General features: G+C 38.8%; 1 protein-coding gene across 1 annotated transcript; it reads right to left on the bottom strand.

Moving 5' to 3' along the window:
* Positions 1-122123: 122123 nt before the first annotated feature.
* Positions 122124-250952, bottom strand: RALY (RALY heterogeneous nuclear ribonucleoprotein). Its single transcript, XM_053712856.1, is given in 9 exon segments — positions 122124-123705; positions 130359-130507; positions 139976-140089; positions 156475-156635; positions 172682-172729; positions 217185-217220; positions 217306-217378; positions 250688-250796; positions 250798-250952. Coding segments are annotated over 9 exon segments (915 nt in total). The 5' UTR covers positions 250945-250952; the 3' UTR covers positions 122124-123627.
* Between the last annotated feature and the right edge of the window lie 9027 nt (positions 250953-259979).

The raw sequence follows: 259979 nt of genomic DNA, 5'->3' as shown, positions 1-259979 counted from the left end.
CGCTGCCCACTGCTCATGCCTGGACTGTAAATCACCCCGATCAGAGAAGTCTGGAGGGATTGAGAAGCGCAAGCCTGCAGCTAAAGACGCTCCAAAGCTGTATTTGTAGAATGTTAAATAAAGCTGTTGGTATATATATTGATTTACATCTTATGGCCCCTGCTAAAAGGTGCAGGGCAAAGCAGCATTCAGCTTGTTAAATTGAGCCCTTCTATAAATTGTGGCAATTAAACCTATTCCACATTGTGCGTCACTATTGAGGTGCCTTTCTTTCTCACCCCCTTGCCTCTTATCTTTCCTGCTATTAAATATGACATCTCATTTCTTTCTTTTCCTGACAGCTATCCTACACAGTGCTAAACTTCAATGCAACAGAAGACCACAGACTAGTATTGACAATAGAGTAAAATCAAAAGCCTCAGCAACCAATTCACACAATATTAGTATACAAAATACACACTAAATTGAATAATGGACATGCTTAAAAGGCAGGAACAGGAAGCCAATAAAAGTGACTCTCCTAGGTAAAGCAGGACAGTTAGCAACTGTTAGTCTGAAAGTTTCAGATATTGGCAGGGACAGGTGAGAATATTGGGCTGAACATAGGAGTTCACATGGTGTATCTGAATATTCTCTAAGCATTTTATACCAGCAAGTCTCATATTTATCTTGCCAGCTTTCTGCAGGTGAAGTTTACTCACAATGCCTTTATTTAACTGTCAGAAAAGTAAATTCCTAAACTAGAGGCAAATGCAAGTTAAATTGTATTAAAAGATTCCAGTTCAATTTGTATTTGCTACAAATTGAGTCTTTATATCTGTGCTCCCCTTTTAACTTTACTCTCCCCTGTGAAATTATCCCAGAGTGCTTATTGATTTCTATGTAAGGCAGCTCTCATCTCTCTAGGAGAATTGAGTTTCGTTCCTGTCAAGTCTGCACTCGAATTTCTCTCAATGATGTTGATTTTTTTTTAACATTGCGCCCATAGTGAGATTTGGGAAACCATAGATTTCTCTTGGGCCTTTAAAGCAGATACACATTTCTGGCATGGCCTTTTAATCTTTGTTTCTTTCATGTAATTGGCAAGAGTCCATGAGTTAGTGACGTATGGTGTATACAATCCTACCAGGAGGGGTAAAGTTTCCCAAAGCTCAAAATGCCTATAAATACACCCCTCACCACACCCACAATTCAGTTTTCCAAACTTTGCCTCCTATGAAGGTGGTGAAGTAAGTTTTTGTGCTTGATTTTTATGATTTCTTTTGTGATAAGTGCTTTTAAGTATTCTGAAACCCAATTCCTCTGAGTACAGTGTTTGTCAGAGGGATGTGAAGAGTATCGCCTATTTGATTTTATGTTTTCCCTCGCGGGGAATCTTTTCAAGGGTTCTCGGTTATCGTCGTAGGGATTCATTTCCTACCTCCCTTTTCAGATCGACAATATACTCTTATATACCATTACCTCTGCTGATAGCTTTCAGTACTGGTTTGGCTATCTGCTATATGTGGATGGGTGTCTTTCGGTAAGTATGTATCATTATTTAAGACACACTCAGCTATGGTTTGGCACTTTATGTATTCATTTCTAAATATATGTATTTCTCCAACATTGGTGTGTCCGGTCCACGGCGTCATCCATTACTTGTGGGAAATATTCTCCCCCACAGGGAAAGGCAAGGAGAGCACACAGCAAAAGCTGTCCATATAGCTCCCCCTCTAGCTCCGCCCCCCAGTCATTCTCCTTGCCGCTCTGAACAAGTAGCATCTCCATGGGGATGGCGAGGAGTTTGTGGTGTTGTAGTTTTTTATTTCTTCTATCAAGAGTTTATTTTAAAATAGTGCTGGCTTGTACTATTTACTCTACAACAGAAAAGTGATGAAGATTTCTGTTTAAGAGGGCTATGATTTTAGCACAAGTAACTAAAATCCATTACTGTTACCACGCAGGACTGTTGAAACTAGAGAACTTCAGTTGGGGGTAACAGCTTGCAGACTCATCTGCTTCAGGTATGACTAGTCTCCTAACCACACAGGCTAATGCTAGATGACAGTCATTTTTCCCCTCAGGGAAAACGGTAAGCCATTTTTCTTTCACCTCAGCAAAAAAAGATAACAGGCTTCCCCTTTTTGAATTTTATGCTGGTAGACAGTTAGGGGCCAAATCGATTGTTTGTTTTTTATTGCAATATCATGGCATATGAAATGTTTTATGAGCTCATATACACTTGGGGACGTTTTTTATTGATCTGGCTTGTTTTAGACACCTAAATCTATTCAGGAAGGCCCCTTCACTCTAGTGTACTGAGGGAGGAGGCTTCATTTTGGCGCTTCAGCTGCGCAGTTGATTTTCAAGGCAGTGCATGCAGTCTCATGTGAGAGGGTCCTGTGGGTCAGAAAGTGACTCCAGAAGGCATATTTCTGTGGATGGTTGACCCCTAAGGAAGGTAAAAGCTACAGCAATGCTGTAGCACTGATTGTGGTGTATAAAAACGGTTAAATCCAACAATTTGCTCCGGTTTGATTGTTTTAAGAGCTAGAGTCTCCATATTTGCTGTGCAATACTTTTTAAGCATTAAGACACTGGGGTCCAAATTTCATAAAAATCGGATATTGCCTTCATAGTTTTTTGAACATTCAGAAATAAAGTGTGTCATTTTATTATTTAAAGAGACAGTAACGTTTTTGTTTAAAATCGTTTTTATTGCATTGTTTGCCTGCCTAAATCTGTTTAACATGTCTGGGCCATCAGATAACCTATGTTCTGTGTGTGTAGAGACAAATGTGGTTCCCCCTTCGAGTGTTTGTGATGATTGTGCCATAGCGTCCAAACAAAATGACAGCTCTGTTACATTTCATAATGTTGCCCAAGATGATTTATCTAATGAAGGTAGTGGGGATAGTTCTACATCCTCTCCTTCTGTGTCTACACCAGCTTTGCCCGCGCAGGCGACACCTAGCGCGCCAGTGCTTATTTCTATGCAACAATTAACAGCAGTAGTGGATAATTCTATAGCAAATCTTTTATCCAAACTGCCAGCATTTCAGAGAAAGCGTGATTGTTCAGTTTTAAATACAGATAAAAAGGATGAACAATCAGACGCTGACGATGCCTTATCTATTTTACCCTCACATCAATCAGAATTGGCTGTGAGGGAAGGGCTGTCTGAGGGTGAAATTTCAGACTCAGGAAAAATTTCTCAACAGGCAGAACCTGATATAGTAGCATTTAAGTTTAAGCTAGAACATCTCCGCGCTTTGCTTAAGGAGGTATTAGCTACTCTGGATGACTGTGATTCTATGGTAGTACCCGAGAAGTTGTGCAAATTGAACAAATTTTTAGAGGTCCCAGTGCACGACAATGCTTTTCCTATACCCAAGAGGGTAGCGAGCATAGTGGATAAGGAGTGGGAGAAGCCAGGTGTACCCTTTGCCCCACCTCCTATATTTAAGAAAATGTTTCCCATAATAGACCCTAGAAGGGACGCATGGCAGACGGTCCCGAAGGTTGAGGGAGCTGTTTCAACACTTGCGAAGCGCTCAACTATTCCTATAGAGGACAGCTGCGCTTTCAAAGATCCTATGGATAAAAAATTGGAAGGATTGCTTAAAAAGATTTTTGTTCAGCAAGGGTTCATCCTTCAACCAGCTACGTGTGTTATTACTGTCACTTCAGCGGCGTCCTTTTGGTTCGAGGAACTAGAAAGGTCGCTCCAGAAAGAGACTTCCTATGAAGAAGTCATGGACAGAATTCACGCATTAAAGTTAGCTAATTCCTTTATATTGGATGCCGCTTTTCAAATAACGAAATTGGCAGCGAAAAACTCAGGTTTTGCTATAGTAGCGCGGAGGGCGCTTTGGCTAAAATCCTGGTCGGCAGATGTGTCGTCCAAGACTATGTTACTTAATATTCCTTTCAAGGGTAAGACCCTTTTTGGGCCGGAATTGAAGGAAATTATTTCAGACATCACTGGGGGTAAGGGCCATGCCCTCCCACAGGATAGGCCTTTTAAGGCTAAGAACAAGTCAAATTTTCGTTCCTTTCGCAATTTCAGGAACGGACCGGCTAATAACTCCACTGCCGCTAGACAAGAAGGTAACGCGGCCCAGCCCAAACCCGCTTGGAAGCCCATGCAAGGCTGGAATAAGGGTAAACAGACCAAGAAACCTGCTGCTGCTACCAAGACAGCATGAAGGGGTAGCCCCCGATCCGGGACCGGATCTGGTAGGGGGCAGACTATCTCTCTAAGCTCAGGCTTGGGCAAGAGATGTTCCGGATCCCTGGGCACTAGAGAGAGTCTCCAAGGGATACCTGCTAGAGTTCAAGGGACTTCCTCCAAAGGGAAGATTCCACCTGTCTCGCTTATCTTCAGACCAGATAAAGAAACAGGCATTCTTACATTGTGTAAGAGACCTATCAAAGATGGGAGTGATAAACCCAGTCCCCTCCGGGGAACAAGGTCTAGGTTTTTACTCAAACCTGTTTGTGGTTCCCAAAAAAGAGGGAACTTTCAGGCCAATTCTGGATTTAAAGATATTAAACAAGTTCCTCAGAGTTCCATCCTTCAAAATGGAAACCATTCGGACAATCTTGCCGACAATCCAGCAGGGTCAATATTTGACTACCGTGGATCTAAAGGATGCATATCTGCATATCCCAATCCACAAAACTCATCATCAGTTCCTGAGGTTCGCTTTTCTGGACAAACATTACCAGTTCGTGGCTCTTCCATTCGGTTTAGCCATCGCTCCCAGAATTTTCACAAAGGTGCTAGGGTCCCTTCTAGCGGTCCTAAGGCCGAGGGGCATCGCTGTAGCACCTTATCTAGACGACATCCTAATCCAAGCGTCTCTTTCCAAAGCAAGGGCCCACACGGACATTGTGTTGGCTTTTCTCAGATCTCACGGGTGGAAAGTGAACATAGAAAAGAGTTCACTGTCACCGTCCACAAGGGTTCCTTTTCTGGGAACAATAATAGATTCTGTGGAAATGAAGATCTTCCTGACAGAAGTCAGAAAGTTAAAGCTTCTAAACGCTTGTCAAGTTCTTCATTCTATTCCTCAACCCTCCATAGCTCAGTGCATGGAAGTAATAGGACTAATGGTCGCAGCAATGGACGTGGTTCCTTTTGCTCGAATTCATCTAAGACCATTACAGCTGTGCATGCTCAATCAGTTTATTGGGGACTATACAGACTTGTCTCCCCAAATTCAAGTAGACCAGGTAACCAGGGACTCACTTCTCTGGTGGTTGACCCAGGATCACCTGTCTCAGGGAATGAGTTTCCGCAGACCGGAGTGGGTAATTGTCACGACCGATGCCAGCCTCTTGGGTTGGGGCGCGGTCTGGGACTCTCTGAAAGCTCAGGGTCTATGGTCTCGAGAAGAGTCTCTCCTCCCGATAAACATTTTGGAACTAAGAGCAATATTCAATGCGCTCCTGGCTTGGCCTCAACTAGCGGAAGCCAGGTTCATAAGGTTTCAGTCGGACAACATAACGACTGTTGCGTACATCAATCATCAGGGGGAACAAAGAGTTCCTTGGCGATGAGCGAGGTGTCCAAGATCATCAAATGGGCGGAGGATCACTCCTGCCATCTATCTGCATTTCACATCCCAGGAGTAGACAACTGGGAGGCGGACTATTTGAGTCGTTAGACTTTCCATCCGGGGGAGTGGGAACTCCACCCGGAGGTCTTTGCCCAGTTAACCCAATTATGGGGCATTCCAGACATGGATCTGATGGCGTCCCGTCAGAACTTCAAGATTCCTTGTTACGGGTCCAGATCCAGGGATCCCAAGGCGAGTCTAGTGGATGCATTAGTGGCGCCTTGGTCGTTCAACCTAGCGTATGTGTTTCCACCGTTTCCTCTCCTTCCCAGGCTCATAGCCAGGATCAAACAGGAGAAGGCCTCGGTGATTCTGATAGCTCCTGCGTGGCCACGCAGGACTTGGTATGCAGACCTGGTGAATGTCATCGGCTCCACCATGGAAGCTACCTTTGAGACAGGATCTTCTAGTACAAGGTCCATTCGAACATCCAAATCTAGTTTCTCTGCAGCTGACTGCTTGGAAATTGAACGCTTGATTTTATCCAAGCGTGGGTTTTCAAATTCGGTGATAGATACTCTGGTCCAAGCCAGAAAACCTGTGACTAGAAAGATTTACCATAAAATATGGAAAAAATATATCTGTTGGTGTGAATCCAAGGGATTCTCCTGGAGTAAGATTAAAATTCCAAAGATTCTCTCCTTTCTCCAAGAAGGTTTGGATGAAGGGTTGTCAGCGAGTTCTCTAAAGGGACAGATTTCTGCTTTATCTGTCTTGTTACACAAACGACTGGCAGCTGTGCCAGATGTACAAGCTTTTGTTCAGGCTTTGGTCAGAATCAAGCCTGTTTACAGACCCATGACTCCTCCTTGGAGTCTAAATGTAGTTCTTTCAGTTCTTCAAGGGGTTCCGTTTGAACCTTTACATTCCATAGATATTAAGTTACTATCTTGGAAAGTTCTGTTTTTGGTTGCTATTTCTTCTGCTAGAAGAGTTTCTGAATTATCTGCTTTGCAGTGTAATCCACCCTATCTGGTTTTCCATTCAGATAAAGTTGTTTTGCGTACTAAGCCTGGTTTTCTTCCAAAAGTTGTTTCCAACAAGAATATTAACCAGGAAATAGTTGTTCCTTCTCTGTGTCCGAATCCAGTTTCAAAGAAGGAACGTTTGTTACACAATTTAGATGTAGTTCGTGCTTTAAAGTTCTATTTAGAAGCAACAAAAGATTTTAGACAAACCTCATCTTTGTTTGTCGTTTACTCTGGTAAGAGGAGAGGTCAAAAAGCTACTGCTACCTCTCTTTCTTTCTGGCTGAAAAGCATTATCCGATTGGCTTATGAGACTGCCGGACGGCAGCCTCCTGAACGAATCACAGCTCACTCTACTAGGGCTGTGGCTTCCACATGGGCCTACAAGAACGAGGCTTCTGTTGATCAGATATGTAAGGCAGCGACTTGGTCTTCTCTGCACACTTTTGCCAAATTCTACAAATTTGATACTTATGCTTCTTCGGAGGCTATTTTTGGGAGAAAGGTTTTGCAAGCCGTGGTGCCTTCCATTTAGGTAACCTGATTTGCTCCCTCCCTTCATCCGTGTCCTAAAGCTTTGGTATTGGTTCCCACAAGTAATGGATGACGCCGTGGACCGGACACACCAATGTTGGAGAAAACAGAATTTATGCTTACCTGATAAATTACTTTCTCCAACGGTGTGTCCGGTCCACGGCCCGCCCTGGTTTTCCTAATCAGGTTGAAATTTTTTTTCTTTTTACACTACAGTCACCACGGCACCCTATAGTTTCTCCTTTTTCTCCTAACCGTCGGTCAAATGACTGGGGGGCGGAGCTAGAGGGGGAGCTATATGGACAGCTCTTGCTGTGTGCTCTCCTTGCCTTTCCCTGTGGGGGAGAATATTTCCCACAAGTAATGGATGACGCCATGGACCGGACACACCGTTGGAGAAAGTAATTTATCAGGTAAGCATAAATTCTGTTTTTACTTATTTCCGGATGTTTGTTGGCGCCAAAAAAATTCTGAACTTCCTTTTGCGTTGTGTGTCATACTTGGCGCCAAAAAATATAGTTTTTATTTTACCCCACTTCCTATATGCTCCTTGCCTTCTTTATGCTTAGAGGGCTCTGGAAAGCTTATTTGTATTCTGTATATTCTCAGACATTTCTATGGCTGATGTTGCGGTTGCATCAACTTTTTGGTTGGATAGCTTAGCACAACGGGAAAAGACTCTGCTTTGCATAGTATTGTTCTTTAGCTTCAACATGCTAATCATTTTATCTGTGATGCTATTTTTGATATCCTCAAGATTAATGTAAAATCTCTGTCTTTGGCTATTTTAGCTAGAAGAGCATTATGGCTCAAATCATGGAATGTTGACATGGTATCTAAATCTAGGTTACTATCTCTATCATTCCAGGGTAATTTGTTTGCTTCCCAGTTGGATTCTATTATTTCCGCTGTTACTGGGGGAAAGGGAGTTTTGTTGCCTCAAGATAAAGTCTAAAGGCAAATCTAAAGCTTCTAATCGGTTTTGTTCCTTTCGACAGATTAGGGAAAAAAAAACACTCCTTCCCCTAAGGACTCTGGCTCCAATTTGAAGCCATCCTTGAGTTGGAATAAATCCAAGCCTTACAAGAAACCAAAGCCAGCCCCCAAGACTGCATGAAGGTGTGGCCCTCAGTCCAGTTCTGCTGGTTCGGGGCAGATTGGAATTATTTTAAGACGTTTTGGGCAGGTTCTGTTCAAAATCATTGGTTTTAGAATATTGTTTCTCAGGGGTATCGAATAGGTTTCACAATAAGACCTCCTGTGAGAAGATTTTTTTTCTCTCTCTCACGTTGCAACAAATCCTCTGAAAGCTCAGGCCTTTCTGAAGTGTTTCAGATCTAGAGCTTTCAGGAGTAATTGTACCAGTTCCCATTCTGGAACTGGGTCTGGGGTTTTATTAAAAATCTATTCATTGTCCGAAGAAGGAAAATTCTTTCAGACAAGTTCTGGATCTGAAGTTTTTGAATCAATTTGTAAGGGTCCCAACTTTCAAGATGCTGACTAAGGACTATTCTGCCTTTTGTTTAGCAAGGTCATTAAATGTTCTCAATAGACTTACAGGATGTGTGTCTTCATATTCCGATTCATCCAGACCACTATCGGTTTCTGAGATTCTCTTTTCTAGACGAGCATTACCAATTTGTTGCTCTTCCATTTGGCATAGCAACAGCTCCAAGAATCTTTTCAAAGGTTCTCGGTGCCCTTCTACCTGTAATCAGAGAGCAGGGTATTGCAGTGTTTCCTTATTTGGACAATATCTTGGTACTGACTCAATCTTTTCATTTAGCAGAATCTCACACGGATCAACTGGTGTTTCTTCAAAGACCTGGTTGGAGGATCAATTTACCAAACATTTCCTTGAATCCTCAGACAAAGGTCACCTTTTTAGGTTTCCAGATAAATTCAGTGTCCATGACTCTGTCTTTAACAGACAAGAGACGAATGAAATTGGTTTCTGCCTGTCAAAACCTTCAGTCTCAATCATTCCCTTTAGTGGCTATGTGCATGGAAGTTTTAGGTCTCATGACTGCAGTATCGGACGCAATCTCCTTTGCTCTGCAGCTTTGCTTGCTGAATCAATGGTACAGGGATTATATTCAGATATCACAGTTGATATACTTAAACTCCAACATTCAACTCTCTCTCTCTGTCCTGGTGGTTGGACCATCATCTGATTATTCAAGGGGCCTCTTTTGTTCATCCTTCCTGGGTTGTGATTTCAACAGATGCAAGTCTCACAGGTTGGGAAGCTGTCTGGGGGTCTCTGACAGCACAAGGAGTGTGGAATCCTCAAGAGGCGAGGTTACCAATCAATATTTTAGAACTCTGTGCTATTTCTTTTTTAAGACGATGAGTCCATGGATCATCTTAATTACTAATGGGATATTCACCTCCTGGTCAGCAGGAGGAGGCAAAGAGCACCACAACAGAGCTGTTAAATAGCTCCTCTCTTCCCTCTCACTCCAGTCATTCTCTTTACCTACGTTAGTGATAGGAAGAGGTAAAGTGAGGTGTTAGAAAAGATTCTTCAATCAAGAGTTTATTATTTTTAAAGTAGTGCCAGAGTGTGCTGCTTTGTTCTAGGGTGTAGCCGTAGCCCATATCGGTCTCTACAGGAGAGCTTTTGGTGGCTTTAGAGCAATGGGAACTGGTGGGACATACTTCTCACTGCGCCTCCCATACTAATGCTGCCCTTACCAAGAAAATCTGAGGGATAATTACTCAAGATTTTTGTTTTCAATTACAGGTCCATGTGAGGGAGAGGACCTCACAAACCTGGGAACTGCCTTACTGTCCGGCAGGAGCTAATGAGGTAAGCGCTAACTTTATTCTGGGGGTTGCAGAAGGAGACTCGGAAGAAAGTTGGGCACTTCATTTTATTCCTCATCGGATGTAACTTGCTTTTTAGATTCCCTTAGAATTTCAGGGGACACTTTGGGACAGTTAGACGCAGGCTTTGGGCCTGTTTGGCACATAGGCTCTCATTTCATAGCTACGGAGCCATACATAGAAAGAGCTATACATCAGATGGGCTCAGTGACGTGACTGGTGTTATATCTCCCGGGCGGTTTATTAATAGCCTACCGGTAGATCTTATATTGCCATGGTTGATGTTTTGATGTTCCGTTGCGCTATGCATCAGATATAGAGTGCATCGTACTCGCATTCTTATCTCCCGGCGGTTTGATTATAGACGACCGGGAGATCTCATATTGATATGTGTTAAATTGGCATTTCCGTTGAGCTAGATATCAGAAACTCAGTGTGAGGCAATGTACAGGATTTATGTTATCTCCCGGCGGTTTAATAGCCGACCGGGAGATCTCTTGTGGCCACAGTTGAGGAGCTATGCTTGAGCGAGCTCAGTATGGGTGATTCCACATTAGTTTATTTTTTCGGACTAGAAGCTGTAAAGTCCGTTGCTATAACCCCGAAGGCCTTTTTTTTTTTTTTTTTTTTTTTTTTTTTTTGCTAATGGCGACCAGGAGAGGATTATGATAACGCCCACAATGGCCCGAGTTATGTTTTTACGCCATTTTAGTTGCGCACATCTGTGCTTGTTCTTCCTGGTATCTGAAGATTTAGTAGAGAATGGTTCTCTCTTTAGTGTGAAGGTATTACACCGGACAGTGTTTCAAAAGAGGCTTAGTAAGGAATTTCTAACTTGTTTCTGCACACAAATAAAAAGTAGGAATTTCAGCTGTTTAAATCTTAAAAGGTAACTATTTTATGTGTGCTTTTGTTCCATCCTAAAACACAAGGATGAAAGAAGCATTAAAGTGAAAGTAACGTTTTTTTAGGTGTTACTTTTATTAAGGTATTTCAGCTGTTTAATGCTTATTTCATCCTTGTGTCTTAGGATGGAACAAGAGCACACATAAAATAGTTACCTTTTTAAGATTTAAAGTGACAGTAATGTTTTTTTAAGGTGTCAATTTTTATTAAATGATTGCACTCTTTTTCTGAACCTTATCCTTTCACGGGGTTTGCTGTTTAGGAGTCTGACAATGGTCACATTATGCCACACATTTTTCCTATAGGGTCCACAAAATGTTAAGGCCCACATGCAGTGCCCTGCGTTTTCTCTCACACTCCATCCGGAGTTACACTGCATTTCATACATTATTTGTTTTTCCCACATGGAAGAAAACATTTCTAGAGGAATTATTTTCGTTTAGTTTAGTTTCGTTTAGTGCGTTTGCTTCAGTTGTTGCTTTTCCGATTGGGTCTTCCCTGTGCCTGACAGAGGAAGATACTTCAGGGTTATATGAGAGAGAGAATCCTCAGTCTCGGATAAATAGTATCTTTATTTTACCATGAGGTTGTTTTTTCTTTCAGTTTTTCAGCTTGAACACCATCATTCGCATTCCCTATATTTCAATATATGTTTCCCATAGCTGGGCAAACATTCCCTAGGGTGGAAGGAGTAGTTTCCAGCTTAGCTAAGAGACCTATTTTGCCCTTAGAGGATAGTTGTTTTTTGTAAGGTCCTATGGACAAAGAATTAGAAAGGGATGTACACCAGGGCTTACAATGGCAACCAGCGTGTACTTTGCTACCGTCTCTAGTGCGATGGCATATTGATTTGATGCGTGGTCTGATACTAAGTCAGAATCTCCCCTGGATATAATCCAGGATAGGATAAATGCTTTTCAGATTGGCTAATTCCTTTATTTCAATTTCTTCCCTTCAAGTTTTCAAACTGGAAGCATAGGTTTCAGGTTTCTCTGTTCGAGCTCACAGAGATTTATAGTTAGAGCCTTGCTCTTCGGATGTATGCTCTATGTCTAAGCTTTTAGCGATTCCTTACAAGGAAAGGACAGCATGAAGGACATGCCCCTGATTCGAGATCGGATCTTGTAGGGGGCAGACTTTCCGTCTTCTCTCAGGCTTGGGTTCGAAATGTTCAGGATCCCTGTGCAATACAAAATAGTGCCCCAGGGATACAAATTAGAGTTCAAAAGTTTTCCTCCCAGAGGCAGGTTTCTGTTTCAGGAATTTCTGCAGATCAGACAAGAGGAGAGGCCTCCTTACACTGCGTAGGAGACCTCTCGGACCTTTGTGTGATTGTTCCTGCTCCAATACAGGTACGGGTTTCTGGTTCCCAAAAAAGAGGGAGTTTTCAGACCACTTTTTAGATCTCAAGAGTCTAAACAAGGTTCTTAGTGTACCGTTCTTCATGATGTACCATAGTGTACCGTTCTTTGATCCAAGAGGGTCAATTTATGACAACAGTGGATTTAAAGGACGTGTACATTCATGTGCACGAATCGTCTCAAGTTCTAAGGTTTGCCTTTTTGGACAAACGCTTCCAGTTCGTGGCTCTTTCTTTCGGTCTTGCCACATCTCTGAGTTTTCACAAGATTTCACACAGACATGGTGTTATCCTTTCCGCGATCTCATGGGTGGAAAGTTAATTTGGATGGAGTTCCTTAGTACCAAGCACAAGGGTAACTTTTTTGGGTACCATAGTAGATTCTATGTCTATGAAGATTTTTCTGATAGAATGTCAGGACATCAGAGATCATCAATACTTGTCTAATCATTCAGTCCACTCCTCGGCCTTCAGTGGCTCAGTACATGGAGGTAATCGGGTTGATGATTGCGGCAATGGACATCATCCCGTTTGCTCGGTTCCATCTCAGACCTTTGCAGTTAAGCATGCTCTGGCAATGGATTGGAGATTTATACAGATTTGTCTCCTCAAATACTGCTGGAGCTGGATACTAGGGATTCTCTTCAATGGTAGTTATGTCTGGATCATCTCTCCCAGGGAACCGGTTTTCGCAGACCATCTTGGGTGTTTGTGACAACAGCCGCCAGCCTTTTAGGGGCTCCCTAAGGGCTCCGGGGGTTTGGACTCAGAGTCTGTTCTTCCTATAAACATTCTGGAGCTGAGAGCGATCTACAAGATTCTTCTGGCCTGGCCTCAGTTAGCCTCGGTCCAGTTTATCAGGTTCCAGTCGAACAATATAACGTCAATGGCTTACTTCAATCATCAGAGAGGAACGAAGAGTTCCTTAACGATGACAGAGGTATTCAAAATAATTTGGTGGGCGGAGACCCATTCTTGCTGCCTGTCGACAATCCACATCCCAGGGGGGGTTAACTGGGAGGTGGATTTCCCGAAGCAAGCATACTTTTTATCCGGGGGAGTGGGAACTCCATCCGGAAGTATTCTCCACTTTTTCTTTCCCGGGTCATTGCTCGAATCAAGCAGGAGAGGGCATCGGTGATCCTTATAGCACCAGCTTCGCCTTGCAGGATTTGGTATGCAGACCTGGTGGACATGTCATCTCTGCCACTTTGGAGACTTCCGTTGAGGAAGGACCCTCTAATTTATGGGGCCCCTCCTTCACCCAACTTTGGTTTCTCTGAAACTGATTGCTTGGGGATTGAACGCTTAATATTATCCAAGCAGGGTTTTCTGACTTGGTCATTGTGACCACGATTCAGCCTCGTAAGCCTGTCTCTGGGGAAAAAAAAAAAATTATCATAAGTTATGACGTCATTATTTTGTCTTTTCTCCAAAATGGTTTAGAGAGAGGTTTATCAGCAAGTTCACTTAAAGGGTCAAATCTCTGTTTTTATCTATTTTGTTACACAGACATCTAGCAGATGTCTCTGTTTTACAATCTTTTTATCAGGCCTGTGTTCACACCAGTTACTCCTACATGGAGTCTGAATTGAGTTCTCAGAGTTCTTCAAGGGGCTCCGTTTTGAGTCAATGTATTCTTTGGATTTTACGTTATCTGAGAGAGTTTTATTTCTTGTTACTCTCTGGCGTAGCCTAGTGGCTAGCGCACAATAAGAGGAGCAGAAGGTTGAGAATTCAAGTCTACCCACGGGTACTGTTCATTTACTGGAGAGTGTCAGAGCTCTCGGCATTACAGTATGAGTCTCTTTATCTTATTTTCCATTCAGATAAGGTAGTTTTACATAATAACTTAGGATCTCTTCCAAAGGTTGTTTCTGTTCAGAACACTAATCAGGAGATTGTTGTTCTTTTCCTGTGTTCTATTCCTTCTTCTCAGAAGGACGGACTTCCGCACAATTTGGACGTGGTCCGTGCTTTAAAGTTTTACCTGCAGGCGACAAAGGACTGTAGTCAGTCTTTTTTTTTTTTATTTGTGTTTTTCTCAAAAAAAAAAAACCCTGCAAGGGGCAGAAAGCTACGGCTCCTTCTCTTTCTTTTTGACTAAAGAGTATCATACGTTTTGCATATGAGATTGCTAGGCAGCAGCCTCCCGGGAGAGTTACGGCTCATTACATGAGGGCTGTTGCTTCCTCATGGGAATTCAAAATTGAAGCTTCTGTGTCTTTTTGCCTCGGCTGAGGCCACTTTTGGGAGAAGGGTTCTTCAAGCAGTAGTGCCTTCCGTTTAGGTTTCCTGTCTTGTCCCTCCCGTTTCATCTGTGTACTCTAGCTTGGGTATTGAATCCCATTAGTAATTAAGATGATCCGTGGACTCATTGTGTCTTAAAAAAGAAAAGAAAATTTATGCTTACCTGATATTTTTTTTTTTTTTTAATTTTTTTTTTGACACGATGAGTCCACGGCCTTCCCTGTTCTTTTAGACAGCTTGTTGGTTATTGTAAACTTCAGACACCTCTGCACCTTGGCTTTTCCTTTCTCTTCCTAACTTTGGTCGAATGACTGGAGTGGGAGGGAAGGGAGGAGCTATTTAACAGCTCTGCTGTGGTGCTCTTTGCCTCCTCCTGCTGACCAGGAGGTGAATATTCCATTAGTAATTAAGATGATCCGTGGACTCATCGTGTCAAAAAAGAAATAAATTTATCGGGTAAACATAAATTTTTTTCAGGGCTCTTCAGGCTTGGCCTCTATTAAAGAGAAAATCATTAATTCAATTTCAGACAGACAATATCACAACTGTGGCATATGTCAATCATCAATGGGGACTCGCAGTCCTTTAGCGATGAAAGAAGTATCTTGGATACTTTCTTGGGCGGAATCCAACTCCTGTCTAATTTCTGAGATACATATCCCAGGTGTAGACAATTGGGAAGCGGATTATCTCAGTCGTCGGTCTTCACATCCAGGGGAGTGGTCTCTCCATCCAGATGTATTTGGTCAGATTGTACAGATGTGAGGTCTCCCTGAAATAGATCTGATGGCTTCCCATATAAACAAGAAACGTCCCAGGTATCTTTTCAGGTCCAGGGATCCTCAGGCAGAGATGATGGATGCGTTAGCAGTTCCTTGGTTTTACCAACCTGCTTACTTTTTTCCGCCTCCTAGTTCTTCCAAGATCATATTGGAACAATCGCATGTGTTTCTGATAGCACCAGCATGGCCTCACAGGTTTTGGTATGCAGATCTTGTCCAGATGTCCAGTTGCCAACCTTGGCCACTTCCTTTAAGGCCAGACATGTCTCAAGGGCTGATTTTCCATCAGGATCTCAAATCGCTAATTTTGAAGGTATGGAAATTGAACGCTTAGTACTTAGTTATAGAGGTTTCTCTGACTCAGTGATTAATACTATGCTACAGGCTCGTAAATCTGTTTCAAGGAAGATTTATTATCGGGTTTGGAAAATTTATATTTCATGGTGTTTTTCTCTTAAATTTTCTTGGCATTCTTTTAGGATTCCTAGAATTTTACAGTCTCTTCAGGATGGTTTGGATAAAGGTTTGCCTGCAAGTATCTTGAAGGGACAAATCTCTGTTCTTTCTGTTTTATTTCATAGAAAGATTGCTAAGCTTCCTGATATTCACTGTTTTGTTCCGGCTTTGGTCTGTATCAAGCCTGTTGTTAAGTCTATTTCTCCTCCTTGGAGTCTTAATTTGATTTTGAAGGTTTTGCAGGCTCCTCCTTTTGAGCCTATGCATTCTTTGTATATTAAACTACTTTCTTGGAAAGTGTTGTTACTTTTGGCTATCTCTTCTGCTAGAAGAGTTTCTGAATTGTCTGCTCTTGTGAATCTCCTTTTCTGATTTTCCATCAGGATAAGGCTGTTTTGCGGTCTTCGTTTAAATTTCTTCCTAAGGTTGTGAATTCTAACAACATTAGTAGGGAAATTGTTGTTCTTTCCTTGTGTCCTAATCCTAAGAATACTCTTGAAAGATCTTTACATTCTTTGGATGTTGTAAGAGCTTTGAAATATTATGTTGAAGCTACTAAAAATTTCAGGAAGACTTCTAGTCTATTTGTTGTTGTTTTTTCTGGTCCTAGGAAAGGTCAGAAAGCTTCTGCCATTTCTTTGGCATCTTGGTTAAAGCTTTTGATTCACAAGGCTTATTTGGAGGCGGGACAGTCTCCGCCTTAGAGAATTATAGCTCATTCTACTAGATCAGTCGCCACTAATTGGGCTATTAAGAATGGAGTTTGCAAAGCAGCAACTTGGTGGTCTTTGCATACATTTACTAAATTTTACCATTTTGATGTATTCTTCTGAAGCAGTCTTTGGTAGAAAAGTTATTCAAGCAGCTGTTTCAGTTTGATTCTTCTGCTTATGATTTAAGTTTTTTTTCTTGAAATTTGAGTTTTTTTTTTTGTGGGTTTAATTTTTTCAGCGGAAATAGCTGTTTTTATTTTATCCCTCCCTTTCTAGTAAATCTTCTGTGGTCTCCCACATCTTGGGTATTTATATCCCATACATCACTAGCTCATGGAACTTACCTGATAAATTAATTTCGTTCATATTGGCAAGAGTCCATGGGGCCCACCCTTTTTATGGTGGTTATGATTTTGTATAAAAGCACAACTTTTATTTTCCAGTTCCTATTTTTTTATGCTTTTTTACTCCTTGTTTTTTCACTCCACTACTTCGCTATTCGTTAAACGGAATGTGGGTGTGGGGAGGTGGTGTATTTATAGGCATTTTGAGGTTTGGGAAACTTAGCCCCTCCTGGTAGGATTGTATATCCCATACGTCACTAGCTGATGGACTCTTGCAATATGAAAAATGGATTTATCCGGTACGTTCTTACATAAATTTTGTTTTTTGGTTTCATCAAGTAGGAGAGCACCTGGAGTTAATAAGAGTGGGCATTGGCATTTAAAGTTGCAGTAAAACACCTTGTAATTGCAAGACATTTTTGTTGTATTGGTATGGAATAATATATCGCCCAAGTCTTTTAAAACAAATGAACATTGTTTTTACTGCAGTTATTTCTCTTGTAAAGGTGTATCCAGTCCACGGGTTCATCCATTACTTGTGGGATATTCTCCTTCCCAACAGGAAGTTGCAAGAGGACACCCACTGCAGAGCTGTCTATATAGCTCCTCCCCTAACTGGCACCCCCAGTCATTCTCTTGCAAGCTCTCGACAAGAGAGATATGTGGTGACTTAGTGTAGTTTTACCTTCAATCAAAAGTTTATTTTTAAACGGTACCGGCGTTGTACTGTTTCACTCTCAGGCAGAAATTGGAAGAAGAATCTGCCTGGAGGTTGATGATCTTAGCAGTTTGTAACTAAGGTCCATTCCTGTTCTCACACACATAACTGAAGAGTATGGAAAGAAAACTTCAGTTGGGGGGACGGTTGGCAAATCACCTGATTTGAGGTATGTTCAGTATATTTTTTTCTAGAGAGATAAGGTCTAGAAAATGCTGACAGTGCCTGATATATTTGAGGTAAGCCTGATACAGTGATTTAACAGCGACTGGGATCATGCTTACAAGATAAGGGTAATTTTTATGTTAACCCTCATAGTACTTAGTGTTTAAACGTTAGCATTACTTAACATAAAAAACGTTTTTTCTCTGAGGGTGATAAATCTTTATTTTGGGGCCTAGTTTTCCACATGGCTGTTATTTTACTCCTAGGAGTAGTTTTTTTATGGCCCTCTGACTGTGAGTGCATGGTGGGAGGGGCCTATTTCCGCGCACTTTATGCGCAGTTGTTATACAGACTGAGACTTCCAGCTTCTCTAGAGGAGTCCTCTGGCATCTAGGACCACTATAGAGGGGTTCTTTCCTGCAAAAATCGTGTTTAAGGGAAGGTAGGAGCCACAGTAGAGCTGTGGCAGTGTGTTTGACTGTTTTTTTAACGGTGTTACCGTTTTTCTAATCCGTTTTTGGGCCTAAGGGGTTAATCATCCATTTGCAAGTGGGTGCAATGCTGCTTTAGTCTCTTGTACACACTGTAAAAATTTTGTAGAGTTTACTGCTTTTTAACACTGATTTGCAGTTTATATGGTAGTTTTTTTCTCTTAAAGGTACAGTACCGTTTTTGTTTAATTGCTTTTCACATTTATTAAAGTGTTTTCCAAGCTTGCTGGTCTCATTACTAGTCTGTTAAACATGTTTGACATAGAAGAAACTCCTTGTTCATTATGTTTAGAAGCCATTGTGGAACCCCCTATTAGAATGTGTACCAAATGCATTGACCTTTCTATAAGTTATAAAGACCATATTATGGCTTTTAAAGATTTATCACCAGAGGTTTCTCAGACTGACAAAAGGGAGATTATGCAATCTAACTCTCCCCATGTGTCAGAACCTATAACTCCCGCTCAAGTGACGCCAAGTACATCTGGCGCGTCCACTGCGTTTACTTTACAGGACATGGCGGCAGTTATGAATCATACTCTCACAGAGGTATTGTCCAAACTGCCAGGGTTACAAGGAAAGCGAGACAGCTCTGGGGCTAGAATAAATACAGAGCTCTCTGACGCTTTATTAGCTATGTCTGATATACCCTCACAATGTACAGAAGCCGAAGCAGGAGAGCTTTTATCTGTGGGTGACATTTCTGATTCAGGGAAGGCGTTACTTCAGTCTGACTCTGAAATTACAGCATTTAAATTTAAACTTGAACACCTCCGCGTGTTGCTCAGGGAGGTTTTAGCGACTCTGGATGACTGTGACACCATTGTAGTCCCAGAGAAGTTGTGTAAAATGGACAAATACTTTGCTGTGCCTGTTTACACTGATGTTTTTCCAATCCCTAAGAGGTTTTCAGAAATTATTACGAAGGAATGGGATAGACCAGGTGTACCGTTCTCTCCCCCTCCTGCCTTTAAAAAGATGTTTACCATAGATGCCGCTACACGGGACTCGTGGCAGACGGTCCCTAAGGTGGAGGTAGCAGTCTCTACCCTAGCTAAACGTACAACTATTCCCGTCGAGGACAGTTGTGCTTTCCTAGATCCAATGGATAAAAAATTAGAGGGTTTCCTTAAGAAAATCATTATACAACAAGGTTTTATTCTCCAGCCTCTTGCATGCATTGCCCCAGTCACTGCTGCAGCGGCTTTCTGGTTCGAGTCTCTTGAAGAGGCTCTAGAGGTGGAGACCCCGTTGGATGATATCCTAGACAGGCTTAAAACTCTTAAGTTAGCCAATTCATTTATTTCTGACGCCGTTTTTCATTTAACAAAGCTAACAGCTAAGAATTCAGGTTTTGCCATTCAGGTGCGTAGGGCGCTATGGCTTAAATCCTGGTCAGCTGACGTTACTTCAAAGTCTAAGCTTCTTAACATCCCCTTCAAAGGGCAGACGCTATTCGGGCCTGGATTGAAGGAGATTATTTCTGATATTACTGGAGGAAAAGGCCACGCCCTTCCCCAGGATAGGTCCAACAGATCAAGGACCAAACAGATCAATTTTCGTTCCTTTCAAAACTTCAAGAGTGGCGCAGCTTCAACTTCCTCTGCTGCAAAACAAGACGGAAATTTTGCCCAGTCCAAGCCAGTCTGGAGACCTAATCAGGCTTGGAACAAGGGAAAGCAGGCCAAAAAACCTGCTGCTGCCTCTAAGACAGCATGAAGGAGTAGCCCCCGATCCGGGACCGGATCTAGTTGGGGGGCAGACTTTCTCTCTTCGCCCAGGATTGGGCAAGAGACGTCCAGGATCCCTGGGCTCTGGAGATTGTTTCCCAGGGATATCTTCTGGATTTCAAAGCCTCGTCTCCAAAAGGGAGATTTCATCTCTCACAATTATCTGCAAACCAGATAAAGAGAGAGGCATTCTTACGTTGTGTTCAAGACCTTCTGGTCATGGGAGTGATCCACCCAGTTCCAAGGGAGGAACAGGGGCAGGGATTCTATTCAAATCTGTTCATAGTTCCCAAAAAAGAGGGAACTTTCAGACCAATCTTGGATCTCAAGATCCTAAACAAATTTCTCAGGGTCCCATCCTTCAATATGGAGACTATTCGAACCATCCTACTTATGATCCAGGAGGGTCAATATATGACTACCGTGGATCTAAAGGATGCTTATCTCCACATTCCGATACACAGAGATAATCATCGGTTTCTCAGGTTTGCCTTTCTAGACAGGCATTACCAGTTTGTGGCTCTTCCCTTCGGGTTAGCCACGGCACCAAGAATCTTTACGAAGGTTCTAGGGTCCCTACTGGCAGTTCTAAGGCCACGAGGCATAGCGGTGGCTCCTTTTCTAGACGACATTCTGATACAGGTGTCGACTTTTCAAATCGCCAAGTCCCATGCGGTCATTGTTCTGGCATTCCTGAGGTCTCACGGGTGGAAGGTGAACGAAGAAAAGAGTTCTCTCTCCCCTCTCACAAGAGTTTTCTTCCTAGGAACTCTGATAGATTCAGTAGAAATGAAGATTTTTCTGACAGAAGTCAGGTTGTCAAAGCTTCTAACTTCCTGCCGTGCTCTTTATTCCACTTCTCAGCTGTCAGTGGCTCAGTGTATGGAAGTAATCGGCTTAATGGTAGCAGCAATGGACATAGTTCCGTTTGCCCGCCTACATCTCAGACCGCTGCAACTTTGCATGCTCAGTCAGTAGAATGGGGATTACACAGATTTGTCCCCACTTCTAAATCTGGATCAGGATACTATGGATTCTCTTCTCTGGTGGCTATCTCGGGTCCATCTGTCCAGGGGAATGAGCTTCCGCAGGCCAGAATGGACTATAGTGACGACAGATGCCAGCCTTCTGGGCTGGGGTTCAGTCTGGAACTCCCTGAAGGCTCAGGGCTCATGGTCTCAGGAGGAAGCCCTCCTTCTGATGAACATTCTGGAACTAAGAGCGATATTCAATGCTCTTCAGGCTTGGCCTCAGCTAGAGGAGGTCAGGTTCATCAGATTTCAGTCGGACAATATCACGACTGTGGCCTATATCAACCATCGGGGGAACAAGAAGCCCCCTGGCAATGTTGGAGGTTTCAAAGATAATTCTATGGGCAGAGGTTCACTCTTGCCATCTTTCAGCTATCCATATCCCAGGAGTAGAGAACTGGGAGGCGGATTTTTTAAGTCGGCAGACTTTTCATCCGGGGAGTGGGAGCTCCATCCGGAGGTATTTGCCCAGTTGATTCAACTATGGGGCAAACCAGAACTGGATCTCATGGCGTCTCGTCAGAACGCCAAGCTTCCTCGTTACGGGTCCAGGGACCCCAAGGCAGCGCTGATAGATGCTCTAGCAGCGCCCTGGTCCTTCAGCCTGGCTTATGCGTTTCCTCTGCTCCCTCGGCTGATTGCCAAGATGAAGCAGGAGAGCGATTCGGTGATTTTGATAGCTCCTGCGTGGCCACGCAGGACTTGGTATGCAGATCTGGTGGACATGTCATCCTTTCCACCATGGACTCTGCCGCTAAGGCAGGACCTTCTACTTCAAGGTCCTATATATATATATATGTGTATATATATATATATATGTGTATATATATATATATATATATATATATGTATATATATATATATATATATGTATATATATATATATATATATATATATATATATATATATATATATATATATATATATATATATATATATATATATATATATATATATAGCTCCTCCACCCCCAATCATTCTCTTTGCCTGTGTTATACTAGGAAGAGGTAAAGTGAGGTGTTAGTTTTAGTTTCTTCAATCAAGAAGTTTTTTATTTTAAATGGTACCGGTGTGTACTATTTTCCTCAGGGGGTTATGGAAGAAGATTTCTGCCCTGAGGTTGATGATCTTAGCAGCTGTAACTAAGATCCATGTTAGTTCCCACAAGACTTCTGAAGGTAACACAAGAGACATCTTCAGTGTGGAGAACGGTTTCATGCTACAAGCAGCATTGAGGTATGTGCAGCCCTTTATTTCTGAGGAGATGATATATCAGAACTGTCTGGCATTTATTTCCCTGTAAGGGAATGGGGTAAGCAGTAGACCTGTTAAACAGAGGGGTGTTACTGGAGACCTATGTTTTATTTTCTGTTGACACAATCATATAATGGGCATTGCATAAGACAGTGGGAGAGGCAGAAACTGTTGATCGTTTTTTTGTTTGCACTGAATAACCGGTGTGGCTGTTCTGAATATGTTTGGGGTTTTATATGTTCCACTTAGTTTGCTTAAAACTGCTTCTCCATGCGGTTGTTTGAGGCCTACTCTAACATCGGCCATGATGGGCGGGGCTTAATTTCACACGCTCAGATGCGCACTTCCTTCTGGCTGAGTAGCAGCAAGCAGTAACTCCGGTTGCTCCTGGACAGTGATTCTCTGGTCCGGATTGTTGGCGAGTCATTTTGAAGTACCCTGGGGGTAGGTAGGTGCCACAGCAGGGCTGTGGCGAGGTGCAAGGGGTATTTTTGTGAAAATTTACATTTTTGTGATTTGTTAACTTTATAGGTTAATTTCTCCCCTTACTCTTGGGGTGCAGTAATTTTTTGAGCCATTAATGAGTTTGTTAATTTTTAGAGCAAATTATCGTTTTTGAAGCAGTTTTGGAAAAATTGTGCGTTTTTTATCTCTTAAAGGCGCAGTACACGTTTTTCAAATTTTGTTTAAAGCAATAATTAAAGTGTTTAACGACTTCTGTGGTTAATACTAGTCTGTTCAACATGTCTGACATTGAGGAATCTCATTGTTCTATGTGTTTAGAAGCTATTGTGTACCTCTTGTACTGAAAGGGCCTTACATTGTAAAAAGCATATTTTAGGTCAAGAAAGTGTGCCTATGGATGATTCTCAGTCTGAAGAGAATCAGGATATGCCATCCAATTCTCCCCCAGTGTCACAACCTTTAACGCCCACACAAGCGACGCCAAGTACCTCTAGTGCCTCTAATTCCTTTACTCTGCAGGAGATGGCTGCAGTTATGTCAACTACCCTTACAGAGGTATTTAAATTACCAGTGTTACAGGGTAAACGCAGTAGGTCAGGTATTAATGTGAATACTGAATCCTCTGATGCTTTATTAGCTATTTCCGATGTACCCTCACAGTGTTCTGAGTTGGGGGTTAGGGAATTGCTGTCTGAGGGAGAGCTTTCAGACTCAGGGAATGTTACCTCAGACAGATTCGGACGTTATGTCCTTTAAATTTAAGCTGGAACACCTCCGCCTTTTACTTCGGGAGGTTTTAGCGACTCTGGATGATTGTGACCCTATTGTGATACCACCAGAAAAATTGTGTAAGATGAACAAATATCTAGTGGTACCTACTTACACTGATGTTTTTCCGGTTCCTAAAAGAATTTCGGAAATTATAAAAAAGGAATGGGATAGACCAGGTATACAGTTTTCTCCCCCTCCTAATTTTAAGAAAATGTTTCCCATATCAGACACCATTCGGGACTCGTGGCAAACGGTCCCTAAGCTAGAGGGAGCTATATCTACCCTGGCTAAGCGTACAACTATACCCATTGAGGACAGTTGTGCGTTCAAAGACCCTATGGATAAAAAGTTAGAGGGTCTTCTAAAGAAATTATTTATTAATCAGGGTTTTCTTTTACAACCTACGGCTTGCATTGTTCCAGTAACTACTGCAGCAGCTTTTTGGTTTGAGGCTCTGGAAGAGTCCTCTGAAGGTTGAGACTCCGTTAGATGACATTTTGGATAGAATTAAGGCTTTCAAGCTAGCTAATTCTTTTATTACTGATGCCGCTTTTCAAATTGCTAAATTAGCAGTGAAAAATGCAGGATTTGCTGTTCTAGCGCGTAGAGCGTTGTGGCTCAAATCTTGGTCTGCTGATGTGTCGTCAAAAACTACGCTTTTAGCTATTCCCTTTAAAGGTAAGACCCTTTTTGGGCCTGAATTGAAGGAAATCATTTCTGACATTACAGGAGGTAAAGGCCATGCCCTACCTCAGGATAAGTCTGTGAAGATGAGGGGTAAACAAAATAATTTTCGTTCCTTTCGGAAGCAGGAAGGGAATTTCTTTCATGTAATTAGCAAGAGTCCATGAGCTAGTGACGTATGGGATATACATTCCTACCAGGAGGGGCAAAGTTTCCCAAACATCAAAATGCCTATAAATACACCCCTCACCACACCCACAATTCAGTTTTACAAACTTTGCCTCCGATGGAGGTGGTGAAGTAAGTTTGTGCTAGATTCTACGTTGATATGCGCTCCGCAGCAAGTTGGAGCCCGGTTTTCCTCTCAGCGTGCAGTGAATGTCAGAGGGATGTGAGGAGAGTATTGCCTATTTGAATGCAGTGATCTCCTTCTACGGGGTCTATTTCATAGGTTCTCTGTTATCGGTTGTAGAGATTCATCTCTTACCTCCCTTTTCAGATCGACGATATACTCGATTATATATACCATTACCTCTGCTGATTCTCGTTTCAGTACTGGTTTGGCTTTCTACAAACATGTAGATGAGTGTCCTGGGGTAAGTAAATCTTATTTTCTGTGACACTCTAAGCTATGGTTGGGCACTTTGTTTATAAAGTTCTAAATATATGTATTCAAACATTTATTTGCCTTGACTCAGAATGTTCAACATTCCTTATTTTTCAGACAGTCAGTTTCATATTTGGGATAATGCATTTGAATTAATCATTTTTTCTTACCTTCAAAAATTTGACTCTTTTTCCCTGTGGGCTGTTAGGCTCGCGGGGGCTGAAAATGCTTCATTTTATTGCGTCATTCTTGGCGCAGACTTTTTTGGCGCAAAAAAATCTTTTCCGTTTCCGGCGTCATACGTGTCGCCGGAAGTTGCGTCATTTTTTTACGTTATTTTGCGCCAAAAGTGTCGGCATTCCGGATGTGGCGTCATTTTTGGCGCCAAAAGCATTTAGGCGCCAAATAATGTGGGCGTCTTATTTGGCGCTAAAAAATATGGGCGTCGCTTTTGTCTCCACATTATTTAAGTCTCATTTTTCATTGCTTCTGGTTGCTAGAAGCTTGTTCTTTGGCATTTTTTCCCATTCCTGAAACTGTCATTTAAGGAATTTGTTCAATTTTGCTTTATATGTTGTTTTTTCTCTTACATATTGCTAGATGTCTCACGTTGCATCTGAGTCAGAAGATACTACAGGAAAATCGCTGTCTAGTGCTGGATCTACCAAAGCTAAGTGTATCTGCTGTAAACTTTTGGTAGCTATTCCTCCGGCTGTTGTTTGTATTAATTGTCATGACAAACTTGTTTATGCAGATAATATTTCCTTTAGTAAAGTACCATTGTCTGTTGCAGTTCTTTCAACATCTAAGGTGCAGAATGTTCCTGATAACATAAGAGATTTTGTTTCTGAATCCATAAAGAAGGCTATGTCTGTTATTTCTCCTTCTAGTAAACGTAAAAAATCTTTTAAAACTTCTCTCCCTACAGATGAATTTTTAAATGAACATCATCATTCTGATTCTGATGACTCTTCTGGTTCAGAGGATTCTGTCTCAGAGATTGATGCTGATAAATCTTCATATTTATTTAAAATGGAATTTATTCGTTCTTTACTTAAAGAAGTACTAATTGCTTTAGAAATAGAGGATTCTGGTCCTCTTGATACTAATTCTAAACGTTTGGATAAGGTATTTAAATCTCCTGTGGTTATTCCAGAAGTTTTTCCTGTTCCTAATGCTATTTCTGCAGTAATTTCCAAAGAATGGGATAAATTGGGTAATTCATTTACTCCTTCTAAACGTTTTAAGCAATTATATCCTGTGCCGTCTGACAGATTAGAATTTTGGGACAAAATCCCTAAAGTTGATGGGGCTATTTCTACCCTTGCTAAACGTACTACTATTCCTACGTCAGATGGTACTTCGTTTAAGGATCCTTTAGATAGGAAAATTGAATCCTTTCTAAGAAAAGCTTATCTGTGTTCAGGTAATCTTCTTAGACCTGCTATATCTTTGGCTGATGTTGCTGCAGCTTCAACTTTTTGGTTGGAAACTTTAGCGCAACAAGTAACAGATCATGATTCTCATGATATTATTATTCTTCTTCAGCATGCTAATAATTTTATCTGTGATGCCATTTTTGATATTATCAGAGTTGATGTCAGGTTTATGTCTCTAGCTATTTTAGCTAGAAGAGCTTTATGGCTTAAGACTTGGAATGCTGATATGGCTTCTAAATCAACTCTACTTTCCATTTCTTTCCAGGGTAACAAATTATTTGGTTCTCAGTTGGATTCTATTATCTCAACTGTTACTGGTGGGAAAGGAACTTTTTTACCACAGGATAAAAAATCTAAAGGTAAAAACAGGGCTAATAATCGTTTTCGTTCCTTTCGTTTCAACAAAGAACAAAAGCCTAATCCTTCATCCTCAGGAGCTGTTTCAGTTTGGAAACCATCTCCAGTCTGGAATAAATCCAAGCCTGCTAGAAAGGCAAAGCCTGCTTCTAAGTCCTCATGAAGGTGCAGCCCTCATTCCAGCTCAGCTGGTAGGGGGCAGGTTACGTTTTTTCAAAGAAATTTGGATCAATTCTGTTCACAATCTTTGGATTCAGAACATTGTTTCAGAAGGGTACAGAATTGGTTTCAAGATGAGACCTCCTGCAAAGAGATTTTTTCTTTCCCGTGTCCCAGTAAATCCAGTGAAAGCTCAAGCATTTCTTAATTGTGTTTCAGATCTAGAGTTGGCTGGAGTAATTATGCCAGTTCCAGTTCCGGAACAGGGGATGGGGTTTTATTCAAATCTCTTCATTGTACCAAAGAAGGAGAATTCCTTCAGACCAGTTCTGGATCTAAAAATATTGAATCGTTATGTAAGGATACCAACGTTCAAGATGGTAACTGTAAGGACTATCCTGCCTTTTGTTCAGCAAGGGCATTATATGTCCACAATAGATTTACAGGATGCATATCTGCATATTCCGATTCATCCAGATCATTATCAGTTCCTGAGATTCTCTTTTTTGGACAAGCATTACCAGTTTGTGGCTCTGCCGTTTGGCCTAGCTACAGCTCCAAGAATTTTTACAAAGGTTCTCGGTGCCCTTCTGTCTGTAATCAGAGAACAGGGTATTGTGGTATTTCCTTATTTGGACGATATCTTGGTACTTGCTCAGTCTTTACATTTAGCAGAATCTCATACGAATCGACTTGTGTTGTTTCTTCAAGATCATGGTTGGAGGATCAATTTACCAAAAAGTTCATTGATTCCTCAGACAAGGGTAACCTTTCTGGGTTTCCAGATAGATTCAGTGTCCATGACTCTGTCTTTAACAGACAAGAGACGTCTAAAATTGATTTCAGCTTGTCGAAACCTTCAGTCACAATCATTCCCTTCGGTAGCCTTATGCATGGAAATTCTAGGTCTTATGACTGCTGCATCGGACGTGATCCCCTTTGCTCGTTTTCACATGCGACCTCTTCAGCTCTGTATGCTGAATCAATGGTGCAAGGATTACACAAAGATATCTCAATTAATATCTTTAAAACCGATTGTTCGACACTCTCTAACGTGGTGGACAGATCACCATCGTTTAATTCAGGGGGCTTCTTTTGTGCTTCCGACCTGGACTGTAATTTCAACAGATGCAAGTCTCACAGGTTGGGGAGCTGTGTGGGGATCTCTGACGGCACAAGGAGTTTGGGAATCTCAGGAGGTGAGATTACCGATCAATATTTTGGAACTCCGTGCAATTTTCAGAGCTCTTCAGTTTTGGCCTCTTCTGAAGAGAGAATCGTTCATTTGTTTTCAGACAGACAATGTCACAACTGTGGCATACATCAATCATCAAGGAGGGACTCACAGTCCTCTGGCTATGAAAGAAGTATCTCGAATTTTGGTTTGGGCGGAATCCAGCTCCTGTCTAATCTCTGCGGTTCATATCCCAGGAGTAGACAATTGGGAAGCGGATTATCTCAGTCGCCAAACGTTGCATCCGGGCGAATGGTCTCTTCACCCAGAGGTATTTCTTCAGATTGTTCAAATGTGGGAACTTCCAGAAATAGATCTGATGGCGTCCCATCTAAACAAGAAACTTCCCAGGTATCTGTCCAGATCCCGGGATCCTCAGGCGGAGGCAGTGGATGCATTATCACTTCCTTGGAAGTATCATCCTGCCTATATCTTTCCGCCTCTAGTTCTTCTTCCAAGAGTAATCTCCAAGATTCTGAAGGAATGCTCGTTTGTTCTGCTGGTAGCTCCGGCATGGCCTCACAGGTTTTGGTATGCGGATCTTGTCCGGATGGCCTCTTGCCAACCGTGGACTCTTCCGTTAAGACCAGACCTTCTGTCACAAGGTCCTTTTTTCCATCAGGATCTGAAATCCTTAAATTTAAAGGTATGGAGATTGAACGCTTGATTCTTGGTCAAAGAGGTTTCTCTGACTCTGTGATTAATACTATGTTACAGGCTCGTAAATCTGTATCTAGAGAGATATATTATAGAGTCTGGAAGACTTATATTTCTTGGTGTCTTTCTCATCATTTTTCTTGGCATTCTTTTAGAATACCGAGAATTTTACAGTTTCTTCAGGATGGTTTAGATAAGGGTTTGTCTGCAAGTTCCTTGAAAGGACAAATCTCTGCTCTTTCTGTTCTTTTTCACAGAAAGATTGCTATTCTTCCTGATATTCATTGTTTTGTACAAGCTTTGGTTCGTATAAAACCTGTCATTAAGTCAATTTCTCCTCCTTGGAGTTTGAATTTGGTTCTGGGAGCTCTTCAAGCTCCTCCCTTTGAACCTATGCATTCATTGGACATTAAATTACTTTCTTGGAAAGTTTTGTTCCTTTTGGCCATCTCTTCTGCCAGAAGAGTTTCTGAATTATCTGCTCTTTCTTGTGAGTCTCCTTTTCTGATTTTTCATCAGGATAAGGCGGTGTTGCGAACTTCTTTTGAATTTTTACCTAAAGTTGTGAATTCCAACAACATTAGTAGAGAAATTGTGGTTCCTTCATTATGTCCTAATCCTAAGAATTCTAAGGAGAAATCATTGCATTCTTTGGATGTTGTTAGAGCTTTGAAATATTATGTTGAAGCTACTAAGTCTTTCCGAAAGACTTCTAGTCTATTTGTTATCTTTTCCGGTTCTAGAAAAGGCCAGAAAGCTTCTGCCATTTCTTTGGCATCTTGGTTGAAATCTTTAATTCATCTTGCCTATGTTGAGTCGGGTAAAACTCCGCCTCAGAGGATTACAGCTCATTCTACCAGGTCAGTTTCTACTTCCTGGGCGTTTAGGAATGAAGCTTCGGTTGATCAGATTTGCAAAGCAGCAACTTGGTCCTCTTTGCATACTTTTACTAAATTCTACCATTTTGATGTATTTTCTTCTTCTGAAGCAGTTTTTGGTAGAAAAGTACTTCAGGCAGCGGTTTCAGTCTGAATCTTCTGCTTATGTTTTTCATTAAACTTTATTTTGGGTGTGGATAATTTTCAGCAGGAATTGGCTGTCTTTATTTTATCCCTCCCTCTCTAGTGACTCTTGTGTGGAAAGATCCACATCTTGGGTAATCATTATCCCATACGTCACTAGCTCATGGACTCTTGCTAAAAACATAATTTATGTAAGAACTTACCTGATAAATTCATTTCTTAAATATTAGCAAGAGTCCATGAGGCCCGCCCTTTTTTTGTGGTGGTTATGATTTTTGTATAAAGCACAATTATTTCAATTCCTTATTTTATATGCTTTCGCACTTTTTTATCACCCCACTTCTTGGCTATTCGTTAAACTGAATTGTGGGTGTGGTGAGGGGTGTATTTATAGGCATTTTGAGGTTTGGGAAACTTTGCCCCTCCTGGTAGGAATGTATATCCCATACGTCACTAGCTCATGGACTCTTGCTAATATGAAAGAAATGAATTTATCAGGTAAGTTCTTACATAAATTATGTTTTTACCCAATCTAAGTCAGTCTGGAGACCCAACCAGACCTGGTAATAAAGGTAAACAATCCAAGAAGCCCACTGCTGCTATAAAGACAGCATGAAGGGGCGGCCCCCGATCCGGGACCGGATCTAGTAGGGGCAGACTTTCTTTTTTTGCCTGGGCAAGAGTTGTTCAGGACCCTTGGGCGCTGGAAATAGTGACCCACGGGTATCAACTGGAATTCAAGGATTTTCTCCCAAGAGGGAGATTTCATCTTTCACGATTATCTGTAGACCAGATAAAAAGAGAGGCGTTCTTTGTGTAAAAGACCTCTCTACCATGGGAGTAATTTGTCCCGTTCCAAAACAGGGACAGGGGTTTTACTCCAATCTTTTCGTGGTTCCCAAAAAAGAGGGAACTTTCAGACCCATTTTAGATCTCAAGTGTCTAAACAAGTTTCTCAGAGTCCCATCGTTCAAGATGGAGACTATACGAGCAATCTTACCAATGATCCAGGAGTGTCAATATATGACTACCGTGGACTTGAAGGATGCTTACCTTCATATTCCTATCCACAAGGATCATCATCAGTTTCTAAGGTTTGCCTTCCTGGACAAACATTATCAGTTTGTGGCTCTTTCCTTCGGGTTGGCCACAACACCCAGAATCTTCACAAAGGTTATATGACCTCTTCTGGCGGATCTTAGACCGCAAGGCATAGCAGTGGTGCCTTATCTGGACGATATTCTGATCCAGGCGTCAACTTATCAACTGACAAAATCTCACACGGGCACAGTGTTGTCTTTCCTGAGAACTCACGGTTGGAAAATGAACATAGAGAAGAGTTCACTAGTTCCACAGACAAGGGTCCCCTTCTTGGGAACTATGATAGACTCGGTAGACATGAAGATATTTCTGACGGAGGTCAGAAAATCAAAGATTCTAAATACTTGCCGAGCACTTCAGTCCAGTCCATTCCTCGGCCATCAGTGGCTCAGTGTATGGAGGTAATTGGATTGATGGTAGCGGCAATGGGCATCATTCCGTTTGCTCGCTTTCATCTCAGACCACTGCACCTGTGCATGCTCGGACAGTGGAATGGGGATTATGCGGATTTATCTCTTCAGATAAATCTAGATCAAGAGACCAGAGACTCAATTCTTTGGTGGTTGTAGCCGGATCATCTGTCCCAGGGGACTTGTTTCCGCAGACCCTCGTGGGTGATAGTGACAACGGACGCCAGCCTTCTGGGCTGGGGTGCAGTCTGGCCTTCCCTGAAGGCTCAGGGTGTTTGGACTCAGGTGGAGTCTCTACTTCCAATCAATATTCTGGAACTGAGAGCAATATTCAATGCGCTTCAGGCGTGGCCTCAGTTGGCTTTGAACAAATTCATCAGATTCCAGTCGGACAACACGACTGTGGCATATATCAATCATCAGGGGGGAACAAGGAGTTCCTTAGCGATGATAGAAGTATCCAAGATAATCCGATGGGCTGAGACCAACTCTTGTTATCTGTCGGCAATCTACATCCCAGGAGTAGAAAATTGGGAAGTGGATTTTCTAAGTCAGACTTTCCATCCGGGGGAGTGGGAGCTCCATCTGGAGGTGTTTGCTTCATTGATTCACAGATGGGGCGGACCGGAACTGGATCTGATGGCATCTCATCAGAATGCCAAGCTTCCACGTTACGGATCCAGGTCAAGGGATCCCCAGGCCGAACTGATAGATGCCTTGACAGTGCCTTGGTCGTTCAGCCTAGCTTATGTGTTTCCACCGTTTCCTCTCCTTCCACGCGTGATTGCTCGAATCAAACAGGAGAGAGCTTCAGTAATCTTGATTGCGCCTGCGTGGCCACGCAGGACTTGGTATGCGGGTTTAGTGGACATGTCCTCTCTGCCACCGTGGAAACTTCCTTTGAGACAGGACCTTCTCATTCAAGGTCCTTTCCAACATCCAAATCTAATTTCTCTGCAGCTGACTGCGTGGAGATTGAACGCTTGATTTTATCTAAGCAAGGATTCTCTGATTAGGTCATTAATACTTTGATACAGGCTAGAAAGCCTGTCACTAGAAAAATCTATCATAAGATATGGCATAAATATCTTTATTGGTGTGAATCTAAGGGTTACTCATGGAGTAACGTTAGGATTCCCAGTATTCTGTCTTATCTCCAAAAAGGATTTGAGAAAGGGTTATCAGCAAGTTCTTTAAAGGGACAAATTTCTGCTTTGTCAATTTTGTTTCACAAACGTTTGGCAGATGTGCCAGATGTTCAGTCTTTTTGTCAGGCTCTATCTAGAATTAACTGGACAAAAAAGAGAGGAAGGAACCTCACCGAAGACTGCACCTATAGCACTCTGAGCCTGGACTAATAGTGGAGAAATTGGGAATGTTAAAATATAACTTTTATTCCATATATTTAAAATAAACACTCAAATTAAAAACAACCAAAGAATTTGAGGCCTATTCCTAAATTATCAATGAGCCTTTGATATATCAAAAGTAATAGGAAAGTGTAAAGGCGGGATGCTACGTCCAAGACCGCTGTGTAAAATTCTATAAGAGAGTTCAATAACAGGTAGAGAAGATCTATGTCACAATATCAGGCACGGGATATGGGTATGTCTATCTACTGGGTTATAGTACTAGAGAAGTATCCCAGAATGATATGCACTATCAACCCCTATATTGTGTCAGTTTATTAGAGTAGAATAGTGTACAATGCTTGTGCAACATAATAATACAGATCTTCAGTTAATTGTATTATAGTGCTATTGTTCAGAAGTTGATCATGTATTTGATCAGAGAATTATGGTATATGGGTACCCAGCTGTGTTGAAACCTAATTTAACAATATTCTGAGACCTTATGATTAATAGGCTATAGTTTGTCATAAGTTGTCAAACAGAGGTATTGGTCCCAATGTTATATTGTAATTGGGATTAGGTATGATAATGGTAACACAGAGAAAGAATAATGCTTGTAATTTTGTAGTATCACTTTATTTGTACATACAATATCATGTTTGTGTTGTACTTGTATTGATACTAGATATTGTGAGTTTTAAATTATTCAGATTACACTTATCATCATATGATTTTATTTATGCTGAATTTATTATTTTTGATTCAAATCTAATATAAATCAGCCTAAGTGTAGTAGAGCTTTAGTGACCACCATCCAGATTAACCTTTTGTATGCTGTATTGCAATGATTGAATTGCTGGGGCTGCTATGCTATACTTTTATTTTTGCTTTTTGTTTTACCTGCCAATAAAGTTGCTTACGTTTTGAACTCAAGAAGTGCCAGATTCCTTCATCTCTTTTTCTTTAAGTGTAGTAGTACCAACTGTTTCTTTATTATCGTTGGGATATTATTCTCACTTAGCCTAATGATATAATCATAGTGGTATTTTTAGGCATATCAGTTAGCTGAGTATATCTAACTAGGATATTTTTGCATAAATTAAATAGGTCATTCACATCAGGAATACCTCCTACATTAAACTTGTGAAATTACTGAGTATTTGCTGCTGTAACAATTGAGGTAGAGTTGCTACACACTAATGTATACGAAGTAGTGCAGTAGGAGACACAATTTATATTGAGTTAGTTACAAAATGCAGACAAGTGGGTTTACAACGGTAAACCAAGTGGGTTAAGTCTAAGCATGCAAACATGAATTGCACTAGTGTAGTAAAATACTTAAGCCTAAAATCTGTGCCGGTATGTATCCGGTCTGTGTTTGTAGTAAAAGAAATATTATAGTCTTGTTAAACTACTTGAATTTGCTGCATTTCTATTAAAGAAGTCTATAAACGTGTCAGTCCTGCCCCCACTTGTAGTGGTAGCAGAAGGGTTGTTAACAACAGCGTAGGAGTTCACAAGCAGTCTAAATAATTGTTTGTGCTGTTTTTGAGTTGAGGCTGGTATTAAATTTACCCCTCGGTGCGGTACCAGCATTCAACTCCCATTAGGTAGCAAGTTTTAAATAAAGAGCTTTATTAGCAGTATGTAACTGAACAAGTTTTAGCGGTCTTTGGTTTGCATTAGCTAGTTAAATAGCAGAGTAAGTCTAGTAACCATTCTATTTGCGAAGTATTTTAATATTACTTCCCGCCTATACAGGCCAACAATTCTAGGTAGATTTAAAAATAAATAGAGCTCCCCTAAGCTCTATAACCCCCTGACCGGTTTTGCCCGTATAGGGCTTTTTCCAAAGGCCGCGAGCCGCCGGAAGTTTGAGAATATGTACGGGTTGAGGACTCGGTCCCAATTGTCTCCTATTTTGATTGGACGGTCTGACTGTCAATCTGAGCAGTTCCACCAATCACTGAATTTCTTATTCTTTTCACACAATAGCCGTTAGAGCCTCAGAGGTTGATGCTGATAAATCTTCATATTTATTTAAAATGGAATTTATTCGTTCTTTACTTAAAGAAGTCCTAATTGCTTTAGAAATTGAGGATTCTGGTCCTCTTGATACTAAATCTAAACGTTTAGATAAGGTTTTTAAATCTCCTGTAGTTATTCCAGAAGTTTTTTCTGTTCCTAGTGCTATTTCTGAAGTAATTTCCAGGGAATGGAATAATTTGGGTAATTCATTTACTCCTTCTAAACGTTTTAAGCAATTATATCCTGTGCCATCTGACAGATTAGAGTTTTGGGACAAAATCCCTAAGGTTAATGGGGCTGTCTCTACTCTTGCTAAGCTTTAGCGCAACAAGTAACAGATCATAATTCTCATAGCATTATTATTCTTCTTCAACATGCTAATAATTTTATTTGTGATGCCATCTTTGATATCATTAGGGTTGATGTCAGGTATATGTCTCTAGCTATTTTAGCTAGAAGAGCTTTATGGCTTAAAACTTGGAATGCTGATATGTCTTCTAAGTCTACTCTGCTTTCCCTTTCTTTCCAGGGTAATAAATTATTTGGTTCTCAGTTGGATTCTATTATTTCAACTGTTACTGGAGGGAAAGGAACTTTTTTACCACAGGATAAAAAATCTAAAGGTAAATTCAGGTCTAATAATCGTTTTCGTTCCTTTCGTCTCAACAAGGAACAGAAACCTGATCCTTCATCCTCAGGAGCGGTATCAGTTTGGAAACCATCTCCAGTCTGGAATAAATCTAAGCCTTCTAGAAAATCAAAGCCAGCTTCTAAGTCCACATGAAGGTGCGGCCCTCATTCCAGCTCAGCTGGTAGGGGGCAGATTACGTTTTTTCAAAGAAATTTGGATCAAATCCGTTATTAATCTTTGGATTCAGAACATTGTTTCAGAAGGGTACAGAATTGGCTTCAAAATAAGACCTCCTGCAAAGAGATTTTTTCTTTCCCGTGTCCCAGTAAATCCAGCGAAGGCTCAAGCATTTCTGAAATGTGTTTCAGATCTAGAGTTGGCTGGAGTAATTATGCCAGTTCCAGTTCTGGAACGGGGGCTGGGGTTTTATTCATATCTCTTCATTGTACCAAAGAAGGAGAATTCCTTCAGACCAGTTCTGGATCTAAAAATATTGAATCGTTATGTAAGGATACCAACATTCAAAATGGTAACCGTAAGGACTATCCTGCCTTTTGTTCAGCAAGGGCATTATATGTCTACAATAGATTTACAGGATGCATATCTGCATATTCCGATTCATCCAGATCACTTTCAGTTTCTGAGATTCTCTTTCCTAGACAAGCATTACCAGTTTGTGGCTCTACCGTTTGGCCTAGCAACAGCTCCAAGAATTTTTACAAAGGTTCTCGGTGCCCTTCTATCTGTAATCAGAGAACAGGGTATTGTGGTATTTCCTTATTTGGACGATATCTTGGTACTTGCTCAGTCTTTACTTTTAGCAGAATCTCATACGAATCGACTTGTTTCTTCAAGATCATGGTTGGAGGATCAATTTACTAAAAAGTTCATTGATTCCTCAGACAAGGGTAACCTTTTTGGGTTTCCAGATAGATTCAGTGTCCATGACTCTATCTTTGACAGACAAGAGACGTCTAAAATTGATATCAGCTTGTCGAAACCTTCAGTCACAATCATTCCCTTCGGTAGCCTTATGCATGGAAATTCTAGGTCTTATGACTACTGCATCGGACGCGATCCCCTTTGCTCGTTTTCACATGCGACCTCTTCAGCTCTGTATGCTGAACCAATGGTGCAGGGATTACACAAAGATATCTCAATTAATATCTTTAAAACCGATTGTACGACACTCTCTGACGTGGTGGACAGATCACCATCGTTTAATTCAGGGGGCTTCTTTTGTTCTTCCGACCTGGACTGTAATTTCAACAGATGCAAGTCTTACAGGTTGGGGAGCTGTGTGGGGGTCTCTGACGGCACAAGGGGTTTGGGAATCTCAGGAGGTGAGATTACCGATCATTATTTTGGAACTCCGTGCAATTTTCAGAGCTCTTCAATCTTGGCCTCTTCTGAAGAGAGAATCGTTCATTTGTTTTCAGACAGACAATGTCACAACTGTAGCATACATCAATCATCAAGGAGGGACTCACAGTCCTCTAGCTATGAAAGAAGTATCTCGAATTCTGGTTTGGGCAGAATCCAGCTCCTGTCTAGTTTCTGCGGTTCATATCCCAGGTATAGACAATTGGGAAGCGGATTATCTCAGTCGCCAAACGTTGCATCCGGGCGAATGGTCTCTTCACCCAGAGGTATTTCTTCAGATTGTTCAAATGTGGGGGCTTCCAGAAATAGATCTGATGGCCTCTCATCTAAACAAGAAACTTCCCAGGTATCTGTCCAGATCCAGGGATCCTCAAGCGGAAGCAGTGGATGCATTGTCACTTCCTTGGAAGTATCATCCTGCCTATATCTTTCCGCCTCTAGTTCTTCTTCCAAGAGTGATCTCCAAAATTCTGAAGGAATGCTCGTTCTGCTGGTAGCTCCAGCATGGCCTCACAGGTTTTCGTATGCGGATCTTGTCCGGATGGCTTCTTGCCAACCGTGGACTCTTCCGTTAAGACCAGACCTTCTGTCTCAAGGTCCTTTTTTCCATCAGGATCTCAAATCCTTAAATTTAAAGGTATGGAGATTGAACGCTTGATTCTTAGTCAAAGAGGTTTCTCTGACTCTATGATTAATACTATGTTACAGGCTCGTAAATCTGTATCTAGGGAGATATATTATAGAGTCTGGAAGACTTGTATTTCTTGGTGTCTTTTTCATCATTTTTCATGGCATTCTTTTAGAATTCCAAGAATTTTACAGTTTCTTCAGGATGGTTTGGATAAAGGTTTGTCTGCAAGTTCCTTGAAAGGACAAATCTCTGCTCTTTCTGTTCTTTTTCACAGAAAGATTGCTAATCGTCCTGATATTCATTGTTTTGTACAAGCTTTGGTGCATATAAAACCTGTTATTAAGTCAATTTCTCCTCCTTGGAGTTTGAATTTGGTTCTGGGAGCTCTTCAAGCTCCTCCATTTGAACCTATGCATTCTCTGGACATTAAATTACTTTCTTGGAAAGTTTTGTTCCTTTTGGCCATCTCTTCTGCCAGAAGAGTTTCTGAATTATCTGCTCTTTCTTGTGAGTCTCCTTTTTTGATTTTTCATCAGGATAAGGCGGTGTTGCGAACTTCTTTTGAATTTTTACCTAAGGTTGTGAATTCCAACAACATTAGTAGAGAAATTGTGGTTCCTTCATTTTGTCCTAATCCTAAGAATTCTAAGGAGAAATCATTGCATTCTTTGGATGTGGTTAGAGCTTTGAAATATTATGTTGAAGCTACTAAGACTTTCCGAAAGACTTCTAGTCTATTTGTTATCTTTTCCGGTTCTAGGAAAGGTCAGAAGGCCTCTGCCATTTCTTTGGCATCCTGGTTGAAATCTTTAATTCATCATGCTTATGTCGAGTCGGGTAAAACTCCACCTCAAAGGATTACAGCTCATTCTACTAGGTCAGTTTCTACTTCCTGGGCGTTTAGGAATGAAGCTTCGGTTGATCAGATTTGCAAAGCAGCAACTTGGTCCTCTTTGCATACTTTTACTAAATTCTACCATTTTGATGTGTTTTCTTCTTCTGAAGCAGTTTTTGGTAGAAAAGTACTTCAGGCAGCTGTTTCAGTTTGAATCTTCTGCTTATGTTTTCATTTAAACTTTATTTTGGGTGTGGATTATTTTCAGCAGGAATTGGCTGTCTTTATTTTATCCCTCCCTCTCTAGTGACTCTTGCGTGGAAAGATCCACATCTTGGGTAGTCATTATCCCATACGTCACTAGCTCATGGACTCTTGCTAATTACATGAAAGAAAACATAATTTATGTAAGAACTTACCTGATAAATTAATTTCTTTCATATTAGCAAGAGTCCATGAGGCCCACCCTTTTTTTGTGGTGGTTATGATTTTTTTGTATAAAGCACAATTATTACAATTCCTTATTTTTTATGCTTTCGCACTTTTTTCTTATCACCCCATTTCTTGGCTATTCGTTAAACTGATTTGTGGGTGTGGTGAGGGGTGTATTTATAGGCATTTTGAGGTTTGGGAAACTTTGCCCCTCCTGGTAGGAATGTATATCCCATACGTCACTAGCTCATGGACTCTTGCTAATATGAAAGAAATGAATTTATCAGGTAAGTTCTTACATAAATTATGTTTTTTGTAGAATATACCGTTATGTTCTAAGAGACAGGAAAATCGTATTACTCAACTAACTATAAATACAGATATGACCTTAAAATCTTGTTCATAGGTTGATTTTTTTCCCATATTATCATTTTCACAATCTACCACTAAGTAGATTCACAAAATTAATCAATTTGTTAGAAAAACTTTGCATACTTTGTAAAAATTAACCATACTAATTTTTTTGTTTAGTTTGGGGGGGGGGTTTCCCCCAAAACATTTTTTTGCATAATCTAAGTGCAAGCATGCGCATCACAACCATTATTTGCTGTGATAATCAATTACATTTTTCTATAATCAAACTTTTCTACCCCATCGATCATCAATTAAAGGTAAAGTGTACTGTGAAATTGGATTCCCCTTAATGAGTTTCCAGTGACTTGTTTTCTTCTACAAGATACGAGTCCACTGATATCATCCTTACTTGGCCCCAAGGCAGAACATGCTGTGATCTGAGATGTCATCGCAGAAAATGCAGAATGTCTGCAGAAAGAACAGGACACATGCAGGAACTGTTCATTTAACTTTTCATCGCTACTCCACATTAGACTCTTCTCTTCAAACAGAGCTGTTCTCTGGCTGCACTGTGTAAGTTTTCCTTACCACATATCATACAGAGCAAAGTGCTGTTTGAAGTGAACAGTCAAATATTCAGCAGCGCTGCCAAGCTGTATTGCATTAATAAACTGTCTCTCAGAGATTGTTTCAAGCCCGTCCCCTAGCCTTTCACAATCTGCAAAGCTGTTTTTTTCTGAATGTAAGATGTTCGTATGAGCAATGCAATTTTCAACTACTGCACTATATTATAAAACTTTAAATATTTCTTTATTCTCCAGTTAACTAACACAATACAATCAAACTGGTTCTTTATTGTAACTGCCTAATTTAAAATTGAATTTTATTTAAAAATGTCCTGCAGAAAATTTTTCACTAAAAAAATCTCATCGCAGAAAGTGAAAAAAAGTTCTGCCTCTGGGCTTGTGGGATATTATCCTCCTGCTAACAGGAAGTGGCAAAGAGCACCACAGCAGAGCTGTGTATATATATGTATATATATATATATATATATATATATATATATATATATATATATATATATATATATATATATATATATATATAGCTCCTCCACCCCCAATCATTCTCTTTGCCTGTGTTATACTAGGAAGAGGTAAAGTGAGGTGTTAGTTTTAGTTTCTTCAATCAAGAAGTTTTTTATTTTAAATGGTACCGGTGTGTACTATTTTCCTCAGGGGGTTATGGAAGAAGATTTCTGCCCTGAGGTTGATGATCTTAGCAGCTGTAACTAAGATCCATGTTAGTTCCCACAAGACTTCTGAAGGTAACACAAGAGACATCTTCAGTGTGGAGAACGGTTTCATGCTACAAGCAGCATTGAGGTATGTGCAGCCCTTTATTTCTGAGGAGACGATATATCAGAACTGTCTGGCATTTATTTCCCTGTAAGGGAATGGGGTAAGCAGTAGACCTGTTAAACAGAGGGGTGTTACTGGAGACCTATGTTTTATTTTCTGTTGACACAATCATATAATGGGCATTGCATAAGACAGTGGGAGAGGCAGAAACTGTTGATCGTTTTTTTGTTTGCACTGAATAACCGGTGTGGCTGTTCTGAATATGTTTGGGGTTTTATATGTTCCACTTAGTTTGCTTAAAACTGCTTCTCCATGCGGTTGTTTGAGGCCTACTCTAACATCGGCCATGATGGGCGGGGCTTAATTTCACACGCTCAGATGCGCACTTCCTTCTGGCTGAGTAGCAGCAAGCAGTAACTCCGGTTGCTCCTGGACAGTGATTCTCTGGTCCGGATTGTTGGCGAGTCATTTTGAAGTACCCTGGGGGTAGGTAGGTGCCACAGCAGGGCTGTGGCGAGGTGCAAGGGGTATTTTTGTGAAAATTTACATTTTTGTGATTTGTTAACTTTATAGGTTAATTTCTCCCCTTACTCTTGGGGTGCAGTAATTTTTTGAGCCATTAATGAGTTTGTTAATTTTTAGAGCAAATTATCGTTTTTGAAGCAGTTTTGGAAAAATTGTGCGTTTTTTATCTCTTAAAGGCGCAGTACACGTTTTTCAAATTTTGTTTAAAGCAATAATTAAAGTGTTTAACGACTTCTGTGGTTAATACTAGTCTGTTCAACATGTCTGACATTGAGGAATCTCATTGTTCTATGTGTTTAGAAGCTATTGTGTACCTCTTGTACTGAAAGGGCCTTACATTGTAAAAAGCATATTTTAGGTCAAGAAAGTGTGCCTATGGATGATTCTCAGTCTGAAGAGAATCAGGATATGCCATCCAATTCTCCCCCAGTGTCACAACCTTTAACGCCCACACAAGCGACGCCAAGTACCTCTAGTGCCTCTAATTCCTTTACTCTGCAGGAGATGGCTGCAGTTATGTCAACTACCCTTACAGAGGTATTTAAATTACCAGTGTTACAGGGTAAACGCAGTAGGTCAGGTATTAATGTGAATACTGAATCCTCTGATGCTTTATTAGCTATTTCCGATGTACCCTCACAGTGTTCTGAGTTGGGGGTTAGGGAATTGCTGTCTGAGGGAGAGCTTTCAGACTCAGGGAATGTTACCTCAGACAGATTCGGACGTTATGTCCTTTAAATTTAAGCTGGAACACCTCCGCCTTTTACTTCGGGAGGTTTTAGCGACTCTGGATGATTGTGACCCTATTGTGATACCACCAGAAAAATTGTGTAAGATGAACAAATATCTAGTGGTACCTACTTACACTGATGTTTTTCCGGTTCCTAAAAGAATTTCGGAAATTATAAAAAAGGAATGGGATAGACCAGGTATACAGTTTTCTCCCCCTCCTAATTTTAAGAAAATGTTTCCCATATCAGACACCATTCGGGACTCGTGGCAAACGGTCCCTAAGCTAGAGGGAGCTATATCTACCCTGGCTAAGCGTACAACTATACCCATTGAGGACAGTTGTGCGTTCAAAGACCCTATGGATAAAAAGTTAGAGGGTCTTCTAAAGAAATTATTTATTAATCAGGGTTTTCTTTTACAACCTACGGCTTGCATTGTTCCAGTAACTACTGCAGCAGCTTTTTGGTTTGAGGCTCTGGAAGAGTCCTCTGAAGGTTGAGACTCCGTTAGATGACATTTTGGATAGAATTAAGGCTTTCAAGCTAGCTAATTCTTTTATTACTGATGCCGCTTTTCAAATTGCTAAATTAGCAGTGAAAAATGCAGGATTTGCTGTTCTAGCGCGTAGAGCGTTGTGGCTCAAATCTTGGTCTGCTGATGTGTCGTCAAAAACTACGCTTTTAGCTATTCCCTTTAAAGGTAAGACCCTTTTTGGGCCTGAATTGAAGGAAATCATTTCTGACATTACAGGAGGTAAAGGCCATGCCCTACCTCAGGATAAGTCTGTGAAGATGAGGGGTAAACAAAATAATTTTCGTTCCTTTCGGAAGCAGGAAGGGAATTTCTTTCATGTAATTAGCAAGAGTCCATGAGCTAGTGACGTATGGGATATACATTCCTACCAGGAGGGGCAAAGTTTCCCAAACATCAAAATGCCTATAAATACACCCCTCACCACACCCACAATTCAGTTTTACAAACTTTGCCTCCGATGGAGGTGGTGAAGTAAGTTTGTGCTAGATTCTACGTTGATATGCGCTCCGCAGCAAGTTGGAGCCCGGTTTTCCTCTCAGCGTGCAGTGAATGTCAGAGGGATGTGAGGAGAGTATTGCCTATTTGAATGCAGTGATCTCCTTCTACGGGGTCTATTTCATAGGTTCTCTGTTATCGGTTGTAGAGATTCATCTCTTACCTCCCTTTTCAGATCGACGATATACTCGATTATATATACCATTACCTCTGCTGATTCTCGTTTCAGTACTGGTTTGGCTTTCTACAAACATGTAGATGAGTGTCCTGGGGTAAGTAAATCTTATTTTCTGTGACACTCTAAGCTATGGTTGGGCACTTTGTTTATAAAGTTCTAAATATATGTATTCAAACATTTATTTGCCTTGACTCAGAATGTTCAACATTCCTTATTTTTCAGACAGTCAGTTTCATATTTGGGATAATGCATTTGAATTAATCATTTTTTCTTACCTTCAAAAATTTGACTCTTTTTCCCTGTGGGCTGTTAGGCTCGCGGGGGCTGAAAATGCTTCATTTTATTGCGTCATTCTTGGCGCAGACTTTTTTGGCGCAAAAAAATCTTTTCCGTTTCCGGCGTCATACGTGTCGCCGGAAGTTGCGTCATTTTTTTACGTTATTTTGCGCCAAAAGTGTCGGCATTCCGGATGTGGCGTCATTTTTGGCGCCAAAAGCATTTAGGCGCCAAATAATGTGGGCGTCTTATTTGGCGCTAAAAAATATGGGCGTCGCTTTTGTCTCCACATTATTTAAGTCTCATTTTTCATTGCTTCTGGTTGCTAGAAGCTTGTTCTTTGGCATTTTTTCCCATTCCTGAAACTGTCATTTAAGGAATTTGTTCAATTTTGCTTTATATGTTGTTTTTTCTCTTACATATTGCTAGATGTCTCACGTTGCATCTGAGTCAGAAGATACTACAGGAAAATCGCTGTCTAGTGCTGGATCTACCAAAGCTAAGTGTATCTGCTGTAAACTTTTGGTAGCTATTCCTCCGGCTGTTGTTTGTATTAATTGTCATGACAAACTTGTTTATGCAGATAATATTTCCTTTAGTAAAGTACCATTGTCTGTTGCAGTTCTTTCAACATCTAAGGTGCAGAATGTTCCTGATAACATAAGAGATTTTGTTTCTGAATCCATAAAGAAGGCTATGTCTGTTATTTCTCCTTCTAGTAAACGTAAAAAATCTTTTAAAACTTCTCTCCCTACAGATGAATTTTTAAATGAACATCATCATTCTGATTCTGATGACTCTTCTGGTTCAGAGGATTCTGTCTCAGAGATTGATGCTGATAAATCTTCATATTTATTTAAAATGGAATTTATTCGTTCTTTACTTAAAGAAGTACTAATTGCTTTAGAAATAGAGGATTCTGGTCCTCTTGATACTAATTCTAAACGTTTGGATAAGGTATTTAAATCTCCTGTGGTTATTCCAGAAGTTTTTCCTGTTCCTAATGCTATTTCTGCAGTAATTTCCAAAGAATGGGATAAATTGGGTAATTCATTTACTCCTTCTAAACGTTTTAAGCAATTATATCCTGTGCCGTCTGACAGATTAGAATTTTGGGACAAAATCCCTAAAGTTGATGGGGCTATTTCTACCCTTGCTAAACGTACTACTATTCCTACGTCAGATGGTACTTCGTTTAAGGATCCTTTAGATAGGAAAATTGAATCCTTTCTAAGAAAAGCTTATCTGTGTTCAGGTAATCTTCTTAGACCTGCTATATCTTTGGCTGATGTTGCTGCAGCTTCAACTTTTTGGTTGGAAACTTTAGCGCAACAAGTAACAGATCATGATTCTCATGATATTATTATTCTTCTTCAGCATGCTAATAATTTTATCTGTGATGCCATTTTTGATATTATCAGAGTTGATGTCAGGTTTATGTCTCTAGCTATTTTAGCTAGAAGAGCTTTATGGCTTAAGACTTGGAATGCTGATATGGCTTCTAAATCAACTCTACTTTCCATTTCTTTCCAGGGTAACAAATTATTTGGTTCTCAGTTGGATTCTATTATCTCAACTGTTACTGGTGGGAAAGGAACTTTTTTACCACAGGATAAAAAATCTAAAGGTAAAAACAGGGCTAATAATCGTTTTCGTTCCTTTCGTTTCAACAAAGAACAAAAGCCTAATCCTTCATCCTCAGGAGCTGTTTCAGTTTGGAAACCATCTCCAGTCTGGAATAAATCCAAGCCTGCTAGAAAGGCAAAGCCTGCTTCTAAGTCCTCATGAAGGTGCGGCCCTCATTCCAGCTCAGCTGGTAGGGGGCAGGTTACGTTTTTTCAAAGAAATTTGGATCAATTCTGTTCACAATCTTTGGATTCAGAACATTGTTTCAGAAGGGTACAGAATTGGTTTCAAGATGAGACCTCCTGCAAAGAGATTTTTTCTTTCCCGTGTCCCAGTAAATCCAGTGAAAGCTCAAGCATTTCTTAATTGTGTTTCAGATCTAGAGTTGGCTGGAGTAATTATGCCAGTTCCAGTTCCGGAACAGGGGATGGGGTTTTATTCAAATCTCTTCATTGTACCAAAGAAGGAGAATTCCTTCAGACCAGTTCTGGATCTAAAAATATTGAATCGTTATGTAAGGATACCAACGTTCAAGATGGTAACTGTAAGGACTATCCTGCCTTTTGTTCAGCAAGGGCATTATATGTCCACAATAGATTTACAGGATGCATATCTGCATATTCCGATTCATCCAGATCATTATCAGTTCCTGAGATTCTCTTTTTTGGACAAGCATTACCAGTTTGTGGCTCTGCCGTTTGGCCTAGCTACAGCTCCAAGAATTTTTACAAAGGTTCTCGGTGCCCTTCTGTCTGTAATCAGAGAACAGGGTATTGTGGTATTTCCTTATTTGGACGATATCTTGGTACTTGCTCAGTCTTTACATTTAGCAGAATCTCATACGAATCGACTTGTGTTGTTTCTTCAAGATCATGGTTGGAGGATCAATTTACCAAAAAGTTCATTGATTCCTCAGACAAGGGTAACCTTTCTGGGTTTCCAGATAGATTCAGTGTCCATGACTCTGTCTTTAACAGACAAGAGACGTCTAAAATTGATTTCAGCTTGTCGAAACCTTCAGTCACAATCATTCCCTTCGGTAGCCTTATGCATGGAAATTCTAGGTCTTATGACTGCTGCATCGGACGTGATCCCCTTTGCTCGTTTTCACATGCGACCTCTTCAGCTCTGTATGCTGAATCAATGGTGCAAGGATTACACAAAGATATCTCAATTAATATCTTTAAAACCGATTGTTCGACACTCTCTAACGTGGTGGACAGATCACCATCGTTTAATTCAGGGGGCTTCTTTTGTGCTTCCGACCTGGACTGTAATTTCAACAGATGCAAGTCTCACAGGTTGGGGAGCTGTGTGGGGATCTCTGACGGCACAAGGAGTTTGGGAATCTCAGGAGGTGAGATTACCGATCAATATTTTGGAACTCCGTGCAATTTTCAGAGCTCTTCAGTTTTGGCCTCTTCTGAAGAGAGAATCGTTCATTTGTTTTCAGACAGACAATGTCACAACTGTGGCATACATCAATCATCAAGGAGGGACTCACAGTCCTCTGGCTATGAAAGAAGTATCTCGAATTTTGGTTTGGGCGGAATCCAGCTCCTGTCTAATCTCTGCGGTTCATATCCCAGGAGTAGACAATTGGGAAGCGGATTATCTCAGTCGCCAAACGTTGCATCCGGGCGAATGGTCTCTTCACCCAGAGGTATTTCTTCAGATTGTTCAAATGTGGGAACTTCCAGAAATAGATCTGATGGCGTCTCATCTAAACAAGAAACTTCCCAGATATCTGTCCAGATCCCGGGATCCTCAGGCGGAGGCAGTGGATGCATTATCACTTCCTTGGAAGTATCATCCTGCCTATATCTTTCCGCCTCTAGTTCTTCTTCCAAGAGTAATCTCCAAGATTCTGAAGGAATGCTCGTTTGTTCTGCTGGTAGCTCCGGCATGGCCTCACAGGTTTTGGTATGCGGATCTTGTCCGGATGGCCTCTTGCCAACCGTGGACTCTTCCGTTAAGACCAGACCTTCTGTCACAAGGTCCTTTTTTCCATCAGGATCTGAAATCCTTAAATTTAAAGGTATGGAGATTGAACGCTTGATTCTTGGTCAAAGAGGTTTCTCTGACTCTGTGATTAATACTATGTTACAGGCTCGTAAATCTGTATCTAGAGAGATATATTATAGAGTCTGGAAGACTTATATTTCTTGTTGTCTTTCTCATCATTTTTCTTGGCATTCTTTTAGAATACCGAGAATTTTACAGTTTCTTCAGGATGGTTTAGATAAGGGTTTGTCTGCAAGTTCCTTGAAAGGACAAATCTCTGCTCTTTCTGTTCTTTTTCACAGAAAGATTGCTATTCTTCCTGATATTCATTGTTTTGTACAAGCTTTGGTTCGTATAAAACCTGTCATTAAGTCAATTTCTCCTCCTTGGAGTTTGAATTTGGTTCTGGGAGCTCTTCAAGCTCCTCCCTTTGAACCTATGCATTCATTGGACATTAAATTACTTTCTTGGAAAGTTTTGTTCCTTTTGGCCATCTCTTCTGCCAGAAGAGTTTCTGAATTATCTGCTCTTTCTTGTGAGTCTCCTTTTCTGATTTTTCATCAGGATAAGGCGGTGTTGCGAACTTCTTTTGAATTTTTACCTAAAGTTGTGAATTCCAACAACATTAGTAGAGAAATTGTGGTTCCTTCATTATGTCCTAATCCTAAGAATTCTAAGGAGAAATCATTGCATTCTTTGGATGTTGTTAGAGCTTTGAAATATTATGTTGAAGCTACTAAGTCTTTCCGAAAGACTTCTAGTCTATTTGTTATCTTTTCCGGTTCTAGAAAAGGCCAGAAAGCTTCTGCCATTTCTTTGGCATCTTGGTTGAAATCTTTAATTCATCTTGCCTATGTTGAGTCGGGTAAAACTCCGCCTCAGAGGATTACAGCTCATTCTACCAGGTCAGTTTCTACTTCCTGGGCGTTTAGGAATGAAGCTTCGGTTGATCAGATTTGCAAAGCAGCAACTTGGTCCTCTTTGCATACTTTTACTAAATTCTACCATTTTGATGTATTTTCTTCTTCTGAAGCAGTTTTTGGTAGAAAAGTACTTCAGGCAGCGGTTTCAGTCTGAATCTTCTGCTTATGTTTTTCATTAAACTTTATTTTGGGTGTGGATAATTTTCAGCAGGAATTGGCTGTCTTTATTTTATCCCTCCCTCTCTAGTGACTCTTGTGTGGAAAGATCCACATCTTGGGTAATCATTATCCCATACGTCACTAGCTCATGGACTCTTGCTAAAAACATAATTTATGTAAGAACTTACCTGATAAATTCATTTCTTAAATATTAGCAAGAGTCCATGAGGCCCGCCCTTTTTTTGTGGTGGTTATGATTTTTGTATAAAGCACAATTATTTCAATTCCTTATTTTATATGCTTTCGCACTTTTTTATCACCCCACTTCTTGGCTATTCGTTAAACTGAATTGTGGGTGTGGTGAGGGGTGTATTTATAGGCATTTTGAGGTTTGGGAAACTTTGCCCCTCCTGGTAGGAATGTATATCCCATACGTCACTAGCTCATGGACTCTTGCTAATATGAAAGAAATGAATTTATCAGGTAAGTTCTTACATAAATTATGTTTTTACCCAATCTAAGTCAGTCTGGAGACCCAACCAGACCTGGTAATAAAGGTAAACAATCCAAGAAGCCCACTGCTGCTATAAAGACAGCATGAAGGGGCGGCCCCCGATCCGGGACCGGATCTAGTAGGGGCAGACTTTCTTTTTTTGCCTGGGCAAGAGTTGTTCAGGACCCTTGGGCGCTGGAAATAGTGACCCACGGGTATCAACTGGAATTCAAGGATTTTCTCCCAAGAGGGAGATTTCATCTTTCACGATTATCTGTAGACCAGATAAAAAGAGAGGCGTTCTTTGTGTAAAAGACCTCTCTACCATGGGAGTAATTTGTCCCGTTCCAAAACAGGGACAGGGGTTTTACTCCAATCTTTTCGTGGTTCCCAAAAAAGAGGGAACTTTCAGACCCATTTTAGATCTCAAGTGTCTAAACAAGTTTCTCAGAGTCCCATCGTTCAAGATGGAGACTATACGAGCAATCTTACCAATGATCCAGGAGTGTCAATATATGACTACCGTGGACTTGAAGGATGCTTACCTTCATATTCCTATCCACAAGGATCATCATCAGTTTCTAAGGTTTGCCTTCCTGGACAAACATTATCAGTTTGTGGCTCTTTCCTTCGGGTTGGCCACAACACCCAGAATCTTCACAAAGGTTATATGACCTCTTCTGGCGGATCTTAGACCGCAAGGCATAGCAGTGGTGCCTTATCTGGACGATATTCTGATCCAGGCGTCAACTTATCAACTGACAAAATCTCACACGGGCACAGTGTTGTCTTTCCTGAGAACTCACGGTTGGAAAATGAACATAGAGAAGAGTTCACTAGTTCCACAGACAAGGGTCCCCTTCTTGGGAACTATGATAGACTCGGTAGACATGAAGATATTTCTGACGGAGGTCAGAAAATCAAAGATTCTAAATACTTGCCGAGCACTTCAGTCCAGTCCATTCCTCGGCCATCAGTGGCTCAGTGTATGGAGGTAATTGGATTGATGGTAGCGGCAATGGGCATCATTCCGTTTGCTCGCTTTCATCTCAGACCACTGCACCTGTGCATGCTCGGACAGTGGAATGGGGATTATGCGGATTTATCTCTTCAGATAAATCTAGATCAAGAGACCAGAGACTCAATTCTTTGGTGGTTGTAGCCGGATCATCTGTCCCAGGGGACTTGTTTCCGCAGACCCTCGTGGGTGATAGTGACAACGGACGCCAGCCTTCTGGGCTGGGGTGCAGTCTGGCCTTCCCTGAAGGCTCAGGGTGTTTGGACTCAGGTGGAGTCTCTACTTCCAATCAATATTCTGGAACTGAGAGCAATATTCAATGCGCTTCAGGCGTGGCCTCAGTTGGCTTTGAACAAATTCATCAGATTCCAGTCGGACAACACGACTGTGGCATATATCAATCATCAGGGGGGAACAAGGAGTTCCTTAGCGATGATAGAAGTATCCAAGATAATCCGATGGGCTGAGACCAACTCTTGTTATCTGTCGGCAATCTACATCCCAGGAGTAGAAAATTGGGAAGTGGATTTTCTAAGTCAGACTTTCCATCCGGGGGAGTGGGAGCTCCATCTGGAGGTGTTTGCTTCATTGATTCACAGATGGGGCGGACCGGAACTGGATCTGATGGCATCTCATCAGAATGCCAAGCTTCCACGTTACGGATCCAGGTCAAGGGATCCCCAGGCCGAACTGATAGATGCCTTGACAGTGCCTTGGTCGTTCAGCCTAGCTTATGTGTTTCCACCGTTTCCTCTCCTTCCACGCGTGATTGCTCGAATCAAACAGGAGAGAGCTTCAGTAATCTTGATAGCGCCTGCGTGGCCACGCAGGACTTGGTATGCGGGTTTAGTGGACATGTCCTCTCTGCCACCGTGGAAACTTCCTTTGAGACAGGACCTTCTCATTCAAGGTCCTTTCCAACATCCAAATCTAATTTCTCTGCAGCTGACTGCGTGGAGATTGAACGCTTGATTTTATCTAAGCAAGGATTCTCTGATTAGGTCATTAATACTTTGATACAGGCTAGAAAGCCTGTCACTAGAAAAATCTATCATAAGATATGGCATAAATATCTTTATTGGTGTGAATCTAAGGGTTACTCATGGAGTAACGTTAGGATTCCCAGTATTCTGTCTTATCTCCAAAAAGGATTTGAGAAAGGGTTATCAGCAAGTTCTTTAAAGGGACAAATTTCTGCTTTGTCAATTTTGTTTCACAAACGTTTGGCAGATGTGCCAGATGTTCAGTCTTTTTGTCAGGCTCTATCTAGAATTAACTGGACAAAAAAGAGAGGAAGGAACCTCACCGAAGACTGCACCTATAGCACTCTGAGCCTGGACTAATAGTGGAGAAATTGGGAATGTTAAAATATAACTTTTATTCCATATATTTAAAATAAACACTCAAATTAAAAACAACCAAAGAATTTGAGGCCTATTCCTAAATTATCAATGAGCCTTTGATATATCAAAAGTAATAGGAAAGTGTAAAGGCGGGATGCTACGTCCAAGACCGCTGTGTAAAATTCTATAAGAGAGTTCAATAACAGGTAGAGAAGATCTATGTCACAATATCAGGCACGGGATATGGGTATGTCTATCTACTGGGTTATAGTACTAGAGAAGTATCCCAGAATGATATGCACTATCAACCCCTATATTGTGTCAGTTTATTAGAGTAGAATAGTGTACAATGCTTGTGCAACATAATAATACAGATCTTCAGTTAATTGTATTATAGTGCTATTGTTCAGAAGTTGATCATGTATTTGATCAGAGAATTATGGTATATGGGTACCCAGCTGTGTTGAAACCTAATTTAACAATATTCTGAGACCTTATGATTAATAGGCTATAGTTTGTCATAAGTTGTCAAACAGAGGTATTGGTCCCAATGTTATATTGTAATTGGGATTAGGTATGATAATGGTAACACAGAGAAAGAATAATGCTTGTAATTTTGTAGTATCACTTTATTTGTACATACAATATCATGTTTGTGTTGTACTTGTATTGATACTAGATATTGTGAGTTTTAAATTATTCAGATTACACTTATCATCATATGATTTTATTTATGCTGAATTTATTATTTTTGATTCAAATCTAATATAAATCAGCCTAAGTGTAGTAGAGCTTTAGTGACCACCATCCAGATTAACCTTTTGTATGCTGTATTGCAATGATTGAATTGCTGGGGCTGCTATGCTATACTTTTATTTTTGCTTTTTGTTTTACCTGCCAATAAAGTTGCTTACGTTTTGAACTCAAGAAGTGCCAGATTCCTTCATCTCTTTTTCTTTAAGTGTAGTAGTACCAACTGTTTCTTTATTATCGTTGGGATATTATTCTCACTTAGCCTAATGATATAATCATAGTGGTATTTTTAGGCATATCAGTTAGCTGAGTATATCTAACTAGGATATTTTTGCATAAATTAAATAGGTCATTCACATCAGGAATACCTCCTACATTAAACTTGTGAAATTACTGAGTATTTGCTGCTGTAACAATTGAGGTAGAGTTGCTACACACTAATGTATACGAAGTAGTGCAGTAGGAGACACAATTTATATTGAGTTAGTTACAAAATGCAGACAAGTGGGTTTACAACGGTAAACCAAGTGGGTTAAGTCTAAGCATGCAAACATGAATTGCACTAGTGTAGTAAAATACTTAAGCCTAAAATCTGTGCCGGTATGTATCCGGTCTGTGTTTGTAGTAAAAGAAATATTATAGTCTTGTTAAACTACTTGAATTTGCTGCATTTCTATTAAAGAAGTCTATAAACGTGTCAGTCCTGCCCCCACTTGTAGTGGTAGCAGAAGGGTTGTTAACAACAGCGTAGGAGTTCACAAGCAGTCTAAATAATTGTTTGTGCTGTTTTTGAGTTGAGGCTGGTATTAAATTTACCCCTCGGTGCGGTACCAGCATTCAACTCCCATTAGGTAGCAAGTTTTAAATAAAGAGCTTTATTAGCAGTATGTAACTGAACAAGTTTTAGCGGTCTTTGGTTTGCATTAGCTAGTTAAATAGCAGAGTAAGTCTAGTAACCATTCTATTTGCGAAGTATTTTAATATTACTTCCCGCCTATACAGGCCAACAATTCTAGGTAGATTTAAAAATAAATAGAGCTCCCCTAAGCTCTATAACCCCCTGACCGGTTTTGCCCGTATAGGGCTTTTTCCAAAGGCCGCGAGCCGCCGGAAGTTTGAGAATATGTACGGGTTGAGGACTCGGTCCCAATTGTCTCCTATTTTGATTGGACGGTCTGACTGTCAATCTGAGCAGTTCCACCAATCACTGAATTTCTTATTCTTTTCACACAATAGCCGTTAGAGCTAAAGGATACGAGCGTGAGATGCAGATATGTCTCTGGATTTAAATGCTGACTACATGTTGTATTAGGTGAAGGGGAGGAAAAATTGCAATCTTGAAATACTCTGTATCTTGTCCATTATATATATTCATTCTCATTAATTTATTATGTATTATTCCATACATGTGATTTATACTATACTTTGTAATAATTTCTGTGTATGGATTTCTAAAAATTAATGAATAAGGTTCTTATCTTATAATAAACTACACATTAAAGAGATGTAGGTAAAATAAATACAGCAAAAGAGCCATCAAAAAAGCAAAATATAGAGCACAGGAAACCAACAGACAAGAACTCCTAAAGAAGAAATTCAGATCCAGGAGTGATGTCCCAAGACTAATAACCACATACAATTCACAAAGTACAAGGGTTAATGAAATTCTGAATAAATACTGGTACATCCTTAAATCTGATCCAACTCTAAAGGATATCATAGGAACTAGACCGTCCATTTCATACAAACGAACACGTAACATTAAAGACATGATTACGAGCAGCCATCTACAGAGACACAAAATCAAGACAGCATTAGCACCAGGGTCACACAAATGTGGCAACTGCAGCACATGCAAATATATGATCAAATCTGATCACATAATAGATAGATTCAAGAACAAACGTCATTAAAGACTATATCAGCTGTCAAACGGAGGGAGTAATATATTTACTCATATGCAAATGTGAAAAATTCTACGTCGGGATGACAACACGAAAATTAAGAGTGAGAATAATGGAACACCTACGCAATATAAGAAACGCTATTTCATTAAGGAATTAATCTAATTCAAACACAACTGGAATCCATTAATTTACGAACTTTATAAACTCATTTCTATTCGAATTATCAGTGGTGAAGCCACCACACATATATGAATGCACACTTCACTTGTAGTATATTTTTTAGCACTTTTTCCTTTGTAGCAAGTCACATGCCTCGTGTCACACATAAGAATAATTTGTGTTCACTAGTATATACCACTCTCCAATTGGTGGTACATAATAATTGACATCACACACAACAGTATTCACTTAATTAGATCCATACATACACTGTAACTTATTGAAATATGACACAGTCAGACCCCATTTATTTCACAGATCATTTTTTCTACACTATACATTTCATTATTTCAATAAGAAAGAGCATATTGTAATTCACAACCTTCTCAATACACTATATCACACTCAACACTCTTTTTGTAAGTCCTCACCACAACATTGATATATTACCTAACACGTTGTGTTCCAGTAATTTAATTTGCCATAATTTACACATACACAAAATTAGATTAAAACCCACAAGTAACACTAAAGAATAATATGAAAATAATAGGAACATGATATTTCAAAGATGTTATCTACCATGATATTAATCTATATATTATATCATTATAGAAGAAATAGATAACGATTGAGAGTACAAAAATAGAACGAACAACATTTTATTTGACCTACATCTCTTTAATGTGTAGTTTATTATTATCTGACTCTATTCTTATGATAGAAGTGCCTGGATTGGTTCATAAATGATTACTGTTAAAATAGCTTATGCTGCGATTGGTTTACATATTACTAGGTAATACTAGGTAATATATCTCTTTATGAATGGATAATGTTTCTATGTCAAACAAATACGATGGGTAAAGAATTCAAATTGATAAACTGCTGATTCGATAGTTGATAAAAAGAGCTCCACAATTTTAGATTATTGTTGACAACAGAGAACAAACCAAATTCATTATTTATTATATGTTGGCTTAGATCAAGTTTTTGGTAGGGTTAAAACAAGATTAGCGAATCATTAGCAAACAGAACATAGTGCAAAATATAGTGTTATCAGTCCTTTCTGGACGTAAGTCACTATAAATCTAACAATTGCTAAATTGAGTGGAGAACGTGTGTACATTAATGGGTAGTATATACACATAGGTAAAGTCCATAATCTACCCTTATACCAAAATTTATTAATAAATCAGGGTTATGAAAAAGGGTGATTAACCCAGTGAATGTCACTCCCAAAAATTAAATAATAAAAATTATTATATTAATTACATGACTTCCACGCTAATAAAATTCTAGCCAACTCCAATAACATCGTTTTGTCAAATAATCAGATTTTACTCTATATTAATATCACATAGATGGCACTAAAAGGCCTAGCCTAAAACACAAAAGTCATACATTATTAATTGAATCCCTTGTCAGTGTTCCCAATATAAAATAATTCCTTGGACTTTATGAGAGACATATCTATGGGCTCTTTAAGTAGATAGACATCAGTCTTAAGCACATATAAAATCTGATGTAACCAATTGTTCCTTTGTACAGGTCACTATAGATATCCCACAAAAATTGAGGGGTTCTTAATAGACACATGGACAATTATAATGAGAGAATAGTTATATACCTAGATATATACCCAGTAATTATCGTACTCATTCATACCATTGGGTATGACAGTGTTAAGATGGAAAACCCATTTGGTTTCCATCTTTAACAGTCTTTGTTCCATGTTCCCCCCCTTATTCCTGGTTTTAGCTTCTCTAATCCCCAGCATTTCAAAGCATTGGTTTTCCCACTATGACATTGTAGGAAGTGCTTAGCTACACTTGTTACGTGTAGTCATACCAACGTAATATAAATTGCTACTGCAAGATAGGCAGTAAATTACGTTTGAGCTTTGACAATTAATATGTTCTTTAATGGTCCACGTATTGTTAAATCTGTCCACTATATTCTGTTTTTTAACCATATGCTGGCACACTTTGCAGTGTCCACAGCCTATAGAGCCCTTGTATGTAGGAGTTTTCTTAGCGTTTCTATCATAGTGACTAGTTATTAATCTGTCACTGATGTTGCTCGCTCTCCTATATGTTACCAAAGGTCTATCAGGTAGCAATGGTTTTAATAGTGTGTCCTGGGTAAGGACATGCCAATGTTTACGTAGAATGCTGGTGATTTTATCACTTTGTGGTGAGAATGTAGTAATAAACCTAAGAGGGGTGTTAGATTCCTTTAATTTGGGAGTTAGAAGTTCCCTTCTATCTTTCAGTAATGCTCGATTGTAAGCCCTTGCTAATAACTTTCTAGAGTATCCACGTTCTAGTAATCTTTGCCTCAGATCTCTTGCTGCAATCTTAAAGTTATCAATTGTACTACAGTTCCGTCTCAAACGTATATATTCCCCCATTGGAAGACCTCTAATAGTTGCTGGGTGGTGATAACTATTAGCATATAGAATATTATTGGTAGAGGTGGGTTTCCTGTATGCCGATGTTTCGATTGAATCACTAATTTTATGGATATATAGGTTCAAAAATTCTACTTTCGATTTTTCTATAGTGGATGTGAGGTATAGCCCAAAGGGGTTGTCGTTTAGAACTGTAATAAATTCTGTCAAAAGGTCTGGTGGTCTATTCCATACGAAAAAGATATCATCTATATATCTGGACCAGTGGGAGACATGTTTGGTAAGATGAATTAGATTTTCATTGAAAACCACTGTTTCCTCCCACCAGCCCAGATATATATTCGCGTATGTCGGGGCACATGATGTGCCCATCGCTGTACCACAGGTTTGTAAATAGAATTTGTCATCAAATGTGAAGAAATTATGAGTAAGTATAAACTTCAACATATTCAACACAAATTCCTTAACCTCTTGAGTCATACTGGTATTCTTGTTGAGATAGTATGTGGTCGCTCTACAACCCCACTCGGTCTTAATACTGGTGTAGAGCGACTCCACATCACAAGTTACCAACAGGTACGTAGAATTTTTCACATTTGCATATGAGTAAATTTATTACTCCCTCCGTTTGACAGCTGATATAGTCTTTAATGACGTTTGTTCTTGAATCTATCTATTATGTGATCAGATTTGATCATATATTTGCATGTGCTGCAGTTGCCACATTTGTGTGACCCTGGTGCTAATGCTGTCTTGGTTTTGTGTCTCTGTAGATGGCTGCTCGTAATCATGTCTTTAATGTTACGTGTTCGTTTGTATGAAATGGACGGTCTAGTTCCTATGATATCCTTTAGAGTTGGATCAGATTTAAGGATGTACCAGTATTTATTCAGAATTTCATTAACCCTTGTACTTTGTGAATTGTATGTGGTTATTAGTCTTGGGACATCACTCCTGGATCTGAATTTCTTCTTTAGGAGTTCTTGTCTGTTGGTTTCCTGTGCTCTATATTTTGCTTTTTTGATGGCTCTTTTGCTGTATTTATTTGACCTACATCTCTTTAATGTGTAGTTTATTATAAGATAAGAACCTTATTAATTTATTTTTAGAAATCCATACACAGAAATTATTACAAAGTATAGTATAAATCACATGTATGGAATAATACATAATAAATTAATGAGAATGAATATATATAATGGACAAGATACAGAGTATTTCAAGATTGCAATTTTTCCTCCCCTTCACCTAATACAACATGTAGTCAGCATTTAAATCCAGAGACATATCTGCATCTCACGCTCGTATCCTTTAGCTCTAACGGCTATTGTGTGAAAAGAATAAGAAATTCAGTGATTGGTGGAACTGCTCAGATTGACAGTCAGACTGTCCAATCAAAATAGGAGACAATTGGGACCGGGTCCTCAACCCGTACATATTCTCAAACTTCCGGCGGCTCGCCGCCTTTGAAAAAGCCCTATACGGGCAAAACCGGTCAGGGGGTTATAGAGCTTAGGGGAGCTCTATTTATTTTTAAATCTACCTAGAATTGTTGGCCTGTATAGGCGGGAAGTAATATTAAAATACTTCGCAAATAGAATGGTTACTAGACTTACTCTGCTATTTAACTAGCTAACGCAAACCAAAGACCGCTAAAACTTGTTCAGTTACATACTGCTAATAAAGCTCTTTATTTAAAACTTGCTACCTAATGGGAGTTGAATGCTGGTACCGCACCGAGGGGTAAATTTAATACCAGCCTCAACTCAAAAACAGCACAAACAATTATTTAGACTGCTTGTGAACTCCTACGCTGTCGTTACCATTAACAACCCTTCTGCTACCACTACAAGTGGGGGCAGGACTGACACGTTTATAGACATCTTTAATAGAAATGCAGCAAATTCAAGTAGTTTAACAAGACTATAATATTTCTTTTACTACAAACACAGACCGGATACATACCGGCACAGATTTTAGGCTTAAGTATTTTACTACACTAGTGCAATTCATGTTTGCACGCTTAGACTTAACCCACTTGGTTTACCGTTGTAAACCCACTTGTCTGCATTTTGTATCTAACTCAATATAAATTGTGTCTCCTACTGCACTACTTCGTATACATTAGTGTGTAGCAACTCTACCTCAATTGTTACAGCAGCAAATACTCAGTAATTTCACAAGTTTAATGTATTAGGTAGGAGGTATTCCTGATACTAATGACCTATTTAACTTATGCAAAAATATCCTAGTTAGATATACTCAGCTAACTGATATGCCTAAATATACCACTATGATTATATCATTAGGCTAAGTGAGAATAATATCCCAACGATAATAAAGAAACAGTTGGTACTACTACACTTAGGCTGATTTATATTAGATTTGAATCAAAAATGGTAAATTCAGCATAAATAAAATCATATGATGATAAGTGTAATCTGAATAATTTAAAACTCACAATATCTAGTATCAATACAAGTACAACACAAACATGATTTTGTATGTACAAATAAAGTGATACTACAAAATTACAAGCATTATTCTTTCTCTGTGTTACCATTATCATACCTAATCCCAATTACAATATAAAATTGGGACCAAGACCTCTGTTTGACAACTTATGACAAACTATAGCCTATTAATCATAAGGTCTCAGAATATTGTTAAATTAGGTTTCAACACAGCTGGGTACCCATATACCATAATTCTCTGATCAAATACATGATCAACTTCTGAACAATAGCACTATAATACAATTAACTGAAGATCTGTATTATTATGTTGCACAAGCATTGTACACTATTCTACTCTAATAAACTGACACAATATAGGGGTTGATAGTGCATATCATTCTGGGATACTTCTCTAGTACTATAACCCAGTAGATAGACATACCCATATCCCGTGCCTGATATTGTGACATAGATCTTCTCTACCTGTTATTGAACTCTCTTATAGGATTTTACACAGCGGTCTTGGATGTAGCATCCCGCCTTTACACTTTCCTATTATTACTTTTGATATATCAAAGGCTCATTGATAATTTAGGAATAGGCCTCCAATTCTTTGGTTGTTTTTTAATTTGAGTGTTTATTTTAAATATATGGAATAAAAGTTATATTTTAACATTCCCAATTTCTCCACTATTAGTCCAGGCTCAGAGTGCTATACGTGCAGTCTTCGGTGAGGTTCCTTCCTCTCTTTTTTGTCCAGTACATTACACACTGCACAGCACCACCTTTCTGCTATAATAATTATTGAGACATGAACATGGTTCTATGTCAGCTAATATAAATATAGAAAAGGTTGCCGGTGTAGTGCCACTGTATTTGTGTTGTGGTAAATCTATCTAGAATTAAGCCTGTATTTAGACCAATTACTCCTCCCTGGAGTTTAAATTTAGTTCTTCGAGTTCTTTAAGAGTTTCCGTTTGAACCTCTGCATTCCATAGATATTAAATTATTATCTTGGAAAGTTCTGTTTTTGGTTGCTATTTCTTCTGCTTGAAGAGTTTCTGAGCTTTCAGCGTTACAGTGTGATTCGCCTTATCTCATATTTCATTCTGATAAGGTGGTTTTACGTACCAAACCTGGTTTTCTTCCTAAGGTTGTTTCAAATAAGAATATTAATCAGGAAATTGTTGTTCCTTCCTTGTGTCCTAATCCTTCTTCTAAGAAGGAGCGTCTGTATGTTGTCCGTGCCTTAAAGTTCTACTTACAGGCAACTAAGGATTTCCGTCAATCATCTTCATTATTCATTGTTTATTCTGGAAAGTGTAGGGGTCAGAAAGCTACGGCTACCTCTCTTTCTTTTTGGATGAGAAGTATCATCCGCCTGGCATATGAGACTGCTGAACAGCAGCCTCCTGAAAGAATTACGGCTCATTCTACTAGGGCTATGGCTTCCACATGGGCCTTTAAAAACGATGCATCTGTTGAACAGATTTGTAAGGCTGCGACTTGGTCGTCCCTTCATACTTTTTACAAATTTTCCAAATTTGATACTTTTGCTTCTTCTGAGGCTGTTTTTGGGAGAAAAGATCTTTAAGCAGTGGTGCCTTCCGTTTAGGTCTCTGTCTTGTCCCTCCCTTTCATCCGTGTCCTGTAGCTTTGGTATTGTATCCCACAAGTAAGGATGAAATCCGTGGACTTGTCGTATGTTGTAGATGAAAAGGAAATTTATGCTTACCTGATAAATTGATTTCTTCTACGATACGACGAGTCCACGGCCCTCCCTGTCAATTTAAGACAGATTATATTTATTATTATTTTTTATTATTTACAACTTCAGTCACCTCTGCACCTTTTAGTTTTTCCTTTCTCTTCCTAAAACCTTCGGTCGAATGACTGGAGGGGGAGGGAGGAGCTATATATACTGCTCTGCTGTGGTGCTCTTTGCCACTTCCTGTTTGCAGGAGGATAATATCCCACAAGTAAGGATGAAATCCGTGGACTCGTATCGTAGAAGAAATCAATTTATCAGGTAAGCATAAATTTCCTTTTTATACCAGCTGCAGAGTATAAAATGTATGGGAAATACAGATGTACTTCTATATGATAGAATCCCTGAAACACAAGGGCATGAACAGCGACAGTAATATAGTAATCTACTTCCAAGATAGAATAATACTTTGACAGATCCTTTTTTTTCTTTCTTATGAACTATTTGTTGGGATATGGTTGTATGCCCGTTTTTATGAATTTTAATTAAATAACATTTTAGAATTATAATTTAATCTACTTGTAATTTAATGTTTTAGGTGATATGATTATGAAACAGATTCCTTGTGCAGGCTATTTAAATCATTTGCATATGTATTGAAATGAGTGAGGATTTAAAAAGGCTTTTTAAATGCCTCTTGATCCTGTGCAAAAATTATGCTTGTCCCATATTTCTTGTAGAGGCCAAAAGCAACTAATGTAAACTAGGTTTTATACAATATGATGCACATTTCCTATGCCAGCTATATATTTAACAATTCATTACTTCTGAGAATTACTTATCCTTGCCACATAGATTCCCAAACCTCAAGAGCTCTATAAAACCCCTCTCACCTCACTGGTAAACTAGTCTTGTCTTTGCCTCCACTGGAGAAAGGTGAAGAATGAATATGTGCATGTTACTTTTCTGTAAAAGGTGTTCTCCGACCAAGTTGAGGCCCATTTCCCCTCAGAGTGCAGTGTTTGATGGAGGGTTGTATTGGAAATATGAGTAAGGACACATTTTTTTCACCTCATGGGATAATGGTCATAAGCCTTCAACAGGTGTCACGGAGACCTGTCTTTTGCCCTCCTCATGTTGGGTCATTAATCTACTCCAATTCCGTATCCACTACTGACATGTTTCAGCACTAGTTTTGTTTTCTGCTGGGGGTACTTACCAATAGGTAAGTACTGTATTTTATTATTTAATGTGGGCACTCTATTAGCCAGATTATTTAATCATATATTTCTAATAAATGTTTTATTTATTTATTTATATATATATATATATATATATATATATATATATATATATATATATATATATATATATATATATATATATATATATATATATGTCTCTTTCCTAAGATACGGTGAGTCCACTGTTGGGAATATTACTCCTGGCCAACAGGAGGCAAAGAGCACCACAGCAAAGCTAAGTATCCCTTCCCACTATCCCTAGTCATTCTTTTTGCCTTCGGTGCAAGGAGGAGGTGAAGTTTTTGGTGTCTGAAGTTTACAATTATTTCACTGCAATCAAGATTTTATTATTTTGAAAGCCAGAGTAGGTTTGCTCTTACCTTTCCTCTCAAGATTGGGTATAGCCGTAGTTCACGATAGTCTCTTCAGTAGGGCAGTGGTGGCTTTCAAGCAGTAAGGAACTTGTAAGGTGGGCCTTGCTGCGTTTTTCTAACACTTTGCTGCCCTAGTACAGAAAGCCAGAATAGGTTTATTCTGATCTTTCTTTTTTTCTACAGGCCTCTGTGGGGAGTGGCATCCTCTCATGCCGGACGACTAGATACAGGTAGGTGCTTAGTCTTCTTTGTTTTGGGGGACTTGCACTTCTATAGAATTCACCTGCATTATTTTGGGACATTTTTATATCCTTGGGAAGGATATTTTAAAAGCAGGACACAGGCACTGGTGACTAGGAGAAGGGGTTAATTATTCCCCTGTTTTGAGTTCATTAGGGGTTAACTGCTGCTTAGGATTCCTGGGTGAATTTAATTCTGGTGTGGGCTTGTTAGCTTTTTATTTCTAGCTAGCTGCTCAGTCTGTAAAGGCGCATTTTTGAGTTTGCGAGCGCCCTCTTTAGTGAATATATGAGCAATGCTATTATGGGCTTCAGGACTTTTTCAGGGTCTATTGTTAAAACTTTTTTTTTTTTTACGGTATTGTCGGCTGACAGAATGAGACGAGCTTCATTTCTGTTCCGACTTGTGTGTACTTCTAGGAATAGCTCCTGTGCAGTTTAGTAAGTTCCGCCTTCTTCTTTTGGACAGAGAAGCTCCATTTTCGGCTCTATCATAGCAGGTCCTTAGTCACACATCCTTGTTTCCTATAGAACAGAGGATGTTGATGTTTTCCTAAGTGCGTCTTCTCTGTGGAGGATGTTTTCATAGCGGGCTATTTTATTCTGTCTAGAGTACAAGTCACACAGTTCCTTGGTATGTTTATGCACTCCTTCAAACCTATGCGTACACTATGGTTAGCCTTCAAGAAAAAGCAAGAGGAGATGGGCATATTTAAAGGGCCACTGTAAGTAAATATTTTCTATGCCTGTTACTAACTAACTACCCCAAATACGCTTTTTATCAATAGCATTTCATTAACATATCTCTACCGTATATCAGAAATCTTGTCTGCAAATTTAATTGTTTTCCAAACCCACTTCGTGGGTATCCTTTGCTCTGTACCAATCCATTTACAATACCTAGGTTTCAAAATGGCGCTTTAAACACAAAGTTATTGGTTTAAGTATTTTGAACATGCAGTGCTGAAAATAGTGGGCAGGATAACGTGACATCATCGGCGAATAAAAGATATAACTTTTAGAACGTTATGAAACTTCGTTTTGGAGAAAATATAGGTCAGTAAGTTTTAATTAATGTTTATTAACTTTAATATGTTAGTTGTTTAGCTTAAAAATTATAACAGAAAGTAATCCTTTAATAGAAACAGGTCTTTCTCAGCCCTATATTAAAATATATAAATTATATTTAAATTGTATTGCACTAAAAATGTGGGTGTCTCTTACAGTTTATAAGGGGCTAAGTCTGGTCCTTTTTGAAACAGAAGTCTGCTGCTATGTATAATGTATGCTGTCTCTTGAGCTCTAAGAGTTTGACATACAACTGTGATGCATACCTTTTTTCCCTGACAGGTATATCATTTTTAACAGTTTTTTTCTCTGTGACACAATTTGATTGTTTATCCCTGAACTCAATGTCTCTTAGGATGATGCTGTTCAGGCAATGCCACAGCTTTCTCCTTCCTCATGTCAAGCCTTATTGGTGTCACATGCAGTGCCCTGCGGTTCCTCTCAATCTCCTGGAGGAGTTTATTTGCCTGCAGATTTTTGCAGCTCAGGTATCCGCTGCGGTATCTGCGGCTTTATCTGCCTTTCCTATGCTTCAGGGAAAACGCAAGAGGACATTTTCAAGATTCAGCTTGATTCTGCTCCTCATTCGGCTGCACAGGTTGCCTTTCCTCCTAAGTTTGGGGATGTGACCACGGATGCCAACCTACTGGGCTGGGAAGCATTCTGGGTCTTGTTTAAGGCATAGGGATTATGGACTCAGAAGCTCTCATCTTTCAAATTTTGGAGTTGAGAGTGATTTACGATGTTCTGTAGGCTTGGCCTCAGTTTTCCTTAGCTTGGTTCCAGTCGGTCAATACCACCTCAATGGTTTTACATCAACCACCAGGGAGCAACTCGGCATTCTAAGCCATGTAGGAGGTGACTAGGATTGTTCAGTGGGCGGAAGCTCACAATTGTCTGCCATCCTCATTTCAGGAGTGGACAACTGGGAAGCGGATTCCTGAGCGGACAGACTTTTCACCCTGGGGAGTGGGAACTCCTTCATGATGTGTTCTCCAACTTAAGCCTCAAATGGGGGGTGCCGAAGTTGGAGCTGATGGTGTCTCTGCAAAATGCCAAGCTTCCAAGGTTTGGTTCGAAGTCGGGCGATCCACAGGCAGTTTGGATAGTTGCTCTGGCGGTTCTTTGGGATACCTTTTTCCTACGTTTGCTCTCCTTCCACGAGTCATTGCTCGTATCAAACAGGAGTGAGCGTAGGTAATTCTAGTAGGCCATGCATGGCCTTGTAGGATCTGGTATGAGGACCTTGTGGGGATAATATCTCTTCCACCTTGGAGACCGCCTCTGAGGAAGGACCTTCTGATTCAGGGTCCCTTCTTTCATCCAGATTTTCGTTTCACTGAAGCTGACTACTTGGAGATTGAACGCTTAGTTCGGTCTAAGCAGGGATTTTCTGAGTAGGCTTGCAATCCTGTTACGAGAAGGATTTCCATAAGATATGGCGTAAATATCTTTATTGGTGTGAATCTTGGAGTAGGGTCAGGATTCTTGGAATTTTGTCCTTTCTACTGGAAGGTATGGAGAAAGGTTTTTGTCAGTTAGTTCTCTGAAGGGTTAGATTTCTGCATTATATTTTCTTGTTGCATAGCGTCTGGCGGACGTGCCAGATGTGCAATCCCTTTGTCAGGCCTCGGTGTGAATCAGGCCTATGTTTAAGTCTGTTGCTCCTGTTTTGCAGCAAGCTCCATTTGAGCCATTGCATTCCACATATATTAAGTTGTTATCTTGGAAGGTTTTGTTTTTTGTTGCTATCTCTTCTGCTCAGAGAGTTTTGGAACTCTCAGCTTTGCAGGGTGATTCACCTTATCTTACCTTTCATGCCGATGAGGCGGTTCTTTGTACTAAGTTAGGTTCCTTCCTAAAGTGGTTTTGGACAAAAATGTAATCAGGAAATTGTTGTCCCTTATCTTTGTCATAGTTCTTCTTTCTGAAAAACGTTTGTTGTACAACTTGGAGGCTGTGTGTTTTAAGATTTTATTTTCAGGCAATTTTCCCAAGTCTTCTGGTCTGTTTGTTTCTCTGGGAAACGTAAAGATCAGGAAGCTTCTGCTACTTCTCTTTCTCTCGGGTTGAGAAGTATAATTGTTTTTGCTTATGAGACTGCTGGGCAGCAGTGTCCTGAGAGAATTACAGCTCATTCCACTAGGGCTGTCTCTTCTTGGGTTTTCAAAATGATGATTTTGTGTCACAGATTTGCAAGGCTGCAACTTGGTATTCTCTGCATACCCTGTCCAAATTTTAAGAAATGGATACTTTTGCCTTGGCTGAGGCTTCTTTTGGGAGATAGTTTTTGCAAGCAGTGGTGCCTTCTGTTAGGTTACCTTTCTCTTCCCTCCCTAATCATCAGTGTTCTCTAGCTTAGGTATTTGATTTCCAAGAGTAATTGATGATTCTGTGGACTCACTGTATCTTGGGAAAGAAAACCAAAATTATGCTTACCTGATAAATGTATTTCTTTCTAGATACGGTGAGTCCACGGCCCGCCCTTTATTTTCAGACAGCTTTTTTTATTTGAACCTCAGGCACCTCTACACCTTGTGTTATTTCCTTTCTCTCCTTTTCCTTCGGTCGAATGACTGGGGATTGTGGGAAGGGAAGTGATACGTAAAGGGACAGTCTAGTCCAAAATAAACTTTCATGATTTAGATAGAGAATGTAATTTTAAACAATTTTCAAATTTACCTTTATCACCAATTTTGCTTTGTTCTCTTGGTATTCTTAGTTAAAAGCTAAACCTAGGAGGTTCATATGGTAATTTCTAAGCCCTTGAAGGCCGCCTCTTCTCTCAGGGCATTTTGACAGTTTTTCACCACTAGAGGGTGTTAGTCCATGTATGTCATATAGATAACACTGTGAAAAGAACTGAAATAAGGGGACAGTTTGCAGAGGATTAGATACAAGGTAATCAAAGAGGTAAAAAGTGTATTTATATAACTGTGTTGGTTGTGCAAAACTAGGGAATGGGTAATAAAAGGGATTATCTATCTTTTTAAACAATAAAAATTCTGGTGTAGACTGTCCTTTTAACAGCTTTACTGTGGTGCTCTTTGCCTCCTCCTTCTGGCCAGGAGTGATATTCCCAACAGTAATTGATGATTCCGTGGACTCACCGTATCTAGAAAGAAAGAAATTTATCAGGTAATTATAAATTTTGTTATTCAGTATCTCACAAAAGTGAGTACACCCCTTATATCTTTTCATGTGACAACACTGAAGAAATTACACTTTGCTACAATGTAAAGTAGTGAGTGTACAGCCTGTATAACAGTGTAAATCTGCTGTCCCCTCAAAATAACTTAAAACACAGCCATTAATTTCTAAACTATTGGCAACAAAGGTGAGAACACCCCTAAGTGTTGAACACCCCTAAATGTCCAAATTGGGCCCAATTCACCATTTCCCCTCCCATATATATATATATATATATATATATATATATATATATATATATATATATATGTCTATTTTACTTGGGACTGATTAATTTTTTAATTTGTTATTCCACTTTAAAAAAAAATCTTTTTTTTTTGCGTGTTTGATTTTTTTTATTTTTATTTGCAAGCACATTTTTTCTTTGAGCTTGTGCTAGTTTATTACGCGGGTTGGCTTTGGAGTCTGCATGCGTGGGGATAGAGCCCGTAGGCTCCTCGGGATAGTGCGCATCAGGATTTTGTGCACTTTTTCTCCTTATCTGTTGTCTGATAACACAGACACTCCCTCATTACTTAGGTGCATTATATGAATGTCAGACGTGTTGTCTGTCTCCTAGTGTGTTATCCCTACATGTTGGATTAGCACGCTTTTGGCATTTTTAAGAGTTGCTTTTGAAGGGGCTATTTTCCCTTTTCTTTCATGTAATTAGCAAGAGTCCATGAGCTAGTGACGTATGGGATATACATTCCCACCACCAGGAGGGGCAAAGTTTCCCAAACCTCAAAATGCCTACAAATACACCCCTCACCACACCCACAATTCAGTTTTACAAACTTTGCCTCCGATGGAGGTGGTGAAGTAAGTTTGTGCTAGATTCTACGTTGATATGCGCTCCGCAGCAAGTTGGGGCCCGGTTTTCCTCTCAGCGTGCAGTGAATGTCAGAGGGATGTGAGGAGTATTGCCTTTGAATGCAGTGATCTCCTTCTAAGGGGTCTATTTCATAGGTTCTCTGTTATCGGTCGTAGAGATTCATCTCTTACCTCCCTTTTCAGATCGACGATATACTCTTGTATATACCATTACCTCTACTGATTCTCGTTTCAGTACTGGTTTGGCTATCTACTATATGTAGATGAGTGTCCTGGGGTAAGTAAGTCTTATTTTTTGTGACACTCCTAGCTATGGTTGGGCACTTTGTTTATAAAGTTCTAAATATATGTATTCAAACATTTATTTGCCTTGACTCAGAATGTTCAACTTTCCTTATTTTTCAGACAGTCAGTTTCATATTTGGGATAATGCATTTTAATTTAACATTTTTTCTTACCTTAAAATTTGACTTTTTCCCTGTGGGCTGTTAGGCTCGCGGGGGCTGAAAATGCTTCATTTTATTGCGTCATTCTTGGCGCGGACTTTTTTGGCGCAAAAATTCTATTTCCGTTTCCGGCGTCATACGTGTCGCCGGAAGTTGCGTCACTTTTTGACGTTATTTTGCGCCAAAAATGTCGGCGTTCCGGATGTGGCGTCATTTTTGGCGCCAAAAAGCATTTAGGCGCCTAATAATGTGGGCGTCTTATTTGGCGCGAAAAAATATGGGCGTCACTCTTGTCTGGGACTCACAGTCCTCTGGCTATGAAAGAAGTATCTCGAATTTTGGTTTGGGCGGAATCCAGCTCCTGTCTAATCTCTGCGGTTCATATTCCAGGTGTAGACAATTGGGAAGCGGATTATCTCAGTCGCCAAACGTTGCATCCGGGCGAATGGTCTCTTCACCCAGAGGTATTTCTTCAGATTGTTCAAATGTGGGAACTTCCAGAAATAGATCTGATGGCGTCCCATCTAAACAAGAAACTTCCCAGGTATCTGTCCAGATCCCGGGATCCTCAGGCGGAGGCAGTGGATGCATTATCACTTCCCTGGAAGTATCATCCTGCCTATATCTTTCCGCCTCTAGTTCTTCTTCCAAGAGTAATCTCCAAGATTCTGAAGGAATGCTCGTTTGTTCTCCTGGTAGCTCCGGCATGGCCTCACAGGTTTTGGTATGCGGATCTTGTCCGGATGGCCTCTTGCCAACCGTGGACTCTTCTGTTAAGACCAGACCTTCTGTCACAAGGTCCTTTTTTCCATCAGGATCTGAAATCCTTAAATTTAAAGGTATGGAGATTGAACGCTTGATTCTTGGTCAAAGAGGTTTCTCTGACTCTGTGATTAATACTATGTTACAGGCTCGTAAATCTGTATCTCGAGAGATATATTATAGAGTCTGGAAGACTTATATTTCTTGGTGTCTTTCTCATCATTTTTCCTGGAATTCTTTTAGAATACCGAGAATTTTACAGTTCCTTCAGGATGGTTTAGATAAGGGTTTGTCCGCAAGTTCTTTGAAAGGACAAATCTCTGCTCTTTCTGTTCTTTTTCACAGAAAGATTGCTATTCTTCCTGATATTCATTGTTTTGTACAAGCTTTGGTTCGTATAAAACCTGTCATTAAGTCAATTTCTCCTCCTTGGAGTTTGAATTTGGTTCTGGGAGCTCTTCAAGCTCCTCCGTTTGAACCTATGCATTCATTGGACATTAAATTACTTTCTTGGAAAGTTTTGTTCCTTTTGGCCATCTCTTCTGCCAGAAGAGTTTCTGAATTATCTGCTCTTTCTTGTGAGTCTCCTTTTCTGATTTTTCATCAGGATAAGGCGGTGTTGCGAACTTCTTTTGAATTTTTACCTAAAGTTGTGAATTCCAACAACATTAGTAGAGAAATTGTGGTTCCTTCATTATGTCCTAATCCTAAGAATTCTAAGGAGAAATCGTTGCATTCTTTAGATGTTGTTAGAGCTTTGAAATATTATGTTGAAGCTACGAAATCTTTTCGTAAGACTTCTAGTCTATTTGTTATCTTTTCCGGTTCTAGAAAAGGCCAGAAAGCTTCTGCCATTTCTTTGGCATCTTGGTTGAAATCTTTAATTCATCTTGCCTATGTTGAGTCGGGTAAGACTCCGCCTCAGAGTATTACAGCTCATTCTACTAGGTCAGTTTCTACTTCCTGGGCGTTTAGGAATGAAGCTTCGGTTGACCAGATCTGCAAAGCAGCTACTTGGTCCTCTTTGCATACTTTTACTAAATTCTACCATTTTGATGTATTTTCTTCTTCTGAAGCAGTCTTTGGTAGAAAAGTACTTCAGGCAGCGGTTTCAGTTTGAATCTTCTGCTTATGTTTTTCGTTAAACTTTATTTTGGGTGTGGATTTTTCAGCAGGAATTGGCTGTCTTTATTTTATCCCTCCCTCTCTAGTGACTCTTGTGTGGAAAGATCCACTTCTTGGGTAGTCATTATCCCATACGTCACTAGCTCATGGACTCTTGCTAATTACATGAAAGAAAACATAATTTATGTAAGAACTTACCTGATAAATTCATTTCTTTCATATTAGCAAGAGTCCATGAGGCCCGCCCTTTTTTTGTGGTGGTTATGATTTTGTATAAAGCACAATTATTCCAATTCCTTATTTTATATGCTTTCGCACTTTTTTTCTTATCACCCCACTTCTTGGCTATTCGTTAAACTGAATTGTGGGTGTGGTGAGGGGTGTATTTGTAGGCATTTTGAGGTTTGGGAAACTTTGCCCCTCCTGGTGGTGGGAATGTATATCCCATACGTCACTAGCTCATGGACTCTTGCTAATATGAAAGAAATGAATTTATCAGGTAAGTTCTTACATAAATTATGTTTTTTCAAGCGCTCTTTCTTCTGTTAAGTGTGATCAGTCCACGGGTCATCATTACTTCTGGGATATTACTCCTCCCCAACAGGAAGTGCAAGAGGATTCACCCAGCAGAGCTGCATATAGCTCCTCCCCTCTACGTCACTCCCAGTCATTCTCTTGCACCCAACGACTAGATAGGATGTGTGAGAGGACTATGGTGATTATACTTAGTTTTATACCTTCAATCAAAAGTTTGTTATTTTATAATAGCACCGGAGTGTGTTATTCCTTCTCTGGTAGAGTTTGAAGAAGAATCTACCAGAGTTTTTTCTATGATTTTAGCCGGAGTAGTTAAGATCATATTGCTGTTTCTCGGCCATCTGAGGAGAGGTAAACTTCAGATCAGGGGACAGCGGGCAGATTAATCTGCAAAGAGGTATGTAGCAGCTTTTATTTTCTGACAATGGAATTGATGAGAAAATCCTGCCATACCGATATAATGTCATGTATGTATATTTTACACTTCAGTATTCTGGAGAATGGTACTTCACTGGAATTACACTGTGTACATAAGACTTTAGCCTATTTTGCAGGGACTAGCAACAGGCTTTTTAATAACTCTTAATTTATGTTAAACGTTTTTGCTGGAATGTAAAATCGTTTTCATTTTCTGAGGTACTGGGTGAATAAAATGTTTGGGCACTATTTTTCCACTTGGCAGTTGCTTGATCTAGTTTCTGACAGTTTCTGATCTCTCTCACTGTTGTGTGTGAGGGGGAGGGGCCATTTTTTGGCGCTTTTGCTACGCATCAAAAAATTCAGTCAGCAGCTCATTGTATTTCCTGCATGATCCGGTTCATCTCTACAGAACTCAGGGGTCTTCAAAACTTGTTTTGAGGGAGGTAATCATTCACAGCAGAGCTGTGAGATTGTAGTTGACTGTGATAAAAAACGTTTATTCTGTAATTTTTTTTCTGCTATCAGGGTTAGTTGTCTTTTGCTAATGGGAACAAACCTTTGCTAAAGTTGTGTTGTTTACAAAGATTGATGCTATAACTTTTTCAGTTTATTAATTTTCAACTGTCATAAATCTTCTGTGCTTCTTATAGGCACAGTACGTTTTCATAGTATTTTACTTGAATAGTATTCCAAGTTGCAAGTTTATTTGCTAGTGTGTTAAACATGTCTGATTCAGAGGAAGATACCTGTGCTATTTGTGCTAATGCCAAAGTGGAGCCCAATAGAAATTTATGTACTAACTGTATTGATGCTACTTTAAATAAAAGTCAATCTGTACAAATTGAACAAATTTCACCAAACAGCGAGGGGAGAGTTATGCCGACTAACTCGCCTCACGTGTCAGTACCTGCATCTCCCGCTCGGGAGGTGCGCGATATTGTGGCGCCCAGTACATCTGGGCGGCCATTACAAATAACATTACAAGATATGGCTACTGTTATGACTGAAGTTTTGGCTAAATTACCAGAATTAAGAGGCAAGCGTGATCACTCTGGGGTGAGAACAGAGTGCGCTGATAATACTAGGACCATGTCAGATACTGCGTCGCAGCTTGCAGAACATGAGGACGGAGAGCTTCTGTCTGCGGCTGACGGTTCTGATCCAAACAGATTGGATTCAAATATTTCAAATTTTAAATTTAAGCTGGAGAACCTCCGTGTATTACTAGGGGAGGTGTTAGCGGCTCTGAATGATTGTAACACAGTTGCAATACCAGAGAAAATGTGTAGGTTGGATAAATATTTTGCGGTACCAACGAGTACCGACGTTTTTCCTATACCTAAGAGACTTACTGAAATTATTACTAAGGAGTGGGATAGACCCGGTGTGCCGTTCTCACCCCCTCCGATATTTAGAAAGATGTTTCCAATAGACACCACCACACGGGACTTATGGCAAACGGTCCCTAAGGTGGAGGGAGCAGTTTCTACTTTAGCTAAGCGTACCACTATCCCGGTGGAGGATAGCTGTGCCTTTTCAGATCCAATGGATAAAAAGTTAGAGGGTTACCTTAAGAAAATGTTTGTTCAACAAGGTTTTATATTGCAACCCCTTGCATGCATTGCGCCGGTCACGGCTGCGGCGGCATTCTGGTTTGAGTCGCTGGAAGAGACCATTAGTTCAGCTACTCTGGATGACATTACGGACAAGCTTAGAGTCCTTAAGCTAGCTAATTCATTCATTTCGGAGGCCGTAGTACATTTAACTAAACTTACGGCTAAGAATTCAGGATTCGCCATTCAGGCACGCAGAGCACTGTGGCTAAAATCCTGGTCAGCTGATGTTACTTCTAAGTCTAAATTACTTAATATACCTTTCAAAGGGCAGACCTTATTTGGGCCTGGTTTGAAAGAAATTATCGCTGACATTACAGGAGGTAAAGGCCACGCCCTGCCTCAAGACAGGGCCAAACCTAAGGCCAGACAGTCTAATTTTCGTTCCTTTAGGAATTTCAAAGCAGGAACAGCATCAACTTCCTCTGCTCCAAAACAAGAAGGATCTGTTGCTCGCTACAGACAAGGCTGGAGACCTAACCAGTCTTGGAACAAGGGCAAGCAGGCCAGGAAACCTGCTGCTGCCCCTAAAACAGCATGAATTGAGGGCCCCCGATCCGGGATCGGATCTAGTGGGGGGCAGACTTTCTCTCTTCGCCCAGGCTTGGGCAAGAGATGTCCAGGATCCCTGGGCGCTAGAGATAATATCTCAGGGATACCTTCTGGACTTCAAATACTCTCCTCCAAGAGAGAAATTTCATCTGTCAAGGTTGTCAACAAACCAAACAAAGAAAGAGGCGTTTCTACGCTGCGTACAAGAGCTTTTGTTTATGGGAGTAATCCATCCAGTTCCACGGTCGGAACAGGGACAAGGGTTTTACTCAAATCTGTTTGTGGTTCCCAAAAAAGAGGGAACTTTCAGACCAATCCTGGACTTAAAAATCCTAAACAAATTCCTAAGAGTTCCATCGTTCAAGATGGAGACTATTCGGACAATTTTACCCATGATCCAAAAGGGTCAGTACATGACCACAGTGGATTTAAAGGATGCTTACCTTCACATACCGATTCACAAAGATCATTACCGGTACCTAAGGTTTGCCTTCCTAGACAGGCATTACCAGTTTGTAGCTCTTCCATTCGGATTGGCTACAGCTCCAAGAATCTTCACAAAGGTTCTGGGTGCTCTTCTGGCGGTACTAAGACCGCGGGGAATCTCGGTAGCTCCGTACCTAGACGACATTCTGATACAAGCTTCAAGCTTTCAAACTGCCAAGTCTCATACAGAGTTAGTACTGGCATTTCTAAGGTCACATGGATGGAAGGTGAACGAAAAGAAAAGTTCACTCGTTCCACTCACAAGAGTTCCCTTCCTGGGGACTCTTATAGATTCTGTAGAAATGTAGATTTACCTGACAGAAGACAGGTTAACAAGACTTCAAAGTGCTTGCCACACCCTTCATTCCATTCAACACCCGTCAGTGGCTCAATGCATGGAGGTAATCGGCTTAATGGTAGCGGCAATGGACATAGTACCCTTTGCACGCTTACACCTCAGACCACTGCAACTGTGCATGCTAAGTCAGTGGAATGGGGATTACTCAGACTTGTCCCCTTCTCTGAATCTGGATCAAGAGACCAGAAATTCTCTTCTATGGTGGCTTTCTCGGCCACATCTGTCCAGGGGGTTGCCATTCAGCAGGCCAGACTGGACAATTGTAACAACAGACGCCAGCCTTCTAGGTTGGGGTGCCGTCTGGAATTCTCTGAAGGCTCAGGGACAATGGAGTCAGGAGGAGAGTCTCCTACCAATAAACATTCTGGAATTGAGAGCAGTTCTCAATGCCCTCCTGGCTTGGCCCCAGTTGACAACTCGGGGGTTCATCAGGTTTCAGTCGGACAACATCACGACTGTAGCTTACATCAACCATCAGGGAGGGACAAGAAGTTCCCTAGCAATGATGGAAGTATCAAAGATAATTCGCTGGGCAGAGTCTCACTCTTGCCACCTGGCAGCAATCCACATCCCGGGAGTGGAGAACTGGGAGGCGGATTTCTTAAGTCGTCAGACTTTTCATCCGGGGGAGTGGGAACTTCATCCGGAGGTCTTTGCTCAAATACTTCGTCATTGGGGCAAACCAGAGATAGATCTCATGGCGTCTCGACAGAACGCCAAGCTTCCTCGTTACGGGTCCAGATCCAGGGATCCAGGAGCAGTCCTGATAGATGCCCTGACAGCACCTTGGGTCTTCAGGATGGCTTACGTGTTTCCACCCTTCCCGATGCTTCCTCGATTGATTGCCAGAATCAAACAGGAGAGAGCATCAGTTATTCTAATAGCACCTGCATGGCCACGCAGGACTTGGTATGCAGACCTGGTGGACATGTCATCCTGTCCACCTTGGTCTCTACCTCTGAAACAGGACTTTCTGATACAGGGTCCTTTCAAACATCAAAATCTAACTTCTCTGAAGCTGACTGCTTGGAAATTGAACGCTTGATTTTATCAAAACGTGGGTTTTCTGAGTCAGTTATTGATACCTTAATACAGGCTAGGAAGCCTGTTACCAGAAGGATTTACCATAAGATATGGCGTAAATACCTATATTGGTGCGAATCCAAAGGTTACTCTTGGAGTAAGGTTAGGATTCCTAGGATATTGTCTTTTCTACAAGAAGGTTTAGAAAAGGGTTTATCTGCTAGTTCATTAAAGGGACAGATCTCAGCTCTGTCCATTCTGTTGCACAAACGTCTGTCAGAAGTTCCAGACGTTCAGGCTTTTTGTCAGGCTTTGGCCAGGATTAAGCCTGTGTTTAAAACTGTTGCTCCGCCATGGAGTTTAAACCTTGTTCTTAACGTTTTACAGGGCGTTCCGTTTGAACCCCTTCATTCCATTGATATAAAGTTGTTATCTTGGAAAGTTCTATTTTTAATGGCTATTTCCTCGGCTCGAAGAGTCTCTGAGTTATCAGCCTTACATTGTGATTCTCCTTATTTGATTTTTCATTTGGATAAGGTAGTTCTGCGTACTAAACCTGGGTTCTTACCTAAGGTAGTCACTAACAGGAATATCAATCAAGAGATTGTTGTTCCTTCTTTGTGTCCAAATCCTTCTTCGAAGAAGGAACGTCTTCTGCACAATCTGGATGTAGTTCGTGCCCTAAAATTTTACTTACAGGCAACTAAGGAATTTCGACAAACGTCTTCCCTGTTTGTCGTTTACTCTGGTCAGAGGAGAGGTCAAAAGGCTTCTGCTACCTCTCTTTCTTTTTGGCTTCGTAGCATAATTCGTTTAGCTTATGAGACTGCTGGACAGCAGCCTCCTGAAAGAATTACAGCTCATTCTACTAGAGCTGTGGCTTCCACTTGGGCCTTTAAGAATGAGGCCTCTGTTGAACAGATTTGCAAGGCTGCAACTTGGTCTTCGCTTCATACTTTTTCCAAATTTTACAAATTTGACACTTTTGCTTCCTCTGAGGCTATTTTTGGGAGAAAGGTTCTTCAGGCAGTGGTTCCTTCTGTATAAAGAGCCTGCCTATCCCTCCCATCATCCGTGTACTTTTGCTTTGGTATTGGTATCCCAGAAGTAATGATGACCCGTGGACTGATCACACTTAACAGAAGAAAACATAATTTATGCTTACCTGATAAATTCCTTTCTTCTGTAGTGTGATCAGTCCACGGCCCGCCCTGTTTTTTAAGGCAGGTAAATATTTTTTAAATTATACTCCAGTCACCACTACACCCTTGGCTTCTCCTTTCTCGTTGGTCCTTGGTCGAATGACTGGGAGTGACGTAGAGGGGAGGAGCTATATGCAGCTCTGCTGGGTGAATCCTCTTGCACTTCCTGTTGGGGAGGAGTAATATCCCAGAAGTAATGATGACCCGTGGACTGATCACACTACAGAAGAAAGGAATTTATCAGGTAAGCATAAATTATGTTTTTCTTGTATGTGCACATTTACTACTTTTGTAGTTTTCTGCTATTATGGAGCTTTCTAATTCTGTCCCTAAACCTACTTTAGAAGCTGAGCCCCCTGAACACTTTTCTAGCAATTTTAAATGTGTTTATTGTAAACAGGCTGAGGTATTACCTCCGGCACATTTATTTAACTCGTTTTAATGCATTCAGACCAATCTAATGCTGCTCTTGCTTCTCAAGGCGTTTCTGCTCATTCTGTTTTTTCCTTACAGGGGAGTACTTCAGATTTTGCTCCTGGAGTTAAGGACTTTGTTTGCGCTACAGCTTTAAAGGGACAGTCAAGTCAAAAAAAAAACTTTCATTATTCAAATAGGGCATGTAATTTTAAACAACTTTCCAATTTACTTTAATCACCAATTTTGTTTTGTTCTCTTGGTATTCTTAGTTGAAAACTAAACATAGGAGGTTCATATGCTAATTTCTTAGACCTTGAAGGCCGCCTCTAATCTAAATGCATTTTGACAGTTTTTCACCACTAGAGGGCGTTAGTTCATGTGTTTCATATAGATAACATTAAGCTCATGCACGTAAATTTACCGAGGAGTGAGCACTGATTGGCTAAAATGCAAGTCTGTCAACAGAACTGAAATAAGGGGGCAGTCTGGAGAGGATTAGATACAAGGTAATTACAGAGGTAAAACGTATATTATTATAACTGTGTTGGTTATGCAAAACTGGGGAATGGGTAATTAAGAGATTATATATCTTTTAAAACAACAAGAAGTCTGGTGTTGACTGTCCCTTTAAGTAGGCATAACATGTCAGTCCATAATTTACCTTCTACTATCTCTAAGTCTTCTGGGGTTAACGTTTCTGGTCATGAAGCTGCTTACTCCTCAGAGGGAGAGGTTTATTCTAAAGATCAGGGGTCGTCTTCTGATCATGAATCAGTCATCCTTTTTTATTTAAATTTTAAAGTATTCACTTTTTAAGGAGATTTTGTTTACCTAAGGAAGTTAAGATGTCTGGAAATCATTTAGACTTTATAAATCTATGGTTAAATCTGAGGTTTTTCCTGATGATGTCTCTGAGATAGTTTCTAGGGATTGGGTTAAACCAGGTAATCTTTTTTTAATCCTTCTGCAAAGTTTTAGAAAATGTACCATTTGCCGGCTTCTAATATTTATCTTTGGGAAACTGTTCATAAAATTCATGGGGCCTTAGCTAAGCGTACTACTATTGCTCTTTGGAACATAGCTCTTCCTTTATAGACCGTTTAGCTTAAAAGTTGGAATCCTTTCATATGGGCTTTTCAGCAAGCAGGTTATATTTTTAAGCCAGTCGTTTCTATTTCTGGTGTGGCTGCTTCTTTTTCCATTTGGTTATATTGTCTTTCTGAGCAGTGTTTTAATTATTCTGCTAGTGAAGATTTTTTTTTTAACCTTTTATTACTTAAGTGCTAATGCTTTCATTTGTGATGCTGTTATTGATATCACTAAGATTGATTCTAAGAGTATGTCTTTGGCAGTACTTTTTAGAAGGGCTTTATTGTAAACTTCTTAGTCTGCTAATATAGGCCTAGATTTAGAGTTCGGCGGTAGCCGTCAAAACCAGCGTTAGAGGCTCCTAACGCTGGTTTTGGCCGCCCGCTGGTATTTGGAGTCAGTGATTAAAGGGTCTAACGCTCACTTTACAGCCGCGACTTTTCCATACCGCAGATCCCCCTACGCCATTTGCGTAGCCTATCTTTTCAATGGGATCTTTCTAACGCTGGTATTTAGAGTCGTTTCTGCAGTGAGCGTTAGAGCTCTAACGACAAGATTCCAGCCGCCTGAAAAAAGCAGGAGTTAAGAGCTTTCTGGCTAACGCCGGTTTATAAAGCTCTTAACTACTGTACCCTAAAGTACACTAACACCCATAAACTACCTATGTACCCCTAAACTGAGGTCCCCCCACATCGCCGCCACTCGATTAAAATTTTTAACCCCTAATCTGCCGACCGCCACCTACGTTATACTTATGTACCCCTAATCTGCTGCCCCTAACCCCGCCGACCCCTATATTATATTTATTAACCCCTAACTTGCCCCCCACAACGTCGCCGCAAGCTACTTAAAATAATTAACCCCTAATCTTCCGACCGCAAATCGCCGCCACCTACGTTATCGCTATGTACCCCTAATCTGCTGCCCCTAACATCGCCGACCCCTATGTTATATTTATTAACCCCTAATCTGCCCCCCACAACGTCGCCTCCACCTGCCTACACTTATTAACCCCTAATCTGCCGAGCGGACCTGAGCGCTACTATAATAAAGTTATTAACCCCTAATCCGCCTCACTAACCCTATCATAAATAGTATTAACCCCTAATCTGCCCTCCCTAACATCGCCGACACCTACCTTCAATTATTAACCCCTAATCTGCCGACCGGAGCTCACCGCTATTCTAATAAATGTATTAACCCCTAAAGCTAAGTCTAACCCTAACACTAACACCCCCCTAAGTTAAATATAATTTTTATCTAACGAAATAAATTAACTCTTATTAAATAAATGATTCCTATTTAAAGCTAAATACTTACCTGTAAAATAAATCCTAATATAGCTACAATATAAATTACATTTATATTATAGCTATTTTAGGATTAATATTTATTTTACAGGCAACTTTGTAATTATTTTAACCAGGTACAATAGCTATTAAATAGTTAAGAACTATTTAATAGTTACCTAGTTAAAATAATAACAAATTTACCTGTAAAATAAATCCTAACCTAAGATATAATTAAACCTAACACTACCCTATCAATAAAATAATTAAATAAACTACCTACAATTACCTACAATTAACCTAACACTACACTATCAATAAATTAATTAAACACAATTGCTACAAATAAATACAATTAAATAAACTATCTAAAGTACAAAAAATAAAAAAGAACTAAGTTACAGAAAATAAAAAAATATTTACAAACATAAGAAAAATATTACAACAATTTTAAACTAATTACACCTACTCTAAGCCCCCTAATAAAATAACAAAGACCCCCAAAATAAAAAATTCCCTACCCTATTCTAAAATACAAAAATTACAAGCTCTTTTACCTTACCAGCCCTGAACAGGGCCCTTTGCGGGGCATGCCCCAAGAATTTCAGCTCTTTTGCCTGTAAAAAAAAACATACAATACCCCCCCCCCAACATTACAACCCACCACCCACATACCCCTAATCTAACCCAAACCCCCTTAAATAAACCTAACACTAATCCCCTGAAGATCTTCCTACCTTGTCTTCACCATCCAGGTATCACCGATCCGTCCTGGCTCCAAGATCTTCATCCAACCCAAGCGGGGGTTGGCGATCCATAATCCGGTGCTCCAAAGTCTTCCTCCTATCCGGCAAGAAGAGGACATCCGGACCGGCAAACATCTTCTCCAAGCGGCATCTTCTATGTTCTTCCATCCGATGACGACCGGCTCCATCTTGAAGACCTCCAGCGCGGATCCATCCTCTTCTTCCGACGACTAGACGACGAATGACGGTTCCTTTAAGGGACGTCATCCAAGATGGCGTCCCTCGAATTCCGATTGGCTGATAGGATTCTATCAGCCAATCGGAATTAAGGTAGGAATTTTCTGATTGGCTGATGGAATCAGCCAATCAGAATCAAGTTCAATCCGATTGGCTGATCCAATCAGCCAATCAGATTGAGCTCGCATTCTATTGGCTGTTCCGATCAGCCAATAGAATGCGAGCTCAATCTGATTGGCTGATTGGATCAGCCAATCGGATTGAACTTGATTCTGATTGGCTGATTCCATCAGCCAATCAGAATATTCCTACCTTAATTCCGATTGGCTGATAGAATCCTATCAGCCAATCGGAATTCGAGGGACGCCATCTTGGATGACGTCCCTTAAAGGAACCGTCATTCGTCGTCTAGTCGTCGGAAGAAGAGGATGGATCCGCGCTGGAGGTCTTCAAGATGGAGCCGGTCGTCATCGGATGGAAGAACATAGAAGATGCCGCTTGGAGAAGATGTTTGCCGGTCCGGATGTCCTCTTCTTGCCGGATAGGAGGAAGACTTTGGAGCACCGGATTATGGATCGCCAACCCCCGCTTGGGTTGGATGAAGATCTTGGAGCCAGGACGGATCGGTGATACCTGGATGGTGAAGACAAGGTAGGAAGATCTTCAGGGGATTAGTGTTAGGTTTATTTAAGGGGGTTTGGGTTAGATTAGGGGTATGTGGGTGGTGGGTTGTAATGTTGGGGGGGGGGGGGTATTGTATGTTTTTTTTTACAGGCAAAAGAGCTGAAATTCTTGGGGCATGCCCCGCAAAGGGCCCTGTTCAGGGCTGGTAAGGTAAAAGAGCTTGTAATTTTTGTATTTTAGAATAGGGTAGGGAATTTTTTATTTTGGGGGTCTTTGTTATTTTATTAGGGGTCTTAGAGTAGGTGTAATTAGTTTAAAATTGTTGTAATATTTTTCTTATGTTTGTAAATATTTTTTTATTTTCTGTAACTTAGTTCTTTTTTATTTTTTGTACTTTAGATAGTTTATTTAATTGTATTTATTTGTAGCAATTGTGTTTAATTAATTTATTGATAGTGTAGTGTTAGGTTAATTGTAGGTAATTGTAGGTAGTTTATTTAATTATTTTATTGATAGGGTAGTGTTAGGTTTAATTATATCTTAGGTTAGGATTTATTTTACAGGTAAATTTGTTATTATTTTAACTAGGTAACTATTAAATAGTTCTTAACTATTTAATAGCTATTGTACCTGGTTAAAATAATTACAAAGTTGCCTGTAAAATAAATATTAATCCTAAAATAGCTATAATATAAATGTAATTTATATTGTAGCTATATTAGGATTTATTTTACAGGTAAGTATTTAGCTTTAAATAGGAATCATTTATTTAATAAGAGTTAATTTATTTCGTTAGATAAAAATTATATTTAACTTAGGGGGGTGTTAGTGTTAGGGTTAGACTTAGCTTTAGGGGTTAATACATTTATTAGAATAGCGGTGAGCTCCGGTCGGCAGATTAGGGGTTAATAATTGAAGGTAGGTGTCGGCGATGTTAGGGAGGGCAGATTAGGGGTTAATACTATTTATGATAGGGTTAGTGAGGCGGATTAGGGGTTAATAACTTTATTATAATAGCGGTGCGGTCCGGTCGGCAGATTAGGGGTTAATAAGTGTAGGCAGGTGTCGGCGACGTTGTGGGGGGCAGATTAGGGGTTAATAAATATAACATAGGGGTCGGCGATGTTAGGGCAGCAGATTAGGGGTACATAGGGATAACGTAGGTGGCGGCGGTTTACGGAGCGGCAGATTAGGGGTTAAAAGTGTAATGCAGGGGTCAGCGATAGCGGGGGCGGCAGATTAGGGGTTAATAAGTGTAAGGCTAGGGGTGTTTAGACTCGGGGTACATGTTAGAGTGTTAGGTGCAGATGTAGGAAGTGTTTCCCCATAGGAAACAATGGGGCTGCGTTAGGAGCTGAACGCTGCTTTTTTGCAGGTGTTAGGTTTTTTTTCAGCTCAAACAGCCCCATTGTTTCCTATGGGAGAATCGTGCACGAGCACGTTTTTGAGGCCGGCCGCGTCCGTAAGCAACTCTGGTATCGAGAGTTGCATTTGCGGTAAAAATGCTCTACGCTCCTTTTTTGGAGCCTAACGCAGCATTTGTTTGAACTCTCGATACCAGAGTTAAATTTATGGTGCGGCCAGAAAAAAACCCGCGGAGCGTTAACAGCCCTTTTACCGCCAAACTCCAAATCTAGCCGATAGTTTCTAAATCCAGGCTTTTATCTCGCTCTCTTTTCAGGGAAAGATGTGTTTGGTTGTTGGTAGGTCAGGGATATAAGGTGTTTAGGGAAGGGTTGCATTAAAGGAACATGAAACCCAATTTTTTTTCTTTCATGATTTAGATAGAACATTCAATTTTATATAACTTTCCAGTTTACTTCTATTATCAAATTTCCTTAAAGGGACAGTCAAGTCCAAAAAAAAATTTCATGTTTTAAATAGGGCATGCAATTTTAAACAACTTCCCAATTTACTTTTATCACCAATTTTGCTTTGTTCTTTTGGTATTCTTAGTTGAAAGCTAAAACTAGGAGGTTCATATGCTAATTTCTTAGACCTTGAAGACTGCCTCTAATCTGAATACATTTTGACCACTAGAGGGCATTAGTTCACATGATTCATATAGATAACATTGAGCTCATGCACGCAAAGTGACCTAGGAGTGAGCACTGATTGGCTAAACTGCATGTCTGTCAAAAGAACTGAAATACGGGGGCAGTCAGCAGAGGCTTAGATACAATATAATTACAGAGGTAAAACGTGTATTATTATAACTGTGTTGGTTATGCAAAATTGGGGAATGGGTAATAAATGTATTATCTTTCTTTTTAACCCCTTAAGGACCAAGGACGTACGCCACACGTCCTCAAAAAAAATACAGTTAATGACCGAGGACGTGTGGCGTACGTCCTTGGTCTGGAAAGCAGCTGGAAGCGATCCTGCTCGCTTCCAGCTGCTTTCCGGTTATTGCAGTGATGCCTCGATATGGAGGCATCCTGCAATAACCCCCCTTGGCCATCCGATGCAGAGAGAGCCACTCTGTGGCCCTCTCTGCACCGGACATCGGTGGCCGGTATCGTTGGTGGGTGGGAGCAAGTCTGGGAGGCGGGTGGGCGGCCATCGATGTGCCCAGTGGAGTGGAGGGGGGCGGGATCAGGGGCGGGAGGGGCGGGAGCGCGCGCGTGCACGGGGCGGGAGCGGGAGGGAACCGCTACACTACATAAAAATAAACTTTCAAAAGTACAGAAAAATAAGTTTTTGAAAGCTGTAAATAAACAGCTAAGAGATGTGGAAGGGGTGGGGGGTTGATCTTGGGGGGGGGGGGGAAGCTACACTACAGAAAAGGGTTTTTTTTTTATAAAAAGGCACATTTTTTCACTAAACTGGGTACTGGCAGACAGCTGCCAGTACCCAAGATGGCGCCCATTAAGGCAGAGGGGGAGGGTTAGAGAGCTCTTTGGTGGGGGATCAGTGAGGCTGGGGGCTAAGGGGGGATCCTACACAGCAGCATATGTAAATATGCTAAAAAAAAACACAAAAAAAGCCCAAATATAGCTTTTATTTTAGTACTGGCAGAGTTTCTGCCAGTACTTAAGATGGCGGGGACAATTGGGGGGTGGGGGAGGGAAGAGAGCTGTTTGGGAGGGATCAGGGGGTCTCATGTTTCAGGTGGGAGGCTGAGCTCTACACTAAAGCTAAAATTAACCCTGCAAGCTCCCTACAAGCTACATAATTAACCCCTTCACTGCTAGCCATAATACACGTGTGAAATGCAGCGGCATTTGGCGGCCTTCTAATTACCAAAAAGCAACGCCAAAGCCATATATGTCTGCTATTTCTGAACAAAGGGAATCCCAGAGAAGCATTTACAACCATTTGTGCCATAATTGCACAAGCTGTTTGTAAATGATTTCAGTGAGAAACCTAAAATTGTGAAAAATTTAACGTTTTTTTTAATTTGATCGCATTTGGCGGTGAAATGGTGGCATGAAATATACCAAAATGGGCCTAGATCAATACTTGGGGTTGTCTACTACACTACACTAAAGCTAAAATTAACCCTAGAAGCTCCCTACATGCTCCCTAATTAACCCCTTCACTGCTAGGCATAATACACGTGTAGTGCGCAGTGGCATTTAGCAGCCTTCTAATTACTAAAAAGCAACGCCAAAGCCATATATGTCTGCTATTTCTGAACAAAGGGGATCCCAGAGAAGAATTTACAACCATTTAAGCCATAATTGCACAAGCTGTTTGTAAATAATTTCAGTGAGAAACCAAAAGTTTGTGAAAAAATTTGTAAAAAAGTGAACGATTTTTTGTATTTAATCGCATTTGGCGGTGAAATGGTGGCATGAAATATACCAAAATGGGCCTAGATGAATACTTTGGGATGTCTACTAAAAAAAAATATATACATGTCAATGGATATTCAGAGATTCCTGAAAGATATTAGTGTTCTAATGTAACTAGCGCTAATTTTGAAAAATAATGGTTTGGAAATAGCAAAGTGCTACTTGTATTTATGGCCCTATAACTTACAAAAAAAGCAAAGAAGATGTAAACATTGGGTATTTCTAAACTCAGGACAAAATTTAGAAACTATTTAGCACGGGTGTTTTTTGGTGGTTGTAGATGTGTAACAGATTTTGGGGGTCAAAGTTAGAAAAAGTGTGTTTTTTTCAATTGTTTCCTCATATTTTATAATTTTTTTATAGTAAATTATAAGATATGATGAAAATAATGGTATCTTTAGAAAGTCCATTTAATGGCGAGAAAAACGGTATATAATATGTGTGGGTACAGTAAATGAGTAAGATGAAAATTACAGCTAAACACAAACACCGCAAAAATGTAAAAATAGCCTTGGTCCCAAACGGACAGAAAATGGAAAAGTGCTGTGGTCATTAAGGGGTTAAACAACAAAAATTCTGGTGTTGACTGTCCCTTTAAAGGGACACTGAGCCCAAATTTTTTCTTTTGTGATTCAGATAGAGCATGCAATTTTAAGCAACTTTCTAATTTACTCCTATTGTTTCTTCGTTCTCTTGCTATCTTTATTTGAAAAAGAAGGCATCCAAGCTTTTGTTTTTGGTTCAGACCTCTGGACAGCACTTTTTTATTGATGGATGAATTCATCAACCAATCAGCAAGAACAACCCAGGTTGTTCACTAAAAATGGGCCGGCATCTAAACTTACATTCTTGCATTTCAAATAAAGATACCAAGAGAATGAAGAAAAGTTGATAATAGGAGTAAATTAGAAAGTTGCTTAAAATGTCATGCTCTATCTGAATCACGAAAGAATAAATTTGGGTTCAGTGTTCCTTTAATTCTCTTAGTATCATTTTTTTGAAGGAGCAGTAATGCACTACTGCTTTCTAACTGAACACATGGGTGAGCCAATGACAATCGGTGTGTGTATATGCAGCCACCAATCAGCAGCTAGAACCTAGGTTCTTTGCTGCTCCTGAGCTTTCCTAGATAAACCTTTCAGCAAAGGATAACAAGAGAAGGATACAAATTAAAAAGAAGTAAATTGGAAAGTTGTATTCTCTGTCTAACTCATGAATGTCTAATTATGACTTTACTGTCCCTTTAAGCATGTCTTTTCATATGTTGTGAGTGCCCTTGTGATTTGTTGTTTCCTCTTGTGTGTGTTTAGGTAGTGGCTTATTTTAATTATATGTGTACCAATGGAGTTGGATATTTTAAGTTTTTGAGTTTGATGTTTGATTTAAGTGTAGGGCCTGTCAGTTTATTAAAGGTTACCTGTCCAATATTATACTTAGCCCTGTCAGTGAAGTGGTGGTCATAAAGTATTTGCATACGAAGAGAGAAGCGCTCTACCAGGAACGAACAACAGCTCAGTGGCTCCCTAAGGGTCTCCCTAAGGGTGATGGGGGAAACCAGACGTGGACTCCTTGCCCAATGTGCTTAGAGGGATATGGCTGCACCTCACTGACGAGGCCCAAAGGAGGCCGAAACGATCGTCTGGGGTTGTCATGTTCCTTGTTCAGAGGAGAATTGCCTGGTATTTCGGGGCTGGACTGACCATGTCGGCGGGATCAGACTGATATACTACAGGAAAGTTTTCCTCTGTGAAAGCACAATTGGGCAGAAAGAAGCTACTACCAGGTGGTAACCAGGCCATAGAAGAAGCTATTGATGCTGCTGTTCGTTCCTGGCAGACTGCTTCTCATTCTGTTTTGCATATGTAAATATGACCCTGGGGATAGTCTCCCTAAGGGTGATGTGGGAAACCAGACGTGGACTCCTTGCCCAATGTGCTTAGAGGGATATGGCTGCACCTCAATGACGAGGCCCAAAGTAGGCCGAAACGATCGTCTGGGGTTGTCATGTTCCTTGTTCAGAGGAGAATTGCCTTGTATTTCGGGGCTGGACTGACCATGTCGGCGGGATCAGACTGATATACTACAGGAAAGTTTTCCTCTGTGAAAGCACAATTGGGCAGAAAGAAGCTACTACCAGGTGGTAACCAGGCCATAGAAGAAGCTATTGATGCTGCTGTTCGTTCCTGGCAGACTGCTTCTCATTCTGTTTTGCATATGTAAATATGACCCTGGGGATAGTCTCCCTAAGGGTGATGTGGGAAACCAGACGTGGACTCCTTGCCCAATGTGCTTAGAGGGATATGGCTGCACCTCACTGACGAGGCCCAAAGTAGGCCGAAACGATCGTCTGGGGTTGTCATGTTCCTTGTTCAGAGGAGAATTGCCTTGTATTTCGGGGCTGGACTGACCATGTCGGCGGGATCAGACTGATATACTACAGGAAAGTTTTCCTCTGTGAAAGCACAATTGGGCAGAAAGAAGCTACTACCAGGTGGTAACCAGGCCATAGAAGAAGCTATTGATGCTGCTGTTCGTTCCTGGCAGACTGCTTCTCATTCTGTTTTGCATATGTAAATATGACCCTGGGGATAGTCTCCCTAAGGGTGATGTGGGAAACCAGACGTGGACTCCTTGCCCAATGTGCTTAGAGGGATATGGCTGCACCTCAATGACGAGGCCCAAAGTAGGCCGAAACGATCGTCTGGGGTTGTCATGTTCCTTGTTCAGAGGAGAATTGCCTTGTATTTCGGGGCTGGACTGACCATGTCGGCGGGATCAGACTGATATACTACAGGAAAGTTTTCCTCTGTGAAAGCACAATTGGGCAGAAAGAAGCTACTACCAGGTGGTAACCAGGCCATAGAAGAAGCTATTGATGCTGCTGTTCGTTCCTGGCAGACTGCTTCTCATTCTGTTTTGCATATGTAAATATGACCCTGGGGATAGTCTCCCTAAGGGTGATGTGGGAAACCAGACGTGGACTCCTTGCCCAATGTGCTTAGAGGGATATGGCTGCACCTCACTGACGAGGCCCAAAGTAGGCCGAAACGATCGTCTGGGGTTGTCATGTTCCTTGTTCAGAGGAGAATTGCCTTGTATTTCGGGGCTGGACTGACCATGTCGGCGGGATCAGACTGATATACTACAGGAAAGTTTTCCTCTGTGAAAGCACAATTGGGCAGAAAGAAGCTACTACCAGGTGGTAACCGGGCCATAGAACAAGCTATTGATGCTGCTGTTCGTTCCTGGCAGACTGCTTCTCATTCTGTTTTGCATATGTAAATATGACCCTGGGGATAGTCTCCCTAAGGGTGATGGGGGAAACCAGACGTGGACTCCTTGCCCAATGTGCTTAGAGGGATATGGCTGCACCTCACTGACGAGGCGCAAAGGAGGCCGAAACGATCGTCTGGGGTTGTCATGTTCCTTGTTCAGAGGAGAATTGCCTGGTATTTCGGGGCTGGACTGACCATGTCGGCGGGATCAGACTGATATACTACAGGAAAGTTTTCCTCTGTGAAAGCACAATTGGGCAGAAAGAAGCTACTACCAGGTGGTAACCGGGCCATAGAACAAGCTATTGATGCTGCTGTTCGTTCCTGGCAGACTGCTTCTCATTCTGTTTTGCATATGTAAATATGACCCTGGGGATAGTCTCCCTAAGGGTGATGGGGGAAACCAGACGTGGACTCCTTGCCCAATGTGCTTAGAGGGATATGGCTGCACCTCACTGACGAGGCGCAAAGGAGGCCGAACCGATCGTCTGGGGTTGTCATGTTCCTTGTTCAGAGGAGAATTGCCTGGTATTTCGGGGCTGGACTGACCATGTCGGCGGGATCAGACTGATATACTACAGGAAAGTTTTCCTCTGTGAAAGCACAATTGGGCAGAAAGAAGCTACTACCAGGTGGTAACCGGGCCATAGAACAAGCTATTGATGCTGCTGTTCGTTCCTGGCAGACTGCTTCTCATTCTGTTTTGCATATGTAAATATGACCCTGGGGATAGTCTCCCTAAGGGTGATGGGGGAAACCAGACGTGGACTCCTTGCCCAATGTGCTTAGAGGGATATGGCTGCACCTCACTGACAAGACCCAAAGGAGGCCGAAACGATCGTCTGGGGTTGTCATGTTCCTTGTTCAGAGGAGAATTGCCTGGTATTTCGGGGCTGGACTGACCATGTCGGCGGGATCAGACTGATATACTACAGGAAAGTTTTCCTCTGTGAAAGCACAATTGGGCAGAAAGAAGCTACTACCAGGTGGTAACCGGGCCATAGAACAAGCTATTGATGCTGCTGTTCGTTCCTGGCAGACTGCTTCTCATTCTGTTTTGCATATGTAAATATGACCCTGGGGATAGTCTCCCTAAGGGTGATGGGGGAAACCAGACGTGGACTCCTTGCCCAATGTGCTTAGAGGGATATGGCTGCACCTCACTGACGAGGCCCAAAGGAGGCCGAAACGATCGTCTGGGGTTGTCATGTTCCTTGTTTAGAGGAGAATTGCCTGGTATTTCGGGGCTGGACTGACCATGTCGGCGGGATCAGACTGATATACTACAGGAAAGTTTTCCTCTGTGAAAGCACAATTGGGCAGAAAGAAGCTACTACCAGGTGGTAACCGGGCCATAGAACAAGCTATTGATGCTGCTGTTCGTTCCTGGCAGACTGCTTCTCATTCTGTTTTGCATATGTAAATATCACCCTGGGGATAGTCTCCCTAAGGGTGATGGGGGAAACCAGACGTGGACTCCTTGCCAAATGTGCTTAGAGGGATATGGCTGCACCTCACTGACAAGGCCCAAAGGAGGCCGAAACGATCGTCTGGGGTTGTCATGTTCCTTGTTCAGAGGAGAATTGCCTGGTATTTCGGGGCTGGACTGACCATGTCGGCGGGATCAGACTGATATACTACAGGAAAGTTTTCCTCTGTGAAAGCACAATTGGGCAGAAAGAAGCTACTACCAGGTGGTAACCGGGCCATAGAACAAGCTATTGATGCTGCTGTTCATTCCTGGCAGACTGCTTCTCATTCTGTTTTGCATATGTAAATATGACCCTGGGGATAGTCTCCCTAAGGGTGATGGGGGAAACCAGACGTGGACTCCTTGCCCAATGTGCTTAGAGGGATATGGCTGCACCTCACTGACGAGGCCCAAAGGAGGCCGAAACAATCGTCTGGGGTTGTCATGTTCCTTGTTCAGAGGAGAATTGCCTGGTATTTCGGGGCTGGACTGACCATGTCGGCGGGATCAGACTGATATACTACAGGAAAGTTTTCCTCTGTGAAAGCACAATTGGGCAGAAAGAAGCTACTACCAGGTGGTAACCGGGCCATAGAACAAGCTATTGATGCTGCTGTTCGTTCCTGGCAGACTGCTTCTCATTCTGTTTTGCATATGTAAATATGACCCTGGGGATAGTCTCCCTAAGGGTGATGGGGGAAACCAGACGTGGACTCCTTGCCCAATGTGCTTAGAGGGATATGGCTGCACCTCACTGACGAGGTCCAAAGGAGGCCGAAATGATCGTCTGGGGTTGTCATGTTCCTTGTTCAGAGGAGAATTGCCTGGTATTTCGGGGCTGGACTGACCATGTCGGCGGGATCAGACTGATATACTACAGGAAAGTTTTCCTCTGTGAAAGCACAATTGGGCAGAAAGAAGCTACTACCAGGTGGTAACCGGGCCATAGAACAAGCTATTGACGCTGCTGTTCGTTCCTGGCAGACTGCTTCTCATTCTGTTTTGCATATGTAAATATGACCCTGGGGATAGTCTCCCTAAGGGTGATGGGGGAAACCAGACGTGGACTCCTTGCCCAATGTGCTTAGAGGGATATGGCTGCACCTCACTGACGAGGCCCAAAGGAGGCCGAAACAATCGTCTGGGGTTGTCATGTTCCTTGCTCAGAGGAGAATTGCCTGGTATTTCGGGGCTGGACTGACCATGTCGGCGGGATCAGACTGATATACTACAGGAAAGTTTTCCTCTGTGAAAGCACAATTGGGCAGAAAGAAGCTACTACCAGGTGGTAACCGGGCCATAGAACAAGCTATTGATGCTGCTGTTCGTTCCTGGCAGACTGCTTCTCATTCTGTTTTGCATATGTAAATATGACCCTGGGGATAGTCTCCCTAAGGGTGATGGGGGAAACCAGACGTGGACTCCTTGCCCAATGTGCTTAGAGGGATATGGCTGCACCTCACTGACGAGGCCCAAAGGAGGCCAAAACGATTGTCTGGGGTTGTCATGTTCCTTGTTCAGAGGAGAATTGCCTGGTATTTCGGGGCTGGACTGACCATGTCGGCGGGATCAGACTGATATACTACAGGAAAGTTTTCCTCTGTGAAAGCACAATGGGGCAGAAAGAAGCTACTACCAGGTGGTAACCGGGCCATAGAACAAGCTATTGATGCTGCTGTTCGTTCCTGGCAGACTGCTTCTCATTCTGTTTTGCATATGTAAATATGACCCTGGGGATAGTCTCCCTAAGGGTGATGGGGGAAACCAGACGTGGACTCCTTGCCCAATGTGCTTAGAGGGATATGGCTGCACCTCACTGACGAGGCCCAAAGGAGGCCGAAACGATCGTCTGGGGTTGTCATGTTCCTTGTTCAGAGGAGAATTGCCTGGTATTTCGGGGCTGGACTGACCATGTCGGCGGGATCAGACTGATATACTACAGGAAAGTTTTCCTCTGTGAAAGCACAATTGGGCAGAAAGAAGCTACTACCAGGTGGTAACCGGGCCATAGAACAAGCTATTGATGCTGCTGTTCGTTCCTGGCAGACTGCTTCTCATTCTGTTTTGCATATGTAAATATGACCCTGGGGATAGTCTCCCTAAGGGTGATGGGGGAAACCTGACGTGGACTCTTTGCCCAATGTGCTTAGAGGGATATGGCTGCACCTCACTGCCGAGGCCCAAAGGAGGCCAAAACGATCGTCTGGGGTTGTCATGTTCCTTGTTCAGAGGAGAATTGTCTGGTATTTCGGGGCTGGACTGACCATGTCGGCGGGATCAGACTGATATACTACAGGAAAGTTTTCCTCTGTGAAAGCACAATTGGGCAGAAAGAAGCTACTACCAGGTGGTAACCGGGCCATAGAACAAGCTATTGATGCTGCTGTTCGTTTTTGGCAGACTGCTTCTCATTCTGTTTTGCATGTGGTCATAAAGTAGCCGGTCTGGATTGTTGACATAAGTTGTTAGAGGTGACGGTGTAGATAATATTTAGTGATGTACATGAAGAATCTTGTCCCATTGTTTAAAGAACTCCAGTAAGATAGGATGGTCCTTTAGTGTTTTTGGTAAATGTTTTGGTGTCACTCAGCCTTGTATACCAATGTTTTTTATGTTGAGGATATCTTATATTTGTACCAAGTGTTTGTCTTTAGAGTTTGAACACCACTCTGCTTGCTTTTGTAATGTAATAGCTTTATGATATAAATCTAGGTTTGGTAATCCCAGGCCCCCTAGTTCCTTAGGGAGATGAAGGGTACTTTTAGGTACTCCAGGTTTTAGGTTTTTCCATATGAATCTTTCAAGCTGACTTTGGAGTCGGATTTTTTTTTATGGGGTAAAGGTATTGCTAAGGTTTGAAAATAGTATAACATTCTAGAGAGTGCATTAATTTTTAGGACCCCAATGTGGCTTAGCCAAGACAGGGGGTTGTTCATCAAGGTTGAGAGATCCTGGGAGATCCATGCCATTAGACCAGTATAGTTTGCTTCAAATAAGGTAGATAGAGAGGCAGTTAGATCCTGAGGTATTTAAGTTTAAAGGTGAGGGGGCACTGCTTTAAAACCTGACATAGTTCCAATTGGGGAATGTTTACAAGAGTTCAAGACTACGAAGAGTTTAAATGAAAGTTATAGACTTCTCCATATAAGGCAAATTCTTCTAGGACTGCGGTCAGTGATGATATAGGTTGTGTAAGGGTTAAGAGAATGCTGTCCGCATACATGGCTAACATGTATATATATATATATATATATATATATATATATAGATATATACATATACACACACATTTTGTAGGGTAGCTCTGAATTTCTGGGTAAGAACAAGGCAAACAATAATGGGGACAGTGGACAACCCTGACGTGTGCCATTCCAGATTAGTAAGGGGTCAGATGATAGTCAATTTGCCTTGATTTGTGCAGTTGGAGAAGTATAGGGGGAATACTTTATGAATGAATGCTTAGCCAAATTTCATCTTTCACAGGAAAGCTCGAAGAAAGTTCCCATTCACCCGGTCAAATTCCTTACCTGCGTCGGTGGACACGAACATCATTGGTATGTTGTGAAGGCGCGCATAGCTTAATAAGTGAATGGTATTGTCTCTTGCTTCCCTTCCTGGGATGAAGCCCACCTGGTCAGGAGAGATCAAATGTGGTAAATATTTATTGAGACGATGAGTGAGAATTTTGGCATAGATTTTTATGTCCGTGTTTACCTGGTTTTGGGAGTAGATTTATGTGAGCAGACAACATGGAGGGCGAGAAACCAGTTGATTTGTGTAGTGTGTTAAATAAATCTGTCAAATGCAGTATTATATTAGCTAAAAGTTTGTAATATTTAGTGCTAAGGCCGTCGGGCCCCAGGCTTAGTTTTCCGGTAGTGAGGGAGTGAATGGCTTGAAGTACTTCTTCAGTTATGAATTGACTATCCAGATTGCAAGAAAGGCAATTTCATGTTTTTAAGGTAGTTATTTATCTAATTTTCTTCTGTGTCTTGTGGTTCTTTTCTATTCTGAGGTGGTTGATCCTTGTCCAGGTTACATAATGGTATAATAAGGGATATAAGAGAGCAGCGCAAAATCGGATTCAAAGTAGATTAATTAACAATCAGGCATACGTACATAAAAACCTACTTACTTAGACGTAAGTTCTTTAAAGCCTTTTAAAAAAACTGAAAAAGTCCCACTTCCGATTACACCGTCAGCTGCCAGACAGCTGATTGATTCCATCTTTCTTAAGACATCAATATGATACCTGTAGTTGCATTAGTCTAGGGAAGCCCAAACAGGACAAAAGTAGCTCAACGTGTTTCTCCTGGCGTACGCCCGGGCTTTTTCAAGAGCAGTCTGGAAGAGATTCAGTGTTCATCTATTTATACGTCCTTTCATGTTTTGATTGGACCGTGCACTCAGTTCATCAACCCAATTAAGAAAAGGGAAAAAGGACACCCGCTTTCTTACGAAAAACTAGTGTCTCTTAAAAAACAGCTTGAGTTCATTTGGACAATAATAGTTACATAGATAAAAATTACATAGATAAGAGAATTTCATAGATAAAAAATATGTTGTTACAATATATTCCTATAAATAATACTAATCAAATCTAAAAATCAAGTGCATTCTAAGAATCGCATAAAAACACATAAAATCACAATGCATAATTTTACAATTGTAAAATTATGCATTGTGATTTTGTCTGTGAATTTCCTCTGTATTGAATGTTTTTGCTATCAGTAAGACTTTTTATGATTTTATAACACTTACAAGAGCTGCTAATTAACTTGAGGTGTTCCTTGAGTATTTGTGTGTATTTCAGGTTACATAATAACTGGTAATAATCTCTGAATACCTTTTCGATGACTGGGCTATCCGCACAGGACTTCCCGTTTTTATCTTTTATGGTGTGGATATGTGATTTTAATTGTCTCCTTTTTAAAGCCATAGAAAGAAGCCTTCCTGGTTTATCTCCAAATTCAACCTTAATTTTAGTAATATCTTGCAGAATCATTGAGCATTTTTCAGGAGCATTAAAGGGACATTAAACCCAAAAATTTTCTTTCATTATTCAGATAGAGAATACATTTTTAAAAAAGTTTCCAATTTACTTCTATTATCAAAATTTTTTATTCTCATGTTATTCTTTGTTAAAGAGATACCAAGGTAGGTAGCGTGCACATGCCTGAAGCACTACAGGACAGGAAATAGTGCTGCCATCTAGTGTTACTGCTTATGTATAACATTGTTGCAAAACTGCTGCTATATATATATATATATATATATATTCTATCTAAATCTATTCTTAGGCCTGCTATATATATATGGCTGATGTTGCAGCTGCATCAACTTTTTGGTTGGAAAGCTTAGCGCAACAGGAAACGGATTCTGATTTGTCTAGCATTGTTCGCTTGCTTCAACATGCTAATCATTTTATCTGTGCTACTATTTTTGATATCATCAAAATTGATGTTAAAAGGACACTGAACCCAATTTTTTTCTTTTGTAATTCAGAAAATGCATGCAATTTTAAGCAACTTTCTAATTTACTCCTATTATCAATTTTTCTTCGTTCTCTTGCTATCATTATTTGAAAAAGAAGGCATCTAAGCTTTTTTTTTTGTTTCAGTACTCTGGACAGCACTTTTTTATTGGTGGATGAATTTATACACCAATCAGCAAGGGCAACCCAGGTTGTTCACCAAAAATGGACCGGCATCTAAACTTACATTCTTACATGTCAAATAAAGATACCAAGAGAATGAAAAAAAAATGATAATAGGAGTAAATTAGAAATTTGCTTAAAATTTCACGCTCAATCTGAATCACAAAATAAATGTTTTGGGTACAGTGTCCCTTTAAATCTATGTCTTTAGCTATTTTAGCTAGAAGAGCTTTAGAAGAGCTTTGTGGCTCAAATATTGGAATGCTGACATGGTATCTAAGTTTAGATTACTAACTCTTTCTTTCCAAGGTAACAATTTATTTGGTTCTCAGTTGGATTCCATTATTTCATCTGTCACTGGGGGGAGGGAGTTTTTTTCCCCTCAGGATAAAAGATCAAAGTGTAAATCTAAAGCTTCTAATCGTTTTCGTTCATTTCGACAGAATAAGGAACAGAAAGCCAATCTTTCCCCCAAAGAATCTGGTTCCAATTGGAAACCTTCTTCAAGTTGGTATCAATCCAAGCCTTTTAAGAAACCAAAGCCAGCCCCCAAGTCTGCATGAAGGTGCGGCCCTCATTCAAGTTCAGCTGGTGGGGGCAGATTCAATTTTTTCCAAAACATTTGTGAAGATTCTGTCCAAAATCAGTGGATTCAGAGTATTGTCTCTCAAGGGTATGGAATAGGATTCAGAGTAAAACCTCCTGTTAGAAGATTTTTTTCTCTCACACGTTCCAGCAAATCGAGTGAAGGCTCAGGCTTTTCTGAAGTATGTTTCAGATCTAGAGCTTTTAGGGGTAATCATACCAGTTCCATTTCAGGAACAGGGTCTGGGGTATTATTCAAATCTATTCATTGTCCCAAAGAAAGAAAATTCATTCAGGCCAGTTCTGGATCTGAAAATTTTGAATCATTTTGTAAGTGTGCCAACTTTCAAAATGGTGACTATAAGGACTATTCTGCCTTTTGTTCAGCAAGGTCATTATATGTCCACGATAGACTTACAGGATGCTTATCTTCATATTCCGATTCATCCAGACCACTATCGGTTTCTGAGATTCTCTTTTCTAGACAAGCATTACCAATTTGTCGCTCTTCCATTTGGCCTAGAGACAGCTCCAAGAATTCTTTCAAAGGTTCTCGGTGCCCTACTCTCTGTAATCAGAGATCAGGGTATTGCAGTGTTTCCTTATTTGGACGATATCTTGGTACTAGCTCAGTCTTTACATTCTGCCGAATCTCACACGAATCAACTAGTGTTGTTTCTTCAAAGACATGGTTGGAGGATCAATTTACAAAAAAGTTCTTTTATTCCTCAGACAAGGGTCACCTTTTTAGGTTTCCATATAGATTCAGTGTCCATGACTCTGTCTCTAACAGACAAGAGATGAATAAAATTGGTTTCAGCTTGTCGAAACCTTCAGTCTCAATCATTCCCTTAAATCCCAATGTTCGACTCTCTAACTTGGTGTTAGATCACCATTGTATAGCTCAAGGGGCCTCTTTTGTTCGTCCAACCTGGACTGTGATCACAACAGATGCAAGTCTTTCAGGTTGGGGAGCTGTCTGGAGATCTCTGATAGTACAAGGAGTTTGGAAATCTCAAGATGCAAGGTTACCAATCAATATTTTAGAACTCTGTGCTATTTTCAGGGCTCTTCAGGGTTGGCCTCTGTTGAAGAGAGAACCATTAATTTGTTTTCAGACAGACAATATCACAAATGTGGCATATGTCAATCATCAGGGTGGGAGTCACAGTCCCCTAGCTATGAAAGAAGTATCTTGAATACTTTCTTGGGCGGAATCCAGCTCTTGTCTAATTTCTGCAGTACATATCTCAGGTGTAGACAATTGGGAAGCGGATTATCTCAGTCGTCAGTCTTTACATCCAGGGGAGTGGTCTCTCCATCCAGATGTATTTGGTCATATTGTACAGATGTGGGGTCTCTCCAAAATAGATCTGATGGCTTCCCATCTAAACAAGAAACTTCCCAGGTATCTTTTCAGATCCAGGGATCCTCAGGCAGAGACAGTGGATGCATTAGCAGTTCCTTGGTTTTACCAACCTGCTTACATTTTTCCGCCTCTAGTTCTTCTTCCAAGGGTGATCTCCAAGATCTTATTGGAACAATCGTATGTGTTTCTGGTAGCACCAGCATGGCCTCTCAGGTTCTAGTATGTGGATCTTGTCCGGATGTCCAGTTACCAACCTTGGCCACTTCCTTTAAGACCAGACCTTCTGTCTCAAGGTCCATTTTTCCATCAGGATCTCAAATCGTTAAATTTGAAGGTATGGAAATTGAACGCTTAGTGCTTAGTCATAGAGGTTTCTCTGACTCAGTGATTGATACTATGTTACAGATTCGTAAATCTGTTTCTAGGAAGATTTATTATCGAGTTTGGAAGACTTATATTTCATGGTGTTCTCATAAATTCTCCTGGCATTCTTTTAGAATTCTTAGAATTTTACAGTTTCTTCAGCATTGTTTGGATAAAGGTTTGTCTGCAAGTTTCTTGAAGGGACAAATCTCTGCTCTTTCTGTTTTATTTCACAGAAAGATTGCTAAGCTTCCTGATATTCACTGTTTTGTGCAGGCTTTGGTCCATATCAAGCCTGTCATTAAATCAATCTCTCCTCCTTGGGGTCTTAATTTGATTTTGAAGGCTTTACAGGCTCCTCCTTTTGAGCCTATGCATTCTTTGGATATTAAACTACTTTCTTGGAAAGTGTTGTTCCTTTTGGCTATCTCTTCTGCTAGAATAGTTTCCGAAGTATCTGCTCGCTCTTGTGAGTCTCCTTTTCTGATTTTCCATCAGGATAAGGCAAGTTTTTACATAAAGTTGTAAATTCTAACAACATTAATAGGGAAATTGTTGTTCCCTCTTTGTGTCCTAATCCTAAGAATTCTTTGGAGAGATCCTTACATTCTCCGGATGTTGTAAGAGCTTTGAAATATTATGTTGCAGCTACTAAAGATTTCAGGAAGACTTCTAGTCTATTTGTTGTCTTTTCTGGTCCTAGGAAAGGATAGAAAGCTTCTGCCATTTCCTTGGCATTCTGGTTAAAGCTTTTGATTCATCAGGCTTATTTGGAGTTGGGTCAGGCCCCGCCTCAGAGAATCACAGCTCATTCTACTATATCAGTCTCCACTTCGTGGGCTTTTAAGAATGAACCTTCAGTTGATCAGATTTGCAAAGCAGCAACTTGGTCTTCTTTGCATACATTTACTAAATTCTACCGTTTTTATGTATTTGCCTCTTCAGAAGCAGTTTTGGTAGAAAAGTTCTTCAGGCAGCTGTTTCAGTTTGATTCCTCTGCTTATGTTTTAAATTTTTTCTTTTCAATTTTGAAAAAACTTACTTTTTTGGATGTGGATTAATTTTTTCAGCGGAAAATGGCTGTTTTTATTTTTATCCCTCCCTCTCTAGTGACTCTTCTGTGGAGTACCACATCTTGGGTATTACTATCCCATACGTCACTAGCTCATGGACTCTTGTCAATTACATGAAAGAAGACATCATTTATGTAAGAACTTACCTGATAAATTAATTTTTTTCATATTGTCAAGAGTCCATGAGACCCACCCTTTTTATGGTGGTTATGTTTTTTTTTTTTTGTATAAAGCACATTTATATTTCTAGTTCCTTTTTTTTATGCTTTTTTCACCTTTTTCTATCACCCCACTACTTGGCTATTCGTTAAACTGAATTGTGGGTGTGGTGAGGGGTGTATTTATAGGCATTTTGCGGTTTGGGAAACTTTGCCCCTCCTGGTAGGATTGTATATCCCATACATCACTAGCTCATGGACTCTTGCCAATATGAAAGAAATGAATTTATCAGGTAAGTTCTTACATAAATTATGTTTTTAAGTCCATAAATTAGAATCTAGGGAGCGCCTCACAGTGGGCCGGGATATATATGCACACAAAACGTTGATAAGATTTGTGAGAAAATGTACAGATTTATTCATACAAACACGATAAAAACAGTAAAAAATTATTTTGAAGTTGCAATCAGATTGGGTTGAAATTACTCAACTGTTAGATGCATATCCTCTCATACATTAACTTATATAGTATCGGACAGAGTGGTGATACAAAAGTGTAAAAGAATAAAAAAGTATAAAAAGAAATCGTTCATGGATCCATGAGTACAATATAAAATATGAGTAAAACCATATAGCAGGTACAGAAATGCAATCTTAAAAATTAAACACTAAAAAATACAATATTATATGGTTAACGGTTCCTAAATACAATAATTGTGTGAACAATGTGTAGTGTCTCCAATGTGTTATAGACAATCCCTGATATCAGGGTATATGAAATAGTTCCAAGTTCCTTGGGGGCAATACTGCCCTATGGTGAGTCGGTCCTATGGGTGATAGCTGTGAAGGTGTCCAAGAAGCCTGACTAAATAAAGGGTGATGTAAAATTAAAAAATGTGGAAAAAACTAGTGGAAAAAATAATATCCTTGTGCTGTGATCAATAGCAATTGAAAAAATCCAAAAAAATGTGAAAAAAACAAGTAAAAAGTTGAAAAAAGGATATTCGTTCTAATGTCCTAAATCCAAAATCCAAATTAAAAAACAGATAAGATTCCCAGTGTACCTGTGGAATACAAAACAGAAACAAATAGTGCAATAACGTTTAGGAAATCCTTAGTTTAAATGAAATGAGGCTTACCATCAATAGCCAACGTGTTTCGGCCCTTCCTTGGGCCTTTTTCAAGACTGTATTGTGGTAAGCATGACTGGGCCTCTTTTTATACTATGGTGCACCTATCACCGTGCACCAAATTTGCGCCAAAAAGTATTTACCTTTGAACCGGAAGTGATACCTTCCTGCATCTAAAATGACTACATTTCATACAACCAGTACTATGACCCTGGAAAAGATACCCATAGCCACACATAGATCGGAACACCATTTCCGGTTATGACGTCATTTCCGGTCATACAGAGACCGGAATACCATTTCCGGTAATGATGTCACTTCCGGTAATACGCATTAGCTGAAAACACAAGAAATAATATTCCCTTGGGATTGAATAACATGACAAATGCACAACATAAGACAACAAGGTATGTTGTAAGAGTTGCTATGTATGTTAGTCCAGAATCACAACTAAGAAGACATCGGCCCCTAATCACGAACCGGAAGTGACACCAACACGCAAAGTGCACTTCCGATTTCGGCGATGTAAATTCCGCCTTTCTGTTTCTTTTCTGTTTGAGGAATATCTAGCCTATAGGAGAATTAAGTACACAGCTTAAAACTGGCTATAACAATCAATAAAAATAAGAATCCATACACATTTTAGATGCAGGAAGGTATCACTTCCGGTTCAAAGGTAAATACTTTTTGGCGCAAATTTGGTGCACGGTGATAGGTGTACCATAGTATAAAAAGAGGCCCAGTCGGGGGGCGGAGCCTGTAGCTGCTGCAACAAGACGTGTCTGTGGAGAGCTCTTGGACTTTATTTGATTGCAAAAGGTTTTTTTACTGAATCTAACACAGTATTCCCTACTGTTCCAAGGTGTCCAGCCTAGAGAAACTCTAGAGAAGTCTAGGGGTTCATAACATCAAACTAGACCTGCCTATGTTCTTCAGCTCAACTACACGGAGGCAGCCACGAGGCCCATACCGAATGCCTGATCCTCTGTGCTGTTGGGGCTGCCCGCATTATTAACCCCCCCCAGGAGTTCTTGATTCTGGGTTATTAAGCCAGATATTTAACGCTGGCCCCATTTCTAACAGTACCGGACTATTTATCCTGAGGTCTTTCCCTATAATTGAGGCCTCAACTCTGTCCCCACAACTAGCTGCGCAGTAAGAGCGCAGTCCTTGCCTAGACATCCGTGATTCAACTTTCACAGGATGGAAGCCCTGGACAGATGGGAGTCAGCAATCTTACGACTCATAGAAGATCATTTTGTACAACTTGAGCAGAAACTGTGTGACCTACTAAATATCCCACAAGCTTCTACTCCTAGATCCCTGCAGAACACAAGGGAGACTGAGAGGTTAACAAGCTCCTCTAATGAGCAGTTAGAGCAAATATCCCGCACCTCTAACACCTCTCAACCTGCTTACACTTGCCTGACAGTGGATGATGAACGACGTGAGAGAATGGGAGATCTGATTGCCAGAGAGGGTTCCGTTAGCGATACAGCTACCAAGGTGAAGAGACCTCTAATTGGGCACCCGCCCGCCTTGCTGAGACAAGGATTGCTGCGTTTGAAAGACACAGAGTCTGCCGCCCAAGAGAAACTCTCATTGTGGTGCGATGGAACAAGTGACCGGTCTATGAAGTATGAGACAACGCACAACGTACCTTGGTCAGAGGAAGACAGAAACCCCCCTGTAGCCCACACTGTGCTGATACAGGGAACCGCCAAGCTCAGACCCACAGCCTTAACCGGAGCGTCTGACATAATCTCCGGAAAGGTATCGATGCTCAAGCACATAAGATCTGGAGCCTCCAACAGCCCAATCAGAGCCGTTCCAGCTTCCGTGATAGATCTGGACTTGATCTCCAAGCAGAGCCCGGATAAGCAGCAGCTTGTGATGTTTCATCTGCCACCACGGATGGAGCATGGGTATGTTGTTAGAGAAGACAAAGCTGGAGTCGGCTGAACTAACTTTACATATATTGTAGGAGATTCCGCTCTTACAATAGTAATATATCACAATATCTTTCAGGCTGTTTACAGATAAACAGTGAGACTGATCTCTTACACAATTATTTCCACTGTGAGGACTCTTTACCTTGCCGATATGTATAATATATTTGAACCCTAATGACGGCACTAAAGCCTGAGGCATGGGGGACATTAACTGTTTAGATACTGCAGTATATATGTTTCTCTAATTAGTGATATGTCTGCATAACCTTCTGTGACACACTAGCCTACCTCGGTGCTCAGGAGTAGGCAGAGAGCTTGCCAACATGGTTTGTAGAGGTCATGTGTCAGCGTGCTGTTAAACCCATATAAGTAGCCTTTTCAGTATCACTACCTATCTTTTGGGCTCACATATTAGCTTTAGTGCTCTTAGACCCCCCTGTTAACTAGTTATGAGACCCCAGCTGTTACATAGAAATGCTGCATTTGGACATGTGTGGGAACTACTGTTCCTTGATAAAATTAGAGCAGGGTAATTGCATATTCCACTCTATGGAGCTTCACCTCCTTAACTATCACATTTTACTAATTGGAATATACATAATTGCTTGTTTAGTTCTATTGCTGAGTTTACTAATTTTTATACAGCTTATTTCATACCTGCTGCATTGGAGGAGTGCTTGAGCTTGTATACCATGTTATATCTCATTCTTAAGGTGGTCAGATATATATGAGAGCAAATTCATAGGCACTCAACATTCTCCCCTAGTGCTATATAGCATTTGTCAGGTAACTACAAAGAGGTCACACTCTAAATCTGCTTTGTTACCCTTATATCTTAAAAACAGGTCCTCTGAGTTATTTCTAAGCTACATTAGGCCCCCATTCAGCTCTTTAAATATCCTGGGCTGTGAATCATACCCTTCTTTGTACTTTCTCCCACATTGAAATGTCCTAGATATATATGGCAAAGTTCTTGATTTTTCTATATATAATATACGACTCCACATAACTGTAATGTGAAATATCTTAAGTTGTTACTAATGTATAAGCACTTTGTTATTACAGCTTTTGTTCAAGATATAAAATGAGGATATTATTTAAGACCCACAAGTGGTCTTTTTGTTGGTAAAAGCCTCCTATAATTTTAATATATATTTATAGGGTCCAAAAGTGACCTCATGTGCCACTCAGGAGGGTAAAGAACAGTAGGCATTTCATTTATCTACTATACTTGTTACTTTTACTTTTAGGAACATACTATGTGTCAAAATGTCATCAATATGATATTTGTTTTCCATCGCTGTTATGTTATATCGCTTCATATTACTTGTATGCCTAATTTCAATCCTCAAATAAAAATTGTTTTAAAAAAAAAAAAAAAAAAGAGGCCCAGTCATGCTTACCACAATACAGTCTTGAAAAAGGCCCAAGGAAGGGCCGAAACGCGTTGGCTATTGATGGTAAGCCTCATTTCATTTAAACTAAGGATTTCCTAAACGTTATTGCACTATTTGTTTCTGCTTTGTATTCCACAGGTACACTGGGAATCTTATCTGTTTTTTAATTTGGATTTTGGATTTAGGACATTAGAACGAATATCCTTTTTTCAACTTTTTACTTGTTTTTTTCACATTTTTTTGGATTTTTTGAATTGCTATTGATCACAACACAAGGATATTATTTTTTCCACTAGTTTTTTCCACATTTTTTAATTTTACATCACCCTTTATTTAGTCAGGCTTCTTGGACACCTTCACAGCTATCACCCATAGGACCGACTCACCATAGGGCAGTATTGCCCCCAAGGAACTTGGAACTATTTCATATACCCTGATATCAGGGATTGTCTATAACACATTGGAGACACTACACATTGTTCACACAATTATTGTATTTAGGAACCGTTAACCATATAATATTGTATTTTTTAGTGTTTAATTTTTAAGATTGCATTTCTGTACCTGCTATATGGTTTTACTCATATTTTATATTGTACTCACGGATCCATGAACGATTTCTTTTTATACTTTTTTATTCTTTTACACTTTTGTATCACCACTCTGTCCGATACTATATAAGTTAATGTATGAGAGGATATGCATCTAACAGTTGAGTAATTTCAACCCAATCTGATTGCAACTTCAAAATAATTTTTTTACTGTTTTTATCGTGTTTGTATGAATAAATCTGTACATTTTCTCACAAATCTTATCAAAGTTTTGTGTGCATATATATCCCGGCCCACTGTGAGGCACTCCCTAGATTCTAATTTATACACTATTCAAAATCTATAGACAAGCTAGGTGTCTTGCCCTGTCTGGGGAGCTAGTTGGATACAGAGGAGACGCTGTGAGGAACACAACCTATTCTAGTCCTTTCTCTACCTAGTAACCTCACTAGCAGCCCTCATATACTTACTTTTATACCTATACCTATATAGAGATATAGATCCATCCTATTGTACTAACCGTATACACCTAGATCTCACTAAGAGGTTTATCAACCATGGACATTACCAAGTCCATGAGACAAGATATCACATTAGAAATCAACTACTCCATTACAGACCAAAACAATAGAGATACGGGATCAATCGATTACAATTCCATATTTAGAAACTTGGAGAAACTATTGATACAAGAGGTGAAATATAAAGCAGAAATCACTTTTCTTAGGAAGTGCCTAGAATTTAAAATTATTCCAAAAGGATTGCTAATCAAAAAAGATTGTGCTTTCCAGTTAGAAGATCCAGAATTTATAGACAAATGGTCTAACATTCTGATAGAGACCTCCAGAAAGTTAACTGAGGCAATTATTGAATATAGAGAATCTATCCTAGCCAAAGTGGACGAGGAGATTAAAAAGAATGAAGATGACCTCACGAGTCCAGACGGATCAATAGTTGAAACCAAAGATTTCCTAGAAAGGAAAGAAAACCTTACCAGAAGGGTAACCAAAATGAGGGAGGACATCACGAACAAAAAAATCGAAGAAACTGAATAGAGAATTAGAATCCATTAGAGAGGCAGAAGAAAGTGATGCCCTACATAAATCCACGACAAACAATAACATCAGATGTAATGATGGAGATGAGAATGGACAAAAAAGAAGTGAAACCAATGATTGGATTGAGGTCCATAACAGAGGAAGGAAACAATCCTATATACCACCAACGGATTTCGACCAGAGAGATTATCAAGAACCACGAGAGAGGGGGCAACATTCAGACTATCCAAATCGGAGTGAGAGAGGTCAACCAATGAGAGACAACAAGATGGGTTATAGACCTGAATATAACAGAACCCCAGGGAATATGCACTATCAGCACAACCAAAGAAGGACCGGTGATGGGCATCAGGGATTTAGGACTCCGAATAACAGAACAACCTATCATGGACCCCGATACAATGGAAGGGGTAACTTTGAGAGATTTTACCGAGAGCCTATTCCTAATTATCCCTACAGAGAACCATATTCCCCATTATACCATTTCCCGATGAGAAGATACGGGACACGCCCATATGAAGAGAACTACGGCAACAACAGATTCCAGAGGGACAACAGATTCCAAAGGAAAAACTTCGATAACACCTGGGACTATAGGAGACCTAGAGACTATGGGCACTTTCAGAATAGAAGGGGAAGTTGGCGAGAAAACAACAACACAAGCCACAACAGAACAACAAACCCCACCCACCCAGGGTACAGGGGAGGTCAAGATACCCCGAGACAAACGAACAATGAGAGTCATCAATACAGACCAAATGAAAGAAATAATGGAGCACCCAACCCACGCCCTAACGAACAAAATGCAGCATCCACATCGGGACATTCTTTTTTAGGATTGCACCAGACGTCAACCAAAGAACTAGAAAGAACATCTTCATAAAGAAAGAACTCCTGTCCCGAAGACTTCATGATGCCAACAGAAAAAAGAAAACACACAGAGGCAAGAGAGGTGGGAGGAGAATAAATAGGAAGAAAGCTCCATCAGACGAATATCAAACGAACCCCCCAACAAATAAAGGGATACCGAAAGGTATCTACAACCTAAGCTCGATAACTCTCACGGATAAGGAATCCTCAGTCCTCAATTATGGGCTTTCATTTGCCCCAGCAAAAGGTCTAAATAAATTTGAAACCTTTGTGAATGCTAAGGAGTACATAAGAAAACTAACGCTCAAGAGACATTTCATCAAATCCCCATTGGAACTCCAGTCCACAAGAATAGGGAATCTGAATCCAGAAAGCTCAAGTCTCACCAGCAATATTTATAAACACACCGATTTAAGACCGAAATCATCATTCTACCCTGTGATGAGTAAAGGAAATGCAATTGAAACATTTGACACCTTGGTTTGCAACGATATCAGAAACATCAGTCAGAATAAACTCAAGATGACCAAACACAACCTCAACAAGGATCAACTGTCAACAATAAAATCCCTCGAGAAAAACCACGACCTGGTTATTAAACCAGCGGACAAAGGAGGAGGTCTGGTAATCTTAGATAAAACGGATTACAACCAAGAATGTAATAGGATTCTCGAAGACAAAAAGACCTATGAGAAACTCAGGAATAACCCTGTTGAAGGCTACAAGAAGGACTTAGATAGGATCTTGGGGGAGGCAAGGAGAAATGGAATACTGAATGAGAAGGAATATCAATACCTGAGTGTTAAACATCCTATCACTCCAGTATTCTATTACCTCCCCAAGATCCACAAATCCATCGAAAAACCGCCAGGAAGACCAATCATATCAGGGATAGGTTCTTTAACGAGTAACCTATCAGAATATGTAGACAAGCAACTCCAACAACATGTAATGAAACTTCCATCATACTTGCGGGACTCAACGCAAGTCCTAAATGTATTAGAGGGTATCGAATGGGAAAGCAACTACATTCTGGCTACCTGCGATGTAACATCCCTCTACACGAGCATTCCCCATCAGGGGGGCTTAGAAGCCATTGACTTCTTTTTGACGAAGGATCCGGACATGCCGACACTACATAAGAATTTCATCTTAGATGGCATCAACTTTATACTGACCCATAACTATTTTTTTAACCAGGGGACCTACTATAACCAAATATGCGGAACAGCAATGGGGACCAGGTTTGCGCCCAGCTACGCAAATTTGTATATGGGAAGATGGGAACTAATTTTTTGGGAATCGTGCCCAGCGAGCGCGGACCTGGTCCTATACCGAAGGTACATAGACGATATTCTGCTAATCTGGAAAGGTTCTATGGAGGACCTTCTATACACAATTAAGGTCATGAATAGTAACAACCTCAATCTCAAGTTTACATACGAATTAAGTATGAAGGAAATCACATTCCTGGATTTAAAAATTGAAGTAATCGAAGGCAAACTTGAGACATCCACTCACTTCAAACAGGTAGACTGTAACAATTATATTCACCAAGACAGCTGCCATCACTCCAATTGGAAATCTAATATACCTAAGGGCCAAATGCTGAGACTAAAGAAAAACTGCTCCAACCCGGAGAAATGGGAACAGCAAGTGACTATGATCAAAGAAAGGTTCCTTGAAAGAGGATATGACAATGAAAGCTTGAAGAGAAATATATCAGAGGTTAGGATGAAAGACAGAAAAGACCTTTTACTGTATAAAAACAAGGAAAACAAACCAGTGTGGGATGATGAAGTAGTGAACATCCCTTTTATAACAAAGTACAGCACAAACAGATATATTATAGAAAGGATCATAAGGAAACACTGGTCGATTTTGAAAGATGACGATGTACTTGGTGAAAGGCTCCCAGAAACACCCAAATTCATTTATCGTAAATTAGAAAACTTGAAGAGCATACTCTCACCCAGTATACCCAGAACCCCTAAGATGAAAACGAGAGATATACAAGGTAGAGACATTAAGGGTTTCTATCCATGCCCTAGCTGTAAGGCGTGCGAAAGAGGTGTAAAAACCAAACAATTCATAGCACACAACACCAAAACTGATTACCCTATAAGAGACCACATAAGGTGTAGTAGTAAGGGAGTCATATATCTCATAGAATGCAGCTGCAGTCTCCAATACATTGGCCAGACCTCTAGACCCCTTAAGGACCGTATCAGAGAGCATCTGCTACAGATCAAAAATAAGAGCACGGAGACTCCACTATACAAACATTTCACTAAAAAACATCAGGGCAATAAGAAAGATTTCAAATATTGCGGTATCCAACTAGTAAACCCTAGTTGGAGAGGGGGAGACCAAGAGAAAAAACTCCTTATAGAAGAATCGAGATGGATATTCTATTTAGACTGCCTTTATCCCAGGGGTCTAAATAACAAGGAGGATTTGTCACATTTATTTAATCTTAAATAAATCTGCTCAAAAACATACACTATAGGAAACAGAGATCCATTATTAGCATGTATCTTCATACTAGCATAATAGACTAGTTTACCTAATGAGAACATGATACAACTCCCCTTCCTTTTACCCGCACCCTTTTACTGTCCATCTACCTACTGTAGCCAATTACCATTTTATAAATTTCCATTTTACACCTTTTAATACCTTTTAGCATTTTTTATACTACCCCTCATAACCTCTTCTCCACGTGGTGACAAAGAGTCCTATTTACCGGGTGGACTCCACGTAGCGAAACATCTGAGTTTGAGGGAACCCATTCCACATTCTTTAGACCAACCAAACCAGCAACTGACATATGAATCAGTGGAATCCTCATCTTTCAAAATATGACACTAATTAGGCATCTGACTAGAACAGTGATTTCTGATACCTCTGAAGTTACATATCGATCACTTCCTCAATCTCTATCTTATTTACTTATTTTATTTGGTATTCAATGAGATGTTTTTGCACATTTGTCTTCATATGTACCTTAAAAACATACTTTTATTACACCTCTGCCTTATAGTTAGTATAATGATAGTGGCATTCCCCTTACATATACTCAAACCAAGTGTTTTATAATTCGTTTTTGTAAAATGATTTTATTGACCGTTTTTGCACACATACGCTTTTATCTGATTGACCACATTTAATATATATACCAAATTCTTGCATACAATTGACTAAGTTTCATACAACCAGTACTATGACCCTGGAAAAGATACCCATAGCCACACATAGATCGGAACACCATTTCCGGTTATGACGTCATTTCCGGTCATACAGAGACCGGAATACCATTTCCGGTAATGATGTCACTTCCGGTAATACGCATTAGCTGAGAACACAAGAAATAATATTCCCTTGGGATTGAATAACATGACAAATGCACAACATAAGACAACAAGGTATGTTGTAAGAGTTGCTATGTATGTTAGTCCAGAATCAAAACTAAGAAGACATCGGCCCCTAATCACGAACCGGAAGTGACACCAACACGCAAAGTGCACTTCCGGTTTCGGCGATTTCGGCGATGTAAATTCCGCCTTTCTGTTTCTTTTCTGTTTGAGGAATATCTAGCCTATAGGAGAATTAAGTACACAGCTTAAAACTGGCTATAACAATCAATAAAAATAAGAATCCATACACATTTTAGATGCAGGAAGGTATCACTTCCGGTTCAAAGGTAAATACTTTTTGGCGCAAATTTGGTGCACGGTGATAGGTGCACCATAGTATAAAAAGAGGCCCAGTCATGCTTACCACAATACAGTCTTGAAAAAGGCCCAAGGAAGGGCCGAAACGCGTTGGCTATTGATGGTAAGCCTCATTTCATTTAAACTAAGGATTTCCTAAACGTTATTGCACTATTTGTTTCTGTTTTGTATTCCACAGCTACACTGGGAATCTTATCTGTTTTTTAATTTGGATTTTGGATTTAGGACATTAGAACGAATATCCTTTTTTCAACTTTTTACTTGTTTTTTTCACATTTTTTTGGATTTTTTGAATTGCTATTGATCACAGCACAAGGATATTATTTTTTCCACTAGTTTTTTCCACATTTTTTAATTTTACATCACCCTTTATTTAGTCAGGCTTCTTGGACACCTTCACAGCTATCACCCATAGGACCGACTCACCATAGGGCAGTATTGCCCCCAAGGAACTTGGAACTATTTCATATACCCTGATATCAGGGATTGTCTATAACACATTGGAGACACTACACATTGTTCACACAATTATTGTATTTAGGAACCGTTAACCATATAATATTGTATTTTTTAGTTTTTAATTTTTAAGATTGCATTTCTGTACCTGCTATATGGTTTTACTCATATTTTATATTGTACTCATGGATCCATGAACGATTTCTTTTTATACTTTTTTATTCTTTTACACTTTTGTATCACCACTCTGTCCGATACTATATAAGTTAATGTATGAGAGGATATGCATCTAACAGTTGAGTAATTTCAACCCAATCTGATTGCAACTTCAAAATAATTTTTTACTGTTTTTATCGTGTTTGTATGAATAAATCTGTACATTTTCTCACAAATCTTATCAACGTTTTGTGTGCATATATATCCCGGCCCACTGTGAGGCGCTCCCTAGATTCTAATTTATACACTATTCAAAATCTATAGACAAGCTAGGTGTCTTGCCCTGTCTGGGGAGCTAGTTGGATACAGAGGAGACGCTGTGAGGAACACAACCTATTCTATGTTTTTAAGTCCCTTTAAGGCCTTTCACATTGATAGTTATCAAGGTCGTATAGTGATCTTTGTATTATGGTTGGCATATTGACCTGTTCGTAGCTATAATGAGGGACTTGAAAACAGGAAAGGGTAAGAGTGGATGGAGAGGAAGTGGATGAGGTGGGGAATGAGGGGAGAGCAGGGAAAGAGTGGTGGTGCAAGAGGAAGGGAGAGGAATTCAGCTGACAATTATATTAATTACAGGAAGGTGTTTAGGTGAATTTGAATACCCTCCTTCAAGTAATCTACTTACGCGCTGAGAGATGTTCTTGGCTTGTGGCTAGAGTTATTAGTGGTAAGTGCTGTTCTAGAGCTGAGTCTGTAAGTTGAGATTAGGAAATTTCTATATATGTTTAACTTGTTATATTTTTAAGCCAAATGGAAGCTTCTACTCATTTGCCCATCCCATGTATACCCCATGCTTACTCTATTCGCCTGTTAAATGATCACTTGTCAGATATCAGTCAGTATGATCAGGGCCGCCACTAGAAATTTTGGGGCCCCTGACTTAACCATTGATCAGGGCCCCCCTCCCCTTTGACATGTGCAATTTTTGACCAAGTGACTAAAACTTATATGCACTTTATCCTTAAGTGTCTATTTAAACTTGGAAATGTTGTAAAGGTAGTGACATACAGACACACTCATACACTGAAACACACTTACACACACTCACACATAAGGATTCACATATAGACACTCTAGCAGAAACGCAAAGAAACACACTCAGACACAGACACCCAAACAGACACTCAGCACTTGTTTACATTGACCTGATAAGTAATGAGGTAAACTACAGTTTTGTAAAAAAAAACATAATTTATGTAAGAACTTACCTGATAAATTCATTTCTTTCATATTAGCAAGAGTCCATGAGCTAGTGACGTATGGGATATACATTCCTACCAGGAGGGGCAAAGTTTCCCAAACCTCAAAAATGCCTATAAATACACCCCTCACCACAACCACAATTCAGTTTAACGAATAGCCAAGAAGTGGGGTGATAAGAAAGGAGCGAAAGCATCAAAAATAAGGAATTGGAATAATTGTGCTTTATACAAAAAAAATCATAACCACCACAAAAAGGGTGGGCCTCATGGACTCTTGCTAATATGAAAGAAATTAATTTATCAGGTAAGTTCTTACATAAATTATGTTTTCTTTCATGTAATTAGCAAGAGTCCATGAGCTTGTGACGTATGGGATAGCAGATACCCAAGATGTGGAACTTCCACGCAAGAGTCACTAGAGAGGGAGGGATAAATAAAGACAGCCAATTACGCTGAAAAAATAATCCACAACCCAAATCAAAAAAGTTTTAATCTTATAAAGAAAAAAACTGAAAACATAAGCAGAAGAATCAAACTGAAACAGCTGCCTGAAGTGCTTTTCTACCAAAAACTGCTTCAGAAGAAGAAAACACATCAAAATGGTAGAATTTAGTAAAAATAAGCAAAGAAGACCAAATTGCTGCTTTGCAAATCTGATCAACAGAAGCTTCATTCCTAAAAGCCCAGGAAGTAGAAACTGACCTAGTAGAATGAGCCATAATCCTTTGAGGCGGGGTTTTACCCGATTCCACATAAGCATGATGAATCAAAGATTTAAACCAGGACGCCAAAGAAATTGCAGAAGCCTTCTGACCTTTCCTAGAACCAGAAAAGATAACAAATAGACTAGAAGTCATTCTAAAATCTTTAGAAGTTTCAACATAATATTTCAAAACTCTAACTACATCCAAAGAATGCAAAGAACCTCTCTAGAGAATTCTTAGGATTTGGACACAATGAAGGGACAACAATTTCTCTACTATTGTCGTTAGAATTCACAACCTTAGGTAGAAATTTAAATGAAGTCCGTAACACTGCCTTATCCTGATGAAAAATCAGAGAAGGAGATTCACAAGAAAGAGCAGATAACTCAGAAACTCTTCTAGCAGAAGAGATAGCCAAAAGGAACAATACTTTCCAAGAAAGTAATTTAATGTACAGAGAATGCATAGGTTCAAACGGAGGAGCCTGTAAAGCCCTCAGCACCAAATTGAGACTCCAAGGAGATATTGACTTAATGACAGGCTTGATACGAACCAAAGCCTGTACAAAACAATGAATATCAGGATGATTAGCAATCTTTCTGTGAAAAAGAACAGAAAGAGCAGAGATTTGTCCTTTCAAGGAACTTGCAGACAAACCCGTATCCAAAGCATCTTGAAGAAATTGTAAAACTCTAGGAATTCTAAAAGAAAACCAAGAGAATTTATGTGAAAAACACCAAGAAATGTAAGTCTTCCAGACTCGGTAATAGATCTTCCTAGACACAAATTTACGAGCCTGTAACATAGTATTAATTACTGAGTCAGAAAAACCTCTTTGACTAAGAATTAAGCGTTCAATTTCCATACCGTCAAATTTAATGATTTGAGATCCTGATGGAAAAAAATGGGCCTTGAGACAGAAGGTCTGGCCTTAACGGAAGTGTCCAAGGTTGGCAACTGGCCATCCGAACGAGATCCGCATACCAAAACCTGTAAGGCCATGCTGGAGCCACCAGCAGTACAAATGACCGCTCCATTAGGATTTTGGAAATCACTTTTGGAAAAAGAACTTAGAGGCGGAAAAATATAAGCATGTTGATAATTCCAAGGAAGCGACAACGCATCCACTGCTTCCGCCTGAGAATCCCTGGATCTAGACAGATACATGGGAAGTTTCTTGTTTAGATGAGAGGCCATCAGATCTATTTCTGAAAGTCCCCAGATTTGAACAATCTGAAGAAATATCTCTGGATGAAGAGACCATTCGCCCGGATGTAACATCTGGCGACTGAAATAATCCGCTTCCCAATTGTCTATACCTGGGATATGAACCACAGAAATTAGACAGGAGCTGGATTCCGCCCATACAAGTATCCGAGATACTTCTTTCATAGCCTGAGAACTGTGAGTCCCCCCTTGATGATTGATATATGCCACGGTTGTGACATTGTCTGTCTGAAAACAAAAAACGATTCTCTCTTCAGAAGAGGCCAGAACTGAAGAGCTGTGAAAATCGCACGGAGTTCCAAAATGTTGAGTGGTAATCTCGCCTCCTGAGTTTTCCAAAACCCCTTGTGCTGACAGAGATCCTCAGACAGCCTCCCAACCTGAAAGACTCGCATCGGTAAAGATCATGGTCTAGGTTGAAAGAACCGAAGAGACCCGTAGAACTAAATGATGATGAACTTAACCACCGATCAAAGATAGTTAAACATTAGTATTCAAAGATATAAAAAGTGATATCCTAGAATCCCTGCACCATTATTCAGCATAAAAAAACTGGAAAGGTTTCCTATGAAAATGAGCAAAGGTAATTGAATTCAATGCTGCAGCCATGAGACCTAAAACTTCCATGCATATATAGCAACTAAAGGAAATAATAGAGACTGAAGATTCCGACAAACGGAACCCAATAATTGTCACTTGTCTGTTAGAGACAAAGACAATGACACAATCTATCTGGAAACCTAAAAAAAGGTGACCCTTTGTGTGAGAGGAATCAAGGAGCTTTTGATAAAAAGATCCTCTAACCATGACTTGAGGAAACAACAAGTTAAATCATATGAGATTCCGCAGAACGAAAAGACAGAGCCAGTACCACGAGACCGTCCAAATAAGGAACACTGAGAACCTTGAAAAGATTCTTAGAACTGTCGCTAAACCAGAAGGAAAAGCAACAAATTGGTAATGCTTGTCAAAAAAGAGAATCTCAAAAAGATATGCATCTATTGTATCTATTGTAAACAAATAATGCATCACTGACCAAAAAAGGCAAAATAGACTATATAAACACCATTCTAAAAGATGGTATACTTATATGACAATTCAAAAAGATTTTCTATCTTTAGAACAATGAATAGTCTTGAATAAAACCCCAAAATCCATTTCCTAAAAATGGAACTGGAATAAATACCCCAGAAAACTCCAGGTCTGAGCAGCACTTAATCCCCAACGGGTGATCAGCCACGCTTCACCAAAACCCAAAATATATAGGATTGAAACACACTTAAGGAAAGTGTTAGCCTTACTGGAATAGCTGGAATATAATAAAGAAAAAAAGACTTCTCACAGACGGTTTTACTCTGAATCTTATTCTGTACCCAAAATCTAAGAAATTTGGACCGAATAGAATCAAACAAATTTAAAAAAAGTCTTAACCTGCCCCTTACCAGCCAAGCTGGAATACGGCATATACATGCAAATTTAGGGAGCTGATTTTGAACTGAAAAACTTCCAATTAAAAACATGTTACTTGGGTAAGAATTTAGGATTTCATTCCTTAGTAAGAACAAAAAAACTAATATAAGCTTAAAGTTTTAGTCTTAGAACTCAATCTTGAAGTCCAGAGTAACGGTTAAGAATTGAATCCAATTATGAACCAAATAATTGATTATCTTGGAAAAAAAGAAATATGGATTTTTTAGAAATCACAAAATTCTTCTAGCTAAAACAGCTAAACACATAGATTAAACCTCATTTGCGAAAATATTCAATAAAATGAAGACACAAATGAAATTATTAGCATGTTAATCAAGTTAAAGGACCAGTCAACACACTGGACTTGCATAATCAACAAATGCAAGACAACAAGACAATGCAACAGCACCTAGTCTGAACTTCAAATGAGCAGTAGATTTTGTCCCTTTAACAATGCTAAATAAATCATAATCCGATACTTGATCTTAAAGTATCCAAACAGAAAAATGAAGCAATTGAAACATCATCCAAATAAATCACAGGTCCAAGAAAAGTACCTGAAAATAAATAATTTTCCTTAAATAAGATACAACCATCTAAAGGAAAATAAATACTATTTTGCTATAGAAAAATAGCATATTTAGCAGGAGTAGAGATAGCCCCATTAAATTGGGGAACCCTCAAAACTGAAATTAACTGCCGGCAAAGAATATAATTTAAAACCCTTGAAGAAGGAATAAAAGAAAATTCTCAGCCTATTCCATTCCCTAGTATCAGGAACTGGAAAAAAAACCTCTGAAAACACAGAAGATTAAATAAGCAGAAATAAAATGTTAGCTAGTCTTGAAAAAGAACTAGTTACCTCAATATCCAAAATAATCAACACCTTTTTAACAAAGAACAAATGTACTCTAATAAAAATAAAAAAGTAGATTTGTTAGTGTCAATATCTGATGAAGAAAATTCTGAATGAGAAAAAACACCATCAGAGAAGGATAATTCAGTATGTTGTTGGTCATTTGAAACTTCATCAACTAAAAAAGAAGTTTAAAAAAGACCTAAAAATTTTATTAGAAGGCGCAATGTCAGACAAAGCCTTACCCCAGGACATTCATCTACATATAGTAGATAGCCAAACCAGTACTGAAACGAGAATCAGTAGAGGTAATGGTATATAAGAGTATATCGTCGATCTGAAAAGGGAGGTAGGAGAAGAAATCTCTACGACCGATAACAGAGAACCTTTGAAATAGATCCCCTAGAGGAAGACCATTGTATTCAAATAGGCAATACTCTCTTCACATCCCTCTGACATTCACTGCACTCTGAGAGGAAAACCGGGCTTCAGCCTGCTGCGAAGCGCATATCAACGTAGAATCTAGCACAAACTTACTTCACCACCTCCATGGGAGGCAAAGTTTGTAAAACTGAATTGTGGGTGTGGTGAGGGGTGTATTTATAGGCATTTTTGAGGTTTGGGAAACTTTGCCCCTCCTGGTAGGAATGTATATCCCATACGTCACTAGCTCATGGACTCTTGCTAATTACATGAAAGAAAGGAGATTTAGAAAACAAAATATTGAGTTCTGATGATCTTTTTGTAAAAGAAGATGCCAACTAAATGATGACAACAGCATGCAGTGGCTGAAAGGAAGGGCCCTGAACTGCCCAAACAATAATTTAAAGGTTAAATGGTAGATTGGTTACTGCCAGAAAGGTCTCATTAGTCTCAAAGTCTGTAGAAATATGTGATTAATCAGTAGTAAGGTCAAAATGTCCTAAAAAGGAACAGACAATGGACACACACAAACTCAAACTTGCACATACACCCAAGGAAACACCGACAGAGACAGCCTCAGAAAACACACAAAGACATACACACACACACAGAGACACCCACAGAAAACACACAAATACATACACACACAGAGAGACAACCACATAAAACACAGAAAGACATACACACACCCTCACTGAGACATCCACAGAAAACACACAAAAACATACACACACCCTCACAGAGACACCCACAGAAAACACACATCCTCACAGAGACATCCACAGAAAACACACACACCCACACACACACCCCCTCACAGAGACATCCACAGAAATACAGACATACACACCCACCCTCACAGAGGTATCCAGTGAAAATACACAAACATACACACACCCTCACAGAGACACCCATAGAAAAAGTTTAGACATATGCACACACCCTCACAGATATCCACAGAAAATGCACAAAGACATACATACACACCCACCCTCACAGAGAGACCCACAGAAAAAAAATACATACAAACTCATAGAGACACAAACCAAAGCACAAAGACATAAACACAGACACCCACAGAAACACTTTCCTGCTGCCTTAACAATTCTCAAAATACGATTCGTATCCCTGTGAGCAGTAGCTCCTGGAAAACATCTAACCTCCCTTGCTTCTCCTTTACTTTCACCTAAATACACATTCCTCAAAATAGAGTCATCCACTAACAGTCTTTTCCTCAAAAACACATCTGCAGTTCTTTCCTGTGTTATGTTACCTGGAGAGTCAGGTACCAATAGATTTAAATTACCTGTTACAGCTTCAGAGGGCTCAGAAACAGCAATCTCCTCATCACAAGTGTGTTCGGCAAGAGCAGCATAGGAGTTTTGCAATGGCAGAGGTTGTGGGCAATGCTTCTGGTCTACTGTTCTAATTCTTCCAGAGCCTACAGTGATCCATCTGCCTCTCCTTGCTGATCTCTGGGGTAGAGAGGCTTCTTTCTGAGGCAACTTTGTAGAGGTAACAGGTATGTTACTTACCTTAGCTTGAAGTTTAGCTATTTCTTCCCTTAAGAGGGAAAACTGCTTACAAACAGGACAGCCCCTAAATCTCCAAAAAGTAGCACGATTAAAAAGTGCAAAACACCCATTGCACTGTATCTCTGTAAAAGCTGAATACTTAGAACAATTGAAAAATAACATTTTATTGCTTATCTCTTCTACCCCCTTCTGCTGGCTATATTTACACGTTTTATTTAACCTATACTTAAGTATATATTATTTAGAATAGTTTGGAATATTACAGGTAAAATCAGCTATTTTAAATGCCAAAATGAATTAAAATTAGCTATTTGTAAACCATTTAATTCCCCCCAGCAGGTAAAATTGATTTTATTACAAGACCAGAGACTTTATATTTTGCATTACTTTCTTTTACTACTCGTGTGCAGCCTTAAAAGTAAATAAATCGAATAAAGAGTTAAACTAATGCAGAGAAAAAAGAGCCTACATAACTAGCCAATGAGAATGCTAGGTTAGAGACCAGGGTAAAAATGGGCCAATCAGATGAACCATATTGACCATAAACAGACCAATGTGCACCCCATCTTCCTCTTACTTTTGCTGCTCAGCAACAAGACAAATGTGCATCTGTTACTCTGTGATATATTTATATATTAAATTGTGTTATTTAATTATTTTTTCCTTTTTTTTCTTCTAGTATATTTTTTCATTTTTCCCTGTTCCTATTTACAGCATTATTTGTTATTTTTTTCCATTTTTCCGTTTTCCTTCGTTTTTTCCTGTATTTTATAATTTTCCTTTTGTCTTAGTTTTCCTTTCCCTCCTATCCAGCGGTTTTTACTGTGTTATACCTCTCTGTTTTTTTTCTGGCTCCTTACCTTGTATCTCTGCGTCTTCTATTTTCTTGTGGGCGTTTGTTGCGTGACATCACAGCCCGCCTTCAATTTTACCTCAGAGAGCTGTTAACGCCTCCTCCTTCATCGTTTGAAGTAATCTTCCTGGTTACTTTTAGTTTTGTTTGTTTTCTTCTTAAATCATTACATTTCCATTTATTTTATGTCTTTTTTCATTTGCAGGTATTTGCTGCCCTCCAGTGGTCGTTATTGCATTATATTGAAAATAATTTTCCCTGTCAGAGAAATTTTATCTTTTATTAGTCTAATTAAATTTCTTCAGTTATATTTATATTTACTATTACTTTATTTTGTTGATAAAGTGTTTTTCCTTTCAAGTCTTTCAAATTATTTAAATTGTTATTATTTTTTATTTTTATTTTTCGAAGTGAGGTTCTGTGGTATATATTATTTTTATTAACATGTCTTAAGATAATTCTGCCCCTTATCCCCTAACTGAACAATCAGTTCAAAATATGATTGATAACTCCTTAGGTAAATTAATGTCTCATATGACATCTTTAATATCAAAATCCTCTGCTTAAAAAGCAATAAAAAGAAAGACACCTTCTAGTATTCCTTGTGGCAAAGTAAGTAAAACATCCACCAAACGACCACTTACTCTCAAGGGGCATAAAAAGTGAGTTTCTAAACAAAAACAGAGTGATGTATAAAGATGAGGTTTCAGATTCCTCTACCTCCTGTTAATTCTGAAAAATGTTCTGAGGACTCAGATATTACAACCTCTAATAATTATGATTCAGATTCCTCCTTAGATTTTGAACCCAAAAGTAAGAACATTGGCTTTTCAGGTTAGATCTTTTGGATGCTTATCTCACTGTTCCAATAGATCCGGAACATTGGAAATATCTAACTTTTTCCTGGGAAGACAACATTTGGAACTTCACTTGTCTTCCTTTTGGCCTGTCCTCTGCCCCTTGGATATTTACAAAACTTCTCAAACCTGTGGTCTCTTTCCTGTCGATGAATCTCTTGGAAAACTTGGTTTTCTTGTAAACTAAGAGAAATCAGTTCTAATTCCTTCCAAATCTCTTGTTTTTCTCGGTTTCCTCATAGATACATCAAAAGCTTCTTTAAATTTGCCCTTAATCAAGAAAAAGAACATCAAGAAATACATTTTCAAGACTCTCTCCAAACAATTTGTCACAGTCAGACAGATAGCCAGAATAGTTGGGTTACTTTCATCCTCTATTCAGGCTGTCTTTCTTGCCCCCCTTCATTATCGCGAACTCCAAAGATTGAAAATCTCCTATCTTCAGAGAGGTTTTTCTTACTCCCATCTTATTCCGTTGTCGTTGGAAGCCAAAGAGGAGCTTTCATGGTGGCTTTCCAACATGGAAGCTTGGAATGGGAGAGCCATTTTTGGGAAATCTCCAGACTTAATTATAGAGTCCGATGCCAGCCTGTCATATTGGGGAGCTTCTTGCAGTCCGTCCATTACCGGAGGAAAGTGGTCCGCAGAAGAAAAAGATTTGCACATAAACTGTTTGGAACTTTTGGCTGGATCTTTTGCGGTAAAAAGCTTTGTAAAATCTCTAGCTCCTGCTTCCATTCTTCTCCGAATAGACAATATCTCGGCAGTCAGATATCTCAATCGATTGGGTGGCACGAAATCGAGGAATCTGTCCAACATTACCAAGGACTTTATTCATCTTTGTCTAGACAGGAATATCTCTATCAAGGCAGAGTATATTCCAGGTCTTTCTAACTCAGCTGCAGACTGGGGTTCTTGTTTTCTCAGAGACTCCAGTGATTGGAGACTTCACAGGAAAGTTTTCCTTTCTATTCAATCTCTTCTTGGTCCTTTTTCTTTGGACATTTTTGCTTCTAGTCTCAATTGCCAACTCCCTCTTTACTTCAGATGGCGTCCAGATCGCGATGCATTAGCAATAGATGCCTTTAAACAAACTTGGCAAAATCAAGGATCTTATGCTTTCCCGTCTTTCTCCCTGATAGCTCGGACGATTTCTGTTGTTCGCAGGAATCTTCTATCTCTATTTCTAATAACTCCACATTTGGCCAACTCAAGCTTGGTATCCTTCTCTTCTCAAAATGTCCTTCAGACCACCTTTTCTCCTTCCTGTTCTTCCAGACCTCATCCTAGACCCGAAGGCAACCGGCTAAATCTGATTCTCAACCAATCCCTCAGGTTGATAACTTGGTCGATTACGGGGAACTCAGAAATCTCCTCAAACTTTCGGACTCAGCTTAAGCTCTCATGGGGGGGATTCATGGGCTCTGGGAACCCACAAATCTTACCTTTCCTCATGGACCAGATGGTCTAGCTGGTGCATGCTTAGAAGTTTCCATTTTCAGCCCCTATAACTCAAATTCTTAATTTTCTCTCTACTCTCTTTGAACTTAGTCTATCTTATAGGACTATTAATCTTTCTAGATCTGCTATTTCTGCTAGATATGACTTTATTAATATTCTGCCTATTGGAATAACCCTTTAATTTGTTGTCTTCTCAAATCTATTAGATTAAAAAGACCCCTACTCCTAAACATAATTTATTTTGGGACGTAGATTTAATTTTCTCTCTCTTTAAATCTTGCCCATCTAATGATTCTCTATCCTTAAAACAGATTTCAGCTAAATTGGCTACCCTTCTTTGCCTTATTTACTTTTGCAGGTTTTCCGATGTTTGGGATCTTGATTTCAACTCTAAATCTTTTTCTCCTGAAGGTGTCACTTTTCTGATTTCCCGTAGAACTAAAACTTTATCATCTTCTATCATTTATCCTTATTTTCCAGCTGAACCTTCTGTCTTAAAGTTTATGAAGCTAAAACTTCATCTTTTAGAGATTCTACTAACAACTTTTGTTGTCCTTTGTTCCTCCTCATGCTCCTGTCTCTCCTACTTCTATTGCGAGGTGGATTAAATGGGTTATGTATGAGGCTGGAATTGATCTTGCATTCACAGCTCATTCGGTTAGAGGATCAGCCGCTTCTAAACCCCTTTTAAAATCTGCTTCTTTACAAGAAAATTGCTTTAAACTTGCAAAATATGAAGTCTCTGGTCTTGTAATAAAATTCCGATTATCCTAGCTTTGTTAAGGAATAATCTAGATTTTATTAAAGACACAGAGATGAATATTTTCTCACCTCTACTTTCTGTCTTTCTTCCCAACCCATACTTTTTATTTTACTTGTTTATACTAATGATACATATTTTATTTTAGTTACCAGCTACTCAAACATCACTTATTAAATCTGTATTTATTCCTACAATCAAATATTCTTGAAATTCATGGAGACATAGATGGATCTACGGATTATCATCCTCCTATCCTGAGTTTTCTTTGAGTCAAAATTCTCTCAAGTTTCTTCAAGTTATATGGTTCTGCTTTGTTCTATGTTTGTTAATTGGACTGTTGGGACTTTTCTGTTTTTTCAGGAAGATTCTATGTTATGAGCATCAAGCAAGAAAGAGGAAGATAGGGTGCACATTGGTCTGTTTTTGGTCAATATGGTTCATCTGATTGGTCCATTTTTACCCTGGTCTCTAACCTAGCATTCTCATTGGCTAGTTATGTAGGCTCATTTTTCTCTGTATTAGTTTAACTCTTTATGTGATTTATATACTTTTAAGACTGCGCGCCAGTAGTAAAAGAAAGTAATGCAAAATATTTGTCTCTTTGTCTTTAATAAAATCTAGATTATTCGTTCACAAAGCTAGGATAATCAGAATTATTGGAAACAAATTAAAGTGGAGAAAAATTTAGGGTAAACTGTCCCTTTAAATATATACCCAGCCTACTACATTATCCCTTACTGTACTAGTTTTCCAAATTAATTAACCATAACTGCACTAACTCTGCTCCCCCAACTCAATCTAACTTCCCAAAGACCTCCTACAAAGCCCCCGTACACAATACCCAAACACAAGGGACTCTCCTACATAAAATCTCCAAAGCAAACCCCAATAATGTAAATATCTAAGTACTTCAGAAAGTCATGTAAACAGAAAACAACAACAACCTTGTTTGATTAAATTACTGCAATAATATCACTTATTCACATTTTGTAAGTGATGCAAACTTAACTTATAACTCTCTGGAAATCTTTTAAATGCATGTTCATTATAAAAGCAGAAAAAGGGGAACATGTCAGAAATGTAAGTTTTATGAGGAAGTAATTCCACTATGGGACATAGAATCTTTTTTTTTTTTCTTTGTTGCATTTAAGAAAATATTTTAAAATATATTCCAGGTGCTCCTATGCTGAAAAATAAATGTTTTTTTTACTTTTATGATGATGTTACTGTCCAGCAATAGAGCAAATAGGGAGTTTTCCTTATTAGCCAATGAGATTCTTTCCCATAGGCCAGCTTCTCTGATATGCACTTCTTGATAGTTTTAAAAACTCAAAATAGCATTTCAAAGTTAGTTAAATTTTCCTTTCTAATGCATCATGTGACAGCCATCAGCCAATCACAAAATGCATATACGTTTATCCTGTGAATCTTGCACATGCTCAGTATGAGCTGGTGCCTCAAAAAGTGTGCATATAAAAAAGACTGTGCATATTTAGATGATGGAATTGAATTGGAAAGTTGTTTAAAATGGTGTGCTCCATCTGAATTGTGAAAGTTTAATTTTGACTTGAGTGTCCTTTTAACCTCTTTCATGCAAAAATATTTTTGATAAGTTTAAATCCTGCTCCTTCATATGAAATATTTAAAGTTTAAAGTTGTTAGGTTTAAAGGGACATGAAACCCATATTTTTCCTTTTCTATTATCAATTTTGCTTTTTTCTCTTGGTATCCTTGCACTACTGGGAGCTAGCTGAGCACATAAGTCAATGACAAGAGGCATATATGTGCATCCACCAATCAGCTGCTGGCTGCTAAGCCTAACTAGGTATGCTTTTCAATAAAGGATACCAAGAGACCTAAGCAAATTAAATAACAGAGCTTACATTTTTAAATAACTTTCCAATTTACTTCTATCGGAATTATGAAATCATTTTTTTATGATTTTCTTGTCCCTATAAGCATAACTCTTATGTAAGTGAAGTAAAATATAAAGACATCACATAATGATAATAACAATAATGATAAATACATAAATAAATCTAAAACAATTTTTAGACCTTTATTATACACATATTTACAGGACCAGTTGGCACTGATTATCCACTCTCTCCAAGGGTAGACACACAATATAAATGTACACACTTATATGTAAAACATCTGTGTCATTGCTACCTCAGAATTACACGTTGCCTCTCATCTCAACATTATACTCACACCCACATCACAATATATACCCAGAAAGAAGCAGTACATATATTTGTATTTAAATAAGGTATTTTAAAAAAAGTTAGAAAACATTTTAATTACATCATCTTTATTTACAAACTGCACCTTGTTACCACCCCAGTGTAAAGCGATGATGCAATGAACCGTTTTTGTAGTGTAAGTTAAACTAGCAAGACTCCAAAGCTAATATTTCCTCTGGTGGTGCACAGCTATTGCTATTTTGTTTGTGTGACAGACATATTTAGATTTAGTTTAACATACATTACATTTATTTTTAAATTGACTTGCATCAAAAATAATCTGTTTTATTATTTCTTAGCAATGACTCAAAAGGTAGAGGGGCCATTTTGCAATATGTTAAATGGGTAAAAGATGGCTTATTTTATACTTAACCCTAATATTTGTTTTAAGTACATTATGTATTACAACCTCAGTTTTCCTAAACGTTGTTGCAGGGCAAAATACTTTATAGAATTTCTCAATGAATAAAATACAGGAAATAAGAACAATTGTGTGCGTTAACAACAACCAACAGAGTTCAGAGAACCAGCTTTGTGCTTAAAATTCCCCAAAATCGTATGTACTTAAAGGAATTATGGGTGGGAAATGCTAATTTACTTTGTACTCTAAAATTTTATAGTTTTTTTTTTCTTTTTTAATTGGCACCTTAGAATATTTGTGCAGTTTCAAGACCTTGTGGTTCATCTTTTACTAATGAATTAAACGTTCATTATCAGAAGTAAGGAATAAATACTATTTATTTATTTGTAAATTGTAATTCTCTCTGTGTGTCTGTTTGTATATATCTGTAATCTCAAATTTCTATGTGGTACACGCACCACATTATTTTTATATGTTCATATTTGTAAATTTATTTTTATATATATATTGTTATACAAAGTATTTCTACACACATACATCTGTTTCATTTAAATCTTACCCTCCCATAATACCTGCAATCTCATGCCTCCCTCTTTCACTCCCTCCCACATTACTCATATATATGCGAATTCCATTACGAGTTTGTCCACTTCATCTACAGAATCTCAGTATTTTTTGGGCAATTAGAAAAGAAGAGTCATTTCTGGTATAGCATGTTATGTTTTCTTTCTAATTCTGCCCCAAATATGAAAAAAACCTTAGCCAAGATTATCTAGAACAGTCTTGTACTGGCCAAATCATTTTGGGATTATACTGGCAGAATTATCAGGTATATGTTTAACCATTAAATTGCAGCATGTTTGTTATTGATCAAATGTAAAATACACTTGTGTTTTCTCCATCTAGAGATATAATCCTTGGAATTAAGGGGTCAGTTGTAGCAGAATGAACTTGCTTTCACTCGTTGGGTTACTCCATTCCCCTGCAGTACAGGATCCTTTAGATTAGGCTAAAAAAGGAAAAAGGAAATAGTTATTTCTTTTGGTTGGTCTGTCTGTCTCTCTCTATTTCTGTCTGTCTGCGAGAGGAAGAGAATAAATATATACCATGTAGATCATTGTGGTGATCTGGTGATCTTGATAAATGATTAATGTATCCATAATAAATCTTTCTTTCATGTAATTAGCAAGAGTCCATGAGCTAGTGACGTATGGGATATACATTCCTACCAGGAGGGGCAAAGTTTCCCAAACCTTAAAATGCCTATAAATACACCCCTCACCACACCCACAATTCAGTTTTACAAACTTTGCCTCCCATGGAGGTGGTGAAGTAAGTTTGTGCTAGATTCTACGTTGATATGCGCTTTGCAGCAGGCTGAAGCCCGGTTTTCCTCTCAGAGTGCAGTGAATGTCAGAGGGATGTGAAAAGAGTATTGCCTATTTGAATACAATGGTCTTCCTTTAGGGGATCTATTTCATAGGTTCTCTGTTATCGGTCGTAGAGATTTCTTCTCCTACCTCCCTTTTCAGATCGACGATATACTCTTATATACCATTACCTCTACTGATTCTCGTTTCAGTACTGGTTTGGCTATCTACTATATGTAGATGAGTGTCTTGGGGTAAGTAAATCTTATTTCTATTTTTGACACTCAAAGCTATGGTTGGGCACTTTATATGTAAAGTTCTAAATATATGTTTTAAACTTATATTTGCCATGATTCAGGTTAATCAGTATTCCTTCTTTCAGACTGTCAGTTTCATTATTTTTGAGAAAATGCATAGGAATAAATATTTTTTCTTACCTTCAAAAATTTTCAAATTGACTTTTTTCCTTTCAGGCTGTTAGGCTCGCGGGGGCAGAAAATGCTTCAATTTATTGCGTCATTCTTGGCGCAAACTTTTTTGGCGCAAAATTTCGTCATTTCCGGTGCCATAGTTGACGCCAGAAGTTTACACATGGTTGAGTCATTTTTTGACACATGTGTGTTACAGACTTTTTTTGCGCCAAAAAACGTGGGCGTCATTTTTGGCGCCAAAAAATGTGGGTGTCTTACTTGGCGTCAAAAAATGTGGGCGTCTTACTTGGCGCCAAAAAATGTGGGCGTCATACTTGGCGCCAAAAAATGTGGGCGTCATACTTGGCGCCAGTTTTTTTCACATTATTTCAGTCTCACTTTTTTGTTGCTTCTGGTTGCTAGAGGCTTGTTTGTTTTGCATTTATTTCCCATTCATGAAACTGTCATTTAAGGAATTTGATAATTTTGCTTTATATGTTGTTTTTTTCTATTACATATTGCAAGATATTTCAAAAGCTGTTCCTGTATCAGAAAATACTGAGGGATTCCTGATGACTGATATCAGTCCTACCAAAGCTAAGTTCATTTATTTTAATGTTATGAATGTTTATATTTAGCTATGGTTTGTAATAAGTTTTTATGATAAACTTTTACATGCAGAGTCCATTAGTATTTATGCATTATCTGTTGCTATTCTTTTTACATCTTATGTACAAGATATATTTAGGAATTTATAAGAATATTTTTCTGATTCTAGTATAAAGGCTTTGTCTGCTATCCCGCCTTCTAATAAAATTTGTATGTCTTTTTTAAACTTCTCATTTAGTTGATGAAGTTTCAAATGACCAACAACATACTGAATTATCATTCTATGATGGTGTTTTTCTCATTCAGAATATTCTTCATCAGATATTGACACTAACAAATCTACTTTTTTATTTTTAAATAGATTACATTAGTTTTTTGTTGAAAAGGTGTTGATTATTTTGGATATTGAAGTAACTAGTTCTTTTGATTAAGACTAGCTAACATTTAAATTCTGCTTATTAACCTTCTGTGGTTTCTTCAGAGGTTTTTTTCCAGTTCCTGATACTAGGGAATGTAATAGGCCGGGAATTTCTTTTATTCCTTCTTTAAGGTTTTTTTTGTATCCTTTGCCGGCAGTTTGTTCTAAGTTTTGAGGAAGATCCCTCAAGTTAATGGGACTATCTCTACTTTTGCTAACATACTACTATTCCTATAGCAGATAGTATTTATTTTTTCCTTGGGAAACTTGTATCTTTTTTAAGGAATAGAATTATTTTCAGGTACTTTTCTTAGACCTGTAATTTATTTGGCTGATGTTGCAACTGCTTCAGCTTTCTGGTTGGATACTTTAGTGCAACAAGTATCGGATTATGATTTGTTTAGCATTGTTAAGTTGATCAACATGCTAATAATTTCATTTGTGTCGTAATTTTTTTGATATTTTCGCAAATGAGGTTTAATCTATGTCTTTAGCTATGTTAGCTAGAAGAACTTTATGATTTCAATCTTGGAATGCTAATTTGATTTCTATATTCCATATTTCTTTTTTTCCAAGGTAATCAATTATTGGGTTCACAATTGGATTCAAGTCTTCAACTGTTACTCTGGGCTTCAAGATTGAGTTCTAAAGCTAAATGTTAAGCTTTTTTTTTTTTTTTTTTTTTTTTTTTTTTTTTTTCTTACTAAGGAACAGAATTCTAAATTCTTCCCCAAGTAACATGTTTATAATTGGAAGTTTTCTTCATTCAATTTAAGCCATTTAAAAAATTTAAAGTCCACAAATTTGCATTTAGGTGCAGTTCTTATTCCAGCTTAGCTGGTAAGGGGCAGGTTAAGACTTTTTAAAAAAAAATTGTTTGGTTTAATTCGGTCCAAACTTCTTAGATTTGGATACAGAATAGGATTCAGAGTAAAACCGTCTGTGAGAAGTATTTTTTTCTCTCTCTAACATATTCCAGCTATTCCAGTAAGGATCACACTTTCCTGAAGTGTGTTTCAGTCCTATATGTATTAGGTACTTGTGAAGCGCGGCTGGTCACCCTTTGGGGCTCAAGGCGCTGCTCAGACCTGGAGTTTTCTGGGGTATTTATACCAGTTCCTTTTTAGGAACAGGATTTGGGGTTTTTATTCAAAACTATTCATTATTTCAAAGATAGAAAATCTTTTTGAATTGTCATATAAGTATACCATCTTTTATAATGGAGTTTATATGGTCTATTCTGCCTTTTTGGTCAGTAATGGCATTATTTGTTTACAATAGATACAATAGATGCATAACTTCATTTTCTGTTTTCATTCAGATTATTTTCATTTTCTGAGATTCTCTTTTTTTGACAAGCTTTACCAATTTGTTGCTTTTCCTTCGGGTCTAGCGACAGCTCTAAGAATCTTTTCAAGGTTCTCAGTGTTTCCTTATTTGGACGGTCTCGTGGTACTGGCTCAGTCTTTTCATTCTGCGGAATCTCATATGATTCAACTTTGTTTTTTCTTCAAGACATGGTTAGAGGATCTTTTTATCAAAAGCTCCTTGATTCCTCAGACAAGGGTCACCTTTTTTCAGGTTTTCAGATAGATTGTGTCAATGTCTTTGTCTCTAGCAGACAAGTGACAATTTTATTGGATTCCGTTTGTCGGAACCTTCAGTCTCTATTATTTCCTTCACTTGCTATATGCATGGAAGTTTTAGGTACTATGGCTGCAGCATTGGATTCGATTCCCTTTGCTCATTTTCATAAGAAACCTTTCCAGTTTTTTTATACTGAATTAATAGTGCAGGGATTCTAGGATATCACTTTTAATATCTTTGAATCCCAATGTTCAACTATCTTTGATTTGGTGGTTAGATCACTATCATATAGTTCTTAGGGTCTCTTTCGGTTCATTCAACCTGGACCATGATCACTACAGATGCGAGTCTTTTAGGTTGGGAGGCTGTCTGGGGATCTCTGTCAGCACAAGGGGTTTGGAAATCTCAGGAGGCGAGATTACCAATCGATATTTTGGAACTCCGTGCGTTTTTCAGAGTTCTTCAGTTTTGCCTTCTTTTTGAAGAAAGAGACGTTATTGTTTTTCAGACAGATAATGTCACAACTGTGGCGTATGTCAATCATCAGGGTGGGACTCTCAGTCCTTAGGCTGTGAAAGAAGTATCTTGGATACTTGCTTGGGCTAAATCCAGCTCCTGTCTAATTTCTGCGGTCCATTTCCCTTGGATAGACAATTGGGAAGCGGATTATCTCTGTCAATCAAGCTTTACATCCGGGAGAATGGTCTCTTTACCCAGATGTATTTTTTTCAAATTGTTCAGATGTGAGGGCTTCCAGAAATAGATTTGATGGCATCTCATCTAAACAAGGAACTTCCCAGGGGCCTATTCAGGTCCGGGGATCCTCTGGCGGAAGCAGTGTATGCATTGACACTTCCTTGGAGTTATCAATCTGCCTATATCTTTTCGCCTCTGTTTCTTCTTTTTAGAGTGATTTTCAAAATCATCAGGGAGCAATCCTTTGTGTTGCTGGTGGCTCCAGCATGGCCACACAGGTTTTGGTATATGGTTCTTGATCGGTTGTCCAGTGGCTAATCTTGGTCACTTCCATTAAGGCCAGACCTTATATCTTAACATTCATTTTATCCATCAGGAACTCAAATTATTAATTTGATGGTATGGAGATTAACACTTAGTACTTAGTCTTACAAATTTCCCTGACTCAGTGATTAATACTATGTTGCAGGCTCATAAATCTGTGTCTAGTAAGATTTATTATCGAGATTGAAAGATTTACCTCTCTTGATGCTCTTCTCATAAATTCTCTTGGCATTCTTTTAGAATTGCTAGGATTTTATAGTTTCTTCAGGATGGTTTAGATAAGGGTTTTTGTCTGCAAGTTCCTTGCAAGGACAAATCTCTGCTTTTTCTGTGCTGTTTTCACAGACAAATTTGCTAATCTTTCTGTTATTCATTGTTTTGTTCAGGCTTTGGTTCGTATCAAGTCTGTCATTTAAGCCAATTTCTCCTCCTTGGAGTCTTAATTTGGTTCTGAGGGCTTTACAGGCTCTTCCGTTTGAGCATGTGCTTTATTTGGACATTTAAATTACTTTCATGGAAAGTATTGTTCCTTTTAGACATCTCTTCAGCTAGAACAGTTTTTGAATTATCTGCTCTTTCTTGTGAGTCTCCTTTTTCTGATTTTTCATCAGGATAAGGTGGTTTTGCTGTCTTCTTTTCAATTTTTACCTAAAGTTGTGAATTTTTAACAACATTAGTAGATGAATTATTGTCCCTTCCTTGTGTCCTAATACTAAGAATTCTTTGGAGAGATTCTTACATTCTTTGGATGAGGTAAGAGTTTTGAAATTATGTTGAAGCTACTCAGATTTCAGAAAGACTTCTAGTCTATTTGTTATTTTTTCTGGTTTTAGGAAAGGTCAGAAGGCTTCTGTCATTTCTTTGGCATCTTGGTTAAAGCTTTTTGATTCATCTTGCTTATTTGGAGTCGGGTTAATCCCCGCCTCAGAAGATTACGGCTCAATCTACTAGGTCAGTTTCTACTTCCTGGACTTTTAAGAATGAAGCTTCTGTTGATCAGATTTGGAAAGCAACGACTTGGTCTTCTTTGCATATTTTTACTAAATTCTACCATTTTGATGTTTTCTCTTCTTCAGAAGCAGTTTTTGGTAGAATAGTACTTCAGGCAGCTGTTTTCAGTTTGATTCTTCTGCCTATAACTTCAGTTTTTTTCATTATAAAAATTGAAACTTTTGATTTGGGTAGTGGATTAATTTTTCAGCGGAATTGGCTGTCTTTATTTTATCCCTCCCTCTCTAGTGACTCTTGCGTGGAAGTTCCACATCTTGGGTATCTGCTATCCCATACGTCACTAGCTCATAATTTATGTAAGAACTTACCTGATAAATTCATTTCTTTCATATTAGCAAGAGTCCATGAGGCCCACCCTTTTTTTGTGGTGGTTATGATTTTTTTGTATAAAGCACAATTATTCCAATTCCTTAATTTTTTGATGCTTTCGCTACTTTCTTATCACCCCACTTCTTGGCTATTCGTTAAACTGAATTGTGGGTGTGGTGAGGGGTGTATTTATAGGCATTTTAAGGTTTGGGAAACTTTGCCCCTCCTGGTAGGAATGTATATCCCATACGTCACTAGCTCATGGACTCTTGCTAATATGAAAGAAATGAATTTATCAGGTAAGTTCTTACATAAATTATGTTTTTTGCTAGAAAGATTCTTCAGGCAGCTGTCTCAGTTTGATTCTAGTGCCTTTTATTTAAGTTTTTAGAATTTTTAAGAAACCAATTATTTTGTTGGATTTAATTTCTCAGCGAAAATAGCTGTGTTATTTTTTTATTGTTACTCAAGGACTTACACATCTTGGGTATTATATCCCATCTGTAACAAGCTCGTGGACTCTTGCCACCTATATGAAAGAAAACATAATTTATTTAAGAACTTGCCTGATAACTCAATTTCTTTCATGGTGACGAGAGTCCACAAAACCCACCCATGTTTTTGGGGTTATAATTTTTTGTATATAGCACATTATTTATTCTGTTCTTCTTTTTTAATGCTTTTACTCCTTTTTACACCTTACTAACTTGGCTATACGTTAAACTGAGGTATGAGTAAGGTGGGAGGTGTATTTATAGACATTTTAAGTTTAGGAAAATTTGGCCCCTCCTGGCAGGAATGTATATCCCATCAATAACAAGCTTGTGGACTCTTGCCACCATGAAATAAATTACTTTAATAGGTAAGTTCTTACATAAATTGTTTTTCAAATGATTCCACAAAAATATATTGGTGAATTGCTTCATACCAGGTCATCTGTGCTGTCATCCTGAGTCAGATCTTCTCCCTCATCTCCATTAAGCGGCTCATCTGTGTTTGTGTCCCCTGCTTCTGATGTGCTATCGTCCTGGGAGAACTCACTTCGGCTGCAGTCTGACTTCTTCCTGACAGAGATGGCTAGAGGGAAACAAAGGTCATGGGTAAAGATGGACTTCTGTATGTTTTTCCTTGATCCTTTACACAAACAACAGGTGCCTTCTATGTAAAACAAAATGCATTACACTCTCTGCACTGGTCAAGCTTCTGTGAAAACTAACTCAGTTAAGAAACAGAAATTAACATTTTATGCAATTCGTTCTCTTTCTTAATATACATCTCAACCATTTTCACTCCCTTTATGTGTATAGCTACAACATATTGACTTCTTCTCACTTGCACACCTACACCATGCTCACCTTCTCCCTCCGTGTGCACATCTACATCATACACCTCTTCTTTTTCCTTGTGCACATCTACATCATGCTTAACTCTAACCTCCAAAGGTATGTATGCCTCATGCTTACCTCCTTCATTAATGTGAATGTCTACATCATGCTCACCTCCACCCACCATGTGGACAAATACATTATGCTCACCACCTCCTTCCATGTGCATGTCTACATCATGCTTAGCTTCTCAATCCACGTTCACATCTACATCATACTTACCTCCTCCTTCCATGTACACATCTACATCATACTTAACTCTTCCCTCCATATGTATGTGAGCCTCATGCTCACCTTCTTCATCCATGTGCAGAAATACATTATGCTCACCACCTCCTTCCATGTGCATTTTTACATCATGCTCAACTCCTCCCTACACGTGCATTTCTACATTATGCTTACATCCTCCCTTCATTTGTATATCTAATTCATGTTCACCCCTCCCTTCATATGCATTTCTATATCATGTTCACCTTCTTCCTCCATGTGCATTTCAACATCTTGTTCACCCCTCACTCCATATGCATTTTTACATCATGCTCACCCCTCCCTCCATTTGTATTTCTACATCATGTTTACCCTTCCCACCATATGCATTTCTACATCATGCTTACCCTTCCCTCCATATGCATTTCTACATCATGCTTACCCTTCCCTCCATATGCATTTCTACATCATGCTTACCCTTCCCTCCATATGCATTTCTACATCATGCTTACCCTTCCCTCCATATGCATTTCCACATAATGCTCACCTCCTTCCTCCATGTGCATTTCTACATCATGCTCACTTCCTTCCCCCCATGTGCAGTTCTACATCATGCTCCCCCCTCCCTCCATGTGCATTTCTACATCATGCTCACCCCACCCCATGTGCATTTCTACATCATGATCACCTCCTTTCTCCATGTGCATTTCTACATCATGCTCACCTCCTTTCTCCATGTGCATTTCTACATCATACTCACCTCCTTTCTCCATGTGCATTTCTACATCATGCTCACCCCTCCCTCCATGTGCATTTATACATCATGCTCACCTCCTTCCTCCATGTGCATTTCTTTCATGTAATTGGCAAGAGTCCATGAGCTAGTGACGTATGGGATATACAATCCTACCAGGAGGGGCAAAGTTTCCCAAACCTCAAAATGCCTATAAATACACCCCTCACCACACCCACAATTCAGTTTTACAAACTTTGCCTCCTATGGAGGTGGTGAAGTAAGTTTGTGCTAAGATTTCTACATTGATATGCACTTTTCAGCATTTTTGAAGCCCGGTTTCTCTCAGAATACAGTGAATGTCAGAGGGATGTGAAGGGAGTATTGCCTATTGAATGCAGTGGTTTTCCTCACGGGAGATCTATTTCATATGTTCTCTGTTATCGGTCGTAGAGATTCATTTCCTACCTCCCTTTTCAGATCGACGATATACTCTCATATATCATTACCTCTACTGATAACTGTTTCAGTACTGGTTTGGCTATCTGCTATATGTGGATGGGTGTCTTTTTGGTAAGTATGTTTTTATTACTTAAGACACCTCAGTTATGGTTCAGTACTTTATGCATTAATATAAAGTTCTAAATATATGTATTTGCCATGATTCAGGTTTCAGTATATTTCCTTTTGCAGACTGTCAGTTTCATATTTGGGAAATGCATTTTTTTAGGAAAACTTATTCCTTACCTTGGGTATAGTCTTTTTTCAAATTGACTGACATTTTAAATTCGGGGGCAGAATTAGGCTCACGAGGGCGCAAAATGCCAGACTATATGGCGTCAATTTTGGAGCAAGATTTTTTTGGCATGAAGTTACGTTCGATGACGCAAATTCGTAATTTCCGGCGTCTTTGTTGATGCCGAGTCCTTTCACAAGGTTGCGTCTTCAATGACGCGAGTGTGTCATTTCCGGATGTTGTCAGCGCCAAAAAAAATTCTCTGTTTGTTTGTGCGACATACTTGGCGCCAAATATTTTCATTATTTTAAACCCCATTCCTATATGCCTCTTGCCTTTTTTTCTCTTTCAGAGGGCTATGCTGTTTGCATTTTTTTCCTTTTCCCCCCATTTCTGAAACTGACATATAAGGAAATTGATAATTTTGCTTTATATGTTGTTTTTTCTCTTACATTTGCAAGATGTCTCATTCTGATCCTGTCTCAGAAGTCACTGTTGGAATCCTGCTAACTGATATCAGTTTCTCCAAAGCTAAGTACATTTGTTGTAATGCTGTGGTTTGTAATAAGTTGTCATGATAAACTTTTACATGCAGAGAATATGTCCATCAGTAATAGTACATTGCCTGTTGTTGTTCTTTAAACTTCTAATGTACAAAATATACCTGTGAATTTATAACAATTTATTGCTGTTTTTATTCAGAAGGCTTTTGTCTGCCATCCCGCCTTCTAATAAATGTAAAGGTCTTTTTTAACTTCTCATAAGTTGATGAAATTTCAAATGAACGACAACATACTGAATTATCCTCCTCTGATGAGGATCTATCTGATTCAGAAGATCCTTCCTCAGATATTGACACTGACAAATCTACTTATTTAATTAAAATTGAGTACATTCATTATTTGTTGAAGAAGTGTTCATTATTGGATATTAAGAAGACTAGTCCTCTTGATATTAAAAGTAGTAAACATTTAAATTATGTTTATAAACCTCCTGTGGTTATTCCAGAGGTTTTTCCAGTTCCTAATGCTATTTCTGATATGTTTTCTTAGGAATGGAATAGGCCTGGTACTTCTTTTATTCCTTCTTTAAGGTTTTAAAAATTGTATCCTTTGCCAGCAGTTAAGATTGGAGTTTTGGGAAAAAATCCCCAAAGATGGGACTATCTCTACTCTTGCTAAACATACTACTATTCCTATGGAAAATAGTATTTCTTTTAAGATCCTTTAGATAGGAAACTTTTATCTTGACTAAGGAGAGTTTTTTTATTTTCAGGTCTTTTTCTTAGGCCTGCAATGTCTTTGGCTATTGTTGCAGCTGCTTCAACCTTTTGGTTGGAAACATTAGCGCAACAAGTATCGGATCATGATTTGTCTAGCATTATTAACATGCTAATAATTTCATTTGTGATGCCTTTTTTGATATTATCAAGATTGATGTTAAATCTAGGTCTTTAGCTATTTTAGCTAGAAGAGCTTTGTGGCTTAAATCTTGAAATGCTGATATGACTTCTAAGTCGAGATTACTATTTCTTTCCTTCCTAGGTAATAAATTATTTGGATCACAGTTGGATTCAATAATTTAAACTGTCACTGGGGGGGAAGGGAGTTTTTTTGCCTCAAGATTAAGATCTAAGGGTAAATCTAAAGCTTCTAACCGTTTTCGTTCTTAAATAAGGAACAGAAATCTAATTCTTCCCCAAGGAATCTGTTTCCAATTGGAAGCCTTCTTCAAATTGAAATAAATCCAAGCCATTTAAGAGATTTAAGCCAGCCCCCAAGTCCACATGAAGGTGCGGCTCTTATTCCAGCTCAGCTGGTATGGGGCAGATTAAGATTTTTCTAAGATATTTGGATCAATTCGGTCCAAAATCATTGGATTCAGAGTATTGTCTTTCAGGGGTACAGAATAGGATTCAGAGTATGACCGCTTGTGAGACGATTTTTTCTCTCACGCATTCCAGCAAACCCAGAAAGGCTCAGGCTTCCTGAAGTGCATTTCAGGCCTGGACTTATCTGGAGTAATCATGCCAGATTCGTTTCACGAACAGGGTTTGGGGTTTTATTTAAATTTATTCATTGTCCAAAGAAAGAAAATTAATTCAGATCAGTTTTGGATCTAAAAATTTTGAATCGATATGTAAAAGTGCCAATTTTTCAAAATGGTGATTATAAGGTCTATTCTGCCTTTTGTTCAGCAAGAGCATTATGTGCCCACAATAGACTTACAGGATGCATATCTTAATATTTTGATTCATCCAGATCACTTTCAGTTTCTGAGATTCTCTTTTCTAGACAAGCATTACCAATTTGTCGCTCTTCCGTTTGGCCTAGCCACAGCTCCAGGAATCTTTTCAAAGGTTCTATGTGCCCTTCTCTCTGTAGTAAGAGAACAGGGTATTGTGGTGTTTTCTTATTTGGACGATATCTTGGTACTAGCTCAGTCTTTACATTCTGCAGACAAATCTCACACAAATCAACTTGTGTTGTTTCTTCAAAGACATGGTTGGAGGATCAGTTTACCAAAAAGTTCTTTGATTCCTCAGACAAGGGTCACCTTTTTAGGTTTCCACGTAGATTCAGTGTCCATGACTCTGTCTTTAACAGACAAGAGACGATTAAAATTGGTTTCAGCTTGTCAGAACCTTCAGTCGTTCTTTTCATTGGACGTGATCCCCTTTGCTCATTTTCATTCCTGCTTTGTATGCTGAATCAATGGTGCAGGGATTATACAAAGATATCACAATTAATATCCTTAAATCCCAATGTTCAACTCTCTCTGACTTGGTGGTTAGATCACCATCGAATTATTCAGGGGGCCTCTTTTGTTCATCCAACCTGGACCGTGATCACAACAGATGCAAGTCTTTCAGGTTGGGGAGCTGTCTGGGGATCTCTGACAGCACAAGGGGTTTGGAAATCTCAAGAGGCGAGGTTACCAATCAATATTTTAGAACTCTGTGCTATTTTCAGGGCTCTTCAGGTTTGCCCCCTATTTAAGACAGAGCCGTTCATTTGTTTTCAGATAGACAATATCACAACTGTGGCATATGTCAATCATCAGGGTGGGACTCACAGTCCCCAAGCTATGAAGAAGTATCTCGGATACTTGCTTGGGCGGAATCCAGCTCCTGTCTAATTTATGTGGTTCATATCCCAGGTGTAGACAATTGGGAGGCGGATTATCTCAGCCGTCAGACTTTACATGTGGGGGAGTGGTCGCTCCATCCAGATGGGTTTTCTCAGATTGTTCAGATATGGGGACTTCTTTCAAGAGTGATTTCCAAGATCATCATGGAACAATCGTTTGTGCTGCTGGTAGCTCTAGCATGGCCTCACAGGTTTTGGTATGCGGATCTTGTTCGGATGTCCAGTTGCCAACCTTGGCCACTTCCATTAAGGCCAGACCTTTTGTCTCAAGGTCCGTTTTTCCATCAGGATCTCAAATCATTAAATTTAAAAGGTATGGAAATTGAACGCCTAGTGCTCATAGAGGTTTCTCTGACTGAGTAATTAATACTATGTTACAGGCTCGTAAATCTGTTTCTAGGAAGATTTATTAGCGAGTTTGGAAGACCTATATTTCATGGTGTTCTTCTCATAAATTCTCCTGGCATTCTTTTAGAATTCCTAGAATTTTACAGTTTCTTCAGGATGGTTTGGATTAAGGTTTGTCTGCAAGTTCCTTGAAATGACAGATCTCGGCTCTTTCTGTTTTATTTCACAGAAAAATTGCTAAGTTTCCTGATATTCACTGTTTCATACAGGCTTTGGTCCGTATCAAGCCCCATTAAATCAATCTCTCCTCCGTGGAGTCTTAATTTAGTTTTTAAGGCTTTACAGGCTCCTCCGTTTGAGCCTATGCATTCTTTGGACATTAAACTACTTTCTTGGAATGTGTTGTTCCTTTTGGCCATCTCTTCTAAATTGTCTGCCCTTTCTTGTGAATCTCCTTTTTTGATTTTTCATCAGGATAAGGTAGTTTTGCAGACTTCATTTAACTTTCTTCCTAAGGTTGTGAATTCTAACAACATTAATAGATAAATTGTTGTCCCTTCTTTGTGTTCTAATCCTAAGAATTATTTGGAAAGATCCTTACATTATTTGGATGTGGTTAGAGCTTTGAAATATTATGTTGAAGCTACTAAAGATTTCAGGAAGACTTCTAGTCTATTTGTTATCTTTTCTGGTTCAAGGAAAGGTCAGAAGGCTTCTGCCAATTCCTTGGCATCCTGGTTAAAGCTTGTGATTCATTAGGCTTATTTAGAGTAAGGCCAGGCCCCGCCTCAGAGAATTACTGCTCATTCTACTAAATCAGTAGGCATTTAAGAATGAAGCTTCAGTTGATCAGATTTGCAAAGCAGCGACTTGGTCTTCTTTACATACATTTACTAAATTCTACCGTTTTGATGTATTTGCTTCTTCAGAAGCAGTTTTTGGTAGAAAAGTTTTTCAGGCAGCTGTTTCAGTTTGATTCCTCTGCTTATGATTAAGGTTTTTCTTTTCATCATGAGAATAACTTATATTTTGGGTTGTGGATTCATTTTCAGCAGAAAATGACTGTTATTATTTTATCCCTCCCTCTCTAGTGACTCTTCCGTGGAGTTCCACATCTTGGGTATTGCTATCCCATATGTCACTAGCTCATGGACTGTTGCTAATTACATGAAAGAAAACAAAATTTATGTAAGAACTTACCTGATTAATTAATTTCTTTCATATTGGCAAGAGTCCATGAGGCCCACCCTTTTTATGGTGGTTATGATTTTTTTGTATAAAGCACAATTATTTCCAAATACCTTTGTTGATGCTTTTTACTCCTTTCTTTTATCACCCCACTACTTGGCTATTCGTTAAATTGAATTGTGGGTGTGGTGAGGGGTGTATTTATAGGCATTTTGAGGTTTGCGAAACTTTGCCCCTCCCGGTAGGATTGTATATCCCATAATTCACTAGCTCATGGACTCTTGCCAATATGATAGAAATGAATTTATCAGGTAAGTTCTTACATAAATTATGTTTTCTACATCATGCTTACCCTTCTCTCCATATGCATTTCTACATCATGCTTACCCTTCCCTCCATATGCATTTCTACATCATGCTTACCCTTCTCTCCATGTGCATTTCTACATCATGCTTACCCTTCTCTCCATGTGCATTTCTACATCATGCTTACCCTTCCCTCCATATGCATTTCTACATCATGCTCACCTCCTTCCTCCATGTGCATTTCTACATCATGCTAACCTCCTTTCCTCCATGTGCATTTCTACATCATGCTCACCTCCTTTCCTCCATGTGCATTTCTACATTATGCTCACCTCCTTCCGTCATGTGCATTTCTACATCATGCTGACCTCCTTCCTCCATGTGCATTTCTACATCTTGCTCTCCCCTTCCTCCATGTGCATTTCTACATCATGCTCACCCCTCCCTCCCTCCATGTGCATTTCTACATCATGCTCACCTCCTTCCTCCATGTGCATTTCTACATCATGCTCACCCCTCCCTCCCTCCATATGCATTTCTACATCATTCTCACCTCCTTCCTCCATGTGTATTTCTACATCATGCTCTCCCCTTCCTTTATGTGCATTTCTACATCATGCTCTTGCCTTCCTCCATGTGCATTTCTACATCATACTCACCTCCTTCCTCCATGTGCATTTTTACATCATGCTCACCCCTCCCTCCCTCCCTCCATGTGCATTTCTACATCATGCTCACCCCTCCCTCCCTCCCTCCCTCCATGTGCATTTCTACATCATGCTCACCCCTTCCTCCATGTGCATTTCTACATCATGCACACCCCACCCTCCATTTGCATTTCTACATCATGCTCACCCCACCCTCCATGTGCATTTCTACATCATGCTCACCCCTCCCTCCCTCCATGTGCATTTCTACATCATGCTCACCTCCTTCCTCCATGTGCATTTCTACGTCATGCTCTCCCCTTCCTCCATGTGCATTTCTACATCATGCTCTCCCCTTCCTCCATGTGCATTTCTACATCATGCTCACCTCCTTCCTCCATGTGCATTTCTACATCATGCTCTCCCCTTCCTCCATGTGCATTTCTACATCATGCTCACCTCCTTCCTCCATGTGCATTTATACATCATGCTCACCTCCTTCCTCCATTTGCATTTCTACATCATGCTCACCTCCTTCCTCCATTTGCATTTCTACATCATGCTCACCCCACCCTCCATGTGCATTTCTACATCATGCTCACCCCTCCCTCCCTCCATTTGCATTTCTACATCATGCTCACCTCCTTCCTCCATGTGCATTTCTACATCATGCTCACCTCCTTCCTCAATGTGCATTTCTACATCATGCTCACCCCACCCTCCATGTGCATTTCTACATCATGCTCACCCCTCCCTCCCTCCATGTGCATTTCTACATCATGCTCACCTCCTCCATCCATGTGCATTTCTACCTCATGCTCACCTCCTCCCTCCATGTGCATTTCTACATCATGCTTACCTCTCCCTCCATGTGCATTTCTACCTCATGCTCACCTCCTCCCTCCATGTCCATTTCTACATCATGCTTACCTCTCCCTCCATGTGCATTTCTACATCATGCTCACCTTCCTCCATTTGCATTTCTACATCATGCTCACCCCTCCCTCTTTCTACATCATACTCACCTCCTTCCTCCATGTGCATTTCTACATCATGCTTACCTCCTTCCTCCATGTGCATTTCTACATCATGCTTACCTCCTTCCTCCATGTGCATTTCTACATCATGCTTACCTCCTTCCTCCATGTGCATTTCTACATCATGCTCACTCCTCCCTCCATGTGCATTTCTACATCATGCTCACCCCTCCCTCCATGTGCATTTCTACATCATGCTCACCCCTCCCTCCATGTGCATTTCTACATCATGCTCACCTCCTTCCTTCATGTGCATTTCTACATCATGCTCACCTCCTTCCTTCATGTCCATTTCTACATCATGCTCACCTCCTTCCTTCATGTGCATTTCTACATCATGCTCACCTCCTTCCTTCATGTCCATTTCTACATCATGCTTACCTCTCCCTCCATGTGCATTTCTACATCATGCTTACCTCTCCCTCCATGTGCATTTCTACATTATTCTCTCCCCATGTTCCGATTGACATCATGCTCAGTTTCTCCCCTGTTGTGTATTTCTAAATAATTCTCATCTCCCCTCTCCATGAATACATCAACATCATAATAATTCCAATTATACTCATTTCCTCCCACCATTTTCACTGTATCCTGTAAATACCAGGCATTGTGTATGATGCTAAACTGCACCTCCTTTTGCTTTTATTGTTACACACTGTAAACTGCCTTCCTCCTCATGCATAGTGAAATCAGTTTATCCTAATTGTCTTATCAGTTCTGTTCACCATTTCTATACAAGGCGCTTTCATGTGATCCCTTTACCATGTGCATACAGTTGGGTCTCATTTTTCACTGTTGCCTCTCACTTACCCGTGCAAGGTTTCTGTTCATCTGTTATTTGCTCCAAACGACCTAGTAAAGCATCAATGTTTGACTTGATTTGAGTGAGCTCTGATTTAATCGTTTGGATTTCATTACTTCTCACTGCAAATATAATATAAAAGGTATTGAAATGCTTTGGATTTAGTTGCAATCAACAAATACAGTTACAAATACTATTAATTATACTATTACTTATGCAACTCATTACTGCAGACAATCAATTGCAATTTAGTTAAATAATAATTTAATGTAAAATAAGTTTTTTCTTGATTTATTATGTATTATAATATTTGATATGGTACAGAGACATGGCATAGATCTTAATCTTATGCCAAACAATTCCTTCTGTATCACAAGCATAAATGTCCTGTCACAATCATTATCAAGTTAAAGTCAATTTTGTATTTATTTATGCATCAGAAGTGATTTACAACATTAGAAAAAAAGAATTGCATGACATATTTTATTTAAATTAAAAAAAAAAACATTTAAAACTGTCATTGTGTTGGTAAAATATTCCATTTAATTCATACAGGTAGTGAGAGTCCACAATCCATTACTCCTGGGAATTACTCTGCCCTACCACTTGGAGGAGGCAAAGATTCCCAAACCCCAATAGCTCTATAAAAAAACACCTCACAGGTACCTCAGTCTTGTCTTTGCCTCAGCTGGAGGAAGGTGAAGAATGAAGATGTCAGTATGTTTCTTCAGTGAGAGGGGCTTTCAGTCTATGTTGAGGCCCATTTTCCCCACAGAGTACAGTGTTCATCAGAGAGGGATGCATATGGGGTATGGTTAGTGGCTCTCTTTTTCACCTCATGGGAAATGTTGTCACAAACCTTCCATAGTGGTCTCAGGGATTTGTATTTTGCCTCTTCTTATAGATCTACAATATACTCTTTTCCATAACCTCTGCTATGTTATGTTTCAGTACTAGTCTGTCTATCTACTTTACTATCAGCTGATTGTCTGTTGGTAAGTATCATATTTTTATTATATGACACACTATAGCCTAGTTTGGGCATTTATAATTTTTTATATATATATATATATATATATATAACGTCCACAGAATGCAGGCACTCACTGGTCTTGTTAAAATGTAACAATTTATTTAGAAATCATTAAAAAGACATAACGTTTCGGCACCAATATGTGCCTTTGTCAAATGTCAACATGTAGCCAAACGAATATGCAGCACACTTAAAATCAATATGACACACAGTTAAAAACTGTGTGTCTTGGGTTAGCACACGTATGCCCTTTAGTACGCACACGCTGGGTTTTGGCACGCTAATTTCCTTTTTAACAGTGCAGTTTTTGCATAAGTTCTTCTATTATGCTGTGCAATATCCAGGCTTTGAGTGTGGAGTCTACTTGTCTCCTGCTTAATTTTTGTTTTGGCTTAACGTGCCTTAAACCTATACGTTTTATTAAGCTTCTTTAGGAGGGGTTGTTTTCCATTCCTCAAGTGCTTCTTTTAATGAGATATAATTGTTTTTGCTATTGTAGTTCAATGCTATAATGGAACCTTTTGATCCTGTTCCTAAATCTACTTTAGAAGCTGGGTCCTTTGAACACTTTCCTACCGATGTTAAGTGTGTGTGTGTACTGTAAAATAGCTTAGGTATCTCCTCCACCTTATTTATGTGACTCATGCTTAAATATGTTAATGCATTTAGACCAACCTATTGCTGCTTCTTTGGGTATTACTACTCCTTCTGTTTGTTCCTTTCAGGGGAGCTCTAAATATTTTGCTCCAGGTGTCAAAGATCTCATCAAATATACTATTTCTGAAATGTTGGCAGATTTCCAACCTTCAAGTAAGCGTAAAAGGTCAGTTAAAAATTTACCTTGTGAGGCTAGGATTCCTGTTGATAATCCTGTTGTGTCTTCAGAAGGAGAAGTTTACTCTGATGATGAAAAATCTTCTTCTGATGTTGAACCTGATTTATCCTTTTTTTTCAAAGTTGAACCTGTTTGTTCTCTTTAAAAAGAGGTTTTGCTTAATTTAGGGGTTAAAGAATCTAAAGGTTCTGAGGATTTGCCTTTTAACCATTTAGACCATTTGCATTTTAACCATTCAGTCTTTAAGACTGTTGCTAAAACCCTTGATGTTTTTCCTATTCCAGATGCTGTCTCTGTAATAGTTTCTAAGGAATGGTCTAAGCCAGGTAATTCTTTTAATCCTTCTGCAAGGTTTAAGAAGTTATATTCCTTACCTCTAATATTGAACTGTACTAGACTCTCCATAAAGTAGAGTATTAAGATAATTGTTAAAACATGTCCTTGCCAGTTCTTTCTAAGCTTTATGTCTTATATCCTGCTCTGCTGGAACAGTGTGTAAATCCAGACTTTTAGCTCTTTCGTTTCAGGGAAAACAATTGTTTGGTTTTGATTTGGATTCTATCATTTCTACTGTTACTGGAGGTAAAGGGACTTTTCTTCTTCAGAAAAAGTAGTCCAAGGATAAATCTAAAGCCTCCAATAATTTTTGTTCCTTTTGTCAGAACAAGGAACAGAAAGTAGATTCTTCCTCTCAGAAGCAAAGCACCTCTTGCCAAGTCTGGAGGCATAGTGCTATCTGAAACAAACGAAAGCAAGTCAAAAAATCCACCCCTACTTCCAAGTCTGCATGAATATGAGACCCCTGATCTAGAAGTTCTGCTAGGGGGCAGGTTATGCCTTTTTCAGGAGGCTTGGTTTCAGTCTTTTCAAGATGCCTAAATATAGTTTATTAGGGTTATTGGATAGGTTTCAGAACAAGGCCTCTGTGTAATGTTCCAAGGAATCCCTTGAAGGTTCAAGCCTTTTTTACAGTTAGTTTCAGATCTAGAAACTATGGGAGTGATTGCTCCATTTGCTTTGCCAGAACAGAGGATGGGATTTTATTCATATCTCTTCATTGTTCCAAAGAAGGAAGTACATTTCAGATCATTTCTGGCTCTGAAAGCTCTGAACAATTTTTTAGAATCCCTACATTCAAAATGAAAACTATTTGGACTATTCAGCCTTTTGTTTAGCAAGTTAGTTTATGTCCACAATAGATCTAAAGAATGCTTATCTTCATGTTCCAATTTACATGAACATTACCAGTTTCTGAGGTTTGCCTTTATAGACAAGCCATTTGATCTGGCTATAGCTTCAAGAATGTTCACAAAGGTTCTAGGTGCCCTATTGTCTGTGGCAGATCTCAGGGTATTGCAATGTTTCCTTACGTGGACAATATCTTGGATCAAGCTCCATCTTTTCCTTTAGCAGAATCTCACACCAATAACATGGTTAGGAGATCAATTTTTCAAAGAGTTCTTTGGTGCCTCAGACAAGGGTTACAATTCTGGGGTTTCAAAAATATTCAGTCTCCATGAGTCTATCTTTAACAGATCAAAGAAGGCTAAAATTGGTGTCAGCCTGTCTGAGGCTTCAGTCTCACTCTTTTCCCTCTTTGTATGGAAGTACTGGGTCTTATGATTGTAGCTGCAGATGCAATTATCTCTGCTTAATTTCACATGAGACCTCTTCAGCTTTGAATGCTTCATCAGTTGTGCAGGGATCATACTCACACGTCTGCATTGCACCTCACTTATACTACCAGCGCACATTTGCATGTTCTGGTATTACTAAGTTGAGTGCAAATATCACTTCTGCAGAAGCGATATTTTGCTCTCAACTTGTAAGCTGCCCCTTTGAAGGTTTTGATTCTTTTGGCTATCTCTTCTGCTAGAAAAGTTTCTGAATTGTCTGCTCTTTCTTGTGATACTTCTTATCTTTTTTTTTAATAATGATAAGGCAGCCTTAAATGGACAGTAAAGTTCAAATTAAACTGTCATGATTCAGATAGGGCATGTCATTTTAAACAATGTTCCAATTTCCTTTTATTATTCAATTTGATTTGTTCTCTTTGTATGCTTAGTTGAAAGCTAAACGTATGTAGGCTCATATGCGAATTTCATAGCCCTTTAAGGCCGCCTCTGATTTGAATGCATTTGACAGTTTTTTACAGCTATAGGATGTTAGTTCTCGTGTGTCATATAGATAATTGTGCTCATGCACGTGGAGTTATTTAAGAGTCACCACTAATTGCTTAAAAAGCAAGTCTGTCAAAAGATCTGAGAAAAGGGGAAAGTCTGCAGAAGCTTAGATATAAGGTCATCACAGAGGTAAAAGGTAAATTAATATAACAGTGTTAGTTATGCAAAACTGGGGAGTGGTAAATAAAGAGATTATCTTTTTAAACAATAACATTTTTGGTGTCCCTTTAAGGACTACATTTGATTTATTGCATAAAGTTGTGTCCTCAGTCAATATCAGTCAGGAAATTGTTGTCCCTTCTTTGTTTTCTAATCCCAAGAATGCTTCAGAGAGATCTTTGCATAATTTGGATGCCGTTAGAGCATTGAAGTAGTATATTGATGCCAGTGACGTGCGGTGACCTCAGAGGCTGGTGAGGCACTGGCTATACACTGGAGAAACACATATATGAACCCAATAGAAGTAGCTCAAATTTACAATTAAATTAGCAGGTTGCACAATGATGATTAGCATTCTTTACAACATATGCATACAGGTAAGAAACAAATTAAATTCTCATTATATAGGAAAATGCAGATCCACTATTTATACTCATTCAACACAAATGAAAATATATAGTGCAAGGTTTTACCTTCCCAAAGGCAGAACTTTTTTCTCTGTGGTAAAATGGAAACATTTTCTGCAGGTCACTTTGAAATTAAATTAAGTTGTAAAATTAGGCAGTTACATAAAAGCATTATTTCTATATCGCTGTCCTCAATTACCCCCAACAGGGCAGGTTAGCAATATAGCTGATCCAGTGCACAGGTGAAATAATCAGCTAATAAGTGAGAGCAGGTTAGTAACCATGGTGTTACTGATCAGCTGATTACTTCACCTGTGCACTGGTTCAGCTATAATAAAAACCTGACATGATTGATTTCTCAAGGTTAACTTGGTTAAATATCTGCCCCTAATTTGCTATATCACATAACAAGTGCAAAGTTTTAACAAGTGTAACTTTATGACAGTTGTCTGTGGACTAAATCTCAGACTGGCTCCTCCAAATAAGGCAAAAGATAGTTGGAGTTTGGCTACTGAAAACTGATTGCAGTAAAAAGTATGTCTGGCTTCTAAATTTAAAAAAATGTTTTGTTTCCTAACAAAGAGACACCATTAGAGGTACGGTGAAAAAGACCATAACTAATTATCGTAACTAAAACTTATACTAATAATATACACACCCAGATGTACATTATATATCACTCCCTAACTGTAATAATTCTACATATCCATTTTAAGGGACATGGATTTTTAATAATAGCATAAGGGCTTCCTCCATACATTGCCTCATTAATTTCCCATTCATTCAGTGAGCTTATCCTAATGTTTTTCTGGTAAGATCCTGGATCAGTTCACAACTAAGTTTAATAGTATAGCTCAGCTAGATATATATAGAACGCATGACCCATGTGTATATAATATAAAAGCAAGTATTTTTACGTGTCAAATCAAATGACCTTTACAAATTTGGATAAAATTACATGGCATCTCTACCAATAGGACTAACAAAAAATGTTTTAGGGTAATCTATGTATTGTGTGTTTAGAGGTAGATAGGGCTCCATTTACTATTGGCCACATGGCTTCCAGGTCCTTCCAAAGAGATAGATAGCTATCCAGGTCCCTCCAAAGAGATGGTGGCGCAGAATGGGACAAAAAAAGTTTGGACATTTTTCTCATTTATCCTGAGCACTAACCATAAAAAAAACACACTTGAGAAGAAAGATGTCTTTCATGCTGCTGTATTTGATTTCCCTTTCTGGATCCCTGCAGTGTCATTTTGAAAGTCCCCAGCATGTGCCCACTGCAGAATCCATTTCTGGTACACATTCCGCCCTGAGCTCCAGGTTGCACATACAACCACAGACACACAATACACATTGACACAAACACATACACTCACAGGTATACAAACATAGACATGCACACACATACACACTCACAGGTATACACACATAGACATGCACACACATACACACTCACAGGTATACACACAGAGACATGCACACACATACACACTCACAGGTATACACACATAGACATGCACATTGCAGACACATACACATACATGCACATTGCAGACACATACACACACAGACATGCAGACACACACACACAGACATGCAGACACACACACAGACATGCAGACACACACACAGACATGCAGACACACACACAGAAATGCAGACACACAGACATGCACACACACATAGACACAGACATGCACAGTCCACACACAAAGATACACACATGGACAAGCACACACACAAAGATACACACATAGACAAGCACAAACAGGTATACACACACAGGTATACACAGTCACACACAAATACAGACCCACACTACACATACATGAAGGCACATACACACATAGACACATATAAACACATAGACATATACACACAGATAAATACATACAGAAACATGCACACAGACACAAAGGCATATACACAACATTTAAACATGCATACAAACACATACATGTACATTTTGCCATTTTGCTATATGTTACATTTCATGCAGCATAGAGATCTAGAGCACAATAAAAAAAACACATGCACTAATATTTAGCCATGCAGTTTATTTAACCCTGCTCCTGCTCTGGAATGCATTCTTAGCACAGACGCCTGCTCTGGAATGCATTCTTAGCACAGACGCTGTAAATAACACTGAGCAGACCCTATCTTTACACTGCCCTGCTAACTGTGTGTTCAAGCTGACAAGAGGGTTGCTGGCCTGAATAAAAATGATGATTGCACATTATTTTACAGGCTGCTGACTCAGAACAAAACAATGCTCACTGCCTGGGTGCTGGGATCATGCCGTTTGGGTGGACTGCTCACATCAATCAAACAGATGCAGCAGTCAGTCAACAAGCCGCTCACTCCCTGACCTTTCCTTACAGTGTGTCACTCTTTGAACTCAACTGGCTCAGTCTGGCTGGAGGACCAAGTAAATTAATATGAGCATCAGCACAATCGGACCAGTGTGGGAATTTCTAATTACAGGAAGCAACAGGGCGATAGTTCATAGTTACTGCTTGTAATATGCAACAAGCTGAAGCCAGAGACAGTAATATTATAAAAACTTCTGAGTCCCTCAGTCCCCACTCCTCCAGGCAGCACAGAGCCACTACGGTAGCACACACAGTCCTGTCCAGGCTCAGGACAAACCTCACCTCCTAAACACAGCCACAAGAACTATCTAGGCACTGCAGACTGTGGCAGACTAGGCAGCACGCAGAGCAGCTCAGCAACTCCCCGGCTCCACAACACTGAGTCGCTTCCCGCCAGTCTGTCTCTCTGCACGCGCGACGTCACAAGCGGTCACATGACCCACCTGTCATTCAGCAGCCCAGCAGGCACGCCTCCCCACAGTGCTGCTGAATGCTGATTGGGTCAAGTGAACTAGCTCATCATGGAGGCGGTTTTGAGAACCGCCTCCATTGGAGCTTGTAGAGGACCCGGCGAGTCACCAGTAGGTGGCGCAGTATCTAAGTGAGCAGACTCAACACTTTGATCCATGTTGCGCAATTAAATGGATGGCAGCGGACTGGCTCACTGCCTCCTAATTGCGCAACATTGGATGTTACTTCACTTTTGCAGCGCAAACGCACAACGCAGTGTAAGTTCAACGCACATTACAGTTACTACTGGAAATAAAGTAATTACCAATCGCCATGGGGGGGGGGTACCCTTGGGATGTAGGTGGGAGTGCCCAAAAATTAAAAAAATAAAAACCACTTTTTTTTTTTTAATTAAATATTATTTTAAATCTTTTTTTTTTTCCTCATTGGACAGGGGAGGCACTGCCTCCCCTGCCTCCTATTACTGCACATCACTGATTGATGCTATTAAGAATTTCAGACAAACTTCTTACTCTAGAAAGGAAGTAATAAGGTAAGCATAAAATATGTTTTTTCATGCCCATGACACCACTTAAAAAGGCTCTGGAATATTATTTATCTTACTTCCTTTTGCTGTGGTCAATTAGAACCAGATACTAACAAGCTCCTGCACATATCAGCCAATCAATGTGCAGCATCTAGAATGACAGGGCTCTGTATTCCACAGAGTGCACTTCAGCCTCTGAGAGGGGAGTGGTAATACTACAATTGTCAGAGTAAGCATATGGGGAAAAGCAGAAAAATAAATAATAAAAACGTTTAAATGAAGCATAAATAAACATTTGATGTAGAATTACATTTGGAGTTTATTGTCCCTTTAAACAGCTTTAATTTGCTGCCAAAAATTTTAACATGTTTAACTGGTACACTCTTATGTGCATAGAATTATTTTCTTAAGAGGTAAAGTACATGAAAAGGGGACAAAATAAATCAAGAAAATATTTTTACTATGCATAACTACAGTTTCAATGTGTTTACTGTCTCTTTACGTTTATCAGACTTCTTTTAACTGATACCTCATGACTTGGATTACTCTTGTCATGCACTTTTTACAGAAATATCAGTTATGCCTCTAGACTGAGAACTTAGTGCTTGAAGGCCTAAGGGGCAAGTAGTTATTATTTATATTTTTTGTGAGCAATCTATATCACCTATAAACCTTTTATCTTCAGTTGTCATTTAATCAATGACACCTTCTGATGTATTTTTCATAATGTTTAGCAGTCTCCACACCCCATGCTCAGCACCAGGGTCATTATATAATATAGACACAAGTTATGGGAAAAATAGAGTCCAAATTTCAATGTGTTGAAACTAATAGGCTAAATTATATTATGTCACAACTATTTGCAAATAACTTTTATAATCTGTATGTATTAAACCAGTTTGTCACTAATCACTTTTATTTGAAACTAGTTGGAGCAATGCCAGCATTAATTGTACTCATGGCCTATAGCTAACCTAATTCTTGTATAAGTATGGTAAGAACTATACCGGTATTTCTATTTCTAGTAAAATGGTATCAAATTACCATTGGTATCAAAACAGACTATAAACATAATTAGTTGGTGCCACTTGAATTGCACATTGCATTTGTTTAAAAAAAAAGTCCCTATAGACTTAAGAGAAACTCAAAAAACATAATTTATTCTTACCTGATAAATTAATTTCTTTCTTGGTAGTGAGACTCCGCAATCCTTACACTTGGGAATTACATCACCTGGCCACTAGGAGGAGGCGAAGACACCCTACCAGATCTTTCATATATCCATCCTACTTCCCCTTCCCTCCCAGTAGTACTTAAAGCCAATAAAAGAAAAAAGAAGGAAAGACAGTAGGGCAAAGAGGTGCAAACTAGGACTGCCGAAAACATGTACTACAATGTTTGGGTGGGTTCGTGGACTCTCACTACCAAGAAATAAATGAATTTATCAGGTAAGAATAAATTGTTTTCTTTCTAATGGTAATGAGAGTCCATGATCCTTACACTTGGGAACCAATACCCAAGCTGAGAAGTCCATGAAATAAATGGGTGGGAAAAGGTAAGACAGGCACCTAAGAACTAAGCACCACAGCCCTAACAACCTTTCTACCAAAAGCAGTCTCCAGTGAGGCAAACACAAAAAAATGATAACATTTTGTAAACATGACAAGAAGATGAGTGGAATGAGCAATAATTCTAACCAGTGGATCTTGGTAAGTTTCCAAGTAGGCTTCACGAATGAAACTTGTTCTGATGAAAGGAACAAAAAGAAAAGACCACCAGGTTCCCCCTTTTTTCTGGTCTTTTTATCCTAAAGTAATAAAGCACGGTTGCCACTTGTTACCGTAGAAAAAATGGAATCCGAACCTAGGCCAAATAAAATGTTACCTTTAAAAGCCAAAGTTTAAAGTCTGGATTTTTAAACCATGTGCGCCTACCAAGACTTAAGCCAAAGTGCACTGTGAGACAGTACCACCAAAGCTGAATGCTTGGCATTAACACAGACAATCTGACTGATGGGAGGATACTTTAGAGACTAAACCTTACAGAGTATCACACCAAAAAGCTGATACCCCAGCAACTGCTACAATGCTCACTGCGGGCTGAAACATTAGGCCTCCCTGTAGAAAAGCCTTTCTTAAAGGGACAGCCAAGTCCAAAAAAAACTTTCATGATTCAAATAGGTCATGTAATTTTAAACAACTTTTCAATTTACTTTTATCACCGATTTTGCTTTGTTCTCTTGGTATTCTAAGTTGAAAGCTAAACCTAGGAGGTTCATATGCTTATTTCTTAGACCTTGAAGGCCACCTCTAATCTAAATGCATTTTTATCATTTTTCACCACTAGTGGGCGTTAGTTCATGTGTTTCATATAGATAACATTGAGCTCATGCACGTGAATTTACAGAGGAGTGAGCATTGATTGGCTAAAATGCAAGTCTGTCGAAAGAACTAAAATAAGGGGGCAGTCTGCAGAGGCATAGATACAAAGTAATTACAGAGGTAACGTGAATTATTATAACTGTGTTGGTTATGCAAAACTGGGGAATGGGTAATTAAGGTATTATCTATCTTTTAAAACAACAACAATTCTGGTGTTGACTGTCCCTTTAAGTAACCCTTAAGATTCCTGTCCATGGACTCTTTAAAGAACGTACTCTTCTTTAAAGGAATAGTTGTTCTCTTGGCCAGAGCAGAAATTGCATCATCCACCTTAGGTATAGTGCCCCATAACTCCACACTGATCTCATTGATAGGAAAACATTTTTTGAAAGTCACAGCTGGAGTAAACGGTTCCCCTTGGTTTGTCCCATTCCTTGGTAATAATCTTATTATAGGGTACCGGAAACATCTCAGGGGAGCCGAACCTGGGCCTGAAAATAAGATCTAACTTATGTACAGGTTTTTCGTCCCCATTCTTCGAGTCCTGAACCCCTAAAGTTTTTAAAACTTCCTTTAAAAGAAAACGCAAGTGTTCCATTTTAAATTGAAAAGTCACCTCCTCTGGTTCCTTGTCTGATTCTGAGGAAGATTCATTAACATATACCTCTCCCTCTGATAAGGAAGATAAACCCTCTAAATCAGAGCCCTGAACCTATCTGAGTACTTTGTGTCTCAGAGCCACAGTGTTTAACCTTTATCTTAGGTTTACTTACTGGCGGCAAAGATTCCAGAGCCTCAGACACTGCCACTTGTAACAAAGCCTTAAACCCCTCTGAAAAATCAGGTGCATCTGATTAACTTGTACAACTGGATTATTCACAGTTAGAGGTGAACTGGGCGAAGGAGAATGAGATTGTAGTACAACTGTTAAACAAACATTGCATAATTGAGCAGGAGGACATACTATTATTACCTCCTTACATAATAAACATTTATTTGTGGAAATAATAATGTTGGTAGATATCCCCTTAGAAACTGTATGTATAATCTTAGCCCTCCCAGTTTGCTCCATGTTAGTGGGGTAGAAAGAGATCTAAATATATACAGTGTAACTGAAACAAATCACTGCAATACCTTTCTAAGGAAACCACAAAGGAATTATCACTTAATTGTGTTACTTAACTGAATTAAGTGCCAGTCTAATGTACAGATTCCAAACATTTTAGTATATGCTGCAGTAATACCAGTGACTGTAAAACCTTCCTGAACAGTGACAACAGCACGGTGTAGGCATGCTGAACCGCTCTGATCTGAGAACCTCAGCTGACTGCGCTCCACTGTGCACCAGAGCTCCGAATGGCCCAAAAATAGCACTCCTTCCTCACTATGGAGGAATAAGAAGAAAAGCCCCCATGGCATCCACTGCTGATTTCTAGACAAAGTGTTTTGGTCATAGATCTCGTGACTGGAGCGCTGTGGATGCAGACGAATAGCATTAAAATGAAATGGAAGATCCCCATGATAAAAATTTCACACACAGCCCCTTGTCACCCCAGTACTAGAGAACATAATAAAATCCTTAGAGCAGGTTGACTAAATTTGGGTAATAAGGTGGATGCCACAACAAACCCTCATTGTGGTTACTGTGCTCGTACCCCCCATGCATGGATAAGAATGATACCCTTGTCCACGGAGTGCTGGTGATCTGTGGTTGTCACTGACAAACCAAATGATCCGTGTGCTGTCACTGACAGTCTTAGGCTTTATTTAGAGAAATCATCTTTGTGATCAGAATTTGATGAGGCTTGGGAACTTCCCAGCAACATCCAAATCTGCTGTGAAAGTGGCTCCACCAAGGAGAACTATAAGCCACAGTCTTCCAATAAATAACCCTCTCTTCTGGGAACTATCCACTGAGGGTATGATAGAATTTTTCTTCTAACACCTCTCTCTGCCTTTACGAGGCAAAGAACTACTGGGAGGGAAGGGGAAGTAGAATGGATATATGAATGCTCTGGTAGGGTGTTTTGCCTCCTCCTGGTGGCCAGGTGATGTAATTCCTAAGTGTAAGGATCTTGGACTCTCACTTCCATTAGAAAGAAATAACACAGAGGTTAAAAAAGAAAACAAAACAAAAAACACCCTCACAGTCACTTAAATTACAAACAAAAATCTAATATTTTTAAATAAAATATGTAGAAAAACATTCTATGAAATGCTCAATCATATATAAAAGAAATATCCTAGAGAGAACTTCCATAATTTTTTAATTTTTAACTTGAATTGAGCATTTCTTACAATAGGTAATAATGCACACTATCATACAATAGGTAATAATGCACACTATCATACAATAGGTAATACTGCACACTATCATACAATAGGTAATAATGCACACTATCATACAATAGGTAATAATGCACACTATCATACAATAGGTAATAATGCACACTATCATACAATAGGTAATAATGCACACTATCATACAATAGGTAATAATGCACACTATCATACAATAGGTAATAATGCACACTATCATACAATAGGTAATAATGCACACTATCATAGTGTTTCAGTAAATACTAGAGTTCATTTTTACATTTTCAATCTTAACTATGAATTAACTATTGCCTGGATTCTATGACACCCAAAGCTTTCTTTGCCTTCAGATAATCTAATACTATTGTTATATAAATACTTTGGGAATTCATTTGACCAATAATCCTCATGGGAATCCTCAAAGTCAAGTAATAAACCGGTTATGTATCTGCTGAGCGTTCCTTTAGCTATAAAAATGGATCGAGCTATGGAGTGTTTTTACAGCTTGATGGTAATAAAGTGATTTATTAAGTGTTATATTTCTGATGTACCCCCCCCCCCCCAAAGCAAATCAAATAAGAAAAGACTGTGTGTATACAATAAGAAAATCTCTGTCATTGTATACCCCTATCTCTGTAACCAGTGTTATGGAACTTTGCGGCGCTATACAAATAAATAATAATAACAAGAAGAGCAAATAGACTTACCTGGATTTTAAAATAAATATTTGGTACAAATTTGGATTGGTGAGGTCCTACATCTTAAACTTGGACTGGGCGATGGGTTGAGATTAATTTACAGCTCAAATATCAATCTATTTGGCAAATTTGACATTTAAACTTTTCAAATACAGACACTAAAACATAGATATTTGCCTTTTTCATATAAGGAGCCACATTGACCAATAAAAATGTATACTTCTATATAAAAGTAAATACAAAATTCAAGCAACATATATAGTAAAATCTAAAAATCCATACAGATGCTGAAACATATACTTTAATTATACATTTCAGAATGGGACATTTTTAGAGAAGTGAAGCGCACGATGTGTTGCAAATCACAGAGGTCCAAAGTGCCTCACTTTCCCTCCAGAAGTTCTCCCAAGCCGTATCAATGGTCTGGTTTTCTGAGAACTGCCTGACTGTGCTCAGGATCTGCCCTACCTCAAACATATAATGTTGAGGCCCACTCATATCTTTCACAGTCCCCCCCACTCCCAACTGACTCTCTGACCCAATATGACTTAGCTCCTGGGTTGCAACGGTTCCATCCCAGGATCTCATTAACTCAGCCCCCAGCCTCTAAATCCTAGAGAATCTTCTAAGTTCTTTATGTGGAGAAAATTGCAGAGCCTCTAACTATAAGGATGCAGTATGGTCTAATATGGGAGCCTGTTGTCTCTCCTACTGCACTAAAGTCCCTATACATGTCCTATTTTAACAATGTAAAACCAGGGACCACTCAGGCAATCCATTGGAACACAACCCCAACTGACTATTTCTTTGTCTTGTTGTCCCTCCTCTCCCTTAGGACCCCTGCTCGAAATGCAGAGATAGGTCCATGTAAAACTTTAAAAATATAAAATGATCTGCCCCTGGTTTGTTTAACCCTACCTCATACCTCCCGGTCCCAAGTATAACAAGTTGTAAATGGTTAGAAGTTTGTTGAAGGGATCTGAAACCAAGTATGGAAGGAGTATACTTATAAACTTGTTAATGATCTGGTAAATTAAAACAAAATGTAGAGGTGTAGTAAACTTACACAAAGCTTCAAGGTTGCTTAATTTGGAAACATAATTTTATTTCTCCAAACAGTCTGGTGATCCCTTAGATTTGCTATGTACCAGTGAGAGAAATCTGATTTATTTGTTACACTGTGATTATGCTTTGGAAAACTACCATATGTGTTAGTGATGTCAGGAGTGACCAAAAGGTAAAAAGTGGGATTTTGTCAGTAGGTCTTTTGTTATGTAGAATGTTCAGGTATTTCCCATTACTGTATTCCCTAAACAAATTGTGTTTTTAATAACAAAAGTTAAAAATAAAAACATGAAAATGCATTTTGTACAAGTATCTTTAACACCAATAAAATCTAAAGTGAAAAAAATGATATTTTGTAGGCGGAGATTATGTTTCACCACAAAAAAAATACAAAAAAAAAATATATAAATAAATATTGGGAGAAAATGCAGACAAAGGGGCATATTTATCAATGTGCGAACGGACATGATACGGAGTAGCGTATCATGTCCGCTGCACATCGATATATGCCGACAGCATACGCTGTCAGCATTTATCATTGCACCAGCAGTTCTTGTGAACTGCTGGTGCAATGCCGCCCCCTGCAGATTTGCGGCCAATCGGCCACTAGCAGGGGGTGTCAATCAACCCGATCGTATTCGATCTGGTTGATTTCTGTCCGCGGCCTCAGAGCAGGCGTACAAGTTATGAAGCAGCGGTCTTTAAACAAGGGGCATCAAGCTCCATACGTAGCTTGAGAAATATGCCCCAAAATGTCCTAATGTTCAGAATGTGTACAACTTGATGACCGTGACAAACTACATACAACAGTTTAGTATGGGCCTATAGGATGAAGGATTGGAAAATATATTTCAGGATAACCCATAACATTTTTTAAATTGAGGTGACTATTTTGTCTTAGTGTTTTAAATGCAATATTAACAGTTTTAAAGTCCCAAGTCCATTTAAAGTATCCCATGTAATATTAAAGGAAATGCTATTGTCCTCTTTTGCATTTGTCTGTTAGAACATAACACACAATTAGACGAACCTCCTTTTTATCTGTGACCATTTTTATAGACAGGATTCCATTTGACAGCTTAATAGGAGATGTAGCAGAAGAATTGGGGCCTGCTTTTCTCTATGGCCTGGTCAGATCCGCCAGACCTCGCTGAATACAGAGAGCAATACGCTCACCGTATTCAGCATTGCACCAGCAGCTCACAAGAGCTGCTGGTGCAATGCCGCCCCCTGCAGACTCACGGCCAATAGGACGCCAGCAGGGGGTGTCAATCAACCTGATCGTACTCGATCGGGTTGAATTCCGGCGATGTATGTCCGCCTGCTCAGAGCAGGCGGACAGGTTATGGAGCAGCGGTCTTTGTGACCACTGCTTCATAACTGCTGTTTCTGGCGAGCATGGGGGGGCATCAAGCTCCATATGGAGCTTGATAGATAGGCCCCTATCTCTGGATGTGAAAGAGAGATGCATTGATATGAATTTTGATAATTAGGTACTTAAAGGGACACTAAACCCAATTTTTTTATTTAATTATTCAGATAGAGCATGCAATTTTAAGCAACTTTCTAATTTATTCCTATTATCAATTTTTCTTCGTTCTCTTGCTATCTTTATTTAATAAGCAGGAATATGAAGCTTAGGAGCCGGCCCATTTTTGGTCCAGAACTTGGGTTACGCTTGCTTATGGGTTAGCCAAATGTAGCCCCCAATAAGCAATCCCTATCCAGGGTGATGAACCTAGCTGGCTCCTAAGCTTTTTAAATAAAGATAGCAAGAGAACAAAGAAAAATTGATAATAGGAGTAAATTAGAAAGTTGTTTAAAATTGCATGCGCTATCTGAATTATGAACGAAAAAATTTGGGTTTAGTGTCCCTTCAACCTAAAAATATGAAAACATTTTTTAATTAAAGTTGTTAATTTATTTCTAATTTTATCATTTGTGACTACATTATATGTTAAATTAAACCATAAGTAACAATAATTTTGATTAAGTAAAATTAAACTTAATGTGCATTTGACCAGGACTGATTTAGGAATGGTCTATAAAACTTACATTTCAATCGGGCGGCACTCCCTGTAATCGCTGCAGATCTGGCAAGTAGCTTGACTGGCAGAGTTGATTTTACCCGTCTCACCAGAGGCACTGACACACGAGGGCGTTTAATTGGTACAGTTCGAGGGGCAGGGGACACTCTTCCTCTGTATTCAAACAGCCTGTCAGAGAAACGATCAGTAATATATGAGAAGACAAGAAGGGAATTACCTAAGATATATTTACTAAAGTACGAGGTTTATCAGTGAAAGAAATCAGTGAAAATTCTAGGCTAATCTCACATAGTAAATTAATCTAATAGGGTAATATGCCATTGCAGTTTGAAAGTAAAATTACTTATTTTAGAAGAACATTTTATTATTTAAGTAAAAAAGTAATACAAAAAAATAAATAAATCTGTGTTTCCCTCCTGAAAATTGGTTAAGGGGACAGTCTACTCCAGAATTTGTATTGTTGAAAAAGATAGTTAATCCCTTTATTACCCATTCCCCAGTTTTGCATAACTAACACAGTTATTTTAATGAACTTTTTACCTCTGTGATTACCTTGTATCTAAGCCTCTGCAGACTGCCCCCTTATTTCAGTTTCTTTGACAGACTTGCATTTTAGCCAATCAGTGCTGACTCATAAATAACTCCATGGGGGAGAGCGCACTGGGATAAGAGGTGGCCTTCAAGGGCTTAGAAATTAGCATATGAGCCTACCTAGGTTTAGCTTTCAACAAAGAATATCAAGAGAACAAAGCAAATTTGATGATAAAAGTAAATTGGAAAGTTGTTTAAAATTGCATGCCCTATCTGAATCATGAAAGTTTAATTTTGACTAGACTGTCCTTTCAAACACAGTCAAAATCTCTTAGCAAGAGCAAACCCGCGCTGTTTCAAATAAGGATATGGTTTATGAGTAAATTGTCTTACATGTGATGCTGTTAAGCATAGCCTTAACAACCTGCCTCATTTAGGCCTGATGGGAAAAGGATTGTCAGACCCATGAAAAATAGCTCTCTTCACACTTTCGCTACCGGGAATTTCAGAGAAAAACTTGCCCAAAATACCGGAGAATTTTTTTTATAATTCATGCCACCATTTCACTGCCAAATGCGATCATATAAAAAAAAAAAGTCCAAAAGATAACAGAGACGCCACTGAATAGGCAAAGGATGACAGTTCTTGTACCTCTAGTTAAGTGCCAAGGTCTCCACAGTGCTGTGTGTTGGATCATCTTTATGGTATATCATATAGGTAAGATTATTTCAGAATGTGTTGAATGTTTTTTTGAAACATCCTTTCAATAGTTCCCCCTATACCTCCATTCAATCATTATAAAGTAAAGTTTCACTTTGACATAGAGTAGTAAAGGGTTAAGTGGGAGTGCATTGTGTAATTAATTGTAACCAATGATGAATCAGCATTTGGTTTTTAAACTCTGTTGACGTTTGCTGTCAGGTCTATGATTACGACAGTCTAGCTAAAACGCGTTAGACCAGTCAACGGCCTTGTTTTTTCCTGTGTATATTTTAAAGATGAACGAATAAAGCAGATTTTTTATCCACACATTTTATTTTGGAACTCTGTTTTTTTTATTTTTGTCCAGTATTGAATACTGGGATTGCGAGGAGTCCCTCTTCTACCAGGAGTTCCTTCTCCCTTTTTTCCTGGCACCTGTGTGTATATTACAAGCTCTGTTAACTGCTATTTTTCACAGCTGGGCTGCTTTTTCTTCAGAGGAACTCTCTCTTATTGGCCACCACAGCACAGTACGCTCTACGATATCCGTTGATTGACCGTGGAGGGAGGAGTGTGGTCATATGTATTTACCTCCCAGCGGGTCTACGGGGTGAATGTTCACTGGCGGCATCTTCGTTAATGAGTAGAGATTGCTTCAGTCTAAAGTGAAGAGTGTTCTGCCTGTCTGATGGAAGTATAGGAAGGCTACCAGTATGCAGTGGTGAACTTTTTGGTGAGTTGTATACTCATTACAGCTATATTTGATCATTGTTTGTATCAAGTAACAGGTTGCTTTAAAAACATAAATTGGCAGACTTTGTATCCATTGTGACTAGGACTTTGTGTGTGTTTTTGCAAATAAGACAGTCTGGGAGAATTTGGAGCTTTTCAGCTAGCTTACCTCAGCTCATTGCTGCTTTGAAACCTTATGATCACAGCCACTTGGTTATCATTCACTACCGGTATTGAGTGTGATTAAAACACTTGACAGGAACACAGTTTAAAACCCTTACAGAAGCACTTCAGGGTAATTTTATTAAAATGATATAAAACTTTTCCACTTGAACAATAATACACAGGGAATCTCTTTTTCTCACTGTATCGATAAGTGAAGTATCAATTTCCTTGATGTGACTTTGAAATGGGATGAAAGTGGTAATATTTTTTATATCACTTTATTTAAAGAAGTGGATTCTAACAGTTATATTAATAGAAAAAGTAACCATCATCCTAAATTGTTAGACAATAAACCCTTTAGTCAATTTTGAGGAATTAGACAAAATTGTTCAAAAGAGAGTTATTTTCTAAATGAATGTGATATTTTGGAAAAGAGATTTTTAGATAAGGGATATGATGCAAAATCTATTAGAAATTGTAGGGACAGAGCACTGGCATTGAATAGGGAATCTCTACTAAAAAATGAAAAAAAAACCTTATAAATTCAGTCCCTAAATTTATTACCAAATGTAATAATAATTTGAAAAAAATCACTAATGTCCTAGAAAAATATTGGCGTATTTTATATAATGATCCGATATTAAAAGATATTATTGGAGATAGAACGGTTTGTGTATTTAAAAGGGCATCTAATTTAAAAAAACTTCATAGCTCCCAGTAAAGTGGTGTCTACTAAAATAAATAAACCATTGAAAATTTCTAGTAATAAGGGGAAATCAAAAATATTTTTAGGACAAATTAATGGTATCTATAAATGTAGTAAATCCAGATGTGGTATGTGCAGCTATATTGACCATAGATGTTTGGAATTTAAATCTAACCAAACAAGAGAGAGATTTTCTATCAAATCTAGGATGAGTTGTGATAGCTGTTATGTTATATATCTAATTTAATGTATTTGTAGTGTACAATATTGTGGACATACGAGTAAAACAGTTAGAACGATATGGGGTGAACACTTAAGAAACATTAAGAACAAGTTTCTTAAACATAGTGTATCCCAACATAGTGTATCTTAATATGGGGGGGGGGGGGGGGGGGGATTTATATTTACAATTAAAGCAATAGAATTTATTCAATGCTCCACTCAATATAATAGATTTATAAGTTTAAGATAAAGTGAGACTTTTTTAAACTTGCATTTGAAAACTCTACATCTAGATGGTTTAAATGAGTGTGGATTTGGCTGCATTTAATTGAACAGTGTTTAGTACATTATTTATTTGTGTAATTTAGTTGTTGATTTGGACACTAGTTATTTTCTTATGTTGTGGGGTAAAAATAATAATCACTTATATCATATATTACATTTCACATTATAGCGTCTTTTATAAGTAGAGGTACACTAACGTATTATCATATTATTTATGTTGCAAGGGGAATATATTTACTAGTTATATTTATTTACAGTCTCAGTTTTCAGGAGAATAGATTGATTTTATGTATACAATTTATCCATTTTTGACACATTGGGTTTTGAAGCATATGTATCATTATATGTATCATTATTAGTTTGTGTATTGTTATACATTTTATGTCCACTAGATGGTGCCATTTCATAACTAAATAACTTTAATTCCTTAGTGCCAAGACCTATTTTTCCCATCAGAACAAAGTTTATATGTAAACAAATAAGTAAAAAAATTGAAATCACGGGATCGTACATACAATCACGTGATTTCAATGATGGGATCGGGTCTTTTCCCCTCTACCCACACTCAACTCCACCATCTTAGGTACTGGCAGACAGTCTGCCAGTATGCAGTTTAGAGCATTGTTTAATTATTTTTTTCCTGCAGTGTAGTTATCCCTCCTTAACCATCCCAGTACCTAATTTATAGATATTTTAATTTTATTTTCATATATATATATTTTAAATTCTAAACTGTAGTGGTCCTTCCATCTCCCCCTTCCGGGAATATTTACATATGGCACCCCACCCCCAACCCATTCCACCCCTTTTCTGTAGTGCAACACCCCATCCCTCCCTTCAATTTTTTTTTCTGTAGCATAAGTATCACTGTCCGTAACGATCTTGCATCTGCCTTCATATGGTAATGGAACACCGTTACCATATGAAGACAGATGCCTGCAGCTCTGAACAGCATATGTTATCCGGTACTATGGGCATTTTGATTCAGATAGAACCTGCTGTTTTAAGAGACTTTACAATTTACTTCCATTATCAAATTTTGCACACTTTCAGGCACCAGCTCCTTCTTAGCATGTGCACAAATTCACAGTGTATATGTATACTAGTCTTGGCTGATGTCACATGATACAAGGGGCTGCTGGGAAATGGGGAAAAATCTACTGCTTATGTGAAATTCAGAATAAGTATTTTTGCATTGTCTATTTATTAAGCACTTGCTAATTATGCAATTCTTCTGTATTTAGTGGCCTTTTAAGTCTCGAAATCTGTGTGTCTGGTGATATTTTATAAAAAAAAATTGTCTGCCCCTATGAGTGATGTTGTGCCTTCCATAGGAAACAACAGGGATTGCTGCCTGATCAAAAATATACCCACATCACCATTTAAGGGACAGATTACAAGTGGTGTGCTATTTCGCACTTATGCTCGAATGTAAACTTTGCTAGAAGTAGTAAGCTTTTTGAGTGCGTTGTGTACCACGCATATTAAATTATTCCCTCCCCATACAAATCAATGGAGAGCACAGAAGAAAAAAACCTAACACCTATCTTTCACGCGTGAACCAGACAGGAGTTATTCATATTTCACATTCCAATGTTCTTCACATACAGAACAATGTAATTTTTTTTATTGTAAATACATATATATATATATATATATATATATATTGTATTTACCTATACCTGGATATCTATTCCTATAGATATATAGGTATAGATATCTATTTTACATTAACATTTTCACATATGTATAGAAATATATATTTAACAATAAAAAAAATTCTCTGTGATCGGGTTGAATTCTCTGTGATCGGGTTGAATTCCGGCGATGTGTGTCCGCCTGCTCAGAGCAGGCGGACAAGGTTAAGGAGCAGCAGTCCTGCAGGCTCGCCAGAAACACGGGGCATCAAGATCCATTCGGAGCTTGATAGATAGGCCCCATTGCCATTAATGTCTAAACCGTTGACAACAAAAGTGAGTACACCACTAAGTGGAAATGTCCAAATTGGGCCCAATTAGCTATTTTCCCTCCTTGGTGTCATGTGACTTGTTAGTGTTACATGGTCTCAGGTGTGAATGGGGAGCAGCTGTGTTAAATTTGGTGTTATCGCTCTCAGACTCTCTCATACTGGTCACTGGAAGTTCAACATGGCACCTCATGGCAAAGAACTCTCTGAGGATCTGAAGAAAAGAATTGTTGCTCTACATAAAGATGTTCTAGGCTATAAGAAGATTACCAAGACCCTGAAACTGAGCTGCAGCACAGTGGGCAAGTCCATACAGCGGTTTCACAGGACAGGTTCCACTCAGAACAGGCCACGCCATGGTCGACCAAAGAAGTTGAGTGCACGTGCTTAGCATCATATCCAGAGGTTGTCTTTTGGGAAATAGACGTATGAGTGCTGCCAGCATTGCTACAGAGGTTGAAGGGGTCAGCCTCTCAGTGCTCAGACCATACGCCGCACACTGCATCAAATTGGTCTGCATGGCTGTTGTCCCATAAGGAAGCCTCTTCTAAAAATGATGCACAAGAAACCTCGCAAACAGTTTGCTGAAGACAAGCAGACTAAGGACATGGATTACTGGAACCATGTCCTGTGGTTCGATGAGACCAAGGTAAACTTATTTGGTTCAGATGGTGTTAAGCATGTGTGGTGGAAACCAGGTGAGGAGTACAAAGACAAGTGGGGCATCCGCAAACTGAAGGTGGGGAAGCACAAGGTCTCTAACATCCACCAGCTCTGTGATGTCGTCATGGAGGAAGTGGCGTGTTTAGGCTTTGTGCTGCCCTAGGCACTCAAAATTCTGCTGCCCCTTACACCCCTCCCCCCCATACTGCCCAGGTTTTAGACCCTTTTGGCAATGCTATTTTTTTTTGTCAGGGTGTAACGTGACTTTTTTTCTTTATTACATTTTTTAAATGTTTGGGGGGGGGGGCGGGAATCAACTTTTTTTTTTAGCTATTACTCTTTTACATGGATGACAGAATATTTTGGAGGAAAGTGTCCCTCTACCCTTTATTTGGAGAAATGAGCAACAGGAAAAAGTAAATGAAAGCATAGGGTGGTAAAGCATTAGAGTGATATATTCTGCTCTATTGGAAAAAAAACTGTTGTAGTCATGCTTGTTATTTTTAAACATACAACAGCAAATAAAAATGAATGTAAAAAAAGCCCTCTACTTTTACTTGTTTACGCTAGTAAGAGGTAAAGCCTTAAAGGCCTGGGCAGTGGGAAGTTAAATGCACTGTGTGTTTTAAAAAGTATCCTACATATCACTAGTGTAATGTTCAACATCCCCTAGTTGCCTTATTCATCTATATATCTATTAAGGCTAATATAATAGGGATGCTCAACAGATTTGTTGTGCATAGCCTTTACAGTGGTGCAGAGTAGGGGTGAGGTGGTGTAGGAAGCAGGTTCCGTTGCTGTGGGAAGTCAGTGCTGAGGTACAGTCCATGGTGCAGCTTACTTTGATCTCCTCGTAGAAATCTGACTCAGTGTCAGCGCTTCTGTATTTTCCTTTGGCTGCGTGTCATGAGTGGGGTGGTGGAGAGCACAGGAGCGCTGCTGACTTCTTGTCTGGTGTGCTCCCTGGTAACACTTCCCCCTCCTTCTAGCGTGCTGCTTCCAGGTTAGTGCTCTGCACAACCCCGGGTAGGAACTGCAGCTACAGGTCCTACTTGAGGGAGAGAGCACTTGAGGGCGGCATTTCCATGCAGAGCTAGTTGCAGAGTTACAGTATATGATCTCCTCGCAAACATGTGACACTGTGCTCCGCTGTTGCCTCCCTGGGTAGGAACTGCAGCAGCAGGTCCTATCTTGAGGGAGGGAGCAGCGTTAGGTGGACTTGAAACATGTGGGGGTCAGGAGGGTCGGGGCACTAAGAAATGGACTAATTAGTAATACTTGATGTGAGTGTTGCCGTGCTTACTAACAACCCCGGCCCATGGTTTTCTCCTACGGGTATTTAATTCAAGGCTCCTACTCTGCCGCTTCCCATAGAGCCTGCAGAAAGTGCAGCCCCCTCCAATCTGCCGCCCTAGGCCCGTGCCTTGTTGGTCTAGGCCATAATACGTCCCTGCATGGAGGAGTGGAAGAGGACTCCAGTGGCAACCTGTGAAGCTCTGGTGAACTCCATGCCCAAGAGGGTTAAGGCAGTGCTGGAAAATAATGGTGGCCATACAAAATATTGACACTTTGGACATTTCCACTTATATACAGGCTGTACACTCACTACTTTACATTGTAAAGTGTCCTTTCTTCAGTGTTGTCACATGAAAAGATGTAATAAAATATTTACAAAAATGTAGGGGTGTATTCACTTTTGTGAGATACTGTATATGTATTTATGTATGTCAAAATAGTAGTTTGCATGTATGTCAAAATGGCAGTTTGCATGTATGACAAAATAGCAGTTTGCATGTATGACAAAATAGTAGTTTGCATGTATGACAAAATAGCAGTTTGCATGTATGACAAAATAGCAGTTTGCATGTATGACAAAATAGCAGTTTGCATGTATGACAAAATAGTAGTTTGCATGTATGACAAAATAGTAGTTTGCATGTATGACAAAATAGTAGTTTGCATGTATGACAAAATAGTAGTTTACATGTATGACAAAATAGTAGTTTGCATGTATGACAAAATAGTAGTTTGCATGTATGTCAAAATAGCAGTTTACATGTATGACAAAATAGCATCTTGCATGTGTGACAAAATAGTAGTTTGTATGTGTGACAAAATAGTAGTTTGCATGTGTGACAAAATAGTAGTTTGCATGTGTGACAAAATAGTAGTTTGCATGTGTGACAAAATAAAAGTTTGCATGTGTGACAAAATAACAGTTTGCATGTGTGACAAAATAACAGTTTGCATGTGTGCAAAATAACAGTTTGCATGTGTGACAAAATAGTAGTTTGCATGTGTGATAAAATAACAGTTTGCATGTGTGACAAAATAGCAGTTTGCATGTGTGACAAAATAGTAGTTTGCATGTGTGACAAAATAGCAGTTTGCATGTGTTTTCATTACAAAAGAGCACTTCATTTTGTTTTTGTTGTATTTTTATTATATCTTTTATTTTACTATTTAATGCTAACCAATTCACTAAATACAGTGGGCGCGATCCGATATACGTCGTAGTTTGCGACGCAAGCGAGGGAATCCGCGTTGCCCGCAGTTTCAGCTCGCAACTCGAGCTATCCAATATACAGCGTCGTCAGATGCTAACGTGCCGTAAGTCTGATAAACCAGCGATGTCCAGAAATCTGCGTAAGTACAAATTTCTGGCGTCGCCAGTGACTTGTGCCACGTTAGAAACTGCCGGCGCCTACAAAACTTGACTAAAGTATGAAATCACCCGCACTGTCTAACACGCCTCCTAAACATAGCCCGACACGTCTAACCCTCTATCCGCTATCCCCCCTCACTATCCTAACAATAAAAAAAGTTATTAACCCCTAAACCGCCACTCCCGTACCCCGCCGCCAGCTATATTAAATCTATAACCCCCTAATGTGAGCCCCTACCCCGCCGCCATCTACCTTACCTACCCCCTAAAGTGAGCCCCTACCCGTCGCCATCTATTTTAAAATTATTAACCCCTAATTTAATCCCCCTACCCCGCCGCCATCTATATTAAATTATTTAACCCCTAAAATACCAAACTATCCCTACCACTAAACCTAAGTCTAACCCTACAAATAGCCCTGAAAAGGGCTTTTTGCGTGGCATTACCCCAAAGTAAACTGCTCTTTTGCCAGCCCTTAAAAGGGCTTTTGGCGGGGCTTTGTCACAAAGTAATAAGCTCTTTTGCCTACAATCTAAATCCCCCTACACTGCTGCCACCTATAATAAATGTATTAACCCCTAATCTAATCCCCCTACACCGCCGCCAGCTATATTAACTATATTAACCCTAATTATATTAGGGTTAATATAGTTAATATAATTATTATATGATATATATTAACTATATTAACCCTAATTATATTAGGGTTAATATAGTTAATATCGTTATTATATATATATTAAGTATAATAACCCTATCTAACTCTAACATCCCTAACTAAACTCTTATTAAAATAAATCTAATATTAATATTATTAATGAAAATATTCCTATTTAAATATAAATACTTACCTATAAAATAAACCCTAAGATAGCTTAATTAATAATTACATTGTAGCTATTTTAGGGTTTATATTTATTTTACAGGTAACTTGGTATTTATTTTAACTAGGTATAATAGCTATTAAATAGTTAATAACTATTTAATAGCTACCTAGTTAAAATAATTACCAATTTACCTGTAAAATAAATCCTAATCTAAGTTACGAATACACCTACACTATCAATAAATTAAATAAACTACAAATATCTATCTAAAAATACAATTAAATAAACTAAACTAAATTACAAAAAAAAACAAAACACTAAATTACAAAAAATAAAAAAAAGATTACAAGATTTTTAAGCAAATTACACCTATTCTAAGCCCCCTAATAAAATAATAAACCCCCAAAATAAAAAAATGCCCTACCCTATTCTAAATTAAACAAGTTCAAAGCTCTTTTACCTTACCAGCCCTTAAAAGGGCCTTTTGCCGGGCATGCCCCAAAGAAAACTGCTCTTTTGCCTGAAAAAAAAACCACAACACCCCCCCAACATTACAACCCACCACCCACATACCCCTATTCTAAACCCACCCAAACCCCCCTTAAAAAAACCTAACACTACCCCCCTGAAGATCTCCCTAACTTGTCTTCACCCAACGGGGCTGAACTCCTCATCCGATCCGGGCGATGTCTTTATCCAAGAGGCAAAGAAGAAATCTTCATCCCTGCGATGTCTTTATCCAAGCGGCAAAGAAGAAATCTTCATCCCGGCGATGTCTTTATCCAAGCGGCAGCAAAGTCTTCTTCCATCCGGCAGCATCTTCCATCAAGTGGCATCTTCAATCTTCTTTCTTCGCTCCGCCGACGCGGAGCATCCATCCCGGCCGACGACTGAATGACGAATGAGGTACCTTTAAATGACGTCATCCAAGATGGCGTCCGTCGAATTCTGATTGGCTGATAGGATTCTATCAGCCAATCGGAATTAAGGTAGAAAAATCTGATTCAAGTTCAATCCGATTGGCTGAACCAATCGGAATTCGACGGACGCCATCTTGGATGACATCATTTAAAGGTACCCCATTCGTCGTTCAGTCGTCGGCCGGGATGGATGCTCCGCGTCGGCGGAGCGAAGAAAGAAGATTGAAGATGCCGCTTGATGGAAGATGCTGCCGGATGGAAGAAGACTTTGCTGCCGCTTGGATAAAGACATCGCCGGGATGAAGATTTCTTCTTTGCCGCTTGGATAAAGACATCGCCGGGATGAAGATTTCTTCTTTGCCGCTTGGATAAAGACATCGCCCGGATCGGATGAGGAGTTCGGCCCGGTTGGGTGAAGACAAGGTAGGGAGATCTTCAGGGGAGTAGTGTTAGGTTTTTTTAAGGGGGGTTTGGGTGGATTTAGAATAGGGGTATGTGGGTGGTGGGTTGTAATGTTGGGGGGGGGGGGGGGGTGTTGTGTTTATTTTTCCAGGCAAAAGAGCAGTTTTCTTTGGGGCATGCCCAGCAAAAGGCCCTTTTAAGGGCTGGTAAGGTAAAAGAGCTTTGAACTTGTTTAATTTAGAATAGGGTAGGGCATTTTTTTATTTTGGGGGTTTATTATTTTATTAGGGGGCTTAGAATAGGTGTAATTAGCTTAAAAATCTTGTAATCTTTTTTTTATTTTTTGTAATTTAGTGGTTTTTTTTTTGTAATTTAGTTTAGTTTATTTAATTGTATTTTTAGATAGATGTTTGTAGTTTATTTAATTTATTGATAGTGTAGGTGTATTTGTAACTTAGGTTAGGATTTATTTTACAGGTAATTGGGTAATTATTTTAACTAGGTAGCTATTAAATAGTAATAACTATTTAATAGCTATTATACCTAGTTAAAATAATTAACAATTTACCTGTAAAATAAATATAAACCCTAACATAGCTACAATGTAATTATTAATTATATTGTAGCTATCTTAGGGTTTATTTTATAGGTAAGTATTTAGATTTAAATAGGAATATTTTAGTTTATAATATGAATTAGATTAATTTAATAAGAATTTAGGTAGGGGTGTTAGGGTTAGATAGAGTTAATATAGTTAATATAAATACTATAGTAACTATATTAACTATAACCCTAATATAAATAGGGTTAATATAGTTAATATATATAATGTAATAACTATATTAACTATAATATACTTAGGGTTAATATAGATAATATAGCTGGCGGCGGGGTAGGTAGATTAAATTAGGGGTTAATAATTTTAATATAGATGGTGGCAGTGTAAGGGGCTTACATTAGGGGTTAATACTATTAATATAGATGGCGGCGGTGTAGGGAGGGCAGGTTATAGGGCAAAACAGCTGTTTACTTTGGGGCAAAGCCCCGCAAAAGGCCCTTTTAAGGGCTGGTAATAGATCTTATTACTTTAGGGATATTAGATTAGGGGTTAATAATATTAATATAGCTGGCGGCGGTATAGGGGGATTAGATTAGGGGTTAATAATTTTTATATAGGTGGCGGCGGTGTAAGGGGGTAGATGGCGGCGGTGTAAGGGGTTCACATTAGGGGATAGATCAGTTAGATGGTGGCGGTTTTAGGGGCTCACAGTAGGGGGTTAGTTTATGTAGATGGCGGCAGGGTACTGGAGCGGCGGTTTAGGGGTTAATAACTTTATTAGGGATTACGGCGGGGGATCGCGGTTGACATTGCGCATGCGTTAGGTGTTAGGTTTTATTTAGCAGATCGTGGTTGACAGGTAGATAGACATTGCGCATGCGTTAGGTGTTTATTTAGCAGCTAGTTTAGGGAGTTACGGGGCTCCAATAGTCAGCGTAAGGCTTCTTACGGCTGCTTTTTGTGGCGAGGTGAAAATGGAGTAAGATTTCTCCATTTTCGCCACGTAAGTCCTTATGCTGTATATTGGATACCAAACTGCGCCGGTTTGGTATACCTGCCTATGGCCCAAAAAACTACGGGCGACGGCAGAAATATACGCGCGTAACTTCTAAATTACGCCGTATATAGGATACCAAACCAGCGCAAATATTGGCGTCGCCAGCTTTTGCGGGCAACGATTTTTATCGGTTCGGGCCCAGTGACTGTAAATGTTATTGTCAATTAGACTAGTACATTATACATTTTTATGGTCAAATTACCAATTGAGGGGAGGGGCTTAAAATACCTGGTCCTATTTTTGGTCCCAGTCCGTCCCTGGCTCTCATTTGGTAAACTAACTGCCATTGCAGATAACAAAACAGGAAATTAAGTTATAAACCTGGTAATGTATCTTTCCGGCCCATATTCTTTAATAGAATTAAACAAAAATTACACATTTGTTTACTGAATATGCCTCTACAAGTGTTTACATAAGACTTATATTGACTGGAGCTATTTAAAGACCAGCAAGAGGTTTAAAGGGTCATTAAAGTCATAATTAAACTTAAATGGATTGAATTGAGTATGAAACAACTTTCAAATTAACTGCTATTATCATTTTTGCTTAGTTGTCTTCATATCCTTTGTTAAAGAGTAATCCTAGGTGAGCTCAAAAGCATACACATTTTTACAGCTATCTGACAGCAGTGTTTGCAACATTGTTTATTACAGTTTTATACAATGCTGCAAATACTGCTACCAAACTGCTAAACACATGTGCACGCTCCTGAGAGTGCTAAAGACATGTGCACGCTTCTGAGCTCCTATCTAGCTCCCACTAGTGTAGGATATGTGCGTATTCTTTTTCAACAAGGGATACCAAGAGAACAAAGCGCATTTGAAAATAGAAGTGAATTTAAAGGGACATTGTACACTAGATTTTTCTTTGCATAAATGTTTTGTAGATGATCCAATTATATAGCCCAACTGGGAGTGTTTTTGAAACACTGTATAGTTTTGCTTATTTTTTTAATAATTGTGCTGATTTTGAGACTCATAACCAAGCCCCACTGTGTCAGATATATACACACGTTTACAGACTACTGCTGGCTCCTGCTTATTTTATCTATATTTTTATATGCATGAAAGCGAGTGTTAAACTGGGAGCTTCTAAGTAATTTATTAAAAGGTTTTATACTGGATTTTTAAATCGGCATCTGTGCATAGTCTTCTTTATAGTAGTGTCTATTACATGCAGTTATATGAAAATTGGTGTATACTGCCTCTTTAAAAGTGTCTAAAAATGACATGCTCTATCTGAATCATGCTAGTTTAATTTTGACTTTCCTATCCCTTTAAATGCATCACATGTTGCACTGTATTAGACTAGTCCTCACATATGAGATTTGCATTGACACAGGCAGGTGAGTATAAATGGCTAAAGTAAGGTACTAAACCCCCCATTTTTATGTTAGTGTGAACAGCTGTTTTTTTCTTGTTTGTAAATAGTGCCTGAAATTTACCCTTGCATCAGATTATTAAAGGACCACTCAATGCAGAAGAATTGCATAATTAACAAGTGCATAAGTAAAAGACAATGATGTAATACCTACTCTGAATTTCAAATAAGCAACTGATTTTTTTTCTGACAAATTTATTTTTTCTCCCATTTTCCGGCCCCCTGTATCATGTGACTGTATCAGCCAATCACAGATTAGTATATGTATACCCTGTGAGCTTGTGCACATGCTCAGTTGGATCTTGTTCCCTAAATATTGTGAATATAAAAAAGACCGCAACAAATTTGATAATGGAAGTAAATTGGAGAGTGTCTTAAAACTGCATGCGCTATCTGAATTTTAAAAGTTTATCTTGACTTGAGTGTCCCTTTAAGAGTTGGATTTGCACATGTGCTTTATTTCTCGGTTTTGTACTTGGCAAGTTCCTCTTTATCAGCACTAACGGTGAAACTATCCTATTTTGTGAATGTTTTAATTGAATATGAGACAGGAAAAATAAGTAACTACAATTTATAGTTTCATTTTTTTTAAAGCATCCAAATAACCAGCAGGGGGAGCCAATGCACTACACAAAATGTTCTCATTGCGTTAAGTTTTGATTCTACGATGCAGCGTGCGTTAGTAAGTAAGGAAGGAAGGATTAAACTGTTATGGGAAAACCCTAAAGCAAAGAATATTGTTAAATATTTATTCTCATTAATGCAAGTGCAAACAGTAGGGATCAACCTATTTAATAGTGTTGATTTAATAATTAAAAATATATCTGGTCTTCCTAGGGCTTATCATGTTGATTGTTTTATACAATACAAGATGAGATTTCAAGTGGCCATAGAGGGACATGTATCTCTTACTACATATAAATAAATATTACCTGACTGTGTTTTACAAACATATTCTATATGATAGGTTATAAAATCCTACTTGGTCCCCAAATTCTTCTCTGAACGTCGGTAGAAGCTTTAATGTTCTATTTACATAAAATACAGACCCACTTTTCATCCATAAATGTGTCCATTTTATGTAAAACCTAACACATAAAGGTCTTACACTTAGTTATTAACTGTTTACAACTGGTCACACAGAGAGTAGTGATTATCTCTTCTGTCAGACCCATATGCATTGGCTTATTAATCTCTTCTGTCAGTCACATATAATGCAGTAAATGACCCTTTCTAAATGCCACATATAAACCAGTGATTACCAATTCTGACAGCCTCAAAAAGAGCTGTGACTGATTCATTTCTTCTATCAACACTTAATTGGGGATTGAGTGTCTGTCACTTACATCCCTTCCATTAACAAAAATACATCTAACCCTCCAGGGATCTGTTCTGATCCCTGGGAATCAAGTGAGTATAGGGCATCTCTGTGCTCTCCTGAAAATTGTCTATATCTGTATGTCTATCCTATCTATCTATCATCTGTCTGTCTGTCTATCTATATCATCCACAGAATGTCAGTAAGCTAGGATAGAAATAGCTTAGTAATAAATGCAGCAGAGGAGTAAGAAATTGAACATTTGTCTAGCTTTAACACTGAGCAGATTTGTACTTTTTATTAAAAATCCCCAAATTCAGAATTTTTTTTTTTAATTATCGTTTCCCCACCAGTTAATCGCAGTCTTCTCTGCCTGCATCTTTGTTTTTTTTTGTTTGTTTGTTTTTTGTGTTGTAAAATACAAAGGATAATCTAGATCTATTTAAAACAACAACTATTACCTTTCTTATTACAGTACAGCTCCACACTACTAGTAACTCTCATCCTAATTGGTATCATGACACCTTGTTAGGGATTTCTTTATAGATTTCAATACTCTTGATTGTGATTGGTTGCTTGTGACACACCCATGGAAGGTTGCAGAAGGAATACCCCCTTACAAAGGCTGCCTTTGTTATATTTATTTAACAGCACCTCTAACACTTTACCTGTTAAAAAGGATTGTAAAACATTTTACACACATGCAACCAGGGAGCTAAAATGCAAATTAAAATAATTGGAAACAATGATGTCCTTTTAGGATTTTGTCAGCAACAATAGAGTGATTTGCATTAATGTATCCCATAATGATTGCTGATGTAGCTATTATGCAGCAGGCTGTGCATTATTTCCAGCTCCTCATTTTGTATTTGCCCTAAATTTATATATAGATGTGGTAAAATATATACAATTCTTTCTGAGTGTAATGGAATGAACAGTTGCTTTTTAATTCACATCTCGGGCCTCCTGCAGCGCGGTCTGACAATATGAAGATGTGATTGCATTTGCTTCAGCATCTGATTTCTCGTATCCCCCCTACAGCGCTAATGCAATTCACACTGAGATGCAAGGGAAGAAACAAATACAGGTCAGAGATCTCTGCAGCTTTGCTCACCTCTCATAGAAGTCATCACGGTAATAATCAAAATCAAAATCGTAGCTGCTGTAAAGAAAATAAATAAGGTTTGTTAGATTGAAAGCTCTTTAGCTTAAATATGTCATTTAGCATTTTTACCCTCTAATTATGAAGTTTATATTAGCACCTTTTTCTAACAGAAATGCCAAATTAAATTCGAGGGCAAAAAAACTTACATTATAAAGGCAATAACGTAACAATTTAATTCCTCGTAAATGTTTAATTCTGCAAAGCAAAAACTTTATTTGTTTGTCAACCTTTCCTGGTATTTAACTACGTATATTTTGGGCATTTTACATCCTCAGAGAGGCTGCTGTGCATCCTGTGTGGTATACTTAAAGGGACAGTAAAGTCCAAATTAAAATGGGATAGGGCACGTCATTTTAAGCAACTTTCCAATTTGCTTTTATCAATAAATTTGCTTTGTTCTCTTGGTAACCTAGGTAAGCTCATATGCTAATTTCTAAGTCTAGAAGGACATCTTTTATCTCAGTGCATTTTGACAGTTCTTCACAGCTAGATCACCTTAGTTTACGTGTGCCTTATAGATACCATTGTGCTCAGGCCCGTGGAGTTTTTTAAGAGTCAGCACTAATTGCTTGAAATGCAAGTCTGTCAAAAGATCTGTGATAAGGAGTCAGTCTGCAGAAGCTTAGATACAAGCTAATCACAGAGGTAAAAAGTATATTAATATAACCATGTTGGTTATACAAAACTGGGGAATGATAAATAAAGGGATTATCTATCACTTTAAACAATAACATTTTTGGTGTTTACTGTCCCTTTAAGTCATTTTTCAAAGGGTGTGTCCCTTGCCTGCAAACCAATGCAAAATTTGCTCGCAAAATAACCTTTTTTTTTTCTTACATTTTAGTTACATAGCAGATATTTTGCTTTGCAATAGAGGACTTGATGCTGTTAAAAATAGTTTTATCCCTTTAATGTAAGTTTACATTTTCACTAAAGCAAAGAAATTGTCTGTTCAGTTAATGTATATTCTTCATGTAAAATCCCCAACACTATATGCTACGACAGGGGCATAAATAGACCTCACTGGGCTCTAGGTCAAAGTCTGTGGGGGCCACTCTGCCCTCATTTCAATAGCACCCCTACAGAGCACTAACACTTCATAGTTTTATTGTAACAGCATAAAAACAGCATAAGGAACATTAAATACAGTAAAATTACATTATCAATAAATGCATAATAAAAAGACAATGCAACAGCACTTAGGGCCCAATGATCTAAACGTCTCTGGGGTTGGTGGGATTCTATAAGAATGCTCATCTGTACTTCTATTACCCTGGTGGAAGTCGCTAAAGTTACTTTTTACCCTGAATACAGGGTGTCTCGCTAACTGGTGTACACTGCATTTTCTTATGGGAAGGAGATGAACACGTTACAAATGTGCACCATTAAATTTGTAATTTAAAATTCATTCAAAACGTATAATTGAACCATTCACACAAAATGGGCTGAGCATTGGCGTTCCAGGGACTTGTATGAAATTGCCTCTCAAATCGCAGAGTACGGTAATTCTTTAAGCATTTCAGCCCCACAGTCCTCACAGTTCTTTCTTGCAAACTAAAAGGCACCAAGCTTTTATCAAAATACTTATTACTCTAATAAAAAACATATCCATACTTAAATAGAAGCGACTGTAAAATGCCATACGCAGAAAGCAGCATCATATGATTTATATTATTGGCTGCAGGATCTAATTTTTAAAGTTTGCCCCTGCTTTAACCCCTTAGTGACCAGAGCACTTTTCCATTTTCTGTCCGTTTGGGACCAAGGCTATTTTTACATTTCTGCTGTGTTTTTTTGTTTAGCTGAAATTTTCCTCTTACTCATTTACTGTACCCACACATATTATATACCGTTTTTCTCGCCATTAAATGGACTTTCTAAAAATACCATTATTTTCATCATATCTTATCATTTACTATAAAAAATGTTTATAAAATATGAGGAAAAATGAAAAAAAAAAACACTTTTTCTAACTTTGAACCCCAAAATCTGTTACATATCTACAACCACCAAAAAACACCCATGCTAAATAGTTTCTAAATTTTGTCCTGAGTTTAGAAATACCCAATGTTTACATCTTCTTTGCTTTTTTTGTAACTTATAGGGCCATAAATACAAGTAGCACTTTGCTATTTTCAAACCATTTTTTTTTTCAAAATTAGCGCTAGTTACATTGGGACACTGATATCTTTCAGGAATCCCTGAATATCCATTGACATATGTATATATTTTTTTAGAAGACATCCCAAAGTATTGATCTAGGCCCATTTTGGTATATTTCATGCCACCATTTCACCGCCAAATGCGATCAAATACAAAAAATCGTTCACTTTTTCACAAATTTTTTCACAAACTTTCAGTTTCTCACTGAAATTATTTACAAACTGCTTGTGCAATTATGGCATAAATGGTTGTAAATGCTTCTCTGGGATCCCCTTTGTTCAGAAATAGCAGACATATTTCATGCCACCATTTCACCGCCAAATGCGATCAAATTAAAAAAAAATTACATTTTTCACAATTTTAGGGTTCTCACTGAAATCATTTACAAACAGCTTGTGCAATTATGGCATAAATGGTTGTAAATGCTTCTCTGGGATCCCCTTTGTTCAGAAATAGCAGACATATATGACTTTGGCGTTGCTTTTTGGTAATTAGAATGCTGCTAAATGGCGCTGCGCATCACACGTGTATTATGGCTAGCAGTGAAGGGGTTAATTAGGTAGCTTGTAGGGAGCTTGCAGGGTTAATTTTAGCTTTAGTGTAGAGATCAGCCTCCCACCTGAAACATCAGACCCCCTGATCCCTCCCAAACATCTCTCTTCCCTCCGCTACCACACAAATGTCCCCGCCATCTTAAGTACTGGCAGAAACTCTGCCAGTACTAAAATAAAAGGAAAATTTGGGCTTTTTTGTGCATTTTTTTAGCATATTTACATATGCTTCTGTGTAGGATCCCCCTTAGCCCCCAACCTCACTGATCCCCCACCCAACAGCTCTCTAACCCTCCCCCTCTGACTTAATGTGCGCCATCTTGGGTACTGGCAGCTGTCTGCCAGTACCCATTTTAGTGAAAATATGTTTTTTTTATAAAAAAAATGTCCCTTTTCTGTAGTGTAGCTTCCCCCCCCAATACCAACCCCCCACCCCTTCCAGATCGCTTAAATGCTTTTAAAAAAAAATGTTTATTTAATTCTTTATTACACTTTACTCCTAACTTTTTTTCTGTAGTGTAGCGGTTCCCACCCGCTCCCGCCCCGTACACGCGCGCGCCCCCGAAAGCTCCGCCCCGATCCCGCCCCCTCCACCTTACAGAGCTCACCGATGGCCGCCCACCCGCCTCCCAAGTCGGCTCCCACCCACCAACGATACCGGCCATCGATGTCCGGTGCAGAGAGGGCCACAGAGTGACTCTCTCTGCATCGGATGGCCAGAAAGTGTTATTGCAGGATGCCTCGATGTCGAGGCATCACTGCAATAACCGGAAAGCAGCTGGAAGCGAGCAGGATCGCTTCCAGCTGCTTTCCAGATTGAGGACGTGCAGGGTACGTCCTTGGTCGTTAACTGACATTTTTTAGAGGACGTACCCTGCACGTCTTCGGTCGTTAAGGGGTTAATCAAGCTTCATTACTTTATATAGGAGACAGCTCACAGAGACTGCCCCTTTTTATGATAATTTCATGAGGGCAAACCCTGTCTGGTTCTGTGAAGCTTAGATAATCGGACCCTTAGTCTGAATTTCAAATAAGTAGTAGATTTTTTCTGACTTATGTCAAAGTTATTTCAATATTCCTTCCCCTTGCACCATGTGACAGCCATCACCTAATCACAACATGCATATACTTATATATACTGTAAATTCATACCTGCATATACTTATATATACTGTAAATTCATACCCAGTAGGACCTGGTACCTCAGAAAGTGTGCATATAAAAAGATCATACCCATTCAGATAATGGAAGTTAATTGGAAAGTTGTTTACAATTGCGAGCGCTATCCGAATCAGGAAAGTTTAATTTTGGCTTTAGTGTCCCTTTAATAAGCATATCACTATTTTCATAGTGTGCTGTTTCACTGTGCTACACACATATTGCTACCAGATTAACAGGCCAAGATTGTTATACACAGACACTAATTAAACAGGATAAATGCATTTTATTGGTATCTGGGAAAAGTCGGATCTTGTTTTTGTGGCAATATGCAAATAAATCAGAGCGCCTCATGCAATCTGGGCCTTAATGTTTTTGAAGGAGATAAACACAGAAAAAGGAACGGAATTTGATAGGAAATTAAATATTCTAACAGAATGGAATATTTTGGACTAGATAACAAGTGGAGCACTATTTAACCCTCCCGCTCGCATGCTAACTGCGCTACAAGTAAGCTATTTGCGCTCATCAGGTTGCGCTTGTATTATGAGTTTGAAAGTAAGCTGCTTTTGCTCGCGTAAAAAGCCGAATTAACAATATCGCAGTGCAATAATATATTCCCCATAGAAGTCAATGTAGCAAAAAAAAGTGGGGGTATAAAACCATGACCCTCATACTAGGCACTATGTTCCGCTTGAATAAACACATGACTCAAAATATGGGGAAATAAAAGCCGTAGCTTGCTTTATTAAACAGAATACATAATGTAACCATAACATAACCATATAAGCAGATAAAACATTTACATAAAATCCCCTAGGGTGCTTGCCTGACCACAACACGTGCCCCTCCTTCTTGCCGACAAGGGCACGCCCCCATATACCACATTCTCTCCTGTCAATCAAACAGGAGGTACCAACAATCCCAACTCTGATCAATCCACCATAAAACAGGCAAGCACCCCGCTATACCCACAAGCTGCGACATGTAAACCAGGCCACATAAAAAAAGGGCGGGAGGGAGGGTGGGAGCTTCTCCTCACACGTTCTGGTCCCAAGAAGGTTTCCTTTCCTGCTTTTCTACACAACTTATCCTCCTATAGCCCAACCTACTGACCTCAAAGTAACCCCTCTACATGACCTCCATGGGGGCCATGCAACCCTCTCTTCAATTCTCTCATACAGGGTTTCTCTTTATCGCGTGCACATAACTTAACACGCCACTCATAATCTGTTTGTTTATGTTTACACTAGAATTTCCCTTTAAAAGAGGGTAATGCTGAAGAGTTACTTTGTTAAAAAAAATCAAGGGAACCATGCAAGTGTTTTCGTGGGAATACAGTTGGGGAGGAGAGTTATTGCAAAGTATATCATTGGATTTGTAGAGTAAAAAAAATAAATAGGTGTTTTGTTTTTGGGAACGGTCTCAAATTCAAAAGCCCAGTGAAAATCTGTACCACTGAATTAGATCCCTTTTTAGCAGCATAGTCAACAAAATAATTTAAAGAGAAAAAAATAATCTGTCATGTATATGAAAGACCAGCATTTAAATATGTTTATTTTATTTTAAAAAATGTTTAAGGGACATTAAATACTTTATTTTTTTCTGTACCCTTGCAATAAATTAACATACTAGGTGAGTGTAAACATTTTTGGAATACATTATCACCATACTTGATGCAAACGCCACCCAACACCCATCCTTATTTGAAGGAGCCAATCAGGACTTGCTGGAGTAAAAAAGACCACTGTCCTTGTGATAGTAAAACTAATCCCTAAGGCCGATTAGGGACAGATACATTGCAGGGTTAGGCTTGTAAGGTTTGCCGTGTGTACATTCAATTCTTAGAACTGCAATGACCCACACATTTCAGACTTAAATTACAAGAAAAGAGGACAAAATAATTAATGAAAATATAATGCAAATTTGTTTAATTACGTTTAATTTGTGATATTAAAATCTCAAGGTGTTTATGTCCCATTAAAGTGCGATTCATTTGACTTGTAGGATAAATAATGATAAAATGACATGTTCTATGTGTTTAACCCCCCCCACACAAATGGGTTAAACACATAGTTTAAGTACCATTTGGGAGCAGCAGAGAATGGTCGCTCAACCAATCAGCAGCACTAGCTGCATGTGCCAGCTGTGCAACTACTGCTGCTAATTGCGGTTGCAGGGTCGATAGTGATAGAATTACATGCTCTAATGAATGAACTTCTCTTTTTTTTTTTTCTCTCGCTATAATGGCCTTTTAAAACAGCTTAAAGGGACAGTCTATAAAAAGAAAAAGGAAATTTAGTGGTGTTAATGAGCTTAATACGTTATTATGACCGTTGCTGGATCTAACTTATTAGGACCAGAGCTTGTAAGCACTTTCTCAGCAAAGTCCTAGATAGCTCTCTTGCGGATCAAAATTGCCTTTGCTAAAGCGTAGAAAATATATAACATATAATCCCTCTGACTTGTGAATACAAAGTCCGTATAGCACTTAGCACAGCACAACAGCAACAGTTCTCGTATTTACTTCAGGCTCAGCAGGTATGCACTCACCACCTCGGTCTGCTGGTGTGGATCCACTGAAAGCCGATATCCGATGTCCCTCTTCCTCTGTCTGACAGAAACAGTGTCTTTGCAGAGGCGGTGATCCGTTTCCTCATGCAGGCTGCTTGTGGCGTACCACGTGACGAGGGATCAGCCTATCCTAGAGCGACCAGGGTCCTTCCTCGATGACGATTCAGATGGATGATACAGATGGGCATATCAATCACGCCAGGCAGAAAAACAGTAAGTGTGTGTATAACTTCTCAATAAGGAAACACACAAATAAACTGCCAGATCCAATAATCCTTGTATGGAGCACAGTATCAGCATACTATAAACAAGCGTGTGAAATCCCAGATCTGATATAGGGGGTGCATACCGCATAGAGAGCTTTGAAGTGTAGAAAATTAGGAGCAATAGTCCATAAAAGGCAGGTAGTCAGCTTCGTATATAAAGGAGTGGAATCCCCACATTCCACTATAAATGCAAAAAAATAATTCAAAAGTGAAGCAGCAGTTAAAAAAACTATCAAATCCTTTATTCCTTTAAAACAATGCAAAGGACATACAGCAACATGGAGGTGATTCAAGCAAAAGAACTCTGACCGGTTTCGGTCATATTGACCGTAATCATAGAATAGCACCTGTTAGGGGCTGCTCCCTTTTAAGCTGAACACTCCATATTCATTGGTTAAAAACATTAAGTGTACTGCTAATCACCTTAACCCTGTTCATACCAAATTCCCTTTAAACATAGGGAATAATACAAGACAATGTATACATTAATAGATAAATACAAAAGTTACAGACAATAAAGATGAAGAACCAAATGTGGAGTTAGTACAAATAAGCAGAATACAAGTTAAAATATCTAAAACAGTAGGGCTGTAGAATTAGATAAATTATTTAACTTCATATCAGAAACAGTTATACAAACAGTCTCACCACAGTCTTTTATGGTTTGATCATTATATATGATAAAACCAAAAAGTAAAGTAGCTTTGAGATAGTCTGTCCACTTTCATAGTTAATAGAGGAAGAGATAATATCTAACTGCCTCTTAATATATAGACGAATTGCAAACAAAGTGAAAATGTGCATAGACAAAGTAGTAAGGAAGAGCAAATGAATATTTTTGCAGAGCTAAAGTAAACAAACAAATTAACAGTAACCATATAGATAAATAACTAAGAACACTATCGAAACGTACATTAAGATGAAGTGTTTGCTACTAAACTAAATGGTATTTACTGATTTATCTATGTGTTTAACCCTTATGGACCAATAATTAATAGGTTTTAAACACATCAACCTATTAGAGAAATATCTCTTATATTCACTAATCTAAAAAAGAATTTCATATAGGTCTGTGCTGCTTGTCTAATTATTTCTGCCAGTAATTTATGATGTCATATTCAGAGTTGTAACCAAGTGGTAGTAAACATTGAGTTTTGAAAATCCAATAAGTTTCTTGTTTGCATAATATAGATAGCTTATCACCACCCCTGGGTGGTGTGGTTATCTGTTCTATGGCTTGCCATTTAAAAGAAGTGACATCCCGATGGTGAAAATCTATAAAATGGGTAGAAAGCGCTGAACAAGGACGTTTACTGGAAATGTAAGAAAGATGTTCTCTTATGCGTTTACCTACTTTTCTAGTAGTCCTACCTGTATACTGTTTTTTACAAATAGTGCATTCAATTATATAAATCACGAATGTACTTTTGCAGTTGACACAGCCTTTGGTATTGAATTCTTCTCCTGTTACATGAGACTTAAATGTTTGAGAACTATTTATATGGTCACAAGAGGTGCAGACTTTCTTACCACACTTAAATGTGCCATTATGTCTCAACCAGGATGATCCTGATTGTTTTTCACTCCTTAGCATACTTTGGCTAAGATGTTACCTAAGGTCACATTTCTTTTTGGGACAAACATACAGCCCTGTTCAACTGTGTCTCTTAAGTCCTTGACCCCCCTTAGTATTGGCAAATTCTTTTTAATGATTTTGCAAACATCATCATATTGAGATGAATATGAAGTAATAAATTTAAGTCTATGTTGTGAATCTGTGGAATTATATGTTGATTTCTCTAATGCATTGGCCCTATTGATGTCCTTAACCTCAAAGAATGCTTTGTCTATGACTCTGGTTGGGTAACCCCTTTTTTGCATTCTCGTTTTTAGATCTCTGCTCTCCATCCGAAATGCATTCTCATACGTGCAATTTCTCTTTGCCCGCAGGAATTGACTTTTCGCAATTCCTTTGAACACATGTTTCGGGTGACAACTGCGAGCATGTAAGAGACTATTGCCAGAGATGGGCTTTCGGTAGAGAGCAGAGATAATAATTCCTTCCTTTGCGTCACCTGTAAGGAATATGTCAAGAAAATTGATACTCTTTTTTTGCCATTCATAAGTGAATTGTAATCCCACCCTGTTATCGTTAAGGGTAGTAACAAACTCCTCGGCAGCTACAGAGTCAGATGACCACACGATCAGTAGGTCATCAATGAACCTGACATATTTTACTATATGCTCACACGGGGCTGTACTACCTCCATAGACGTGGCCCCTCTCCCACCAACCCATGTATAGGTTGGCATAGGAGGGGGCGAATTTGGCCCCCATAGCGGTGCCACGTCTCTGGAGGTAGTAGCTCCCCTGAAACATGAAAAAATTATGTTCCAATAAAAACCTCACAATTCTTACAATCAGATCTTTAGATTGAGCTGGGAGGTCAGTAAGCAAATCCAAGAAAAAACCTACGGCTTGCAAACCCTGGGTGTGAGGGATGGAGGAGTACAGAGACACGGCATCAACAGTGAGCCAACTGTACTCCTCCATCCAGGTCACTGTCTCCAGAACCTGCAGTGCATGGGAAGTGTCTCGTATGTAACTGGGTAACAAGGAAACCATGGGCTGTAGAAAGTCATCTATCCATTTGGATAGTGGTTCCATTAAGGAACCTATACCAGCCACTATGGGCCTCCCCTTAACCTCATGTATACTTTTGTGAACCTTTGGGAGGTGGTGGAAGATGGGTGTCACTGGATCTGTGACCATACAATGGTTGGCTGTTTCCTGATCCATGAGACCCTCCTCCACCACCTCATCCAAAAGATGTGATAACTCTTTAGAGTATATCGCAGTTGGATTCCTAGGTAAAACAGTATAGGTTTCCAAATCTCCAAGCTGTGTGGAAAGGTGATAACTAAGCGCCAACTATAACGCAACAGACCTCAGCTCTAATAAATTGGCACCTAGTTGCCAAGGGTGGATTCAATTTTAAGATTGGATATCAGAGCGCCAAACAACGTAGGCAGGGTCTATGGGCAGATAGTCAAATACCAAAGGTAACAATAGGTTGAAATAATATGATTTAATACATAAGATAAAAAAGTTGGTACATTTAAAATTATACAACAATTAGTCATGGATCCATGTTACACTTTAAAATATATATTGAAACAATAGGAACAATTTAAAAATGCTTGTAGAACAATAAATAACAAAAAAAAAAAATCTAACAAATAATGTCTATCGCTTAAAACTTAAATTCTAATATGTATTCACATATTAGAATTTAAGTTTTAAGCGATAGACATTATTTGTTAGATTTTTTTTTTTTTTGTTATTTATTGTTCTACAAGCATTTTTAAATTCTTCCTATTGTTTCAATATATATTTTAAAGTGTAACATGGATCCATGACTAATTGTTGTATAATTTTAAATGTACCAACTTTTTTATCTTATGTATTAAATCATATTATTTCAACCTATTGTTACCTTTGGTATTTGACTATCTGCCCATAGACCCTGCCTACGTTGTTTGGCGCTCTGATATCCAATCTTAAAATCTCCAAGCTATCTCAAGGCTTAATTCACATAATCAAGCTTATTCATGACTACCACACTCCCACCTTTGTCGAACTGTCTAATCACAATCTCTTCATTCTTTTGTAAATTGAGCAATGCTTCTCTTTCCTTAATAGTCAGGTTAGAGGGACTGGAGTGTGAGGAGTCACTAAGTTTAGTAAGGTCTTCAATCACCCTCTTATGAAACACTTCCAGAATTTTACCTCTAGCCTGAGTAGGGTAGAATTGTGATTTGCTTTTAAGTCTACGTGCAGCCTTTTGAACCTGTGAAGAATCCGTTCCACAACTTTCCCTCCTTAAATCTTCAAGTGTAACCAAGGCACATGCATCTTCAAAAGATGTGTGTTTGTTAACATTAGTATTATATGTAGAAGAAATCATAGCTTCTGGTATTTGGTGTGCTTTGTCTCTATAGAACTTTCTCAGAGTTAAATCTCTTGTCAATTTATTCAAATCTAGTATAGTCTGAAAAAGATTGAAATTTCTAGAGGGGACAAAGCCCAAATCCAAATTAAGAAGTCTGGTTTCAATTTCTGTAAGCTGGTAGCTAGAGATATTAATCACAGTATTCATTGTAGGGACAGTCTACTTGATTTTTGTATTGTTCAAAAATATAGATAACACCTTTACTACCATTTCCCCATTTTTATAAGCAAAATTGTTACATTTATATACTTTATAACCTTTTAAGTTGGCCTGTTGTAAGCCCCTGCAGACCACCTCTTATCTCAGTGTATTTTAGAACAGCCAGACAGTGCTAGTTTATGTGTGCCATATAGATAACATTGTGCTCACTCCTGTGGAGAATGGTAATTGGTTCACAAGAAAAAAAGTACTGAGATAAGGGGCAGTCTGCAGCGGGTTAGATACAAAGTAATCACAATAGCAAGTAGACTGTCCCTTTAAATTGTTAAGGAATTGAACATGGAATGTTCATACGTCTGTGTATAACTGGTTCTTAGTGATAGGTTGTTCACTGGCTGATAAAGACACGGAAATATATTCATAAGCATAAAACAAATATCCTCTTTCAAATCTAATAAAGAAAAAAATGAGTTTAATAAATCAAAAGGCATAGTGGTTCAGAAGAGCACATTCAGTATGAACTGATAATGCATATTTATATGCTTATTGTTTACATGAATTGATAGGAATTGAAGCTATCTAGACAGCTAGCAGGTTCTGTCTGGCAAAATGCAGCTTCCACATTTGAAAATGGTCAGCCAGTAACAAAAAGTGGTAACGTAATAACGAGTGGTTTATTAATCTGAAAACAATATACTGTTAACCATTAATAGATTGGGTAAAAAATTGTAGCTGTAGCACAACTAATAGGAACGTTCATTTGAATGATAGAAGCTATTTTGGTATTTCTTACAATTCCTTTGTGAAATGCGTAGGGTCCACATTGCATAAAAAGTAAATGTACATTGCATACAAATATGCATATTCTGGCTATTGAAAAGCAGGAAATGTTGAATTTTAAAATTGATTGAAAAATTCTATGTGATGTTGAAAACACCTTATGTCTCTAATTAGATAAGGAGCTGGTTCTATAACAATAATATGTGCGGAGGGATATAAGCTACAGTACAAAATCTATACCTCTGCTAAATAATGGCCCAGTACCTACTACAATATAATACACAATGGAATACTAACTACTGTACATTATCACTGATATTTTACCACTGAGTTTTAGAATGAATAAAATATGCCGATCGTACATAATTAAGGATATTACAAGTCACCTCTGAGTTTCATGACCTTTAATAAAACATTAAGTATAAGATATTATGCCTCTATATTTTCATGATATTCCATTGAGACTTGTAGTATCCATAATTCTATGCATTTGGGTCATTATATAGTAGTTTTTGTTTTCCTGGAAGCATAGCAAGGAAGACCTCTCTGACCCATGTAGTCTGCATTTTTCCCACCTCAAATTGTAAGAAGCTCAAGCTTTTTTTTTTTTTACATTCACTGATAATTATGAGCCAGTTAAAATCCCCCACCCCCCAGCTATAAATAGTTTTGTCTAAATCTACATTTACTTTTTTTTTTTCAATGAACATTGAAAAATACATTTTGCGTGCAGTATTTGGTCAATATTTTATTAAAGGGCCATAATAGTAAAAAAAAATGGCATGCTCTAAATTCATTAGAGCGTTCAATTTAAAGACTAAGGACCCTACACTACAATGTGTTTAACCCTTCATAGGATTAAACCCATTAGAAGTGCTGCTAAGGACCAGTAGTGCTAGCTTCACACCTGAATCGTGGGATTAGTGTTGCTGATTCTATTAATGGCGGTTTGTGTTCCGGACCAGGAGTGCTCCATGGGTCACAAGCAAGTTGAAGAGATACTTCTACTATGAGTTTAATACCTTTGGATGGGTTAAACACAAAGTAGTAAAAGGTGGATAGTCTTAGAATTATATGGTCAAATAAATTACAGCATGTCCCTTTAATGTTCAATTTACTAAACTGAAAATTGGGATGACGCTTTTTGGGACATCAATAACAATAATACAGCAAAGTAAAATGAATATATTGGATATAATTTATTATTGTAAGCATATCAGCTGCACTTCTGCAAGTATCACTTAGGGGTCAATTTATCAAAGCCTTCGCCTGCCTACGACTGCAGGTTCTCCCAAGCAAACCCGCAGTCAATATTTATCAAGCAACGGTCATCAGACCGCTGCTTCCCTAACTCTGCTCCACCTCTTAGGTGGAGAATTTCAATTTTCCCGGTCTTGTCCGACTGGGGACACCACCTGCCCGTGCATAATTTGCTTGCGCAGGCAGGGGGCGGGGTTGCACAAGAGCGCAAAATAGCGTTCTTGTGCAATGCTGAATTCCGCCAGCGGCAAGCTGCAGCGGACAGAGGTGCATATGTATGCCCCTGTCTGCCATAGCTTAATAAATCAAGCCCAAACAGTTCTATTTGAACTGAGATAAAATCCATGTGATGACACCAAACTCGCATCTAATGTGTAAATGTTAGTCGTTTTAAACAAATAGTCTGTAATGTTAATGTATATGACTAGTCATATGGCTGTGGCATACCTTTGTGAGAACTGCAGAAATCGCTCACTCCGTGGGCCTTTAATCCCTTAATGCAAAATTAATGAACTTATCATCAGCAGCTTTTTGGAACTTTAAATAACAAGAACACTGAGTTTAATTCCAATTGTTCTGATACTTGGTTGTGATAACTCTGGCCTTTATAGGAAGTGTGTTTGAGTGATTACAATCTAAATTGAATTCAGCCACTAATAGCTCACAGCCACAGACACATTTTCACTAGAAAAGTTTTGCAAACACATGTTTTCGGTTGTTAAGTACTTGTTATCGGAATAAAAAAAGGGGATTCCAACCAAAACTGACAAGTGCAATGGCTCTTTCACACCTCTTCAGATTTACTTGTAATACCAATGCACATTATTGTGCACTTGTATTACAAAGCGGAGCACTAATATTGCTTGTACGCAATTTATATTTAGAGCTCCACTTGTAATCTAGATCTATATTGGTACAATTCACACCTAAGTGGCCTTTCTAGATTCTGCCTTCTTCCCCTTTAATGTTTCATCTAAACTCACCCACACATATCAGCTAGACTGTTCTGCTAGTACCCTCACTGGCTGCCCATATACATTAAATACAGAATAGTGAGCATAACCTATAAAGCTCTCAACAACTTCAAACCAAACTATGTATCCTTACTAATCACCAAAAAATCCCTGATCTGGGCTTTTCAATCAACCTTCAAACTACAATTATACATTATCTCTCAACTTCTAGATTGTGAGCTGTTCAGAGCAGGGCCCTGATCCTCTAGTATTAGTCTGTTTCACCTATCTGTCCGTGTGCCATGGAATAAGGTGGTATTTATAAATAAATGATGATAATAATAATAATATATGAAAATGCAATTTATTGACAGATTCTGGATGATGTTACAGGCTGAGATGCTGCTATCATCTGCTTACGACTCATAAAGTAATGGGTAGACTGAGAGAGCCAATTAGACTTTAGAACAATTCGAATAACTGGACCTCCTTTGAATACAACCTTGCTTGGTAACTTATTGCATATATACTACTAATCAATTGGATAACTTCATCTACCTTCCCAAAAGGATTCTACCTGTTTACAGAATACTTTTAAATTCATTTTAGGAATATTTTAAAGTATGTGTGGAGTCTGAAGACACATTCTCTGTTTTCATGTTGGTGATATAATGTGTCTCTCCATCAGGAAACTTCATTTTATTTCAAATGTATCTGTTAGTTATAGCTAACTTATGCCACATTTTATCCTTTATTTTTACATATCTCGTTCCTTAATGGGACATCAAACTTAAACCTGTTTACCAAAAGACAAGTCATTAAATAGATTGTACATTTTTTAACATTCTCTCTTAGATACAAGAAATAAAATAACTAATGTCCGGTCTTTTGATATTTTTCCTTTTCCCTGATAGGTCTCCTCCTTCTCCTTTGGTAGTTGATGGTATGAATACATTTAAGCCAGAGACTATTTTGAATTTCCCTGTTCAAAGAAGAGTAATTAATTCTTTGTAAATGGTTTGATCCATGGAAGCTTCTTTAGAACCTATTTGTTTCAAGACTTTCACAGAGAGATCTAAAATGGGGGAATTTTCAGCTGTTATTGGGTACATTGCAGCCTTGTAGAAGTCTGCAGGTATATTATTCTGCTTTTATGTCAGCAACATTGTAGCTCCTGTTTAGTTTAGACCAGCTTATGATCTTAGATAAATTGTTGCCTTTATGTGTAGATTGCTGGTGTAGTTCTGTTTCTCTTTGGTTTTTGACTCCTTGGCTTGAAAAATGTTGATGCATTTTGCTGCCACCCCTAATGTTATCCTGTTTGCTTGCACCTCTTCTGTCTGCCAGTTTTAGTTCTGTCACTGCTGAGATCTTGCTCATGTACTATTTGTTTATATACTTATTGACCTTAGACCCTCGTTCCACAAGACAGCTATTAGAGTAGCATATATAGACAGTGGCTCCAATCAAGCAGATGCTCATTTTTTTTAATGGTCATACATAAGATTACTTTTAATTCAAAGCAATAGCTCTTGTTTTGTCCCCCAACTTAAAACATGAAGGTAGAGAGCAAAGATTTGTGGATGTCATTTAAACATTATTAACCCTTATAGCCTGAATGATGGTTTGACACAACTTATATGTATACATATGTGAAATATACTCCAAAAAAGACCCCATGGGATAGGAAAGTCAAAATTAAACTTGTATGATGAGCATTTATTTTTAAAACCCTTTTGAATTCTCTTATATTTTAAAATGTGCTTCATTATCTTCACTCTTGGTATCCCTTGTTGAAAAAAATATGCACATATCCTGCACTAGAATGAGTTAGCTTCTCATTGGTGCCTGCATACATTTGTCTTTTGTGATTGGCATCAAACTAGAGGAGTTCATCTAGCTGCCAGTAGTGCAATGCCTTCAGCAAAGATAACAAGAGAATGAAGCAAATTTGATAATAGAAGTAAATTGAAAAGTTGTTTAAAATGGCATGAAAGAAATTATTGGGGTTTCCGGACCCTTTAAAGGGACAGTCAAGTCCAAAAAAACCTTTCATGATTCAAATAGGGCATGCAATTTTAAACAACTTTCCAATTTACTTTAATCACCAATTTTGCTTTGTTCTTTTGTTATTCTTAGTTGAAAGCTAAACCTAGGAGGTTCATATGCTAATTTCTTAGACCTTGAAGGCCGCCTCTAATCTAAATACATTTTGACAGTTTTTCACCACTAGAGGGCAATAGTTCATGTGTTTCATATAGATAACATTGAGCTCATGCATCATTTGTGCCAGAATTGCACAAGCTATTTGTAAATAATTTCAAGGAGAAACATAAAGTTAGTGAAAAAGATTGTGAAAAAATTAACGATTTTTTTTTTTATTTGGCGGTATAATGGTGGCATGAACTATACCAAAATGGGCCTAGATCAATACTTTGGGTTTTCTACTACACTACACTAAAGCTAAAATTAACCCTACAAGCTACATAATTAACCCCTTTACTGCTGGGCATAATACAAGTGTGGTGCACAGAGGCATTTAGCGGCCTTTTAATTACCAGAAAGTAATGCCAAAGCTATAAATGTCTGCCATTTCTGAACAAAGGGGATCCAAGAGAAGCATTTACAACCATTTGTGCCATAATTGCACAAGCTGTTTGTAAATCATTTCAGTGAGGATTCTAAAGTTCGTGAAAAAGTTTGTAAACATTAACGATTTCTTTTTATTTGATCATATTTGGCGTTGAAATGGTAGCATGAAATAAACCAAAATGGGCCTAGATCAATACTTTGGGTTGTCTACTAAAAAATATATATATACATGTGAAGGGATATTTATGGATTCCTGATTTCAGTGTTCCAATGTAACTATCCCTAATTTTGAAAACAATAAAATGGTTTGGAAATAGCAAAGTGCTACTTGTACTTATTGCCCTATAACTTGCAAAAAAGGCAAAGAATATGTAAACATTGGGTATTTCTAAACTCAGGACAACATTTAGAAACTATTTTTGTTTTTTTTGGTGGTTGTAGATGTGTAACAGATTTCAGAGGTCAAAGTTAGAAAAAGTATGTTTTTTTTAATTTTTTCATCATATTTTATAATTTTTTTTAACAGTAAATTATATGATATGATGAAAATAATGGTATCTTTAGAAAGTCCATTTAATGGCGAGAAAATGGTATATAATATGTGTGGGTACAGTAAATGAGTAAGAGGAAAATTACAGCTAAACACAAACACCACAGAAATGTAAAACTAGTCCTGGTCCCAAATGGTAAGAAAATTGAAAAGTGCTGTGGTCACTAAGGGGTTAAGGTGTACTGAGCCAAAAACAATTTTAACCAAAACTTTTGCTACCATAAAATAATGCCGTTTTGGGATTTTGCCCATAAAAAAAGAGAAAAGCATAAAGGGTGTTAATAATAATTTTAACCCCTGGTCTGCACTGCACATTTTAATAAATTCTCGGTTAGTAATTATGTACCATCACTGCTGGGAGAATTTCCCCACAAATGAACTACTCTTTCTGCATTATTTCCTCAGATTTCCAAGTCTTCACAGCAGTATATCAATTAAAACACTGCGTTCCTGGCAGCAGAGACTTAGGCTATTACATTTAATCTTGTAGCGATGCTGTTTAACCAATCCTCTCTGTGAACAATTATGATTTATACCCAAAGCCATGAGATTTTATGACTTAATGGCTTTGAGGGAGGGGGACTTTTTTTTTCCGTGCAAGCCCATGATAAATCCATATTATTAAAAATCCAATAATTATTTTAATTGCTTCTGAAAATGCTGAACACTGCTAACGATGCCTTTTTAGACTTTATTTGGGCCTTTCTAATTGGCATTAAAGCCAATTACTGATAAGCAGGCTAGTTAACCCATTCTCTTCTAAAGAATTTCTGTTAGGTTTCTCAAGGCCCTATGGGTATTAATGATTTTTTTAAAAACAAAAGAGGATATGAATTACAATTAGACTCAATGCCTTACTTTTGAGTAATTACAATATTTTAAATCCTACCTCTTGCTCTAAGGCCTTAGAAATAATCCAGTTTTTGAAGCTGCCTGTATAAATTTTATCCAGCTTTCTCATGGAATTCAAATCATTCCTCAGAAGTATGTAAAATATGTCAATACTATTTTTTACTTTTTATTGGAAACACCATCTGCCAAACTTCCTTTTTTTATTTTTTATAGCTATTTATAGCAAATGTTTTTGTTGTTTTATGTTAAATAAACATTGTAATCAAATCTTTTATAATCACCCATACAAAACAGCACCATTTAAACACGTTTTGTACGTCTTTGTCAGTGCTCATTGGCTGTTAGGTATAACTCCAAAAGATTTTTTGGTGGAGATGGAAATAACTCTGCATTATGTTTTAACCTGTCCGTATATGAGAGGGAAAAAAGGGATAATATATAACTTTAAATTTGTTTCCTCCAGCACCAATGTCTGCTGCCCCCCTCCCCCGCTAATCACATTAACTAGCTGTTAACAAAGCTCCTTTGTAAGTATAAATGTACTCACTGTAATGTAACAATGAACAAACAATAAAGTAAGGGAAAGTGACCTGAGGTGTGCCGTGGTCACATGGTCAGTATGCATAAAAGGGGGCATATCCAGAGAAGGTAAATGATAAAGAGAAAAGAGAAAAATAAAGAGATGGGTGGGTTAGAAAAAACGTACGGGAAATGCAGACAAGGAGGGAGAGACCAGAGCAAGTATTTATAAGGTTTAAGACTCCTCATTCATATATATATATATATATATATATATATATATATACAGTTGTATGCAAAAGTTTAGGCACCCCTGACAATTTCCATGGTTTTCATTTATAAATAATTGGGTGTTTGGATCAGCCATTTCATTTTGATGTATCAAATAACTGATTTCAGTAGTGAAATGAGGTTTATTGGATTAACAGAAAATGTGCAATATGCATCAAAATGAAATTAGACAGGTGCATACATTTGGGCACCCTTGTCATTTTGTTGATTTGAATACCTGTAACTACCTAGCATTGATTAATTGGAACAAACAATTGGTTTGGTGAGCCCATTAAGCCTTGAACTTCATAGACATGTGCATCCAATTATGAGAAAAGGTATTTAAGGTGGCCAATTGCAAGTTGTTGTTCTCTTTGACTCTCCTCTGAAGAGTGGCAACATGTGGGCCTCAAAACAACTCTCAAATGACCTGAAAACAAAGATTGTTAAGATGTCAGTGTCCACTGTGAGGAAATGAAAAACCACAGGCACAGTTCTTGTTAAGGCCATAAGTGGCAGACCAAGTAAAATATCGGAGAGGCAAAGGGTGGTGAGAACGGTCAAAAACAGCCCACAGACCACCTCCAAAGACCTACAACATCATCTTGCTGCAGATGGTGTCACTGTGCATCGTTCAACAATTCAGCGCACTTTGCACAAGGAGAAGCAGTATGGAAGAGTGATGCGGAAGAAGCCTTTTCTGCACACACGCCATAAACAGAGTCACTTGAGGTATGCAAATGCACATTTGGACAAGCCAGCTTCATTTTGGAAGAAGGTGCTGTGGACTTGTTATTTAGTCATAACAAGGGGCGTTATGCATGGCGGCAAAAGAACACAGCGTTTTAAGACAAACACTTGCTACCCACGGTAAAATTTGGTGGATGTTCCATCATGCTGTGGGGCTGTGTGGCCAGTGCCGGTACTGGGAATCTTGTTAAAGTTAAAGGTTGCATGGATTCCACTCAATATCAGCAGATACTTGAGAATAATATTGAAGAATCAGTTACAAAGTTGAAGTTCCGCCTGGGCTGGATATTTCGACAAGACAATGACCCAAAACACTGTTCAAAAGTACAATGTTCTGGAATGGCCATCCCAGTCCCCAGACCTGAATATCATTGAAAATCTGTGGGGTAATGTGAAGCAGGCTGTCCATGCTCGGTAACCCTCAAACCTAGCTAAACTGGAGATGTTTTGCAAGGAAGAATGGTCCAAAATACCTTCATCCAGAATCCAGACACTCATTACAGGCTATAGAAAGCGTCTAGAGGCTGTTATTTCTACTAAAGGAGGCTCTACTATTGATGCATTATTTTTGTTGGGGTGCCAAAATGTATGCACCTGTCTAATTTCGTTTTGATGCATAGTGCACACTTTCCGTCAATCCAATAAACCTTATTTCACTACTGAAATATTACTGTGTCCTTCAGGGTATTTGATAGATCAAAATGAGAAATTGCTGATCCAAACAACCAATTATTTATAAATGAAAATTATGGAAATTGTCGGGGGTGCCTAAACTTTTGCATACGATTGTGTGTGTGTGTATGTATATGTATATGTATATATTGCACTTAAATGGACAGTTAAGTCAAAGTGAAACTTTTATGGTTTAGATAGAATTTGCTATTTTTTTTTTCCATTATATTTTTTATTGATTTCCAACATATTTATATGTACAATAGAAAAGAAGAGGAAAAACAAACAACAACAAGGAAATTACAAGGCAGAAATAAGCAATTACAAAACATAAAATATCAATACAAAATCAGGTAAACATTATATATCTAGTTTGCTACTAGATAAATTGAAATAAGAACCAGATAAAGAGATTTTTCTCAACTAATATTTCCTATTCTTTGTGATTTTCTGTTGGAAATTTTTTTTTTCTTTTTTTTTCCTTTTCTTTTCTTTCCTTTCCCCTTCCTTTCCTTCTCCTTCTTTTCTCCCTTACCCCTCCTCTTCCCTCTCTCTCTTTTTCCCCCTTCCCCTTTCTGCTTCCACTTTTATTATTGTTATTTTCTCTCTTTTTTTCCTTTCTTGTGTATCCCCTTCCCCCTTCTCTGAGAAGGAAGGGAAAACCAAAGTGAGATATAACAAGGGGGGAAAAATAATAAATAAAAAAAAATAAATAAATAAATAAATAAATTTCTTACCTTTTTCCTTACTTTTTCTCCTTCCTCCACATATTACCATATCCCTAACAGAACTAACTCTTTATTTCTGAACGGATAGATTAGATATTCAATTTCACTTGGAGAAAAAGATTTGATAAATATTGACCATTTTCTAAAGAATCGTATTACGCTATTTTCATTATTTAGGTCCGTATCTATCTGCTCAAGGATACACTGTTTTTTAAGACAATTTTTGACTTCTTGTATACTGGGGGGAGTCCTGTTCTTCCATTTTTTAAGGATTAAATATCTTACTGCTAGAATGACTAAATTTACAATCTTGGTATTTATGAGCCGCTCCTGCGGATCCTTCCAGAGATATATTATATGTAATGGTGATAGAGTCGGAGGAGAGGCTCCTATTGCCCCAAGCCAGTATTGTATTTTTAACCAAAGTTGTTGAATAATTGGGCATTCCCACATCATATGTATCAAATTTGCCAAAGGTAAAGAACATCTAGGACAACTCGTGAAGTCAGGGCTCCCACATTTAAAACCGTTCTCAGGAGTAAAGAAAGTCATCAATAACAATTTTACATGGGTCTCTCTCCATGTAGATGAAAGAGTGATTCTTGAGACCTCAGATATAGAGAATTGAGTTATTCCAATGTCTCCGCGGTTTTGCAGAAGTACCGTTGCCCACTTAGTGGATATATTTTCCAGGTTCAGGTCTCCTTTTAGGGAGATTAGATCTAGGTAACTAGAAGAGATAGACATGATACCATTTTTAGCTAATATTAGCCATTTTTCTATGGCCCCAAGTGTCCAGTTCCATCCCAATGTATGTACTAAACTTAAGGCAAAATGCCTTGCTTGCAGATAGGCAAAAAACTCCTTATGTGGAATATTGAATTCCTCCCTTAAAGAACCGTAAGTTTTTATACATTTCTTGTCGAAGTCAAGTAACTGAGAGATTTTACTAAGACCCTGAGCTTCCCATCTTTGAAAAAGAAGTGATTGGATTCTGGCTTGAAATTGTGGGTTCCCTGTTAATGGCATAATTTTGGACACTTTATGTTCTATATTTAACAGTTTACACACTTTCCACCATGCCTTAAGTGGATTAAGCATAGAGCTCATTTTTTTCACCTCTTTAGGTACAGAGCTGGGAATACAATGGATAACTGCCACTGGATCATATGGAAGTATTGCATTTTTCTCAAGTTCATTATCAGTCACATAGTTTCTCTGTGAAAGCCAATCCAAAATCAGACGGATCTGATATGCGTAGTTATATACCTTAATATCGGGAAGGGCTAGTCCCGCATATTTTCTGGGAAGAGATAATTTAGATAGGGAAATTCTGGGCTTTTTGTCTTGCCAGATACATTTTCTTAATGCAATATTAAATGTTAAAATATCTTTTCCTTTAAGAATCAGAGGAGTATTTTGTAAGATATATAATATTTTAGGGAGGCTTACCATTTTAAAAAGAGCAATGCGACCCGACAGTGAAAGCGGAAGGGTTTGCCAATTTTTCAAATTATCTTTAATTCTATTCAAAACTGGAGGGATGTTAAGATTATACCACTCATTTGGGTTAGATGAGATTGTAATACCCAAGTATCTGAAAGAATTGGTCACTACTCTGAAAGGAATATTTAATAGGGAATCTTTAGTTTGTTTAATCCATAATAGTTCAGTTTTTAAGGTATTTACCCTATAACCCGAGAATGAACCAAATTTCTCAAAAATAGAGACTAATTTAGGAATGTTCGTAGAGGTGTTTGAGATATATATTAAAATATCATCTGCATAGAGTGCGATTCTCATTTCTTTCTTGCCAACTTTAATACCATTAAGGTGTTGCCTAATAAACATGGCTAATGGCTCAATAGAGATATTAAAGAGCAGGGGAGAGAGAGGGCACCCCTGGCGGGTTCCTCTTTTGAGAAAGATATCTGGGGAGATCAGTCCATTGACTAATAGTTTAGTAGAAGCTTTTTTATATAAATTATGGACGATATTGAGAAAATTTCTGTAGAAGCCAAATTGTTGAAGAGAGTATAACAGATGGTCAAAATGGACTGAGTCGAAAGCTTTCTCCGCGTCAATCGATATAATTGCAGAATCAGGGGTGCCCCTCTCCTCGCCCCTCTCCATCTCTTCTTTGGCTATGTGGTAATCTATAGTAAGAAAGAGTTCCCTTATCTTGGCTGATGAATTTTGTTTAAACATGAACCCTGCCTGGTCTTTATGGATAACTTTAGGAAGCAATATTTGTAACCTTGAGGCTAAAATAGATGTCATTATTTTGTAATCTACATTTAACAATGCTATAGGATTCTTTCTTATCCGGCTCCTTCCCTGGTTTAAGTATTAAGGTAGTATATGAGGCCGTGAAACTCTGTGGTGGGGTGTTTACTCTTTATATAGATATCATTGTATACGGAGGATAGATATGGTAATAGTGTTGGGGAAAGGATTTTATAAAATTCATTGGGAAGCCCGTCCGGGCCTGGAGCTTTATTAGAGGCGAGGTCTTGAATTGCCCTAGATATTTCAATTTCCGATATAGGAGAGTTAAGAGGGTCGATCAGATCTGGGGGCAAGGTTTCAAATGAAATTTTTCCCCAAAAGTTTTCATGTTCAGTAGAATTCGAAACCTTTAAAGAATATAAGTCTTGATAATAGTCAGTAAAATGTTGTAAAAGTTCATCTGGTGTTATGGTTCTACCTTCTTTCTTTAATGATTCAATAATTGGGGATTGTTTCTCTCTTTTTACTAAATTAGCAAGGAGTTTTCCTGTTTTACTTCCATATCTATATAATCTGGATTGAAATTTTAGATCTCTCTGGGTGGTCTTATATAATAAAAAGGAATCCCTCACTTTCAATGCTTGTGTGTATCGTGCCCAATTTTCAGGCGTTTTTTCTAAAAGATAAGAATTGTATGAATTAGATATGGAGTTCAGCATTTCTTTTTCCCTTGTTTTAAACTTCTTTGTTCTGCTTATACTATAAACTAAGATCTCTCCTCTTAATACTGCTTTTGCAGTTTCCCAAAGGATAATAGGACGATTTATATATTCTTTATTAAAAGAGATATATTCTTGGAATTTGGTGTTAAGCCAATTCTTAAATTTAAGATCTGCTGCTAGGTAATTTGGAAAAAAAAATCTGGAATATTTTGGAGTGTTATTAGTGGGGTGGAATTCTAAAGAGATTGGAGCATGATCTGAGATGCAAATAGGGAGGATTCCTGCAGTTGGTCTTAGTTTACATAGTCTTTCATCTATAAGGAATAAATCAATCCTTGAAAGCGACTTATGAGCTTTAGATAAACAAGTAAAGTTTCTGGAGTCTGGATTCTGTGTTCTCCATATATCCCTAACCCTGAGGTTCTGAGAAAGCTTTAAAAACATTTTAGATTCTAGATTGTCCCTTTTGGTTCTAAGGGAGGAGCTTTTATGTCTTAATCTGTCTAGAGGGTATTGGGGTGACATGTTAAAATCGCCTCCTATTATTAAGAATCCCTCTGCATAATTCATTATATTAGCTTGGAGAGTTTCCCAAAAGGAAGAGCTGAAGACATTGGGAGCATAGATGTTGCATAATGTGTATAATGTTGTGTCTATTTTGATTTTTGCCATTAGAAACCTCCCCTCCGAATCTGCTTTTATATGATTAATTTGGTATTTTAACTTTTTCCCCAACAATATTGCCACTCCTCCCTTGCGTTGACTGCTAGGTGAAGCAAGGACTTCTTTAACCCAGGAACTTTTTTAATTTGGAAACTTCTTCTATTTTTAAATGAGTTTCCTGTATGAAGGCGATATCTGTGTTTATTTTTTTTAAGTGAGTGATTATAGTTTTACGTTCAATAGGTGATGTTAAACCCCCAATATTCCAGGAAGCCACCTTAAAACCCTTTATTGTTTCAATCATCTAACAAAGTAAATGATAGTATATATATAAAATTAAAAACATTTTTTTAAATTCCCCCCTTGTATGAAATTGCTAACATGATTCAGAATTTTTAGCCTTATCAGGGCCCTTCTGATAGTTTTTGTGAAACTAGCCATAGCCTGAAACCTTGTATAATTGTTGTGAATTTAAATAAACATTACGTTAAAGCTCTATCCTGTTCTGTCGTAAGCTGCTGGGTAACAAATCTCTCCGCTTCTCTTGCGGAGTCGAAAAAGTGTGTCTCATTGTTAACTGTTATTCTCAGTCTTGCTGGGTATGTGATAGTAGCACGATGTCCCTGGTTTATCAGCTTAGTGCATAGTGGGGCCAAGTCCCTTCTTTTAATAGAGGTCGCTGCTGAGAAATCCTGAAATAACATGATTTTAGCGCCCCACAAAATTATAGGCTGGTTCTTTTTAAAATATTGTAATATTAATAGCTTGTCTTAGTAATTAAGCACTTTGGCAATAATTGGTCTGGGTCTGGCATCCTCTCTGTCTGGTTTTTGCCATCCTAATCTGTGGGCTCTCTCGAGCACTATCCTCGGGTGTGTTTGTGGGATTTGTAACATTTGTGGCAATGTTATAGTTAACAATTTATCTAGGTCCTCATATTGCTTCTGTTCGGGCACCCCTATTACTCTGAAATTATTGCGTCTAGCGCGGTTCTCTAAGTCTTCTAACTTTGTCTGTACTTTTATAATCTTGGAATTCATTATGTCTATCTTAGTCTTATAGCTTATTGTGTTGTCTTCTAAGTCTGAAATTCTTTGTTTTGCTTCTGTTAATCTATTTGAGAACTGATGGATTTCTGCTGTGAGTATGTTTATATTGTGTTTAATTTCGTCCCTTAGGAGGTCAAATTTTGGTGTCAGGGCCTCTAAAATGCTTGTGACTAGTGCTTGTAAGTTTATTGATTCGCTTGTCTGTGGAGCATTCGGGCTAGTGGAGTGGGTGTCTACTGTGGTCTCTACCGTGGTTTTGATCCTTTTTTCTCTTTGCCTCCCAGCCATATTGGTGGGGGGAGTTTTTGTGTTTGTGGAAAAAAATTTATCCATGTGATGATAAACGTGCCTAAGGTGTGGGAAAGAAAAAAAAAAAAAAAAAAAAAGGGAGTGTGTGTTGTGGGGGGGAAGGGTAGAATTTGCTATTTTTAAACGACTTTCCAATTTACTTCCATTATTAAATTGGCTTTGTTTTCTTGGTATACTTTGTTAAAAAGTAAGTCTAGGTAGGCTACTTGGAGCTCAGGAACTTGCACAGTTTTTTTTTTTTTAGAAAACTAAAGAAACAGTGATTGCAACAATGTATAGCACTGCTACATACAATGTTGTAAAGCACTTCTGCAATAGAGCACTAAAGATGTGCACATTCCTGAGCTCCTATGAGCCTCCCTTGACTTTCATTTCAACAAGTGATATCTTAGAGAACAAAGCAACTTTTATAAAATAAGTCAATTAGAAAGCTGTTTAAAAATGACGTGCTGCATCTAAATGATGAAAGTTTTAATTTTGACTTTAATGTCTTTAAGATTAATGTAATTTTGCAGAAAATGGGAATGCTCTCACTTTAAGCGAAAGGTTTACTTAGAACTATAATTTTGATAAATAAACTGTTTATGTCCATGTGGAAATCTTATTTAGTAATCTATAGATCATACTTCATCATACTGATGCATTACTATTGAGATTGTGCTTTATAATACTCTTTATTGCAGTTTATGGTTACTGTAAAATAAATGTCTCTACACAATTTAGAAAATGATGTGAGGCATATAATAATAATAGCATGTAAGGCTTCAGCCCACTCAGTGAATTTATATGCAATGGTGAAGATTTTGTTGTCATGATAAATCACTCTGCTAATATTTCAACTACTGTATATTGCTGCAATTCCGCTCAAGAAAACTGTTGAATATCTTCACCTTAAATACAAGCACTGATGCTTTAAAGCGACATTAAAACAAAATAATTATAAAATGCCTTAAAACATCCGCGTTCATCTTCAGACCAGTTGTTCATAGCTGGAGTTGCCTTTAACTTTGTAATTTACCCTATTTTGAGTGTGTGTGTGTGTGGGGGGGGTAAACACATAATTTTATCCAATCACAGAATAATGTAACTTGCAAGCGCTCCAAGTTTTCATTTTGAGGGTTGGTCACTAATGGTGGAATTGGCAACAGGCCAGATTACATTATACTTTTACTATAGCTAACAACTCATAATACCATTATATTATAATCACATTTTTAGATAAAAATTACATAGGAAAATATATATTATTCATGGATTTAATTTAGTTGTACATGACTCAAATGTACAGAATTTGATAGAAAAACACATGCTTTTTATTTTAAGTACTAAGAAGGGAAACAAAACAGACCTTGTCAGGTGGTATGTGATCGTCTCCAAAATTACTCTTTTATATATCTTTAATCTATCTTCTTTTTTCATCTTTTTCCCTAGAAACATTCCCACTCAACCTCTTGGGTGTTACTCTGTTAGCCTCCTCTAAAAGTGGATTATGTTTATTGACGATCAAATTATGTATTTATAAAAATTACCATAGCCTTTAAAGGTGAATTTTGAATAAAAAAACTCAATAAAGGATTATAATATACCACTGTCATTTTGTGGGCGGAGCTGCATGTATTGTGGGCGGGGCATACTTTGTTGGAGCTGGGACAGTAAATAGAAAGCGGCACATTTGCCCTTATAGCTGAGGACAGGACAGCGCTCCATCCTACAATATCCAGGACAGTTGGAAGGCCTGATGTTATGTGATCTCTATGGCATCTCTAGCCATTTAAACTATAACAATGTCACTCAAAGGGACTTTGGGCATATAAGGTTACAGCTGTCTTGCAGCGTTATGTATTACTTGCTATAGCCTGAGAAAATAAGCAGTGAATTGAAATCTTGCACACATTATTCAGCAAGTTCAATTAAAGAGCAAATGAAATTGGCAAGTGTGCTGTACGCCTAAATGGCTATGTGTATAAGAGCTTTATAAAAAGTAGCCTCTAAATAAAAAGTTTGATACCTACAGGAAACTAACATTTTGTTTGCTTTTCACTTTCTTATTTGAGATTGTAGATGTGTATTTAACATAATACTGGATTAGCGTTGCCACCTTCATGTAGAAATAATACTTGTCATGCTAATCATAATGCATAATTCGGAAACTGAAGCTGAAACGATTGATTTTAAACATTTTCATAATAAGACTTCACACAATGGGTTTCACAATAACAGGCACAAACAAAGCAGAACTCTGGGAAGTGTGGAAAGAAGCCAGAAGGTTACTTCAGAAAACGTCAGGACAGTCTCCCCAAAAGAAGTCAAGATGTGCTTAGTGCCAAGGGAGGTCACACTAACTAATGACTTTTGCCTGAAGAAGCCAATTTGTTCTGAAAATTGTGGGTTTTTTTTATATCTTGTATATATATTTCCTGTATTTTCTTTTTGTATCTTAATAAAGAGACCGAAAATAAATATGGATGGTCATTAAAACTTTGCTAAAACAACAAATTTAATGGTGGCCTCAGACTTTTACACACACACACACACACACACACACACACACACACACACACACACACACATATATATATATATGAATGATCCAAAGCGTGTAGTATATGCACTCCCACCAACAGACTTCAACTTGCCAGGGTGCTTTAGCCAGGTATACAAAGTTTCAAAGAATTAAGCACTCACTGGACTGCAGACATCTGTGGTAAATCCAATCTTTATTATGTGACGTTTCGGGACAAACAAAATCCCTTTCTCTGACAAACATCAAGTGTGCAAGTGGAACATTTATAGGCCTATAAGACACTCCCATTTCAGGCTACCAATCAAAACAAGCCGAGTGCAAAAGCACCAGCAGTCAAGTGCAACATATCGTGTACTGCTAATCTGATAATTATATACAATAAAAACAAACAGATTATGTATCTGTGTGAGGCAGTGATAAACATTAAAATAAATAGGTGTGTATCCCCCTGAGTAAATGATCTGTATTTGCGATCGTAATAGTAATAACAGGACAGTTCTTGCTACATAGTATTCACATGGACATCAAAACAAAAGCTCTCATTGGTGCTAGCAGATTCCACCCTGTATGGAATCTGCTAGCACCAATGAGAGCTTTTGTTTTGATGTCCATGTGAATACTATGTAGCAAGAACCGTCCTGTTATTACTATTACTATCGCAAATACAGATCATTCACTCAGGGGGATACACACCTATTTATTTTAATGTTTATCACTGCCTCACACAGATACATAATCTGTTTGTTTTTATTGTATATAAGTATCAGATCAGCAGTACACGATATGTTGCACTTGACTGCTGGTGCTTTGGCACTCGGCTTGTTTTGATTGGTAGCCTGAAATGGGAGTGTCTTATAGGCCTATAAATGTTCCACTTGCACACTTGTTGTTTGTCAGAGGAAGGGACGCTGTTTGTCCCGAAACGTCACATAATAAAGATTGCATTTACCACTGATGTCTGCAGTCCAGTGAGTGCTTAATTCTTTGAAACTTTATATATATATATATATATATATATATATATATATTTGCACTCCCACCAGCCGACATATAGGTTTGCAAATAATGGGGCAAATTTGGCCCCCATCACAGTATGGCACATTTGGAGAAATTTTTTTTATGGTTGAACATGAAAACATTATGTTTAAGTTCCCCTTAAGTGCTAACGATGGCTCTGAGCCATCGCAAATTGTCTCAGTCAGGTGATAACGACGGCTCAGAGCCAACACTAGCACTCTCCCACCTTGAGGGAGATCTGGGGGCTCCCACCCACTCCTACCCCGGTGATATGGCATGCATAGTGACAGGCATCGGCGGGGCTTCATGTTTCGCACGGTGACGTCACACGCAATGACATCACCGCGCATTCGTGCAACTTTATCTGAAAAATACAACAGTATAGGGAAATGGGGCATGCTGCTTAGAAGCCTGTATCTAAGGCATCTAAGCAGCTACAGACCCGCAAGACCCACCGTTGGAAAGATAATTGCCTAACCTTCCCAACGCTATAAGTCTTGGGGATCTGAAAAAAAAATTAAAAAAAAAATATTTAAAAAATAAATAAATAAAAAACCCTCAAATCCAGCTTAGCACCCAGGTGGGAAAGTCTTTAGCACTCAAAGGGTTAAAATGCAAAGGAAGGAAGAAGGAAAGGTACTTTTAAGTGTGGAACAGGTCCTTGCATTACTTGTGGAGTTATATCAGAAGTGGGAATTCTTTTAGGAGCACTGTAATCATTTAAAGATTTGAAATAACTCATTATGCAAATTGTAGGACAGACTTTGTTGTTTATTTCTTGGAGTGTGCAATATTTGTTTCCAGCAATATGTAGGACAGACCTAACGTGAATTGTAATCTAGGGTCCAGGAACACATAAGAGATGTAAAAAATGATGACAAAGAATCAGGAATAGCTAGGCAATTTAATTGTGTACATATGTCTAATGTTTTCCAGATGTCAGCTAAAGTTATTGACATTGCTATCTTACCTCCCAGGGCTGGCAATAAGTACAACATTTTACAGAAGAAAGAACGTTATAGGATTTATAAACTGAAGACAATAACTCCATATGGTTTGAATAGGGAATGAGAGATGAGCTATTTTGTAGATTCAAATATATTTAAGAGCTATCCTACCCCTTCTTTAGAACATACTGTTTTCACTATTCAAAGCTTTTTGATATTTTTATGTCTGACAAAATATACAAATGTTTGTTGTCTGATTAAATATTTAAATATTCTGTATTGATATTTCAGCTATATTTATAGCCATTTAGTAACAGTGAAATAATGTATACACATTTGTAAGATTTTTCAACAATTCCCTTTAGTAATTGGTTGTGAGAAAATTCATGAAATTAATGTTTTGTTTATTATAATGTTTGTTTTTAAATACTCTATTCCGATTGGATACTGTCCCTTTAAATTGGGGGATGGTGCCATGAGGTTTATCCCTATGATTAAATGCCTGTGATAGGCATGAAACGCGTAAAGTGTGTTTGCTGGCTGCCTCTTATTTTAATGCTTCAATAAAAAATATTTGTATTACTATTGTGGTGCGCTTCAGTGCTGCTGTTTTTGGAACATAATCAAGCACTGTATTGTAAAGTATCTTGATCAAAAAGTTAAAGGCACACTGTACCCAATTTCTTTCTTTCGTGATTCAGATAGAGCATGAAATTTTAAGCAACTTTCTAATTTACTCCAATTATAAAATTTTCTTTATTCTCTTGGTATCTTTATTTGAAATGCAAGAATGCAAGTTTAGATGCCGGCCCATTTGTGGTGAACAACCTGGGTTGTCCTTGCTGATTGGTGGATAAATTCATCCACCAATAAAAAACTGCTGTCCAGAGTGCTGAACCAAGAAAAAAGCTTAGATGCCTTCTTTTTCAAATAACGATAGCAAGAGAATGAAGAAAAATTGATAATAGGAGTAAATTAGAAAGTTGCTTAACATTGCATGCTCTATCTAAATCACAAAAGAAAAAAATTGGGTTCAGTGTCCCTTTAATGTTTTTTAAACATCTTTAACAGTTACTCACACTGTCACCATGTGCATCGTTTTGGAGTCCAGGAACATACCCCTAGAAAAGCTTCTTGAGTATGTTTATCTTATCTACATTGCTGTGGCCACTTAGGGAACAATATAAATGAGGTCCAAAAGACACCACTATGGTACTTACCCCCTATTTGAAAGTAGTTATAAGACATAACTTTAACTAATAAAATACTATTACAAGGACAGTGTACTGTAAAATGTATTCCATTTAGTGTGTTATAATGTTTAGAAACAGTTAACCTTTATTTTGACATTTGAAATAGCTGTTTATGACCATCATATCCACACCTCTACTGAACATTTAAACATTATGAAACCCAAAATGATTTTTTATGATTCAGATAGAGGATACAATTTTAAACACTTTTCCAATTTACTCAAATGTACTTTATTCTCTTGGTATCCTTTTTTTAAAGGATCAGCAATGCACTACTGGGAGCTAATTAAACACTTCGGATGAGCCAATGGCAAGAGGCATATATGTGAGACCACCAACCAGAAGCTAGCTCCCAGTAGTACATTGCTGCTCCTGAGCCTACCTAAGTATGCTTTGCAACAATGGATACCATCAACGTAAATTGGATACTAGAAGTAAATTGGAACATTGTTTAAAACTGCAAACTATCTGAGACATTAAATATTTTTTTTGTTTCATATCCCTTTAAGTATTAGCTACAGAAAAGCTTTGTAAACATAGCCAGAAGAAGAAAGTATCTCCCCTACCTCCCACTTAGAGTATAAAATGTTATTTTTCAATTGTATCAGGCTTTGGTATACAGAGGCAAGATAAGAAAATGTGTGTGTGTGCGTGTGTCTAGAAAGGGATAAAATAAGGAGATCTGATTTCCCTGCATGCTCAGCCCCATTTAAGGCAAGATTACGAGTTGAGTGCAAAATATCACTTACGCTAAAGTGATATTTGCGCTCAACTGAGTAATACCAGCGTTCACATTGCATGGAAGCTTTGCGCTCACAAGAGCGCACTTTCATAGGCTTCAATGGGAGAATCATTCTGATGCCATCATACACGGCACAGAACCTAAGTGCAGCGAAGGGGGTAAGTAATGCAGAGATGCGCATCAATTTTAAATATATATGTATATGATTTATACAAATATATTTGTGTTAATATACACAATAAAATGTTCTTTTAACAGTTTATATACATATGTTCATAGTGTTGGAATTACCATTTGTGACGAATCAAACCTTCTCAGCGTCACAATAGAGGGGTGTGGGCATGAAGGGGTTAATGGCACACAGCTCTGGTTCCCTTATCCTTGCAACTCTGCAAAAGGACCTTAAAAGGGATACCACATTAGACCCCACATCTTGTCCACACTGCTCTAATTAATTTCTCTGCTGCCACCACCAAAACTTTTAAATTAAAGGGGCGTTTTGGGTAACCCCTAAAAAACTCACACCATTTAACAATTAGGTAACGTGCCTTTAACCTTGTCTCAACAAGAGTGTGAATTTGGATATTAGAGCCCAAAAGACAGAATGAGATTTTCTACGTGTTTAATAACCAAATATCAATACAGGTTACACAGTGCAAAATTATAAAGACATTCAATATAACACAATTGCAAAGCTACAGTTCTTTAAAAAGAAAATGGGACATGAAAAGAATTACACACAATATCTAACTTATTACCAAGTTCCTTTAGATATGTGGAGAATGCCGGTCCTGATGTTAGTGGTCTGGTCCACAGGGCAGTTCTGCCCACCAAGTCTTTCTGTTACATATTTAAACCAAATTGTCTTTGTCTTGTCAAAGACAATGCCCGGGTTATAATTTACAATGAGTGCAACCAATGCAAACAAGTCTTAGCTCCCACTATCAGTCTCCAAGGGGAGGAGCGTTCTGCATTCCTAAACACAGTTATACTACTAAGGAGGGGGGGGGGGAGGAGGTGGGTTTCAGCTTACAGCTTTTCTAAAAGCAGTTTTCACACACAGGAAAAAGTAATTCACATTAACCTTTTCCAGGCTGAGAACACAGTACCACCTCTGCAGGGTAGCCAATAAAGGTATCAAATACTCCACATGATTGTATCATGACACCTCCCCTTTTAAAATGGTGGGCCCACGCTGATCCGCTATGTCAACCTAAATCCTAGTCTTTCCTCGTTCATAAGACCAGATCTGCCCTTTCTGCACACTCTCAGCATTCATTTGCACCTGTAACAATTAGCATCAGCTGACACAATTTCTCTTGTGGAGGACATTTCCTTGCAGGATATCACACATTCGCTCTCACTCATAAAGGAATCTAGCACCCCCTCAGGGTAACTCACTAGGGGACTAAGATAAATTCTTGCTATGCTTAGCTCAGATACTCCACTGTTCACACCTACCCCAGTATGCTCTGTAGGAGTAGCAGGTTCCTTAGTCACTGCAGCTATATCTCCTTCCCCCCTCGTCTTCACATCTGCCATTCCTGTAGGGGAGGTCCACAGCCACACCCAGGGTCCCATCCTGTTTTACTCTCTGTAACAGGGCAGGATGTACTCTGGCCCCTACACCAGCCATGCCATTCACTCCTCCTTGCATATGCAATGCTGGTTCTAGCACAGAAGGGTATACACACTCAGTCTGCCCTTCTGCCCAGCCCTGCTGCTCTCTCACATTCCCACACACCACATCAGGCAACCCATTGTCACAATGGCAGTATAACCCTTTTCTTTCATGTAATTAACAAGAGTCCATGAGCTAGTGACGTATGGGATATACATTCCTACCAGGAGGGGCAAAGTTTCCCAAACCTTAAAATGCCTATAAATACACCCCTCACCACACCCACAAATCAGTTTTACAAACTTTGCCTCCAAGGGAGGTGGTGAAGTAAGTTTGTGCTAGATTCTACGTTGATATGCGCTCCGCAGCAAGTTGGAGCCCGGTTTTCCTCTCAGCGTGCAGTGAATGTCAGAGGGATGTGAAGAGAGTATTGCCTATTGAATGCAGTGATCTCCTTCTACGGGGTCTATTTCATAAGGTTCTCTGTTATCGGTCGTAGAGATTCATCTCTTACCTCCCTTTTCAGATCGACGATATACTCTTATATTTACCATTACCTCTACTGATTCTCGTTTCAGTACTGGTTTGGCTTTCTACAAACATGTAGATGAGTGTCCTGGGGTAAGTAAGTCTTATTTTCTGTGACACTCTAAGCTATGGTTGGGCACTTTATTTATAAAGTTCTAAATATATGTATTCAAACATTTATTTGCCTTGACTCAGAATGTTCAACTTTCCTTATTTTCAGACAGTCAGTTTCATATTTGGGATTATGCATTGAATTATCATATTTTTCTTACCTCAAAAATTTGACTTTTTTCCCTGTGGGCTGTTAGGCTCGCGGGGGCTGAAAATGCTTCATTTTATTGCGTCATTCTTGGCGCGGACTTTTTTGGCGCAAAAATTCTTTTCCGTTTCCGGCGTCATACGTGTCGCCGGAAGTTACGTCATTTTTTGACGTTATTTTGCGCCAAAAATGTCGGCGTTCCGGATGTGGCGTCATTTTTGGCGCCAAAAGCATTTAGGCGCCAAATAATGTGGGCGTCTTATTTGGGGCGTCGCTTTTGTCTCCACATTATTTCAGTCTCATTTTTCATTTGCTTCTGGTTGCTAGAAGCTTGATATTTGGCATTCTTTCCCATTCCTGAAACTGTCTTATAAGGAATTTGATCTATTTTGCTTTATATGTTGTTTTTTCTCTTACATATTGCAAGATGTCTCACGTTGCATCTGAGCCAGAAGATACTACAGGAAAATCGCTGCCTGCTGGATCTACCAAAGCTAAGTGTATCTGCTGTAAATTTTTGGTAGCTATTCCTCCAGCTGTTGTTTGTAATAATTGTCATGACAAACTTGTTAAAGCAGATAATATTTCCTTTAGTAATGTACCATTGCCTGTTGCAGTTCCCTCAACATCTAAGGTGCAGAATGTTCCTGATAACATAAGAGATTTTGTTTCTGAATCCATAAAGAAGGCTTTGTCTGTTATTTCTCCTTCTAGTAAACGTAAAAAGTCTTTTAAATCTTCTCTCTCTACAGATGAATTTTTAAATGAACACCATCATTCTGATTCTTTGGACTCTTCTGGTTCAGAGGATTCTATCTCAGAGATTGATGCTGATAAATCTTCATATTTATTTAAGATGGAATTTATTCGCTCTTTACTTAAAGAAGTACTAATTGCTTTAGAAATAGAGGATTCTAGTCCTCTTGATACTAATTCTATACGTTTGGATAAGGTTTTTAAAGCTCCTGCGGTTATTCCAGAAGTTTTTCCTGTTCCTAATGCTATTTCTGCAGTGATTTCCAAAGAATGGGATAAATTGGGTAATTCCTTTACTCCTTCTAAACGTTTTAAGCAATTATATCCTGTTCCGCCTGACAGGTTAGAATTTTGGGACAAAATCCCTAAAGTTGATGGGGCTATTTCTACCCTTGCTAAACGTACTACCATTCCTACGTCAGATGGTACCTCGTTTAAGGATCCTTTAGATAGAAAAATTGAATCCTTTCTAAGAAAAGCTTATCTGTGTTCAGGTAATCTTCTTAGACCTGCTATATCATTGGCTGATGTTGCTGCAGCTTCAACTTTTTGGTTGGAAACCCTAGCGCAACAAGTAGCAAATCGTGATTCTCATGATATTATTATTCTTCTCCAGCATGCTAATAATTTTATCTGTGATGCCATTTTTGATATTATTAGAGTTGATGTTAGGTTTATGTCTCTGGCTATCTTAGCCAGAAGAGCTTTATGGCTTAAGACTTGGAATGCTGATATGGCTTCTAAATCAACTCTACTTTCCATTTCTTTCCAGGGAAACAAATTATTTGGTTCTCAGTTGGATTCTATTATTTCAACTGTTACTGGTGGGAAAGGAACTTTTTTACCACAGGATAAAAAATCTAAAGGTAAAAACAGGGCTAACAATCGTTTTCGTTCCTTTCGTTTCAACAAAGAACAAAAGCCTGATCCTTCGTCCTCAGGAGCAGTTTCAGTTTGGAAACCATCTCCAGTCTGGAATAAATCCAAGCCTGCTAGAAAGGCAAAGCCTGCTTCTAAGTTCACATGAAGGTACGGCCCTCATTCCAGTTCAGCTGGTAGGGGGCAGGTTACGTTTTTTCAAAGAAATTTGGATCAATTCTGTTCACAATCTTTGGATTCAGAACATTGTTTCAGAAGGGTACAGAATTGGTTTCAAGATGAGACCTCCTGCAAAGAGATTTTTTCTTTCCCGTGTCCCAGTAAATCCAGTGAAAGCTCAAGCATTTCTGAATTGTGTTTCAGATCTAGAGTTGGCTGGAGTAATTATGCCAGTTCCAGTTCCGGAACAGGGGATGGGGTTTTATTCAAATCTCTTCATTGTACCAAAGAAGGAGAATTCCTTCAGACCAGTTCTGGATCTAAAATTATTGAATCGTTATGTAAGGATACCAACGTTCAAGATGGTAACTGTAAGGACTATATTGCCTTTTGTTCAGCAAGGGAATTATATGTCCACAATAGATTTACAGGATGCATATCTGCATATTCCGATTCATCCAGATCATTATCAGTTCCTGAGATTCTCTTTTCTAGACAAGCATTACCAATTTGTGGCTCTACCGTTTGGCCTTGCTACAGCTCCAAGAATTTTCACAAAGATTCTCGGTGCCCTTCTGTCTGTAATCAGAGAACAGGGTATTGTGGTATTTCCTTATTTGGACGATATCTTGGTACTTGCTCAGTCTTTACATTTAGCAGAGTCTCATACGAATCGACTTGTGTTGTTTCTTCAAGATCATGGTTGGAGGATCAATTTACCAAAAAGTTCTTTGATTCCTCAAACAAGGGTAACCTTTCTGGGTTTCCAGATAGATTCAGTGTCCATGACTCTGTCTTTAACAGACAAGAGACGTCTAAAATTGATTACAGCTTGTCGAAACCTTCAGTCTCAATCATTCCCTTCGGTAGCCTTATGCATGGAAATTCTAGGTCTTATGACTGCTGCATCGGACGCGATCCCCTTTGCTCGTTTTCACATGCGACCTCTTCAGCTCTGTATGCTGAACCAATGGTGCAGGGATTGCACGAAGATATATCAATTAATATCTTTAAAACCGATTGTTCGACACTCTCTAACGTGGTGGACAGATCACCATCGTTTAATTCAGGGGGCTTCTTTTGTTCTTCCGACCTGGACTGTAATTTCAACAGATGCAAGTCTCACAGGTTGGGGAGCTGTGTGGGGATCTCTGACGGCACAGGGAGTTTGGGAATCTCAGGAGGTGAGATTACCGATCAATATTTTGGAACTCCGTGCAATTTTCAGAGCTCTTCAGTTTTGGCCTCTTCTGAAGAGAGAATCGTTCATTTGTTTTCAGACAGACAATGTCACAACTGTGGCATACATCAATCATCAAGGAGGGACTCACAGTCCTCTGGCTATGAAAGAAGTATCTCGAATTTTGGTTTGGGCGGAATCCAGCTCCTGTCTAATCTCTGCGGTTCATATCCCAGGTGTAGACAATTGGGAAGCGGATTATCTCAGTCGCCAAACGTTGCATCCGGGCGAATGGTCTCTTCACCCAGAGGTATTTCTTCAGATTGTTCAAATGTGGGGGCTTCCAGAGATAGATCTGATGGCCTCTCATCTAAACAAGAAACTTCCCAGGTATCTATCCAGATCCCGGGATCCTCAGGCGGAGGCAGTGGATGCATTATCACTTCCTTGGAAGTATCATCCTGCCTATATCTTTCCGCCTCTAGTTCTTCTTCCAAGAGTAATCTCCAAGATTCTGAGGGAATGCTCGTTTGTTCTGCTAATAGCTCCGGCATGGCCTCACAGGTTTTGGTATGCGGATCTTGTCCGGATGGCATCTTGCCAACCATGGACTCTTCCGTTAAGACCAGACCTTCTGTCGCAAGGTCCTTTTTTCCATCCGGATCTGAAATCCTTAAATTTAAAGGTATGGAGATTGAACGCTTGATTCTTAGTCAAAGAGGTTTCTCTGACTCTGTGATTGATACTATGTTACAGGCTCGTAAATCTGTATCTAGAGAGATATATTATAGAGTCTGGAAGACTTATATTTCTTGGTGTCTTACTCATCATTTTTCTTGGTATTCTTTTAGAATTCCGAGAATATTACAATTTCTTCAGGATGGTTTAGATAAGGGTTTGTCCGCAAGTTCCTTGAAAGGACAAATTTCTGCTCTTTCTGTTCTTTTTCACAGAAAGATTGCTATTCTTCCTGATATTCATTGTTTTGTACAAGCTTTGGTTCGTATAAAACCTGTCATTAAGTCAATTTCTCCTCCATGGAGTTTGAATTTGGTTCTGGGAGCTCTTCAAGCTCCTCCGTTTGAACCTATGCATTCATTGGACATTAAATTGCTTTCTTGGAAAGTTTTGTTCCTTTTGGCCATCTCTTCTGCCAGAAGAGTTTCTGAATTATCTGCTCTTTCTTGTGAGTCTCCTTTTCTGATTTTTCATCAGGATAAGGCAGTGTTGCAAACTTCTTTTGAATTTTTACCTAAGGTTGTGAATTCCAACAACATTAGTAGAGAAATCGTGGTTCCTTCATTATGTCCTAATCCTAAGAATTCTAAGGAAAAATCGTTACATTCTTTGGATGTTGTTAGAGCTTTGAAATATTATGTTGAAGCTACTAAATCTTTCCGAAAGACTTCTAGTCTATTTGTCATCTTTTCTGGTTCTAGAAAAGGCCAGAAAGCTTCTGCCATTTCTTTGGCATCCTGGTTGAAATCTTTAATTCATCTTGCCTATGTTAAATCGGGTAAGACTCCGCCTCAGAGGATTACAGCTCATTCTACTAGGTCAGTTTCTACTTCCTGGGCGTTTAGGAATGAAGCTTCAGTTGATCAGATTTGCAAAGCAGCGACTTGGTCCTCTTTGCATACTTTTACTAAATTCTACCATTTTGATGTGTTCTCTTCTTCTGAAGCAGTTTTTGGTAGAAAGGTACTTCAGGCAGTGGTTTCGGTTTGAATCTTCTGCTTATGTTTTTCTTTAAACTTTATTTTGGGTGTGGATTATTTTCAGCAGGAATTGGCTGTCTTTATTTTATCCCTCCCTCTCTAGTGACTCTTGTGTGGAAAGATCCACATCTTGGGTATTCATTATCCCATACGTCACTAGCTCATGGACTCTTGTTAATTACATGAAAGAAAACATAATTTATGTAAGAACTTACCTGATAAATTCATTTCTTTCATATTAACAAGAGTCCATGAGGCCCACCCTTTTTTGTGGTGGTTATGATTTTTTTGTATAAAGCACAATTATTCCAATTCCTTATTTTATATGCTTCGCACTTTTTTTCTTATCACCCCACTTCTTGGCTATTCGTTAAACTGATTTGTGGGTGTGGTGAGGGGTGTATTTATAGGCATTTTAAGGTTTGGGAAACTTTGCCCCTCCTGGTAGGAATGTATATCCCATACGTCACTAGCTCATGGACTCTTGTTAATATGAAAGAAATGAATTTATCAGGTAAGTTCTTACATAAATTATGTTTTTACTGGCACAATACAGTACTGGTACATGTTCAGGTAGATCATCATTAACCCTAGGCTCTCCCTACCAGCGCCCAGGTTCAATAGAAGCAACATTGTTACAAACATTTTCAATACATCCCTCCCTAGGCTCTCCCTACCAGTGCCCAGGTTCAATAGAAGCAACATTGTCACAAACATTTTCAATACATCCCTCTTCATCAGAACAAGACAGTACTGGTGTACACAAAGGCAGATCTGCATTAACCCTCAGCCCCCCTCCCAGCAATCATGTTCAAGGGAATCATTCTTCATTCTTTGGTGGGATACCTCCAGCTCTGGTGCAGCTAGCGATGTGTCCATCCCCAGCCTCCCCTTTGAGTCCCCCAAAGTTTCACACAGTACCTCAGTTGGTGCAGGGCCCTCTACTGGCCCTTCCAGGTTGCAGGTGTTGTTTTCTGGGGCGTACTCACAAAGCACCGGCCCAAATCATCGCCCAGTAAAACATCAATATCCACAGAAATCCCCACCTCCCGCAAACCTTTTCCCACACCCCAATCAAGGTACACTCGTGCCACAGGCACTGCGGGGCAAACTCCCCCAATTCCTTGAATTGACACAGTCCTCCCTGGTATAATGTTCTCTGGCTTTACCATTTCAGGATGCACCAAGGTAACCGAAGCTCCACTATCCCTGAGTCCTGTTGCCACCTGGTCACCCACAGATACCCTCTATAGGTTATCTCTCCACTTTTGCCTTGGGAACCCACCCACAAACAAAACAGATGCTGGTTCCCCAGCCACATTCCCACCCTCAGGCTTCTTCTTTTCTGAGCAGGTGAAACACAGATGCCCCATCTGGTTACAAGTCAAACACCGGCGGGTTTCCCCCTGTCCTGGTGTGGCCCCTGCCCCTCTGGCTGTAGGGTGTAGATGAGATGGTCTCTCTGCTGCCTTGTTTACTCTTTTTCACTTTGGAGACACAGCTTGAATAGCTGCCTGCCTTGTTTCAGGTGCTCTGCTGTTGGCGTAATCATTAGCCAGATCTGCAGTCTCTGCTACTGTTTTGGGCTTTCTGTCCAGAATCCATACTCTGGCATCAGGACTTCGCATTTGCATGAACTGCTCCAGGATCATCAAATCCTCCAAAGCCTCATGAGTGAGGACTTTTAGGCCCCCAGTCCATTGCTTAAAAGCAGACCTTAGTTGTGCAACATATTCTGTGAAGCTGTCATCTGCACTTTGGTGAAGACTCCGAAATTTCTTCCTGTAGAATTCCGGAGTGAGGTTAAAACTTTTTAATAAGGCTATTTTTATGGCCTCATAGTCCTGGTCATCCTCCCCTGGAAGTGAAGCAAATAAATCCAGTGCTTTACCCTTCAGGCAAGGAGCTAAATAGCGAACCCATTGTTCTGGGGGCAGCTGATACTGCTTGCATACCTTCTCAAAGCCCCTCAGAAAAACATCCAAGTCAGTGTCTCTTTCCAACATTGGAAAATACTCCAGGCGGGGCCTCTCTGTTGCGGTTTCCCCACGTTCACTGGTTTGGGGAGACAGGCTGGTTCTGTTCCTCTGCATAACCTCCAGCTCATGTCTTCATTGAGCATCATTTTTCTCTCTCTTTCTCTTTCTGCAGCCTCTCTCTTCTTTTCTTTCTCTCACTGCAGCCTCCCTCTCTGCAGCCTCTCTCTCTCTTTCTCTCTCTCTTTCTGTAGCCTCCCTCTTTCTCTCAGCTGCTTCTTGAAACTTGAGGATCAATTCCATTCTCAGTTTAGGATCAGCATCCCCCAAGTACCTGAGTGCTGTTTGTAGCTCAGACTCCTTTGCACTCTCAGGGGTAACAGTAGTAGGTATTATCTCCTGGGTTACCAGTTCCACAGTAACCCTTTCTGTGCCTGTTTCCTGCTCTGCTGGAATGTCATCTGCCTGCTGCAGTTCCTGGACCAACTGCTCCTTTGTTTTGCCAAAAGTTGCAATGGCTCTCTCCTGACAAAGCAGCTCCAGGGATTCTTTCGGCATCTTTCTATATGCTTCCATATTGAGTAGCAACGAACAACAAGAGGGAGGGAAAAAGAACTGCTTCTTTGCACTGTCTCTGTAATTAGGCACTGAGTTCTGTCTTTGGGAAATTACACAAAAACATGCAATTTATTTTAGTACTATACAAATAGCACTAAAAAACTCTAAATATCCCCACCACTGCCAGCCAGTTTGTGATGAATCAAACCTTCTCAGCGTCACAATAGAGGGGTGTGAGCATGAAGGGGTTAATGGCACACAGCTCTGGTTCCCTTATCCTTGCAACTCTGCAAAAGGACCTTAAAAGGGATACCAAATTAGACCCCAAATCTTGTCCACACTGCTCTAATTATCAATTTCCCTGCTGCCACCACCAAAACTTTTAAATTAAAGGGGAGTTTTGGGGAACCCCTAAAAAACTCACACCATTTAACAATTAGGTAACGTGCCTTTAAACTTGTCTCAACAGGAGTGTGAATTTGGATATTAGAGTCCAAAAGACAGAATGAGATTTTCTACGTGTTTAATAACCAAATATCAATACAGGTTACACAGTGCAAAATTATAAAGACATTCAAAATATAATAACATACAATTGAAAAGCTACAGTTCTTTAAAAAGAAAATGGGACATGAAAAGAATTACACACAATATCTAACTTATTACCAAGTTCCTTTAGATATGTGGAGAATGCCGGTCCTGATGTTAGTGGTATGGTCCACAGGGCAGTTCTGCCCACCAAGTCTTTCTGTTACATATTTAAACCAAATTTTCTTTGTCTTGTCAAAGACAACGCCCGGGTTATAATTTACAACGAGTGCAACCAATGCAAACAAGTCTTAGCTCCCACTATCAGTCTCCAAGGGGAGGAGCGTTCTGCATTACTACACACAGTTGCACTACTAAGGAGGGGGGGAAGGAAGGAGGTGGGTTTCAGCTTACAGCTTTTCTGAAAGCAGTTTTCACACACAGGAAAAAGCAATTCACATTAACACTTTTCCAGGCTGAGAACACACTACCACCTCTGCGGGGCAGCCAAATCCAGGTATCAACTACTCCACATGATTGTATGATGACAACATTAATATTGGTTTCCATATATTTTGGTCTCCTACAGGAATATCTATGCTAATGTCAGAATTCAAAATAGCATATGTAAATTATTTAATTGACTTTTTGTATTCTTTTGTTAAAGAGAATTCCTAGGTAGGTAGCATACAAGTGTCTGGAGCACTATACAGCACAAGTTTTGCAAGAATACACTAGTTAGTAGTATTGTTTGCACAAAGTATAAGATTGTTAAAAGCATTTGTGCAAACTTTCTGCCATTTTAGCTCCCCAGATTTGTGCGTGTCTCATTTTGTTGATACAACTTCCACTAGTACTACTGATATTTCTGGCTAATTTGCTTGTCTACTTTTAAATTAACTGAAATAATAACTCTCACATCCATTTACTGATGGCAAAATACATCAAGATATCTAATTAAATAGTCCATCAATATCTTTATTCTATTTTTGTTTTTTTGTAACTCACACACATTTAAATAATATCTTCACTTTAAAGGGACACTGAACCCAAATTTTTTCTTTCATGATTCAGATAGAGCATGCAATTTTAAGCAACTTTCTAATTTATTCCTATTATCATTTTTTCTTCGTTCTCTTGCTATCTTTATTTGAAAAAGAAGGCATCTAGGTTTTTTTTGGTTCAGACTCTGGACAGCACTTTTTTATTGGTGGATGAATTTATCCAACAATCAGCAAGAACAACCCAGGTTGTTCACCAAAAATGGGCTGGCATCTAAACTTACATTCTTGCATTTCAAATAAAGATACCAAGAGAATGAAGAAAATTTGATAATAGGAGTAAATTAGAAAGTTGCTTAAAATGTCATGCTCTATCTGACTCACGAAATAAAAAATTTGTGTTCAGTGTCCCTTTAATTTTTAAGGTATTTCAAATATATCTGCAAAAAGTTATTGCCTTCCTTAAAGAGACATGAAACCCAAATTTTTTCTTTCATGATTCAGATAGATTATACATTTTTTAACAACTTTCCAATTTACTTCTGTTATAAGTTTTTCTTCATTCTCTTGGTGTCTTTTATTGAAGCAGCAGCAATGCACTCCTGGGAGCTAGATGAATACATTTGTAAGCCAATGAAAATGGACATACAAATTCAGCCACCAATCAGCAGCTAGCTCCAAGCTCCTAAGCCTATCTAGATATGTTTTTCAACAAAAGATACCAAGAGAATGAAGCAAATTAGATGATAAAAGTAAATCGGATAGCTTTACTTCTATATGAATCATGAAAGAAACATTTTGGGTTTAATGTCCCTTTAATACTCCCTAGAACAAATACAAATACACAAAGCATTTTTCTTTTGTTTCAAATAGCGCGTACAATTTTAAACAACTTTCCAATATACTAATATGATCCCATATCCTTCATTTTCTTGGTATTCTTTGTTGAATGAGCAGTTGGACATCACATGATATAGATCATACTTAAACTGAATAAGATATTGAAAAAAAATAGACATTCATACCTGTTTTTCATTGCTAATAACTTTCTCTGTCTTGTCCTTTGCAAAATAAAAATGTATCAATAGCAATTTGTCATGGCAATTAGCATATTACTGATTTGAGATCAAGCGTTTCAGTTCCTACCTGTACAACGCTGCTGCAGCTCTCTTTAGAACCTTCGGTCGGTTTGGTCTTGGTTCTCCTGCCATATTGATGTCTGTTGGGTAAAGAAAAACACATTTTGTATGATCAGTGTGATGGGAAGATGCGCACATTATCCATAGTTTCACATCAACAGATCTTTGTGTTGACCACGTTTGCAAGTTCATGAATCAAAAATTAGAACAGAATATGATACATTTTATTCTTTTTGTATGTTTATTACTTGCTGATTACATGTTTAGTGTTATCAGGATACGTGCACTACAGTAATACGTGCACTTGCATCCACTCACCATTAGAGGTCAGTATTGAGTAATACACGTTTATAGAAAACATTGCGTTCACTCTCGTGTAAGAAATGAGAACACAGGGCATGGCAAGGATGTGATAAAAAAGCCTTCCAGTCTATTTTTCTGTGATCTCACCTTTATTATTTTTCACAGTATATGGGAATGTTATTCGCAACTAGCAATGACATTTTTAAGCCTTCCTATTTAAATTTAACATATGAAAGCTGCACAGTAAAATTAGAGGTTAATTGTGTTTATCTAAAACAGCTAGGAAAAAGTCCTAGAGCAAAGATGGCAAACTGATGGCACCAATGCCCAAGGTGCTGTGTGGTCTGTCTACCAGCATACTGCTTGGTTTCATTACCTGCAATTGTTGCTCTCAAATTATTTTTCTTATGAATCCATACTAGAACAGCATTATATAAGTGCTATATATTATTTTATTCTGGCAAAGGCTTCATAATGAAGCTGAAACATTAACTATTTGTTTGATATGAAGATATAATAATTTGTTAATATTTTTGCAAGACCTGAAAGTGCAAATCTATATTTTGTTTGTTTATTAATATGAAATATTAAGCACCCATACATTCATTACTGCAAATGCATGGACCCTACGTGTGTGAATATATATATATATATATATATATATATATATACGGTATATATATATTATATTCACACACTAATGAGAATATGCATAAATGAATAAATAAATACACAAAAAGTGATTAAACAAACAAACAAAAAAACTGTCTGGATCTTGCACCAGATGAAAATTAGACATATCAAATGGTTCAGTACTCTAGTGCTTAAAAGGGCAGTAAATGTTGTTTAAGATATTACAACTTTTCGAGGCCAGTTTTGGCTTGTCACCTCAAACAGTCTATTAAATTGCACATGTGCAAAATACTCTGAAATGGCCGCAGGAGACATTGTACAAGTCTATTAACATACAAGGTAGCGATTAATTAAAACTCTATTTATCCCTATTGTAGAGGCTGTATACACAGGGCGCATATTTACATATGTATATGTGTTAAGTATGTGACATCCTGTAAAGCTAAGGGGATCTGCAAGAAAAGTTACTTCAGGACCCCAACATCTACAAATGGCATTTTAATTATTTATTTTAATATTTGATTCTAAGTCACACTCATCATAATTGTTACTAACAGTAGTAGCAACCTGAAAACCAGGTTTTAAAACAGGATTGCGCAATTGCGACATTCATAGGAACGTATTGTAATCTGTTTCCATCCGCGCCACTACTAAATAACCTGCATGCATATTGCATGTTGTCATGATGGGCAGACTAAGCACCATTTTTCTATTGCTATATGGTCACTTTTAAATTCATACATGTATTGTTTTTTTACAATATTTATTCCTATTGTTTGTTAAAGCGCCATTTTCATTTGGTGTAATTACAGATCCTATGGAAAAGACTTTAGGCGCAACCACTTTTAAAGCACTGTTGCAACCATGTTTGGTCTTCCTTTTAAAAACATGGCCACAAGACTACAATCTCATTTAGTCTCCTAGGCAGATACAATTTTGCAAAGCAGCAGGTTCAGACTTTACAGTTTAAGTTGTGTGAAAATACAGTATAAGAAGATACTATAAGTCCTTTCCATAGAAACATGTAGTCACCAACTTGTTTTCAGGTCACACCAAAACTGCCCCTTTTAAAACTCGTTTTTGAAGAAGCCAGTACGGTCAGTGATAAGGACAACAGTGAGAATGTAACTTAGAATCAATTATTAAAATTAAGAATTAAAACACACCATTTGTAGATGTTGGTGTTCTGAAGTGACTATAGAAGTAATCACATCATGCAAAAGATGCATATGGTATTCATGTGGTTAATAATTTTTCAGGATGGATTTGGATTACAATAGATGAATGTCACACATTTAAATGAATATTTACAAAGTAAACAAAGAGGCTATTGTATCATTCAGTTTTGGTTGCCTCCCAGATTCTATTTTGAGAACAAGTAGCCCACACATGTAAAGGCCTTTTTGGGAGCCTTTTTGTTAAAAAGGAGTTTGGGACTGCGGGCTTTAAACAAATTAATCAATTTTGGATTGTGATCTCTCAAGAAACTCAACAACCAATTTGTTTGGGAAACCAAAAGCCTTTTCAGGAGCAAATCGCCAATAGATTGTGATCAAACTTATAATTTGCTACAATCATTTTCAATAGCCAAATTCCACCAACCATTTGCTATGTTTGGAGAAGTCAATCCAGACTTGCTTCTGAAGTAGACACAACTTTGTAAAGTAATTTTCTTACAGTTCTTATCTTATTAGCCCTACGTAAAGGGACAGTATACACTCATTTTCATATAACTGCATGTAACAGACACTACTATAAAGAATAAGATGCACAGATACAGATATAAAAATCCAGTATAAAACTGTTTAAAAACTTACTTAGAAGCTTTCAGTTTAGCTCTGTTGAAAAGGTAGTTGGAAAGCCCACTGCAAGTGACAAATAAGACACCCCCCCTCCCCCTTCTTTTGCATATGAAAAGACCCTTTACACAAACAGGAGCAAGCTGGAGAAGGTAGCTGACGGTATTCTAATAAAACTTTGGGTTAGGAGTCTGAAAAATAGCAATGTTATTTAAAAATATGCAAAACTATACATTTAAAAAAATAAAAAAAAACTTTTATGGGTTATATAAATTGATCATCTACAAAACATTTATGCAAAGAAAAAATGAGTGTATAATGTCCCTTTAAGCTATTTAGGGTAGAAATGTGAAGGGTTAGGTGTAGTCTGCTATGTGCACATAAGTTCTTAGACCTGGAAAAACCCACAATTTCGAGACTTAAATCACATGAAAGGGGGAAAAATAAATAAAGTTCTAAAATGCATATATTTCCAACAAACTATAAGAAAAGAACAAGGGCCAAATAAATTAATGGACCAAAACAGATAGGGAATCAAGCACTGTTCTAAAATTGAAATTGTGTCATCAATTTAGCTCTAAATTTTAAGAAATAAGTCTCTGACTAGCATAATCACAATAAACAAAAAAATGGTTTAATAATGAAATACCTTAGTTCCCAAAATAGCAAATAGCTACATGAATGTATATTGTCATATCAGAAAAAATAGCAAACAGCTGCATAGGTGTATATTATCTTCATCAAGCTGATTTTAAAACAACCAGGCACTATGTTGAACAAAAAATGAATATCTCATTATTTATATTTTCCTAGTGAATTGCAACTATGGTGTCAGAGAAGCCACGACATCCTATAAAGCTTCAAAAACACAAGTGAGGAAAAAATAAAAAATAAATAAAGAACTTTACATAACTAAATTTAAATACAATACAATAAAAAATATATATATAAAAATAAAGATAGAAATATATAGAATGAAATAAAATGAAAGAGGTTTTTTTAGATGAAGCTAGCCATATCCAACTTTTCATTAAGACCTGCTGGCGAGAGTGTATTGAGAGTGAAGATCCACTTACACTCTTTTTGGAGCAGACATTTGTCGTTGTCCCCCCCTCTTCCATGCAAAATACCTTTATCTATACCTGTGAAACGTAAGCAACCAGGATTGCTATTGTGTTTCGCTTGGTAATGTCTCGCTATGCTGCTAGTTTGGATTTTTCCTTTTATATCATCCCTATGTTCTTTGATACGATCCTATATATAATGTCCCTTTAATGATGCTGTAAGTGGTGTGAATATGGACAATGTTTTTTTTGCATGATACCAAATATTGTGTCTTTGCAGCTGTATTCAAAAATGTAAATTGTTGGAGTCATTGTTCTTTAGAAGACATTTGCTGAGTGGAGGGGGGTACCTCAATATATTCCTTAGCTCCAATATTATGTGGGAGAAGGGAAACTACTTTAGCCAGCAGAACGATATATACCCGCTATTCAGTGTATATTGCAGCATTTCAAGTTACAATCCTTTCATAATGTTAGTCGTATAATGCTGTCTGCCTTCTTGAGGAATGTAGGATCACTATCTCGAAAGATTCATACACTTATTTTATATGCTTTTTAAAAATTCTGCAGAAATAAAAGATTCTCCACTGTTCTGTCATAAATTATACAAATGTTTTTTGAATCCTGTGGAAGCAGGTTTGCTTTTCTATATATGCAGTAGAATACGTAGGCACATGCACCCATAGCAACAAAATTATAGTTGATGGAATGATTATTCCATATTTATTGTGCTTGAAAATGACACATTTACCACCATCTTCAAGATAGTAGTATCAGTAAGTTAAAGTCTTACCTTAAGATTAAAAAAAAAAATAGCCTCCTTCACCTATTTTATATCATGCAGCGGGAATGTTAAAAAAGTTATTTTAAAATGAATATTTTTTCTGGCCACTTTGAAATGACTGTCAAGCTCCACCCACTGATGACATCCCGATCTGGGCTGCATCTAGACACTCTGTTCAATAGCTTTGACAGTATGTTGAATCCAATTTAGTGAGCCTTTTGTGATTGGACACTATATGAAGCCCAGATTATGATGTCATCAGTGGGTGGAGCTTGGCAGCCATTTCAAAGTGGCCTGAAATAATATTTATTTAAAAATAACTTTTTACCGTTCCTGCTGCATGATATAGAAAAGGTGCAGGAGGCCATTTGCAGCTTAATCTAAGGTAAGGCTTTAAGATGACTAAGGGTGTAGACTGTCCCTAAGCTCCAAGGTTACATTGTTAAATGTATAATTTGCTGGTGAGCATTAGTATAGTAACTGGTGACTTGTGAATACAATGGGGCTGATTTATCATCAATCTGTCCAACATGATCATGTCCGACAGACATCGATGAATGCCGACAGCGACAGCATACGCTGTCGGCATTTATCTTTGCACAAGCAGTTCTTGTGAACTGCTTGTGCAATGGTGCCCCCTGCAGATTTGCGGCCAATCGGCTGCTAGCAGGGGTGTCAATCAACCCGATTGTATAGGATAGTGAGGATTGATGTCTGCAGCCTCAGAGCAGGTGGACCATTTATAGAGCAGCGTTCTTAAGACCGCTGCTTCATAACTGCTTGATCATTCGGCCCCAATTCATATCAGTTATATAGCTAAATACGTAGTAGTAAACATAGATGGTGTTTCCAGTACCTCATTTTGTACCCTTCACCAATATAGACCCACACTATATATCACTTATTCATAAAATAAATTAATTAAACAAATATCTCTATATGACATATAGGCCCCCATTTATCATTGTGCGGACGGACATGATCCGCTATAGCGAACCATTTCCGCCGCACATCGATAAATCCAGACAGCATACGCTTGTGAACTGCTGGTGCAATACCGCCCCCTGCAGATTCGCGGCCAATTGGCCACTAGCAGGGGGTGTCAATCAACCCGATCATATTCGATCAGGTTGATTTCTGTCCGCCACAGGCAGACAGGTTATGGAGCAGCGGTCCATAACCGGACCGCTGCTTCATAAACACGGGTCATCAAGCTCCATTCGGAGCTTAATAAATAGACACAATAGACTCTAACTTCTCATCTTTTACTTCTGTAGAAAACAAAAAGTAGTGTGTAATTCTCTCAGACAAAACCTGCAAACTTCATTTGTTTCAAAACTGCACATTCCTCTCCTAATCTGCTATATGTGATCCTAGCTAATCTCTTCACATTTTTCTTCATTTTTTATATGCAAACATTATTATTGTTTACAACATGAATAGAATAAAAAAGGAGTAATACATAGTGCATGCACAATTTTAGTTTAGTTTCAGATGACAAAGAACATTAGGAACATGTTTATAAGTGCAAAACACCAATCAATTATATTTTAGTATCTGTGTTTTTGCAACAATTCACTCTTGATCCTGTTCAAGCAGTAAAAGAGTCAGGACTTTTTTTTTTACTGCTAAATAAAGTAACAGAATTGTGTCTTCTGCCTTTATCTAAATCAACAAGTATCTGTCCATAGCTAACATTTGATTACTTAAAGGGATAGGAAAGTCAAAATTAAACTTGCCTGATTCAGATAGAGCAGGTCATTTTAAGACACTTTTAAATTCACTTCTATTTTTAAATGTGCTTTGTTCTCTTGGTATCCCTTGTTGAAAAATAATATGCACATATCCTACACTAGCAGGAGCTAGCTGCTGATTGGTCCCTGTACACATTTGTCTCTTGTCTAACTAGATGTGTTCAGTTAGCTGCCAGTGTTCCTTCAGCAAAGACAAACAAGAGAAAGAAGCACATTTGAGAATAAAAGTAAATTGGAAAGTTAATAAAAATTGTATGTTCTATCCAAATTATGAACATTTTTTCATGTCCCTTTAAGTGTATTTCTCTTTATAAAATGAATTATATATGTTCCTTTAACCATTTTGTAATGTCCATTTACATCTTTATTAAGATAAAACTGGTCTACATAGTAGCATTTGCTCAGGTAAAAATTCTACTCACTGACCCAAAATATCAATTAGAAGGGGAGACAATGGAGACTTCAGTGCATCGTAGCACAGATCAGAGATGGTATAAGATACCAGTGAAAAATTACTTTTAGGGCATTCTCTGTTAAATGTGCATTAGTGAAGTCTCTTGCAGCTTTAAAAAGTATCAGCTGATTTCCAAGTTCCTCAGTCATGTTTCCATTTCTGCATAATAAATACGTTTAGGGTTATGTCTTCCATCAGAAAGGGTAGAGAGAATCCCATTAATAAGGTTGGCAAAGATCCCCTAAATTAAAATAATGAAATTTGGGAAGTCAGCTTGTCCTATGTATTAAATGAATTGTTATTTATTACAAGGGCTATCTTTTTTTTTATTGTACATATGGGTCAAACATTCATCATGGCTGGTACTATGAAAACACAGTTACCACAATCTAGTTTATATCCATCCTTTCTTCCTTATACACCTCTCGTCTTTGTTTTTGTCTTACTGCAAGACTCAGGTGTGAGGCAGTTCTAATTCGCCATATACATCACATACAGCAAATATATATATATATATATATATATATATATATATATATATATACTGAATATATATATATATATATACACGTATATATATATATATATATATATATATATATATATATATATATATATATATATATATATATGTTAGAGGGTTTCTGTACTGTCCCCACAGTGATGACATTCAGGTCTCTATAAAATAAGACCTCTTTACTACATTATGTCAGCAACTATCAATAGCTGTCTGATTCTGGTTGACTTAACTAAAGGTCAACATCTCAAAACTTGACTTTTCCTTAACGTTTCAACTAAAAATCCATACAGAAAAATCTCTATCGTTTTTATTCCAACTACGCCAAATAAGCCAGACTCCTGCATTATAGTTAGATATAACGGCGCTTTCCCTTTATTTTTCAAACTGCCATTTTTCCACATAAGACTTAGCCAAAATGCTATTTCAATTACCATGTGACAACTTGACTTGTGTTGCTCTCAATAAATTGGATTTCCATTCACCTGATGTTCCTTCAATCTATCATGATTGTGGCCATGAGCATGTCTTGTTTGACTCTCTCCTCTCACCATCATCTGCCATTTCATGGTTTGTGCCTTACATGGTCAGCTTTCACAATCAGAACATCATTTATATGATAAATATGGATTACCATAAATAGCTGGTGAAAAACGGTTGATACTTTATTAAAAAGAAAGAATCCTATGAACTAGATACGAACATTCTTTTTTTAACAAAATGCAAAATCTAACATATTTGTTTGTTATTCATTGGATTCATCCGAAAAAGAATTGCAAAACAGCTAGTACATGATGAAGCAAATAAGTAAATGAGTGAATTCCCAAATGGACAAAATTCATTCAAAACATATTTTTTCATTACCAATTAGAAACAAGCATGCAGTTGCTTAGCCAATTAGAATTGCCCTACTTGTCAGGGACTTGATTGGTTGTGACAGCAGCATATCAATATCCAGCCAATTCTGGTTGCCAGGGGGAAGACTCAAACTGAACATATAGGGCCATGCATGCAGATCTTCTTACACTTTGCTAGATATTTCAGTGAGCTAACAGTTAGTCTGTCACTGTCTTGCTCCTAGAGAGCCAGGTTTATAGAGCGATACCCCAATTACATTCCAGCGAAGAGGGATTACAATCTGCTTGCAGATTTGATCTCTCCAACTTTTTTGTTTAAACATAATTTCTTTAAACAGCTAGTTTAGGGTACACTACAGGGAAATCAAGTAACTTTTTTTTTTTTTTTTATTAAATAATTTTTTATTGAGGTTGAAATAGCATAATGGCAACAGTCTCATCAACAAAATACATTTTACAACATATATTATACTGGCATGACATAACACATTAGGCACCTCATTTTTTTAAATCTTATAGGTTTGCGAATTCCTCTAACAGGCAGGTCCAATCGTGGGACCAAAAGTTAAACAAAGCGATTGAGGACATGTCAACGTAGATAATAGTAAAACTGCAAATTCAGCTTATGTGGGATAAATACAAATTATGAAGTACATATACGATAGCAATATAGTGAACCATAATAAAAGCATCAGGGTAACTCAGTATAAATCGTCAATTGGAAAAATATGGAGTATAACATCCCTCAGTTGTTAGTGTAATCCAATAAGCACTTGTACTAAGCTTTTATTAAAACATAAGCAATCTTAAACTATTATCTTGAGTATACTTCAGAAAACAGGATATCACTGCGAGATCAATGTTCCTGTGGTGAACCCCCGTGAGCCATTCTACATTGGCACAGGGAAAAACTAAGTCATGGCTCTACGGGTTGGGCAGAGACTACTAAACTCTGCCAAAGGGTGTGCAGAGAGAAAGGGAATCATCCCTGACCGCACAGAAATAATGAAGGGGGGGGGGGGCGGAGGGAAGGCCAAAATAACAGGTCCTACCATTAGTAACTTACATTTCTAACATAAAGTCAGTGGATATTGGTAGAGCAACTTTAACATCATCACGTGTAGCTAGGAGTCTCAAAGTATTACACAAGAGAGATTCTAGGGGCAATAGAGCTAGCATATGGATATTCACACAAAACGTAAGGTGACTGGGTTGCTAGCCAGATGTGGCTTGGATTAAGTAAGGGTCAAATCTCACTAAGTATTAGATGCGTGTCTCTAGTTAAAACCACAACCCATTATTCATATCTTCCATTTATCATGCGATAGAATATACAATAATTGCAGGCGATATACACAGTCACCAAAAGTATTGAAAAGTCCTAGCATTCATAACTGTTAACAATAACATTAAGCCTTCAATTCAGCTACACACAGAAAAAGAAAAAAAAAAAAAAAAAAAAAAAAAGGGGGGTGTTACTGCTCCATATTTAGTCTGTGAGAGTGCTGATGTGACTCATTACACACAAAGAAGGGGCATCTACACATTCTGTGCATATTTAGATAATATTCATCATACATAAAGAATCATTAAATTCAACTGCAGTGTGGTGAAACTATAAACATAAGTGCACTTATTAAATAGTGTTTCAGTGATAAGCTGTACAGAGCTGAGGATGCAATACAAAATCAGCTTAAGTGCTTCATAAAACATTGCATGGTAGTCAGTATCATAACTCAAGTAGTTTGTGGGATTTAAGTCCCCAGACATCAAGAATAGAATAATCCCTAATGTCCTGCAATCATAAATCCTCATCCAGTGTTCTCTTTTTAACCCACTCCTTGCCTGTAAGTTAATGAAGAGGCTACTCGACCAGCAGTCAGGTTATTTTCGGCCATTGATTGAGCTGCAAAGTCAAAGAGCAAAGTACTCGTTATGGCAGCAGCCTCTGCTCTCCTCACCAAGGGGGCGGCGGCGTTCACCCGAGCAGCAGCCAGGGCCGAGGGGTACAGTTCCTCGATGCTCGTTTGTATGGGGTAAGTAAGTCTGATCTGCCTGGGTGACAGATACATGTCAGGGTGCAAATCCCCACAACTGGCGATGGGCTCACTAGGTTGCGCCTCCTCAAGCGCATAAGCAGTGCCTACCAAGCTTTCTGACTGGGGAGAATACCGGGAGTGGTCAAGGCTGTCTGTCTCCAAGAGTGTCACTTCCCCACTCACCTCCGACCTCTGACCGGTAAGACACAGCGCACTCTCCCGTTGTTCAGCAGGGCCCATCTCCCCCCCTGTTGCAGCCGGAGCAGGATGGTCCCGGACACCAGCAGACTGCAGCTTCAAAATGAGATGGTCGAATCTGGCCAGCATCTCAGACTCATATTCCGCGAACATGGCTTTTACTGCGTTGTAAAGATCCCCCATCTTGAAGGCCATGCAGGTCTAAGCCGCGCAGACGGCGGCCCTGCGCAATGTTGTGCAAATGTTATTTAGTCTCAGGCAACGTCTACGACCATTTCTGAGGTATTGATAGCCTTTGTAGCCCGTATATCACCCGGGTGATGTTGCTTACCTCCCAGTAAAGAAGGGTCGATCACGGCAGTAGATCACGACCATTCTGACAATCGCGGCCTAGAGGCCCAATGCTAGTGTGTTATCAAAGTCCTTCAGACTTCCCGAAACCCACAATCTGCAGACTCCTGGTTCATAATCTGAATAGCATTTGATCTTCAGGGGAGATCTGGGGAGATTTCATGTGCGATGAGATTAGTTTTTAGCACTTTTATTAATTTTTATGGCAGGAGCTATGATCAGACACGTCCATTCAGTAAACTAGGTAACTCCGCCCCCCCTCAAGTAACTTTTTTAAAATTTTATTTTGTTTAGTGCAAAGTCCTTTATTTTGCTTTTTTAAGTTGTTTTTTTTTTGTTTGTTTTTTAAATCTGGGATGCACTTAAAATTGATTAAATTATCCCAGTACTGTTTATTTTCAGTGCATCCTAGGATTACTCTGATTTCTGACTTTACCCGTAACATATATAATATATATACACACACACATATATATACTGTACTGTATATATATATATATATATATATATATATATATATATATATATATATATATATATATATATACACACACACACACATATATACTGTATATATATATATATATATATATATATATATATATATATATATACAGGGAGTGCAGAATTATTAGGCAAATGAGAATTTTGACCACATCATCCTCTTTATGCATGTTGCCTTACTCCAAGCTGTATAGGCTCGAAAGCCTACTACCAATTAAGCATATTAGGTGATGTGCATCTCTGTAATGAGAAGGGGTGTGGTCTAATGACATCAACACCCTATATCAGGTGTGCATAATTATTAGGCAACTTCCTTTCCTTTGGCAAAATGGGTCAAAAGAAGGACTTGACAGGCTCAGAAAAGTCAAAAATAGTGAGATATCTTGCAGAGGGATGCAGCACTCTTAAAATTGCAAAGCTTCTGAAGCGTGATCATCGAACAATCAAGCGTTTCATTCAAAATAGTCAACAGGGTCGCAAGAAGCGTGTGGAAAAACCAAGGCGCAAAATAACTGCCCATGAACTGAGAAAAGTTAAGCGTGCAGCTGCCAAGATGCCACTTGCCACCAGTTTGGCCATATTTCAGAGATGCAACCTCACTGGAGTGGCCAAAAGCACAAGGTATGCAATACTCAGAGACATGGCCAAGGTAAGAAATCCTGAAAGACGACCACCACTGAACAAGACACACAAGCTGAAACGTCAAGACTGGGCCAAGAAATATCTCAAGACTGATTTTTCTAAGGTTTTATGGACTGATGAAATGAGAGTGAGTCTTGATGGGCCAGATGGATGGGCCCGTGGCTGGATTGGTAAAGGGCAGAGAGCTCCAGTCCGACTCAGACGCCAGCAAGGTGGAGGTGGAGTACTGGTTTGGGCTGGTATCATCAAAGATGAGCTTGTGGGGCCTTTTCGGGTTGAGGATGGAGTCAAGCTCAACTCCCAGTCCTACTGCCAGTTTCTGGAAGACACCTTCTTCAAGCAGTGGTACAGGAAGAAGCCTGCATCCTTCAAGAAAAACATGATTTTCATGCAGGACAATGCTCCATCACACGCGTCCAAGTACTCCACAGCGTGGCTGGCAAGAAAGGGTATAAAAGAAGAAAATCTAATGACATGGCCTCCTTGTTCACCTGATCTGAACCCCATTGAGAACCTTTGGTCCATCATCAAATGTGAGATTTACAAGGAGGGAAAACAGTACACCTCTCTGAACAGTGTCTGGGAGGCTGTGGTTGCTGCTGCATGCAATGTTGATGGTGAACAGATCAAAACACTGACAGAATCCATGGATGGCAGGCTTTTGAGTGTCCTTGCAAAGAAAGGTGGCTATATTGGTCACTGATTTGTTTTTGTTTTGTTTTTGAATGTCAGAAATGTATATTTGTGAAAGTTGAGATGTTATATTGGTTTCACTGGTAAAAATAAATAATTGAAATGGGTATATATTTGTTTTTTGTTAAGTTGCCTAATAATTATGCACAGTAATAGTCACCTGCACACACAGATATCCCCCTAAAATAGCTATAACTAAAAACAAACTAAAAACTACTTCCAAAACTATTCAGCTTTGATATTAATGAGTTTTTTTGGGTTCATTGAGAACATGGTTGTTGTTCAATAATAAAATTAATCCTCAAAAATACAACTTGCCTAATAATTCTGCACTCCCTGTATATATATATATATATATATATATATATATATATATATATATATATATATATATATATATATATATATATATATATATATATATATATACAAAACACGGAAGGGAACTGCACTCTCATACCGGACCGGGTACACATCCCATGACCCTGCAACATGCTCAGCCCTGGGTGCCACTGGCACTCACAGGAAGCTGTGCTGTCCCCAGAGCCACAAGCAGTTAACCCCAGACAGGTCTGGGTGCAAGAACCATAGGGAAAATTACAAAACAAATTAATACAACACACAGAGAAAACCCAGCACTCACTTACAAGCTCTCAGCTAAGATTTAAAAGCAAAAATGGAAAGGTTAGTCACCGCATCTGGCCAAATGGGACAAGCTCAGGTACCACGTCAAGGTCCTCTCCAATACCTGAGACCCTAAAACAGCCACACAATGCAAGCTTTCAAATCCAAACAAACTGAAAACAAGGGAAGGGTGCACAGGAATATGTAACCACCCTAGACATATACAAAACACGGAAGGGAACTGCACTCTCATACCGGACCGGGTACACATCCCATGACCCTGCAACATGCTCAGCCCTGGGTGCCACTGGCACTCACAGGAAGCTGTGCTGTCCCCAGAGCCACAAGCAGTTAACCCCAGACAGGTCTGGGTGCAAGAACCATAGGGAAAATTACAAAACAAATTAATACAACACACAGAGAAAACCCAGCACTCACTTACAAGCTCTCAGCTAAGATTTAAAAGCAAAAATGGAAAGGTTAGTCACCGCATCTGGCCAAATGGGACAAGCTCAGGTACCACGTCAAGGTCCTCTCCAATACCTGAGACCCTAAAACAGCCACACAATGCAAGCTTTCAAATCCAAACAAACTGAAAACAAGGGAAGGGTGCACAGGAATATGTAACCACCCTAGACATATACAAAACACGGAAGGGAACTGCACTCTCATACCGGACCGGGTACACATCCCATGACCCTGCAACATGCTCAGCCCTGGGTGCCACTGGCACTCACAGGAAGCTGTGCTGTCCCCAGAGCCACAAGCAGTTAACCCCAGACAGGTCTGGGTGCAAGAACCATAGGGAAAATTACAAAACAAATTAATACAACACACAGAGAAAACCCAGCACTCACTTACAAGCTCTCAGCTAAGATTTAAAAGCAAAAATGGAAAGGTTAGTCACCGCATCTGGCCAAATGGGACAAGCTCAGGTACCACGTCAAGGTCCTCTCCAATACCTGAGACCCTAAAACAGCCACACAATGCAAGCTTTCAAATCCAAACAAACTGAAAACAAGGGAAGGGTGCACAGGAATATGTAACCACCCTAGACATATACAAAACACGGAAGGGAACTGCACTCTCATACCGGACCGGGTACACATCCCATGACCCTGCAACATGCTCAGCCCTGGGTGCCACTGGCACTCACAGGAAGCTGTGCTGTCCCCAGAGCCACAAGCAGTTAACCCCAGACAGGTCTGGGTGCAAGAACCATAGGGAAAATTACAAAACAAATTAATACAACACACAGAGAAAACCCAGCACTCACTTACAAGCTCTCAGCTAAGATTTAAAAGCAAAAATGGAAAGGTTAGTCACCGCATCTGGCCAAATGGGACAAGCTCAGGTACCACGTCAAGGTCCTCTCCAATACCTGAGACCCTAAAACAGCCACACAATGCAAGCTTTCAAATCCAAACAAACTGAAAACAAGGGAAGGGTGCACAGGAATATGTAACCACCCTAGACATATACAAAACACGGAAGGGAACTGCACTCTCATACCGGACCGGGTACACATCCCATGACCCTGCAACATGCTCAGCCCTGGGTGCCACTGGCACTCACAGGAAGCTGTGCTGTCCCCAGAGCCACAAGCAGTTAACCCCAGACAGGTCTGGGTGCAAGAACCATAGGGAAAATTACAAAACAAATTAATACAACACACAGAGAAAACCCAGCACTCACTTACAAGCTCTCAGCTAAGATTTAAAAGCAAAAATGGAAAGGTTAGTCACCGCATCTGGCCAAATGGGACAAGCTCAGGTACCACGTCAAGGTCCTCTCCAATACCTGAGACCCTAAAACAGCCACACAATGCAAGCTTTCAAATCCAAACAAACTGAAAACAAGGGAAGGGTGCACAGGAATATGTAACCACCCTAGACATATACAAAACACGGAAGGGAACTGCACTCTCATACCGGACCGGGTACACATCCCATGACCCTGCAACATGCTCAGCCCTGGGTGCCACTGGCACTCACAGGAAGCTGTGCTGTCCCCAGAGCCACAAGCAGTTAACCCCAGACAGGTCTGGGTGCAAGAACCATAGGGAAAATTACAAAACAAATTAATACAACACACAGAGAAAACCCAGCACTCACTTACAAGCTCTCAGCTAAGATTTAAAAGCAAAAATGGAAAGGTTAGTCACCGCATCTGGCCAAATGGGACAAGCTCAGGTACCACGTCAAGGTCCTCTCCAATACCTGAGACCCTAAAACAGCCACACAATGCAAGCTTTCAAATCCAAACAAACTGAAAACAAGGGAAGGGTGCACAGGAATATGTAACCACCCTAGACATATACAAAACACGGAAGGGAACTGCACTCTCATACCGGACCGGGGTACACATCCCATGACCCTGCAACATGCTCAGCCCTGGGTGCCACTGGCACTCACAGGAAGCTGTGCTGTCCCCAGAGCCACAAGCAGTTAACCCCAGACAGGTCTGGGTGCAAGAACCATAGGGAAAATTACAAAACAAATTAATACAACACACAGAGAAAACCCAGCACTCACTTACAAGCTCTCAGCTAAGATTTAAAAGCAAAAATGGAAAGGTTAGTCACCGCATCTGGCCAAATGGGACAAGCTCAGGTACCACGTCAAGGTCCTCTCCAATACCTGAGACCCTAAAACAGCCACACAATGCAAGCTTTCAAATCCAAACAAACTGAAAACAAGGGAAGGGTGCACAGGAATATGTAACCACCCTAGACATATACAAAACACGGAAGGGAACTGCACTCTCATACCGGACCGGGTACACATCCCATGACCCTGCAACATGCTCAGCCCTGGGTGCCACTGGCACTCACAGGAAGCTGTGCTGTCCCCAGAGCCACAAGCAGTTAACCCCAGACAGGTCTGGGTGCAAGAACCATAGGGAAAATTACAAAACAAATTAATACAACACACAGAGAAAACCCAGCACTCACTTACAAGCTCTCAGCTAAGATTTAAAAGCAAAAATGGAAAGGTTAGTCACCGCATCTGGCCAAATGGGACAAGCTCAGGTACCACGTCAAGGTCCTCTCCAATACCTGAGACCCTAAAACAGCCACACAATGCAAGCTTTCAAATCCAAACAAACTGAAAACAAGGGAAGGGTGCACAGGAATATGTAACCACCCTAGACATATACAAAACACGGAAGGGAACTGCACTCTCATACCGGACCGGGTACACATCCCATGACCCTGCAACATGCTCAGCCCTGGGTGCCACTGGCACTCACAGGAAGCTGTGCTGTCCCCAGAGCCACAAGCAGTTAACCCCAGACAGGTCTGGGTGCAAGAACCATAGGGAAAATTACAAAACAAATTAATACAACACACAGAGAAAACCCAGCACTCACTTACAAGCTCTCAGCTAAGATTTAAAAGCAAAAATGGAAAGGTTAGTCACCGCATCTGGCCAAATGGGACAAGCTCAGGTACCACGTCAAGGTCCTCTCCAATACCTGAGACCCTAAAACAGCCACACAATGCAAGCTTTCAAATCCAAACAAACTGAAAACAAGGGAAGGGTGCACAGGAATATGTAACCACCCTAGACATATACAAAACACGGAAGGGAACTGCACTCTCATACCGGACCGGGTACACATCCCATGACCCTGCAACATGCTCAGCCCTGGGTGCCACTGGCACTCACAGGAAGCTGTGCTGTCCCCAGAGCCACAAGCAGTTAACCCCAGACAGGTCTGGGTGCAAGAACCATAGGGAAAATTACAAAACAAATTAATACAACACACAGAGAAAACCCAGCACTCACTTACAAGCTCTCAGCTAAGATTTAAAAGCAAAAATGGAAAGGTTAGTCACCGCATCTGGCCAAATGGGACAAGCTCAGGTACCACGTCAAGGTCCTCTCCAATACCTGAGACCCTAAAACAGCCACACAATGCAAGCTTTCAAATCCAAACAAACTGAAAACAAGGGAAGGGTGCACAGGAATATGTAACCACCCTAGACATATACAAAACACGGAAGGGAACTGCACTCTCATACCGGACCGGGTACACATCCCATGACCCTGCAACATGCTCAGCCCTGGGTGCCACTGGCACTCACAGGAAGCTGTGCTGTCCCCAGAGCCACAAGCAGTTAACCCCAGACAGGTCTGGGTGCAAGAACCATAGGGAAAATTACAAAACAAATTAATACAACACACAGAGAAAACCCAGCACTCACTTACAAGCTCTCAGCTAAGATTTAAAAGCAAAAATGGAAAGGTTAGTCACCGCATCTGGCCAAATGGGACAAGCTCAGGTACCACGTCAAGGTCCTCTCCAATACCTGAGACCCTAAAACAGCCACACAATGCAAGCTTTCAAATCCAAACAAACTGAAAACAAGGGAAGGGTGCACAGGAATATGTAACCACCCTAGACATATACAAAAACACGGAAGGGAACTGCACTCTCATACCGGACCGGGCTCTGGGGACAGCACAGCTTCCTGTGAGTGCCAGTGGCACCCAGGGCTGAGCATGTTGCAGGGTCATGGGATGTGTACCCGGTCCGGTATGAGAGTGCAGTTCCCTTCCGTGTTTTGTATATGTCTAGGGTGGTTACATATTCCTGTGCACCCTTCCCTTGTTTTCAGTTTGTTTGGATTTGAAAGCTTGCATTGTGTGGCTGTTTTAGGGTCTCAGGTATTGGAGAGGACCTTGACGTGGTACCTGAGCTTGTCCCATTTGGCCAGATGCGGTGACTAACCTTTCCATTTTTGCTTTTAAATCTTAGCTGAGAGCTTGTAAGTGAGTGCTGGGTTTTCTCTGTGTGTTGTATTAATTTGTTTTGTAATTTTCCCTATGGTTCTTGCACCCAGACCTGTCTGGGGTTAACTGCTTGTGGCTCTGGGGACAGCACAGCTTCCTGTGAGTGCCAGTGGCACCCAGGGCTGAGCATGTTGCAGGGTCATGGGATGTGTACCCGGTCCGGTATGAGAGTGCAGTTCCCTTCCGTGTTTTGTATATGTCTAGGGTGGTTACATATTCCTGTGCACCCTTCCCTTGTTTTCAGTTTGTTTGGATTTGAAAGCTTGCATTGTGTGGCTGTTTTAGGGTCTCAGGTATTGGAGAGGACCTTGACGTGGTACCTGAGCTTGTCCCATTTGGCCAGATGCGGTGACTAACCTTTCCATTTTTGCTTTTAAATCTTAGCTGAGAGCTTGTAAGTGAGTGCTGGGTTTTCTCTGTGTGTTGTATTAATTTGTTTTGTAATTTTCCCTATGGTTCTTGCACCCAGACCTGTCTGGGGTTAACTGCTTGTGGCTCTGGGGACAGCACAGCTTCCTGTGAGTGCCAGTGGCACCCAGGGCTGAGCATGTTGCAGGGTCATGGGATGTGTACCCGGTCCGGTATGAGAGTGCAGTTCCCTTCCGTGTTTTGTATATGTCTAGGGTGGTTACATATTCCTGTGCACCCTTCCCTTGTTTTCAGTTTGTTTGGATTTGAAAGCTTGCATTGTGTGGCTGTTTTAGGGTCTCAGGTATTGGAGAGGACCTTGACGTGGTACCTGAGCTTGTCCCATTTGGCCAGATGCGGTGACTAACCTTTCCATTTTTGCTTTTAAATCTTAGCTGAGAGCTTGTAAGTGAGTGCTGGGTTTTCTCTGTGTGTTGTATTAATTTGTTTTGTAATTTTCCCTATGGTTCTTGCACCCAGACCTGTCTGGGGTTAACTGCTTGTGGCTCTGGGGACAGCACAGCTTCCTGTGAGTGCCAGTGGCACCCAGGGCTGAGCATGTTGCAGGGTCATGGGCTGTGTACCCGGTCCGGTATGAGAGTGCAGTTCCCTTCCGTGTTTTGTATATGTCTAGGGTGGTTACATATTCCTGTGCACCCTTCCCTTGTTTTCAGTTTGTTTGGATTTGAAAGCTTGCATTGTGTGGCTGTTTTAGGGTCTCAGGTATTGGAGAGGACCTTGACGTGGTACCTGAGCTTGTCCCATTTGGCCAGATGCGGTGACTAACCTTTCCATTTTTGCTTTTAAATCTTAGCTGAGAGCTTGTAAGTGAGTGCTGGGTTTTCTCTGTGTGTTGTATTAATTTGTTTTGTAATTTTCCCTATGGTTCTTGCACCCAGACCTGTCTGGGGTTAACTGCTTGTGGCTCTGGGGACAGCACAGCTTCCTGTGAGTGCCAGTGGCACCCAGGGCTGAGCATGTTGCAGGGTCATGGGATGTGTACCCGGTCCGGTATGAGAGTGCAGTTCCCTTCCGTGTTTTGTATATGTCTAGGGTGGTTACATATTCCTGTGCACCCTTCCCTTGTTTTCAGTTTGTTTGGATTTGAAAGCTTGCATTGTGTGGCTGTTTTAGGGTCTCAGGTATTGGAGAGGACCTTGACGTGGTACCTGAGCTTGTCCCATTTGGCCAGATGCGGTGACTAACCTTTCCATTTTTGCTTTTAAATCTTAGCTGAGAGCTTGTAAGTGAGTGCTGGGTTTTCTCTGTGTGTTGTATATATATATATATATATATATATACACACACACACACACACACACACACATAGACACACACATAAACACATACATTCATATGTATATATAAGCATATACTGTACATATATATATTAACGGTTTAATAAACAGTCCCCATAGACTGCTATGTAAATGCACTTTTCAGTGCCGTTTTTTTTTAACACCCCACATAATCTTACTTTAACCCCTTATAACTGCTTTGTGCAGTTCTTGCTCCCAAATTTGCCCGTTTATGGGTGCACGTTAAAATTGCACTACACTTGTAATCTAGCCCTAAATGTATAGGTATGCATGTAGAGTAGACAGATAATAGGCATGTGGTACAGGTCAATTATGACTTTAGACAAATTATATCTATCTATCTATCTATCTACACATCAGACATTATGCAGGAGAAAGTAGTGTACTGATATCAAAAGTTGGACGATTGTTGATGCTCCTATAAATATATATCTGCCCCAGTAATATCCATTAGGTGAGTCCCACTGCTGTCACTGGCTCCACCAACTTTTATGAAGGCTGCTAAAGTTTTTCAGAGAGAGCAGGGGCTGTGCAGTGAGATATATATATAAGCCATATGTTTCCAGCTGTTCTTGCTGACCTGCACTCTCTGCCTCCCTATGTTTCAGGGGAGTTTCCCCCATTCTAGCCATGGCATCAAATATGGCATCTACTATGAAGTCCGAATTAGGCAGAAAAAAATAAATATACACATTAAAAATGTATGTCATGAGCAGTGTTCCCTAGAAGGCCAGTTTTGTGAGCAGCCCAGCAATAAAACAGTTAATAAGAGAACCATACCTTGCAGTCTGCATTGTGCATTCTTTCCTAATTGAAGGGGGCTGTCCCCTAATTAACTGTTTCACTGCTGGGCAGCTCACAATACTGGCTTTAGAGGGAACACTGGTCATGAGACAAATTTGTCACCACCTCATGCAGGGCTGCCCTAAGGTCAACTAGTCTGCCTGTATTGTAGCACTGGCCCTGCAGTTATACATAGCTCCACCCAACTCTATTTATCCCTCTCTACAGCACATGTTCATGGGAATATTTCAGCATGACATAGTGGGGCAGCAGCATTTGTAGGCAAAAGTCCTTGGTTCTTTTATCAAGACGACTGATGCCTCAAGAAAGAGTAAAGTTTCAGGTACAGCCTACATGCCCGAAAATGCTGACCCCTTCATTTATTTGGTTAAAAAAAAACAATAGTGTATGGCTTGTTCTCTGCCTTATTGTCCAGAGCATACTTTCAATTCCACCCATTAGCATTCTCTACCAATAATAGATTGAAGTTTTGGTGAAAAAAAAATCATCTCACTTCATTGCTATGACTTCATTCGGGTCATTTTGCTATGTTGTTTTACATTACAATAGTGTGTGATACGTGATTCACTGTTTGTTAATTGGGTTCTGAAAGGTGCGTAAACTGAGGTATGAAAGATGTTTAAATAGAGATATGAAAAGTGTATGAATGGCCATTACTTTGTTTTAAGCTTTGACATGGCATTACTGCTCATGTGGGTTCTCTCACTCATATGTTAATTGATTAACAGTGACAGGGAGAAGGCTGAGGTACTAAACCAATTCTTTTCTTCAGTATACACAAGAGAGAAACCAATGGAGGATACTTTGGAACAAACTAGAACATTCTATCCCATACCATTAACTGGGTTATGTCTAGAGGATATCAGGAAAAAAACTGGATAATATGAAGGCAAATTAAATTTCAGGCCCAGATGGAATACACCGAAGGGTTTTACAGGAACTTAGCACTGTTATAGCCAAACCTCTACTCGTAATTTCTTTCATGTAATTAGCAAGAGTCCATGAGCTAGTGACGTATGGGATATACATTCCTACCAGGAGGGGCAAAGTTTCCCAAACCTTAAAATGCCTATAAATACACCCCTCACCACACCCACAATTCAGTTTTACAAACTTTGCCTCCGATGGAGGTGGTGAAGTAAGTTTGTGCTAGATTCTACGTTGATATGCGCTCCGCAGCAAGTTGGAGCCCGGTTTTCCTCTCAGCGTGCAGTGAATGTCAGAGGGATGTGAGGAGAGTATTGCCTATTTGAATGCAGTGATCTCCTTCTACGGGGTCTATTTCATAGGTTCTCTGTTATCGGTCGTAGAGATTCATCTCTTACCTCCCTTTTCAGATCGACGATATACTCTTATATATACCATTACCTCTGCTGATTCTCGTTTCAGTACTGGTTTGGCTTTCTACAAACATGTAGATGAGTGTCCTGGGGTAAGTAAATCTTATTTTCTGTGACACTCTAAGCTATGGTTGGGCACTTTGTTTATAAAGTTCTAAATATATGTATTCAAACATTTATTTGCCTTGACTCAGAATGTTCAACTTTCCTTATTTTTCAGACAGTCAGTTTCATATTTGGGATAATGCATTTGAATTAATCATTTTTTTCTTACCTTCAAAAATGTGACTCTTTTTTTCCCTGTGGGCTGTTAGGCTCGCGGGGCTGAAAATGCTTCATTTTATTGCGTCATTCTTGGCGCAGACTTTTTTGGCGCAAAAATTCTTTTCCGTTTCCGGCGTCATACGTGTCGCCGGAAGTTGCGTCATTTTTTTGACGTTATTTTGCGCCAAAAATGTCGGCGTTCCGGATGTGGCATCATTTTTGGCGCCAAAAGCATTTTAGGCGCCAAATAATGTGGGCGTCTGATTTGGCGCTAAAAAATATGGGCGTCGCTTTTGTCTCCACATTATTTTAGTCTCATTTTTCATTGCTTCTGGTTGCTAGAAGCTTGTTCTTTGGCATTTTTTCCCATTCCTGAAACTGTCATTTAAGGAATTTGATCAATTTTGCTTTATATGTTGTTTTTTTTGTCTTACATATTGCAAGATGTCTCACGTTGCATCTGAGTCAGAAGATACTACAGGAAAATCGCTGTCTAGTGCTGGAGCTACCAAGCTAAGTGTATCTGCTATAATTTTTGGTATCTGTTTCTCCAGCTGTTGTTTGTATTGCATGTCATGACAAACTTATTAATGCAGATAAAATTTCCTTTAGTACTGTTACATTACCTGTTGCGGTTCCGTCAACATCTAATTTTCAGAGTGTTCCTGATAAACATATGAGATTTTATTTTTTAAATCCATTAAGAAGGCTATGTCTGTTATTTCTCCTTCTAGTTTACATAAAAGTCTTTTAAAACTTCTCTTTTTTCAGATGAATTTTTAAATGAACATCATCATTCTGATACTGATAAATCTTTGTATTTGTTCAAGATGGAATTTATTCGTTCTTTATTTAAAGAAGTATTAATTGCATTAGAAATAGAGGATTCTGGTCCTCTTGATACTAAATCTAAACGTTTAAATAAGGTTTTTAAATCTCCTGTAGTTATTCCAGAAGTGTTTAATCTCCCTGATGCTATTTCTGAAGTAATTTCCAGGGAATGGAATAATTTGGGTAATTCTTTTACTCCTTCTAAACGTTTAAGCAATTATATCCTGTGCCATCTGACAGATTAGAGTTTTTTGGGACAAAATCCCTAAGGTTATGGGGCTGTCTCTACTCCTGCTAAATGTACTACTGTTCCTACGGCAGATAGTACTTTATTTAAGGAAAATTGAATCCTTTCTAAGAAAAGCTTACTTATGTTCAGGTAATCTTCTTAGACCTGCTATATTTTTAGCGGATGTTGCTGCAGCTTCAACTTTTTGGTTAGAAGCTTTAGCGCAACAAGTAACAGATCATAATTTTATAGCATTATTATTATTCTATAACATGCTAATAATTTTATTGGTGATACCATCTTTTGATATCATTAGAGTTGATGTCAGGTATATGTCTCTAGCTATTTTAGCTAGAAAAGCTTTATGGATTAAACTTGGAATGCTGATATGTCTTCTAAGTCAACTTTGCTTTCCCTTTCTTTCCAGGGTATTAAATTATTATCTCAATTGTTTCTGGAAGGAAGGGAACTTTTTTACCAAAGGATAAAAAATCTAAGGTAAATTTAGGTCTAATAGTCTTTTTCGTTCCTTTCCTCACAACAAGGAACAAAAGCCTGTTCCTTCATCCTCAGGAGCGGTATCAGTTTGGAAACTATTTTCAGTTTGGAATATATCCAAGCCTTATAGAAATCTATAGCCAGCTCCTAAGTACCCATGAAGGTGCGGCCCTTATTCCAGCTCAGCTGGTATGGGGCAGATTACGTTTTCTTCAAAGAAATTTGGATCAATTCCGTTCTCAATCTCTGGTTTCAGAACATTGTTTCAGAAAGGTACAGAATTGGCTTCAAGTTAAGGCCTCCTGCTAAGAGATTTTTTTCTTTCCCGTGTCCCAGTTAACACAGCAAAGGCTCAGCATTTCTGAAATGTGTTTCAGATCTAGAGTTGGTTGGAGTAATTATGCCAGTTCCAGTTCTGGAACAGGGGCTGGGGTTTTATTTTATCTCTTCATTGTACCAAAGAAGGTCAATTCCTTCAGACCAGTTCCGGATCTATCAATATGAATCGTTATGTAAGGATACCAACATTCAAGATGGTTACTGTAGGACTATCCTGCTTTTTGTTTAGCAAGGGCATTATATGTCTACAATAGATTTACAGGATGTGTATCTGCATATTCCGATTCATCCAGATCACTTTTAGTGTCTGAGATTCTCTTTTTAGACAAGCATTACCAGTTTTTTGGCTCTACCGTTTGGCCTAGCCTCAGTTCCAAGAATTTTTTTCAAAGGTTCTCGGTGCCCTTCTTTCTGTAATCAGAGAACAGGGTTTTGGTATTTCCTTATTTGGACGATATCTTGGTATTTGCTCAGTCTTCTCATTTTCGAAGAATCTCATACGAATCGACTTGTGTTGTTTCTTCAAGTTCATGGTTGGAGGTTCAATTTACCAATCAGTTCATTGATTCCTCAGACAAGGGTAACCTTTTTAGGTTTCTAGATAGATTCAGTGTCTATGACTCTGTCCTTGTCAGACAAGAGAAGTTTAACATTGATATCAGCTTGTCAAAACCTTCCAGTCACAATCATTCCCTTTGGTAGCCTTATGCATGGAAATTTTAGGTCTTAGGACTGCCGCATCAGATGCGATCTCCTTTGCTCGTTTTCACATGCGACCTCTTCAGCTCTGTATGCTGAACCAATGGTGCAGGGATTACTCAAAGATATCTCAATTAATATCTTTAAACCGATTATACGACACTCTCTGACATGGTGGACAGATCACCATCGTTTAGTTCAGGGGGCTTCTTGTTCTTCCAACCTGGACTATAATCTCAACAGATGCAAGTCTTACAGGTTGGGGAGCTGTGTGGGGGTATCTGACGGCACAAGGGGTTTGGGAATCTCAGGAGGTGAGATTTCCGATCAATATTTTGGAACTCCGTGCAATTTTCAGAGCTTTCCAGTCTTGGCCTCTTCTGAAGAGAGAGTTGTTCATTTGTTTTCAGATAGACAATGTCACAACTGTGGCATACATCAATCATCAAGGAGGGACTCACAGTCCTCTGGTTATGAAAGAAGTATCTCGAATTTTGGTTTGGGCGGAATCCAGCTCCTGTCTAATCTCTGCGGTTCATATCCCAGGTATGGACAATTGGAAAGCGGATTATCTCAGTCGCCAAACGTTGCACCTGGGCGAATGGTCTCTTCACCCAGAGGTATTTCCTCAGATTGTTCAATGTGGGAACTCCCAGAAATAGATCTGATGGCTTCTCATCTAAACAAGAAACTTCCCTGGTATCTGTCCGGATCCCGGGATCCTCGGGCGGAGGCAGTGGATGCATTATTTTCTTCCTTACAAGTGTCAACCTGCCTATATCTTTCCGCCTCTAGTTCTTCTTCCAAGGGTATTCTCCAATATTCTAAAGGAATGCTCGTTTGTCCTGCTGGTAGCTCCAGCATGGCCTCACAGGTTTTGGTATGCGGATCTTGTCCGGATGGCCTCTTGCCAGCTGTGGACTCTTCCGTTAAGACCAGTCTTTCTGTCTCAAAACCTTAATTTTAAGGTATGGAGTTTTGAACGCTTGATTCTTGGTCAAAGAGGTTTCTCTGACTCTGTGATTGATACTATGTGACAGGCTCGTAAATTTGTATCTAGAGAGATATATTATAGAGTCTGGAAGACTTATATTTCTTAGTGTCTTTCTCATCTTTTTCTTGGCATTCTTTTTGAATACCGAGAATTTTACAGTTTCTTCAGGATGGTTTTAGATAAAGGTTTGTCCGCAAGTTCCTTGAAAGACAAATCTCTGCTCTTTCTGTTCTTTTTCACAGAAGGTTTGCTAATCTTCCTGATATTTATTGTTTTGTACAACCTTTGGTTCGTATATAAACCTATCTTTAAGTCAATTTCTCCTCCTTGGAGTTTGAATTTGGTTCTGGGGGCTCTTCAAGCTCCTCCTTTTGAACCCATGCATTCTTTGGTCGTTATATTACTTTCTTGGAAAGTTTTGTTTCTTTTGGCCATCTCTTCTGCCAGAAGAGTCTCTGAATTATCTACTCTTTTTTGTGAGTCTCCTTTTCTGATTTTGCATCAGGATAAGGCGGTGCTGCGAACTTCTTTTGAATTTTTTACCTAAGGTTGTGAATTCTAACAACATTAGTAGAGAAATTGTGGTTCCTTCATTATGTCCTGATCCTATGAATTCTAAGGAGAAATCATTGCATTCTTTGGATGCTGTTAGAGCTTTGTAATATTATGTTGAAGCTACTAAGTCTTTCCGAAAGACTTCTAGTCTATTTGTCATCTTTTCCGGTTCTAGAAAAGGCCAGAAAGCTTCTGCCATTTCTTTGGCATCTTGGTTGAAATCTTTATTTCATCATGCCTATGTTGAGTCGGGTAACACTCCGCCTCAAAGGATTACAGCTCATTCTACTAGGTCAGTTCTACTTCCTGGGCGTTTAGGAATGAAGCTTCGGTTGATCAGATTTGCAAAGCAGCAACTTGGTCCTCTTTGCATAATTTTACTAAATTCTAACCATTTTGATGTGTTTTCTTCTTTTGAAGCAGTTTTGGTAGAAACGTACTTCAGGCAGTGTTTTCAGTTTGAATCTTCTGCTTATGTTTTTTCATTAAAAATTTTATTCTGGGTGTGGATTATTTTCAGCAGGAATTGGCTGTCTTTATTTTATCCCTCCCTCTCTAGTGACTCTTGCGTGGAAAGATCCACATCTTGGGTAATCATTATCCCATACGTCACTAGCTCATGGACTCTTGCTAATTACATGAAAGAAAACATAATTTATGTAAGAACTTACCTGATAAATTCATTTCTTTCATATTAGCAAGAGTCCATGAGGCCCGCCCTTTTTTGTGGTGGTTTTGATTTTTTTGTATAAAGCACAATTATTCCAATTCCTTATTTTATATGCTTTCGCACTTTTTTCTTATCACCCCACTTCTTGGCTATTCGTTAAACTGAATTGTGGGTGTGGTGAGGGGTGTATTTATAGGCATTTTAAGGTTTGGGAAACTTTGCCCCTCCTGGTAGGAATGTATATCCCATACGTCACTAGCTCATGGACTCTTGCTAATATGAAAGAAATGAATTTATCAGGTAAGTTCTTACATAAATTATGTTTTTTCAAGACTTATTATCCTCAGGCATAGTACCCCCAGGACTAGCTTAAAGCTGATGTGGGTGCCACTCTTCAAAAAGGCAAAGAGGGCTGATCCAGGAAGCTATAGACCAGTTAGTCAATAGTGGGAAGATACTTGAAGGAATTATAAGGGATGATATTGAAGTATATTCGTGTAAACAAGATTAGGAGTTCAAATTTATATGGTTTTATGAGAAATAGATCATGTCAAACTAATTTAATTAATTAATTTGACAAGGAAGTAGTAAAAATATAGATAAAGAGGAATCAGATTTATGTGATATACATAGATTTTGCAAATACGTTTGATACAGTGCCACATGAGAGATTAATGTACAACATTAAGGGACTGGGAATAGCTAAAAATGTTAGCTGATGGCTAAATAACTGGATAAAAGACAGGGAGCAACAAGTAGTAGTAAATGGATCATACTCAGATTGGACAAAGGTACTCAGATTGGACAAAGGTAATCAGTGGAGTACCCCAGGGATCAGTAATGGGCCCTGTTCTTTTTAATATTTTTTATTAATGACTTGGAGCAAGGATTAAATAGCAACATCTCTATTTTTGCAGATGATACAAAGTTGTGTAAGGCCATTAGGTTAGAGCAGGATGAACTTGCGTTACAAGGGGATCTGCAAAAATTAGAACTATGGGCGGGTAAATGGAAAATGAAATTTAATTTGGGAAATGCAAAGTTCTACATTTTGGAAGTAAAAATAAGCAGGCAATGTATTATTTAAATGTGACTAGACTAGACATGGTAACATATTTATAAAATGGACATGAATATGATAGTTCATTAATATTGAACATCTCTGACAAAAAAGATGTGTAAATTTCAATATTAAGTTTGTTTATTGTAAGATGTCTGCGACAACAAAAAACATTAGAGCAAACATTTTGAGACTACCATTGATTCCTATGGCATTCACGGCCTCAGAGGTGGTGTTTTGAACGATAGGTACACTGCGTCGAAATGGACTCAAGCGTAAATGTTTAATATTTGATACATTTCAAAGAATTCAATTACAATCGAATGACAACTCGTATCATCAGTATTCCGCTACAATTTCGGAGGATATCAAAGCAGATCATCAGTATTCGGCTTGAAGACTGCGAGCATCAATATGCGTCGGATTCATCTCATGGGAGTGTAAATTATGTGAAGATTGCAACATTTGACAATCTTGGCGCTTTGTTAACTACGGCGAATCAATCTCGCATCATATTCGATGCGGAATTCAATCGTATTATCTGTTGAAGCTTTGATAAATCGAGGCCCAAGACTTAAAGTGAAGGTCCATTTTGATGAATTAGTGCACGGTTTTTAATTAAACTATTAAAAACAAGGGCACTTTAATTAATCAAAATTGACATTTCACTGTTTTCTTCAAAAACGTACCTTTTAATCCTGGCAGCCGCTCCAGCACTTCCTCCGCCCGTCGCAAGCCGTCTTCGCGGGTCCAAAATGACGAATCCGGCTTCCCCTAATCACAGCGTTGCATCAGGCCAAGATTCCCCCAGGGGGGAAGCTGTGATTGGAGGAAGCCTGATTCGTCATTTCTGACGTCTGCAGAGGCTTCCGATGGCCAGGGGAATCACTGGAGCGGCATTCAGGATTTAAAGGTACGTTTTTGAAGAGAACAGTGAAACGTCAATTTTGATGAATTAAAGTGCCCTTGTTTTTAATACGTTTATAAAAACCGGGCACTAATTCATCAAAATGGACCTTCACTTTAAATCACGACTAGTAATTTGAGTGATAATAGTGCACCCTGTGCTATTCATTGATAATATAGAGATCTCTACAAAAAAAAATCTGCCGCAAGATTCTCTGTAAAACCTTATTTTAATTTTTATTTTTTTACCATTCACTTGTAATACCAGATTATGTGCTCTTCTTAGGCAGCATGAAGAATAATGCACACTGCGCTATCAATTGCCTTCTAATTGTAATTGAACACTATGGGCTAGATTACAAGTGGAGCGCAATCCTTTGCGCCTGAGCGATAAGGGGTATATCGCAAGGGTTTGCAATCAAACGCGATCACATGAGAGCAATCGCAAATTATGCTAGAATCATTACCTCGACTTCACAGCTTTGGTTAACTGTTTTTCAAAACTAAAAAAGTGTCACAAATCACATCAAAAAAATATTGCAAGAGCACTTACACTCATAATAGCACTAATGAAAAATATTCAAAAACAATGTTGCACACAAAATGTATAAAGGCTCAAAGAAAAGCCAACAAAGGGCTTTAACATAGACATACATACAGATACACTGCTAAAGATGTACAGTGTGTATATATATAATAATATATATATATATATATATATATATATGTGTGTGTGTGAACTTATGTATTTATAAGTGTATATATGTATTTACAGACATATATACACATATAAACACATATACACATATACACATACAAATATGTAACATATTTATGAAATATTCATATTTAATAAAGGTTTTAAGTATGTATTTACTGTAAATATTACACATTCCAATGTTCTGCACATAGTAGAATATGTTCTAAGCATTTTTTAAATCGATAGTCCTATATATATATATCGGTATATAATCATATAGATATATTGGTATAAATATATATATTTGTGCAAAAAACATCAGATATATGTAGAACTATGTATTTATGAAAAAAAAGAATATATTTAGTTATGTAAATAATATTGGCATATGAAATATTGATATTTTCATGTCGCGTTAAGGCAAATGAGAATATGTGATTGTGTTTGCGTGAGAGTGAGGTGTTCTTTTTTTTCTACTTTTTTTTTCTCCATTGACTTTTAAGGTGGAAAATGTGAACGCGCACGCAATATTCTAAATTCAGATTTTTGCGCTAGTAGGGTTGACTGCTAGAGCAAAAACAGTTTACTTTCAACATGTAATAAGAGTGCAACCCGACAATCACAAAAAGCGTAATTCTAGCATAGTTAGCACTCTAGCGAAAGTGCAAAATACCGCTCTACTTGTAATCTAGCCCTATATGTTTAATGTGAGATGAAAATGCAAATAGATAGTAAATCACTACAATTTTGGTGCTTATTTATATCTCCCTGTTTTATGTTATAAAGTCATCTATATATCATTAATAAAAAAAAACAGAGAAACACATTGGTGGGTTTTTCTTCTCTTATATCAGAATTGACCACCATTATCTTATATGCAGCATTCAAAAATATTTTAATAGAGTATTTATTTCACTATTTTGGATATATTTACTTACTATTTTTTTTTACTATTTGGGACTGTTACAATAAAAATATAATTAAACTATATATTGTTTAATACAGATTATTTACATGCCCATTATAAATGTATTTATTGCTTATTGAATAGTAATACTGTATATTTTATGTTTAAAAATATTTTATATTTAATATTGTATACTTAAAAATACAGTCTAGTAAAAATTAAAGTTTTATGATTCAGATAGGGCATGCAATTTTAAACAACTTTCCAATTTACTTTTATCATTAAATATGCTTTGTTCTCTTGGTATTCTTAGATAAAAGCTAAACCTAGGTAGACTCATATGCTAATTTATAAGCCCTTGAAGACGCCTCTTATCTCACTGCATGTTAACAGTTTTATACAGCTAGACAGCGGTAGATCATGTGTGCCATATAGATAACATTGTGCTCAGTCCCGTGGAGTTATTTATAAGTCAACACTGATTGGCTAATATGCAAGTCTTTCAAAAGATCTGAAATAAGGTGGCAGTTTTCAGAGGCTTAGATACAAGGTAATCACAGAGGTAAAAAGTATATTAATATAACGGTGTTGGTTATACAAAACTGGGAAATGGGTAATAACGGGATTATCTATCTTTTAAACAATAAACAATTTCAAGTAGACTGTCCCTTAAAATTAGAAAATTACACCATAAAGAATACAATTAATTGACATGTTTCTTTGTTTAAGGGAGCTCATCTGCTTTATTATTTCACAAATATTTCCGAACCTGTCCTTCCTAGAACACAGCTACTTATTATTGCTTTTTACATCCCAATGTAAATCGTCTGTTTGTCTGCTCACATCTCTTGTGCTGACCTTGCTGCCATTCCCTGATGCATTAGCTGCTGCTCCCTACAGCCAGCCTGCAACAAATCACAGTATCGGTCTGGCAGCTGCAATCTGAATGAGTCTTAGCCAGTTCCTGGAGAACTTATAGTATATGATATCAGGTACAGCCAGGCCAGGGAGGGCTTGTACATAATAGAGTGAAGTGTTCAGCGTTACCTAACAAAGAGAGATTAAAGTGTGCTCAGGAGATTTACTCCATCATCCAGCACAATGATTCCCTCTTTCAAGGCACAGATTTAATGCCATTTTCTAATGTTTACTTGGGCCACTTTGAGATACTGCACTATGCAAAGCTCTCTGAGCATCATCTAGTCAACATTATTAGGGAATTTGGAATGCGTTGAACACATCAAGTAAACAGAGGTGAAGCTTGGAAAGTGTCTGACACTCAGGGAACAGAAATGCAATTGCTGAAAGCGATATTCAAATAAAGCTATTTGTGAGGCCTGTTATTGGGAAAACTTTATTTATAATCCTGTCTTACAAATAAAAAAAAAAAGATATTTAATATTTAACAAAGCCGAGCTTTTTCAGTCCCCTATCAAAATCTACAAAAGGAACAAAAACGTTTCTTTGGACACAGAAGGGATCTGTGATTTGACAAATACTATAAAATATGGGTTTACATAGTTTGAAGAAAGGGAGTGGACTATAAAAAAAATGTTATGAAGGTGAAAACATGAAAAAACAATACTGCATAAATACAAAAACAGAAACTCATGAATTTAGTAACTATTAAAGTATTAGACAACTCGTTTGCATAAATAAATTATAAAGTGTCAGAACTGACTTTAAATGATCATTTGATTAAAATTAGGTTCTAACTCACTTAGATGTTTCTATTTCAGACATCCCAACCTGCAAAAACTCATTTCAGGGAGGTGGCTTCGCCCGCTACTGCGCCGCTACTCCTCCCCCCCTCCCTCCAGTTATATATTGGACAACTTGAAACCCTAAATAAGATAGAGACTTATCATTAGAGTAGCTTCCCACTAAAGTCCCATTAAAAAAAGTAGCTTTATTGCACAACCACATACAACAAACCTATTTTCAGTGATTGTACGCTTGTTGAATGCTTAAATATTTTAGAATACGAAGTTTAATTACGTGCAGTAAATACGGTAGTATTTGTGTTTTATTTTATTAAAATCAGTGGGGTTTTTGGTTACTGATACTCTGAGGGTTCTATAACGTCCCCAGAAACTAAAGGCATTTCTTAAAGAAACACTTTTCCGGATTTGGGCCACATTGGATCATGGTACTTGGAGTTTCAGAGAAATTGCATTCCATTTGCTGGCATCAGGGAGCCGCTATTAAAATCAGGGAGACTCCCTGAACTTCAGGGAGAGTTGGATGTCTGCTATTTACATTGACCATACACATAATAGCCATGCTGGTAAATTTGCCATGATTGCAAACCTAGTAAGGCTTAGTGATACCAATAAAGAGATCTGGCTTTAGAAAGGTTACATATGTTCAGGTAAAGGTAAGATATTTGTGAGATGGAACTTTCCATGTAAAATCTTTAATTCAAGGAAAAAAAAAAAAAAGAATATATATTCATTACTTGTTTTATGTGATTTTGCTGTAAAATACACTGACAATTGTGCTTCTTCCACTTCCTCCCAGAGAGCGGAAGGGCCTCATTATACTTTAGTACAGTTACATTTGTCGGAAACATTCTACGCAGTGAGAGGCTAGTTCTGAACACTAGCTCACATCTATCCCTAACTGGCAACATAAAAGACCTGGAACATAAAGCCTACTAGACTTTTTAAGAGACAGAGCTCTGAACTGCTCTTGATTACAAAACCGTGTTAACTGTGTAAATAGATGGCAAGTGTTAAATTATTTTAAAAAACATCTTTGCAATGCAGTGCTTTTTCCTGAAATATGTTGTGGGTTTAAATATGACCCCTACTGTTTACACAATTAGTGTATATATAAATTGAGCACATACCAAGGGTTTGCCCAGCCAGAACTCGTCCATTCTCTCCAAGGACAGCCCCACGTGCGTGCCGCTCATTCAGGTACTGTACAAATGCATATCCTTTGTGCACAGAACATCCCCACCACCCGGCCATACTTGGAAAAGATGGATTCCACATCACTCTTCTTCACCACCGCTGTGTTCAGATTTCCAATGAAAACCCTTGAATTTAGTGACTTGGGATCATTCTTGTTTGTAATGTTGCTGGTGGCAGCTTTTAGGGACATTTTCACCCTTTGGGCTGTGGATAAAAACAAGACAGACACGGGTCAGAAAGGTAAAGTTAGAATGTTGTGTGAAGAAAATGTGAAAATAAATAGGATATCGGAGAACAAAACTGAAGGGATTTCAGAGAACGGGAATGAAGAGATTTAAGAGATTGTCAGAAGTGGAAACTGACACCCTCCACTAACATAAAAACAACAGGTATTTTTTATGGTACAAAACAAACTTTATTAAAAAACAAACAAACATACATTTTAAAACTCCATCTTTTAGATACAGCACCTTTTTTTTGTTATTAGTTTAAGGTGCTACTAATGGTCTAATTGCAGAATGCTAATGTGTATGCATTGTGTTACAGAATATTTACACACATATTGACCCAAAAGTCTATAAAGAAATTAAATATTACAGGTGCTATTAAACATAATGGGCCAGATTATAAGTCAAGCGCAATATTGCGCTTATGCGAGCATGATATTTGCGCTCCACTCAGTAATACCATTGCACGTAAATGTGAGCTGCTATTACAAGTACAGCACAATGTGAGCGCGACCTCATGTTCACATTGCCGAAAAGCCAAGCGCACACTAGAGTGTGCTTTTCTAGGCCTCGTTTTCATGCCGGCAGCCACAGCAAACAACCTAGCGCAGTTGACAAATTGTGCAGCATTGGCCAGCAATAAATAAGTATATATGTATATACACATATTAACCTAAAAATATATATGTATATAAGCATATAGTTAAATATATATTTATAAACAGTCCCCCATTGACCTCCATGTAAAGGCACTCTAGGTGCCGTTTTTATTCCTAACACCCCACATCTCCTCACTTAAACCGCTTATAAATGCTTTGTGCAGATTAAAAAAAAAATAAAGATGGTCATATTTATATTTTATGTTCAGGTACTGTCCTGTTAATTTGGGGGGCAATTGGGGCAACTTTTTATTTTTAACCAGAGGTATGACCTCTGGTTAATTGCGCTTAGTGAAAAGCGAAACCGCAAGCTCGCAGTAGCATTAACCAGCTACTTGTAATGGCTGGTTATTTAACGCGCACCCGTAATCTGACCCATTATCTATTATTTACAATGTTTATTTAAAGATTTACAGTTTTCCTAATTTCTTTTAAACACGGTTAACTAAACAGATACATCATTTTATAAAATGTACCCTGCCTATGAGAACCCCTACTTCAGAAAGAACCACCAACCCATATATTATTCTATATACAATTATCATCTAATTCAGAGGGATGTCTGTGGTGGGCTCTTGCTAAATCCAGTTTATTTGACTTTTGAAAGAAAATGCCCCTGCTAGTCAGAGCCTATGGCTGGGTAGTATTATGGTTTGAGCAACTCACAAAGTATTTGATCTTCCAAGACCTTGTGCACAAGGACAGAGCACAAACAACTGCTCTGCATGAGGTCTCGGCTATCAGCCTTTAATCACCTACTTTGTAGTAAAATATTTTGCTAATGGGCACAATTATGAGAAATGCTAGAGAGCCGTGTATGATAAGCTCCTAAACCAAACAGCATACAGTATATGCGCCTAAACCAAACAGCATACAGTATATGCGCCTAAACCAAACAGCATACAGTATATGCGCCTAAACCAAACAGCATACAGTATATGCGCCTAAACCAAACAGCATACAGTATATGCGCCTAAACCAAACAGCATACAGTATATGCGCCTAAACCAAACAGCATACAGTATATGCGTCTGATGTTTACTTCATTCTGTGGTCAAATCCTTCTAATTTCACAGACCCTACTTCTGCTGCCTCTGGCTTTCATGCTTCATTGCTGTAGCTTTTTCCTTCCTTGTGCATCTGGAATTTGTTACAGAGGGAATCACATTCCTGTTAGAGTAAAGTGGTTTTACTATTATTATTACTAATGAAAATAATATAATTATAAGGTAAATTAGGGAGCCTGGAAACAGTGGACTTAGAGGCGAGAATGTAAGATTAAGATAAATGTAGGTAGCCCTACATGTCTAGTCCCATTAAAAAAAGAAAAGGAAAACAATTTTGGAGACATTTTATCTTATAGTGAGAAATGAGAATTCACAAATAGATGTGAGAAAGGGACACAGAGGGAAAGGGAGCAGAGAAGAGAAATTGTCAAAAAAGCAATAAGCATGGGATAAAGGGGAAAGACAATGGTGCAAAGAGGAAACAGCAAGGCAGAAGGAGCACACATTGCACAACGGGGAACATTGTAGAAATGGTTTGAGCACGGCACAAATGAGGTTAGCATGGCACAAATGAGGTTAGCATGGCACAAATGAGGTTAGCATGGCACAAATTGTAGAGAGTATAGTACAGAGAAGAATTAATATGGCACAGAAGGGCATGAGCACTGCATTAGAGGGAGCATGATGGGCACAGAAGTAAGTAAGCCTAGAAGAAGGGGGGCCGCATTACAGTTGTAGAATTAATTCTTATTTATTCTGAACATGTACAAAATAAGTCTTTTATGTATTATGGACCCAAACTGATAAGGAACATTTAGGGATCTGAAGATTGCTCTGAAATTAGTATTGCTTTAAATAGAATGTCTTTAACCTCTGATGAAAGGATATGAGATTTATGATATCCAAAGTAATTCTGTAGACCATTTATAATAATTATGTGATCGTCAGAACTGAAATATAACATACACTGACTGTGATAATTGGTGCATTACTGTTTAAACCGCAAAGTGCTGTAAATTGTTTTCTATGGTTGGGACAAAAACAATTTTCAGTCGGGACACATGGAAGCCTAGATAAAAAAACATTATAGGGATTCAAGCCTTACACTCTTTTCTTTAAAAAGTAAGTACTTGGTATTTCTGTTCTTTATTTACACCATATTTTTCCCTTGAGCAGCCATCCAGAACCATTATTTTCATGATGTGAGTGCAGTCGTATGCTTCTGCTTTTTTTTTATTTTTATTTAAAGGGACATAATACTCATATGCTAAATCACTTGAAACTGATGCAGTATAACTGTAAAAAGCTGACAGGAAAATATCACCTGAGCATCTCTATGTAAAAAAGGAAGATATTTTACCTCACAAAGTTCTGTGTAAAAACATATACTCAGCTGCTCCCAGCTGCAGGTAAAAAAAAAAAAAAAAATGAAGAAATGAACAGCAGCCAATCCGCATCAGCAGTGCTGAAGTCATGAACTCTTACTGTGATCTCATGAGATTTGACTTAACTCTCATGAGATTTCATAGTAAGCTTCCTTTACCTGATTGGTGAAATAATATGAGAGTGCACGATGCTAGTCCCTTCAGATGTCCCAGGACAAACACACTAAAATGCTGCTTAGAAATCCTTTACAATGGGAGGTGGCTACTGAGGAACTTTTGCGGTAAAATATCTTTCTTTTTTACATAGAGATGTTCAGGTGATATTTTCTTATCAGCTTTTTACAGCTATGCTGCATCACTTTCAAGTGTTTAAACATTTGGGTATTATGGCCCTTTAACTTTGTAAATCCAAGTAGGACATCCAGCTCCCAATATGCAAACTGAGTACTGTGATAGAATCTCCCTTTACTCTTTACAGACCCCTCCATAATAAGGATCTTAAAGAAAGTTTACATGAAAACATTACTAGACTCAATAAAACAAACCAATATCTCAATAAAAAACCTTGCAGGAACATTTCAACTTGAACATTGCACAGTTTATAAAGATGTGGGCCTATCCTCAGTAGCGAGTTCAGCTCAATATCGGCATCACAAAAATGCCTTTAAAACCTTACTTGGCAAAAAAAAAAAAAAAGTCCCTGTATAAAACACTCCATTCAAACATAAGAACAGAGGTTTAGGTGGAATCCAAGCTCATCTTTAAATCACCACAGAACAAAATGGGCCAGTCATTTTCTAACATCTTTGTGAGATGCCTCTGGTTCTATCTAGTGTGCCTATTTTACCCTAATAAAATGACATGCAAATATTTTACTGTTACAAACAATAATTTAAATAACTTTTACAAGAATGTACTAAGTTTCAGCTAGATTACAAGTGTTGCGGTACGGCTTTAAAATGCTAAAAAATGGCCATTCCAGCGTAATGGCCAGGAACACACGAGTTGTGTCGGTGTAGCTATACCACAAGCATTTTAGCATGTAGTGCAACGTCCATTCCGCACTCAAAAAAAATTAAGTTTTTGTGTGGGATTTTCATAGCGCCGGTATTACAGGTTGTGCGGTCCGGCTAAAATGCTTGCGTTACAGCCTATACCGACACGATCCATACCACCATCTGAGAGCAGTAGTTATGGATTTTGCGAAACAAAAATATTTCACATAACTAAACTGTTACAAAGTACACTAACACCCATAAACTACCCATTAACCCCTAAACCGCCACCCTCCTGCATCGCAAACACTATTTAAAATGTATTAACCCCTAATCTGCCGCCCACCCACAATTCGACTATTAAATAAACCTATTAACCCCTAATCTGCCACCCAACCCACATCGCCAACAATATAATAAAGCTATTAACCCCTAATCCGCTGCTCCCCAACATCGCAGACACTATAATAAAGTTATTAACCCCTAAACCTCTGGCCTCCCACATCGCCGTCACTAAATAAACCTATTAACCCCTAAACCTCCGACCTCCCACATCGCCGCCTTTTAAGGGCTATTGGTAGTTTATTGTAGGCTAGAGGGTGTTTTTATTTTGGGGGGGCTTTTTTCTTTTTATCGGCCTATTAGATTAGATGTAATTGTTTTTATTTTGATTATTTTGTTTATTATTTTTTGTAAGCTTAGTGTTTTTTATTTTTTGTAATTTATTGTTTATTATTTTTTGTAATTTTTAAAAAAATTTGTAGTGTTAGGTTTTTTTTACATTTGTAATTTAGATGTTTTAATTGGTAGTATTTTTTTATTTTATTAGAATAGTTATTTTAGGTTAATTTATAGTTTAATGTTAGGTTTATTTTTATTTCACACGTTAGTTTTTATTTATTAAATATAGTTATATTGTAATTTTAATTTAAAGTTAGGGGGTGTTAAGTTTAGGGGTTGATAGTTTAGTTTAGTGTTTTGCGATGTGGGGGGCCGGCGGTTTAGGGGTTAATAAGTTTATTTAGTGGTGGCGATGTGGGAGGTCGGAGGTTTAGGGGTTAATAACTTTATTATAGTGGCGACGATGTCAGGGAGAGTGGCGGAATTCGGGTTAATAACTTTATTATAGTGTTGGCGATGTCAGGGAGTGGCGGAATAGGGGTTAATAACTTTTATTGGTGTCGGTGATGTCGGGAGCGGCAGATTAGGGGTTAATACATTTATTTAGGTGTCGGCGATGTCTGGGTGACAGATTATGGGTGTTTCGATTTGGGGTTTATGTTAGGGTGTTAGGTTTAAACGTAACTTTTTTTTACCTATAGACATCAATGGGGTTGCGCTACGGAGATGATTCATTCCGCACTTCAGGTGTTAGATTTTTTTCCAACACTCTCCCCATTGATGTCTATGCGGGAAAGCGTGCACAAGCACATCAAAGCAGCCCTTGGATTTTGTGCGGTATTGAGCTTAACGCCACCATATTGCACGCACAAGGAGGCTTTTCAGTAAATCGTAATGGCAGCGATATGGAGAGTGAAATAGCACAACTTTTTTGGCGTTAGTTTCACACCCTGTTAAGCGCAAAACTCGTAATCTAGGTGTTTGGGAGTTGTAATTTTTCAATTTCCACATTGCTAGTGGTCATCCCTTGATTTGCAACAATTTTACACAACGCTCGCTAAAGAAACACTACAAAAGGTTGATGAAATGATGCTCAATATGTTATGAACAGGATCTCACCTTAACAATGAAGCCCCTCTGCAGCCTAATAAACCTCCATGAATCTAGCTCAATATCTTATTTGTTGCAGCATGCTATTTTGGCCTTACAATAATACCTGTGAGACGATCAACAGTTGCATGCTTGTGAGGTGCAAAGCTTTCAGCTCCTGAATAGGAATTTACCTATGTATGTAACGTCTCTGCAGGAGTTAAACACATTACAATCCTATAGAAAAGCTTATCAAATTATTTATCTACAAAAAAAACCCTAAACTTTAATGGTAAATTTTGAAAATATTTATATTTACAGCGTATATATATATATATATATATATATATATATATATATATATATATATATATATATAAATATATATAGGATACACAAAGGAAAAACAAGGACCCAGGAACTTGATGCCAAGTGGTTTTATTGAATACACAAGGTGAGTAGCACTATCACAGGTGTGCAAGGGGTGCTAGATCTGACGCCCCTAACATTTTTGTAAATATGTTATTATATCTTTTCATGTGACAGCACCAAAGAAATGACACTTTTCTACAATGTAAAGTAGTGAGTGTACAGCCTGTATAACAGTGTAAATGTTTTGTCCCCTCAAAATAACTCAACACACAGCCATTAATGTCTAAACCGTTGGCAACAAAAATGAGTACACCCATATGTAGAAATGTCTAAATTAGGCACAATTAGCCATTTTCCCTCCCTGGTGTCATGTGACTCAGTGTTACAGCAAGATCTGAATGGGGAGCAGGTGTGTTAAATTTGGTGTTATCGCTCTCACACTCTCTCATACTGGTTACTGGAAGTTCAACATGGCACCTCATGGCAAAGAACTCTCTGAGGATCTAAAAAAAATAATTATTGCTCTACATAAATATGGCCTAGGCTATAAAAAGATTGCCAAGACCCTTAAACTGAGCTGCAGCACGGTGGGCAAGAAAATACAGCGGTTTCACAGGACAGGTTCCACTCAGAACAGGCCTCGTCATGGTCGACCAAAGAAGTTGAGTGCACGTGCTCAGTGTCATATCCAGAGGTTGTCTTTGTGAAATAGACATATGAGTGCTGCCAGCATTGCTGCAGAGGTTGTAAGGGGTGGGGGGTCAGCCTGTCAGTGCTCAGACCATACGCCGTACACTGCATCAAATTGGTCTGTATGGCTGTCGTCCCAGAAGGAAGCCTCTTCTAAAGATGATGCACAAGAAAGCCCGCAAACAATTTGCTGAAGACAAACAGACTAATGACATGGATTACTGGAACCATGTTCTGTGGTCCGATGAGACCAAGATAAACTTATTTGGTTTAGATGGTGTCAAGCGTGTGTGGCGGCAACCAGGTGAGGAATACAAAGACAAGTGTGTCCTGCCTACAGTCAAGCATGGAGGTGAAAGTGTCATGGTCTGGGCCTGCATGAGTGCTGCCGGCACTGGTGAGCTACAGTTCATTGAGGGGACCATGAATGCCAACATGTACTATGACATACTGAAGCAGAGCATGATCCCCCCCTTCGGAGACTGGGCCACAGGGCAGTATTCCAACATGATAACAACCCCAAACACACCTCCAAGACGACCACTGCCTTGCTAAAGAAGCTGAGGGTAAAGGTGATGGACTGGCCAAGCATGTCTCCAGACCTAAACCCGATTAAGCATCTGTGGGGCATCCTCAAACGGAAGGTGGGGGAGCGCAAGGTCTCCAACATCCACCAGCTCCATGATGTCGTCATGGAGGAGTGGAAGAGGACTCCAGTGTCAACCTGTGAAGCTCTGGTGAACTCCATGCCCAAGAGGGTTAAGGCAGGGCTGGGAAAAATAATGGTGGCACACACTAATATTGACACTTTGGCCCCAATTTGGACATTTCCACTTAAGGGTGTACTCAATTTTGTTGCCAACGGGATTAGACCTTAATGGCTGTGTGTTGAGTTATTTTGAGGGAACAACAAATTTACACTGTTATACAGGCTGTACACTCACTACTTACATTGTAGCAAAGTGTCATTTCTTCAGTGTTGTCACATGCAAATATATAATAAAATATTTACAAAACTGTGAGGGGTTGTACTATATATATATATAATATATATATATATATATTATATCATTAGATAAACTTTTCAAAATGATTGCAATCGACCATATAGGACGATGGGGTCAATAAATTCATTAGCATGTCCCCTTTAAAAATGCTTAAATGGTCAGTGCTGCCCCAAAAATGTATATGAGCAGATGAACCAAACAAGAGCTGCAGCTGCACCTCTTAAGAAGCTTTTTTTATTTTAGTGAAGCAGCTCAGAAATTACAGCAGTTTATCAGTCAGACAGAAATAAATATATGGCTCAAGCTAGACAGAGCAGTTTGCTTTCTGATATTCATACATTCAAGATAGCCTTATGCATATCCCAGATATTCATGAAGTAATTACAGTATTCATCTTTACCACCCCTGTGAAAGGCTTGTCCCATATATCAAACTACTAACAACCATATCTATAAGGAAGTGATTTTCCAACCTGTTTTCATATTCCTCTTTCTTATTAACATACTTTCATCCTGAACATTATTTAATTTCTTAACATATTTGAAGGTTTCTTTCATATCACCTCTCCCCCTTCTCTCCAGAAAGCTCTATATATTAAAGCCTTAGGGGCCCGATTTAACAAGGGCCGAATGGCCCTGAATGTAACTGTTTCTGCGCAAACCTTCAGGCTCGCCGGAAACAGGAGTTAAGAAGAGGCGGGTCTTAAGACCGCTGCTCCTTAACTCATAAGCCTCCTCTGAGGCGCGCGGACATCAATCCACCCGATCGCATACAATCTGGTTGATTGACACCCCCCTGCTAGCGGCCGATTGGCCGTGAATCTTCAGGGGGCGGCATTGCACAAGCAGTTCACCAAAACTGCTTGTGCAATGATAAATGCCAACAGCATTTATCGATGGTGCGGCGGACATGATCACTACAGCGGATCATGTACGCTCTCACTTTGTTAAATTGGTCCCAATATGTCTTATTTACTACATCTTGTTTTTTTTGTTTTTTTAGATCTTTTATGTCTTTCTGCAAAATTCAGCCTTCTTGCTCTGCCTGGGGTTGAGATGATTTTTGGAAGCAATTCAATAATGTGTCATAACCAAATATCCAGCACCATAAAGGCATATGATTGAACAGTACGTTATTTTATTAAGCTTGTGACAGACAAAACATGAAAAATTT

Source organism: Bombina bombina, chromosome 1, assembly GCF_027579735.1.
Source record: "Bombina bombina isolate aBomBom1 chromosome 1, aBomBom1.pri, whole genome shotgun sequence".
Taxonomy (NCBI): domain Eukaryota; kingdom Metazoa; phylum Chordata; class Amphibia; order Anura; family Bombinatoridae; genus Bombina; species Bombina bombina.
The sequence above is the reverse complement of the archived record's forward strand: the minus strand, read 5'-3'. Positions and strand labels throughout refer to the sequence as shown.